Below are 288358 nucleotides of genomic sequence, written 5' to 3' on the forward strand. Positions count from 1 at the left end.
TTATATTGCATTTTAATGTGTATCTTTCAATCTAACATGCTGACAGTATTTTGATTTTCAGCCATGTTGCTTTGGGGTTTTTTTTGTGCATGATTTCCTTAGTAGCGATCAAAGTTCACACTTTTATTTGTTCACCTTGTGGAAACGGCGGTGGCTCGGTTGCGGTCAAAAGGCCAACTTGTTGAATGGGAAGCAAAAGGGTGCTTCTGGTGTTTTGGATAGCTAAACAGACAGGAACACAAGGCTGTAAAAAGGTCAGCATTATGAATAGCCCCTCTTCAAATGTCTGCACCCCGCTGCTAGGACTAAAGTGCTGCTTTTTAAGGGCCATACAGGCTTTAAAAATGCAGATTCGTTAATGTACTCTCAACTCTATTTCTTTCAGTCATTTTACCCAATTTTCTTCCCCTTTATATTACTGCATCCCACTTTATTTTTTTTGGTGTCTTTCCTCTCACTGTACCTCCCTGAGTGTGGAGGTGTGCGTGGTAGATGTTGCGTAATTACCCATGAACACCACCAGCTGAAGTGGTCCTCCGAGAATGATGTAAATCGATGACATTTATGAAAATGTCAGTGAGTTTTCAGGGGAAGCAATAAGGGCTGAAAGAGAACCATTATGGCAGAGCGTTTTTATTGTGGCAATGTGTCTACCATCCCTTTGTAGCTGCCTTCAAAAGATTTGAGTTTCATTTTGCTGGTAACTAATATGGTTTCGGTCCACAGAGGCTCAGTGGAAGGTGTCAACTCAGTGATGATGCAAAATGGCTTCGCAAAACAAACTCTGAAATTTGCCCCATGGTAGAACACGATTAGACGAGTATTCCGTATGTATAGAATCATTCATTTTGGCCGTACGCTGTCATCGTCGCCACATTACCTTCGGTTTATCATCATCGTCGCCTCTGCGCTACATTTAAATTCAGAAGAAAATTACTGGTGCTGAAATGATCAGTTAATTCACAAATTTCAGCAATTAACATCTTATTATAAGTCATTTATCAGGTAACAAGACAAAGAGTCTACAGTGATGCTCGCAGCTCTGTAAGGCAACAATTAAACAGAGCAGCCCTTTGAGCTAAAGGCTAACACCAGCATACAATACGAAGCTACAATGTTAACATGCTGTGGCTAATCAGGTATAATGTTGATGCCATCTTTGTTAAGCATGATAGCATGCTAACGTTTGTGAATTAGCCCAAAATGGCCTACAATGTGCAGCTGATGTATTTGGTCTCATGGTTCTGACTTGTGTTGTCACATTCCTGTTTTATTTTGTAATCACCTATCCCGAGTGCTTGAGTGCATTCACTTCCTGCCTTTGTGTCATTTTCCCATTTTCATTAAACCCACCTCTGTCCAGTCGGCCAATCAGTCCCAATGTGTATGTAGTTCTGTCCATCCTCTTTCTTGCTGCCACATCGTTGCATGGCTTTGTTCTTCCTTACTTTTGCCAGTTCCTCAGTTTTACCTGTTCCCTTTTTTTTATTTATTTTTTTTACTTGCAATTTACTTCCACTTCAGCCTCTTATGTGGTTCGTTTGGGTCCTCTCCCTTGTGTAACTGTGACATTTAGTCATAAACCAAAGTATTTAAAAACTTTTTAGACTGGTTGATAGTGCAAGATGAAAAGAGTATGTCTATCCAATACTTGTCAAAATAGTCCAATAAAAGAAAAAATGTCAACCTCATGACAGGAGATGAAAAGTCAGGAGATCACTTAAGTAATTAGGATTCATCCACTGGAAACTATAAAAAAAATATCAATGACATTTCATGGCAAACCATTCAATAGCTTTTTTAGTCTTGACTAAATTGGAGGACCAACAGTCTAACAAACTGAAATCCCCATCCCGAAGCTGCATTGGTAAAAAAAAAAAAAAAGAAAAGAAAAAAAAAGCCCAATAATCCTGGGTCCGTCTGTCTGTCCGTCCATTTTCTGCTGCTTGTCTAGGGTTGGGTCACAGTGGCGGCAGAGACATTCCTCGCTTCAACAACGTTTTCCAGCTCCTATACAGGGGATCCCTATGTGTCCCTGGGCCACTTCAGTATCTCGTATCTTTTGTTCACTTACCAAAGCTCATGACCATCGGTGGGGGTTGGAATGAAAATTGACTGGTAAATCAACAGCGTTCCCTTTTTGCTCAGCCCCCTCTTCACCAAAATTATCTGGTACAATGCCTGCTTTTCAGCTAATGCTGCACCGATTCACCTGTCAATCTCCAGCTCCATCCCACCCTCACTCACACTCAAGACCTCGAGACACTTAGACTCTTTTATTTGGGGCAGGATCTTCTTCCTAGCCCGAAGGGAGTAATCCACCATTATCCAGCAGAGAACCATGGCCTTGGACCTGATGGTGGTGGCTCTCATCTCAGCCGTTTCAAACTCACCCCAGTGCATGCGAAAGGTCACGGCCTGATGAAGCCAACAGAGCCACATTATCTTCAAATAGCAGAGAAACGATCCTGAGACCCCCAACCGGACCTTTTTCCTCAACCCGACAGCGCCTTGAAATCCTTTCCATGAAAATCACAAACAGGATTGGTGACAACTAAAGGACAATCCTTCCGTAGGAACACCCACCAGATAGTTGCTTGAATTTGTGCTGAGTGTGCGGATACAACTCACACTGCAGTTGTATAGGGACCGCTTGTTGCTATGACCCTGGAACCCCAATACTCCCACAGTGCCTCCCACAACATCCCCCAAGGGACCCAGTCGCCTTCTCCAAGTCCACAAAGCACAGACTGAATAGGGAAACTCTCATGACCCCTCAAGTAACTGTGCAAGGTTTAAGAGTTGATCCACTGTTTCATAGCAGGGCGGAATCCACATTGTTCATAATCCTGGTTCCAGCTTCTTTAATGTGAGGATTAATTGATATTCTATATCACTTAAAATCTAATATTTATTTAGGACAGCTTGAAGAGTTAACTGTGGGAACCTGTGATGGGTACTTTTTGGGTGAAACGTTCTCATATTTTATAGACCAAATCAAAATAGGGTTAAACAAAAATTTTATTAAAAATGGAAAACAAAAATTCCAATGATCAAAGGGTATCACAGTTAATAGGAAGTGGACAATCCTTATCGCACGTTTCATTTCCATTTGAGAGACATGAGCATTGGTTTGCCATTAAGCTGGTTTCCCCCCTTTAACTTACGAGCTGGTGTTTGTTTGCCCCCTAGGCTTGGAAAAATGCGCTTGTCTCCTTGAAAATGTTTGCCCTCTGACCCAGTCTCTCTCCTCTTGATGTTTTAGCTGCAACAGCTTGTTTTGACTTGGGTGTTGCCTCAAAAGTGAAAGATCATGAGGTGGCCTTTAATCAGAATGATAGTGTGAAGAGGATTGGTTTGACTGGTCAGTGTAGGGGGAGCTGCAGATAATGTGTCTCACCCATTACCATCTACACCACCAAGCTCCAGTCTTGCCTAAGTCTTTACCTTCACACTATTACCACTGTTCCCCACCGGGACAATTGACTCCCTCCTGCTTTCTGCTGCATTCGTCTATTCTCCCTCCCTGCAGCAGGTGACCTGAGTGGCCAAACAGTAGCTTGTGACCCTGCCTGAGGAGGAGAATATCAAGATCAGCTCTTAACATATTCTATACTTTTATCCTCTGCTCTTACATTAGGTTTCTGTGCACTGAGGAAAAGTTGCCTTGAAGCTATGCACTGCAGGAGGCAAACGCAACCTAAAAAGCACAGCCTACAAAACTGCACCCAGTAACCTAGAATGGAGAATCTGGCCCCAAATCCTAAAGAGGATGTGACCAAGCGCTCTTCAAAATCCACCCATTTTGTAATGCGCTGGCGGGGGCACCTTTCAAAGTCCAAGCAGGACCACTCTGAAATGGGTTTCCTTCCTCTAGCTACCCCTCACTGAGGATGGATGGAGAGAGGTGGTGGGGCAGGGGAAGGAGGGACCTTCAGAGATTCCCCTGTGCGTTGGACTTGAAAGTTTCTGTGAACTTTACATCAAACGATCATGGACAGCCGTTGGCTCTTTGAAGTGGCAAAGAGGTGGGGGGGGGGGGGTATCAGGACTGAATACAGACCTCTGCCTCGACATGTTCTGGTTCACAACGGATTCCGCTGCAGTGTAAAAACAGCTCAGCTAAAGGTCTACTGAAAATGTCACAAGATCAAGGCAGAACTTATCTCCCCGTTACCTTTTGGGTCACATACAGGAGGATCTATGGATGCACTATAGTGTAACACTACACCAGTTCTTTAAGCTCCCCGCTCTCATAAAGGCTCAGATTTTTGTATGTGTTTTTCAAAGAAAAGCCATCCTTGGATTGGTGTCTTACAAGCCTAAAATGTAAAAAAAAAAAAAAAAAACAACCACTCAACTAAAAAAAAACTACTACTGCTGCTACATTAAGTAAAATGTCAGTGCTAAGGTTAGCTTTTAGTCAAGCAGCATGTGCCATTACAGTTGGAAATCTGTGGAACTATTTTCAATAAATGCTCAATCTGTCAGTAATTAAGGGTGTTATGGCTCCACTACGAAATGTAATTTGTCGATCTTCCTCTTCAGACACTCTGTCCACTCATCCCTCTGAGATAGAGATCCATTTTACTGCTATTTGATTACATTTTAATATCATTTTTTCATCACTCTAACAGCCTCTGAACATATTCTATACTTTTAATCTCTGCTGTTACATTAAGAGTCTGAGAGACTTTTGGGGCTGTGAATACACCACCAAACATACCCTATAAATAAAACATCAAGATTGTTTTTAAAGTAATATGAATACATTTAGTCATTGATGCATTTTATATTTCAATGCCACGATTGAGCAACTTTTTAAAAAAAATACATTTTAAACCAACTTTTGGGCACCTTGCTTATAGATTTTTTTTTACTTTAGGTGGCTACTGTAAGTAAAATTGTAGCAATAGAACTAATAGCAATACTACTATAATCGCTAGCACCAGCTGTACTACTGTGATCTCTACTTCTATTACAAATACTACCACTATTATTTCTGCCATTTGTGCCAATGCGGTTTCACAGCATCATTATTTTAAACTCTAGAACGAGATCAAGTTTATGTTATGAAATAGCCTATTTTAAAAAAAAATAAATAATAATGTAATATTAACATTTAAATGTGATTATATGGTGTTTTTTTTTTTTTTTTATTCTGCATAGATGCCACGTTAAAAAAAAAAAAGGCGGGCGCAGGGACCATGCGGACTCCTCAGACACCAGAGGGGCCGGGCTCCCGTTTTTCCCATGCACCACCATCCACTGACATTGGCCAGTGCTCCACATTAAACACCCAGCATTCATAAAAAAGAAAAAAGAAAAAGAAACGAGGAACCATCTGACAAGAGCAGCGTCCACTGGTAGCTGCCTCACTGTTTATTGCTCGTCGCCAGAAACCACTCAAAAACCAAGAGGGGAGAAAAAAAAAAAAAAAAAAATGGCCAAAAGTGAGAGGCAAAGAGGAAGTTTGAAGAGTGAGGAGTTCTTCTTTGATTCCGAGGCGTCTCTCTTGGACCAGCAAGATTTCGAGATGTCTAGTTGTCCCTTCAATGACGTCTTCAACTCCAAAGACTCCCACATGGAGCAGATCAACACTTTTCTGAAAAATGTACAAGTTTTGCTGGAGGCTGCTCGGTTTCTTGAGAGCGCCGAGAGGAAGGACGGAAGTGAGTTTTTAATTTGTGCTGCGTTTGATCCTTTTTTTTTTTTTTTTTTTTTTTTTTTTTCTCCATTTGCATCTGAATTTCAGATAAACAAGACTTCATTGTCAACAGACTCAGACAACAAAGGGCTGAGTTAATTCAAACTAAAGCACCACTGCCTGCAAATAAGCACAGCCTTATGACAGGGGACCAGACTAATACGAGTGATTTACTTCTTTGCAATTACAGGAGAGGATAAAGAATTTCAGCTTTCAGTATTTTCTGGACTATTTTTTATTTTTTTTTATCTGCATTATCTGCGCGTCGGGCACAGTCGCGTTGCGCCTCCACAACTCTCACCCGGGGAAATCTGTAATTTTCCCCTGCACCACAGATAAAGCAATGTGACATAATGATTAGGTGTGTGTGGGTGGGAATGTGTTGGCTATCAATTCCGTTATAATAAATCTGACCACATCGCAGCGCCCTCCAACTCAGTTTGGGATGATGTCATTGTGCCCCCGCAGACTCGATCGAAAAAAAACAACAAAAAAAAACCCCCGGAAACTTTATAGATACGACGACGCGGACACAACTGGTGAATCGGACTTTTTATAAAGCGTTGAAAATGTCTGACCTGGTTGTTTTATTCTGATAGTTTATCAAGCCTATAGCGATTTGTGTCACCAAAAATGAGGTTATGGCTGACTGCGGATTACATAATCTTCCAATCTGCAAGCGGCCCGTGTATATATAATTCAATGGTGGTTCATTTTTTTAAAAGAAATGCAACGTTAAAAAACAACAAAACAACAACGTGTCTTTCGTCGGGTCTTTAATGATGTCCTCATTTCCTTCTAACAAGTCGTGATTTATCAAGACCGGTTTGCGCTACAGTCTTGTTTTTCTATCTGTTTCGCATGTTTTCGTGCAGACGGGACGATCGCATGGGTTGGTGCGTGCTGCGAAAAGTGTTTTAAGTCGTACATCTTTATAACGCAACGTGGGAATTCTCGGCAGATCGCACGGAACAGCTCTCCTCTCGATTTGTTTGCTTCCTGCTATTTGGGGGGCGTGTCGTAACTGGGTTCCACATGGCGCAAATCTCCTCCGCGATTGGTCCGATGCGAGCTCAACCCACGGCGCCTGTCGAATCAGATGCACGCTCAGCAGCGACGTCACGTGTTGCTGGGCCCGGCTTCAGCCGGCAAGTACCCGCCCACGGTCCCGGTGAAGCGTGGGACTTGTAGGGTTTCTCCTGTAGCGAGCGAAGAGGGTCAAGGCGGTTGGCAAAAGGACTTTATGACATGAAACGGGGTGTTTTTCCTTTAGTCGTTGCCTTTCATTTAGAAACCTCAATCAATTTGATTCATGATTGATTAGCGTTTTGTTACAGCAAATCAAAAAAAATTACGGACAATTCTAATGCAGCTGTACTGGCATGTGAAATACGAAAATAATGTTGACTATTTAAATAGTATTATTTCAACTTTTTTGTTTTTTGTTTTTACTGTGCAGCAATTAAGCTTATTAAACTTTGCAAAAGCAAAAAAAAAAATCATATATTATCTGTAAACTATTTTTGTCTACCAAGTGGACTGTAGCACTTCTCCACAGCTGTCTTATTTATTGTTAATTAAATGAATATGCTTTACGGTTAGTTTCATTATAAAGCAATCCGCGGAGTACATTTGTCTCGGTAAATTACAATAAAGGCCGGCTAAACGGTGAAATCAACAAACAGCGTGCGCGTTTTGACAGAAAATTACCAACTGCGTTGGAAAAGAAAAACTGCGTTTCCCAGAATGCACCGCGCCGTCAGATTCTCCGCCTCTCAGCTGAGCAGCTAGGTAAACAAACAGGAGAGGAGAGGAAATGAGCAGCAGCAGGCACTTTGCTGGCTCTGGGCTCCCTCGGGGATATATTTTATATTGTTTGTATCCGTTTTTGTAAAAAAAAAAATTTGATATCGTGTTTCCTAGAAACTTTTAATACTTTGATACACCCGGTTTTAAAAAAAAAAATTTCTAACAACGCAAGGATTGGCTTTAGCTTGCTAGCTTGTAAACTGGATCCCCCTCACCACCCTCTCTCCCCCCAAAAAAACCTTTTTCCTTTCGACAGCTGATGAGGATCTGAAAAAAAAGAAAAGAAAAGATAATAATCGTTTTAAAATAAATAAATAAATAAATAACCGATGTACTGTCACCGCTGCCGTTCGCAACGCTAACGTTAAAACGCCGGAGAGAAGCATCGCTTACGTTTAACGGCAGCCAGCCTCAGGAAAAGGATGACGGCTGTTCAGCTGATAAATATCCAACGGTTACTGGAAGCGGCGGAATATCTAGAAAGGAGAGATAGAGGTAAATATATGTTCAAATGTCTTTAATTAACAGCTCGACCGCTGTCCTCTTTTGATGGCTTTAAATGGGACTCTTTAAAAAAAAAAAGGTCGAAAAGGAAGTGCTGTCAGAAAAGTGCCACCTGGGGAGAAATCCATTACCTGCATATACTTTGGAGCAGGGATCGGGAGGAGGAGGAGGAGGAGGAAGAGGGGGGGGAAATAGTGTCCTAACTAAATAAATGACCAACAGTTGTCCTGCAATTTTCTTCCAACAGAGTGTGAACACGGATATGCTTCAACATTTCCGTCAAATCAGAACACAAACTACCAGAGGCAAAGAAAATTCCGAAATAAGAAGTTCAGCAGTAACCACAATAGGTAAGAAACCGCTCTCTTTCATTGACTTTTCTTCTTCTTTTGCTTGTAATTAAGCTGTCATAGAATTTCTGGGAGTGTGTTGCAGACAGCATGTGATTATACATTGGCTGCCAGCGCGTTTTGGTAAACACCCCCAGCTGTCATCAGAGGCGGAATATAGTTTTCTGGCAGCGTTTTACACTGCTCTGAAAACGGGACTTTCTAAGTGCTGAGAAGTTTGCCTTGACTTGCAAAGAGATGTTTCTCAAACTTGATCGTACCTGGGTGCACCAATTTGACCGTCCACATTGCTGTTTTGCGGGCTTTGCAGGGGGAAGGGGGAAGAACCAACGGCTCTGCTAGCTATTCATCAGCTGATTGTCAAATGGACTGCAGTGGCCGAGGTTAGGGACCGTGGTGAAAGTGACGGCTTCAAAACGAAAAACGTCATTTATACTGTTGTGCCAGCTAAGAAGCTGTTAAAAAAAAAACTTGACATGTGTGTCTGGGATTTAAATTGAGGTATTTCTTTAGGTTTTGGTGGTGGACGTGCTATTTTCTTTTTTTAATCCCATGTTAAATGTGTTTTACACTGTGGGAGAGAGTGATGTTTTGCCTTTTGCCCTTAAGAGGAAATGCTGCTATTTATGGCTGATGTTGTTTGCAGACATCCAAAGGTGAATATGTTAGGCGTCTTTCAGCAATTACAATGTTTCACCTTTATATGCAACTATATTTTACAAAGAAAAGCAAGGTTGCACTTTTTGTATGCATCATTTCAAAGCAATTGCTAAGTACTGTGGAACATATGTTTAGTAATCTGTTCCTGCACAGCTTGATGTACCACTATTTGATTATCACATCATTAGCAGCCACAAAGATTAAGGTCCTTGTCAAGCACATTGCTTTCACTGATGACAGGGGCTTGTATTTAGTAGATGGAGAAACATGCAGGATTTCTCAAGTTAGGACCTGCTTGCATTGTATTTTCTCTTGGTGCTAGGCTGCTTACAATAATCTGTCCATTGACAGTCATACATCAAACACAAGCCCCACTCTCTCCCTCTTTCTCTGAGCCTTTTAATATTAATGTAAGCGATGACCAGGAACTGCGCATTACTCATCATGAGCGCCAAACGCTGCCTAGTTCTGCACGGCAACAGTCACGATCAGATGTAAGTCAGAGGCCCTATTCATAATGCTTCGTATCATTTGGCCCTACATGAACACATCAACTAATGATGTTTTGGAAGAATTTGCTGTCTAATGTAAAATTGACTCCCAGGGAAGCAATAAGCTTCCACAAAGCGTGTTGGCTCTCAAATCCGCCTCTAAGGGGGACAACTGTAAGATGCAGAAAAGGAACGATTTTCATACCCAGGAGAGAAAATGGCGGCAAGAGGCACAAACAAAAGAAAGAACACAGACAATCACTACAGATTAGATCGCTCTGGAGTAATGTTTGGTGTTGATCTTGGTCTCCATAGGGACTTGTTCACAACTCACCCAGTGGGTTAACACATTTGGTTTCGAACAGTTTCACAGCCTCATATTGTGAAGTGGCTTACATTATTCGCACGGGAAATTCACACCTTGGAAACAAACTAAACAGCATTATGTGGATATCGTAATTGTTGGCAGGGTCACTGATGGGGCACATGTCTGCGTCATTAGTGATCCTCTTTTATTCAACAGCCCTGTATAAAGCCTATCAACACAGGTGAGAAATCTTGCTAATGAGCCAAAGTTGTGAGCGATTTTCACCACCTCGCAATGTCCACAGAAATACAAGTGTCATGCATCAACCAGGTGTCCAAGCATAACGTCCAGAACTCTGTCATCTCCTGTGTGTCTATTTTTAATTACAAAAAGTGATGATTTCCCGATTGATCAATGATGGTGCTTCGATGAGAGCATCTCAGTCACGTACATGTTCTTGTTAATTCCTTGCTTATGATGACCTTCCAAAGTTGATTCTAAGCTTGAGTTTTTTGAGATTATAATGATGCTTTCATTATATTATTTACATTTTACATTAAAGCGCACTCTGCTTCCTGCTACCAGCTTGCTCCAGCTGTAGCGGTCCTCTCAGTAACGTGTTGAGGCTTAAGTGATAGGCTTTATCTGACTCTGTCCTCTCTTGCCCATCGTTTATAGCAGGGTGGCTTTATCTCGTTGACCCACTCTGCGTGTGCGTAATAATGCTCACACATACACGTACGCATGCAGGCTTACAGAAGGAAGAACGCTGCTGCTGCTGCTGCGTGGCCTTGAGCCAGTTTATAATCTGCATTGCATTGTTGTCACGCTCCAGACATGCAGATATCTGATTCAGGAGGCAGGGAAAGGGGCTCGTGATTATAAAAGCCGATGGGAAAGTAAGCTGACTTAGACTGATTACTTCGAATGATAGGTCACACTGAGATGTACTGTGTGTCGTGGTGGCTTGATTGTGGGGGCTTGTACCAGGGCTGACCTAAGGCCTGCTTCATTTCCAGAATAATAGATGGCGTGACATCAGCATTGCCTAAAATTGGATTTCCAGTTCTAAAGGATATTTCTACATAAAAAAAAAAAAAAAAAAAAAAAATAGACTCACGCAAGTTTCTTTTAACATTCTTTAAAGCGCTTCATCATTCTTGAAGAGTCATATTCAGCCGAAAAATTACTTTAAAAAAAGAATGACATTGTGATAACACATTCAGAGTTTGGAAAGGTTTACAAATTGGGGTGAGGGCTACCAAGCAACACAGATGCAACCAGTGACAGCTAATGATGCAAATTATGCACTCCAAAGTATTCATCTGCTGTTTGCAAAACTATTGCTGTGACACACAAACAGTTACAGAAATCCGTCGACACACTACCATTAGAAAATAATTATATGTGTTCCAAAAAAATCTGCAATTAACACAAGACTGTGACTATTCATTTTCCCAACAAAGGGCTAATTTTGGAACTGTGGGTTTATTTTTTTTTATGACATTTATGAAGATAGTTGCTAAACAGAAGCGATAGAGCTGGTTTAGATTTATACGTTTTCATGGCTTTAGTATGTGTGGGTGGTGCAGAGCACAGCCATGCATGACCACTACAGAGCTGTAGAATATGTACTGTAAGTTGAAACCTGCCAAGAGCACACATGTGAGCACTTAGGCTCTCACAGGTTTTCAGGAAATGGCCTGCACAGGCTTCTATGTGAGCCCCACGTCTTTCTGTGATGCAGCCATAGACCTTGTCATGTTAAATCAAATATACTGCCACAGCTGAGTTAACATCCAGTCTGGCATATCCTACTACATGAACACTAATGCTTTCTAATGTGGATGTATGGTGTTTTCATTGGTGTAAATAATTAAACTCCAAAAAATAATTCGGTTAAAGGCAGGGCCATTTTTTTTCAGACTGAACTGCAGCCATGGACCCTCGGCATTCCCTCTGTTCTATTTTTATCTCTTGTTTTCTCCGTATTTCCTGCATCCATATTAACAATATGGCAGTTTCATCAACTGAGCTCAATATTAAAAGAAAAAAAGTAGAGGAGGAAAGCATATTGCAGTATTGATAACCCACAATGTGGGGAAGTGTTTGCATCCATCAACCCCCACTTACCCCCACTCCCCCCCTCCCTCCCTAAAAGGAGGTAGAGTGCAGTTTGTGTGGGAGGGAACTTGGCCATTTAAGCATCAGGAGGAGGTCTTGTCTCCCTTCAGTGTGTTGCCACACAAAGCCACTCTTAGGTACCAGCTGATTCACTTTACATTATTAACAGAGCACTGAACCCTGGCTGCTTGTGTGTGTGTGTGTGTGTGTGTGTGTGTGTGTGTGTGTGTGTGTGTGTGTGTGTGTGTGTGTGTGCGCGCGCGCGCTCAGCTGGTCAAGTATGAGCATGCGTGCGCACACACACACACGCACGCACACATACATACATACATATACACACATGCACTGTGTGGACCTAAGTGTCACACATATCCTCCCAGAAATGGGCTTTGCATTATTGAGGAAGAGGCTGTGTGATGCCACATTGAACACCTGGATGTCACATTGGCATTCAGCGTGTTGGACATAGAATTGGTCTTCTTTGAGATTGATTAATAAATCCATAAATAAGATTTGACATTCCAATTCTTCATAGGCCTCTCAGCAGCCTACGGTTATGTAGTTCATTTACTTATTATCATCATTATTATACACCTAATTTGCCCTTGTAGAGTGCATAAAGATACACTTTATCTTTACTTTGCTTGTTCTTTATGTAGAAGTCTACGTGTGCTTTATTTGACAGCTTCTGTTTTCTTGTTCTTGCAGGTCCACACATAATGAGCTGGAGAAGAATAGGTGAGTCGATTTAAATCTTTCAAACACATGACCTTTAAATCACAGCCTGCAGACACATAAACACCCAACCTTGACATGTGAACAGGGTCCGTCATGTCCCACTTTCAATGTTTTTGCCCTTCTACAAGTGAGCTTGTCCTCTTCATCAGGTCCTTAAATGAAAAGGGTGGCCTAGTTGGGTTCAGGATACTCTCTCCTTTTTCTCACCTCCCTGTTTTCCAGCTCCTAGAAACTTACTCTTTGCACAAAAAGGTGCAAAGAGTGATTTATGCAACAGTTTGGTTTCTAAAAGTCCCGTCTTCTTGTGTTGATGTGAGTGCGTGGGTCCGTGTAATTTCATTATCTGTCCAAATCCACGAGTCTCTGCATGCAGCTCTGAATTTGTGTGCTAAAAAACTAAACTGGATGCTTATTTCATGGTACTCAATGTATGCACTGTATTTCACATCCTTCGGCCTATTCTTATTAAGTTGTCACAGTGTTTCTTGTTGTTAGCCGATACAACAAACAAAAGGTGGTTTTCTCTTTGCTGTCAGGTGATCAGCATCATGTTTTCTATTGAGCGTGTGTGGGATGTGCTCCGTACTCGTCCCCCCGTAATGTAGCATGTATAAAAGCGTGTACAAGCCCGCAGCTGTCCGAGTTTTTCCCGAGAATATGGATAAAAGCTTAAGAGCTTTTGAGTCTCATCAGCTGGAGCTAAAGTCAAAGAATCAGTGCTTGTTTTGATGCAAAGATGTTCTTTGATGAGTATGTACTTGCATCAAGGTCTGCCCTTTATGTGAACAAAACGTCCTTTCAGTGGCTTTCTAGGGTGTACTCGGGATTCAAGATGGTATCTACTTTGTAAAAAGTGGGGTATTCAGTGAGATCTTGGTTTGTGATGGTTTAACCACGTCATCCTCTGAAGAGAGCAGGAGCTGGTTTCATTGAGGCCCTTATCAGATTGAGTTCACCACCCACATAGGGAGCTTGTTGGTGTTTATGCCATGGGACCTTACAGGCTTCAAGAGTCAAGCTGTACAGGCTTTTCTTTGACACCATGAATAAGAGCGGCTAGACTTGCTGGATTTATGGTAAATAGAGAAAAAAAGAAGAAGCTTGCCTTCCGTTTCATTATCTCAGAGCGTGTGGGTACAATGAAAGGATGTGGGAGGCTGGATCCATTCAGTGTAATTACATATCACCTCAGCCTGTTTTCTCACCATCCTCCCTGGCAGCCTCTTCTGAAAGGATGGGAACATTGGAAGGAGAGCAGTCCAGTGAGTTAAATATAGACAAGAGTTGATGTGTCATCTTGGTGCTTTTATGCAAAGCTACACAAGGCCAGCCGGTCGGCTGACTGGCCTCGGCAGATTGAGTCACCCATGTGGGGTTGCATTTTTTTTTTTTCAGTAATCCACCCACACAAATACATTTTCAAAAAGAAATGCCAGCTCAATTGTTTGCTCCTGCCACGCAGTGTGATGGCTGTTTTCATCACTCCTTCCACATTCTTGCAGCTGATCTTTGTAGTATGACCTGTTTCTCTGGCCATTTATGGTCTACAGCCATCTCTGCCAATCAAAGCAGACGAGTATAAAGCCTGTAGATGGCTGAACAGAAGGGACTGCTGACTCTGCTCTCAATGGTGGTATATCACTGAAATGATGTTAAGTGGAGAGTTAAGAAGCATTAGATTAGAGAATTTAAACAAGCAGTGAAATCATACTTCATAAATTCAATTTAGCCAAATGTAAAAAAAAAAAAAGAAGAGATTGTCTAGACGATAATAGTTTTTATTCCGCGCGTTTAGATTCCAATCATGTGTACAACATCTGATGAAACTTGCATCGTTGATGTGTTCTTGTTCTTGGCTCCACCTTGCAGACTCACTCAGTGATAACTGCAGCAGAGCAGAGCGTGCCGGGAACAGGCCGTCCTGTAACACACCGATGTACCAAATCCAGATACTGACACTCTGCTTTTGCTCCACTCTCGTCTTTATTTTCAGCATGTTGTTGCTCGGTAGTTGACGAGTACAGGTCTAATTTAAATTTCCATTAGCAAAAAAAAAGAGGGTAAAAATTGAAATGGTAATCCATCTTTTTCAAAGCACACTTAAAGTCAGAATCATTTATAATCCCCCCCCTTTTTTTTTTTGCCAGCAGCTAATCCAATTCCCTTTAAGCACGAGCTCCACTGTAAGTTATATGTATCAGGCATAGTTGTTCACCCGAGTGTGTCAGGCTTATACTATGATTCTACAACAGTGGCGGCGGTTTTCGTTTCGTTTCAGCAAACTTCCAAGTCTTGTAAATTGGTGGCGGCTGCTTTATGGTCCGGGCTAACTTTTTTCAACGCTTATCAACCCTGTGTATCTGCAGCCGGTGAGACGATTTGCCTCGCATGGCTACCGCAGGTCCTGATAACCTCTGTGACGTGCAGACTCGTCGTGGCAGCAGAGACCTCAGGAGGCGCACCGAAAAGGGAATTAAAAAAAAAACAACCTCTACATTCCAAATACTCACCCTCTGCGGTGGGACCAGATAACGTGGTGGCTCTGCCGCTTTGATCATGTGCGTCCTGACAGCCTTATTTCACTTCCACACGCCACTGCTAAATTACACTGCCTTAGTAGGCTTTAACAGTAAAAGGCTTGTTTCCCCGCTTGTTGCAGCTCCGCAGCTTTGATCTCAAAGCCTTCTGCATATTAGGCGTTTTCCTGAAAACATGTTGATAATAAACTCCCTAGCTCAGGTTTCCTGTTTGTAAATCATTGCGTGTTATGTAGGGGATGTGTGTTACACTGACGAACGAAGGCTTTTCTGAGTTTATTCCGTAGGCGTTCAACCGGTTGTTCTCTCCTACCTTTTCGGGTGATGACTCTGTTTATGGATAATCAATACAACAGGCTTTAACTTGCCACAAAAAAAATACTCAAGAGCTGTTGCTTGTCATTCGAGTTCCTCCTCCGCTGCGGCTTATTCATTTTAACATTGTTTATCGAGGCCAGGCTTATAACGCACACAGCAAATTGTTTTCCCCCACTGCTCAGGCAGTGCAGCAATATTAGCTTTTCCGCTTGATTCTTTACGAGGGGAGCTGATGTTTTAAACTCCTTTCAGTGTGTGCCTGTGGAATATTAAAAAGGTTCACTCTTGGCCATTAGAGTTGTCCTTGGGTGGCACGTAAAGAGCATCGGTGAGGTCCGATTTAGGTTTTGGCTTCGCTGTAGCGCCTCGTTTGTGATCAACTTTGGATTGTTGTGGGTGTTCTTTTCTGTCAGGGATTCTATTTTTTGTGTACATGTACATTTTTTTTTTTTTTTTTTCTTCAACATATCCTGAGTGCTAGCACTCAGAGATGGAGGGAGTTTGTAAAATGCAGGATACTCGGGATACTTAATGACTTTGAGAGGAAATATGTATTTTGTTATTTGTGGTTTAATTGTTTGTTAAATTTAAAGGCTTTTGGGTACATGTTTGGGTACACCCCAGTGTTTATTTTCTGCTTGTGTTATTGTTGTTTTCTAATAGACAGCTTGGATGTTTTTAAAAAAACAAAATTGTTCGTAAAAGTTTTCTGGTTTTCTTTCTTTTTTAAGTTGATCTCCCACCTTACTATTTCAGAAAATGAATATCAATAGAAGGGTGTCACATTTTTCAAATGGCACATTTTTTTTTATTGGGATTGCAAGCTTTCATGAGTTTCTATTCTTTGTACCCAGTGGGCTATAAACTCAGTACTGTTGTTCGAGCCTTGGGGTTGGATGAGCAGTCAAACATGAATAAGCCCGGGTTACATTTTCTGGCTGTGCTGACGCTCCTGGAAGAAAGTAAAACTGCTTCACCAGTCTTTGTGTTGTCTAACCAGCGAGTGCGGCCTATTTTCAGGCTCTGCTGCGGGGCCTAAAACTGGGACCATTTGTTCTGAACAACGTGACGACTTGTAAGCTTTTCTTGGCTCAAAAAGCAGCTTAGGGGACTTGATCTTTGGTCTGGTGAGCCCAGCTAGAGCACACACACACACGTGGTGGGGCATGTTACCTCCCATCTCTGCGAGGCCACCCGGTCCCAGTTCTTAATAGCCTGGCTTGGCTTTGGCTTAGCCGATGACGGTGTCAAGAGGACAAGGAAGTAATTGACAGGCTGATGGGATGAGGAGAGGGATCGGTCAAACACACCTGACTAAGGGAAGCCTTGAGCAGCACGCAGGCCTGATCTGCACTCCCAATGCATGTGCAGGGAGCAATTCCATCCTGTAATTAACACAGTGAGACCTGGCGCAGTATCAACAGTCAGATGGTGTTTGTGAATGTCGGCTTCCTCTACCAAGTGGTGTGGCAGGTTCCCAGATGTAATGAAGAGGTCATGTTCAGTTTTTAAAGGTTTCGTTTTCTCAGATGGTGAAAGTACCTTGTTTACGCTGTGTGTTCAGGAATGCATGTAATGCCTGCAGCCAAGACAACTGCAAGAGAAGCCTTGACAAGAGGTCGCTTTTCATTCGCGCCATGTCGGTACCACAAGTGAGCCTTTACTATTTAACATTTCGAATGCCCCTACCTTCTGGGTTTCCAGATCACTGACATTAAAACAAATAGACCAGACCTTCTAACTCTAAAATCAGCCAAACTGAGGAAATAGGTACCAGCAACAAGTGACAAGTGGACAAAGATCTGTGAAAGAATGAAAGAAAGCAAGATTGAGCACCTCTTTTGTATTGTTGGCAAGCTGTTAATGGAAGCTCAATACCTCTTGTTGCGGCTGCTTCTAATAAAAGAGAACTTAATGTGGCAAATGGCAGTTTGAATTAACATAACATATGGAGTAGTATAGCCACTTTGGTTTTCATTGGCTATAATTTCTGTTTCAAATGCTGCAATTTGAGATGGACAGCAGCTGCTTAAAAAGAGCCTGACAACTTAAATGCAAGGAGTGCAGACCTTTACGATTCTCTGGACATCCCCCGGCATCCCCACTGGCTCACTGTCACATGTGGAAGACGGTGCAAAATCAAAGGTCACCAGTGTTTTGCCTGGTCTGTGGATGAACTTTGTTACTTTTATGGCACCAAACGAATTGCTTCGGGCGCCATCGAGTATAAAAATAATTGCCTTATCTTTCTGTACCACGTTTCGATACCGAGGCTACTGCCACACTGCCACATCATTTACTACATTTACACTGCAGTAAATCTCATCAGCGTCAGTGAGCCAACGTAGCATTTACCATACGTAGCCTCACGTAGATAAAATCACTCAGTTTCAGCTAAGGGAAGGAGATGTTACATTACAACACCTTTTTTCACTTTTTCAAACAACTAAGTGTTCACATATCTGTCCGAGTTACGTGAGCTGCAGAAGCTTTAGGCTTCTCCGTGCTAGCTCGCATCGTTTGATAGTATGTGAGGGAACCTCGGTAAATTGTAGCGTCTAGCAAAAGATCCATGTGAGACGTTAAGGAGACGTCTGTTAATTATACCCACCAAAAACACGCATTACAGGATGCTCTTCCTAAACTGCATGAAAACTAAAGAAACGTCACTCGTTTTTCTTTTTCTTAAAATAAATTTGATGAAATCGGTGTCAAAAGGATCCTCTAGGACCTAATATCGAGGTTGAGGTATTGGTACTGGCACCATTATCGACAATTTTGTATCGATACACAGCCCTCGACAGGTAGAAAGAATGCTCCACACGGGGGATTGGATGTTGGTACTTGAAAGCTCACCCATCGTTCACATTTCGTCTTGTTCTTCTGACCCCTTGACTCATCTTATCTTGGCGCCTTCTTGTTGTGCCCTCATCCTGCAAAAGTGCACATGTACAGCATTCTTCAGAAGGAGAGCATAACCAAATGGAGCAAAGCTGAACGGCCATACGGGCTTAATCAGCAGGTTTAAGCTGTTCGACCCGGCAGCTCTCTGACCCGGCAGCTTGTTTTAAAATTTTAATGACTAAAATAAGAAGATTTTTTAGTAATATCACTTTGTTTGAAGGCGTTCAATGTTACGCCAGCAACCAAGGAAATTGAACCTTAAGGAGAAGAAGAGAGCGATAGCAGTGTGTGTGTGTGTGTGTGTGTGTGGGGGGGGGGGGGTAGGATGCTTGTTGAAAACGCAAGACAGACTCAATTAGACTAAAACTGCCGACGGTTTCTATTTTTAGCCGCACAGCTGGGGAAAAATGGGGAAACACCACTGCCCCCTGACCAATCATAGAGGCGATCTGTTCACCAATGAGAGCAGCGAGATGAAGCAGCGTCGAGAGAAGTCTCCGCCCCTTAAACCACAACAGCTACTTCCTCATCACCAGAGCCTACACCGATTGTCATTATTTGCAGTTTCCGTGATCAAGTTTAACATCGAGTGGACCTACCTGCCTTCAACTGGGCTAAGTAACTTAGTAAGTCCTAAGTTTAACCTGAGTGGACGAGAAAGTGAGCGTGTGCAAATTGTTTAGAAACCATTTAACCTTGACGTGACCCATTTGGATGACGCGCCTTCCCCCACCCTGTATTGGACGTGTTAAAACACATGGACAACTGTATAAGAGGGTTGTGGTCTGTCAGGACAAGCCCTTGACGTCCACTCCCCTCCCAGCCCCCACCCACCCTTGGCCCCCCCTGAGCCAACATCTGGCTGCATCTCCCTGGCTTTACAGTTGGCACATTTTTGGAGCCAGGCCGTATTGGAGTTTTTAATCCAAAGCTTCTGCGCTCACTCCTCCGGTCACAGAGGGCTAAAGGGGAAAGCGAGGGTTGTGGATGCGTCGATGACTTTGGTCGGGAGGAAAACGGCTCGACAGGCGGACAAAGAATTGGACTGATGCTGCATTCTGAAATAGGGTTTAAAGATGTTGACCGTGCAGTTGCTACATCCTGTCGTCCACTGTTAAAAATAAAACGCCCCCCCCCCCCAAAAAAAAACGAGTGGGCACAAATGATATCCAGTCGCATGATCTGTATGCGAGTGGTTTTCTGGTCAGTTGCTAATAACGAATGCATTGACAACATTGCTAGTTTTACAGTGCACCTGCGGGCATGTCCCCCTCCTCCATCTCTGTTTCCCTGTCCCAGTAACTCCTTCCCCCCCTCCCCCCTCCCCGGCTCTATCAATGGCCGTCCCGTTCATTCACTCCATCTCTCCGTCTTTCGCCTGCTTCTTTCTTTTTCTCTCCCTTCCAACCTTTGTCGGTTCAGCAGATTAAAAGGCAGCGTGTTCACACGTGTGAACTAATCCGTGTGTTAGTGATGGTTTCAGCCCCACAGTCTCTTGGCCCAGCCGCACGGAGGAGCGCATCCCCCTCTCTCCACTCCAGCGCACTCTCACACGTGTGTGTGTGTGTGTGTGTGTGTGTGTGTGTGTGTGTGTGTGTCTGGCGGCTGCTCGGAGAGGCTAAATTGCTGAGCTATTCTTTCACGGCTTTTCTCTCAAAAGTCCCTTATTTTTTGCTCCGTGTTTGCCTCCTCCTCGGTTTCCACCTCATCCCAATCTATCCTCCGTCGTAGTGTTGCCATGTGGCGTGAGCTTCAGCGGATTCAGTACGACTGCCACGTTGGTCCGCCAAGTAGTCCGCTGCACTTCACTTTGTTTACCAGTTGTAGCCTTCGGATTGGTGCGTTGTTTGATTTTTTTTTTTTTTTTTCTCCCCATTTGCATTTTGTTCTCAGTTTCAGGTGGTGCATTTTTGCAGTCAGCTTACTGCCAATCGGAGAGAGATTCTTGCTCTTCCACACACTGAATCTCTCTTTTGGGATTGAGGTCACAACTGCCTGAATGCTCTGAAGTCTCATTTACACCCACCCACGTGCAGCGATACATTTTCACCCCCCTCTGCATTTATTTTCGGTTTCCTGCCATCCAAACAGAAAAAAAAAGTCATCCTCGTTTGGCACAGTTCCCACAGAATCCCAAGACTTGTTAATAATGGTTGAACTCTTTGGACAAGACAGATGTTACTATATGCGGAAAGAGAGATGATGATCCTTTTGATATTTTAAGAGTGGCTGTTAAATTTAACAACGAGCTGTCAGTTCTGACCGTGAGTAAAACCCACAGTGAATTATCGAACTGGTTGTTAGAAGCTGGAACAACCTTTTCTTTCCCCTGAAGAGCACCGCAAGTGGAACTGTTGGTGCTGACGTATGTTTCCATCAATACATTCAAGGTTCTGCTTACCTTTTTTCGTGCAGATTTTTCCTGTTCACTGCCAGGTGAGAGGTGACGACTTTGAGATTTTTCTACCAATTAAACTTGAAGTGACTTTCTGAGCACTTTCTGCCGTCACTGTCAAAATGGTCAAACAACATACCGTCCCGTTACCAACATACCAACACGGGCTTAGTTCAGTTAGTCCTCCCACCTTGTAGCCCTTACTGGGTTAGAGGTAATATTTCACTGATGCTTCCCACGCATAAAAATATACGCAGTCATGCTCAACACGGAGCATGCATGTCTTTTATGTGTTTTTCTAGCACTTGATGGTATTTCGAAAAAAAAAAAAAAACATGTCGCGTTGATGTTGAGATCTGATATTAGTCGTTTGCCATCGCTAAACCCAGACAGACTCTCCCTCTCCCTCTCTCTCGTGCCCATGGCTAGTTTCTGGGCAGATTACAAACACAGAACGCTCCCCTTCCTCCCCCTTCCTCCCCCACCCTCTATATCTCTCACCCTCTCTATCTCGCGCTGACTGTCTCTACATCTATCCCATCTGTCCGTGTTTCATAGAGGAGATGAGGGAAGCGTGAGCCTGTCAGAAGAAAACGAGCCTATACAGTTACAGTAGGGCAAAGATTGCAATAATCTTGCGTGTGCACGTAGAAATGTGCCGGACGTGACGGCGTCAAACTTTCACGACGCAATGTACAGCTCTTATATTTTTGGTAACAGGGATTACCGCATTTTATAATCGCGGTCCAGCGCATTGTCCAGTGGGTCTTAATGAGTTACACGTCACGTGCCAGGCATGGGCTTAATGCTCGAACCATCTGTCGAATCATAAATCATCGTTAAAGTTTTCCACAAGAAAGAAACCTATAATGATGATTTTGCCATCCAAAACCGAGAGGCTTTCAACATGGAAGCTCGTCTGCGTTTGTCATTTCCTCAACTGGCCATTTATAGCGCAGATAATAAAACTGTTATTGGCGAAAGACACAGATGACAGGCTCCAGTTTTGCAGCCAGGCTGGTGCCTCCTTTGTTGGCTGTTCCAGCAGTTAACCTAGCGAGTAGGAGCTTCCCCTTTGAAAGAACATCTATTTAGTCAGGTGTCATTTTCCGTATGGGTTAACATGTGACATTGGTCATGTGAGAGAGAAAGAGAAAGAGAAAGAAAAATAAAGAAAGAGGGATAAAAAGAAAGAGAAAGAAAGAGGGATAAAAAGAAAGAGAGAGAAAGAGAAAGAAAGAGAGAGCGCATGACCCCACCCCAACAAAGAATGAGACACAAGGGGCATAAAAAACAGAATCCTTGTAGAGGCATCTTTAGCAGGGAAAAAAAAACCTGCCTGTCGTGTTAATCCAGTGAGCCAGTAAACAAAGGTGGTGAGCAAACACAGAGACCCATTGTGTGTCCTGTAGTTGTGTGTGTGTGTGTGTGTGTGTGTGTGTGTGTGTGTGTGTGTGTGTGTGTGTGTGTGTGTGTGTGGTGGGTGGGTGGGTGGGTGGGTTTGAGTAACATGAAAAATGATTGTGTGTAATGCCTATGGGGCACGATTCTTTACATACGTATTAATTGATATGACAGTTAAACCAAATGGAAAAGAACAACCAGGACTGTGATCATCTGCCCTTGATAGTTTAAATGAGTTCAGTTTCTATAGTTGCAGCAAAGCATCATGGGAAACACATGCCATGTGGTTTGAGAACCAGCCCCTCTCCATGTATATTACATGTCACCATCTGCAGAGTGTGGATCAGTGTGCCACACGTTTGCATGTTGTTTCACTATGTATGATCTGGGAGCAGGAGCCCTACATGGGATTTGCCTGTGTGGCAGGTCGGGACCGTGTAAGCAGGAAGCATGTAACATGCTGTATTTATAACTGAGGAGCACCGCGTTCGGAGTGTTTTGGAAAATAATGTTGAAAGCATCGAATGAAAGAAACCACATCTGTGCTTACGTGTTCTGTTTGATTTAATTGGCCTCCTCCACATAGTGAGAATCATTTACTCCTGATTTGATGTAGTGCTCCATGGACGTGGCTTAGTCTGCTTTAACTGAGGCTTTGCATTACAAAATACTCATTTAAAGCAGCCACAAATTACGATTCAAAGCGATGTCAAAGGTTATTGAGTGAGTACTAATGCTGAGGAGGAACAATAGCATTCCCTCATAAAGTACCTTTTTTTTTTTCCTTAATAGGACCTGTGTAATGATGTCTTAATTTCCTTTCTTATGCCAATTTAAGAGATTTACCACCGAGACAGTCATTGCTGATGTGTAATTAGTGTAATAACTGGGTGAAGGGTCACGTTTCCTCTCCCTCCACATATATTAGAAGTAGGTCAAACCGGGAGTGTGTGTGTGTGTGTCTGTGTGTGTGTGTTTAAATGGGTTTTGAGAGAGTGGGGGATTTGCAAGAGAATTGTATCGACTGGTATCTGGGCTGGAAATCTGACCCTCCCCTTTAAAAGCACATCCAGTAATTATGTCAGAAGTCTTGGATGGCCTGAGAAGTTATCCATTATTTACGTATTCACAAGTTTGGAATCTAGGGCAGCGATATATATATATTTTTTTTCTCTCTCTCTCCATAGCTCACGCTTTGACTGATTGTGTTGCTTCCAGAGGACTTAAAATGAAAAATAAGCAGAAGCACAGGTTGCTTTGTCAGTGCTTTTTATTGGATGCTTTCGCTTCCTGAAAAGTAAAGTCCCATCACTGTTCAGGCGTTCCCTTTTATCACTATTTATTTTATCCACACACAAAAAGAATACTGATGAAAATGTATTTCCCTTTTCTCTGATCACCACCTTTTCCTGTTAATACCCACAGCAGCATATCTGTGATCCATGTGGGCATAAAATGTGTAAAAAAAAAATTAATAATAATAAAAAATGAAAGGTCTTATATTTCAGGGTTATTCTGAAATTCATGAGAAATCACATCCACCCACAGGATTTAAATATAAAATCACTTGTCCTTTGGTTTTGTTCCTCAGTTTCTTCTGATTTTATATCCCTCTGCATGTTTGGCCTGGTTCTCCACATGCTGCCGCCTGATCTTGCAATTTTCCCTGAAGGTGACTGGAAACTAATGTGAACCAAGCTAGAATCCAGGTTGAGTTTATGAGTTTAACGGATCAAAGACAGCAAGTTGTCCTAATCCTTTTCAAGTTCAACATAATAGAATGTGTCTAAAAACAAAACAAACAGTCTCAACATCTAACTTGGAAAGTTATGTGGTCTGTTTGTATATTGATATGCCCTGAAATAAATGTGAAAAATCGCTTATAATTCATTAAAAAGTGAAGTTTGTACTGAAGTTTCCTCTGAAGTAAAGTTTCAGTTTTTTTTTTTTTTTTTTTTTTATTCTCTTGCATTTTAGACAATTCAGTAAGTACCACATTTAGTGTTTAGATATATTAATATCGGAAATGACAGTGATAGTCCCAGAGATAACACGTGCTCCCGCACTGACAAAAGTTGTTGCTTCTGGTAACCAATCAGAATTGGAAAAACAAAAGATTCAAAAGCTTTCCACCCTGGCAGCAGAGACTTTCTGGGGAACAACTATGACCCAATACAAAATCTTAAAACAAGGTTTTTTGCAGTTTGAAATACAGATGAAGTTTCATAAAATAAAATAAAAGCACTCCTTGGTTTGTAGAAAAAAAAAAAATCCTTGTGGTTAAAAAGCACTAACACACAGTTTATCACCTTCATAGACATGATAGTGTCTTTGTTGGTATTTTAACAAGATCGAGGATCTGTTCAACTGAGAATACAAAAGCTGCTTGTGTTCGTGTCTGCACACAGCTGGGCCTTACTCACAGGTTCTTGTTCACGACATGCTCACACTTCTCTCATGCACTATTCTGACAGAGGAATTGGAATATTTTCAAGACACTACAGATCTGATTGCTGCTGATTGCTCTCGTCGTCTTGATGATGTGGGAATTACAGCTCGTTGCTGTCATTACACTTGTTTCATGTCACACTGACGAACAGTTGAAGGGCTTTTTGTCTGTCGCAGTGTGTCTGACATTGGATTTTAACTACAAACATGTCACATACCAGAATACACAGAAATGTGTGTGTGTTTGTGCACTTTGATGCGTGTGCCCTTCAGTGCCGTTCCAAAGGCACTCTGCACGTGTGTGCAAGGGTGATACAACACCAAGGGGAGCTGAGTGCTGAGCTGGTGGACATAGGATGTGCGTAGGTTCTGTAAGAGCTGTGGTGGGCAGCGCTTCCATACCAACTTCAAGCTTCAAAGTGCTACTTTAAAAAAAGATTCGGCTTCAGTCGCATCGGAGGCAGTTTGACGCATTTCAATAACAACCGAAACGGCTACGGAGCGACGGAGAGCAGCACAGGAGTGATGACGGATCGGTTTCAGAATAAATACTCCTTTATTAGTAATCACGATGTCGCAGAAGTGATTACACACTGCACTCTAGTCCCATCTGAGGCAGAACTCTGGAGCAAGTACAGATGACTGAAAGTCGTTGGATTTGTGTGGAAAAGACAGGGTGTGCACGTGATTCATTGGGGGGAAGGGGGGCTTAGAAAGGAGGGTGGATGCGGAGGAGAGGTGTGGTGCAGTGACCCGGGGCCTGCCGGCCGGCTGCCTGCTCGCTCACATGTCAAAGCCAAAAGGCAGAGCTGCCTGCCTGCGTGCCCATCTGGGGCCCATCAGGAACACAAGCCACGTGAGCGCGCGCGCACACACACACACACACACACACACACACACACACACACACACACACACACACACACACACACACACACACACACACACACACACACACACACACACACACACACACACACACACACAAGCATGACAGAGACACACATGCATGCACACACTAGAGTGGAGGGAGTAGTGAGTATTGTCTCAGGAGGAAAAGGAAGGCTTGGTGTGTCGGTGGTGAGCCAGCATGCCTTGCCTTTGGGCTGCAGCAGGAGCGCGTACACATGGGTGGGTTGGAGGATTTTCCATACGTGAAATTGTGTCATTTTGATGCATGTTCAGCAGGTTAGGAAATCAGCTACTTTTTGTGCTTTGTTTACGTTTGAATGATTTAATATGACATGCAAAGTTACAAGATATATGTTCTGGACAAAGCTATCACGAACAGGCTGCCTGTTGGATTGTTTTTCCTTCAACAAATGGTTAGAAAGCAGCAAGACAGAATCTCCTATATGCTTCCATGAATCTCCTCTATAGGCCTGCAAGGGGCATTAATCACGATACACTGCAGGAAGGTGTATGATGAAACAGTTGCCATATACGTAGAAATAATGGGGCACTTGTGACCAGTAAATCTCAATATAACCGTAATAGTTTTATAATGTGTCAAAGTAATAGTTGGACGGAGCCGCTGTGCATTGAGATGCCATCTTTCAAGAGATGTTTACGAGTAAGCTGACCGTTTAGTGAGGACTAAAAGCTGCTGTAAAGTTCCTTTTATAAATGCTGTGAATATTTACTCTGCGAGTTGCAGGTAACTCCCATGAACTCGTGGGAGATCAGCAGCAGCAGAGAGCAGCAGCTTTAGATGTGTTTATTTTTCTTTGAACAGCCGCTTACCTTATAAATCGATCTGTATTAAGACTCGAGTCCGCTGAAGCTCACTGCCTGCGTGGGATTTCAAAAGCAGCTGTTTTTCAAAGGTGTACACACAAGGCAACAAAAACAAAAACAAAACGAAATGAAACGCGCTGCTGCATTTGTTTCGATTCTCTGGAATCTCCCGCTGCTGAGTACAAGGACCGCAGAGGCTGTTTTGCCTGTGTTGTCTTGTTGTCAGGGAGGGATTCGATATCTCTGCTGTGCGTGACAGTTTGGAGCACTGGTCGCAACTGGCCACGTGTTATGTAATCCGCTACAGATAGAGAGTTCCTCATTCAGGCAACCTACAGCTCGCCATTCATCGGACAGCGCAGGTACAAAGTGGACCGTGCGCTGTGTCGGCTGTTGTGTAGAATACATCTATTTATTCGTTCAATTTATCTGCGAATTTGTTGTTTTGCATTTGTTGATTGAAGTGATTCTTTTTTGTTGTTGTTCATATCTCAGCTTAATATTTCATCTAAAAAGTATAAAACACAGTTTGGCTTGTATTGCCTTAAGTCATGTCCACGAAGAAACTAGCCGCTCGAGAGATCACTTCTCTCGGGAGAGCACTTTAACCCTTGCTTAGTGTAATTCCTCACCAGCTGCATTAACAGCTACACACCTAAACTGCCGGTGATCGTGTGACGTCACATCCGTTAAACAAGTTTTCTTAACCCATCCTCAGTCTTTACGGCCGAGGACATGAATTCATGGGTCCGCACAGTAAATCCATAGCTGTTGATGTCACGAGCACCAGTCTTTTCTCAGAACTGAAACAGAGGGCTCTGTTGCTGGTTACTTGGCTTCAAGAGGCTGGAGGTAGAAAGAGATTCTGCCTGCAGCATGCAGGTATTTATGGCCACAAGCCGCCGCTCGTAACGTGAGCTGCAAATGGCTTCAGGTCTTCGGCTGTGGGTCGACATGATGAACAAGCTCTCTCAGGGATAAGGGATCTGTGGGGGCATTTCCAGGAGCCAGGAGCTCATGACCTTTAGCCCCTTAGTGAGAGGTCTATACCTCATTCAGACTGATACGGAGATGCAGGGGTCTGTCTGTGGGAGGTCAAACCGTGTCAGCCGGCTCTCCTCTCAACCGGGGCTGGCCTCTTTGATGACCTGCCTCTGCTATCAGAAGTGGACGCACAACCGAGTACACCTGTGTCGTATGTGCATCTGCTGCCTGGTGTTACAGATACTGCTGGTGGTGGCGACTAACATCGTAAACCTGCCTTTATTATTACTAGCCTGTAGCTCTGGGGACATAATCAGTAGATTTTTCTACCAGAATGATTTCTGAAACATTTAGCAACTGAGAACACGACTTCCCGTTTGACTTTCTGTTCCCTGACTGCTCAGCATGATAGCCATGACTCACAATAGTATAGGTCCTCTCTTCTGCCATTGTGTTTGTCACGAACTGTTCCTCACACACTCCCTTTTGTACTTTTTTGGGGGCTTCTTTGCCATCTGTAGTTATAAGACTGCTACACAGTGGTGTGTGTTATACACCCAGAGATTAGAACAAATGGCAGGCGGGCGGCTCACATGCCTGTATGTCAATTAGAGACGCAGCGAGAGCGTTTGAATGCTGCCAGTCAATAGCTTTAGTTGCTATAAGAGGAGATTGCACAGCACCTCAGTGACAAGGGCACAAGCAGGACACAACGCGCTGAAGCAGGTGGCAGACTCCTCCTCATCATCACGTGGGTGTGTAAAGGGTGTTTGTGGTTTTACGCCACATCAGCAGAAAGTGGTGATTCAGCAGCCCAACAGGTGACGCCTCGCACCACGCTCGGTAATAGTGGTGCGAAGAAGCGTAATGGGATGTTTCGGTCATAGCCGGGCCTCCGAAATGTGGTGATGCACTGCGGTGCCTGTGTGGTCAGTGCATCCCGGCTTCCTCTCTACATTTGTCATGTCAGGGTGAAGGGAGGGTGGAGGAAGGACAGGAGTGGACGTAAGTGGAGGTTATCTGGCCTTGTCTGCCGAGACGGTTGTTTTAATCTCGAGGGGACTGGAGGAGAAGATTGCAGTCTCCAGTGTCTGGAGTTTGTTAACTCGATGCCTGTCAGGTCAGACAGACAGGCAGGCTCATACATGACCGCTGTGTCCTGCTCTTCTCTCGGCCCTCTTTATCAGGCAGGTCATGGCCATCAGTGAAAACTTGTTTTTGTATGTGTGACTGAGGAGAAAGAAGGGTCGCCTGTCCTTAAAAGTGTACACATGTATGAGAGATGAAGCTTTAAAACTAAAAATGGGACCTTCGTGGAGAAGCACGTGGTTTTTCCTTGAGTGTTACGTAAAAATGATATGTGTGTCAGCTCCTCAGCTTCAGCTGCACATGAATCATTTATTGGCGTATCAGCAATGTTGAAACATTCCATGTGCATGGCACACTTAATTAGAAATTAGTTGTAGAGTAAACGTGGCAAATTGCAGCACATTTCACTTTGTGGTTGCTTCACTCAATCAAGTAATAATCCTGATTATGGTGCTGAAGAAAATGTGCAGGATTGTAATGACTTTGAGAAACATTCTTCCATGTTGTCCTCTCTGTGTCTTCGACGTCTCCCAGGTGGGCGCGCGCGTGTGTGTGTGTGTGTGTGTGTGTGTGTGTTTGTGTGTGCGTGTGTGTGCGTGTGTGTGTGTGTGTTTGCGTCCCGGGCTCCTGTGAAAGAGTAGAATGTGAATAAGTGGCAGCTGATATCTGTGTATGTGCAGATGAGACATGCTGACATGACTCAAGATAAAGAGAGAAGGTCGGCTCTGCCAAGTCCTGTGAATAGAGCTGATTAGACAGACAGATGACCTGAGCCAGACTGATAGATATCAAGAAAATTCCCAGAGTAAAAAAAAAAATGTGTGTGTGTGTGTGTGTGTGTGTGTGTGTGTGTGTGTCTTGTGACGTCCAAACCTGTAGCACTACAGACTGAATCAGGGCACTTCATCGTTCCCTCCCCAGACACGCAGCACTTATTTAAACACACCCTCACACATACAGTACCGCTGTAATGGCTTGTTCTCATGTTCTTATCAGCACCATCCATGCATAGCTGAACCCCGGCGCACACAGACAGACATACTCCAGCCTGCACTCACATGTATCCACAAAGCCTTAAAGCAGCAGAGCATAGCAGAGAGAGCCCGTCTAGCCCGGCAGAGCAACGTGGCGCAGTGAATTCCTGCTCCGCTCCCCTGGGCTCGTCTCCTTTGGGCTCCCCCAGAGATCCTTCCTGAGTCTGGGCCGCTCCACCGAGTCTACTGGCTCTTAATGTCTCCCCACCCTTTCCCTTCAGGCTGGCTGAAAGGCCAGACTCTACTAATGGAGCGCTGATTGTGTTATAGCCAAAATTATCTCTCTTTACCTCTCAACTGGGGTCCATTAGCAGGATAGATAGTACCTTGGGCCCGTCTCTAGTCACAGAATGATGAAGCGTACGAGCACCAGCAGGGTCCAGGAAATGCCATTACACCCCCCCGCCTACCTACCCCCGCCTGGTGAAACTTGTTTGTAATGTAGGCGAGAGAAGAATAACTAAAGCTAGAATAAATATCTGCAGCGGATAATGTGTCGCCTTGAGGCTTCGTTAGATATGAATCATATGTGACCTGCTGTCCCATTAAACTGTGAACCGGAGATACGCTGTACATTATCATGTAGCTGCTGGATTCATACAAAGTGAGAATACTTTCAGTGAACCTGCATCCCAAAGATGACCAAATACTGCTGTTAGATATCTTTAGAAATCATAGAAAACAGTTGCTTTTACTTAAGGTTGGTGGGAAGTCACGTTAGTAGCTTGATATGCGTTGTTTGGCCGCGAGAAAATACCGACAACAACAACACGAGGGTCAGAAAAATATCTGATATAACTGATATGCGTTTCATTGTTTTACTGCCCGCGCTGTAGCCCTGCCCTTTCCTACATTGTTGTTTCGCTAACGGTTCCGGTTCTCTTTCTCCCCTTCGTAGACGAGCTCACCTACGGCTGTGTCTGGAGCGGTTGAAGGCCCTCATACCTCTGGGACCTGACTGCAACCGCCACACCACCCTGGGCCTGCTCAACAAAGCCAAAGCACACATAAAGGTTCGTAAAACTGCCCAAACTCTTCGCTATAAAGCCGGTCCTGGTTACACGTTCAGTCACAAAAAGGCAAGAGATGGTATTGGAAAAACATTCGACACCCAAGAAGTGAAAATATCACCACACAAAATATTTTACAGCAACAAAACGCAGCGGAGAAGGAAATCGGATAACGATGCGCCGCTTAAATGACAAGTAAGGGTGCGGAGATATTGACGGAGATGCAAAAAAGATGCTCCACTATGCTGAACAATAAGGCTGCGCTTGGATTTAATTGGTTTTGATCTTTTCTGCCAGATTCAACTACCGACTGCTGGGATCATCCCCAGGATGTAATTTATTTGTGTTTATGCAGAGGCAGAGATTCATGTGCTTTTTGACTGCAGCGGGTTTTTTTTTTTATTGCAGTTTTGATTGACCAGCCGTTTTCGCCACAATACCGTGAAGAATCGTTTCAGTTTCTGAATGTATTGGTAGTGAAATCTAACAAAGGGAACAAGGTACTGCATCTGTATTGGAAGGACGTGGCTGTAGGTGTTTCTCCTCTACTGCAGCGTCCCAATAAGCTGCCGGAAAACCTTGTTTTTTTTTCAGTGGGTCCACGGTGGGTTAAGGTTGTGCCGAGTTTGTTAAATCCTAGATATGTATATATTGACCTGTGGAAAGAAATATCTTCAAATTCAAGAAGGACGCAGCTGTACTCTGGGGATCATTTTCCTGCCTGATAGAGCTGCTGTGAAGCTTGTGTAACACACTCAGACATCACGTTTTAAAAACAGGCATGTGACTGCCTGAGATTGAGCAGTCTGAATGTGAAAAGCCTGGCGTGGCGTGTACTCAGAGGGGGGGGGGTATAAAGCTCATATTGTTGCGGGCCCCTCCGCCGCCACCACTCTGCACTTCTGCTGCTGTCAACTTGAGTCTCCCCGTTTGCTTATTGATGGCCTATTGTTTTGGGAGTCACGCTCGTCAGTGTCGGCGGCCGTGACGCGAGGCTACGAGGCTATAGAGCACGAGGCGGCTCGATCGGGCCCTGACGCGGCCGTCACTTACGTCGCGATGGCGCGAGGCGCGAGCAGGGGCTGCGAGTAAAGCAGCGACGTGGCGTAAACGAGACCGGCGGGGGAAATCGTTTAGAGCGTGTCGGGCTGGCAGGAGAAAGATCTGAGGGGACACGGCACCGTAAGCGGCTGAATGCTAAAGCAGGCACCTGGGGGAAGTGTTTGCTTTGCGGTAAACTGTGTTTGTACTTTCGCAGTCTTTTGATGTGAAAGGAATTTTCCTGACAAACTAATTAAGGTCTATCTTTAGCATCTCAGCGTTCTGTTTAAAGTTGTTCGTCCAGCCTTCCTCTTCTCACTCTTATCTCCTCCACGTTTCTTCATGCTCTCACGTCTCTGCACCTCCTTGGTGTTCCTTTGTCTCACCTCTGTTCTTTATCTATACATTCTACAGGGTATTTTTTTAAAGTCCTTAAAAAGTTTTGAATTCAGTCCGAACATTAAAAAAAAAAAAAAAAAGGCTTTGGAAAGTATTAAGTCCTGAATTTTATTTACAAATGTCTTGAATATTTCTTCTTTCCTGTCGTAGATTGTAACAGTTTACAGACGTTCTACACCTCAAAATCCTGATAACGATAACTTTAAAAAAAAAAAAAAACACATTGAAAACTTTACAAAGTGCTTTGACAGGCAGAGCAACAAACTCTAAAAGTGGGATTGTTGTGACTGTAGATTATGCTGCAGAAGCACCTGCCTCTGCGACAGTAGATCATCAGTTTACAGTTGACAAGTCAAGATTTTATGAAAAAGTGGGAATCAAAATATCTCATCTATTAAACCTATCGGGATCCTGTTCATATTAATTGATTTTTCTATCCAATAGTTGAAATAATTAAATTTGCATGAAGTGTGCCATTAAAATACAAGGTATTAAATTGCATTTTATGCGGTTTATAAAATGTCTTAAATAAATCAAATCTAAAGCGGCCCTGATTCGAGTCTCCTCCTGGTCGCAGGCACCCACGGGTAACCTGTCCTCCGTCTCTTCTTGCCTCTCCCAACCAGAAACTTGAAGACGTGGACAGGAAGAGCCAGTACCAGCTGGAGTCTCTGGAGCGCGAGCAGAGGCACCTCCAGCGTCAGCTGGAGCTGCTGCGGGGAGGCAGCGGTGCTGCAGCCCAGAGCAGCTCGGGGGAGGGAGAGAGGATACGCATGGACAGCGTCGGCTCCACCCTCTGCTCCGACCGCTCCGACTCTGACCAAGGTGAGCGGCGCCGCAGACTTAAGCGGGGTCTGATTTTGGAAAGCGCGAGGCGTCACAGCCTCCGGCTGCTCTCGGGATAATTTTACGACATTGAGGTTGGAGCTCCCGTATGTCAGGTGAAGTCTCGCTTAAAGTGATCAACACACACCTCCTGGACGGACGTTTTAAAATGTTTCCTTTAGAAAACTGCAACTGAAGCAAAACAGATATTGATTGTAGTACTTTATTTGTTTGTTTTGTAGTCACATAGTGGATCGTGATGTGGAGGTGTATGTTTGCTTTGTACCGCAAGACAAACTTTAGACTAATTTGGCTTTTAATTTAAACTAAACTAATCAAACAAACTGATATGAAAGCCATTATTAGTTCTCATCATGTCAGGAGTCCTGGTAAAAGGAAGTGACTATATACTCATCTCTCTCAGACTCCTTGGTTCACATGGACCGCTGCACTTTAGTGATGCTCTTAGTGATACGGAGCAAGATAACTTGACTACAAGACAACACATACTGTAGCATCTTACAGCATATTGTTGTACGGTTAATGCTATCAGTTTGATATTGTGTTGTCGAAAAAAGTCCGTTTTTTTTGGCACTACTGTGCAGAGGACAAGATTGCAGCCGAAAAAGTGGGAAGCTAAAGAAAAGATTGCAAAAAACAAAACAAAAAACAAACCCAGGAATACCGTACACCGCGCACGATCTTCTCCAATAATAAAAGAGATTGCTGTGCAAGGAAAATGTTAAATTTCTCCGTCCTTCTCCCCCCCCTTTTCGTCATCTGTCCATCTGTCCGTCCTCGGCCGCAGAGGAGATCGAGGTGGACGTGGAAAGCACGGAGTTCTCCCATGGAGAGCTGGACAGTGTGAGCACGGCCAGCACCAGCGACCTGGACGACCACAGCAGCCTGCAGAGCATGGCCAGCGACGAGGGCTACTCCTCCTGCAGTGTCAAACTTGCCTTTTCCTCCTAGAGCCGCCGCAACCGCAACCACCACCACCTCCCTGCCAAACCCGCCTTCCCTCCCATCTGTTTCTCCATCCAGCCATGCCTACTGAAAACGTACACCCCTCCGACGACGGGCACGCCTCACAGCTATCGGCGTTCCCGCCGCTACGGCTTCTCAGCAGCGCCCCCTCTCCCCTTTCCTCCCTCGCCCCACCTCCCCCCCTCTGCTCCTAGCCTTTTAGTGTCCGCCCGCTCCACCCCCCCTTCCCTCCCCCGCCCCCCTCGCTGACACCAGGGAGCCGGACACAGTGATGTGAGACTGCCAATTGGTTTAAATCTTATTTCAAAGGGAGATCAGAGACTTAGTTGATCCAAAAAACAAAAAAAAACAACAACAAAAAAATTACACGTCATCTTGATTTTTAAACACACACAATTACTTTGAATGAATGGTTGATTTTACTTATATTATTCCTTGAATCTTACTTTTTTTGTTGTTGAAAGAAACACATCCCCTAATTTAACTCAAAATGCACTTAAACTCACATAATGTTGAAATGATTCAGAGTTTCTGTTAGGTTTTCTCTGATGGGGGTTTGTGTTGAGCTGATCCTGGTGTTGAATAAACGGGAGCACATCTAATCTGGACTTTAATGAACTCTCCGGGTCAACTTTGCCATATCAACACAGCTCTTCCCTGAACAACAAAAACATCCCTCCAGCCCTGAGTTTAACCCTCGACTTTTTTTTTTTTTTTTTTTTTTTTTCATTACCTCTGCTCGACACCGCAGAAGCTCGGACACTTTGAATTGGTGCTATTGCAAAACAAAACAGCCAACCAACCAACAAACGGGGAAACAGATCAGATTCACCAACACTTAGCTTTTAAAGCAAAACAGAGCGTGTCTGCCGTGATTATTTCCAAACAGGCATGGAGAAAAACAGGCACCAAAAACGGAGGAAAAAAAAAACTAAACATTCTTGTCGAATGTGGGTGCTCGGTGCATTTTCAGAGAGTGGAAAATTGTAACTTGGTGTGTGTGTTTTATTTTGGTTTCTTTCCCCTCGACAAGCAGCTACAACAAGCTATCCTGCACTTGCCTACTTTAGAGCTGTCCGTAGAAATGGCACAAACCAAGAAGAAAAAGAAATAACACAAAAAAAACAACAGCAACAAGGAAAAAAGTCCAACAAACTTTGGAATAGATGTCCATCCTCTTTCCAGCAGTAACAAGCAATAACTCTTGTAGGTGTGTTTGTCTCGTCAGTTTGAACTCCTTCCTGCTTTTTTTTTTTTTTTTTTTTTTCCTTCTTCTCCCTAAAGAGTTGAGTGTGACCGTCCAAAAAAAAAAAAAGCAAATTTATTTTTCTTTTTTTTTGTACATACAAATAGCTCAACAAATGAAACTGGGGAAAAAAAAAAAAAAAAAAGGTAGAGCTCATAGGTAGAACTATTGCCTCTGTTGCTGTTTGACCTGTGTTTATTGTGCATTTTAAATTCAATATTTTGGAAAGATTTTTATCCTCTCCAGAGGGGCAGTGAATGCGCCATGACTTTGCTAGTTAAAACATTTAAATGTTAACCTTTCTGTTCCTGCCCCGAGAAGGAAAATACACTTAATTTAAAAACCAACAGAAGAACTTCCCATCCAGTTGTGGAAAAGCAATCCAGTAGGACTTTTGTTGGAGAATCCAGATTTTTGTTTTGGCACTGTTTTTATTTATTAGACGTTTATATTACTCATGAATGGGGGTTAAAAAAAAGAAGAAAAAAAAAGAAGAAGCTGTATTTGGCGTTCCACTGGTGGTCAGGTGATCTGTGGAGGAAATGTTTGAAGTGTGGCAAGAAAGAAAACGGGTTGTATGATGTCAATGTTTTCTATCCCAGCTCCACTGGCATTAAGAATTGCACTTCAACTACAGTTCTCTTTATTATAATTTTTTTTTCATTTCCACTGTCATTCATCAATTTATGTGTGAAAGAGAAAAAAAAAACACCGCCATTTTGAAATATTTATTTTTCGATCCCTCAAAAAACACAAGCAATGGGGGGGACTTTTTTTTTTTTTTTTTTTAACTTATTTTGGTTCTGTCTTATTTTACTCCTCTTTTTGATGCTTGGTCCTCATTCCTTATTTTAAGAATTGTATATTTTATGGGTTATTGTTAAGTTGTTTTTTTTGTTTTTTGGGGTGGGGAGGGTGGGCGGGGATGAGAAAATGTAGCCATTTTTTGTTTTCATTTTTCTGATGTTTTATTCAATGGACACTTGAAATGTAATTGGCCCCTAAGCTGCTCCTAGTGCTGAGCCTCGCCTGTTTAGAGTCACCAGCCTTGTCCAGAGCCGACCCCCCCCCCCCCCCGAACACGAACACACACTCCGTCTGTGGCGATTAATACAGATCCAAAACAACTGGATGGGCTGATCACTGAACCTTCACGCCCAGCCTGCTGTTACAAGGTCTCCATCTTGTTTTTGGGTCTGTACTGCGGGGGGGTTAGCTCTGCACAAGACTTAACAGATAGCCAAGACTTTACTGGCAAATATTGAGCCGGCTACTACACAATAAAAAGGGGTCTAAAACTCCACTTTCCTCTATTAGGAGGATCGTAGTCTCTATTAGACTTGTGTTTTAGTTGACAAAATGTGTCTTACATTTACAAGGCCTCCGACTGAGGATTTAAAGAAAAGAAAATAAACACAAAAAGAACAATTCCTTCGCTTTCTCTGAAGGACATCATTAAGGCGTAGAGTTTGACATGTAAGCTCATCGCGGAGCTCTGTTGAGGTTGTTAGACTTGGCACTGAATCAGAAAGTCACCGCTGTTGGTGCTCGATTATTTTAACATAAAAAGACATTAAAAAAAATATATATAAAAATGCCAAAACCACCTCAGAACACCTCAGTGTCCTCTCTCTTTATCTCTCTCTGAGGGACAGTTTACATTTATTCTGCCCCGTTTTAAGTTATTACCTGTAACCTTCATCTTTATCTTTGTTTCTGTTTTCTTCTTCTTCATATGTTGGTTTTATGAACCTGCACTGCTGACAGGAGAAAGGTCCCGCGTTTGACGACAAATGAATTTCACTCCTTGTTCAGACCTGGCTCAGACCCTTGTGGTGTTTTTAACCTGCTCACAGTACAAAATGTGCAGTTTTACTACACTGGGACAAATCTGAGTGTTCCCTCTGTTGTCACAAAAAGTGTGTGAAAACTCTCGAGCACTCATTATATTGTCTCCTGTGGTAAAGTACTCTGATCCTGTACTCCAGGGTGGGTTAAAACAAGCAGATTTTTTTTTTTTTTTTTTTTTTTTTTTAACTGAGTCCAGGTCTGTCCTCTCTTATGTGAGGGTACAGTGTGTGTGTGTGTGTCTCCATGTTCACCGAGGCTGAGCTTTAGAAAGGCACCTGGTCCAGGACTCGTCTGCACAGATCTCAGTGAGCTGTTTGCCACCTGCTGTTCAGTAAATATCAGGCTTTTGGAGAGTGTGTGTCATAAAAAGACAAGTCCATCCAGAGTAGGATATTTAAAAAAAAAAAAAAAAAAAAAGAGTCGAGGCTCTGATGCATAGACGGCGCTGGAAAATAATTTAGCTTAGTCGTCAGTTCCGTGCAGACTGGCCCTGGATCAGTTAATGAGGAGGTCTGATAAATCGCTTCTGGCTCTGCTGTAAATTCATTAGCATATCCTCATAAGCTGGTGATCACATAGCTATATTTTTACCTCAGAGTTTCAGGTTTAGACTGTGGTTAAGGGTTGAGTTCCAGTTTTTTTTAATTTTTTTTTTTTAGCTTAGCCAGAAGTGGACCGGCCTCGGTGAAGTGGCAACTGCAGTGTCTTTTGGAAACCATACTCCTTTGTAGTGTCAGTCTCTCAGGAGGTTGATTTGAGCAAAACGGGTCCATGAAGTCGAGTTAGCCCAACCAAACAAGCAGTAGGGAGCCCTCCTGTTGTTCTGAACCTGTGGCCATCCTTTGTACAACATGCACTCTGACGATGATGATGATTCAAGCCGTGTAAGTTGAAAATGCAATACTTACAATAAAAACACCAAGATTTTCAAACCTGAAGGACTGAACTGGGCTGTTAATACCGTGAAATGTTTCCATCCAGAATGCACTCTCCAGCAGCGGCTCGTACTGACGAACACAAATAAAGGTTATCACCGCAAAACATTCTACAGTATATTCACAAATACTTTTAAAGGTGTTTATTAGTAGTCACCTGTTATTCACCAACATTCCCACCGACCAAACGTGGAAAAAAAAACACCGGCCGATTATTTTGCACAATTTATGTATTGTCTTCATAATTCAAAAATCTTTCTGTCAATAACTTAATGATTTATGCAACAGTAGTTTACAGCCTCTGGGTCTGGACTCCTTCGCTGGGTTGCAAGATAAATCTGAGGGATTAGAAGATGATTATAGCAGCACAGGAATTAAAAAAAGAAAAAAAAGAAATTGTTTTCTCGAATTGCATTCTTCTTTATACGAACCTTTAAATATTAGATCAAACAAAATGAGAGTCTACTCGAACTGCTCAAAGCTTATGAACTAACATAAAATGTGCGAGAAGAGGTCACGAGTCGATGTTGAATTTTAAGGGGTCACGAACCAAAAGTTATTTAATATTGAATGGATGAAGTAGATCACTCTGCATTAAGAGCCAATGAACCGTGAAAGCGCACATTTTGAGGTTAACTACATTGAACTGGTTGTGTCTCGAATTTATTTAAATTCTTGACGTGAAATTTCATTTTTACTACAGAACTAGTTAAAAAAAAAAAAAAAAAATCAAATGAGCACTGACATGCTTTTTCCAGAGCTTCCAACTGCGTCAGAGTCATTTCCTCTGTGGACGGAGTTATCTCAGTTGTCAACTGATTTTTGTTTCAGTTATTTTTGATTGGCAGCTGAATAAAAGTGGATCGACTGATGGAAACTGTGTGATGAAACTGACATTGAGATTTTTTATCCAAGTCCTCTTTCTGAAGCTTTTCCACCCTGAGACAGACACACACATCAATTAAATATTGAGTTTCACTCACTTTTAGCTTTGAACATAAATTTTCAAACTGCTGCCGTTCTCATAACTTAAAAAAAAAAAAAAAAAAAAAGATCTCAGTCTCAGAAGGTCGGTGGCACTCAGACGGTCTGGATAAGATTTATAAATCTATTAAAAACTAGGTCGCCTCGGATGTAATGTTATATGACAATATTCATGTGACCTTTCAAGTGTCACAAATTTACATTTGCAAATTTTTTGACTTTTCCTAATAACACTAACGGTAAATTAATCTAAAAAAAAAAAAAAAAGAGGTTCAGAGTTTTCAACAGGAAACTGAGTGCAGCTACTATTGCTGATTTAAAAAATAATAAGCTGCCCTGTACTATTAGGTACCACGTTTTTCAAAGTTGTGTACACTGCATTTAAGACCCCGTCCAGCAGTGTACACGTGCTGTAAATCTGTTTGAGATTCCATGATGTGTGTGTGTGTGATCACAGGATAATTTTTTCCCTCTTAAACAGACCACATGAGCACCGATGTAATGTATCATTACTCTCAAGTGATCGCAGCTTGTGAAGAAAGATGAAGAGGCTCGACTTCACATCATGTACAAAATCACCATGTTACACTAAAGTGAGAAACGTGATAATGATGATGTTGCTCCTTACGTGTCATATAAAACTCACACACACACACACACACACACACACACACACACACACACACGGGCTGTGTCCGTCTGTGTTACCAATAACGTCTGATGTCAAAACCCACGTTGAAAACAAGAAGTTGACAATGTTTTGGTGTGCGTGTCAGAAAATGAAAGGAGAAGTCTTTACGTGTAGTTATACATACATTTTTAATGGTTTAAAAAAAAAATGTAATACTGAACTCCATAACCAGTATCAGCCCTTTAAAAGGAACTTGTGTCACAGTAAATCTCAACAGTAGGAGAAGAAAGGACTACATTTATATTTCTGAGCTTTATAGCAGTTATCACTACATACGGCCTACAAGTCTACCCAGAGAAAAGTCAGGCTCGTTACTCGTTTTGAAAGACCGAACGTCTTCTCCGCCTTCCCAGAAGCTGTTGAACTAATTAGGACCATTATGATAAAGCCATTTTGTTTGTGCAGTAAACTGAGTCACACAGGCTCTGTGCTCAGGCTGGTTTACGACTGTGTCCCTTTCAGAGACGTGCTGCCACCTACAGTCAGGGGTTATCAGCCTGCCTTCATCTAACATCTAAATTCAGTTTACTGATGATACTTTTACTTTCATCCTATACGGTCTATAGTGACAGCAGCAGAGAGGAGTCAGAAGACAGCTCGAGCACCCTCAAGAAATGTTTGTGGTTTAGTTATGTTTTTTTTTTTAATTTAACATTTTTCAACAGTGTGATTTCTAATTTGAAAAAAAAAGAAAAGAAAAGAAAAAAAGACCACATTAGTGAAATAAACCGATCATTTTTTTGACAACCCCCCCCCCAAAAAAAATTAAAAAATTAAAAATAGAGCCAAAACAGCTTGATGCGATTCGGCCAATGAGCGCAGCAGCAATTAACTCTTGACCAAAGTTCCACTTCCTGTTAGCTCGAGCGCAAATTAGGCAAAACGGTTCGTCTTTTTGCTTACAAACGACTTGATTAAAAAAAAACAACAACAAAAAAACAACGCAAACAGGACCAACTGTGAACCTAACACGGCGCACACTTTGTGATGCCAATACGTGTTACGAAGGTGTAGACAGTCACCGACCAGGAACCAAGACACTCGGAGTCCAGCGGTAAGTGAACGATTTGCGCGCGCGCACACACGCACACACACACACACACACACACACACACACACACACACACACACACACCTGTGTGTCTGTTACTTGCACCCGAGTGTTAGGAAGGTTACTTTTAGAAATATAATATCTTTTCAATTCATTTGGATGTCACCAACATTTTTTAATAGTAACTGTAATTTAAGTACCTATTTTTCTCAGTAACTGTGATAGATTACAGTTACATTTTGTTTTGTAATTATGTAACCCTGTTACATGTAACTAGTTACACCCCCCAACGCTGTTTAAGACTCTGAACTTAAGGGCGCCTTCACTTAAGAGTCAAGCAGCCCAACGGCACCAGCAAGAGAAAATCGGAGTATCACACATTGACAAAGGACATTGCATCAGCACAGTGAAATAAAAATCCTAACCAATAATGACAACTGATGTCTAATCTGACTACAGTCGTCATGTTCAGAAGACTTCTCCTACCTACTGTGAAAGGAAAGAGGTCATATTAAGTGCAATGCTGTTTTAATATGTAAAAACAACAGACTATTTGTTTACAATATGTGTTTAAAACAAACACGGTAAATTAATTAAAGCATTTACTGCAGAGAAATTTCAGCTTCTGCTAATTACAAAATCACTGTCAGAAAATAAATACCTTTCCAGGGTGACGTCATTTCTTTCAACCAAGCCCCCGTAATACAGCACTGTAACAACCGCTAGGTGGCACCAGAGGCTTTTAAATGATCAATAACATATTGCCATGTCTGCCCACTCTGACAATACAGCGTTGAGCTGTATTTCACAGGAATTCACCAGACGTCAGCAACAACAGATGCGCAACATTGATGTTTTTCACGAGCTTGAACTAAGATGTACTATATAGTTTTCACAGCTCCCGTGTAATTTGCATCCAGGATGTTAATCCGTTATCTGTGGCGTGACTTCTGCAACGGTGGGTCAGTTCACGTCGCCTGGCGTTCACAGAGCCAACATTAACTGCGTGGAGGTATGGGTCCGCTTCACCCTCCATCGGGAATTGTTTCCCCCCTCGTGGGATTCTCCCGGGAATACACCTCGGGTTAGTTTAGAAACTATTAGGGGCAGCCTTTAACCTCTCGGCGTTGACCACATTATGCACCAAAACTCAACCACTGCTGCAAATACATTTGAGAAAGAATTTTTTTTTTTTTTTTTAAATCGCACTTTGCAAATGTAATGCGAAGAAGGTTTTCCAGACTGTAATACGCAGCGAAAAAAAAACTGAAGCGTTGAGCAATATAGGCTCACGGAGCCGGGCTACCCCCTCTCCCCCCCTCCCTCCCCCGGGTCCACCGCTCTGCGTTTGCCAGATTGTCTTTGGGCTTTGCGCCAACAGCGTTCTGCTGTCCCCGGCTCGTTTTCTGTTTACCTTTTAGGACCTTCCCTTCCATCTAGATTCTGCCTGTTTGTAACCTTGCTACCGCCTTTTTGAGAAGCTTCCTCTTCCCTTTTACCACATTTCCTTGAGTACTGCTGCTTTCGTGTCCTTTGCCCTGAACGCTCGTAGTGATGCTTAAAACTACACTTATATCGTTTTCTTTTCTGGCTTTCTGATCAATAGAGATTTACTATTTTTAATATTCAAATTTTTTTTTTTTTAAATTGCCGTATAGGCAGGGATGAAATAATAGTAACATGCCCACAGGACTGATGGATGAGTTCTCTGGCTCCATTTTGTTGCACCACTAGGCTGCACAGACGCACTTGCAAATCTCTTGACGGAGCATCCCGAGAAATCTGACTCCCACATGAAATAGCCTCTGTGAGCAGAGCACAAAAAAAACATCTACAACATTTTTTTTTTTTTTTTTTTATCGTTAACAGAGCTGTACGTGTGTGTTTTTCCAGAGTTGCTATGGAAATGAGTTATTGGAGAATTGTTTAAGGAAGCTTCTTTGTCCTCCGAAAACCATCCATCAACTCCCTAAAAACTGAAAACATCCTCCCATTTAATCCATAAATATGTTGATGGTTAACTAGAGGTCATGTGCGTCTATTTCTAGGAGTCGAATGTGTAAAAAGAAAAGAAGCTTGAGCTTGATATTGTTTTTACTGTCACAAAGAATTTAGCCAGTTCTGAGTTTATGACAGCAAAATGAAGCGTTTTGTGTTCTGCAATTTAACTTCTGGTTTCAACATTTGAAAGGAATCCCAGTGAGTCCGGTCTGAATTTCCTCTCATCATCAGAAGAGAACCCACACAACAAAAGATAATGATCGCTGCTGACATGCTGATGTTTATTGCCTCAGAAAGAAAGTAGATTTTTATAACTAGCCGCGTTAATGGTTTTGGGGATATTTCCATCCCTCGAAATGTCATCCATAATAGTTTACTGTATGAATATATTTTTGCTCTCTGGAATAAAAAAAAAAACATCACGACTCGGTCAGTTTCCGCTCCACTTCATTAAAAATCGTGCTTCAGATTTGAGCAACTCCATTGTCTGACATACGCGGGTGTTTTAGTGGTGGAAGCCAGCTGATTACACCCGAGTCACCCGAGGCCTGTATTTACTAAACGGGATTAGCGGTTAACGTGGTAACCTCAGGTTTAACTCTGGGTTTTCAGGTTACAAAAGTGGTTCACTTCCGACAGGGATGCATCTCCGTGGTAACTTGTGCTGCAGACCTGACGAGCTCCGGGGCAGGTTACGTACGAGATTGCAGATCAGAACATATAAAAGGTCCACCCAATCAATTCTTAAGAGAAAATGACACAACCGATCGTTACAGATATCGTGGAGCTCGGTGCGCAGATAATGAGGGACACGTTTTCACTTTTTCTTTGGCTGAAAGTGTCAGACGCAACTTGGCAGCTCTCAAGTTATGCTGTCATGCAGTTGTCGATTTTTTTTTTTTTTTTTTTTGCCAGCTGTCCTTCCTGCATTTGGCATCTGCAGCTGTTCTGCCTTCAGCCAGGATTTTGTGTTTAACTTCTTAATATTTGTCGAATATTATAGCTTGTTCTTGGTTTGTAAAATATGCTGCTGCGCTGCCAGTACACATGTCCACGTTTGTGATTGATCAGATGCTGCAAACACTTCCTCTCCAATGTCAGTGTGCTCATAGCCAGACTGAGAAACCCTGGATGGATTTAGCAGATTGATAACTGTGTTACCTGGTTATGTTAATGAATCTTAGTTAAACCAGATAGTGGAAAGAAATATCCCGAGCCTGCTTCGTAGTACGAGCTTCGGCTGAAAGCAACGAGCTGCTGTTTGCGATAGTCCAGAAAGGACGAGGCATCAGAGGTGCTTTTCTGTGGTTGGGATCAGGGTTAAACAGTCTGTAAACATGAAGCAAATATTCCAGAGACAGAGTTTATAAACTGTTAATACTGGCTTGACTCAACTGAGCACTATTCACTTGCATTTAAAAATAGAAGTGGGACTTTTGGAGGGCATGGTTTTACGCTTCAGTCAAGGTCACGTCCTTCAACAGCAGAAGTCCTCCAGTCCTGTGGAAATGAGAAATGAGAGAGAGAGAGAGAGAGAGAGGCTGTTGTGAGGAATGCTCCACTTTCACTCCCTCCATGACTCATACCCCGGACCTCATCTCCATATTGTAGTTGTTGCTCAGCCCCTCTCCTCCTCCTCCTCCTCCCGTGCAGAGACGAAAACCCGTGCAGCCAATTACTGCACTGACAGCTCAACAGCGGGAGTCCACCGGGGGTTAGGAGGAGGTAAAATTAAGCAGGCCAATGGGGCTGAGCGTGTTGGGGATATGTTGGGGGGCGGGGGTGGGGGGGGGGTTCCTCCAGTGAGGAGTATGAGTCACCATCCCCACGGCGACTGGGCTTCTGACATCACAGCGGCTTTGGAGGAGGAGGAGGAGGAGGAAAGCAATTCCCCATAAATATCCTTTGCTGCTGGTGGATGAGGGAGGTGGGGTGGGGTGGGGAGGATTGAAGGGTGGGGGGGCTCATGGCACAACAAATGATGCATCCAGTGTCAGAGGAAACTGGCGGCATCTAGTCAAGACCTGAAGCGTGTGCGTGCGTGCGCGCGTGCGCGCGTGTCAGTGTGACAGACTGTGAGAGTAATTGCAGTTGCAGGGAGAAGAACTGGTTTGGAGGCTGGTCGACGTCATGAACTGACCAGGCTTCAGGGCATCCAATCATAACGAGCCCCATCTCTCCCTCCCTCCCTCCCCCGCCTCCCCCCCTCCCCCCCCCCCCCCCTGTCATGCTGTCAGGGTGAGGAGACCCAGCAGGCACGTAGGTCCCTCACCCACCTCACGTAGTCCAGCCGATTCAGTCGTAGGCGCACGTACGCTGTGAAAAGCCTCGGATAGGAATTGTGCTCGTTGTGACCCGGGAGTCAGCCAGACAAACAGAAACCTTTCAGAGGTTTTTACACGGGCGTCTCGTTAGCAGCTCGTTTGACAGTCGCGTTCAAGTAGCAGACTTCGGCAAGGATGAAAAGGAGCTTTGACACATGGAGAGGGTGTTTGAATAGCTTTCTCAGCAGCACAGACCAGATATAAAAATGGACGCAGCCTCGAGGCCTGAAAAGTGAAGGCAATACAGAAGTGCCTTAAAATGCAATGCCGAGGGCCAATAGGGGCGGGCAACAAAGAAAATCCTCAAATAGACTCGCATTTAAAAAGCATCCACTTGTCTCATGAAATACGGACGCATTTTTCTTTCCAAAAAGACGTCATTGTGTGATTCGCTAAATTCTCTCCTTCTGATCAGCGGGGTCCTTCTAAAAATAATTCCATAATTGATCAGATTATAGGCGTCAAAGAGGGGTATGTTTGGCGTCCAAAATCCTAAAATGGCCGGATTCAAGACTTCAAAATGACAGTTCACAAACTAATTGCTGGGTTTCTGCCTGCACAGGAGTAAAAAAAAAAAAAGAAAGAAAGAAAAGAAGAGCCATGAATCCTGTGGTTCCACCTGCGGACAAAAATCACAACTTTAAAGTTGCTATGGTCTTCGGACCCATTAAAACACACTTGTTTTTAAATTCTGACTGTCATTTGTGAGCCCAGGAATACATTTTGAGACCCACATAGCTCAGAAGACATGTTACTTGGGTTGCATTTGTTTCACCGCCTTCTGTTTTGTGTCGCGTGAGTAAACATGTTGTACAGAAAGTACTTAATGTCTTTCTGGAATAAATGTTTTTTTGTTTTTTTTTGTAATATGAGCATCCATTAAAGTGTTTAGATACGTGTGAAAGCAGCTTAATAACACAACAACTGTTCTCTGTAACCCATTCGCACTCCTATAAATACATATCCTGTTTAGCAGGTGGGGAAGCCTGCGGAGACAGGTGGACTGCTTATAAGCCAAGCTGTTGTTACATTTTGTATTCTGGGCCATATAAATCAAATGGATGAAAACCTTTTTTTACTGGCTCCCCGACAAGAAGATTTACCTCCATTTTAAGTTAATTTGGATCTTCAGTAAAGAAACTGTAGATGAATATTCTCCTTTATCGTGAGTACAGAAACACCGTGACTGCTTTGGTACTTTGATGCACAGAAGAAAGAGAGAGATTTTGATTGGAAAATAAACATCTCTGCATTAAAAAAAAAAAACAAAAAAAAAACCAACCCTCAAGCAACAGTACTCTGAAGCCTCTTTTTTCAGCACTTTCAGCAGGTAATCCAAAAACCGTCAGGTCTGGTGAGCCGACATGGAAAACGGGAAGTGACAGCTGCCTCCGTGTTACCAGTGAAAACCCATCTGAGTGTCATTTAAACTGTAGCTGGTGGAGATAATCAGATAAGTCACCAATTTAATAACCCAGCAGAAATGATCGTACATCGCTTTCTGACATGAAGTCTGGTCTTTGCTGACGCCAAGACTTTCATGTGAAAGCTCGTAACCCGCTTCTCGAACTTTAACATGGAACGGCCTTCTCTGGATTTCGGCACAAAGGATTGAAGATGCCTCGCACGGCTTCAGCAGTGTCATGACACGCTTTTATACAAGTAAAAGGAAACGCGGTCACAGTGATGGAGGGTGTATCATTTTGATTTGAAAACGTTTTTAAGCGCTAAATCACAACGTGAGCTGAAAGGTTTGCTCGGCCACTCTGAAGGGCGGACAAGTTAGCGTCCAGTCGGAGTGCAAAGACATCGAAGTTAATCATGAACTCCATTTGTTTTTTTTGATTGCTGACTACAATCATTTCGCACAATCGTTCAAATTGTTTCAGTTCATCTGTATGAATGCAGCGAAATAAAACCTATTAACCACTATTTTTATGTCGTTTTCCACCATTTGAGGTTTGATGGGACTCTTTTAATGACGTTATCTTGTAGCGTCGGCGTCTCCTGCTGTGGTTTAAGGGCACATGGTTGACATCGACATCAACGGAATGGATTTAGTTTCAGAGCCAAAACCACAGCCAATAAATGTTTATTGTTTTTTTGTTTTTTTAATATGGTATAAATGTGTCATTAAACTGCGATGATTACACTATAATAGTGCCATCAAATTGTTATTCATAATTATTTGTCAACTAAAAATTCCCCGATTGTGACAGCCGCAGTTGAAGTCAAGCATTTCCTTCCAAATTTAGTCCCAACAATGGTGGCGATGGCCGAGTGAGATGAAGGGATACGAGCAGTTGTAACAACACTAGCAAATACGGAGGAATTGAAGCCGGAGCTTCACCCACTTGTGATTTTTTTTTTTTTTTTAAAGTGCTATGTTCGTTCATCCGCACACCGTTGCTCTCTGGTCATATCGAGGCGTCGGCGGGTCGGTTTGATTAGCGGCTGCTCTACTAGTTTCAAAATGAGCCCGAGGTCTACGCCTATTGCAACGACCTGGAAACGATCCCTCGTGGAATATGGTCAGACCCCGCAGCATCCATCTATCTACCTACGACGCATTTGTCTTTTCACGTCAGATACCCGTAGCTTCAGGACGACATTATTAATCTGTGCCTTCCAAACCTGTTACAAATCACTGCTGGAAAATACATCTGGGGGTCTTCTAAAAGTCTGTTTTTTTGTGTTTTTTTTTTTACATTTTTGTCAGCCACCGTGACAAAACTAGTCTTTGCCAGCTGCTTCCTTTTATTGAGATTTTCACTCGTTGTGGACTTGTAATGCAAAGAAATGCAAATGAGCGCCGGCGCCATGTTCGAGGTTGTTTGGGCTGCAGAGACAGTCAAGAGGTTTGTATGTGACTAACAACCAGCGCTCAATTCATTTCTTTCTGCTTCACAGTGTGACAGATGGGCAGCAATGACGAATCCCGTCCCTGCGTGGTTGGTAGGAAGGTCTTTGTCTGCCGGTTCTCCTCCTCCTCCTCCTCTTCCTCCTCTCAGCTCCCCACTACCCTCTCAGTTTTGCTGAGCACCATCTCTTTAGTGGTGACTGTTGCAAAGCAGCACTTTGCTGATGGACTGACGTGTCCTTTCCACTGTCCTGTTTCACATACACTTCAACACCGCTAACTACCACAGACAAATGTAGGTGTGACACACACACACACACACACACACACACACACACACACACACACACACACACACACACACACACACACACACACACACACACACACACACACACACACAAACAGACAGGCTGACCTTTTTGAACACTTAAGGTTAGGTGGGAGCATTTCTGTCAAGCTGTCATTTTATTATGAAAGGGCTGTCTACTTCCCTTTATGTTTTTTTTTTTTTCCCCCCTATCTCCTCTTCCTCTTTTTTTCCCCCCTTCATCACTGGCGTGGTTTCCTGCTCTTGCTCTTTCACTTCGCTTTGTCTGTGTGTCCGTGACTCGTCACTGTTTGCAGGCTCTGGAGAGGTGACAGTATTTGGAGGAAGGCCGCAGGGATCCATTCTCCTTGTCTAACTTATCCTTGAGTGTATTTCCTCTCATTGCTCCGTCAGTCTTTTCCACCCTAAATAAATCGGTGCCAGCAGCAGCATGGCAGTGTGCTGCGGCGTGCGCAGCACATTTCAAATGAGAAGGTTAGGAAACTGTTTATTATGTATTTTTGCGGCAAAACAAATGAGGGTCAGGGTTTGTGTTAGCTTTGCCGGGAGACTCAGACTGTCATTGTCCAGCCTCTTCTCCTTCTAAAGACGTCAGATACCGCTGTTTTGTCAGAGTGGTTGCCGTTAGAGAGATCAAAACCAGGTGCCAGTTGGCACGGACACCATCATGACCACCCGGGTGAAAGGAGGAGGTCATATGATGAAGTAGAAAGAGTGACAAAGTGTTTGGATCGGAAAAAAACCCCACAGGAGTTTCATCTTGGAGATCAGTGTTCAAGTTGGTGAGAAAGCAAACATTTTTGGAAATAAATGAAAGTAAGTGGTGTAAAACACTTTTAACTCATGTCCTGTGCGTTTTGTTACTTGCCTAAAATGACTTATTTGAATGGTCTGTACTTGTATAGCGCTTTATCACCTTTCGGTCTCAAAGCGCTTTAACATGGTTTTCCCATTCACACACTAATGAGACAGATCACAATGCAAGGTGCTGCCATCAGTAGCACATTCACACACCGATGGTACACCATTGGGAGCAACTTTAGGGTTCAGTGTCTTGCTCAAGGACACTTGGGCATGTGGACAGGAGGAGCTGGGGATTGAGCCACCAACCTTCTGATTAGTGTGCAACCCACTCTACCGTCTGAGCCACAGCCTCCCCGTTTAAGCCTAAACCTTGGTCCTTTTCCAACCATAACCAAGTCGTTTTGGTGCCTAAACCTGAACCAAATATCGACCGTATCACATGAAACCAGTTGGCAACCTCCGAGGCTGAGAAATGAAGCCAGCTGCCAAAACTGCAGTTCATCGAATGAGGTTGGCTCCAAAAGAGAGTCATTTTTCATAGACCTGCATGTTGAAATGCACAACTTTACAGCAGAAAATTAACATGTTTACGCCTGTTCATCAAAGATAATTTCCCCATTCATGAAAACCGTGTTGGTTTGAGGACTTGTTGGAACAGAAACACAACTTCAGGTGAATTCTGATGTTGCTTCATGTCCAGATGTCGACCTCCAGATGTACTGAAGGCAACTGTTTACTAACCTGTTCATGCAGGTAACGGTTCAAAGCGCCTTTGCATGAGATTTCTTGCCCTGCAGTTATGAAAACATTGGTCAACCTAACAGGAAGTTGAACCAGGACTATGACCTATCCTCATTTTAACAGGCCTACTTACTAATGACTACATCTAAGCAACAATTTTTTTTTCATGTCTTTTTTATTTATTAATCATTCAGCCTTTATTTGCCTGTCGAACTTCATACATTTTAAATTGGCATGAGAGGCCTCAAAATACAAAATATCGGTCCGGCCAGTCTCGGGTCAGTCTCAGTCTCCTTTCTCTGTGACTTTCAGTGTGGGGTTATCCTCTAACACAGGAATCATGGCCCCCCCATGAGTAAAAAAAAAAGAAGAAAAAAAAAAAAGAAGAAGAATTTGTCATGCGCGTGTGTGGGCTGGTTTCCTTTGTGTACAGGCGGGTGGGATCACTGAAGCAAAGGAAAGTCGTGTAGTTTTAAAGGGCACGGCCGGCAGAGAGGTCTGAGCCAGTTGGAGCAGCTGCCCTGGAGATGTCTCAGATGATAATCATCCACACTAATGCTGACTCAGACTTTCAGGGATTGGCAGGTGATGTGTTCGACCATAAGCCTGTTTGGAGAGTGAACAACGCATAATTTCCATTCCTGATGGAGTCGAGCGTTTATGCTGTATGAGTATGTGTTGTTGTTTTCTGAGCTGACATGTTCATGGTTTTAATTGTAAAAAATGACAAGGGGAGGAAAAACCAAACATCAAATGTAATTAACAGGATATACATTTCGGTCAGAAACACTGACTAGCAGTAGTGACTAGCCTCTCTTTGAATTTTAGGTAATAAAGTTTCTTTCCATTTCTTTCCATTTGCCTGACCAGGTCGTCTCTGGGTCAGAAATGGGCTTTAATTTGTCTAATGATAAACTGCGCAGCTCTTCCTGTTTATTTCTAACAGTAGAGTGATTTTTCAGATGATGTATATTTATGTAATTTCACACAAGTGAACCCACTGAGCACGTAAATCTTATTCGGCAGCAACAGTGCTGCTACCTCACACCTGGCTACGTTGTGACTGATTCTGATTCACCAGCAGTGCACCTGGTTTGTTTTTATGAAAGCAGGTTTATGAATGCAGCTCTGTGCTTGTGGTCGGTCGGGTGAGCGCACGGCGGTCTGATTACACGAGCAAATATGTCACCGCTGAGACAGGAACTCATCATTGAAAGTATCAGAAGCACATCGTCTGCAGGCATCTGTCTTTGTGTGTGTGTGTCACAAATGTTTTGGGGACACGTACGCAGTCACATTGTAGGGACTGACCTTCCTTTTGGCGACCGAAAGCAAGTCACCATCACATAAATAATTAAATATTAGTATGGCTGGGGTAACGGTTATGATTAGGCAAGTAGTCTTTATGCTTACGGTTAAGATAAGTCAATGCAAAGACGTGAGCGAGCGAGCGAGCGTGCGTGCGTGTGTGTGTGTGTGTGTGTGAGAGAGAGAGAGAGAGAGAGAGAGAGAGAGAGAGAGAGAGAGCACAAGTGAGAAAGAGATCCAAGGGCAATTTCTTGAAACGAACGCAGTACAGTCGAGAAAATATGGTCGTCTCGAAAGAAATAGAATTGAACAGAGGCGGCTGATGAGTCACCATTGTTGTTGGTATGTATGACAAGACGCAGCCGGTCTGGCTCTCTCTCTCTCAGTATTTCTCAATCGCTCTCGTAGGCTCTACGATACAAGGAAAGATGGCAGTGGACCAATGTGATAAAATGAAGGTGGGATCTTCAAAAGGTATTTAATGAGAGCATATTCAGATAAACGTAAAACTCAAATCACACAATTTCAAGCTGATGAAGCGCCGTCACCACACCAGTGACTTCGCTCACAGAGACATTTTACCTTGGGAGTTTTTTTCATGTCAGGGTTCAACCGGACTTTGGTGGTTACCATATATGTTTTACGCAATCAAATGACCCATATTTACAGCCAGAACTAGATCACACAGTGGTTTGTGTGTCAGTCATCACGGTTAACATTTACTTTTAGTTAGGAACCTTAGCACAAAAAAATACTAGAGAGAGAGATGTATTTTAAAAGGGGTATTTCACAGATTATGATGGCATAAATTCAGGAGACTTGTGCAGCAAAGATTGAGGTTTCTTTAGACACTCCCCGCATGGTAAATGTACATTTCTTTAAAGCGCTGCGCCTTCCAGCTTGTAAAAGCTGAGTTTTAATGAATGCTGAAGCTGACCTTATTTTGGTTCATTTTCTGCCTCCGGAGAAGAACAGGTGCTCTACATCCGTTTACAGGCTGAGCAGCACTCTCCATTAATTAAATCTGACAGAGGAGAAGGAGGTTATTTCTCAGTGTGATAATCAATTTAAAATCAAATTTGCCAATTTTTGCTGTGTTGCTTTGAAACACGTCAGAGTGAATTCCCCCATATTACATGAAATATATATTTTCACCCTAATGGCATCTGGCCATCCACAGAGGGTTTTTTTAATAACCACCTAACAAAAATCTGGCACCACCTCAAAGCGATGAAGGGGAGTTCAATTTAGTTTTTGCTTTTTAAAGCACAGAAGAAAAAAAAAAGATCAACACTGGTACTAGCCTCTTTTTGAATTTTAGGTATTAAAGTTTCTTTCAATTTCTTTACATTTGCCTGATCAGACCGTCTCTGGGTCAGAAATGGGCTTTAATTTGTCTAATGATAAACTGCGCAGCTCTTCCTGTTTATTTCTAACAGTAGAGCGATTTTTCAGATGATGTATATTTATGTAATTTCACACAAGTGAACCCACTGAGCATGTAAATCTTATTCGGCAGCAGCAGTGCTGCTACCTCACACCTGATTACGTTGTGACTGATTCACCAGCAGTGCACCTGGTTTGTTTTTATGAAAGCAGGTTTATGAATGCAGCTCTGTGCTTGTGGTCGGTCGGGTGAGGAAAAACAGATCAACACTCGTATGTCTGACCTGGTATGTGTTTGTATGTCATTTACTGGAACAAATGCTTTAATTTTGCCCTTCACGGATTCCCCCTCATCGTCGGGTCGAGTTCTGCTGATGATGTTGCTCGTCCTACTCTGCCTCCATCCACTTCGTCAGCTGCATTTGGCACCACGCGGAGAACGGAGGAAGCTGTAGGAATTCACCTGCTGCGGAGGCATTATAAAAGTTTTCCATCCCTTTCGTCGTCTCCCGCAGTTACCGTCAGCGAAGGTGTCTACCTTTATCAGCTTTATCACGGCTCCAACCCCTCAATTATCATATCGGCACAGCAGATGACTGCTATGATGATGGAGATGACGCTCATGCAGGGATAATGACTAACTCTTCTTGTGCGCCTTTAATCCTCCAGGATTGGCTATAATACTGGAGCACGGGAGGGATAATTGCTACGTCAACGCCACTAGCAGAAACACCCCCACACCCCCCACCTCTTACAGCAGAGGAGGCAAACTCTGTGAGAGGAATTTAAATTCAGTGTGGCGTGTCTGCATCTCTACAATACTTGTGTGTGAGAGTGTGAAGATGTCTTTTAAAGATTTTGTGTATTTTCACACCCGGGCTTGCCTGTCTATTATTGCATACGTGTGTGCGAGTATCACTGTGTGTATGCGTGTGACTGGCGATATGATCCGGCGTGGGTTTTGCATTTGTGTGAAAGAATATCACAGACATTCCTTTTGTTATTTCATCCTTCCTTTTCTCAGAGCGTCCTCTAACTAGCCGTACCTCCCTCAACAGCAGCAGCAACAACAACAACAAGATGAGTGAAGCTGCCACCCGTCCAATTAGATGTGAGACTGTGACAGTGTAAGATCTGACACGCCTGACACTCAGCGTCATTCGCACCTTATCATATCACACACCGCAAGTAATGAGAAGTGCTCAGGGCGACTGTGTTCACGATGATGAAGCCGACGCGTTTTCGCCTGCTTCATCTGCCTCTGTTCTGTGGAGCTCTGCTCTCCAGCCGCCTCGGTCCATGTGGTGCTCTGTGCCTCCCTGTAGTCAACAGGAAATGAGGAGGGGTGACTCACACTGCACTAGACACTGCAGTGTCATCACCGCAAGTCTTAATAAAGCCTTTGTGACAGGACTTGATGTGTTTTCTGAGAAGTCACCACTACTTCATGTCAAATACTCCAAGTAGGAGGAACTTCTTTTCGTCAGTTGTCTTTTCATCGTGTCTTTTTGCATACTTTTTGCTTCGGTTGCAAGATGTATTAAAAAAAACAATAAAAAAAACAACAACAGCCAATTAGGAGTCTGCGTTTATCTTTTAGTATTTTGGTAGCTTCTCAGATAAGCCCGCCATCCCCCGCCTCTCCCATACAACGAGAGTGAGGTCATGGTTTGATGAGGGCATGTTTGTCACGGGCAGTTTCTATAACGGGGGAATAAAAGCACATAGAGGAAGAAGGGCTTTAGTGAAGTAGGATTTATAGTCCAGTAGATGCAGGCGCTTGGAGGCGGGGTGGGATTTTAGAGTCGAGTGGGTCACATCCTGTTACATCAAGCCGAGTCGGGGTGGTGGGTCACTCTGCCATCTCCATCCCCAGCAGGCTGCCCCCCTTCATTTCCTTCATCTGCTGTTTGGAAAGAACTGACAAAGAAATGCAGGCACTGCCTTGTGTGTACGCCTTTTTGTTACCTCACTGGGACCTTTGTCAGTATGACCACAGGCCTTCGTGTGACAAGTAGCCCCCGTGGGGACCAAAACTAGGTCTGAATGAGGCAAAATGTCATGTCAGAAGTCCTGGTTAAGGTCGGAGGTAAGGTGTGAATAAGGTTGGAGTTGGGCATGAATTGGTTATGGTTAGACGTAGGGTTTGGATGAGTGGAAGTCAATGCTATGTCCTAACAAGGATAGCTGCACAGACTACACAGTGTGTGTGTGTGTGTGTGTGTGTGTGTGTGTGTGTGTGTGTGTGTGTGTGTGTGTGTGTGTGTGTGTGTGTGTGTGTGCGTGCATGTGCATGCATATATTTGTGTGTGCATGCATGCATGTGAGTGTTTTGAAAAAAAAAAGTATGAGTCACGACTTCATAATATTTAAAAGCTTCTCTCTGTGTGCCACTTCCCTCTTGCTTCTTCTGCTTCTTCTGCTCTGTCTCTCTCTCTGAATGTGTGTTAATGCCTTCAGGCCTGTCACAATCTCTCCCCTTCTCGTTTTCCTCCTTTCATCGCTCTCTTTTTGTCTGCATATGCCTTCCGCCTTCTGGCTTTTTTTTTCAGTGTGCGTGTGCCTGCAGGCCTCCGAGTGTATCAGTGTGTTGTAACGTGTGAATAAAGTGTGCGATGAGGCGCATTTCGTGGGAACAAATAGACCTTTTAACACAGTAACTTGGCACGGCATGAGGCATACACAGTCATCTATAGACAGCGTGAGCTGTTTTGATAAAACAAATGGCTACGTTATGAATACAGGCAGTATTCTTGAACAACACTATAAGTATAGTAATACTTTTCAATCGTTAATTCAACAAAATTATCAATGCATGTAATATTCCTCTGTGGAAACACTGAGTACATCCTTGACCTCAAAAGTTAGTACAGCCTCCTTTAGCAGAAACATCTTCATGTCCGTCGTCCACCAATGTCTGACATTAACTTAACGGAAGAAACCACCTGGTTTTTTTTCTCGGTTCAGTGTTGGTCATTTTTTGTGCGGTGGGATGAAAATATCTCATTAAAACCATTTGCTCAAGTGTCCTATAGAACAGACTACGATACTCTTACACACACACACACACACACACACACACACACACACACACACACACACACACACACACACACACACACACACACACAGACAGAGCGTGCAGGCTGACGTCAATAGTCAACCGTGACATGTTTTGAGGCGATCAATCGCAGACAAAATGCTTCGAGACTGAAATTAAGAGGCTGGGCTTTGATGCCTTACTTCACTTGTCCCTGTAGTTCACTAATACATACGGACTAAACGCCTGTGGGAAGGTGTACCTTCGACAGTGATGTCACTGATGGCTTTGCGTCGTGCAGAGTGGGGCAGGGCTGCAGCCGCTGGAGGGTTTAACCCACAGTTTGACACATTAGACGTATTCATCATGTCTCCTTTAAATACTGCATTTACTTATTCTCAGGAAGATGTGTACTTCCTTCACTGCAAAAAATATATATAAAAATTAACACTTTTCATGAGAATACATCCTTACTTTGACCAATGAAAGTAGTTGCTTCTCTTGCTTTATAGGGTGGATCCAGTCATGGGTTAAACCCTAGATTTTAAGGAAATTGTGGTAGATGTAAATCTTTTGTTGATGAGTTGATATCATTTCATATTTAGAATTTTAAATGATTCATTAAGAGAAGTAATTCGGCTATTTAGACGGCCTGCATCTTAACTCCCTGAGCAATAAAAACAGACCCAGTATTCTTCTCGCTGATGACCACTAAGCAGGTTGAAGAAAGAACTAAATAGATATTTGTTAGTGATATAGCTATGCTAGGTAGCAAGAGTATATGAGAGCAACAGTTGTACATTGTTGTAAGTCAACTTTCAGAAACAATACCTAGATTGGACATCATCTTTTAATTGATCAAATGTGAACTGCTCTCGGCAAACAGCTACTTCAGCTTCCGGGCCGACTGAAAACGACGTCAGTAGGACGGATGTTTCACTCCCAATTGGGTTCAAGCAAAACTGAACAAATGTAAAAAAAATAAAAATAATTAATTAATTGAATGAAATGGTCCTTCTGTGAGTAGAACAGAGTAGGAACACAGTATAGAATCTAAATGTATTATTTATATCTATCATCTTAAAGTGATCTAAAGTGCATCATGTCCTGAGATGTTTTCAGCCTCCCTTGATATTTTGTTTGTTTACAGCACATTGCTATGAATTTACTCTACCAACTATTTACTATGGTATTCGGTTACGCAACCAGTGTGTTATTGTTTTTGTGTGTGACCTACCTCGAGCAACGAGTTGTAGTGTACTTTACGTAACGGCAATACTTTCGCAATAACAATAAGCCATATTTTGGCTGCTGTTACTTCAGTTTTTTTCAGTTCATGAAAAAGGTTCTATTATCAGCCACATCGTTTGGTTATCTTCATCTGTGTGTCCTTGTTTTAGCAAGAGAAAGTACACGTTATGTACCAAGTTATGGTTTTGCGTTGGAAACATAATCGCATGTATTTTTTATTGGAATATGATGATGTAAGCAATTTTTCCAACCACATTCATATTATGTGGAACTGCTTTATCTATTCAAAATTGATCTAAAATGAAAATATGTCTTCAATAGAGAGTAATGCAGTGGTGAAGTGGCTATGGCTCTCTACCTACGTTCCATATATGGCACCAACCTGCTTGGGTATTACCTATCATCAAAATATGCCTTATCATTTTGTACCAAATTGTGTTACCTTGGCTACATCCACACTAATGTGTTTTAGTTGGAAATGTATGCTATAACTTTTGCTACATTTACACAAGAGTAAATCTCATCGGTGTTGGTGACCCACAACATTTACCAGACATTGCATTTACTGGGGAAGCCATCCAGATGATGATACCCGGTTTTAACTTCTATTGGCTTCTGCCAATATAATGTGAGGCGTTTAGGGGACACCTATTAATTGTAACTGTACAAAACAACCTGGGTTGCCCTCTCCCCCTCTAAATTAGCATGGAAACTAAACAGTTGTACCATAAAATGTTTATTTTTCTTAAAATGGATTTTATTGAATTGATATTCAAAGTCACGGTATTGACATTGTTTTAAACAAAGCCGAGTCCTGGTGGTGATACTGTCTCCTCACAGAGGGTTCTGGGTTTGAATGCGCTGGTTAGCTGGCGGCCTTTGTGTGTGTGTGTGTGTGTGTGTGTGTGTGTGTGTGTGTGTGTGTGTGTGTGTGTGTGTGTGTGTGTGTGTGTGTGTGTGTGTGTGTGTGTGTGTGTGTGTGTGTGTGTGTGGACTTTCTCTCTGTGTCTATGTGGGGTGAACACCGGGTAAGTGTCAGTATCTGAAATGGGACATGTCTTCATGTTGTGCATGAGCAAAAAAATCCGCATTGGTTCGTAAACGATCGTACATTGCATGTAGATAGGTCCCCAAAGCTCCTCCTGAAGGCAGCGGCGTCTGTTGTAGACGTGCGTCCTCCGAGGACGTTCTGAAGACTCTCTCTCGGCTCATGTATTGACAAAGAGGAAGGAGTTACATGCACATGTGGAGGCACAGAAGTAGGTTGTTCCGCTCTCACAATCTGAGGTTACTCTGAGGCGCATGGACGGATTCAGAGCGGAAAGTATATTGATCAGTCCTGAAGAACACTGTGTGTGTGTGTGTGTGTGTGTGTGTGTGTGTGTGTGTGTGTGTGTGTGTGTGTGTGTGTGTGTGTGTGTGTGTGTGTGTGTGTGTGTGTGTGTGTGTGTGTGTGTGTGTGTGTGAGAGAGAGAGAGAGTTCAGCCTCTTCTCTCTGTCTTTGTCCTGCTCACACCGCCAACCTAACGCCGCTTCACGTGATGACCACACCATACGTAAGCAAGGCGCTCAAAAATAAAACCACTCAATTCATCTCCTTCTATGGGACCTAACTTTCCTTAAAGGGCGCCCAAGTGCTTGCGGGAGCTGGCGAAACGGTGGTGTTGATGACTGTGGCCTTAACTGAGCTTCTCCGACAGAAAGGCTGAGATAACAAAAGCGTCTCCGCAGCAGGAGACTGCTGAGTCATCGAAAAGCCCGAGGGAGAGGGCTGGTCCCTTGGGGTTTCTGGTTAGATCATCAAGGTTACCAAAGATGTCACTGAACAGGACTGGTATCAGAGTCTGTGACACACAATGACTATGTGCTGCGGTCAGACATTATTTTTTGGAGCCGAGTCGTGATCACGAGTTATCGTAGACATCACAACATCTGTGGGAGGAATTCTTTGTTTAAAGATGCTGTAAAGCAAATTCCATGATTTGCTTCTCAGTACATTATATACGTGTGAAATAAGTTGCTGAAAGCACGTGCAAAGCTAGAAAACTTTGTCGCACTGAAATGTGGCGTTAGACCGTTGAACAGTTTCTCACCCGTTTTCAGCTCAGGTTTTCTAAGGCGGGGCTAAAACCTAACCTATCTACCTCACAACAACCTATCTACCTCACAACAACCTATCTACCTCACAACAACCTATCTACCTCAGATCACAGCTGGTTTCTATAACCTTCTGCATGGCTCCTCCTCTCACACGGTGAAACGCTATAAAAGCCTGGAGCTCATTTGCATGAGAGGTCATCCCACTCGACTTCAGTTGCTACTCCTGCCGTAGTCAGATTGTTATCATACATCAGCTAGCTGCTACAGGACGTCTCCCTCCACCCACAAGTGCATCTTTCCCGGATGCAAGAACCTCCAAACTAGAGCCGCATCGCTATTTAAATTTCCTACTGAGGAAGAAAGGAAAAAGAGGTGGATTGACTTTGTCAAGAGCCACGCTGATGGAGCGCTTCGCATCATCAACAACAACAGCCGCCTGTGCAGGGACCATTTCACGGTGGATTGTTTCACCAACCGAGCCGAACCAAGCTTCACCCTCACAGTCCGCTCCCGCCGCCGTCGGCAGCGTCCCCCGCTGCCCCCAGCAGTCCACCAGTCAGCGTAAGTTCTGTGTCCTTGTTATAATTATACTAGATAACTTTTCCACAGTAACTCTGCTACATTTAGTCCGCGGTGCAAACCGCTGACGTGATTTTACTCGGTGTAGAATAACGGTATTTTGGTGAAATGGGAGCTCATGTGCTAATTAGCGTCTATCGAGCTCGTAGCCAAGCAGAGTTCAGAGGAAAATGCTGCGATAACCGCGGATTGTTTTATGCGTCTCAATATAGCTCCGATAAGGAACTACAATATATGTAACTCTGTATTTTACATGTCGGGGTGATGGTAAACATGGACCAGAGGATATCTAGTCCTCCCGATTAATGAGGGTTGTTGTTTTTGTACTCCGGTGTAACGTTACAATCACCGACCCTCTCGGTTACATGTACCGGTACCGGTCCGGATAAACGAACCCAACTACATGTGCAGGAGGCTGCAGAGAGCAGGTGGAGGTGGAGGTGGAGAGACATCAGTGGAAGAGAAAGACTGTCGGCTCGACCTGAGCAGGTTCAAAGTTTGAATTGACGTGATGTAATGAATTGACATGTGATGTAATGAATTAACATGTGATGTAATGCAGTGTTGTGCATGTTGCAGTCGTTACAGAACTAAATCAACTCCTCCGCTCTTATTATCTCCACTATTGTAATGCAGGTGCATTAGAAGTAGTTGGAGAGCTCACTGTCTGCTGTCTCTGGTGTCCAGTTTTACTCCTGTGTTACAGCTCAGGGGGGACAAGCTTCATTTATATGCATCTGTATGTTTCACTCATTGGACAAATAAATTCTGATTCTATTCTGTTTTCACAAAGCAGGCTGCTCCATCCACCAGAGAGACAGAGTGCCAGTGGGACATCATGCATAAAGTCACAGAGAGGTTGGATGTCAGACGGACCGCTTAGTGGGGAAAAGAACTGCGTATCTGAAACCAAATGGTTCCACTAAAACTAGGTCAAAACCTAGTGTACGTAGCTGGACGGTGTATGAAACACTTCAGAGCTTTTATTTGGAAACTAAAACAGGAAGTCACAGCCTTCGTTACGGTAATATGGTCCGAGTTTCAAAACTCGTATGCAACCATGTCACAATTGCTTGGCCTAATTGACTTTATTCAAAGTGCTTTTTGTGTGAAATTGTCTCGAACCCAAATGAGCTTTGGAACAGTCAGAGAAGTTCACCAACAAACACAAACGCGTTAAATAAACTCACTTCAGAGGGAAAAAAGTTAACCTTATAAGACAACATGAAGTTGTTGGTTAAGCATTGTCAATAAGAAAAGTAAGAGATTAAAGACAAGAAAAAAAATGAACCCTCCCCCCCCCAAAAAAAATTAACTCGATGATTTTACAAACTGTTTAATTGTGGACAGATTGATTAACAGAAGGAAAAAAAAAACATTACTGACAGTGAAGGCAACGGAGCAAACACGACCAAACAATCCTCACACTCCTGATCAAATGTTGACAGTGGATCACATGATCTTTTGCAAAACAGCTTGTGCAGACTCAGGTGTATGTGTGTGTGTGTGTGTGGGGGGGGGGGGGGGGGAGGTTATTATATGACACATGACAAGTCTTGTTTACAAAAAAACCCAAAAAAAACACGGGTGACTCACATGAAGGCATGTGCATACACAGCTTCATGGGTGTGAGCAGGTATTGGGCGGACGCGCCTGCTGTCGCCTCCTTCATTCAGGACACGTGTCTCATCGTGCATCCATCCCCCCCCCGTGAGAGAGGTGTTTACGCTGAGTAACGTCTGCTGACTAAAACGTCAACAACCATCCAGGTGTCAATCTTTTCTTTTAATGTACCTTGGACATGAATACATTAAAAAAAAAGGAATTTCACAATATTTACTGTTACTGTAAATTGCAAAAATATGATCAACCGAAAACAAGTATTGATAAACAAATTATGACAAATAGGTCATTTGCATACTGTTGGGGAAGAAAGATTTCGATGAGTCCTGTTACTGATATAGAGCTGTCACAGCTGAGTCACAGGTCGCAGCCCTCCTCGTCATCTTGTTGTCGGCGTCATCGTTCCCGCCTGCAGGGAATGAAAGTAAATATCTCATTGGAAACTAAACCAAGCACATACTTCAATCTTGATTTAACAGGGGGTGTTTGCTGAGCACATGCTGTCTTTCCTGTTTTGTGTAGACGGCTAGATCACAAGATTAATACCTCTCCCATGTAACAGTTGGCAACCAGCTGTGATGTCACCCAATGGTTTGTCAACTTCTTCCTTTTGGAGCCTTAGAGTCTGACAAACATGAAAGCACCCCAGACACGCCCCTAAATATACCTCTCTCTGAGGCCTAATATTTTATTAATTATGGAGTCATTTTCAGGATGGTCAACCGAACACTGATCACGAGGAGTATAAGTAACAAATGATGTCATAATGAGTTGTTGTGAAAATGTATTGACTTTGTATTTCATGTGAGAGACTGACGTTTTTTGGAATGAGAATCTTTTGGAGCCAAATTGTTTTGGAACCAGCCCCTAGTGGCCATCAGTAGTATTGCACTTTTAAGGCACGTCTACATTGGCTTCACTTTTCAGACCTGGACACTTTTTCCATTTTATATATAATCTGATGTTTTCTATGCTAAATATATAGCCAGTTAACTCAGCTTAGCACAAACACTTCTAATGGAAGCTGGCTAGGCCCGTTCCAAAGGTTAATACTACCCGTCAACCAGAACCTCTGAATTTTGCTTATTAACTACATTATCTGTACAAAACTCAACACGTAAAAATATAGTTTGTCATTATGGGGGCTTATAGAGTCTAAGCTATAAACTAATGGGCAACTGGCTGTAGCCTTACATCTAAGAGACCGACATGAGAGTTTATTAAATCTTTTCATCTGACTCTTGGCAAGAAAGCAACTAAGCTTATTTCCTGTTGCTTGGAGGCTGCGGACATGGTCAAGAAAGAAAAACGTGGCTCATAGAAACCTCAGTCACAATCTTTCTTTAAACTTGCCAGACTTGAAATAAAGTTGGAAACTTTCTCATGCTTAAATAAACTAAAAGCCAGAAAAGTGTGAGTCGGTAGACGGCAACACGGGTTTCCAGGTGTTTTCCACTGAGGGTTTCACTTTCAGACTCGTGTGTGAACTTCACCTCTCCATTCATTTCTCTCACTTTCTAAAAGCAGAGAGCACACGCTTTAAATATTAAAGTATCAAGTGCATCTCGGGAGAAAATGACACTGATCGCAGCTGTTAGCGCCCGCAGCGCAACCACTTCCTGTCTTTTTTGTTGGCCGCTCATCTTTTCAGTGCGCCCTCATTTTCTGACTGCAGTCGCAAACCCAAACAGGTCATTTGGTGGATTGCATAAAAACGTGTTCCCCGTAAAACTGAAGCTCCACCGGAGCGTCGGTCCAGCTCCGTCACTCATGGACACTTCTTCCCAGATGGGATTATGTTTGCTACTGTATATCAGCTGTGTCATCATCAACCTGACTGACACAAGTCTCCCTTATCATCATCATCCTCCTCCTCCTCCTCCTTACATGTCACATGCAGTTTAACAGCCAGGTAGGCTGCGTGTGCACGCGCCACACAGCCCTCCGGCCCGGCGGCTCCGCGTGGCGCGAGATGAGCTCTTGGCTCCGGGTTGTGGCCTGCTGGGAGGAAGCAGAAGCCGGAGGAATGGAGGAACAGATTGGGCGAGATTACTCACTGTTGTCTGACTCTGAGGCAGGCCTGTTTGTGCAGGATGTTGATGGGTAAACAGGGAGATTCAAGGGGCGAGAGTGTTGGGCCCCTGAATACCCCGCACCATGTCTGTTTCCTCACTCCCCCCCCCCTCCTCTCCCACCCACCACCCAAGCTCCAGACAATTTGACAGGGATTGTTCACCAAGTGATAAGACATCCGAATCAAGCCGCAATAGAAGGACATTCAGTTAAGTAACAAGACAAGAACAAAGAGATTGTTTAAAGATTTGTGTTGTTGTCGTTGTTACCCGCAGAACTCAACGCAACTTTGTGAAAATGTTCATCCTAATTATTCAATGAGCTTTCTTAACAAAACATTCATCATGAAATATTTGCAGCAGGTACATTTTGACTGAAATATTAAAGCTACAGACACATTCTTAAAGTACGCTATCTGTAAAGTCACAAAGTAATCATGTTTGACAGATCAGCAAAATATATTCGTGGACCTGTTTTACCACATTTCATATTTGCATTTCACGGTCAATGTAGTGATTCCATAAGTTATAAGGTTGCAGTAATGCCACTACTGCAAATATTGTTGCATGTAAGAAAAAGTAGTATGTTCCTCTAAAGGAAACAATATTTGGACTTTTGCTGAAAATATGAATTTAGCAACAGCTTTGTTGGTCCTGAACTCATCCAAAGCACGGCGACTTAGGTCCCAATGATTTCTCCGTAGAAGAGCGACGGCTCATCTGTTTGCCGTGCAGAAAAGCAATTAGGCCGATAAGGGGACATTAATATCATAATGAGGAAGAGATAATAATTAATGAAGTTACCGCCGTTATGACATAGCCCCCTCCTCAGTTTGTAAACACCCATATCGTTTCAGCTGCTGTGTGATGGCCACAGCTGTGGAATAAAGTCAAAGTACAAATGTTCTCGTAGGCTCCAGCACAATTTAATATTGTCTTTATTAGCAACTGGGAAATGCGAAAATTCCCACTTTCAAGTTAGAGAATCCGTCCGGGAATACCTCGCTGAGAAAAGTGGGAAGTTTCTGAGTGCTCCAAAAAGAAGTTTTGACATCACTTGACATGGTTGAGAGGAAGAAATGAACCTGCTCTAGAAAATAAGGTGAAATAGCTGGACTTAGTTAGCCTAGCCCACCAGGTTCGCGAACTGTGTTTAAATTACATCAGCACATGTAAAAATGCTGTGTACAAATAATATCGACTTCCTGAGCTCCGTTTCGGCCCTTGTGTCGGTCTGTACGGTTGATGACGAGGTTGTTTGTCACGTTTCTCTTATTCTGACGGCAGAAATGGAGCACATCTTCTGTTTATGAACGAATTGCCTGTTTATGAACGCTCTTAAATAGCAAGTGGGACGTTCCCAAATGGGAACTCTCCCAATTCTCAGCTGCCTGAACGCACGATAACTCCTGAGCTGCACTGATGTTCCTGTCTTTCTCCGTCACGTGAACTTTTTCCACCCGCTCGCACATCTGTTCCCACCTTCCCCGTCGGCCCTGACGCTACTGGTCCAGTTTCGCTCGCTACTTGCCGGTTCATCAGTATTATTTGAGTGTTGGTGTTCCAGTCACCACCTGTATCTGCTTGCCTGCCACATTTCCATTATTCATTTTTGAATTTATTCCACGGGTTCAGCCTGTGACTGCGTTTGGCATCGGAGCTCTATACATCTTGAGTAATCTTTTCACGATCTTTGGAAATTGAATTGTTCTTTCTTATCAGAAGTTAGATATGAAGCTTAAGATCACTCTCTCTGTTAATCCAGAGCCAAGAGAGTTATTTTAGCTCAAATTACACAAGTCAAATTATATAAAAAAGGATTCACTATGACCAGAAGTGAGGCAGAAAATGTCACGATATCAAAGCCACTTTTTGGTGATTTAGCCGTAACGTATAAAATAACAATGTCTATAACCAAGCACATGTGAAATGTTCAAAGTTCCACCACTCATTCAGAAACGCTCACTCAGTCGCATGTGACTGCTCTTGTGACTCTCTGGTCCAGACTGCGAGAAAATTCAAATTATTTCAACACACTACTTCGACTGAGCGAGCGTACTAGAGGAAGTGACACTTCCAGTGAAACCGAGTCCGTCTCAGAAAACCCAACAATCTTTCCTGATTACTCATCATCAATGATATGTTTGTCTTTCATTATGAAATAAATGTGGGTGTTATTACTATAAAGAATCAGAATGACAGACGTTGGGCACATGAGGCGGCAGGCTTGCATATCTCTCACTGATGTTCTGAATCACTGGTTTCTTTTGCACACAGGTGTGAACTCCCCGACAGGAATTATATTTTTTGCTACAGTTGAATTATGGTCAAAGCGTTCGCCTTCAAAAACACCTTTAATGCTGAGAGGCCCTGAGCTGAACACGTCGACTCAAATGCACCCCGTCGTGGTGCGATTGATTTTCTGATTGCTGTTCGGTTATCAATGGCCACTTAACCAACTGAAGTGCTGCACTTTTCAGGAAGACCTTGTAAATCGCAAGAACAGCTAGGGAGCTTCAAAACGAGGATCTTTGGTAATATGAAATTAAAAAAAAAAAAATAGCTGTGGATTCCTTCTTTGATGCTGAAATGTCGGAAAGGTTCGCCACCCTGTCCTGCAACCTCCTGACAAAATTGGGCCCATTTCCTGTTGTAGAGGAAATTCAGTGAGGACAGGAAGAGTACACTGACCAACAGGAAACTGTTCCCTTCAGCGTGCTAAACATTGTCCAGAGCAATGTTTGGATGACCTTTCTAATCTGCGCTGCTAGTGCTGAATCCACAGTTTTGTTTTATACGTGACAAGTCGACATTTAAAGGCTGAAAAATTTCACCGGTCAGAAATTTAATGAGAATTCAATCGCTTAGCTCCTGACTTGTAGCAGTACTTCCTGTTGCCCCATTTCTTAGAGGCAGATCAATTTGTCAGGCCGAAATAAAGCGTTTGTGTGTTTTAAGAAGTGTAAAAAGCCCTTAACATTGCCGTTGGTAGGTTTACTATTCTCTGTTCACAATCACCACCATTGTCTGTGTTACTCCTTTCAAGATATGCACAACATTTTACATTTAATAACATTAAACATGAAATAGCATAAGCTCATCAAGCTCTTGTCCTGGAGATGTCTTTTCTTTTTAAAATCATGATGTAGACATTTCAACTGCTGAGCTCTTCACCACCAAAACAAAAACTACCAGTGTTTTTGGATGCATTGATGGGGACTGCCCTTCAAACAGCTGGTGCTAGACTGGATCAGCAGGAGGGATGCGCTGCCTGTGATTGGTTGTTGCATTGTTTTAGGGTTGAGGTTGGGGTTAAGATCAGGGGTAGGTTTAGGGGACCAGTTGATTGATGGCAAAAAACAACAACAACAGCAGTGTAGAGTTAAACGCGTGCGTCCCTCCAGCTGATCCAATCTAGCACCAACCCCTAGATATTGCCGAATGTTGTCACTGCCTGAGTACTGAAGTTTTGATCAGCTTAATTTGGTGTGACTGAGATTTCAAATTAAGAGCCCTCCTTTCAAATTAAAATATATTTTGTTATGCATGTTCCAGCCATATACTAGGAAGAATATTTTAACCTCAGCTACATGAACAATGTGAAATGACTAAATTGATGCAGCTTGCGTTCATTTTCTCATCTCTTTCTCATCTTTTGTTATAACGTTGACTGTACCAATAGAGCGTCATTTTAAAGATGACTTTGACCTTCCCCATCTCATATTTGCACGCTGGCAAAGCGTCACCACGTTCTCTCAAGGCTCCTCCTTGTCAACAGCAAAATCCCAGTAAAAACACAGCCATCAGCTCAGCAGAGTCTCTCCATGACCTCAGACAGTCAATGCACTGAGGTCAGCACCATCATTACCCCTCTGATGACAGCAGCTGCTAATGAGAGCGTGAATGCAGGTGGGCGGCAGCGGGTGGTGACTCATCGGGTGATGCCTGACCCCCCCCCCCCCCCCCCCCCCCCCGCAGGGAGATGAAATGGACGCTGGCGGAAGGAAAGCTTGTGTGTGTGTGTGTGTGTGTGTGTGTGTGTGTGTGTGTGTGTGTGTGTGTGTGTGTGTGTGTGTGTGTGTGTGTTTGTAAGTCGAGAGGAAGTAAGATGGGTGCTTGCGTGGGGGCAGTCACAGCCAAGAGAGATAGTCAATTAACTTGAGCGATTTGACGTAAGGTGGAATTGGCAAGCTCAAAAGAAGAAGAGCGCACAGCAGGTGAAGTCGACTTTTGAGGGGAGGGAGAAGGGTCGCCAGTGAAGAGTGAAGCTATTCAAGTTGACATTTATCAGGTTTGCAGCGGGAGTGATGGGTGAAACAAAGTGCAAATTGGGAGGATGAGTCAAAAGGCAAGGTAATTGCCACCAAATAGGATAAAATAAGATTATAAAGCATCAGCTGTCACTGAGCGAGAGTGTTGGTGGGGCGGGGGTGGTCACTTCTCTGACTCATTCATTTTGTTCTTGCAGGTCTTTCATCCATACTGGCTACTTGGATGGTAATCATTGACATATTAGTCAACCTGACAGTCACAGTAGTGTATAAAGGAGCATGTGTGGGTAACTGTGAATGGTTTACTTCAACCTTGTCTCCCACATATACTGTATATGCAGCTGTTCTGCGTCTTAGTTTTAGTCAATGGCAAAATTCAGTGCCAAAGCAGGAAGTTGTGTGACATTTCTATATTTCATGTAACGACAAGTGGGGTGGTGGCCATTTTCTAATTGGTTTTCTTAAACGACCATATTACCCCAAACTATTGATATGATTCATATTTATCTCAACTACTATCATTTAAAGAGGTATCTGGTTCAGGATTGGGGGGCCACTCCGAGACTGGGGGGAAGGCTGAGTGGAATCCTGAGTAAGAAAGCACAGAGGAGATTGTGGGATGGACTTTAAGGTAAATGTAAGACGAAAAAGATTTTCAAACCACTGTTTTGAGAAATCATGGTTAGAAACAGCTGTTAGGAGCTGTGATGGTAAGTTAAAGTCACATACACCTAGGATATAAATCGTTTTAGGCATTAAAACAAATGGCGACAAAGCCATACATCCATATTCATTTTTACGTTTTGGTTTTATCGTGTAGCACATAATTTGTCAAAGTACAATTATGTTTTATAATTAACATCGTTGTGTCATGCAAAAAAAAAAACTGTCAAAGCAGAGTCTTTCTGTAAAATTCATGTTTTTACTAACACCGTCAAAAAAGTAACTATTCATTTTTAATTAATCTAAAAAGAAACCTTTGTCGCTATTAATAGTACAACATGTTGCAGTAAAATGAAATATTCTGTATATTTACCATCAACACAATCTTTAAAAAAGTACAGCCACTTTTTAAGAAAGAAAGACAGGTTCCTTTTGTGGCAATATGGATTCACTTGTTTCATTAAATACAATACATTAATGTTGTATAATCATTGGGCCTTTAGGAATAACAGAAAGCTTTGCATTTTTGGGTCAAATGAATTTCTTAATTTGTTTTACAAACAAAATCTTGTAAAAATACAGCTGTAGATATTGTAGATTTACAAGTGTTTACCTTATTTTTTAGAAGAAAGTGTTTTTTTTAAATTACTTAGTATTTCTGTAAATTAATGACAGGAATTGTAAAAAGAAACACTGACTTTTAATAACCTGAAATCCATGTAAATTTGACACAGTACATTTGTTTTCACAACGAGGCCACAGTCTTTCTCAAACTTTTGTTAAATGTTTCTGTTTATGATACTGTAGGAATAACCAAATGAAAACATGTTCATATAATATTTATATCTTGCCTGATTTGTGGTAAATATTGATGGTAAATGACAACCAACCGAATATCTATTTGATGGTACAATTTGAATGAACTTGCTTTTATTACATTCGATTTAAGGTTATATTGTACTAGAATTTGGTTTACAGTATCTCCAAGAAAACTTGTGGGAAACTTGAGTGTGACAAACTCACCGGCTGTTCAAATAGCGACAGGTGTCGGTTGTCTTTGAACACACGAAGTTTCTATTCTCAGATGAAATGCTGCAGAGCTTTCCGGCTCTTTTGCCGTCTCCTCATATGAACCAAAATGATTCGACTCCAGTAACTAAATGATATTACTGATTTTGGTGTTTCACCGGATTACCGATAAAAGTGTTAAGGAGATGTTCATGCATTTTACATATTACTTTATTACTTGTGTGTCAGGTTTCACTTGCCGCTGGTCTTGAGGTCAGAAATCCATGACCAAAGCGGGATGCTGTCGAGAGCAACTCCTTTGCTTACTGCTCCCGGGTCCTTTGCAGGAATTCCACTAAGAGGGGAAATTAGCTTCAGACCATCCCACCCCGCCCGGCTCCTCTCGGCTGGGAGACGTCTGCCTGCTTCGTCCCCTTTCATCAGTGCCCGAGGAACCTCGTGATAACAGGCTTGAGCTCCGTCACTGATTCAATTCAGGTAGAAGGGCTCATTTCCAGGGCATTGATCGCTTCCTTAATGAACAGACACAGAGGAGCCTTTTGTATCAGGACTCCGAGCTTTACATTTATAGCAGTAAAACTCAGACAAACAAAGAGCAGAGATAACCGGGCTGGGAGCGTATCTGCCTCCGCTCACGTCGAGGGAGGAAACAAAGCAAAGCGCTCAGTCAGTAGCGGCAGTAGATTAAACGGCCATTAGCGTGTAACAGTCGCTTGACTTTCAGGAGACAGGAAATTACCTTTTGCTCTTCTCTTTTACCTTTTTATCACGTGGATTTTTACAGCATGAAAACAAACACAAGTTGATTTGCTTGCTGCATGAGTGGATGGTAGAGCAGAAAACCAAATTATTCCAAGAAACGCGATCACGGCTGACCAGTCACTACTCCGTTGATGGGGGAGTTGCCATTGAGCTGCTATTCTCTGATACCGGCTGACAATGAATGACTCGGAATGAAACACCCGAGCGTATTTCTCATGTCGACCTTTAAGTGATATCATAATAATGTGTGTCAGAGGGAGTGTGGCTGAGAGTAAAAGTAAGTAGATTAGAATAATGAAAAGGAGAACATGACTGGATATTACAAAGGGAGCAACGTTACAACTGATAATTAGTGGAAAAGTGTATCTTTTAATGTTCTGGCACCGTTAGTCATCGTCATCCTTGGCATGCTTCACAGGTTATTTTGTAATGAAGTGTTGTAACCTTGCCACATTTTTTCCTCCCTCCGTCAGAGATTTCATACCTTCCCCTGCCCCGTCAGACAGTTTCGGGGGAACATGCCCAGATTGTGTAGGTGGCGAGGCAAGTAGGGTTGTAATAACAAGATATGCAGCATGTGTTATTGAAGCGTTTCATTTTGGCATTTCATTTTGGCATTTCATTAAATTCTGCCTCTTTTATCCGTTTTTAATATTGGATCACGCTGCAAAATGATGAGTGTCAGCCCGCCGGCATTGCAACGCTCACTTTTCATTTCTGCCGGCCCGATCCCAAACTTTCACCTCACAGCCGAGAAGCTGGGCGAAAAATAGAGAAGTGCATCACCAAGAGTGGATTTTTATTGGTGTCAGTGTGTGTTGAGAAGGACTCGTCCTTCCAGGTCTAAACTGGACGCTCTCCTCCTGAGGAATCAGAAATTCTTGCTTTCGGTGTGTGTGTGTGTGTGTGTGTGTGTGTGTGTGTGTGTGTGTGTGTGTGTGTGTGTGTGTGTGTGTGTGTGTGTGTGTGTGTGTGTGTGTGTGTGTGTGTGTGTGTGTGTGTTTGTGTTTGTGTGTGTGGGTGTGTTTGTGTTTGTGGGTGTGGGTGGGTGTGTTTGTGGGTGTGGGTGTGTCTGGGTGTGTGTGTGGGTGTGTGTGTGTGTGTGGGGGTGTGTGGCGTTGGGGGTGTGTGTGTGGGGGTGTGTGGGTGTGGGTGTGTCTGGGTGTGTGTGTGTGTGTGTGTGTGTGTGTGTGTTTGGTGTGTTTGTGTGTGGGTGTGGGTGTGTTTGTGTTTGTGTGTGTGGGTGTGTGTGTTTGTGGGTGTGGGTGTGTCTGGGTGTGTGTGTGTGTGTGTGTGTGTGTGTGTGTGTGTGTGTGTGTGTGTGTGTGTGTGTGTGTGTGTGTGTGTGTGTGTGTGTGTGTGTGTGTGTGTGTGTGTGTGTGTGTGTGTGTGTGTGTGTGTGTGTGTGTGTGTGTGTGTGTGTGTGGGTGGGTAGGGGGCTGTGGTTGACCATTTTTGGTCGTGTTTTCTCTCTCGGTGAGTCAGAAATGAGTTGTTTTTCACCATGCTGAGTCACCGAGGGCGTTTTGATCACTATCTCAAAAACTGTCATGAACTGTTACTCAAAAGGAGGAAATTTAGGTTTTGGTATCAGAGAGACATTCATAAGGCGCTCTTAAGCATTGGCGTCAACGTTGAGATGTTGTCGGACGGAGCAAACAGCGGTTTCTTTTACGTGACGACTATAACAAAAGTCTGTAAACCTGAGGCATCTTGTGCATAACTCCGGCAGGCTTCGACGAAACAGCCGCGTTTGACGTCCTGTGATGAGAACATCAGGGCTCTGATGAGTTTACACCATGTCTGCATGAATATGATCAGATATTGTGAGCGAGCTGGTAGCCGAGCAGCTGATGAATGAGACGGTGAATGTGAATCACGTCGGGATGTCTGGTCCTCTTTTACTTCACTGCGGCGGTCGCCTTCCTGTGATGAAATGGGACAAAAAAACAACAACAAAAAAAAAATAGAGCAACGGCAATTGGGAAGGCATGAATAGATAAGGTACATTGTCGATTAATTTGCAAGAATTGTTTCAGAGAAAATACAAAACAAATAGAGGAACAGAGATCATTATGTCCTCCCTGTTGACGTTTGGTTCGTCAGTGAAATCGCATGAAATGTTTTTTTTATTTGAGCAAGAGGGATGATCTTGTCCTGGGTAGGATGTGGCCTCTTCTTGTGTTATTTTTCTTTCCTCTTGCGTGTCTTTCTTCCTCCAGTCTTTCTCACCCCCCCCTCCAACCCCACCCACAGGCCAGCCTTATCAAGAAGCAGCAGGTCCTCATAATCAAGGCACTGGGTTCATCCAGATAAAATTAGTCCCTCGTTCTATCTGATGTGGGAAGGAAGAGGGTTGGGGGGGGCTCCAGCAATAAGGGATGTGTCCTCTCAAAAATCACTAAACTCATCTCCCTGAGTCATTTTCTTGAGAAGGCTGCCTGGGGAGTTACAGCCAATATGTGAAGGAACAAAAAAAAAAAAAAAAAAAAAAAGAAATTGAGAGTCAGACATCCCACATCCCCCCCCCTACCCCCACCCCTCTCCCTCTGTCACTGATTGGGGGAAGTTAGATGGAGACAGACAGCGTATGAGTCATCGGCCCAGCCCCCACCCCATCTCCTCCGAGACACTGAGCAAAGAATTACAGAGAAAGCGGAAATGTCACAACCCGCTTGAATGTCTGCGTACCTGCCGATCCGACGACAGGCTTCTGTGCACCTTCTGTGTTCTGTTAGCTTCAACACAGTCCTCATGATTATCATACACTGTGTGACGTTAGATCATACACTGTAATTTCTCAGTTTGCATGTGATGGTTGAATTTTATGTCTCAAATGCAACAGGTTGCCAGTATTTTAGGTTGATTTCTTATTGATTTTATTGACAATTCCATAAACCATTTTACCGACAGCAAGGCCATTAGCAAGTGTTTACTTTAGGGTTTTTACTGCTGTCATGGTGACGCTTTCATCGTGTTTATTTGTGCGTGTTTGTGTGTAGGTCCATCAATGTGCCCTGAAAAAATGATTAAATAAATATACAAATGCTCAAATACACAGTGTCCTTAACCGTCAAGAAACATTCAACTCAAAGAAAAAAAAAATCCCCCAAAACACGCTGTTCAATAACACGTGACGTCTTTCTTTCCATTTGTTTTTTTTTTTCTTTCCTGTACTGGGCAGAAACCGGCCAAATATAACCAACATAATGTCACATGAAGTCTGAGGTCAATGTTTTTGTACTATACATTCAGATTGAAGAGTTGTTGTTTTTTTTTTTTTTTGTAAAGCAACCATTTTTACCAACCCTTTCGCTTGAAACTTAGAAATATTGTTTTCTATTATCACTTTGCAGGAGTATATACATATCAGCGGAAATGCATTGCCCCCCTATATACATTCTTTATTAAAATAGTTTCATTTCACTCATGTAATATTGTCAAATTCACAATGAACAAATTTCTTTTGAAATGTAAAAATTTGCTGCAGCAGAAGCGGAGAGATTAACTATTTATTCCACAAAACCTGCATTTATATTTTCCAACAATTACAACTGTGTTAGTGGTGTAGTTGCAGCTCAGGCTTAGAGGTGAAGTGGGCTACAGTTGTCTGTCTGTGGAGTGATTTCAGAGCCAGTCTAAACTTTACACAGCAGGGGGGGGGGGGGGGGGGGGGCGTGGCGAATGAACAACAGGAAAATGTGAAAAACTCGCCTGCAAATATTTCGCCCTTAAAAATAAATCATACTGGCAGCGATGTGAATCGGGAACAGCTGTTCAAAAAAAAAAAAAAAAAAATTGAACGGATTTGCGTCAGCACATTCTTCCGAAAAAGGACAGATTCCAAATCAACCATCGATGAAGATGTTGTCCTGCTCCTCCTCCTCACTCCACAAAAGAAGAGGAGATTTTGACGCGTTAGCGGAACCTTCGGTTTTTCCAGTAGATCTTTCCATCCCTGCCTCGGCCTTTCCGTCCGCTGAGTGTGCAGGTGTGTGTATACGGGTTTGTGCGTTGTGCGTGTGATTAAAGCGGAGCCGTGCAATCTGTAAGGTCCCAGTGAGTTTAATGCCGGCTGAGTGGATTTGGCTTCGTGCCTCCCACACAGGTGATGAGAGGGGAAGACGGTGAGGAAGAGGAGAATGGGGAAACGGGCTGGACAACGGGGGGATGAGAAGAAGAAGGTGGAAGTAAAACACGGAGGGAGGGGGGTCGGTGACTTTCAAGTTCCGGTCTTTGATTAAAAAAAAAAAAAAAAAAATTTAAAAACATAACTACGTCTGTGTGGGGGAGGATTTCTGAACTGGTTTCCTATGAAAGGTCACGGACATTTTGTTTCCTCGATGAGCCGCAGCTCTGTTAACTCTGTTGGGTTGTAAAGTAAAACCCCGCTCTGAGGTCAAACACCAGCTGGTTTGTGGCCACCAACTTACAGTCAAAAGTGTTGAATTTGTTGTATTATAATATCTATCCAAAATGATTGTAGCTCGTGGGCAGGCTTACGAAGACACTCAAAGACTGCAGTTTGACTTCGTCTCCCATTCTCCTTCTGTACTGTACGCTACATTACATAACACGTGCCTAAATCGCTCACAATTAGCTAATTAAAAACGTGTAAAGCTACAGAGCCACAGTCGATCCGAGGGAATGACTGAGTTCAAGTCAGGTCACACCCAAATTTAAAGCCCAATCTTCTTCCGTGGGAAGCCACTTTGTGCTGCACTTTGTGCTGCACCTTGTAGCGTAGACGAGAGGGCACTAAAGGAGTGGCCTTTCCCCTACTAAACCTATTTTATTGTAGTTATAATCCACCTGCCATCTGCGAAACAGTGACGTGAAAGTTCTGTCACACGACAACAGTATATTGTTAGACATCCTTGTGCAGTTTTAAGTAGGTACACTAAAATCTTGCAGCTTTACACGATGTATACCTGCATATAACATACACCACACTACTGGGGCAGTGTCATCAAGAGTTATCTCATTTCATTGTGGTCAAACAGCTCTTTGCAGAACTCCAGCTCATATTGTGTCTGCAATACAAACACGTCAGTCTTGTTTACTGTAAGCGGCTTCATTTATTGTCCTGAACTTGCGGAGTCAAACAAGTGGTTTTGATCGCTTGCCAAATTTGTTTTAATTATAGAGTGATTTCACAGCTGAAAATGACGCCTCAATAATCATCAATAACACCCAGTCTTCATCTTCAGGTTACAGCGAGAGATCACAAGTCTCACTGCTTCCAAACCTATACACCTTTGAAACATACACAGAGCTGCAGATACATTCATCCAGTTGTCTGCGGGAAGAAGGTGTTTTAACGGCCTGTTTGTCAAACAGCAGGAAATGCTCCGCAGAAGCTGGAGGCTGTCCTGTCTGTAAATCAAACAGGTTTTGTTCGTGTTCAAAGCCACAAAAGATGTGGAAGGAGGAAGACATGCACCCAAACACCGACTTTCACTCATTCTGCACCACAAAGCTCCTTGAAACCAGTTCTCCAAACTTGAAAGTCTCGATTATCTGAAACTCCTTTAACCATTAATTCATTTTCTTTCGTCCCCGTGTGTTATATATATATCCATAACAGTGTCTGAGTAAAGAGGAGAAGCCACAAGAGCACAGGCACTGAAAATAGTTTTTATGTCCGGTCCTCCTGCATTCATCCGACCTGATTTATTTAATTCCATTCATTTAAGCCTGATGTACACAACTATACATAGTCAATGTTGGGATTTATTCTGCAGGCCTTTGAAGTTGGTGATCCATCAGATGACACACTGCCAAAGGCTTACAGTGATATTTAAAACCTCCCCAAAGTAACACTTACACCCTCAGGATAGGCAGCTTCTTTTCAGTACTGCCTTTGTGTTTATTTATCGTGTGGCTTCCTTCCTCATTCTCCTCTGTGACCCACTGTACTGTACTCAGCGGAAGTGAAGAAGGACAACAACATAGGGACATACACGCATATTTATAGATGCTAAAATGAGTTAGAGAGCAAAACCCAAGAGGAAAGCTTTGCGGAGGCATTGTTATATATAAGGAGGTGTTAGAATATGCAGAGCAGGCCGGCAGAAGGGCAACCGTTTGCTATATGTGCCTACGTTCTCACTCTCAACTTGAATAATTACTGAGGCGGTGAGGCTGCGGTGCTGTTGTGTTACTGCCCAAATGTTCTACACCAAGGGCGTTATAAAAACTAAATAAAAAAAAAAAAGCAGACCCTTTTTATGGTGTAAAATACCCTTTTATACAGAATCAGGTCAGTTTTCTTTTGCTCTAAAAAATAAATAAATAATAAATCAAGAGACCACAATTTTTCTACTAATGTCAAACTCAAACACAGGCACACATTGTTTTCTACTTTCCTTTAATATGAAATGAAAGCAGTATGTCATGAACGGCACAGCATCTAAAGGGGTCTGACAGCGTTGTTGACCGATATCACCGATAACTCCTGTCTGAACTGCAGCCCGTCCTCACACCTGCAACAGCAACACTAATCGATTAAACGACAAACGACCAATATTGACATTTATTGGGACCTTTAGTAGCCGTTTAAGTTACGACGGGAGTGATGGAGGAAGTCTGGTGACGGAGTACAAAGAAGCAAGGCGTAAGATCGAGGGCGCACCAAACGAAACGGTGAATTACACGGGAGACTGCTGATCCATTTCTCGGTGAAACCAAGTCATGGTTGACTGAAGTCTAACTTACGAAATGTATTTAACGTACGTAACATGCATTGTAACCAATGGACCAAACATTGTGTTAACGTTACATGCGTCACCATATCTTTTTTCTTAACGAAGCCGTGATCTTTTGCAAAAACCTAACCAAGTGTTTTTGGTGCCTAAATCTAATCAAACTGCTCCGTTTCACAACGTTAAAATATGAGTTCATTACTGTGACGACAAAGGTCCGTACTCCTGTCGCTGATATTTTCCAACAATCAAATACCTATCGTGTTGTGTCTGTGTGAGGGCGTGTTGCTCCTTTGGAGGACATTTATAGTGCTCATTAACAGTGTGTAGTTTTGGGACTCTGGTAAGTGTTGCTTAAACATTATATGCAATATTGAATATCTATTAGACCAGAAATATGAAACAAAAAAAGCCTACAATACTCATGTTCATAGTAATGAAGGACCTTGTCACCGAGTTGATGGTGGTCAACGATATGTGCTTTATTCATACTTTTGGAGGAATGGAGATTTATGGCACAATTGAGATTCAATACTTGGTAGTAAATTTCATTGGTTATTGGTCTTTTATTTAGTTTGTTGACAATAAAAAAAATAAAAAATAAAAAAATAAAAAGATATAAGGAATATCACCAGTCTCATGCGTTTCCTCTGCTGGCTGCTGAGTGTGTGTCATGGGACAAAGACAATCAATCATTAGGGCCCTCATGTTGCTCTTCTGCTGTAATCCTCCACTGAGCTAGCAGAGTGCAGAGTATTGCGACACATTTTAGCTGCAAAACAGCAGATAGCCGTGTTGACAAACCATAACAGGAAACGGCTCCGCTCTTTAGCGTAGTGATGTATTACTTTTTCACCACACGTTCCTGCCGGATCTCCGATGTAAATAACTTCGTCAATTCAGGCTACGGAGCAGAGATTAAGAACGCAGACGAGCAGCTTCCACATATGAACGCGTGGTGAGCGCGACGAGCACGCTGTCAGCTTTCCTCGATAATCGTCTCTCCCCCGGTTGCTCTTACAGGATGTGTTAAACGTGTGTTCTGCTCTACACCTCCTCCTTCAAATAATCAGGTCATGCTGTGATTCACAGCCCCGGTGCGGTGTGCGATTCTGCTTCACCTGCAGTCACGGCCTCCTGATAACCGGAAACGCCTGTCTGTTTCATGGAACATCTGGACACAGAAAGACAACAAAGAAGAAATAATGTTCAGGTGGGTTTGTTTTTTCCTCTACATTCTCCACATTTCACCGCGATGAATTCCCGCAGCTCCGTCATCTCGGCAGCATTACCGGGACGGGCCAAATTTGTCACCCCCCCCCCCCCCCCCCCCCCCCCCCCCCCCCCGAGGCCTTAACTATTTCTATGCAATGGAGTTTTCACCAGGAGATGGGGAAGGAACTTTCTATTGAACAATGACTGGGGAATGATGAATTATCACTCATTTAATCTGCCAAACTCTTTCTCTTTCTTCCTCCTCATCTTGCCTAAGAGTTTGGCTTGCCTCGAAAAGTCCTGACATGACATTAAGCAGTGGGTGGAAGTGGCGTGTGACTCAAGCGTGTGTGTGTGTGTGTGTGTGTGTGTGCGTGTGCGTATTCAGCATGTGTCATCTGGGTCGTCATATCATGACTTGATCCCAGGAATACCAAACATTCCTGTTCTGTATCGACTCCAGCAGCTAGAGGTTTCTTGGAGCTCTGGGAGTGATATGATTTATCGGTGTGGTTACTCACAACAGCGGACTTTGTTGTTGCTCGCTTTGATCTCACTCAGCGAGGGCGGCGCCAGCCTTATTTCTTTTTCACTGTCGTAGCTTAGTAGTTGCTCCGAGTTACATATTAACTTTCCAAATAAATAAACAAACAACAGTACCAGCGGGCCAAACAACAACAACAGCAGCCTGTTCATACCGTCGCCATCAACGGGGCCGATGTGGCGCTGCGGTAAATGAAGCCTTCACGTACACAGTAGCGATTGTTGAGTTTTAAATGCCTGATAGCCGATTTGCGACAGCAAAGATCCACTCGAGCCTTCCAGCGAGCAACATTAGCCAAGGTAACTACCTCCCGATGTGACCCCTGACCCGCTTTATTAAGACTTACCCCTTCCATTTTATGTTGTAGTTGCTAAAAGTCAATAAGAATAATTATGTACTAAAACTATTAAAATATTCAAAATGATTTTGAATATTTATACTTTTCTATGCAATCAATGTATTTTTGTCTTCATAACAAAATCTTCAGGGTTGCTTAGCAGTTGCTAGGCTAAATCTTGGAGCTGCTTCTTTTACTAATATTTTTAGACCACATAACTGAAGTGTGTGACAGTGTGTTCACACTTCTGTGTATGCTGACATTTAAACCAACCGCTGTCCAGTAACATAGCTACAACTATTCCAACTTGTATGCCCCTTTTGCATACTATTTTCACGTAAAGTTCCTAGTTTACACTGAAATACATTTGATGTGGAAAGAAATTGAATTTGAATTTTTTTTTTTTTTTTATAGATTTTATTTTGTTAAGTGAACTCAACTTTCCTGCCAAGACAGGATAGGTGTTTCCTCAGTGAACAGTTCAACTTCAGCACAACATATTATTAAAACCTTCCTTTAAACAAATTATCATGATTATTAAAGATAAGTTAAAAACAAAATATACCTTAAACTTAAAGAGTTTTGGGGAAATTCAGAAGCCAAGAATGTGAAAATAAGCGAAATGTGCATTAGTGGGAAAAACACAAGCTGAAAAAACACATAAAACATCATTTAAAGTGCCAATGGTTTAGAGCTTTAGGGAATGTATCTCTAATCATGTTCAGATCATTTTGGCAAAAGTGAACTCCATTAAGGGAGTTTGAATATGATTTATTCTTGTCTGCCAACAATGAATGTGTATTCACAGACATTTCCTCATCATCATTCCTCTATTGGTCTTTTTAATTTCATGCCGGTGCTCTTAACAACTAACAACTGTATTAACACACTATTACACTTGGTTTATCAGTTCATTGTGATGTTTTTTTTTTTTTTTTTTTTTAATTCTGTGGGAGACATTACCAGAAGTGACTGCGGTGAGCAAATACAACAAGTGCAATCTATTAACTGTAGTTTAGACTGAAGCTCCTTCTTTGAGTCCTTTTCTGTACCCGAGTGGAATTCCAACCTGCAGCACTCAGTGGTCAGCTGAGGCGAGGTGAGTAATGTTGGCCTTATTGGGAAACAGCATCATCATCTGGAGCCTCAGTCAGCAAACCAGGAAGCACCTGTGGAGCTGAGAAAGGAGGAAGGGTGAGCGGGCGTACATGTCCCAGCAAAGTGGTCCTATTGTGTACATGTTCTTTTTATAAGTCACGTGGAAAAAAAAAAGGGACATTCTGGACAGGAAGTGACTGACATGGTTACATACCGCACAAATGCAGTCTGGCCAACGGTTATTGTCTGGTGTAAATTAAAAAAAAAAAAAAAGTCTTGTGACAGAGTTATGTGCAGCACATAAACAGACATATGTTGGCTGACTGTCAACCAATTGTGTAAAGAAGCGCAGAAGAGAGTGATTCTTTCAACATTACAACATTTTGGATCAGTGTTGCAAGAAATCAGTCACAGACGAGGCCAAAAAGCTGATTTTACTCAGAACACTCAATTGACAGGCTCTGTTTTTGAGAATCTATGACAAATGTGTTGGAAACATGGGGGAAATTCTCAAACACTGACCACCGGAAGCCAGCAAAACCAAAACTAAACTGCAAAATCTCTATGAACACCGCAGACTGCTGACATCTAAAAATGTACATTATTGTGTATTGTCTAAAGTGTTTTTTTTTTTTTTTTAACACAATAACACTCGACCCAGCAGGGATGTAAAAGGTCATGAGGAATTAGATTGAATCATTATTATATTCTGACTATTGGTGAAGTCATTGCTGCTCGAGGAAATGTCGATTGTTCGGGGTTATTGTCAAAATGCTGGAGGATTGTTTTTATGACTGTCATGTGCTGTATGTCCACAGAAACGTAATGTCCTGGGAGATCATGAAAGAACAGAGATCATCCTCACGTGATGCACCATCGCAGGGCCTAAAATTTCGTGTTTTGTCTGATCAACAGTCCAAAAAGATATTCAGTTTCCCTCATAGAGGACGACAGAAACTTATCACATTTAAATCTCTTTGTGCCTGTTCATTTTTATTATTTTAGCTCGTGTTTATTAATCAGAGTTGGTTGACAATAATAGATGGGCAATATCTCCATGTATTCACAGATCAGTTCAACCTGGAGCATCAAACAAACAAAAAAAAGCTGTCGCACCTGTGACCCGGTGACATCACCACGCGGATTACACACTCAGTGAAACCGCTGCGTTGGGCGCAGTCACAGTCGAGTCCTGATAGCCGAGCGGCCGACTTCAGCTCTCTGCCAGCGAGATTATGGGTGGTTTAAAAAAAAAAAAAAAAAAAAACTGGCCTGCCTGCTTCCTTAATGTATTAGCCATACTACAGAGTCACTGGAGCAATCCTGTTAAGAGTGCTATGTGTGGGTACAAAGCATTCATGTGAGAGGGAGGGAGAAGAGGGAAAAGCACGGGAGAGACGGCGAAGAGAGAAAACACAGGACATGTATGGAGGAACCAGACTGAGAGCCTCGAGTCGGAAGCCAGTTGACCACGCACAGTGTTAATTTGGCTCTTCTGGGTCCACTGTTGTTCTTTACAGCCGGCACTAGCAAACCCAGTAATGAAATGAGGGCTCGGAAACGGATGGTGGGCCTACCCGCTCATCAGCTATGATGTCACTAGCCCAGATTAGACTGGACCATACGGCACGCTGCCTGCTGTCACCTCTAATCCTCTGCCGCCATCCAGGAATCTCTCCATCCAACATCAACTCTCTATCTCTCCATCCATCCATCCATCCATCCATCCATCCATCCATCCATCATCCATCTATCTATCTATCTATCTATCTATCTATCTATCTATCTATCTATCTATCTATCCATCCATCCATCCATCCATCCATCCATCCATCCATCCATCCATCCATCCATCCATCCATCTATCCATCTATCCATCCATCCATCCATCCATCCATCCATCCATCCATCCATCCATCCATCCATCCATCCATCTATCTATCTATCTATCTATCTATCTATCTATCTATCTATCTATCTATCTATCTATCTATCTATCTATCTATCTATCTATCTATCTATCTATCTATCTATCTATCTATCTATCATCCATCCATCCATCTATCTATCTATCTATCTATCTTGTCTACTGCACTCATTCATCCACCCTCAGCTTCCCCTTCAGCCAATCACAGACAGATAACTTATCTGTGCGCAGCGCCACATGCCGAGTCCTTTCTCCATCACTGAATGAGACTTTCGTGTGGTCGAGAGAACCGTCTATTCTCTTGTTTGTTATTGTTTTGTTTGTTTCTGGTGTCTGTGTCGTGAGCTGTCGCTGAGTCTGTCTCGCCATCGGTCCATTCTTCAGGGCTGCTCTCTCTCTCTCTCTCTCTCTTTTCTCTCTCTCTTTCTCTATCTCTCTCTATCTCTCTCTCTTTCTCTCTGTTTTGCTCTTGTCATCATTCCCACGCATTCATAGCAGACACAACACGATTTAACGCCTATTTGTTGGGTTCATTTTCCCGATGAGGCTTTCAGTGCCTCATCTCCGTAACATGCGTGGGCAGTTTTTATGTGGATTGAACAAAAGAGATATGACATTTTAATTATTTAAGGAAAATGTTGATGATTTTTTTTTAATATATATATATATATTTTTCTTATTGCCAACAAATCCAGAAAAAAAAACAAAGCTGACAACGAATTGGTTCCACTTTTGTGTCATTTTTTGCATTTTCGACTCGATTGCTCTGTGATTTTTATGTCTGACATACAATAAATTTAAAATGGTTTTGGTTGGATTAAGAGCTGCAGTCATCGTAGTTTGAATGCAAACCAAACCCAAACATGCCCTGAGCTGTGTGTCGGAATTGATTGCATGTCATGTGAGTGCAGTCAGGCAGTGTGTGACGTTTAAACCTGTTAATTCATTTGGAGGATTAGGCTTACATGCTGAGGGATATAAGGCCACTGGGCTATACATGGGACTAAACGGAAGTTGCTTTTGTCAGCCTCTTGTCGTCTGAGCTCTCCCTGAAATTCCCCATATCATTAAGTAAGACATGAAAGATTATTCATCGCCTTAAAAAAAAAAAAAAAAAAGACCTAAAAGATCACCTTTGGTGATTTACAGTACAATGGGAGTGGTTCTCACTGATATGCTTATAGGATAACTTTTATTATTGTGAGACTGGCATTGCAGTGTGATTATATGTGTCTTTGATGTCATATCGGGGACATATTTTTGTGTGTTTTTGTCTCAGTGTGGTTGTACAATGTGTTTGTAGTGAACAACAGTGACGTTATCTGCCATAACATTCATATTCTTTTGATCTGACAGTCAAATCCCATTAGAGCTGAAACCTTTAAATGATTAATTGGATAGCTGAGTAGGAGATGATTGGTAATTATGAGATAATCTACAACTACTTAAATTAAACACAAAAAAAAGTCTTTATTATTAGGCAAACCATCCAATCTTGTAGCTTTTCTCTTAACCTTTGAGTTTAGGTCAGATGAAACAGTGGAGCTAAATGCGTCACCATGTGGTCAGAACAAACTTCGCTGGGCATCTTTCATTCATTTCTGACCATTTATTCATTAAGCTAATAAACATCAAGAGACTAAAAATGAAATAGTGTTACAGTTGCAGCTGTTTCATAGATTGCATGGTTTGATATTCCTGTAATACCTCAATTTGGATTGTGATGCATTCTTTGTCACTCATCAAATATAGCCCATCTCTATTTATTTCATAGAGAGGTTGGTCATCCTGGCTGGGATGTGTGACTTCCTAAAACACGGCATCTTTTTTTTGGTCAGTGGGGTTCACAGTTGAATTTGTTAAATGACCTGTTAAATTCCTCCTCTTAAACGCTCTGGGTTTAAATGATCGCCGAGCACGAGGTGGAAGCTGCAAACGAAAGAACAGGTGCTGCAGCCGACAGAGAACACTCTGTGAGTAATGGCTGAATCAAACACAACGCAATAGTAGGGTCTCTTATTTATCAGAGCCGCAGGCGGAGTCACAGGCGAGTCATAGTTGTGGGCGTCTTTTTCCCGAGATCACGCCTCGCCGGTGTCCATATATGGTTCCTGACGTCACGCGCCGGAGGTCCCATTCACATAAAACTGATCGGCCGGAATCCCCTTGGAGGAAATGTAGACACAGACGCGCACGGGGCTCTTCGCTTGCCCGAAATCCAGTTTCATTCTTTAGGCAATAATAACAACTCTTGAGCGTCAAAATGAAAGTATCCAGCATTGACTGCCGGCATCTGAGGAAAATCATCAGGAAGGAGTGTGGGAGCTGCCTTATTGTGGACTGCCGCCCTTACTTCTCATTTACAAACTCCAACATCAAAAGCTCTGTCAATGTCAATCTCAACTCAGTGGTGGTCCGGAGATCCCGAGGAGGACCGGTGCCTCTGCAGTTCGTCATCCCGGACGAGAGGGCTCTGTTTCGGCTTCGGGAGGGGAGCATTTCTGCTATCGTAGCTCTGGACGACCGGACGTCCCACTGGCAAAAGCTGAAAAAGGACAGTGTAGCACAAATAGTAATAAACACCCTCTCCCATCTAGCGAGCGGGGCAAACATCTGTTTCCTGAAAGGTAAGAGTTTGTGGAATTTATTTCATTTTTTTGTTGTTGAAAAAAGTAAAGATGTTCTATCACTTTGCTTAGTTATTATTTCAACTGTAGGCTTTGAAAGCAGACATGTAATACAGCCCGCAAGACGATTCACAGCTTCACCTTTTCACGTTTCATCAAACTGTGTAGGAACGTTATTTTTATTTAATCATATCTTTAATTATATATATATATATATATATATATATATAAATCGCCCTTTAGATCGAACCTTCATTCGTTTCTTAAATGGTTCTTGTTCCGTAGAATAAAAAAGGAGGCTTCTCTAATAGGCCAATTTTGATTTACACAAGAAGGGAAATTTAAATATAGCCTATTATAATCTTAATAAGCTTAAGACTTAAATTTATAACTGATTGAATAAGAGAACATTTTATTTCAGAGGAGGACAAGCCCCTATCTTGAATGTGTTATCAAAGCCACATTTTTCAAATAACACTGATAGTGTTAAGGCTGTGTCGTAAATAATATATGTTACTTGTCTTTGTTGAGAGCAGCAGACATTTTTCTCTCACTTCTCGGAGACATAAATGTTCTGCATGCGTCAGTGGAGCGGATGAGTCAGTGCGGGAGAAACGCAGGCAAATTGGAGGATGCAATGACTTTCATTGATACAAAAAAAGGGGGGAACAAGAAAATGTTGTCCCTTGTGAACTATTTCTTTTAGCTAAATAAATCCCTTGGTCGTGAGAATGTGTTGGAACACATCCATCCCCGTCTGTCAACCTCTCCGTCCTCAGGATGTTGGCCTAAACGGATTACCGGTCCTTTAGTGCGCGCTCCTGTAATTAATTACGCGGCTATAATCAGGTTATAGAGGTTTATAATCCGGTGCTAAGACTGTTTCATAAACGCTGCCATTTCACAAGCTGTGTGTGTGGGGGGGAGGGAGGGTAGTAGAGGTAGTATTACTCTGAGCTTATTTACTTATATGTGTTCATGTTTGTGTCCTGATTCTCTCAGGAGGATACGAGACTTTCCATTCGCAATACCCTGAACTTTGCACTGAGGTGAAAACCACTGACCAGAGCGGAACTGAAACCGAGAAAAGAGTCAACTGCCACAGCGAGAAGTCCTCTCACCACAAACCAGATTATGATCAGGTATGGAAACACCCTTTTACTTCCCCTCCTTCTGTGCTTTCCCACGCAGCCACAGGGCGCACAGCCACTGTTAGTTTTTTTTAATTTTTAACCTCATCCAAAAAGAAAAACACACACATCTAAACCATGGGGACATGAGAGAAATCCTATATTTGGCATCAGCCCATCAAACCATTTTCTTGATTTACTCATGATATTCTCTGACCTTCACTGCTCCCTCTGCCTTTATATATATGTATATATATGTGGCTCAAAAAGAAAACGACCACTCAATGATGTCCAGCTGATATCAGCACACCCCATCTGAAAAAAAAAAAAACTGCCTTTCATCTCTGACCTTTCGTCTATCTTGTCCACTGGCCAAATAGAAAGCATGTGGCAGCTTCAGATCTCAAAGAACACTACTGCGTCTGTCTGTGCTTGACACATTGCGGGTTAACATAAAAAGGGGCACTCCTCTCGCTTGATGCATCTATGTGCATTTTTTTTTTTCTGCAAATGAACATAATGTTCTGCCGGCAGGTGCTTGGACACTTGGTGTCTTTTTCTCAGGGCTGAGTGGTTAAAAGAAAACGCATCAAGGCTAGCAGTCGAGTGTTATGTCTCATTGGAAGGCCGTGTGCTTTATTCTTTATGAACTTGACTCACATCTCTCTTCTCCCCCCTTTCCTCCACCTCAGGGTAAACCTGTAGAGATCCTGCCTTTCCTCTACCTCGGTAGTGCCTACCACGCCTCCAGACAGGACTATCTCAGCGACCTTCACATCACGGCCTTGCTCAACGTGTCGCGCAGGGACCTGCAGCCGGCCAAGGGCCACTATGACTACAAGTGGATCCCAGTGGAGGACAACCACATGGCCGACATCAGCTCCCACTTCCAGGAGGCCATAGAGTTTATAGGTGAGTTGAAGGGAATTCGTTCTGTGGAAGCTCTTTACTTTTTTTTTTTTTTTTTTCTGGTGCATCCAAAAGGTTGTGTCAGGATAGAGTTATTTATGATCGTTTATCATATAAAGCAGTTAAGTCTCTAAGCTTAATTCTCAAAATAGTGCACTCACTTAAACCATCTTGGAAGGGAAATAAATATACCACCACCAACATGGAGTGTTATCCAGGAATAAGATCAACTCCAGCCAATGTGTATTTTTATTGCAACATCCCCTAAAGGAGTCTAAAAAACAACAACCAAGAGAATTAATGACATTTATACATAGGTGTGTTTATTTCTGTCCTCAAATAAGCCTCAAACCGACCTTATCGCTGCCTCTCACCTGCTGCCACTCACAAATAGAGGGATATAAGGAACCCTGCTGTAATCAATTTAACTTGATCGTCAGCCTTCAATCCCCCTCCAGCATATCCAGCCTGTCTGCTTTCATTCAGGATTTGCTCACTCCCCCCCCCTCGTTCTTTTCCAACCTCCCCAGTTCCCACCCCCCCCCCACGTCTTAACTCGAATAAGACGCTCCCATGCCGTCATCGCCCCCCAGGCCAAATCACACGGTGCCGGGTGTGGCCAGTCAGTGTGACAACTGGCTGAGCTGTCCCTGTTTAGTAATGACCGGGCGGAGGAGGCTTGAGGCTGACTGACACACACACACACACACACACACACACACACACACACACACACACACACACACACACACACACACACACACACACACACACACACACACACACACACACACACACACACACACACACACACACACATAGTTGTTTATGGTGGTTGGGTGGAGGATAAGTGCTAGCTGTCTTGATACACAGTAAGGGAGTGCATTTGTTTATCGCTAGCAGGTGGAATCATTGATGGACCTGAGGCTGGCAGGGCAGAGTGTGTGGGAGAGGAGAGAGATGCTGGATAATAGCAGCAGCAAAAGATGTACACAATGTGCTGATGGCTATTTATAGCCAGGCATAACCAAGGACAAAGCTCACCCACAGGCAGCTTGGTTGACCTGTATTGGGAGGCTGCTATTGTTGGCGCTTGGCATTGTTTAGGGAGGCGGTCTATTTAGGGTGTTTTTGAGTAATCATGTATATTACATAAGGCAGCAAATTGTTCCAGGTGCAGGTTTAGCCTACATTCAGAGAAGGTCTCCAAAAATCAGAGTGCAGTTTACACAAATAATCACAGCCGTTGGTGTCCAATTTAAATCAATCAGCAGGCCGGAAACCCTTCTGACCCAGCGACTGGTGTGAAGCCGGGGAGGAGATAATAAATATTATTGACCTCCTGAAAACAGCCCCTAGAGCATGTCATGACGTCTCCAGCCAGAGGATGGTCATTAAAACACCCACTGCAGCTGTCCCTCTCTCATTGCAGCCTCCTCTCTTGATGGAAGCCCATGATTCATTCATGGGGTTTGTCGAGGATCGGAGCTGTCAGAAATCAGTCGTTCTGCCTGCAGTGGCTCTCAGGAACAGTCAGAAGTGGCCCCTCAATGTTTCTATGTACTTGACAGAGATGTGTAGGTGTCGGTGGCTTTGTGGAACTCAGTGTCTGCAGGAAGAGCAGACTTACACAGACCAAAAAAAGAGACATGTAGGTGTTTGGAGTACTTCTTATGACTACCGAAATCTTGAAACGTGTCGTGCGGGACATTTAGATGTGAGAGTGGATTTGCGTGTAGGCTTCAGAACATACTGATGACTGTGTAGGAGTGCGGCAGCTCTAAATTAGAACACACATCTCTGTGCCACAGTGAACACTGCAGCAGCACCCTACGCCCCCACAGCAGCGCATGATCAAAAATATAAAAAAATAAATCTCATATAGCTGCGTGACTAACACAAGCCTCACAAGTGCCTTTTTGTGTACCACTGAAACCAGTATAGGATATGTGCACATTTCTAGGTTGCTAAATTAGGTGTACTGACAAGCTGGATGTTCCTGTTTGTCCAAAATATCCTGCTGCTGCTCTTGTCTGTGTGTGTGTGTGTGTGTGTGTGTGTGTGTGTGTGTGTGTGTGTGTGTGTGTGTGTGTGTGTGTGTGTGTGTGTGTGTGTGTGTGTGTGTGAGAGAGAGAGAAACAGCAACAGAAACAGAGAGAGAGAAACTCGATCGTGTTCACATGAATTAGTGAGTGGGGGTAAAGAGTAGGCAATAATTACACAGTTAAATTGTTATTTTTTATTTATTATTTACGGTTGATTTATTTTAGCCTCTTCATCATATTAAAAATATGAATTACAAATCAAAACCAAAAATAAAACCTGACACAACGCCGTGTTCTATATTTTGTCATTTTAATAATCAATTATTTGACGCAAGATCTTTATCGTATTTGATTTTGCCGATGATCAAAAAGAGAAACCATGCCCCTGTCTCTCCACAGATCGTTAGCATTGACCTGTCTGCTTCTTTTCCTTCCAGATCATGTGAAGCAATCAGGGGGGAAGGTCCTGGTGCACTGCGAAGCTGGCATCTCGCGCTCACCCACCATCTGCATGGCCTACATCATGAGGACACAGCAGCTGCGGCTGGATGCAGCCTTCGACATCATCAAGCAGCGCCGGGCGGTCATCTCGCCCAACTTCAGTTTTATGGGTCAGCTGCTGCAGTTTGAGTCAGAGGTCCTGTCCAACGCCCCGGCCCTCGCTGCCACACCTGAACCAGCCACACCCTGTGCCCCGGAGTCCGCCTCCTTTTTTGCCAATGACTTCGCCACCACCTTTAACACCAAAAACTTTGAGCCATCCTTGTTCTCCCTCCCTACCTCTTGCCTGCAGGCCCCGGTCCACCACCAGTTCACACTGAGCCCAATAACTGCGCTGCCTTAAAAATGAACTTTGACTGCTTGTAGTCTTACTTGAAAATATAAAAATTCAATGCTCTCTGTGTGCCTGGTGTTGAAACCAGAAGAGCAGACAGATTGGAGATCAGCAACAGAAACAAAGAGTCAGAAGAATAGTTTTCTCTCTAAAGGACTTGAGGCCAGTAAGATCAGTGGGCTACAGATGTCGATGCTGTTTTCTGTGTTCTGAACTGCAGTGATGAATCAACACAGCACGATGATAAACTGCAATATACATGCCTTAGGTTGATATTGTGATTTACTTGCCTATTCACAAATACAGTCAGGCATTTAAACTTAATTTATTTGAAAATTACTGTCTGTTTTTTTTTCAACAATGTGGATATTGATGTGTTTAATAAATGTTTTCACCACGAAAAATGATGTTGTCATGTAATCATTGTTGTGGTATAATTGGTGGGTACATAAGAGAGAAGTCAAAGAAGACTGCAAGTGTACCTTTTCATGTAACCTACTTCACACCTGTTCCCCCCAAAACAGGAATACAACAATTCAAAGAATAAACAATGTCCAGGCAGGTTTGAAAACAATAAGAAGAGGCAACAGTGACACCTGCAGTGACTTTGAATTTGTTCCTATAAACAGATTTAGATGAGCAGCCTTGCTTGTATTCTTTGTTACAGGCAGACTGCATATGCACACATCTTTGGCCATCAAATGAATGTAATCTATAAAGCTCATCAACAATGACAATATTCAATATTGTCTGAAAGTCTGGAAAACAAACAGGTGATAAATTAAAGTCGAAATTCCCGTTAGCAACAGAGCAGTAATGTGACGTCCAATGACAGACATTATAATGTTTTATAATCATAAGTAAACAGCTGTTTTGGTTTGACTACTTGGTAGAAGCTATAGACAATCTATCATATCCATAATCCTGCTTCTCTGTCAGGAAGACTGCAACGACTCCGTGTTTGGCGCCCAGAGGACAGGCAGACTGTACCACATATATAAAGAGGGAGGTAAATGAATAGCAAGCGTGTCAAACCTATTGTTGACGCACAAATACGTCGTGACCAAGCGTATGTAGAACACAATTTTTTGTCTCTTTTTTTCTCCCATTGTTAAGTTTTGTCTAATTTAAATCATTTGCGTGCACAATTTGGTACATCTTTGATCGCTACAACTCCGTTTTCACAAAATGGTACGATCCGTTCTATCCCCCGCCCCACCCCCCCGCCGCCATTTTCCATGTTATTCTGTTTTAGCCGCACTGTTTGTTTTTGTTTTTTTTTACAAATTTTAAACGCAATAATTGCACCGTTTAATCTGGGTTATTAATTCCTGGCTTCTCCCGTTTAGTGGAGGAGGGTGGGGGGTTGTTATCTCCAAATTCTGCCGAGGAGACGCCAGGCTTTAGGCAAAGCCATGTACATCAAACAGGTAAGCGGTGCGTGTGTGCCGACTCGTTCCGGCCGAACATGAATCGGGCTAACTCCGCGTTAATCACACGGAATGAGCTTTCCGTCGACACCGAAAGGCTTTCCACGAAAAGCATAAACGTCGACCAGCTTGTAAAGTAGCAAACGCACGCCTGAAGACGGCTTTCGTGAAGTCGCTTGCTCGCCGATGTTTAGCGGGCGCGATTCATCTTGAATTGTCCCGTCCCACTTATCGGGATGCTAAGCTAACGGCACGAAGCTAACGTTAAACTCGCGCGTCTGAACGGTTTTTTTTTTTTTTTTTTTTTTTTTTGCGAGTATTGTGTTGGTCAAAAATGGTTAATGGTTAATGTTGTTATCAAAGCGTATGAGCCCGCTGAGGTCCTTGAATGAAACCGACGTTAGCCCGTAAAAGGGGGGGGGGGCCCGTCAGTCGAGGCCCAGATAACTGACACATAACGTTTTGTTGCTGCGACGCAAACACATGTTACACATGTTACACGTGTTGCACATGTTGAGTCTTGTCATGTGATTCTGGATTTGGTTGTAATTTTGAATGAACCACACGTATGGCGAAGCAGCTTTTCTGTTTTTAACGCACCAAAGATTTTCCCACCACAACTTCTACTGATATTTCTGAGTAGGGCGATATGTTGATATTTGATCGTATTGTGATATAAGACTTAATAACGTCTTAGATTTTGGATATCGTTAAAGCGTAACAATGTGATATGTCATAATTATTGTGTTTTTTTTTTCTTCTCGTTTCAAAAGGCTGTATCACAGTAAAGTGCTGCCATTTTTTTTTAAACTTATCAAACAGTTGAATCATTTATTTATTTTGCCTTTACTCACTTTGTCATTATTTCAACATTACTGATTAATAATCATAAAAAATAAAAAAAAAAAAACTGCAAGTATTTTGTTAAAGCACTAATAGTCAGGCTACAATATGTTGCAATAGTCATATCAAGGTATTTGTTAATATATATATGGTGATTTGATTTTGTTCATATCGCTCATCCATAGTTTTAATAAAGTTTGGTTCTTGTGCAGGTCATCATTCAGGGGTTCCGAAGTTACAGGGATCAAACTGTGGTGGACCCCTTCAGTCCGAAGCACAACGTCATCGGTGAGTTTGTGCTCATCTCAACCTTTCACTCATCGTTTTGTATCATGCTGGAGCCTTGGATAGTTGCACCTACACACGCTGGCAGACCGAAATAAGTTTGCCATTATAACAAGCCGCCATTTTAACATTGTGTTTTTTTTTTTCTTCCCCTGTTACAGTTGGAAGAAATGGGTCCGGAAAAAGTAACTTTTTCTATGGTACGTGAGCCCCAACGAATTTTGCCATTTCACATTCAGAGTTAGCTGCTCCGTGTTGTTCGTATTTCTCGTCTCAATTTGTGACTGCCCTCTTTTTCTTTTCTTTTAGCCATCCAGTTTGTGCTCAGTGATGAATTCAGCCACCTGCGACCCGAGCAGCGCCTGGCCCTGCTCCACGTAAGTACAGGCAAATGTGAGACACAGATCCCAGATCATGAAAAGGATTGACATCGTGGTTGTGAAGAAATATCCCGTGAACCATGCTTACGTTGGTAGAAGCCAGTGTAACGAAATGCATGTGAAGTATAAAAGTCTTAATGGGATTAGCTGCTAAAATTAACAGTTCACGTTTTAGAAGATTGAAGCACAATGGGAAGCAAGGCTGTTGATGAATGTATATGCCAATAGCCATTATGTTAAAATGCTTTTCATCTCCTGTCACTGTAGGAGGGAACTGGTCCACGTGTCATCTCGGCTTTTGTGGAGATTATATTTGACAACTCTGACAACCGACTGCCGGTAGGAATGGCAAACATTGTGTATTAATGTAATCACTGACATGCTGGTTGTTTCCATCGTGATACTGTTCAAATCGTTTCAGTAAACATTTCAAATAGACTCTGTCTTCTCTGTCCGTACCTGATGAATAATTGGTAAATGGAATTGGTCAGTTTAAGCTTAAATGCGCATATAATTGAATGTCCAGTAATATTGGCACAGGTTGTTGTTGTTTTTTTTCCCCCACAATGCTTTTAACAAATTAACCCCAGATTCAAAAAAAATATTGTAGAGTATTATGTCCAATTTTCACTTGCGTTTATACCAAGACTCTTAGAGTCATTGTAAAAAAGAAAAACTGTGTATCGATAAATCAACATCCTCAGTCCGAGCTTCCAGTGGAAGTGTTACACTCGCTGTATAATGAAGTTAATTTTATATAGAGTTCCCCCCTAAAATGAATGATGACAGTTACGACGACTGATTGAACCATTCAGCCTCGAGTACACGCAGTGCTCATTATTTTGATGGTGAAGAACGGATGTTTATAACACTCTAGAAATCCATGGGCTGTTTTTTACCGAGTGTAAAACCGTAATTGGGAAGCCTGGTAATACTGTGACATAACCAGCCAATTCTGCGGCTGCGTGTGATTCTCAACTTGAACAGTGTTTAATACAACCCCCCCACCCCCCACCCCTCCCTCACAGATTGACAAAGAAGAAGTCTCCCTCCGCCGCGTCATCGGCGCAAAGAAGGACCAGTACTTCTTGGACAAGAAGATGGTTACGTAAGTATTGCAGTGGCTCGACTGTCCACGTCTCTGTAATCACAGGAAATCACAACTCTGTGATCTCATGTCTTCAATGCACGGTTCTTGTTGCAGTAAGAATGATGTCATGAACCTTCTGGAGAGTGCCGGCTTCTCTCGCAGTAACCCATACTACATCGTCAAGCAGGGAAAGGTGAGAAAGGAGTGGGTGCCAACCTCACACTTCTTTATTGCGATGTGTTTTTTCTTTTTTTTTCTTTTTTCAGTGCAGTGTAATAAATTGCAGTGTCCACGCAGGGCTGAAAAAAATGAATGCTGTTTGCTCGGCCTCATGTTTTAAAATCATAACCTGCTGTACTAGCAGAATTAGTGTTGATTTGTAAAAAAAAAAAAAAAAAAGCAGCCAAATGTAACTTTCTGACAGGAAAACCAAACAGTTTGCTGTTGCATCTCGTGCATAATCTCACTGTTTCGTGCAGATCAATCAAATGGCCACAGCACCCGACTCCCAGCGCCTGAAGCTGCTGAGAGAGGTGGCGGGGACCCGGGTGTACGATGAACGCAAAGAGGAGAGCATCTCTCTCATGAAGGAGACGGGTAAAAGCTTCATAACACCGTTCATTTATATCTTGGACTGCTGTGAATGATTTTTTGTTTGTTTGTTTGTTTGTTTTTTGCACATGTTTTGAGTTTAACTAAAATGTTTTACTGTTCAAAAATATGTACTTGGAAAGTTTTTTTTTTTTTTTTTAGCCTGAGGCAAAGTATGTTCAGTACACACTGTACTGAAACAAAAAAACATGCCGGTTTACAACATTTTCTAGTTGCAACATTCGTAGTGAAATAATTACTCGTATCAAAAAATGCCTTCAAATGATGTCTGCAGTTAGTGAATGTTTTACAAAACAACCAAATGTGTGTTTTCCAACAGAGGGGAAGCGAGAGAAGATCAATGAGCTGCTGAAGTATATCGAGGAGCGTCTGCACACCCTGGAGGACGAGAAGGAAGAGCTGGCTCAGTACCAAAAGTGGGACAAGATGAGAAGAGCTCTGGAGTACACGATCTACAACCAGGAGCTGAACGAAACCCGCGCCAAACTGGATGAGGTATTATTTAAGAATATCACATATATACAATTATACAAAATATTAATATCCTGAACTTGATTGACGCACAATGAGACCTAATTGACAGTTCAGTGATAGAAGATGAGTCATCGTCGTTTAAATATGAACAAATGGAAGATTTATGTTCTCTCTATGCTGTGCAGCAAAAACATTTTCCCTATTGCTTCAGTGCCGTGACGTCTGCATTTTGTTTGGGTGTTTTCCAGTTGTCCAGCAAGAGAGAGACTTGTGGAGACAAATCCAGACAGCTGCGTGATGCTCAGCAGGATGCCCGAGACAAAGTCGAGGTAACGAACTCCATCACCAAGAAGGAAATCCTTATCTGGAGGAAGAACATTAACATTGTTGTAATCGTCACAGCGTTATCGCTCATCAAGTGCTAAGGGAGTCTGAATTTTAGACATTTAAAATGTTATTGCTCTTACTGTGTCATACTTGACAGCTTTGGGTAAGATTCAACTTTGTCAGACGAGTCTAGTTTGTGAATCTCAATGTCGCCAAATGATGTTGTAATAGTTTGATTGTGTGGCGATGAAACAAATTGTATCACTGAATTTATTTTCGAGCCCTACTTGCTAAAAACTTTAGACACAAAAAGCATGGGAATACATTTATCAACCGCTTTTGAATTGTAGCTTCACAACCTAATTTCCTCTTGGTCTTTGTTAGCAGGTGGCTTTGAACCGTCATTTAATGTCCGCAGAGGAAGTAAGTGGTCGTTTTCACGAACCGTTTCTGTATTTTGACTTCCTTTTCGGTAGGAGACGGAGCGCGTTGTGCGAGAGCTGAAGTCTAAGATCTCTGCCATGAAGGAGGAGAGGGAGCAGCTGTCGGCCGAGCGCCAGGAGCAGATCAAGCAGAGGACCAAGCTCGAGCTGAAGGCCAAGGACCTGCAGGACGAGCTGGCAGGCAACAGCGAACAGAGGGTACGGAAGCCTCCCATCTGCGTCACTGAACACGTGACGCTGCACCAACGACACTCGCCATCACCATCACCATCACTGTATGAAGAGAAGGATGGTCGTCTTAAAACAGACCTATTCTGACCAATCGTCACAAAATAATCCGAATTATTCAGTTCATGGTTATATTATTCCCAGAATGGCAAAACAAAACAGGAACACTGTGCCCAGCAAATTTATATTTTACTGGATAAATGATTAATTTATAATATTATCACCAAGTCATTTCTTGTTGATTGATCATCACGTCAATAACTAATCAAAAAGCACCGAGTTACGTTTTTTTCAGACTCATTCTCCAGGAGCTTGTCCTAATGTATAGAATTGATAGTTTGAAATTCAAGTCTATAAAATGTCTTAAAATCTTATTTTAACGATTAAAAGTTTAAAACTTTAGCATGACGCCAAAACTCACAAGAAATCAAATCAACCCGATGGCCAATGTGAACATACTGACTGAGAGGAGGAGCGATCCAGTGTAATTACAAGTTTCTGCTTGACTGTGTGTGTGTGTGTGTGTGTGTGTGTGTGTGTGTGTGTGTGTGTGTGTGAGGGGGGGCGTCTTCTGTCACGATGACCGTAATATTTTGTCATGATGATGAGTCCTCTTGTTTTGGATCTTGTGCTGTGAGCATCATTACGTGGGCAGTTTTGAGGCGGATAGTTGGAATGTGCGAGTGTAGTTTGGTTGTAATCGTTTGTGTAATTTGGATTTGCATCAAGCTTTTATTTTTGTAGAGTATTTAAATGAGCAGTGATTGAAAACAGTGTAACGTTACCATAGTAAACATTCCTACCGGGGCGGCTCGGTCTCGGAAAGCACAATGCACAACCAAAATACGCCATTTATGTGTCACCTGCGTTTGGAGGGAGTTCACCAGGCTTTGTTTTGAAGTAGAACCGTATTAACTCGGTTCCAGCTGTAATACAAAGATCGCACCACTGACGCATTTCTAACCACAAATGTGTGAAGTAAGCGATTATTAACGCCATATCCTAATTAACTCTGAAATGGTGTCGGCACTCACTTAAATTTGTATGTTTTCAGTCTCAGGTTGCCGTCACTGCTCTTTCGGTATTCATGCATGTTGGCTGGGTAATAGATTGTAGATTACAGCTGTTAGTATTATAAATGTATTGTTTTAAGGTGTGTGAATACAATTTACTTCCATTTACTGCACGCAACAGTAGAACACAGTTCATGGCATTTAACATTTTGAATATTATATTTTGCGAGCTTTTGTTTATGTAACGCTGCAGCGGGTATCAGTACACGTCCCTCCAGCCCTAATGTGTAGAAACGTGTGCAGATGCCCTGTGGGAGGATTTGAGAACCAAAACAGAGTAAGCAGCAGCTCGCGTATCAGACTCTGTGCCATCAGGTCCTCTGTACACAAAACTTCCTGCCAGGAATCATGTTATAGAGTTGGCACTGATCGCTCTCCATATGGCCTCGTGATGAGTGCGCGCGCGCTTGTGCGCACGTGTGAGTATGAAGATGATAATCATACATAACGGCTTTATTGGCTCAGTTTGTGTGTGAAGCATGATGGTGTCCCGGGCAGCACGCTGGCTGGTGGTTGGATTAAAGCCCACCTGGCCACGGCTGGCGCAACAAAAGCCAAAAGTTATTGGAGCAAAATGAAAAGCCTCGCTGGCTGCGGGTGGTCCTGGTTTCATCAGCTTTGAGGCGGCTGATCAAACCAGGGGGAAAATATAGAGGTGTGTTTTTTTTTTTTATATACCTGTGGGAGGACAGCCAACCATCAGGACGTACTAAAGAAAAAAGAAAGAAAGAAAAAAAAAAAAGCACCACATGCAGCTGTTGCACACTGGTACTGGCAGTTTACTTTTATTTGCGCATATCAAATCATAATATGTAAATTTAGAGAAGTGTGAATCACAAAGTGGCAAATAGCTACTGTGATTAATGGCACAGAAAAGCCTAATGACTGAGATGCGAGTAAGTGCTGTCGCGGTTTGAACTGATGTTACCACAACAGGCTTTCTGGTGAGCTTGGATGTTCGTGCTACCAGCTTGCAAACCCAGATTTTGGTTTACCGTATATTTTCTGGGATGGCACAGCGACCTTATGATTTGGTGGAAAGGGTTTGTTTTGTTTTCTTCGTTCATTGGCACAAGTCGCCTTCATCTCTTTTTTTTTTCTTCTTTTTTTTTTTTTAATGGCTATCCAGCTTTAGAAATCTGACTCATTCTCAAATCACTGTTGTTGTGACATGTGTTATGTAATGTTTGTAACCGTGTTATTGTGGCCTAATAGGGTGATTCTGCAGTCGAGGCCTACGCCAAATACAGAATAGATCCATTTATCACAAATTACTCAACAGATTATCATTGTTACTGAGGAATATTATTTTCCGTCGTTGTATTACCCAGTAATATTTCTCTAATTATATTATCTCTTCCTTTATTCTCCTCTCTTGAGAGATCTCTCATTTTGAGGTTTTATTAGATCGTGGTCTGTTCTTGCTCTTCCAGAAACGTCTGCTGAAGGAGCGTCAGAAGCTCCTCGAGAAAATTGAAGAGAAGCAAAAAGAGCTGCAGGAGACCGAACCCAAATTCAACATGGTGAAGGAAAAGGAGGAGCGGGGTATCTCCAGGTAGGGATGACTCATTGTCAGCTGCGGTTCCTCGAGCAGCTGGTGGCCGCGCATAATTCGATGAGTCACATCATCGCATATTGAATACATTTTGATACCGAGAGTTGAAGAGGTTCCATTCAGTTTTGTTTTTTTTTCCTCCCCCTCGTGTTCCTATTAAGCACCTCCATAATATATCAAACCTGTCTGTACTTTCAAAATCGGATCCTCTCACAGGACACAACAAAATGTTGATTACATGTGATTATACTCTGAATGACATGACTTATCAAAACAAAAGCAGCAGAGGAAAGATGAGCTGTAAACATGTAACCGTCTACTGTGAGCATGTCTGCATGAACAATTTGTTGGGAAGCGGGTAGAATTCAGATCATTTACCGATGCAGCTGCTTGTTTGAACTTGGTGGTGTGAATCTGTAACCCGCTCCGTGGGTCTCGCCTCCTTCCAGGCTGGCCCAAGCTACACAGGAGAGGACCGACCTGTACGCCAAGCAGGGCCGCGGCAGTCAGTTCACCTCCAAGGAGGAGAGAGACAAGTGGATCAAGAAGGAGCTGAAGTCTCTGGACCAGGCCATCAATGACAAAAAGAGGCAGATTGCAGCCATCCACAAAGACCTGGAGGACACCGAGACGAACAAGGAGAAGAACCTCGAGCAGTACAATGTAAGACGGCTCGAAACTGTTCAAGTACTCCCCCGGTTCTGCATGGCAAAGATTTGAAGTGAGGTTTTAGTATTTTTTGTAGCTGTGCAATTGTAATTATTAGCCGTACAATTCTCCCGCTACTTGAACATATTCACAGTTTTTTTAGCGCAAAATTACATCTGGCTGCTGAAATGGTTTTTTAATTTTGCAAACGAAGCTGGAAGATTGATGGTAACGTTTTGCCTCATTTTATTCCTCATTGACTTGGAAATGGCCGTAATGGGTTTTTGCTGTAAACGATTTCTGCAGCTTGGATGTGACCTCTTTGCAGGGGAGTCAGTATGACCCACTTTCAACTTGTGTCTTTAGAAACTCGATCAAGATCTAAACGAGGTCAAGACCCGCGTCGAGGAACTGGACAAAAAGTATTACGAAGTGAAGAACAAGAAAGATGAGCTGCAGAGCGAAAGAAAGTAAGAACCTCATCTTTCCACCTAACCGTCTCTTTGACCTCGCATCTTTCAGTTCATTTAAAAAACAAAAAAAACAGCCTTCATTTGGCCTCATGGGTTTTATTTTTGTTGTGCTGAGCAGTACAGCATCACATGATGTATCTGAATCTTTACGTGAGTCATGCCTGCAGCTTGCATTGAGTTGAAAGGTTGAATTGTTCACTCTTCCTTTAAGCCAATAAGCTGTTTCTGCTTGACAGCCTTTAGCTGCACACCAGCTTATCGTATGCTGTGAACGTCAGCAGGCCTTCGCCGGCCACTTAAACAATGAGGTTTATTTATGGAACGCAGAGGATGATACTTACAGAGGTTTTTGCTTATAAAAGGTCCTTCAGTGTGGAAGAGTTGTGGAGCAGGTTAACGGTGAAAAGATTGTATTTCGTTCCCTGCTTCTTTTCACATGCAAGCCTCAGCAACAGTTTGCCTTAAGTTTAAAGAGCACAACTCTGAACATTTTGTAAAACTGAAAACCGTTAAAAGCAATGAGACCCTGCCTGCTATCACTAAGTTACACAGATTTCATGAATATTTTATGCGTGATTCTGAATCCATCGTGGTTTCTCCAGTTTGCTGTGATCCACCATTTGATCTAATGGGTGAAAAAGCAGAATAAAAACAGCTTTAATAGATGCAGGCTCCACAGCTGCAGGCTATTAGCACTGTAACAACAAATATGACAAATGATAATTTTACCCTAATGAAAACAACAAGGGGACTATTTTGCAGTTGTATTGTTTTGATCATTTTAAATGTGATTGTTTAACAAGAATTGAGTGACTATATCAATCTCAGACAAAAGCCAATATTATGTAATGAGGACGTGAAAAGAATGAATATTTAATACACTTTGCATTGCATGCATGCAAATCATTAGTCAGTCGTGTCTGTTACAAATTAGAAATGTCATGTTAAAGCATGATGAAAGCGATGATTGCTTTATCCGCTTACCTCATTTTTCGGAAGTGAACCACCCGTTCGGTGCAAAGTCAACTGAAGTTTCCTTTTGCAAGCTGTTTATCAATACTTATGAAATGACACACATCAGAAACATTTCTAAAGGACACGGCCAGCGTAGCATAATGTTCTACTTCCTGGGTGTTCATATCGCCAGCGACTTTTTCCGCGAGTATCATGGCGTGCAGTCGGGTTTGAGTTTTTCTGGTGACATAAGTGTACCAGTGTGTGAGCGTCTGTGTCTGTCCAGCTACCTGTGGCGTGAGGAGAACGCGGAGCAGCAGGCGCTGGCAGCCAAACGAGAGGACCTGGAGAAGAAACAGCAGCTCCTCAGAGCAGCCACCGGCAAGGTCCGTGTCACTGTGCATGACTGCGTGATTATTGACTTGCATAATAGAACAACAGGATGCCTAATGCTTCCGTCTGGACCCGAGTGAAAGATACGACTGTGTGTTTGTGTGCGAGGACAGGAAATGGAATTTCTGTATCAAGAGGACTGAAAATAACGCCGAATCTAATCCTTTTACTCGTGCACACGCACCCTTATCTCCTTATTTTTTAATTTTTTTTTTTTTTTTTTTTAATGCGGATGACATTTGTCAGCTAGAGGTAGATATCTCTTAAACCATCACACATGCACTGACTTGCTGAAGAACTGTGATAGAGGAAACTGGTAAGTGCAGATAAATCAGATCCAGAGTAAAAAAAAAAAAAAGCACCTGGCTCTTAAAGCGAGCCCACTGAGTACTGAGATGGACTCACTTTGTGACTCAGCCAGTTGTCAGGATAGGTATATCAAATGGAATCATTCATCTGCCTCACTACTGGCACCTTCTGATAGCAAGCTAAATTTACATATGACTCACTCCTCTCTGCCACATCCAGTCATTTCTTCTGGGCATATACATCAATCAAATATCACTTCTGCAGAAATGAAAGAGGCTGTTTGTACCTTCATGGACGAACCTCCTGCATGTATTTTTCTTACGTTGGTCCCGGCTGACTCATCCTGTCTCCCTCCATCCTTTTGATGGACTCGATCCATCCTCGCTCACATTTTATGTTTGAAGTGTATAGTTTAGTTTCATTTTACAGAAGGAGAATATTAATATTATATTTCTGTTTTTGTCAGTACCTCTCAATATCAGCCACCATAAATATGGAGGCTGCATGTAGAAACACATTTTGTTATTCAGCATGCAGTTTGTTTCTTTATTTCAAAAGATTTCATCTGCTTATGAATCCTTTCACAATAATGTTGTAGTTCGGCAGCAATCATGGCTCATTTTGTGAATTAAAATGGGCACTTATGCAAACATAAAAGTATTTTATCGGGAAGGTTTTTTTTTTAATCTTACAACTGTTAAATTAATGTTTATATATGTTGATGTTTTTGTCAGAAATCTGTTATTTTATGATGATTCATTTATTTGTAACATTAAATGTATAATAAATCCTCTTTCCTCCAGGCCATTCTGAATGGTATTGACAGCATCAACAAGGTCCTTGAGCATTTCCGTCGGAAGGGCATCAACCAGCATGTCATCAATGGTTACCACGGTATCGTCATGAACAACTTTGAGTGCGAGCCTGCCTTTTACACCTGTGTGGAGGTGACTGCTGGGACCAGGTGCGTATTGCTTTTACAGTTTCACTGTTAGCTCCCGGTGTTGTTTATCGTGAAAATCTCGCTGCCAGACATTTTAATGGTGTGAAAGTTCAAAAGAAAAAAGACCAGGGGCTCCACTTTCTGCAAGCTAATGTGTCCTGTGGGTATGAGAAGCAGGATGCTGCTCGGTGCTGCACTGGAAGCCAGCGTACCAATTAAAACATATAGCGTTTGAAAATGTGGGTATTATTAAGTCGTTCCTTCGTCTGTAGTGTCAGTATATTGTACAACTTGAGGTTTATAATTACTTTATAACTGATTTTAATTTCAATCAAAAAGAAAGAAAAGAGAAGCTCCATTGTTTAGTAGTTTTCAGAACACATTAAAATATTTTGTACGGATATTTGATGGTTGTTTGTAGTAAAATTGAGCACTTGTGTTTACCAGACTGTTCTACCACATTGTGGAGACTGACGAGGTCAGCACTAAAATACTCATGGAGTTCAACAAAATGAACTTGCCTGGAGAAGTCACATTCCTGCCACTGACCAAGCTGGACGTCAGGGACACCGCCTACCCGGAGACCAATGTACGTGCTTCTTGTGTAGTAAATTTAGACTCAGCCGGCAAATGGGGAGAACTAACACTGGAACAATAACATGAAAGTAGCCGTATTCATGTGTTTTCTACGCATCTTCCCAGTGCTACGTCAGGCCATAATAAGCATACTACATTTTTCCAGTCATTAAAGTTTTATTACCCATTCAACAGACAGTTTTTGCTTGATGAGGATGCTTGTAAAATCTGTCTCTTGTTTCTGCTTCATAAGGATGCCATCCCCATGATCAGCAAGCTGCGCTACAGCACCAACTTCGACAAGGCCTTCAAGCACGTGTTTGGAAAGACGCTGATTTGTCGTAGCATGGAGGTTTCCACCCAGCTGGCTAGAGCTTTCACCATGGACTGTATAACTCTGGAGGGTAAGCTAACCTGCGATGCACAGTACAGCTCCCACGTATGTAGTACTGGGAGGGAGAATATAAAAAGGAAGGCGGCAGCTCCGACCCAAAACAGACGTAGAGTATCGGGTCAAAAGGAAATCAGCGAGCTTCTGTTCGTGTTAAACCAAAATATGAATAAAATGAGAGTCAGTTTAACACTATATAGATTGGTATTCATTTAACTGGTGAATTTTGGAAGTGGTAACTTCGGGCTCATGTAGCCTACATTTTTGTTATTGACTGCATCTGCAATATTTGTGGTATCTTGTTGACGCATTGCTTTTCCGGAGAAGTTGTTAAAAACATTGTGAAACATCTTTTCCAGATGGTCCATGTGACTGGAAAATGTTGAATAGGAGTATTGTTGTGTAAATGTTTTGGCTCTCATCCTTCCAATTACACAGTCCTCATGAATGTCAAAAGAATTGTAAATGTCCGCTGACAACACAACGCTGAGGCTAATACCGTAGTAGCATTTTATACAGTGTGTTCCTTAAATTTAGTGCATTGTGTTGTGACCTGCTAGGTGACCAAGTGAGCCACCGTGGAGCTCTAACCGGAGGCTACTACGATACCAGAAAGTCTCGTCTGGAGCTGCAGAAAGACATGAGGAAGGCTGAGGAGGAGCTGGGCGAGCTGGAGGCCAAGCTCAACGAGAACCTACGCAGGAACATCGAACATATCCTTCCTGTTTGAGCATGAAATGAGTTTCGTCATCGCGGTACAGCAGTAACGCGCGCATGGAAATCTTAGCTCGACGCGCTCTCCGTGGAGGAGAAATTGGAGCGCAAGCGAAATCATTTTAAATTATTTAAAAAGAGCCCGCAGGGCTAGCTGTGCTGCAGACGTCTTCTAATTATCACCCATTTTCTGTTGGCTGAGTTTAGGACGACTATGCTGGAAAGTGAGTCATACAGTTTTGTAAAAGCGTCACCAACTGAACAATTCATCAGAGACCATTTTTACTGCTTTGAGAATGATTGATTATAGCAAAATGGGCACGGTCACAAAGGAATACCGAGGGGGAAAAAAAGTGTTTGACATCAAACTAGAGGATTCTCCATTTGAAAATTAATTATTGACTTAAAAGACTTCCGCCAATTTTAATATTTTAAAGTGGCGGAAGTTAGAAATCCGTTTCTTTTATCTGTCAGTTTCCGGAAAGCATTTAATTTTTCAGGATAGAATCACCTTTTTTTTTTTTTCTTTTTTCCCCATTAAATCTCAAAGTGATGAGTTTCACTTCAAACAAGCTTTACCAAATTAGTTTTCATTTTTAATTACTTTTTTGATTTCATAGAATGACACTTTGAGGACGGCAAGTGTTACAAATCAGGCTTTAGCTTTAGTGTCAGTCTGCTGAAATTAAACAGCAGGTTTGATTAACTGTTGGCACTATTATTGGAAAAATGGAGGTGCAAACATCAGTTATTTTTGGCCGTCAATATTTTGTTACGACCATAGTTTGCTGTTGAAGAAATATTTGAATTCCTTTGCCACCGGGCAGTGTACAAGACCTTTTCCCACCGACAAGGAACTCTACTGATAACAGTCATAACACCTACAGGGTGATGTCATATTGCTGAGCCTGTATTAAAAAAAAAAAGAAAAGATAAAAGATGGATTAAATTAATCTGGGTTATGTGGCTACCTCAAAGCCAGCAGGAAGCTGACTCTGCTGCAGTGACGAGCTTTAAGCGGTTCAAGAAAGATTAGCGCTTGTTAGGTCGTATCGGCCAGAGCCGTGACTCACCGCCCGGCAGCCCATCGAGGCAAAGCAAGTGGCTCAGGGGGGATTTGTGTTCACATGTAAAGCGTGTTTATGAATAAGGTCACTTCCGCCCCGATAGGAATACGTGTCTTGTTTGCACACCTGCGTGACGGTGTGTCCCTTCTCACTCAGCGCCGGTAATATCGACGCCGCCGCTACGTGCGCGGCCGGTGATTACGAACGTATGCGAGTGGGCGGGAGAGACTGTGCTCGTCCTTCACTCCCGCAGCAGTGAGTCAGAGGACAGATCAATTATTTAAAAGCCTTTTTGTTATCTACTCTCCACTGCTGCCCCGTCGATAAGCGCGAGATTACGACGACGCACCTCGCTCACCCCTTTCGATTTAGAGCAGCCGTCTTCATTTTGCCACCACGTCGTCGTTTTGAGGTTGCGCAGCGCGCGTATGCCTGTTGCGACTTCACGTGACTAAATTTGCACCTAGATTTCTTCCTAAGAGTTGGAGGGCTCTTTGCTGATATCAATGCAGGTTTCTCTTTTTAAAAAGGATTTCGACGTAGAGCAGTTAGTGGGCTGATGTCAGCTGTTTACATGCAAGAAAGCGTTAGATGCTCTTAAGCCGTCTTATTTACTCCGCTGCGGTCAACATGCAGGAAAGTCCTCCGAGATTGATCGGCGTCGGTGTTCATTGAGTTCCATGAGGAAGTGTTGCCGTCCCGGAAGATCAATAAGCCTGTCTATTAAATTAGGTTAATGATGACAATTTGCAGGCCTTCTTAATCCCCTGCCTTGATATCAGTGATGACACCATCTTCCCCTGCAAACCCAATCACCTTATTAAAGCGCTCTGGATTGCACTAAACAGCGAGCAAGCTCTGCCCCGATGACTTTGATGTTAATAGCTTCTACAAAACGGTCTGCTTTGCCTGGAGACTGCAGTTTGATAGCATTTTTATTGAATCTGAATCAAACTGTGAATCTCTTCGTGACACTGCCAGTTACAGGGAGTGGGGTTATTAACAACCAAATGTAAAACATGGACGGTTGTGTCTGAATGGTTGTTCTTTTACCACGTATTTTATCAGCACTCTTGTAAAACGTATTAATTTTACTCATTTGTCATGTTGCTGCGATGGAGGACGATGTTTGCTGTTCTTTGGGGCGACTGAGCTGCAGCTGTAGAAGCTGTAGTTCTACTTTTATCATTCAGGAAAAATCTAATCAAAACTGATGTTTTGAATGCACATCGCACTGAACGTTACCTGACGGCAATCCAGTCGCTGCACTCGGGCCCTGAGGTTTGGAGCTTGATGTTTTTAACACAGAACTTAAATAGACAGCTGAAGCCTTGAGGAAACTGTGTCACAGGAAATTAGGCAAATAATGAAAAGTCTGAAGTCGACTAGTCGACAGTTCTTTGGTAAATGAGTACTATAAAGAACTAAACGCTCCTCCAAACATTGCCGTGAACTTCCTTAACCGCTGCCTCCACGCATCAACAATGAGATTGACCAACTGATGAACCAGATGCAGCAGATCGAGACGCAACAGAGGAAGTTTAAAGCATCCAGAGACAGTATTCTGTCGGAAATGAAGATGCTGAAGGAGAAGAGACAGCAGTCGGAGAAGACGTTCATGCCCAAGGTAATACTACAATAGTGTTGTTACAATGTCATGATTTAAGCTCGTGTAAAAGCCCACAGTTCAAAGGCGGCAACAACCGGATTCAATTCTTAATTCTGAAAGTTCCTAATTGTTTAAATTCCTAATTGTTTTTTGATTGATCTGTGAAGGAGGTTCAGTCTGTTCCCAGTATTGTCTCTCTGTGCCGTCCGCTGATTTCCAATTCATTCTCCCTCGTCTTCCTTTCCCAGCAACGCAGTCTCCAAAGTTTGGAGGCCAGTCTCCACGCCATGGAGTCCACCAGGGAGTCGCTGAAGGCCGAGCTGGGCACAGATCTGCTCTCTCAGCTCAGCCTGGAGGACCAGAGGCGTGTGGATGACCTCAACGATGAGATTCGTCAGCTGCAGCAGGTCAGGAGAATATGATCTGCGTCTGTACATGCAGGATGTTTATCACACTTTCACACAGCCAGTGAAATCCCAGGATGGATTTCTGTTAAACTGAGAAAATGTTAAATGGTGCGCGGTAAAGTATTTTAGTGCCTTGAGTTACTGCTTATTGAAGATCCTGGACAGATCATTTAAAACTGAAATAAAAGGCTTCCTCTGAGTGGGATTGGTCTTTAGGACTTTCCTTGTTGATGCCAAAAGCATTGTAGTATTTTCTTGGACATTTGTTGTGACTGTTTTTTCCCGAATTCAGCTAGAAATTCAAATTTTCCTTGAAGGTTTTAAGAGTTCGGATTAATTACTGCTTTAATGATAACCCATATTGACACTCTAAATGATTATATATTTAATACCACAATTGATCCTTTGTGCGGAAAGTCTTCTTTTGGCCATTGATGTAGTGTTTCATCTAATTACTTTAAAAAAAAAAAAAAAAAAAATCTGATAATTTGGTCAAATTCAATTTAATCTGAAAACTAAAATATTTTTTTTTAATCTCATGATGTCTAGTACACGGAACAATAACTTCCAGTGTTCAATGGGTGGATCTGTCCTTTTGTGCTTGTTCTGACTTCACTTACTACTTACAGATCCTGCAGCTAGGATTTAAAAAAAAAAAAAAAAAAAAAACATATTCGAGGACACTGCTGAAGCTGAAATAGCGGCTGCATCCACGCATGCTTACGTGTAGTTCAGAGAATATGCCGGTTACCTACATTGCGTTTTTTTTGTTTCTTCTTCTCCGTTTCCCTTCGCCCTCCGCCTCCTGCTACTGTATTCAAACGATCTAAGGTGAGAGTAGCAGCCAGCAGCTGTGTGTGGGATGTTCCTGTGATCCAGCATTGCCTCCTCTTTTCTCTTTCACTGCCAGCTGCTCTCAGCTCTCCCCTCAATGAACTCGAAGCCATTCCAGCTAGCGTTGCGCAACAACTTCGCCCCCACATCGTGTACTCTTTCATGTATGGTTCTGCAGTGCTGGCAGTTGTTGAATTATATTGGTTGAGACATAATGCTTGGTTTTGTATTTATGAGCTATTGTTATTATTGCATTTGCCTGGACATAAGTGAATTCACACAAAAGGGGTGTTTGTGCACCATTTCTTTGGGCAAACTGTGCAGTGACAATAATCCTTTATAAATAGTTAACAGGTAAGACTTACCAGAAACTGCATATACACAGTTTTTAGCAACATTTTTAGTCTGCTGTCACATTAGAGCAGTAAAGATATCGTCGAGGGAAGAAGCTATTCAAAGTTGGCTCTTGGACAAATTCCTCTGACGGCATCGCTTATTGCAGCACATTTTTTTTCCATTTACACAAAGCAAGAATAAATATTCAGATATGGAATTGGAATGTGCTAAACGCCTCGTCGAACTACACGTAGCAAAGACCGAACATGACTTATTTCTGCGTGTTGATCCCTTTGTCCTCTCACAGGATAACAGACAGTTGCTGAATGAGAGAATCAAGCTGGAGGGCATCATGACCAGAGTGGAAACGTATCTTAATGAGAACTTGCGGAAGCGTCTTGACCAAGTGGAGCAGGTACACTGTCCCTTTAAACACCCTACCAACATGCCATCAGTCTCCTAGTATGGCTATGCATGCAAGAATGTAATATTCATCTATATTTTGTTTTTTCTCCGATATTCTCAAGTAAGTTGTATCTTGTTTCTTGCATAAAACCTGCGGCTTCAGTTTGTTTTCATCAGTTGGATCATTTAGTAAATACGTGTTGAAACGGCGTGTTGTGAAAGTGAGTCTTGGATTCGATGCTCCAACGCTGATGTCTGATTTGTATCGACACAGGAGCTGAACGAGCTGCGAGAGACGGAGGGAGGCACAGTGCTCACAGCCACAAATTCGGAGCTGGACGGCATCAACAAACGTGTCAAAGACACTTTGACCCGATCAGAAGGTATTGTTCGACCTTCACACGCACAACAGGAGGGTAGTGGAAGTCTTAAAACCACTCTTAACCCCGCAGGACACCTGAACACAATATATTCCCCAGTTCTGCCAGCAAAGCTGATCAAAAGCCAGCACTGTGTTGTTGTTGTTGTTGTTGTTGTTGTTCCCAGTGGTCATTAAATGTGTGTCTCAATGGGTCAGAATAACAGCTGACGCACAATTTTTGGGTCTTAATTTAATTTGACTTTGTTCTTCTAATCTAATCCATTTTAAAAACTATGTGGTGTCCATAAGATTTAGTTTTCAAGGTGGGAGCTTTTTAATGAATGAAATGTATATTAGAAATATTTAAATGCAACAATTCTAATAATATTTTGGAGCTATTATTGTTGTGTAGATATTACTTATGCCCTGTTTAGACTGCCAGCCCAAATCAGGTTTTTTGTCACATCCAGATTTTATCCAGATTGATTTGTGAAAATCAGGCAGAAAAAAAGAAATGCAATTTCTGCAAATCGGATCCAAACCACATTTGAGGTGGTTTTAATGCGATCGTATTTCTACAGATGCGTCTCAGTCCAAACGCTCGGTTGGCTCAGATCATATTTTTTGCGTCACTGGTAATGCAACACTCAATGACAATGTAATTTTCAGAGGGGCAGAGTGAGCGGAGTCTATGCACCCACTAGCAGAGTGGAGAGTTTGGTACCACGGAGGACAACGAGAACAACAGTTAGTAGACAGACGCTGAAATAAATTGTCTGCTGGCACTTTGCTTTTGCGTGTTGAAAGCCACGTTATCAGCGTAGCCACGCATACGTCGTTACCACGGCAACCCTTGCAGATAGGTTGCTGATGTCGGGGTCAAACCGAATCCGATCTCGTCTCTATTGCCGCCGATTTTTCCTTAAAGATCTGGTTTGAGAAACAAATCTGATTTATCTGCAGCCTGAACAAAGCCTTAGTCGTCTTGAGAGAATCAACTGAAGCCAACACCGTCATTTCTTGTATTTCATGCAGACCATTATAACACATCTGTGTGACTATTGTAATAAAAGCCAGACAAAAAAAAAAACCTAAAACAAAATGTGTTCAAAGAACTTCTTCCAAACAGATACAGATGTAATGATTTGTTGTAACTTATTGTTTTAATGAGGCGTCCAAACAGAAAGTTTAGACTGTCCTCATTAGGTTTGGTAATAACAACAGATGGTGAGACTTACCGTGAGGGGTTTGTTTGTTCTTGCATCGATGGCCCAGTCGCACAGTTTTATAAATGTTCTCGTGGTGCTGTGACTCAAATGAGGTTGATAGAAAGCACTTGTGAGAAAGTACTCGTTCCTGAATAGCATTAATTTGTGTGGATTCATATTTTATCATTGTCAATAACTAATTAAAGACCTATTCACATTATGATCTTTTCTTAAGTAAGTATTACATTCAAGCATTTTGTTCTTGGCTATTTGACAGTTTACCACCTATGTCTTAATGAACAACCTGATTTGCTTTTGTCTCATTCTTATAATGAAGTGGGGGAAGTTGATTAAATGCTGTAAAGACAAATGGAGTAATTGGGACTGCTGAATGAAAATGATGTCCTGGCTTTTTTTGTTTTTGTTGAAAAGTACATTTTAGTACCTTTTGAAAACCAGAGAATCCAGTGTGTGACAGAGTTACTCATTTTGTGACCCAGTGATGCATGCACTAACGTCTCACTGGTACCGAAACCCATCGCGTCTACTGTGCTCTTAACAACTCCTCCGCTGCCTTTTCCAGATCTGGATGTTCTGATTGACAAGACCGAGGCAGAGATCAAGGACCACATAAAGAGCATGGAGCGATGGAAGAACATTGAGAAGGAGCAGAACGATGCCATCAACCACGACACCAAGGAGCTGGAGAAAATGACCAACAGACAGGGCATGCTGCTCAAGAAGAAAGAGGAGTGCATGAAGAAAATCCGAGAGCTCGGCTCGCTGCCTCAGGAGGCCTTTGAGAAGTACCAGACCCTCACACTCAAACAGGTACACGCACACCGTGGTCAATAATATTACACAACGGCCTTGAGGCTTTGAAGTATCCTCCGTCCACCAGCCGACAACAGGATCATTTACATGAGGTGTACAGTGTTTTTGAGACTTCATGTATTCCAGTAATGTCTCCTAACTGAACTTGAACGTATTTGTCAGACAGTTAAAGCAGCGATGAACTATTTTCCCTTTTTCGTTCACTTATAAAGTTGAAGTGACGAATGTGTGAGTACGTTGCACGTCCACACGTTCAGCAGTCGCAGAGCAACGTCAGACTTCATTCGGAGTCGTACGCCTTATTGATTTAGGGCCAAAATGAGTTTGCATGCGTTCTCTGCTCTGCTGTCCACCGACTCCTGAGGGAGATACCTGGCTCAGCTGATAAATGCTCCTTTATGTTCCCTCGCTAGCTGATAACCGTGGTTCTGCTGTTCAGTGTCAGGCAGAGAGTGTTTTTTTTTTTTTTTTTTTCCTACTGAAAACGGCCGCACTCTGGATGAAAATGAGGTCGTAGAGCTCGGCGAGAGTAGCTTTAAGAGCTGTAAACATCGAGCTGGAAGAGGGTGAAACGCAACGTGACCTTAGATTTGACTTCACACGTCGGCCATAACAACGGCAGCGTTAACAATGCGCAAGAGCTATTTCTATTTCTGAGGTTGGTCTTCCCGTGCTTCCTCTTTCACTTCCCTCGTCGCGCACAAGCGCATCCAGACCCCGATCTGTTCGGGGATAAAGCCTGAGACCATCACAGCCCACCCACTCACCAGTGACTCAGACACTAGTTAGTGCTCTCTGTCTGCTCCCAGAGGCAGCTGACTGAAACAAATCACAGCCTTGAGTTGAGTGGACTTGGCTGCATCTTTCATAAGTGTCTGAGCATGTACAATGTGTGTGTCTGTGTATGTGTGAGCGTGTCAACTCCCCTCCTCGACGAAGCTAGAAATAGCCTCACGCTGTCTCATAAACACTCCATATAGTTAATCTTTCTCCACGGGACGCTGCTCCGGGGCAAGATGATGCCATTGATTTGCAGAAGTGGATGAGGGGGCCAAGTCATAATGGCACTTGCTCATGTTCCCTTTGTCGTTCGTGAGTCAGATGGACGAATTCATAGTTGGAGAGTTTGGAGAGAGTGTGCTGCTTTTGAGCTGGACTAAAGTGGTTCTTAATTTAACCAGGCCATGTCATATCCTGATATGAAAAGAATCTGTCATTAATACGTTCATGATTCATGAGTCGTAATAATGGATCTGAAGTTAGATCCCCCTTTAAGTCAACATGTGGAACTGAAGCACACACCAACACTCGCAGGGTTTACAGACGACTGTCTGGCGTTGGAAAAAAAACACAATTCTAACAATGTTAAAATCACTGAATTGAAAAGTCTTATTAAATATTTATTAAATATTAAGTTTTCTTCTGAAGTCGACATAAATTCTTCTCTTTTATTTTGTTGGACATACGTTTCCCATGACCCAGCTCACATGCAGTAGCCGCTTGCTACCAGTCGTTCATGACCGTACGACAAAAAAATAACATCGTCAGTAGTCGGCTCTTATTCAAGTGACCTTTTTTTTTTTTTTTTTTATTTTTCTTCATATTTCCTACGATTCAGTTTGGATTCTTGAAACTTGATAAACATCGCTAGTTTAAACTAGTTTGAAATATGCCTGCCATATAATTCATTGGGTTTTTAGCCCTAGTTGCACATTTGTAGCCCTTTTTTTTTTTTTTTAAAGTGTTAGCAGTACGTGAAGGCATTATGTAATACTGCACTACTTCGAGTGACTCAGAAAAGTAAAAGAAAAAGGTTGGGTTGCGACTTGATGACAAAAGGTCATCAAATGCTGTCTACCGTCAGTAAGAGCTGAGCTGTTTACTTTGAAGCGTACAATAAATTAGTAACGAGTGCAAGCTATTCAGAATTAAATGAGCTTTTTTGTCAACACCGAGGACACGGTCATATTGTTTAAGAAACTTTGTGTGACTTGTCAGCGCAGTGAGCGGGGGCCGGGCGTTTATGTTCAACGTGAGCTCCTCGTGGTGGCTGGGCGATAGACTGACCCCTCGTTCACTGTGATAATGATCATGTTTGTTTATCTGGTGTGTTTTAAAAGCTCTCTACCAGGAAAGGTAAAAAAAAAAAAAAAAAAAAAAAAGGATCAAATAATATGCAACAACATTAAAATTAAAAAAAAAAAAAAAACAACAGTCTACTAACGTACATTACTATTAATGATAGATCCAAAAATAATACCTTCAAGCTGCAATATAGATCGAGCTCTGAAAATGGGCCTGTTTTGAGGAGTACTTTTAAATATCCTGAACGACTGCTGGTCTGATCTTCCCCACGGCTAATGATGAAGTTATGTAACACTCCCTCCCTTCCCCCCAACAGTTGTTCAGAAAACTGGAGCAGTGCAACACCGAGCTGAAGAAGTACAGTCATGTCAACAAGAAAGCTCTGGACCAGTTTGTCAACTTCTCCGAGCAGAAGGAAAAGCTCATCAAGCGTCAGGATGAGCTGGACCGAGGCTACAAGTCCATCATGGAGCTCATGAATGTCCTGGAGCTGCGCAAGTACGAGGCCATCCAGCTCACCTTCAAACAGGTACGGTGCACCTCGACACTCTGACCACAGCCTCTGGGGAGATGAACCGAGCTGCTGCTTTTGGTCAGTCATTGTGTCGCCAGACAAGTCGAGTCTGGGTTGTTGTTTTTTTTAGGACGATGAGTTTGTGAGGAGAGACACAGCCGATGGTTTTAGGTTGGCACCAGATTTTATGTATACGGACTGAAAAAAGTGACAAAATACAAGAAAGCAAGAGTTTTATTTTGTAAGCGCTTCAGTTAAAACACCATTATTTTATAGAAATATATTACATCAATAAGAAGCTTTTTTTTTTTTTTTCCATCCTTATTACATTTAAATGTGTGCTGTCTTGGTGTTATTTTTATTTTTATTTTTATTTTTTAGTCTTGAAGTTTCAGATGACCATACAGATACTTCAGGTCTCACGCAAGTTGAGCATTCGAACAACTTGAGCGTAAAGTGATTGAACTTCACGGTGCCATTTCTTGCCATTGTTTCTTCCTCCCAGGTGTCGAAGAACTTCAGCGAGGTTTTCCAGAAACTGGTGCCGGGTGGAAAAGCTACGTTGGTGATGAAGAAAGGTGACGCCGAGGGCAGCCAGTCTCAGGACGAGGAGGGGGGTGGAGACAGCGAGAGAGGATCCGGGTCACAGAGCAGCGTTCCCTCGGTGGACCAGTTCACTGGAGTCGGCATCAGGGTAACGGGCTTTTTCACTTCCAGTTTCTTTTTTCTTTTTGTCTAGATTGACTAAGAATGTCATTTCTTTATTATTAGACAGACAAAACAACAATAATCACCTTCATTGATTTGTTTTTGTTGTTGTTGTAATCAGGATAAGATAAACTAACGTGATGTCAAGTGTTAAGAAAAAGGCCACAACATGGCTGAAGAATACGATCGTTTTGGTCACGCGCTGCAACCAGAAATCTGTCAAGTGTGACTTGAACGTTGTCGTGTTCGCCGGGGGCGCCTGAAATTGATCCTTTTAAACAAATGAAAACGTACTCCGTGACCTCCCCTATGAAACCGGCATCATTTGACTGAAGTGAATCGGCACACGGTTCAGAGTTTTGGGACATTTTAGTGTCGTAAGTCCCTCTGAGATCACCGTGTGGGACAGCGGCCCGGTTAAGGAGACGCACAAAGCAGGGAGCCGGTCGGGATTCAGGATGTTTGACAGCAGCAGAGCAGCACTCTGTAAACTTACGTTGGTAGCTGTGACCCAGTGGAGTCAGCGGGCCGGCGAGAGTGAGGGAGACATTTCGCTGTTATGATGACACGAACGAGCTGCCGTTCATTCAAAGGAGCTGTAAAGGTGTCTCGGAGCTTTTCAACCATCTGCGCAAGATGACGCACGAGACGGTTTCAGTCTTCGAGCATTTACATAATGTGTGAAGATATCACTAATGAGTATGGGAACTGACCAAAAAAAAAAATTTTTTTTTTTTTATTTACACTTAAATGATGTGCAGCTGCTGCACCTAAAAGTTATTCTACATAAAGTGAGCAAAATCTTTTTTGGTCTCAAATTATTCACATTATGCGAGTATTCCAACGGCGCTGGTGAACATCCGGATCATGTCACGTATCGTAAGTACCTTTAGTGTTCGAGAGTTCCCTTGAGTTTTCGTCTGGGAATCCGTGAATATGGATTTATTTTTTTTTTTATTTATTTTTTTTTTAAGGAGTACTGGTGCCGTCTCCCCACCGAGCAGAAACGAGGCGAAGCCGGTCACGCAACGAGCGACACGCAACTCCCTTCACACTTCGAATCGATCTCAAATCATTCTCAGCGCTGTCGTGACGGTGCAGACGGTTCATCCGTCATCCAAAATCACCCGGCGAAAAGAGTTTCACGAGCTGCTCGGTGACGAAAGAGTTCCCTCTGTGCAGGTGTCCTTCACGGGGAAGCAGGGCGAGATGAGAGAGATGCAGCAGCTGTCCGGAGGTCAGAAGTCTCTGGTGGCTCTGGCCCTGATTTTCGCCATCCAGAAGTGCGACCCGGCTCCTTTCTACCTGTTTGATGAGATCGATCAGGCCCTCGACGCCCAGCACAGAAAGGCCGTCTCAGGTACGCTGCCCCTACGAACGTGCGCGCCGATGAAATGAAGGGGAATCGAACATATCAAGGACACGAGTTCAACCTAACCCGATCCAGTAACGTTCTATCAGGAGCGTGAACGATATGTTCTCGGCGAAAGCTTGGTTTTAATGGCCTTTTTGAAGAGATGTTGATTTAAATGTCTAAATGTGCTCTTTTTATATTGCAAAAAAAAATATTCAGTTATCCAACCTATGAAAATGATAGGTGACAAAATGCCTTGTTTGTTGGTTCTTCCTGTGTCATTGTACAAGTGAACTCAATATATATTGTACAAATACATAAAAAGGTTTCTTTTTGAAATTGTCCTAGAAAATTGTCAATTGCAAACAAAAACAAAACAAAAAAATGAAAATGTTGATCCTGAGAGAGTGATGTGTTTTGTGACACGTGAACATTTCAGACATGATCGTGGAGCTGGCCGGACACGCCCAGTTCATCACCACCACCTTCAGGCCTGAGCTGCTCGAGTCTGCCGACAAGTTCTACGGCGTCAAATTCAGAAACAAGGTGAGGCTTTCCTTTCAAGTCCGTCGGTGCCACCTGAGGTTCTCCCTTATCGCACGGACATCTTTTCAAGTTTGATCTTGCCCCGAGGAGCGCTTCTCACGGACGGCCGTGCAGGATCCGCAGAGTCCAATGCACTTAGCTGAGGTCTCAAGTTTGCGCCGGAGTGAATCTCATCAGCCTCACGATTGGAAATACGTCGGTTTAAAACTGAAGTGAATCTGAACATTAGAACAACTCGTTTCTGAATTATTAATTTTTTTGGCCACACCTGTGTGAGTTGTGAGTTGCAGTGACAGGAAGCCTCGCGAGCGTCTCCTGACGGTCTGTGAGGCGCGAAGGGAACATCTGTTAATTGTAGCAACAGAAACCAACCTGGGTTCCATCTCCCCGTCAAGATTTGATGTAATTGAATTGTCTTGTTCTTCACGTGGAATTTTATTACATTAGCATCTTAAAAAAAAAAATTCCACTCTATTTTTAAGGTTTCACCACAAACAATTACTGCTGAGTTAGAGCGGCTAAAATGGAGGCATCGATTGTTCATTAACTGTTTGTCTCTGTGTGTGTGTGTGTTTTTTTTAGGTGAGTCACATTGACGTGATCACAGCGGAGCAGGCCAAAGACTTTGTGGAGGATGACACCACCCATGGTTAATGGTCCTCTGCTCTTCATCATCGTCCTCGCCCCCTCCTCCTCCTCCTCCTCCTCCTCTGCCTCTACAGTGCACTGCGTAGCTCTAAGCCTCTCACAATGGACCCCAAGGACAGAACTGTTTCGCTCAATTCACACGTCCTGTTAGCGATGGGGGGGGAAATAAAAATAAAAAATGCAGCAAGTTAAAGCTTCTCAGAACATCTCTGAAGTCGAGGCTGTGTTGTTTAAATAACATTCAGAAAAGTCCAAAATTGACTTTGACATTGATATTTCCTTTTTTCTTCGTTGAAGGCTTAATAAAAAAATACAAATTTGTTTCAAATCTGCGAATACGTGTTCCTGTTCCTGTTCCTGTTCCGCTCCGCGGCGCATCGGCCACATTGGATCTGGCAACTCGGAGAAGTGTCGTTACTTTTACACTGAAAAACTCCTGGTTTAACTGTAAAGGTCTTGGAAGACGGCACTTCAAGTTTGTGCTACGGTGCTGAATTATTATTATTTTTTTTTTGGAACAATATATTCAAGCTGTGTTTCTGTCTTCTGATACTAAAAGTGCCAGAAAGGCAAACCTCCAGGACCTTTCACAGAAAACAAATCTTTCCCGTGTACAGTTGAGACAGTTTTGATATGACGTAGATGAAGATTGTTGAACTGAAACCTGGAGGGGAGAGGGGAGAAGGAGGCGGGGAGGGGGGGGAGGGGGGGGAGATCTCGTGGATGTTTTTGTTTTTGTTGTCTTCTTTGAAAAATAACTTCACCGGAGTTGGGTTTTACTCTGCGGTTTCTGTAACGTATACTCTTTGTACTCCTCAAACAATGCTAACATGTTGTCACAGAAGCCACATGGCGTAAAATGTTCACAGGTTGTGTTTCTTTTTTTTTTTTTTTCTTTTTTTTTTATATTGTTGTTCCTGTACTGTGTAATTTCTTGTCTTTAGGTCATTCCAATATATGAAAGTTGAACTCCCAAACACCCGATAAAAATCACCCGATATTGGAAAAAAAAAACCCGATTTAACCAGATCCGTTTGGGTGCAGCAGTAAGTCACGTTGCTCTTTTCTAGAAAGCCAGGATGTTTTCCTCTTTTGTTTATACTATTGGAGACATTGGGATTAAACTCCTCGTATGTTGCATCTACTTTCAAATCTGCTTTTTAAATAATTGTGTTCCTTTTTTTTTTTTTTTGGTAATTATTAGAAAACTTACAAAAATAATAAAAGATTAAAAAAATAAAATGCACGGACACGTCCACGTTGCATGCTACATAATAAGACCACTAGGTGGTGCTGCTCCACCGATACCGACATCCTCATATGGTCCAGGCTGCAGATCTAGAGGAAAGGTCTGTTACAAGGAAAGTGGAACTTTAAGGTAAATATAACACGAGTTTACATTTAGCTGCCTTATGTTGACCAGCATCTTTTTAAGCGAAACTTGTACAAATAATGAAATGAATGTGTGAGAAATATGTTTTGAATTAGTTTTTATTAACATAAACCGTTTAGGGAAAGATTTATGACTTTGAAAAAACAACTTTGGATGCATTTTTGTGTAAATTCATAGATGGTAGTAATTCATGTCAGTATGTCCTCATGTGTGCCGTCATATATATATATTTTTTTCCTGTATTATTTTTATATAATGTCTACGCCTTTATGTCACCCTTCATAACGGGGAAGGAAACTTCATCCTCGGCAGCTTCAGATTCAGCAGACATACGGTCAGCAACTGTGGCAACAAAGTCGGTAATCTGGCACGCACTGCGCGGCCCTTACACCTGTGTTATATTTTGTTTTTGATATTAACGATCCTGTTGAATTACAGCGTGCCAGGGGAGATCCCACATGTCACATGAGTGGCTTTCATTCTGGGGTAACCTCGCCTCGCGCTGGCAGCGTGTCTGAAAGGTCGAGATGGAGCTCGTAGATCTCACCGCAGACCTCCAGAACATCTCCGTCTGCAGCGCCCGCCAGGACTCGCATGGTACCTTACGTCATAGTTTTTTTTTGTTTTTGTGTGTGTGTGTGGGGGGGGGGGGGTAACCTTTTGAAAGTACACAGACACCAGTTCTGCTGTTGGTCGAGACCTGACAAAGAAATATGGGGGGGGGGGGTTCTGTTTTTGCTGGAAAACCTAACGAGTAAATCATTTTTACTTTACACTTCCTGCACTTCAGGAATCAGTGCTTCACACCACATTTCTGAACTGCTCTCCTCCACCTCCATCCACAGCACAAAAAAAGAAAGAAAGAAAATCGCACTTCGAAAGTGAAATAGAAAAACAACAACCCCTCATCCTACTCCATCTCACTCGTTCGCCGTTATTCCTCAGCTACTTTCTCTACCACGCACATTAGTCTGGTATTTTAGGAACGTTTATTTCGTTTTTTTAAAACCTCCAGTGATGTGGAAAAAAACCAAAAAACATATCTACATATTTATAGGGCATCTTTCCATTCTTTTAGCAGTTTTGGATAAGTGCTTCGATTGCCTTAAATGCAGTAATGCAAAGTGTTTATTATTACTTATTCCCCTTTTATATATATATACTATATATATATATATATATATATGAGATAGGAGAGAGATGGGAAGGACTGAGAGGCACAGCAGGTTTATTTTTTTTTTTACATCCTCCATTCAGCACCAAGGCAGTTTAAAGTGTTTTATGGAAGACATGACCATATCAAAGAACCACAATGCAAAAAAAATAATAATAATAACACATTTACATATGATTTTAAAGAAATAAAGTGAAAAGAAAACAAGAGAGAGTAGGTGACAGAGGTCTTGTGGGTGGATACAACCTCGTGGCTACATGGCGAACTTCCAAGTGTTGCCAGAATATCGACGCGAGATGAGAAACCACGACAAATTCAAATCAGATTTACGTGTTGTAATTAAGGAGTGAATAAATCGTTTTTATAAAAAGAACGTTGCATAAAAGCAGGAGTGACATAAGATATGTAGGCGGCTTACAGTATCTTAAGTGTTGTATGACTTCAGTTGTCCTTTCGCACTGTTATTTTGGGGGGTTTTCCAACCTGCATGTGAGTAAATACACTAAAGTTATCACTTATAATATTAAAATATTGAAAAACGCCTCAATTAACCCCCACTAAGAATATGCTTCACATCACTGCCTACCCGCTTTGTCAACCAGTCCCAGAAAATGCAGCTACGGTGTCGGCAAATGTTAAAAATATTCAGGTTCGAGTTTAATGTTTGGAGTCAACTTTGTGACAGTCGGAGGCACATTAACGTCGGCTCTGCTTTATTCAAGTGTGCCAGTAAAGTACAGTGTGACAGCGAGCCAGCATGCATAATATCACGACCCTGAACTTGAAGCATTTATTATGTGCAGCTGTGAGTGCTCGTCGTGACACACCAGGAGGTCTGATGTAAAGTCAGTCTGTTGAAGGTCAATTAGAAACAAAAGGTGCTGTAATTTTTTTTTTTTTTTTTTTGCCAGCATTTAATTTGCAGTATTGATCTTCATAAGATATTTTTGTTTTTTTTACATACAAAAAAACAATCTATAGATAGTTGTACATGTTTTCTTTTTAGCTTCTCGCATTTTTGTTTGACATACAATGTTTGACAGCGGGCCCCGCTGAGGATGAACATATGACTTGAGCATGAAGTTGTGACATCACAAACTTGCCGAAGATTAAACAGCACTGTTGCCGAGTACAGGCTGTCTGCATGTATATGTAGACTGAGTTTTTTTTTTTTATATATACTTTCCCAGTCTTCAAAATGCACAGACCTGTTTTGTAATAATAATAATAATAAAAAAAATCTGAACTTACACAATGTGACCTTTTTAAAGGACACATTTTGAACACGTTTGACTTGTGAGATGGCTACTCAGCCAAATTGACTATAACTACATTGATAAACTACTAGCTTTATAACCTCACAAGTTAACATTTTACATTTTTTCATTCATCGACTTTGAATCTCCTGAAATCCGTGAATGTCGACTTGTTTGTGAGGTGTCGTCTTTTTTTAAAATTTTAAAATTTAATTTTTTTTAAATGATAATGTCTTCTCTTCCTTACAACATCTCTACTATCTAATCCACCACCGCCCTGCTTGCTTTCTCTCCTGGCATCCTCTCTTCACTTTATAGTCATACAATAAACACCATATCTTTTCAACGCCCCGCTGCCCTCCGGTATCAGAATGTGGAGTACATTAATGAACAGATAATACCAGCTCCCATAATCAAACCCCTTATCATAAAAAGAGGCATAAAGCTGTCCATTTTTTTTTTTTTTTACAGTCAACAAGTTAATTTGTTGTCTAACAGGTGCTTATTAACTGCAGCGCAGGAGGAGGAGGAGGCGGTGGCGGCGGCGGCGGCCTGTGAAAAGACTGGCTATGTCCTTGCACTTCATGGTGGTCCATCTGCCACGCAGGCCTGACGGGCTGACTGGGCACTCCTCTCGGCTGCTCCAATGTCATACGTTTGTTTCAACGTCAGCTGATCAGTCACTATGTCATCTGTCTGTTTGTTCTACTATTACCCCCCCCCACCCCCTCCATCGCAGAAAAGTGATTCTGCTCTATGTTAAACATGTAACCGATCCAAAACCAGAGCTCAGGCCCTAAACGTTGTGGTGAGAGATGAGTTGTGTAAGCATGTCGTGCTCCATGGGAAGAAAATGTCCCCTGTTAAGTTACATCTTGGTAACACACAGCACATGTTTTCTGTCTGATAGAGTTAAAACTATTGTGCGTGTTGAGCAGGTGGACTCAAATTCATAAATCATGTTGATATTACAGACCTTGAACTGAGGCTAGTTCCTCAGTTTGGGAGGTAATCAGACCACATCATCAACCACTTGGCTCCGTTATGTGTTTTCTTCCCACAGGCCTGATTCACAGCGTTTCGACGTGCAGTAGCAGGAGAAGCACAGATGTTTCTAATGATAACATCAGCAATGTGCCTAATAGAGTGTCCCCAAGGTGCGGCGGACATGACAGGAGCCCAAAACTAAAGCAACAAAACCAAATTCACACTTACAAAAGCTGAATCCCCAACTTTCTTTCGGCTGTTGCCGGGAACCTCCAATAAACCAGCAGCAGAAGATCTCCGTGTTCTTGAAGGCTCATAGTTCACCAGAGAGTTAGAGATGTAACTCGGTCCGAGCCCATTAAGAGCTTTGCATGAGGAGGAGGACCTTAAAGTCAATCCTGTGTCTTACAGGCAGCCAGAACTGGACTGATGTGCTCTCTCCTCTTGGTTCTGGTTAATACTCGAGCTGCAGAGTTTTGGATGAGCTGAAGTCTCTCTGTTGTTTTCTTCGGCAGGCCGGTAAAAAGTGCATCGCAGTCGGCTAGAAATGAAGGCATCGATCAACTTTTCGGCATCTGTCTGATTTATAAACGGCCGCACCTTAGCGATGTTTCTCGGGTGGGAAAAAAAAACACGTTTTGGTCACCTTGTTAATTGTGGGCTTTGAAACGTAGATCTGAGTCTAAGATTAAACCAAGACTTGTTACCTCTGATCGTACCCGCGGAGTTAGTTGCCCCAAATCATTATCTACGACTTATCTGTTTGTTTTCGGGGCCGACGAGGAGGATTTCTGATTTATCCTCGTTTAATTTGAGGAAATTACCGCTCATCCATTTATGTACTGCTAAAAGACATTCGGTATTGGAGCGCTTAGCTGCATCATCATTTGGTTCAGCGGCGACGTACAGTTGTGTGTCATCTGCATAACTATGAAAACAACCATCGGGCTCTCTCGCGATGTTCCCCAGTGGCAGCATGTAAAGTGATAAATAGTAAAATGTACATGAATATAACTGTGATTATTAAGGACTAAGTTGACTTTGACCTAAAAAAAAAAATAATATAATTTTTTCCTGAGTAACGTTTATTTAGCTGACACCAATTTGCCTGACGGCCAGACAGACATTAACCCCTGCTGGCCTGCTGTTGAGCCGCTGGAGTCCTGCAGGAGTCCCTGGCTCAGACTGTGTGGAACCAAAGGTCACCAGCCTGACCCGAGCTCCTGGACTGAGGTATAAATTGTGATTGATCGGGGTCGTTTTAATAACTGACTGTGATTTGTACAACTTTTTTTTTCTCATCTAACTTAAATAGATCAGTGGACGATTCTTTGACAAGAAATGTAACTTAAAAGTGGTAATTTTGAAGATGAATTTGTTCATTTCTGTTATTTTCTACTTTAAGGAGTCGTCGTCATCGCAGCATCGACAATACGGCGGGTGTTTATCATGAGTTTTCTTTTGCCAATATCAAATTTGTTTGTGATTTTATGCTCTCGTCTATGCCGAAGGTGTCTACAGCTCCTGGTGCTAACTATCAGGGCCTCTGTTCATCAAAGACGAACAGAGACTGTGTCCTGAATGTAACGGGACTCCTTGTTCTACCTAACACCAGGTCTTTCAAAACAGCAACTTTAAAGAATTTGATGTACTGGAAATCTAAGGATTCATTAGGTGTATAAATTTAGCAGATTATTACTCAGATATGGTTCATATAAAGTCTTAAGGAAATTTTCTTTGAGCGATTTTCACAGTGGTTTCCACGCTTTTTTAAACTTTTTTTTATTTGACTTCCCCTTACCTATAGATTTTAGAATCAATCAATAACTTGCAGATTGTCCTGTATTTATGCTGCTGCAGTTTTGTCCACTTCAATGTGTTTCAATCTGAGTTGGTGAGGAATGGTTGTATATTCCTGTATGTATTGAAATACTTCCCAAAACAGCGTTATTGCAGATATATCTGTCAAATAATGCTGTTTTTGCTTCAGAATAATGTTCGGACTTTCTTTTCATCCCTCAGGAACTTTAACTGACGAAGCTTTCTTTACTGACTTCTGCCCCCCCGAAGAGTTATTGCAGCAGCTTCAAGGTAAGCGAGACGTTCACACTTTCATTTGCATTTACCTGCAAACGTCAGACTACCGCCTTAATCACAAGAAGCTGTTGTGTTTATTTTGTACTGGACTTCCCACATAGTTACTAGCTGAAGTTAGGGGCTGTTCCAGTCCATGAAATGCGAACGTGTTAACTAACTTTCTTTAAATCGCAGCTGTTTAAAGCCTCTGAGGTTTGTGACTCCATGCGTTTACGCAGGATCTGCTGCAGGTTCCACTGCTGGTGTCAGTGTCGTTCTGGTCCATAAAACTTTTTAAGTGCTTATAAACTTGCGTCTCCTTTTGGCTGTTCAAAGCAGGACTTTTTGTGCTCCGTAATACCAGTGACGCGATTGCGCGGTATTGCCACTCCGCTTGCTATGGCGTGGCCTGTGTGTGTGTGTGTGTGTGTCACTGTGTAATTTTAGTTCAACAATAAAATAATGCAACTGCCGTCCCGTTGTGAACAATGGAATTTACAGGCTGCTGTTGTCAGTGATTGCTGCAGCCTCATTCCTTTTTTAAGCCCGTTTTATGAGGTCATATGTTCTCCGGGTCCTCGGCCACATGCTGATGACTGGTCATAACTTCTAGCCCCAAGGGCACCGGTGTCTAAACTGTGAATGTGTTTGAATGTGGGTTTGTTGCTGCGTCTTCGTGTGTGTGTGTGTGTGTGTGTGTGTGTGTGTGTGTGTGTGTGTGTGTGTGTGTGTGTGTGTGTGTGTGTGTGTGGACTGGATAGCTCTGTGAGTCGAGCAGATTCAGTACTGAAAAACCCTCAGATGATATTTGAATGCCTTTTAATGACATTGCAAGAAACCTATAAATGTTCTTGGCGTGGGATTAATGGCGAGCTTCACTTTTACGTGTAAAGGGGAGGGGGTGGGGGGAGAAGTGGGAAAAATCTTTAATTTGTTCAAATGTATGCGCGATCCCGCATAAAAATGAATTCAGAAAAGCTATCTTGAACGGCTTCATCCTAAAACCTAATTACTACTAATTCCCTGTATGTTTGCGTTTGTCATTGCGTTTTGCCAACTGGCGGGCACACAACCAAAGAGGCCTGCTGAAATAGATACCTTCTTCTCATGCAACGGCCATAACCACGTGACCTTCAGTGTGCGCGTGTGTGTATGGACGTGTCATTAGTGTGTTAGCGGATGAATTTTTGAGCGTTTACATGTCACATTCTGTAACTCAGTTCTCAGCGCAGAGGTCTCGCTATAATGAGGCCAGAGGTAGAATATTAGAATGGTTTTAATAAACAGACTAAGTCCACTTAATGGCTTCACACATGTCATCTTAAATCCTCTGCAAAACAAGCATTCCCCCGTCTTCTTGGGAACGTTCAGCTGCAGCGAGGCATTCTCAGCTGCACCGGGAGAATTTTCTGAAAACTGATCGGCCGATCTTACTTAGCACAGTATTTCTTTGACAATTTGGAAACGGTACGGCTTGTTATTGGTTGTCTTTGTTTCACTGAATTATTGCCACAAAACATAACAGTGATACTGATATGTGCCATTATATGTTTCATCCAACGAGCTTAGCACAGAGGACACGCCATCTGCTTGCTCCCTTTATCCCTATAAAACTCGAGCCACTCATTGCTTCCTAATAATGACTGCGTACATGGAAAGATATACTGTACTGCCTTAAAATCCACACACACGCACATAAATATAAATATCTTTATAGCCTTTCAGAAGTCTGTCATGATTATTTGTTGAATATATATATTAAAGCTCCCATATTTGACACTTCTCCGGTACTTTATTTGCATTCTTAAAATCCATCATAACAAACTTTTGGTGGTTTAAGTGCCAAAAAACGTCTCATAGTTTTACATTTCTTGAGTTTCCCTCTGGAGCTCTATGAAAAACAGGCTGTTGGGTGTCCGTGTCTTTAAGGCACATTGATCTCAATGACCTTCTCTTTTGATTGGCTCTTTTCTGAGTGACACGCCCCCAGGCCAACCACAGGGTTTCTTGTAGCTTGCTAGCTCGCCCAACAGAATGACAGCTCTGTGTTTTCTTCCATATAAAGGTTTGGACATTGGGCCATGCTGAGGGAGGACGCATACTATCGTGTGTTTGTGACATCACAAACTTACAGGAAGTCCAAACGGCTCATTCAAACAGCAAAGTTGCTAAATACTGTGTCCATCTTTGTGGACTGAGCGTTTTGACTCTGTCACAGTATTTATACCCTAAACCTGATTTATAATCAAAAAATAAACCAAAATCTGAATTTATATAACATTGGACCTTTAACAGTGGATCTGTCACACAGATATTTTCAAGATATCATGCAGTTAAATTTAATCGTACATTTCCAGATAACTTGTCCCGTCATATGAAACCTGCCGGTCTAACTAGAGGGTACATTCCTATTATTAGTATGTATCACCGGTGACAGAGGTTGGACCGACATAAGATCTTTTGAAATTAGATTTCTTCAAAAGATTACACACAGAGTTCATAGTTTTAACATTAAAACCACAATACAACAAAAGTACAACGCTGACACTTTTATTCTTTTAGTAAGAATTTCAACATTAAGTGAAAGAAACGACTGCAAATACCTTTTCCATTCAGTGATCATTAAAAAAACACAAACAGATTTGTAGATGAAGCTTTGCTCCTTTGAGGGTTGAGAAGTTGTGAATTGAACCTGCGCACTTTGTCACTGGCCTCTTGCTGCCACTCTTAATCATCAAAACGGACCTTTCGTCACTCGGCTTTCCAACCACAGCTGGTCACCGTTGAAAATGAAAGATCACTTCTCACCGTGTTCTCAGTTAGCACGACGATGCTAATGTTAGCTCCGGGGGAGGATGTTTGACGGCGCACTTTTAGAGAAGTGAGAGGATTTTACAGATGTTAAGATTCGCTACAACGCCCGTGGTGATTAGAACAAGACAGCACACGGACGGACACACACGGACTCGCTCGGCTGCGCGGCCGTGAGCTTCTTTTTCATGGGTGTCGCCGTGATCATTTTATGTGGTTGGATTAGCAGCAGTAAAATGGTTTTCATTCCCTAAATTGCTGCGGCCCCTCGGTGAAGTCGCTTATATTTCCAAGAGGATGGAGTCCCACTTTTTTCAGAATTTTGAAATAAAGTCTCGTCCATTAAGTCCTCCCACAACATCCCATTGAATGTGGTTGCATGTCAGATAAAGGAAAATACAACTATAATCTGCTATCTATATTCTCAGGAAATCATTTGAAATAAAAAATGTGCTTAAAAGAACCCGTTTGAAATAAATATAATAGAAGGATCATCCTCTCAGAAAATGTATGACACTAACCTGTGTGGTCGTGTTTGATGGTTTTAAAAGATTGCCAGAGCTTCGCTGGACAAACAGTTTAAATGCAGATCACCTCTGTAACTGCTGCTTTGCTTAACACTGAGTCATCCGGGCACGCACCATTATAGAAACCACTTCATGCTACAGTGGTATCTGCTTTCTCCCAGAGCCAAAAATACGATGGGGGGGGATTGTTATGGAGAGCTGTCACATGAATATATACGCACACGCAATGGTTTCCTGGTGCTTGTCAGCAAGGAGTGTCAGATTTTTGTTTAATGTGCCATTCATCATTGAAGCAGACAATGTGAAGATGGAGAGAACGCCTGCTCTCTCGCTTGATTGAGGAAAAGGATCCTATTTAGCCGTGATTTATAATTGAGGTCTGTGTGCTGTCTCGGTATCTTGCAGCTTAGCTGAACTTATCAACAACGAGACGAGAGCGACCCTGAAATATGCATCTCAATTCAATTTGGGAAAGACAATGACTGTGTGTTCAGACAAAATGCTCAGTGAATTGTTCTTTTAGCTGCTTTTTTGGTTGAATTTTGACAGCTGGACAGTTTGTGCGCACAAAATGGAGACTGGAGAGAAAGTTATTAAGAGCCGTGGTTCCATTTTATAATGAAGCGACGTCTAGCGGTCGTATAAATCGCGACAATCTCGTGTCCTGAAGGGGAGTGACGCGGTCCAGACGACGTCTATGGAAGATTTGTTTTTCCTTGTTCGGAGGAGGCATGTGGGGCGGATGGTTCGATACGATCACGAGTCATTATTAAACCCAAACCAAGTTGTTGTTGTGCTCAAGCTTAAGCCGGGGTGCTAATTTAGAAAATATTCCTGTGGTTCGTATTTGAGGGAAGAAACAAACAACCGATGCCAATGTGTGGGTTGGAGGACTTGTTGCTCACAGACTATATTCACAGCCTAACAGCCAAATGTTTAACGGAACTTAGCTGTCAGGTCAGAATTCAATCTCTCTTTTTTTCCCCTGGCCTTCCCACTACGTTTATGAACTAGACTCGTAAAGTCCAAGATGTCTGAGCTCCTTAAGAATGAATGAGTTATGTGAACTAAGGCCGCTTGAAACAGCATTTTGTAAAATCTACTTACTGATTTTACATCACTTTTCTAGGTTGAGCTTTTCTTTGCTGTTTTGTGAACGATGGGATGTAAATAATCTGTCTATCCCTTGCATTTGTGTATCCGCTTAATTAATTCAGTAACCTTTCAAAATACGGCATAATTAGTGGAATATTTTTTTTTTTAAGACGAATTTGTTTCTACATGGCGACGGGGTTTACGTTTCTGGAAACAGACGTGATTTCTTTTACCATCCTAAAGAGAAAATTCAATTCACACTCATTCTTTGCAAACAGTCCAGGCTCCCAGTCATAATATGAATCCCTCTGCCAAATGTTAATCTCCCGTCCAACCGGAAATCCAACCGAGGTTCGACCCCGTGTCGTCCCTCCGAGGTGTGGTATACCAAAAACTGCTGATTTGCTCTCACTCAGTACTGTTCTCCCCTCGTGGTGATTTATTACAGGGCCAGCCCTACCTTTTGGCTCATACGTGTGAAATCTCAGACTGTCGGACCATTACAAAATGTGAATAATCTGACACTGTGTCCCAGGGCTGGAGACCGGACTCCTCCAGTGATTCAGCAGCTAAATTGATCCCGACACCTACTGAGCGACTGATGGCATTCCCAGAAGCCCAGTGAGTGCATCCTTTCATTGGCCGGACCGCGCGAGGGTGCGTGCGTCTGCGGCTGTGTGCTTGTGTGTGACTGCAGAGGTGATAATCAGTAGTGGCTGGAGGCACTTTCTCGTCCCTGTTGTTGTGCCGCGCGGAGTCGTCCTGGGCAGGGACTCCCATTTGGTCCCTTTCAGCTCACCCCCCTTCTGCCGTTCCCTGAGCCCACCTCTTCTGTTACTCCCTCCTAAACTTCCCGAAGTGAACCTCCTGTTTCCTTTTGAAGAGGCTCTACTCTGATCTCCCCATCTCTCGACACGGGAAGTGAAGGGAAGCCTATATACGAGAGTCTGTAGGGAAAGAGAGTTGGAGGGACGAGGCGAAAGGGGGCTTTGCTGCCTTTGCTGCTGTCGATCAGGAGTAGCTGAGTGGAAGAGACCCTGCCGAAGTACTCGGCAGCCGGTCTCCTCCTGCCTGCTGGTCTTTCTGTCATCTGTCCTTCCAGTGAGGGCACGAGAAAAACAGAGCAGCCAGAGAAAGTTGACTCATCAGGATTTGCTGTCTTTGGACTGTGGTAGTTATTTTTGAGGGGGATTGGGGTGAGGGTGTGGGTGAGGGGGGGTGTTCAGGGAGGCTGAGGGTGTAGAGGCTGCAGGTGGTGCTAGGGAGTTTGTTTTGCCATGCAGCAAGCTTGGGATCGGACAAGTAGCTTTGAGAGTGTGAAAAAAGGCCACACAAAAATGATGGGAAACGGACAAAGTGGCGGATACCCTCCCGAGACTACGAGCGAACCCTTGCAGAGGTAAGAGGAAGTTGTGTGCACCACAAAATCAGAAGGTGTAATACACAGTGCAGACACATGGCTGTAAGAACAAAAATCCACAGGGGATTTGGGTGATGGCATTCGTGAGTACACTGTTATTTCCTGAAGTAGCTGCGTTGGTGGGAAATACTTGTGGAAGATTAACTACCTCTGTGCTGGAATGTCCGAAAGCATGGAATCTCCCGCTGTGTCCGCTCTGAATATGGAAAAAAAAATAAAACTGCAGTGAATCCCAAGAAATGTATTTATTGCAGTACCATACTGTAGTTGTTCTGTATATTGGACTCTTCTTAGTCTAAAAGTGAAAATAGAAATAGAAAGAAAACTATAAACAAACAGTACAAAACCTTACCTTTATTTTGAATAGGTTTTTATTATTTTGAGTGCATATCCACATCTAAAAGAGACTCAGAGAGGCTTAAACATGAATTGTGATGATTTGTGATCTCGTTTTATCCTTTTGATACGTTTTAAAAAAGGAGAAAATTATGTCAATGTAAGATTATACATAAAATACAGACGTCTGTAAAAATAAGACGTACTGTTAAAAGGTTAGAGTAAATTTAGATTGCTTGAGTTGGCTGTTTTGAGATACACAGTATATTTACAGAAACAGTTATTGCAGTAATTTTGAATCACTACTAATATACAAACTTGTAACGAACAAAACTAATCGTTTAAATTTTCTCATAAACCTAAAATGTCCTAAAAATGTGAATAGGTTTCTTTTAAATGCAAAACTCTTATCAAACTTGTTCTCCAAATTTGACTTTCCATGAAATCATATCTGTGGTCGTTCAGATAAATTGCAAAGTTGAATCCTATTTAAAATCTTTCCCACAATTGTGTACATCAAACAGAATCAAATAATTTTTTTACTACAAACTTTTTACAACATAAATATTAAAATCTACAATCAGATTTTTAAACACTTACTTTCATACAATTGTTTAAAATGAAATGCAACCAAATGTTTTATGGGCTTAAATAAATATAATTAATTAAATCTCCCACTGCTGTCATTGTTTCTAAAATTAACATCTTTACCTGTAAGGGAGTAAATTGTATATTGACAACATACAGCCGTTTTAAGCTTTTTATTTTTTTTATTTTTTTTTTATTTTTTAAAACACATGCAATGATTATAAACAAAATATGTTGTTTTTCAGTGTGCACTTTTTACATAAACCGAAAAAATTTAATTGCTGGACAAATAACACTTTTTCTATAACATTTGTAGATTTTGTAGAGTTTTTAGGGATTGGGAAATCTCAGTGTAATGTCCCGAAGCCAAGTGGTGTCTGCTGGAGTCATTAAACTTCGGCCTCTTGCTGTGAAAACACGTCCGCGCCCTATATTGAGTTTGGCAGCGTCGCCATGTAGCTCTGCCAGTTACAAGAGATTTTAAATGTCGTTAATCTGTAAGGAAAAAACACAAATGTGATGTAAATAGTATTTGATCTTCACTCTTAACAAATCAGAGCTTGGCATTGAATTTTCTGTATTCGAGGATGATTTGTAAGATTGTGCATTAGGTGAGGATGGAGTGGTACTTTATTATTCAGAGTTTTCCCACATTGGAACGCAGTTTAATTAAAGATTGAACATCAGTCTTCATTTCAGAGTCTCCTGCAGCCTCTCTGTGTGCTTCATGCTTTATACTGATGCTAACGGAAGCTGACGTTATTGGTCAAAGATTTGTCCGCAATCCTGGAATAATAGTGAATGAAAGACAACAGTGATTTAGTATTTTGTTTGTTGGAAGTGACTTTTTTTTTGAATGGGTTATTTGCTAATCATCAAAGTAAAAAAAGGGCGCAGCAGTCCGTACATGGATTTGCTGCTTTCGTCTGGTGCTTATTTTAGCTCATCAGTGAATCGCGGATGTGTCGACATCCCTACCTGACATCCATCAGGGTGTATTTAAGAGTTTGTGTTAGCCAATCGGATTCCATCTGATTAAACACTTGGAAAGGAAAGTCTCTTAATACACCCTTACGTTACACTTAAATGTTTTATTCACACATTCGTCTCGAGGGCTTCACAATCTGTACAGGGAGCCACTCCCTCTTACCTTCGGCCCTACTTGTTTTTTTTTTTTTAGACTTTTCAGTAGTCTTTAGGTACCTAACAAGTATTGTCTGATAACTTGGATAAGCAGAAGTTGGAATAAATCGTTATAGGTGAGGCAACAACACAAAATAATCAAGCACCTGTCTTAGTAAATGAACGCCAAGCTGCAGCAATCACGATGATAATTTTAAAAACGCAAATACAGATAAAGTGTAGGATTATCCAAAGTCATATTTATACTAAACAAAATATGTATAATAAAGCAAATCAAATATGTGCAAAGGTTGTAGTTCAATCAAACACAACAGTTCTTGTTTGGGTAAATGAGGGTAACTGGTTATTCTTTTTAACCATTGCCACCTCTTTTTCTTTCAAATCCGTTCCTCTTACTTTCATTTAATTATCCGCAGCTACTTTTTTTTTTTTTTTAAAGAAAAATCAAGACCGACTCCTTTTAAAATAAGTATATCCCACATTAACAGTTAATGACAGGACCTTGTCGTTTGTGCTGCCGGAGTCAGAGTCTGGTTCCCTCTCGACACCTGTCAGGGTTGTTGCAGTTGCACTGTTACAGGATACAGGTTTATGGTCTTACGTGCTATAAAAACCTGTTGTTTGAACAATCCGTGTCTGAACAGGCCTTCAGATGTCAAACCTGAGCTGAATACATGAATGTATGTCGATAATGTAGATAAACGACGGGATTCTCGGAAAGAGATATGAATACAAATTTTGTTAGATAAAAGAAATTTGTTGCCTCAGGAATAAAAAAATTTAAAAAAATCGACTGCCATACAATCAACACACGCGAGGGTTAAAAACAGGGTTGTCGTTATCTAACTATCTAAAAAGACTTTCTATGTATTTTTTCTTGTGGTGGGTTCGGTGCGTTAGCATGTGGCCCGTTATATTACTGTGACTGTTAAGTACACAAACTACTGTGTTAACGTCTGCTAAATTTTTTTTTTTTTTTTAAAAACAGTGAAAGTTGCGAGGTCAAAGCCAGACAAAGTATTAAAACATCGTCACACTTGCAGCTCCTTAATCTGGACCCCGGAAAATAAAAACTGAAACCCAGTCGGAGGCGTGAAGAGGTATGGCAGGACTAAAGGACCCACGAGTTCACGGCAGTCTCGTTGTTCTGCTGGTTCGGTGATGAGCGCTCTGTGATGGATTTTTACTGCACCAGCCTCGCGGTCACAGAGATTAGTTGAGCACGGTTAGCACGTTGTGTCGCATCATTTTCACATTAGCATTCATACCTTCCCTCTTTGTGCTATTTCACTTTCCTCGTCTTACCGCTCCTTCCCACCTGCTGGCTCTATATCACTCCGACAGCATGTCACAGAAGGGAAAGCGGGTTTGCCCGAGCACATTTCACTTCGCACCGCACTCCCTTGCAGCTCTTCGTCAGTACACTGACATGTGAAAAATGCCACAGGAAAGGTAAAGCCTACTTCTGTCTGTCTGCTTCATTGAGGGGTTGCTCTTTATGCGCTTCAGGGTTTGATTTGTATATCTCGAGCTGTAGCGGGAGCAAAGCCAACGCTGCGTCTTACGACTCGACCCGAAGGCACCAAATGTTTTAATGTACATTCTGCCGATCTCGACAGCATTAAGGCGCAAAAAAAAAAAAAAAAAAAAAAAGACCTGAAGCGGGTTTTTTTTTTTATCCCCGAGTTTGAATTGATATTTATTGAGTTACACCTAATTTATGGCTGACTAAGAACAAACACTGTGGTAGTTATTTAATGGAAACACAGTTTATTTAATGCGCTTATTCTATATTCTTAAACCAGCTGCATATGTACGTTTTTTTTTTTTATTTTTTTTTTTTTATCTACCTCGAGGAGAAAGGAGCGATTTCGTTTTAGCACTTGTTTGTTTTGCTCTGTAGCCGATAAACTGATGATCTCTCTGTCTGCTCGTCGATCTCCGCCTGTCTGACGGAGCGGGTGGGCAAATCTTTCAAAATATTAGAACAAATCTACGCAGGTCACTCAACCTGACCGGTCAACGGAGAGCTTGGGCCGTCCCCCCCCTCCTCCCTGAAGGTCATTAACAAGAGCTAAACTGGCAGGCTTCCCCTCACCTCATGTGGCTCTGCCCTGAATGCATGTCTGGACTTAGATGTGGCGATTGATTAGTGAGGTGACTTTACAGCTCTGTGACTGTGGAGGATCCCTCAGATATCCGCGGCGTTTGTTTGAACTAAGTCAATTCCAAGTGTTCAATTTTGTTGTTTCAGAAAAGGGCCTTTTTCTTTCAGCAATTGTTCATAGATTACCGACACAGATTAAGTGGTTGAATGAAATGGAAGGGGGAAGTGAATGAGCAGTGTGTCTATGGCCTCCTGCAAAATGTATTTTTAAATACAATTCGGGGGATGTTTGTGATATTAAACCCTCACTGCCTCACAGGGATTGGATGTTATCTCCTCCTTGGCAGCGTATCTAATCTGCGCAGCCAACCGACCACATGTGGCAGCGGATTCATTTCGTCTTTACTTGTGCGTTTTAGATTTGTCTTTTCCCTTTGTTTACAGGATTTGTATATTTATTGTGTCACCTCCTGTAGTCGTACTGCCATCTCCCTCCCCCACCACCACCACCAACACTATAAGCATGTGTTCATTGCTGTGTTGACACGTGGCAACAACTGTGGTTAATCCTGATGTTAAATAGCTGACAGTTGCATGGCACCAGACGGGGGCCTCTGAGGCCTCGTAGGTACCGCGGCCACGTTGGCGTCCACTTTTAGTCAACTCTACGTGCCTCCAGTAATGTTCAAAGATGTTGTGTAAAATGCACCCATGAAGATCAGCCTAATGCACAATGTGCTGCCACGAGAAGAAGAACGATCCTTTCCCTCCAACTTAGTCTTGGTTTATTTGTGCCTATTAAATTCTGTTTAACTGACAAGACATAACAGCAAAACATAAACTTGCACTTGTTTATTTGAAAGGTTTGCACTTTATATTTAGTATTTATTTGTATAAGAAAAAGTATGTAGCATAAACCAATGCCAAACATCACAGCATTCATAGCCTAAGCAAATTTGCAATACTCGTCCCTACGTGAAACTCAACAACTCACAACACATACACAAGTATGTACGTTCAAAATACAGAACTCGATAAGAAAATACAGACAGCAACATTTCAAGACAAATTCAATGAATTTTTGACTAACATGACTTATCTCTCTTCAAAACCTGTTTCAGTTTCAGTTGAAAATGACCCAAATCAGGATCCACTTTGAGTTCTGGAGGTCAGGAATCCAACACGTTGATCCCCCGAACAGAAGAAGGTGTTTGTCCAAAGGAGGATTTACGCAAACGCTCGAAGCTCTGAGTGGTCGAGATATTTTACCTCGGAGATCTGTTCGATATGTTGACCAAATAGCTTTAGATTAATTTGATCTGAAATTAAGATTTAGATAAACGTATCAGTTTATATTGAGGTTTGAGCGCAGTAAGAAAAGCAAAGGGACGCGGTTTTCTTAACTGTAAGTGTAAGACATGACTGTAAATGATATGACAGCGGTGTGGAAACTGACTGCAGTTCCACTTACTAACTAATGTTGATTAAAACACCAGAACTCTACATGTTTGGTGTTTTAGTTAAGACCGATAGAATAATCTTTTCCATTGCAGCCTGATTTCGTGATTTATGATCTCAAGGTTCAGCTGTTTTTTTTTTAAGCTCTGCAACATTTCGTTTAATTCACCACACGTCGCTCAACTCAGCAATTCCAGAGCCAGAACAATTAAATGCATATTCTGTAACTGTGCAAACGAACAGGCTATAAAATGTGTTTAATGAAAACAGCGTTATATGCAGGAATTCGGGGAGACGTGCCGCAAACGGTGACAGAAAATATTAGAGAACTTTGAACAGAAATCTTGGCTGCTGTCATTTTAAAGGTGCTGTAACCCCGATTAGATTGTTTGGTTGGTTTTCTGTATTATTGTATATCAAACAACAGCTCATGGTGCAGAGATCGTGGAAGGTTGCGATGTCAGATTTGATAGTAAACTTGTCAAATATCCACCAATGCTGCAGATTTATTTGCGTGTGGCTCTAATCCTGCAGCTCACAGTGTTACTGTGCGTCCTGTTGGAAAAGGGTTTACAGGCGTTGAGTTGGTTGACTTATCAGGGCTGACTGTCTGGAACAATGAGAGTGGAGAGAGTTAAAGAGGCTTAAACGTCTTTATACACTGTATCAACATTAAAAGATAGTAATGAGTCGAGAGTGTTGTCAAATATTTCCATCTGTATATATTTACCGATGAGATTTGCACATAACTCGGACGGGCTTGAGGGGGATCCACCAGTTAATCCCGAAATCATCACAGTTTGAGGGTTTGGTTCTGCTGCCTCTATAAATGACGCCAGGGGGTGGGACGATCTTCTGATATGATGCAGGGGGAAAAAAACGTCAGCCTGTGCAGTATTAATTAAGAGAGAAGTTGTGTGTCACACCCACTTTTGCTCCTGTAACGGATTTGACTGTAAATCTCGTTCAGTTTTCTGCTCTGTGACCACAAAACTCATAAGGAGTAACGGGATTATGAAGAAAGACAGTCAAACTATTCAGATTGTTATTTGGCTCCATTTCCAAAGTGAAGTTTACTGTATTAAAGTACAGATGTGAACACAGTATGCTCAGGCAAACAGTAAAAATGAATAACTGCAGGCATATTTTCTTCCCTATAATTGTACTTTTTCATGAAATTAAGAAGTTATTCTTGTTCATGAACAAGTAGAGTTATGGTGAAACTTCGTGACATTTTGATTCCCCCTAAATTTAAGCAGCAGTTGACCTTCAGCTCAAATTACAAGACACAATCAGTCAAGTCCTTTGGGATCAGCTCTTCATCACTACCTTTCCAGTGCTTAATGCTTAAATATATGAGCTGGCAGGGTTTAAAGGTCTCGGTGTAAACACAATCTAAATATAAAAGGTTGTTCATATGAAACTAATGAAGTACACTGCAGGCTGCCAGACGCGTATTAAAATGACACAAATATACGAGTGTTGTTTTCTTTTTAAATTGTATTCGAGTCTCACACTCATCAGTGTGTTTGGATGTAAGTGTGTGCATAGTCACCGTGTTTTTATGTGTCACTACTTAAGTATAAAACCTCAGTATGTCATTTTATAACTGGCTTATTTTTTGGATTATTGGATGATCCCATTTGTATGAACAGGTAAATGTTAAACCTTCGAGGCTGTAGTGCTGCTGCACCTCCGCCGGTGGCCTTTCGTTTGGCTGCAGGTTCATCATTCACCCCGGAACATCTCCTTGTGGTGGGTCAATGAACGTCTCCCTGGCAGCTGACCTATCTAGGGGTTGTTGGCTCCCCGTATCTTGTCCCGCCTTTTCGGCCTGAGCCAAAAAACTTCCCTCCTTGGCTTCTTACAAGAGCTCTCTCGTGTCTTTATTTAATTCCTTGCCCTGCAGTCTTTGGTCACTGAGTAGGCTTGTTGTTGAGCCTCCTACGAATCCTCTCATGACGACTCCCAGTGAGCAAAGCCTCGTGCTCCATCCAACCTCCCCGCACTCAGCGACCGAGTCTTTGCCATCTTCCTTTCATAGGATGTTGTTTTAGAACAAATTTTCGAATCATTTATTGTCAAATTAACCTGTTTGACAAGTAAAAATATGAGAAACCATCTGAATTGTCTGGGATTTGTCCCTTCAAGGGTATTCCCCCTTAGACTGAGTGACAGAAATGATATATCCATCTACACACATCCTAACCGTATGGTAGGAGTCTTTCTCACACTGCATGTAGAACGTCACACGCTGTTGGATTAATGAAGACCAGATGTCATTCTGTCATAGATAAAGACTGAGGTCCGTTTAAAGCAATGGCATCTCTTACGCTTGATTTTTATTTCAAAAAGCCCCCAAACAAACATGTACAACTTTTTTTTAACTTTTTTTTTTTTTACTCCTTTTGCGTTTCTTTGCCGTTAGATTTCTGTTTTCTTACAAGATTGTTTGTGCTCCCTTGATCCATTTAAACAGTCAGTGTGTACGCCAGGAAGCAGAGATGATGCGAATCATTTATGGCTTCTTTCTCTTTTCATAACTCGGACCTCTGACTATATAACCACTGCTCGTGAGCACAGCTGCAGCTGCTCTGTCTGACTGTGCACGTCGAGCTGTAGATACGATCGTTGCTCAGACTTCAGCTGCACTTGTGGTTGAGTCCATGGTGCTATGGATACGTCTATGTCTAGCTGTGCTGTAGCCATGTAACCCTGCAGTGCCTCTATCAGATATGTCACGTGTTTCAGATACACTACAGGAGTTCAGGAAAACAGTGGCTTTAATTCAATTTAGATCCCCCACAGCCATCCGATGCACACATAAAACCGCAGCATGAGGTTAGTGTTACACCCGTGATCAACTATCGCGTCATTGCCAGAGTCATAACAACCAAAGCCTACAGCCATAATCACAGCGACAACTGTCCCGTGGCTGCAGTCATAAACGATCTCAGCTCCAGCAGCAGGAAACTACCTCCAAGTAATTTTTCTCACTGCAATAGCACAGCTGAGGGTGTGCTCACTCTCGCTGTGGTAACAAACAGCCCCGGCCTACTACATAATACATTACACCACAGCATAAAAAGCTGAAACTTTCTCTCTGGAGAGGAATACAAAATGTATCATAAAAGGTCAATTATTTATCCTTAACCTCAAACTAGGAAATCTATCCGTGTTACTTGAAAAATATCTGTACACAAAAGGCTTTTTGGAAGTAAAGTATGAGGACTAAGTTGATTAGGAGGAAAACAAAAAAAAGATCCTTCCTAACACTGTCCACTTGAGTTTTTCATACTGTTTCTGATCAGGTACTGTGTAGGTAGTCTGATGTAGGGGGAGCTTAGGTACGTGGGCACTTTTCTTGAGTTCAGTATAATTAATCCCCGCATTTGGTTTCGTGAGTCAGAAGTGAGTCAGATACTGTTTTAAGTTCATGTCAGTACTGCTGCCGCTGTGCTATTTTCTTCTGACAAGGCTAACATGAGTAGGAGGCCTCTTCTCCTTCTTGTCGGGCGGCCGTTTTGTGGTATTTGTTCGAGATACAGTAAAGCGAAGGAGGAGGGAGGATTTATTTTTTTGTCTTTTTGCGTCACTGTTCACAAATTCCATAATAACCTTTCAGCACATTATATTTCAAGTGGTCTGAGAGAACGCTAGACTTCTGCACCTCCGCACGGCTCTGAATTCAGGCTTAAAATGTTTTAACCCATGATGGAGACTTTAGGCCAATGACGGATCATTTCAGAGAGAGGGTGTTTCTATTGTCGGTTCTACAATGGCAGGTGTGTGAGCCTGTCACTTCCGCTAGTAAGCCTGATTCAGTGGTCGAAGTTCCTGGAGAAAAAGTTGCTATTCCGGCCTTGACAACAAGTCGGAGTCATTGAACCCAGTGGTTCAACTCTTCGCCCTCGAAGGCGCAGGAAGAGCAACTGTGGCAAAGCCACTGCACCGCAACGAGGCTCTATGTGGTGGGCCAGGTGTCAATGGACGGAGACCTCGCACCAGCCAATGTTAAGTCTGTCAACCCTTTGAGCGAGCTGCCAGGAGTGCGTTTCTTAGGTGGAGGTGGTGGGAAATACAAGGTCATCCAGTCAGGAGCAAGTGTACAGTATACGGATAGTGAACAGGCTTGAAGGTGCTTATAGTCGGCTCCATTACTCTCCTGAAAACTCTACGAGGACGCAGAAAGTATAATTTAAGTTTTACTGCGAAAATAATTTACCAATTAAAAATGAATGTTTGCAGCAGCCAAAAAAAAAAAAAAAAAAACAGTACTTAGTTGTTATACAGCACTGTAATGCTTCAGGAAAAGGCTTCAGAACTAAATGTCTTCTTTCTCATTCTTGGCTCAGTTTGACCTGGAAATATAATGTTAGTTGAAACAAGGATGTTTCGATCCGACTTATGAGTATTGGCTTTTAAGTCTTCTCAATAGTTAGAAATAAATGTCTCTGATTTAAAATCACTCTGAAATACAGCTACGTCAGCCGTCAGCGCCGGGTCACACATCACACACTCAGTCAACTGCCTCGGCCATTAATTTGGAGAATGTACTGAATGTATGTCGCCCTACAGGTTTAACAGTAGGAGAATGCGGTCGTCTAAGTGACACATAAAACCCAGCCCCTGTTTTAAGTCCCTCACGGCCTCTCCGCTCCGCTCCGCTAGGCCGGCACCAACAGCTGAGGCCGAGGGGAGATTGGAGCACGTGTGCTCACCCCAAAGGCATCCTCCTTTCATCCACATGCTGAGAGGAAATCAAATTTACTGTACCTCCGTCACACACAGGTGGAGCACACACACACACACACACACACACACACATAGGGTGTGAAATGATATTGTAAAACCAGGAAGGACTGTTCTTGAAAAGCTGATTTGTCTCGCGAGGAGCGATTTGTTTCCACGTATTTCTGTTCTATTTGAACATGAGCTTTGGAAAGAATCTGCCACAAGTAATCCACGGCTCTTATTGTTTCATCACTTTTGCATACATTCCTAGAAGTTGTTGCCTGAAGCTGGACGCTGTGCCCTTTTCCACACAGTTTGTACGAGCATGTTCGTCGTGCACCCAAAGAATACTTTTGTATAATCCGTGGGTTTGCCAGCACAGTCGAATCCTTTGTGTTGTACATTTTAAAGCTCTCCGTAAGTCACCTGCAGGGACTCAGAAAGGACGGTAGACACGTTCATCTATAACACCTAAACCTAAATATAAAAATCACTCATGTACAGTTTATATATATTTCAAAACCCTTTCTTTTTATCCTAACTTGGCTGTAACAATCACAAATGCAGCTTTTCCTATTTTTGTGCATTTGCATGTATTCTGTCTCTAGGTGTATTTTTGTGTTTGTGGTTTGTAAAGTAATATTTGACCTCTATGGGTGCTTTTTGGTCATCGAGCCACACACTGTAAACTAATCTGGCCCAGCTCATTACCAAGGAGGAATCTGTGTTACTGCATGGTGATAATCTCTGGAAATACAGTCCCTTTTTATCTTTGAAAAAGCAAGAGCCGAAGAACAAATACAAGACACATAATGTCAGGAGTAGATACAGTACAGTCCATTATGTTATTTTAAGGGTTCCGCGTGCTGAGGGTTCAAATTAGTTGGTTTTGTAAATCAGAAGAGCTCAACTGTTGTTGATTGTTGAATTAGGACTTGAATTCTTTCAGGGACCAGCGAGCGCTCCCCGTCCCATCAACAGGATTTCTGAATATGTATTTGTTCCTAATAGCAGGAGTGCCAGGCTCGCCCTAACAGAGAAGCTACTCGGGAGGGAACACCAGGCAAGCAGAAGGAGGGATGAAGGGTGGTAACCTATAATTATCCAGAATCACCAGATAAAAGATCTGCATGTGAAATATGATTCATCCATCAAAAGGAAGAGTGGCTGACTTGTTTTGCTTGCTGCTTTGGACCAGGAAGATTTTCACGTGTTTGTCTGACCACTAAGCAAAGAAACAAAAACGGCTGGTCTGGGCTGTAGCTGTATTAAATGGTTACTATGATGTCAAGCCTACTCATAAGTTTGTTAGGTGTTCACATGATTGAGCATGTGTTTGATGCAGTGAGCTAGTTTAGTGAAAAGTCTGTATGCCTCTTTTTCCTTTAGTAAGCCATTTGTTTGTGGTTGCCTGGCTCTCATGTCAGGGGAGTATGTGGCCCAGGTCATAAAGCGTCAGTATTTGACACTAATGATATAGTTTGGTCACAATGTAAACTGTTGTATCCACACACGTTTTTGGCAAATCAAGGTTACGATGCTACATTTTCATCAGATCAACACAGGTTGATCAACCACCGTAAATAAATCACAGCTGTTTAACCCAGTTCAGTGTCATCCACCCACATTTAGTATTTACGCTCATGTTTTATGGACACATGTCCTTGTAAGTATAAAAGCTCATGGGGCTCCACCTGGAGGAGTTCAGGGTCCTGATTACTTTGAAGTGGCATTAGTTCAAAATGCCAGTGCCACTCACCACTTTTTGATTTGGCGTCAGTCCACACGTTGGGGTGCACAGTACCACATATTTTGTGATAATGTACCTTTATGCATTTTGCAAATGCAATGTAACGAATGCATCACTGGACACTGGAGAGTTTCCAGAGAGACCTGAAGTAGGTATTTGATGTGTGACGTGTGCACATACAAGAGGCACAGAGACTGATACTTGGACATTGGACTTGTTTGACAGTTTTCTTGATTATTTGATATCCCTCCATGGATTTCACACAGAATTTGATTTGGACCTTTGGTAGTGCGTTAATTACCTGGTCTGTGACTCTTGGTATTGGCTTTTCATTTCTATGTTCTAATATTTTGATTCGTTTATGATTATTGATGTCTATTAATAGCCTGCGTGCACAAAGCACCCAAGCATTACCAAACTGACTTGTTTGTTGTTTTGCTAGTAAAGCAACTCGTGTAGGTTCATGAACCTGGATTGTGCAGGTATCGTTTTGCTTATCTTGCAGATCCAGATTTTTGGGTCCGGGGTCAGCAGTGGTCCATAAGGACATCTTTCTTTTCCACCAAAGGAAGGTCATTACTGCTACTCTTACTATTAGTCTTACACAGTGTTCCTTACTCAGTGTACCTCTGTGTTTTAATAAAAAGATCTGACTAAATGTATCTATGTAAGACTTTCATGGAGAAGAATAAGGCAAATGGCTCAAATCTAATCACTTTTTTTTTTAGGTTTTCCAGAGGGCAAATGTTGTTTATAGCACCAGGTACCCGGTACTATTTTTGGTATCACCTGCGTTGAGATTCCAAGCAAACTGAGCCGATACTAAAAGATGATGCGAAATCCCTGCTGACCTCGGATTGGTCAGAGAGTCACGCGACAGCCTGGACATCCTGCACAAACCCGTCATCATTAACTAGCCAGGCCACTGTAACAGCTGCAATTTTTTTTCTTATTTGTCTACTTGATTGATGGCAACCTGCAAAATGACACTGCGGTCAATTGAATCTTCTGCAACCAAATTCTGAAACGTCAAGAACAGCATCGCCTCCATATCCTTCATTGTTTTTGCGTGTGTCGTGTTCAAGAGGACATCACAGCAGTTTTACTGATGCTGCATTGAGAGGGTACTATTTGCAGTGGCAAACAAAATCCAGAAAAAGTACCTGGTACCAAAAACGAAAAGGAAAAGGGGGTATATGTGGCAATGGGTGGCAGCCTGAAGAAGACGTTGGTGATTTGTGGTGGTATTGAGATACAGCTGAATATGTAATAAGGTCGATTCGTGTTGCTTTTTTGACCAACTCCTATTTGTTTTACCTCTTCTGAGATGAAAGGGGAAGCTGGACCGAGGCAACTGTTCTCAGTCCGTTCAGCACCTCGCGGTCTGGAGGGCACCAGGTGGGTCATGTATAAATTATCAGACACGCCGCATCCCCGACCTTCCTCATACCAACACCAGGAGAGCGTAACTGTGGATACATTCTGCACCAGTGGTAATGGAGAGCAATGTGTGCCATCCACTGTGGAGTGTTGGGGCTCGATCATGTGACCAGCCTCTGCCAACGGTGGAAGCAGGTGAGCATGACCACTGACATTATGTTAGGTTATTGACAGCTGAGAACAGCTCGCCTCGCAGCCCGTGTCAAGATAAATGAAGGTTGTTGCTACTGTGTGGAAATGCAGATAAATAAGAGATGTCAGAATGAGAGGGGTTGTTTTAAAATAAATATAGTTCAGTATAGGAGAGTCCATTCAAATATTAGGACAATTATAGAGTTAACATTTTTTGGATCGACTGTAGCACATTGCATTCGAAATGATACAATGATATTTGTGGCTGTTCACATTTAGTTAAGGTGAGCAGTGAAGGACTCTCAGCTTTGTTTAAGCCCCCAGATGACACCTGGGACACACTGTCCACACTGCCTGCGCCTCTGTTGCGGCGCTGCTGCTGCCGACCCTTACCTTTCCACACCGAGTTTCCCTCAGATAATGGTTGTCAGTAATCAAATCTGTGAGGTCCAACAAGTGAAGAGTTTTAACACGCATGTCTCACTCAGCCAGTGTGGCTTCTCTTAACTTGTTAACATGGGTGCCGAAATGCAGACCAAGACTTTCAGCGACCGCCTCGCGTACGCCATGGAAGCAAAGCGTCCCAGGCCTGAGGGTACCGCGAAGTCATTTGTGACAAAAAAGCCTCAAAAATCAGCAAGTGTGAGGATGTCTGCAGTACAGGCCTGGCAGAGCCTCGCCACAAAAGATACTGAACATGATATCTGTACGTTGCAGAGTCATTGATCAATGAAAATTTGTTTTAGCTGAAAATGAATCCGATATCTCCGTAGGTGCTGCTAAAGATAATGAAACGGATATCGTTGAGATTGTCACTTCAACTTGCTAAATTACTAAAAGACTTCAGTAATTTCATTGTTTATTTTCACATTAAAGCTGAGAATTAGCACTTTAACTTCATTGTGTCATTTCAGTTCCATTGTGCCTTTTGGTTGAAGTCAACTTCTGTCTCTTGGGTTCTCTAAAGAGTAAAACTTCTGCAATAAAGCTCCTCTGTTTTGCAGAAACTCTTGAGCTACAGTTACAACTAAACTTAACAACTCTTCCCTTAATCCATTTTGAAATTTATCTTCCGATTTCACACCTGTGTGGTCTCACAGGATGTTGGAACAGATTTACATCCAGGGATTAGATTTAATTGGGCTGAGCAGAATGGTAATAAGAAGAATGATTCCCATGAGACCACATTGCCACCAGTGAGAGCCACTCCATCGCTCACCAAGCTCACTTTGTATTATCTTTCATGTAATCAAACCCATGGCACTCTGCCAGACAGTCATTTATGAATATACATGTATCATCAAAACAAAAAGGATGCAATTTCACAATACATTTATCAAACAGTATTTCTAAATTGTAGTATTTTTTTTTTAAACAAAAAACACTTTCCAAGTTATTTGAAGAAATTGGGAAAAGGAAACTGCAGAATGTGTTTACGTACTGTTATAACATTGACTGACCTGCAGTTGATCTCTGATGAAATGCCTCCTAAGCCAACCGTATGTTGAACTAAGACGGGTAAATTTCAACGGCATAAAAGTAATGAGCTACAAATTTACTGTAGAAACACATGACTCTGCAGATCAAAGCTTTTTTTTCTCTCTCTCTTTTGTATTGTCATTGAAAAACTACATTAACACTCGAGACAAAAAAACCCCACAAACACCTGCTGTGTCTTTCCAAAATTGTATTGATATGATGCTGATCAGCATAATATGGAGAGCCAACCTTAAATGAGTGTAAATACACCTGCTTTTTTTTTTTTTAATAGTTTATCCACCTGCGTCAATTGCAAGATGTGTACCTGTGACATAACAAAACTCAGCCTCCTCTTAAACATACAGTACGTGCTGTTGAATGTGGAGCAGCAGGAGTTTAGAGTTGATCATATTTTAGGTGTAGCTATGAGTCATGTAAAGGTTCGTGGGTCTGGAGTGAATCAGTGCTCTGTCTATCCGCACAAACCTTACATAACTCTAGAATAGTTACTTTGGAAAGTAGATCATGTTTTCATCTTTTGTGACGTGAGTAGTATTATTTTAAAGTGCTTTGAGCTCTAGCTTTAATAGAAAGTTTATTAAAAAAAAAAAAAGATCTATCATGAAGTTTAATGATAAATAAGTGAGTGAAGGAAAATGGAACCTCTTAATTTTGTCATTACACTCGACTCATCACTGTTATGTAACTGTCTTTTACGCTTTTCTACCATTATCATCTTTTTCTACTCTATTCTTTCTTCCTACATGATTTCACATTTGTGTGCCCGTAGATATAATCCCCCACAGTGGGTTGGATGACAGACTAGAGGTGAGATCACACCTGTTCTTTTCTCCATCAGAAAAGGTCGACAGAACTATATGACATAATTTCCATTTGTTGTGCTTTGCGCTTTGCTTTAGGTTTTGGTGGAGGGTGTTGTCAAAACAAATCATATTTCAGTCTGTTTAACTTTAGGTAATGCTGACACACTTGTCATAATGGGTGTTCAGGCTAGATCACACAGACATCATTACTCATGATGCGGCAAAAAGGATACTGCTGTTAAAACTGTCCAGGCAAACAATGAGCAATCGTTCTGTTGCAAGGCAAATCTCACAAACTGGGTTGAGACTAGATAAAGCTTTGCTTTTGCTTTTTATCAATTTCAAGTGTTTGAAGAGTCCTGTCAACTGCTGCACTGTGGTTTAAAGGCAAACTAATAAACCATCTAAAAACATGGACATAGTTCATGGCTCTGCCTTGAATAAGAGTTAACTTTTTAATTGTTCTTCAAACAGCCTGGTTCTGCTCACCCTTTGCTCACAGCTTCAGTTGTTGCTGTGATTGTCATCTGGAAACCGTTAGCAGGAAGTTTCTCTCAGTAATTCTGAAGGGCAGATCGATCAGCGACCAGTGAGAGCAGTTGAAGCCGGGCTCAGACGACACGAATTCAGACCAGTTCAGACGACACGAATTCAGACCAGTTCGACACCTCAACCAAAAGTCTAGCATGTCCAAAAAAAAAATTGTATGTTTACCTGCCTAGATTGACGTATTTTTTTTAGATTTTTGCCTAATCTGATAGAGTTTCCTTGGCAAGAGCCAAATATAGTAGTTGTAATGTATTTTAGACTAAGTCCAGCAGGAGAGCGATGACGTTCGAGTCAAGCGTTTACTTGTAACTGTAGTTCTGACCATGGCAGCAGTGGTCGAGCTTGATGAAGCCATATGAACAGACCTCGGCTCACACTGGGGGAGCGTCTCTATTATTGCCTGTTTTGGCCCACAGCACGTGTCGTGTGGTGGTGAATGCCGATTTCTGACAGGCTTGTTCCAATAGTTTCAGAGTTAACTCGAGGTCGACACCCATTCGGATGCAACAACTGAAAACAATCCTCAACGGAGCATTGCCGGAACGTATCCGTTCACAAAAGGAATTTGGACCTGGCTTTTCTTTAACTCCCCATTTCCAACACTTATTAATGGTGCCGGCTCCGAGACAGAAACAGTGACTCGGCAACCTCCTGTTCCTGGCCTCTGCTATCAGCCACTCTACTCCCGCTATCATCGACTGTCAGGCATGGATGATGCAGAGATGTCTGCCTGTGTGTCTGAAGAGAGGACGACAGTGGGGCGGCAGGGATCGTGAAGCACAAAAAGCTTTAAACAGGGAGAGAGACCGTGAGATAGGAGCGTAGATGCAGATACAAACAGAAGGGGGGACAATTTAGAGCAGGGCTGTCATGCCCGAGGAACAGATTAGAAATCAGGCACGCTAATGGGCCACCTAAAATACCCAGAGTGGTGAGGGAGGGGACATGTAGGGTTTCTGTTTGTCATCACAAGGTCGACATCCATTCCAAAGAGCTTCCTGTCAATTAACCTCCCTGCTAATCAATTGCACCACGGGGAGGTGGGAGGGCACAGGTGGTGCACTCAGACTTCCCCTGTGAGATGGTCATTATTATGCAATTGGCTATAATTGCATTTGAATCTGTTCTCTGTGTTTTGCACGATTCCACATTAACATGAACTGCTTCAGATGGAAGTTGTAGAGTGGCAACACACACTACACAATGAATAAATAAAATCACATTGTGTTGTTCTGTGTGGGTCTGGAGCCGCACAGTTGCAGCTGTCAGTGACTCATCAGGGTACAGATAACAGGGCAGTAACCTTCCTGCCTCCCTGCGGTGTGGGGGTTTGCTGGTTCTCCCTTGCAGACAGTAAACCGAAGATACAACTTCTCTATCTCCGACTTCTAAAGCTTCGTGCTCCCTTGCTCCTGGAAAAACCTCTCCACTTTAAATGCATCATCTTGTAGCTGTGTTAAAAATATGTTCTCGCTTACGCCTACTGATAAGCTGCCCTGCAGATATTTATTTTGGCAACACGTCCTGTCACAAACAATGTCTTGGTTACAGTGTACAATAAAACACCTGTTTTATTGGTAATTCATCCAAACAAAGAAAAAGTTCCTATGCAACCTGTTGACATTAAGTACAGGTTAGTTTCATAATCACAACAACCAGTAAACAGGGCTGACCAGCATGTGATACATTCACTCTGCTTGAATGTTAATGTGCAGCCTGGCAAATCAAGCCTAGTGTTAGGAAGAACCCAATAAACTGCAGTAGACATTTCCCAACACTTTTTTACGTCAAGAACTCCCAGAGTCACTCCTACCAGTACTTAACCAACTTTATTTGCTTATTGGATGCTGGTCTGACAATGTCTCCACTGTTACCAGCGATAGCAGTGACCTCAACACAGTGTGACGCCACAGCATGCAATACACCCGCCGACCACTAGAGGACAGTGTGTCAGTGTCACGGCTTCGCCTCAGGGAGGCTTAATAAACCCTGTTTTAGAATTTGTAGCATATTCAAAGCATTGTCGACTTTGTGTTTTAGCAGAATCAGCTTTATTGGCCCAATTCCAAAGTGTTCATTATGTCTATCATACAGAGTCTGGACAAACGTTGACGTAAACTGTAACATGACTGGATGGCAGAGTTATACAACACCAGGCCATAATTCTAGTTTGATATATTCTGTAAAAAGACATCAAACAACAGATGTATCGCTTTACTTTAACCACACAGACAACTACATCACTGACTGTGGCTGATTGTGGCGTATCATCACCCTTAAGCCATCAGACCGCAGTGCATTAGAAAATACTGAGATGTTATTAAGTGTGTGTCACTGAATATTGTGCAAATCTGTCAGATATTTGATTTCAGTCTTTGGACTCAGACATGTATGTGACTGTAATTGTATTATAAATGACTGATGTGTTCAGTTTATAAAGCAGACCTCTGCATTCTGTTATGTATTTATACACGCGTGTATAAGAATATACGGTATGTGTGTGGATTATGATCGCGGTTACTTTTTAAAAGTGTGTGGTCTCAGTTGGCAGTTGAGCAATTTCTGAAGATATAATTATAATGTCCGTCCTCTTCATCCGGCAGCTCTGGTTTTCCCTGTGTCAAATACTGTGTGGAAAAACGTTCGCTGATGTTTTGTTTAGATTATAGATTATGTGAATGAAACTAAAGATAGATCTGGACACTGTATATTTGTAGCCATAAAACAATGAAACACAGAACGACACGTCTTATTTAATTTTTTTTAATTTCATGCGAGTGTATTATTTCAGTGACCGAGCTTCACAGAGGAATCCCTTGATGGTCATTACTGCAGGGCATGGCCAACCCATTCTGTCCACTGGCTTTGAGGGGGATTTCTCACTCTCGCTGGGGTTTTGCAGGACGACTTCTCGTTTTCCTCTTTAGTTCGTTGGTCTTTTTGTTTTTTGTTTTGGTTTTTTGGGGGGGGTGGGGTGGATTCTATAGAGCAGCTGTTGGAAAACTTGTTCAGTTCATTTGCTGTTCAGTTTCATTTTTTACTAATTGCTATTTGAGCAGCTTGCCATTCAAGCAGCTTCCTGAGATGAGACATGTTGGGCCATATGGCTGCCGCTCACTGTCTGACCTCTATTGTGTCCAGCATGTGTGGATGTCGGTCCGATTTCATGTTTTGCCCCAAATCATTTAGCCATCTGTTGTCCTCACTGCAGTATCATCTTTATTATTGTGCCTTATGATGTGCCTCTTTATGACTTCATTTTAATGTCTCAAGACATCAAACAACAATCTTAAGCCATTCTTACTGTTTATAAAACATGACTGGAATTACATTGGCCTTTTCTAAGAAGAATTATGGTGTTCTCTCTTTCTCCTGCTGATGCTCATTGTGCTGTTAATGTGCACTACGTCCCTGAATTGATAATGAAAATACTATTACGCAGATTAACGAGTAGTCTATTAATTATTATTCATTTTATTATAGATTTACAAAGGTCATTTTCTGTCAAATATATTACATCTTAATAAAAGGTAAATTCACATAACATAAACATTTATTTTCTGGGCCGCAGCCCTTCATCCAGATTAATTGTTGGCCCTTCATGGGAAAGAATTCATGCCCGTCTGGTTTCGACACGATCACTATATTTTGTTGAATGTGACTCCTCCTAATAATCCCTTTCATAAAGAACACAGTACTCAAATATATATACAGTTTTTGATAGCTGCTTTTGTACTGTGCAGTTGTTACCATTTTAAAATACATCTAATGTTATGATTAAGTAATAATTAATATATATATATATATATATAATGTTTTTGATCTTTTCCACACACTTACCTACCCTAAACCTTTTAAATCATCAGATTCAGGCCTCGCTGTATTTCCAGGAAAATAGACATTTTCACTTTCTTTACAGATTTTGTTTCTTTGTCTGTTTTATGTGCAGGCGCCTTCATGGAGGGAATCCTGTGCATGCTTGCCCTGGTTTGCAGTCATTTTGGTGCTCGTGTGAGCAAGTCTTACTGATGACTCACTACAATTTAATATTTGCGCAAGTTGGGGGTCATTTAAAAACAATCTTCAAATAATATATATTTACCATTTGTTATATTTTTGATTTTTTTTTGGGGGGGGGGATTATTTGGTGTATATGAGGCAGAGTGAACATGGATGCATGCAAGGATTGCTGATTGCTTCACTTGGTAACCCCCTGTGTGTGGCAGTGGTGCTGCCCTTGGACTGTTGGTTTTCTGTGAATACATGTTTTGTATCATCAGTGTTATATTTATAATTTGCTTTGATAATATTCAGTTTTCCTTCATCCTCATATGTGCATATTATTAAATACATCAGGAAACACTAAGGATAAGTGCTGCATGAGTGCAATGAAGTCATTTTTAAAAAATGATGGGAGGTGAGTTGGGAGCTGCGCTGCCATTGGCTTGGAGGTCCAGTGAGGTCGACGACGTAGCTGGTTGTGATTGGTATTTGAAAGCACGACGGCAGTGACAGATGGTAAAATGCAACGCTTGCTTTGGACAGAGATGGAGGAGAGTGTGAGTGAGGTAAGAGCAGAGCGAGAGAGGGTGATGTGAGAGGAAGGAGGGGTTGTGGGAATCATCGCTACGTCACCTTGTGCACCAATATAGCTCTGATGTTGCTGACTGCAGGCAGGGAAGACTCCAGTCAGGTGTTCCTCACTGTATCCTGCTGCCGCTCATAAACATAACTTCATATTAAAGCCTGCAGAAAATGTAATGGCCCATTTTACATGTTTATATTTGGACCTGTAGAATTTTCATCAAGAAACATGCGGACTTTTAATATGTCACTTTACAGCAGCAGCCAGGGAAAATTCAATTTACTGTCTACACCCGGGCAGCAGCTATAAATAACTATTTGAGAGCAGCAGGAAAAATGGCTGGTCGAGCTCAGTTATCAAAGCCAACACAATCCTCCCCCACTCCTCATATTACTTCACCTTCGAGTCTTGTGACGGCTCCTGTGCTTGAATTCCCATCTTACAAATATTTCTCAAATCTAATTTAGACAACATTAACTTGCCAAGGAATAAAAATACTTTCTTCTTTTTTTATATGGTTTGATCCATGTTTCTCTTATGTAGTTCTCTAGCCTTCAGTTTTTTTGGCTGATTTGAGGGGAAAAGATGTTTTTGCCAGCAGTTGGATGGATCACTAATGTCACTGTCCAAAGTCCAAGCAACCGTTTGGGTGACCCAGTAACCCCCCTCCCCTCCCCTCCAGCTCTCAGCACCCAGTTTGACACCCAATGTCAGCAGATCCCAGGTAACCAATTGAAGGGGGTTTTCTTAGCTCATGTCAGCACTCTTGCATCAAAACTGACCACAGAACACCCGATAGGCCAGAAAAGAGGCGCAAGTGCTGATGAACTGTCAGAATTTGTGGTTTACATTTGAAAGCTTTGTTTACTTTAGAGCTTGGCGAGCAACTTTTTTTGTATTCCTCCTTAAGTCTAATTTCCTTTTCTCTTCAGAGGCTTGTCATCAAGGGTTAGGAATAACTGTTTTATAGGCAAATGACTCAAACAGGTGTCACTCCAAGGTCCTAAAGTGGTCACCATGTCAGCAGAGCTTTAACGACTAATTGCAGTTTTTCCTTCTCGGGGGCATATTTGTGGGTATGCTCTTAAAAGTTCGCAGTTGGGAGGCAGCTGTCTACTCAGAAGGTTCCTTTTGACCTCCATGTTTCCCCGTGACCGCAATATCCCGAGTTACACCGTCTTAATGATCGAAACAGGATCACCTTCAGCTACCATGCGCATGCGAGAAGTGGAGAAAAATGTTTCTCCAGCATTAAGCCTCTCTGGGTTTAGTTGCATGTCTGCGGGTCTAACGTTCGTTTGTGCGTAACTCAGCCTTAATGTCAACGCATGAGAACTCATGGGTTAATTTGACAGTGAGGGGCCGAGTACCGGTTCCAGTTACCTCGCAAACTTTAGTTTACCTTTTGATATGGCTTCATAAAACCCTGCGACTGATCTCCGGAATAAATCTGACCATTTTACAAGAACCACCGGAGAAACATGGCACGAATGGGATGCGTTGGAGTGGACGGGCCTGCCTTATGGGGGTCGAGCAGGGCCAGACCCCGCGGCTGTGCGGCTAAGATACTTCGCCCGTTGCTGGCGCACCATAAATCAGGAACCAACTCCCTTTTGCAACTGTGCCAAATGTGGACCAAGGCAAGCTGAGCCTGCTTCCTCACCCATACCTCGCCCCATGTGAGCGTCTTTCATTGCTTGATGTGTCGACTATGCGGGCTGCAGCTATGTGTCTCATTTGTTGAAAAGTTAAATTAAGGCTCCGGAATGTCAGTAACTGTTTAAGCCTTATTAGGAAGAGGAAGGGTTGGAAAGTCGCCTCTTGATTAGTGTCTAGAATCACATATAATGAAGTGTGTGTGTGTGTGTGTGTGTGTGTGTGTGTGTGTGTGTGTGTGTGTGTGTGTGTGTGTGTGTGTGTGTGTGTGCGAGCGCGCGTGCGCATTTGTTTGAGAGAGAGACAGCTCTGCATAAGGGATTTGAAACAATATTTCTGAAGCCCTCTTATGCTGTTGTGAACGTAGGCTTGTCACCAAAGTGGCCTGTTCATTCTGAGTCCCGCACATGTAAACATTGTAACAGGCTGCACAGGCGCCCGCTGATTGAAATGAGTACAGTGCCCTCACATGGCAGGCGGACACATCTCTGTCAGACCTCATGGGGCCAATAATGGCAACATGTGGCGCCACCTAGTGGGCCGCAGGAAAAGTAATTCAGAGGACACCTACGCTGTGTGTGTGTGTGTGTGTGTGTCCTCAAATTACTCATGTTGTGGGGACATTAATCTGTTCACACTCACAGTGAGCACCTGACCTCCTTTTGGAGACAAAAATCAAATCCCCATAAATCATGACCTTTTAGGAAACTCTTCACTTCTTGCCTCCAACCTCCCTGCTAAACTGTTGTCAATCATCGTGCACAAGGTCTGACTTCTGTATGTTATTACCACAATCTGTATATTTTGACATTTTTATTTAATGTATTGTACATGTCAAATATTTCATAAGATCATTTTTCAAAATGTAGTTTTGCTCCCTTTTGCTCAACTCTGTGCGTTGCGCTGATACTGCTCTACGTTGTTGGCTTTAATTATAAGTATAGCTCTTCGAGACATGCTTTGTGATATTGGGCTCTAATCAACTGTCCCTTGACTTGGTTTAAGGTGAGACTAAGGGTTGTGGTTTGGGTAATTCTTCAGGAAATGAATGCAAGTCGATGTAAAGTCCTCAGAAGTGATAGAGACAACATTTCATGTGTCTGATCATTAATTATGTTTTACCACAAAGTGTCAGGAAACAGCAGATTTGCTAAACAACAAATACAAATGATTACAAAGTATACTTAAAAAAAATGTTATAAAAATATACAGCGGTTGTAAAACTTTAGTAAAAACTTCATAGAAAGTAAAAACTTGATAGAAAGAGAAAAACAACGAGTTGGAAGGTTTTGGGTAAATGCAAGTGAGTTTTTTTTTTTTTTTTTTACATCTGTGATTCCTGGCTTTCGGCCTGTTTCCAGCTGTAGTTTGAAGGAAATACATCCCACACCCACCCACCCACCCTGCACCACCTACGTGTATTTGCAGCTGCTCACCAAAGCAGTACGGTGCCACGATGGAGCACCAAGACATGTTTAAATTAAACTAAAAAACGAAAGAACAAAAGATCAAGTTAATTATCGTAAATCAGTATCATCATCATTTTGATTTCATTGTACAGTAATATGCAGTGTTATTTATTGTATTTGTTTGTTGGATCTGATAAGATATTTTCAAAATATGCAGTTAAATACATTTATTTATTGCTCATGACATTGAAGTCGTTTTATCATCGGTATTTGTTTTGCATATCAATGAACTCACTTGAAAAATATCTCGGTGGACATTATCTGTGGAGAAGCATGAAACTTACCCAAGCCATAAAATGAATAACAATAAATCATTTTTGATTATCATTTAGCGTGTATGGGGAGCCAGGATAACAAGCATTTGGTTCCCTCTTTGCCGTCTGTGACGCTAACAGATGGACCGACTGTAAATCTGTCAGTGAAGCCTGCGAGTTGAATACTTGTGTGTTTCGATAAAATCCTCATTTACAGCTGCAAAATAATCTACTGATAGAGCTCCATAGAAAAAGGCAGAAAATGAAAATAATGTATGAAATTGTAGGATAACGTATTTAGTTTTAATATTTGTCCATGGGTTACATGCCTGTTACAGAGTGGATTTGTTTTGTTTTCGTCTGCAACAAACGATGTCGTGTAATTCTGAATGTTGTTTCGCCAACAAGGATCTTTCAAACAAACAAAAAATGACCGAAACATGTTTCGCGTTTTTGTTTTCATTCCCTCTTTTAAGTGTAATAGAACATGAAAGTCAAATCCAAAAATTAAATTTATTGAAATATGTAAAAGAGAAATGTTTTGCAAATATATACATTGTAAACACTTTAATATTATAATTAAGTTATAATAATAAATAGGAAATAATTGCTATTGACCTGAAAATAATCAGTGTTCTCCTCAAGAACAATTAGAAGGTGATGCTTTTAGTGTAAAAATATAATTTGTTGAAATGTGTTCACACAGTTCAGTCACAGAGACATAAAGAACACTTCTGGTCTCAAGTGTGTTTAACGCTTGCTGCTCCCTCAGGCGGCATCCTTTAGAGAAGGCAGGAAGGTATCTGCTATGTGTTCGTGTCATATACAAAGTTTTGAATTTAACAATGTCATCATTATAGCTTCAGTGTTTTATATTTAAAATAGTTTCCCCGTTGCAGGATTTTTCTCCCCGTTTACTTGAACTCAGAGGAGTCAATAGGCTCACTGCCCTTATTGTTAATAATTTATTGCCAATGTTGGTTTTAATAAATACCCTTTTGCTCGGGAGGCATGTCTATCTTTTCTGGTTCATGAAACAGTTCTCTTTAAAATTCAAAATTTGTTTTATTGCATAGAAAAATAATTTCTACACACTTGCTGATACTTTAAAGGATAATTTGAAATTTTCCAAACACAACTCGTATGAACTTATCAAGAAATATCTGAAATTAAAACTAGTAATTAAAGTAGATTTATGCATTATGTTTTGGAAGTTACATCCAGTTTTATTGTAAAATTGATAGAAATGCCAGTTTATTTTCATATATTATCATTCTCCTACAGCGTGTGCTGTACTGTTTTACAGTTTTGCTTTTGTTCAGCAGAGTCGCCGACAGCAAACAAGAAGACATTTTTTAGGGCATAAACACTTTAACAATGCCGCAACATCCATCGCTTGAGGACGGATTGTTATTTCTAGTCCGCTTTTCCAAAGACAGATTTGTTGTGTCCGTCCATCACCGGGACAAAATGGACAAATCCATCAAAACCATTATATCCTTCCAATGTGCGATGGAGAGCCATATTCAGTGTGTGTTAAAAGATCTGTGTGTTATACAGCTTCGAGAGGAGTGAGAGAATATTTGATTTAATATTTTACATATAGATGGTCAGATTTAACCAGAGATGAGGCTGTTTTCTGCCACTGTGAACGTGACAGTTGACTCTATATGAAGCTTTACTTGGGGATTCAGAACTGCACAGCATTACCCGAAGGCCTCCTCTGTAAATACTTTCTTCCCCTATGTGCTGGTCGACACCCCGTCCTCACGCACACACACAGACACACGCATGCATACCACTTGTGACTTGTCATCACATGCGTCTCTGTCTCTGCCTGTCCGGTTAACGTGGGGAAGCAGCGCCACTCACATAGGGGGTGAAGACCACTTGCAGAGATGTTTTGCTGGTGCACATGTCCTGGCATTGGTCGTCAAGTCGGAGGTTCGAGACGTACGTCTGTCTCAGCTGCCGGGCAGAGGTCAGATCATGGAGGAGCAGTGCTAAGATCAGTGTCAGAGGTGTAACTTGGACCCCCACGGCTTCCCTTTTCAAGGTTTGTGTGTTTATACGTCCAGTGTGAGCCTGTCTTGTCGGGGGTCTGCTGTAGAGGCAGGATTTATAGCTGTCTGTGGAGCCACGGTGGTTTTGGGTGATTAGTTGGGTGTTTCAGTGGAAAGCTGCTCTGTAGCTAGATTGAACTTGAATCCTTCCTCTAAGTTGTTACTTCCTCCGATAAGGCTCCGTGGATGGATTGGATCCATGTGGCGTTTTGTTGTGACTATGGAGATGACTTTGATCCTTGTGAGAGTGTGTGTATGTCACATTTAAGGACAATGTGGCTTTGAATTCAACAGAGACGTTTGTTCTCTAAAGCTGTCCCGAAAAACTTTACATAGTTGATGCCTAACTAGGGATGTATTGTTAAGGCAACATTTTGGAAGATAGTTCAAAAGCTTTGAAAGGTCTGTTATTATTTTATTGTGTTTTCAGTGGGAATAGGGAGCCATGATGCATCTGCGTTGCTTTTGACTGGCTTAAATCCCACTTGTATTTATTTCTTTGATTTATTTTTTCTGTATGATTCAGCTGTGGCGACTGGTTCTAGTATTTCTACTTACAATTTGCTTTTACTAATTACTTTACTTTTTACTTATTTCTCTTACTGATTAATGCTTTCTGTAGATTTATTAACATGTTGTATTTCACAGCAAATTTTGTAATGTACACAGTGGTGGAGATTACGATTGTGGCAAGTTGATAATGTGAGGACGCTGTTGGACATTATGACCTGATGTTATGCTTTGTTGAAGGTATGGTGAGGTGTTTATCAGGGCGCTTGTTGCAGCTGGAACTTGTCCTTTTCTTTTTGTGCTTTGTACCCGACATTGGCCTTTCATTCCTGGATGAGAAACCCGAGCCTCGAGAGCAGATGGAAGTGGAAACTCTTTTTAAAAATTACCACCATTTTTCATTCATCTGCTTTAGTCCTCACCACCCTTTTTTTTTTATTCGGGAAAGACTAAATGTTAAGAATCATTTTGTTTGTTTGACTGTGACTGTGAAAAAAGTGTGCAGCGCATAGTCATTTATTAAAAATGAATCCAGATGTGCCGTAGATTACAGAAAACACCGGTTGCAAAGTATAGGAACTATTGTTGGTGTGGTGCTGGCATCTTTTCTGCTTTCAGTGACATAATTTGTCATATTTCATTCAAAATAGGCCGATGACATTCAGAGTACCGCAGCAGGACTTTTCAATAGGACTAGGAGAGTGTTTGGGGTTAAAAATAAATGTACGTTTTTTTTTCTCACAAATTAATCAGAAAACCTACACCTGACAGTGTTCCTGTGAAGCAGCCTGCATTTTTAATTATACAGTTCACACTTTGTCATATTCTTTTGGAGGATATCTTGTAAAACCTTGTCATGGTGAAAAACAACAACTCTGGATGGGCAGACGTCACACTATTGAGTCTTAATATGGAAAATACAATGATATCAAGCAGAATGATGAAGTTTCACTGATGTTTCAGTGTCCATTAATCTGGATTAAAACCACAATTTAGACAAATAAATCAGCCATCACTTTGCTTTTAAATTTGCTCTGTAGATAAGACTTGACTTACAATTGAAAGACATTTTAATACTCAGTACTCTAATCTCAATGTTGTACACATTACACACTAATGTTTTAAACTGTTATTTATGCTTTTTTTTAAGTGTTAAACAAAAGAAATACTGTATTAAATGTGAATTTGCAGATTTGTTCATGTACCTGAACCTTTAAATGACCACATGAAGCTAATTTAAGACTGAGTGAATACTGCCTGCTAGGCTGTAGGTTCAGTCCTGAAGAGCAGGCCAACAGAAGCACATGAAAAACAGACTGGCAATGTATTTGTGAAATAAAGAAAAGCATAGACAGGTCAAAATACTGTCTGCTAGGCTGTAGGTTCAGATTGAATATCATGTTCTGATCCTCATACACGATGTTTTTATAATATAATACGTACAACTGTTTTCTCTTTAAGATGCAACAGTCCAAGTGTGTAGCAGGATTGAAAATAATAGAAACCTGCACTCCCATACAACATCAGCCCAAAGTCTGTGGTAGAGTTTTGAGGTTTGTTGGATTTGTTAATATGCTCACCCTTAAAACAATTCTTCAGCACAAAAGATGAAAGTCTTCTTTTGCTTGTGTGGGTTTAAAATTATATTTGTATCATCTCTCTAAACACGGTAAAATATTTGTAGCTGCTCCAGAAATGCTTAAAGCAGCCTGGGTTTGGTTTCCTGATTTGCACAAGTACTTTTGAACATACCGAGTTGCTCAACACTTGATAGTAATTTGATTATTATTTTTTTTTTTTAAATTTTAAAGTTGCTTGTATACTCAGTTTCCCACTTTGGTACCCTGTTCTCTGCCCAAACAGAGACTTAAAAGTGTCTCTGATTCAGCAGATATCTAATCTGTCTAATTAAGAGTCAACTTCACTCGATTTCTGAATCTCTGGGTTCATGAATTTGTCATTTATGACGCAGAGAAACAGAGTATGTACTGAAATATTATCCAAGTTATTGCTCAGTAACATTTTTTACAATAAATAAACAGACAATATGATAAAGCCTTTCTCTTCTGTCATCCATAACCACTGAATATCCCGTGTTACTCTTTAAACACGTCCCTTCCACACCTGGTTGAAGTTTATTTGACACCTATATTCCCTATCGTCATCACAAGATTGGTCTGAAGTGTCTTGCACACGGTGCCAGCTGCCCCGGAGTCCATATTAGTCTATTAAGGACACGGTGTATCGTGATGGCCGAGAGCGGCTCCAGTATTTATAGCTTGGAGTCATAAACTGGAATGGTGTAAGCGTATCTCTCCATCAGCAGGCTTGTCCAATGAAGAGTGCGTACAATCGGTAGAGAAGTTCAAGGCTGTCAATCGTGCAAAATGAGCAAATGATATATTTCAACACATAAAAACTAAACCATGCAACAACAAAAAAAAGTATTTCTCATTATAAATCATATTTTGTGTATAAATCTTTTGTTACAAAATGCTTTACAGGAAAAACAGCGAACATAGAAACGGGATATTTTTCTTCGAAACTGTTTCTTAAAAAAGTCGTAGTATTTTGTAATCAGCCGTAATATTGAGTGTCATGACGAGTAAATAGAGGATGAATGCCAAAAAGAAAGTTTTATTGCTGTAACTAAGTCATTGTGATGTAGATCTGTGGACACAGGATCAGTTAAGATAATATAAGATTATCTAAAGTGGTAAAATTGCTATGATTTGCCGTTATTATACTGCTTTCAGCCATTACATCTGTATTATTGAAAGAAACATAAAACATATCTTTTTAATCTGGCTTTTGATTAAGGTCGTTTTTTTTGCCCAATTTTTAACTCTCAGACAATGATCTTTTATCACTTTTTGTCCACTGTTTTTATTTATTTCACATACTTCTATTTATTTTTTTTAACATTTTATTGTTTTATCATTGTCACTTTGATGTCTTGCTAAATTTTCTGTGCTGCTAAGTTGAAGAACTTTGGGCTGCATGTTTGTAGGATAGGCGCTATATAAATAAAGCTAAGTAGTATTAAGTCCACACAACCAATGATATAATATTGTAACATTAAGTCTTAAGTCAGTTCCAGTGTTTTGTTTTTCAGTAAACTCAAAAATGCAAAACAAACTTCCAAAGTTTCATAGAGTTTCATATTTTTTGGCTCAGGGCTGTGATTTCAGGACCATATGTCTACAGCAGGATAGTTTACTGCTCAGTGGGAGTATAAGTGATGGTTGTGATATGATAACTTTATGATGTGCCAATGTAATCACAAGACCATATCACAGTTAAATAAGCCAACAGGCAGGTGATAATCTTCTGCAAGATTCAGTTGCATAAATTATTACTTGAAAGTGTCTTTTGAACTTGATATATTTTTGAGGGCAACCACAAACCATCTGATTATCGTTTACTCACGTATGCATCGATATCTTTTAAGTGTCAACATGATTCCAAATAACCACAATTTCAACGCGCCGTTATCTGTGTGCAAAACTTTATGACTCTCAAAGCTTTGTCTCAAACAAACTGAGCACCCGGAGATCGGAGCAGTGGCGAGACAGGCTGTGTCGGATGCTTAACATAGATGATGTGCTGAATAGTTGAGTGGACTAAATTTAGACCACATATGAGGACATTCATCAGAAATTGAAAAGGCAGACCAGTCAAATGAGGTCACGGTGGACGATGTGGTTCTGTTACAGCAGTTTGTGTTGTAATTGGTGTAGTTTAACAAGTAGGAACATACAGCAGGCTGCTCACCTCCTGATATCTAAACTTAGTTCTGTACAGCTGTCCCCCTTTTTACTTAAGCTATTCTGTCTTTATTGAATAAATTAAAATTGTTAAGTTTTTAGACTGTACAGGCTGACAGAGACTGCAGGGAGAGCTGTAGGACGAAAGGTTTGGGTGATGATTGTGTATTTTTAACATTTGATGTGATCCCCGACATGTTACACTGAAATAATATAGAAGTAGCCTGGACATTAAACTGTTTGCTGTAAGTCTATGTTCATATTGTTTTAAGTTTGAGTTCACATGTGCCAGTGTTGTTGCTATTTAAACCGTACCTACCGTCACCTGCTGTGACATCATCCCCTCTGTGACCCCGACATAATAAACTCAAACCCTCAATATTTTCATATCAATCTTGGCAGGCTTTTTCCCTTTCTACTACACTACTGTTTGTTTTAATCATTTTGTCAACAGTTACACTGCCCGGTCTGGTAGACGCCTCTACAACCTCATAGATTACTGACTACTTGACAGACAGACCATAGTTTCTGCAGCTCTGGAGATGTGTGTCTGAACAAATGGTCATCGGCAGGGGAACGCTGCAGGGGACTCGTACTTTGACTAAAAGTCATCTATAGAAGTCTTCACATCATGACCTGTTTGTCAGTTCAATAGTAACTTGTGTCATATTGCTCCGATGTACATAAATAACTGTCATCTGTATACCTTTGGTTGTAAGGTGTGGGTGGCTGGTAACAGGTATCAAATGTGAATTGGTGTTTTTAAGTCTCAAAAAGTTTAAAAGCAATCCACTCACAAAGAGCGGTGACTGTGTCTGCTCTACCTGCCGCCATCTTGCTCCTTGTCAATCAAACCAGACACTCGTATCTGTGAGATCAGGAGACAGAGGGTGTACGGTAGGCCTCAGTCCACATGTAGCTACATCACGTCCTCCAGAGTGGCTTAATTCCTAATAGAGTAGACCAAAACCATTTCCCTAAGTTCTACTGCGTACATATGATGTAACGCAGTGGCCATTGATAACCTCCTCGCTGTCACTCTGGTGTAGAGCAGCACCATCATACCTTTCACCAGCCAGACAACCAAAAGAAAAACACTTGTAAACCACTGAAGACATTTTTAGGTTCATAAGTGTCAGACTTCTGTGTAATAGCCCTAATTATGTTCTTCGGATTCTCTTAAACCCAGCAGCACTGACAGGCAGCTGATGGCTTTGCCGAACTGTCAGCCATTTGCTAGTTTATTACTTTTAAGATTTTCCCTGTTTACTCATCTTAGCTGTGAAAAACAAACAGTACTTCTGTGACAATGAAGAGCTGAAACTTTGTGCCAACAGGAATAAGAAAACATTGGAGTACTGATAAGTAAATATCTCTTTGGAATAAAATCTTTTTTTGTAGTTTGGTATTAGTTAACCAGCTGTTGGTAGCTAGTTAGCAGAATATGAATGCTCATCAGCCCTTTCCAGCTCAGGTCATTGTTCAGTAGTGGTTTTGTTATTTGTATAAAACACAAGCTCCTCGCAAATGATCTGTGATACAAACTGTAACATGGTGAAAATGTATGCAGAGCCACAATGGTAACTTTAGCTGTCACTAATGGTGCTGTAGAAAACGTTGAAAATGGTGTGAATAGTGGCCATGCACTGCCCTTTCATGCCAGTTTTAAAATGTAAAACCAATCCCACTCACCTTCCACTAATTCTCTTTGTGAGCAGTATGAAGTCTAATCTGTGTTAAATATCGAATAGACACTTGCTCTTCTTCCTTTCAAAAAGCTGTGCTTCCATATCTTGTTTAGTCAGTAGGTATCATGAAAAACAAGCATTTTAGCATCTATTGCTGAGTTAGAAAATAAAGGTGCATTGCTTGTACTTTGTTATTGGCATCAACCAATGTCAGTTACATTGGTTCCCGTTGGGTCTTGCATGTTTCCTCCAGTTTGCATTGGCTGGATTCATACAACTAGTTGCTACATATGAAACGTCTGTAAGAACTGTTCCAGGATGGGCAGCTCAGTATGTCTAAGTTGCAACCCCTGTTTCACCATTTATAATGAGGAGCAGAGCAAAGATCTGACTGATAATAAGCACCTGTTAAAAGTGGCTACACTGAATCCCACTTCAGGATCATGCCTCTGAACATAAGCGCAAACCTTATCAGTTAACTTTTCAGCTATTGTTTGACATCTAACGACGTAAATTGATTAATCTTTTGAGATTCGTGACCTGTGGTGTTTCATCTTCTGCAGCATCACTGCGGGGCCTTTGGACGGCGTCGATAAGAAGGGCCTTCAGGCTGGTGTCCAGCTACCAGGCAGCGTCCAGACGGGGCCTCACCAGCAGAACCAGCAGCTCCTCTTGACTCCAGCCAGCCTCCAACTCGCTCAGCTCCAGGCCCAGCTTACCCTCCATCGACTCAAACTGGCTCAGGGAGGCAATACAGCCAGTGCTGCCTCAGTTCTCAATCAGGTCCTTTCCAATGTCACCATGTCCCAACCTCTGTTCAATCAGCTGCGGACTTCAACTATGGTCGGGAATCCTTCGCAGGGTGCCTTTCCAACGGGGGTGATAGGCTTCCCCTCTGCAAACTCAGCCTTGGGTGCCTTGGTGAGCGGGGGATTCAACCAAAACCCAGGGAATGCGAGACTGAACCATCCTTGTGGAGGGGGCACGATGGGCCAACAGGGTGGGGAGTACGGTAAAAACTCGTCAAATTACCCTTCTGATACTGACAGGCGTCTTCAGTACAGCTTGATTGGAGGGACATCTGCAGCATCAGCCACTGCTGGTGATGGACAGTACACAGTGATTAACACACAGGCAAAAAATATGACCAATGTTGGTTTTCAGAGAGATTTTTACGGGCCAGATATGCAGGGGCAGCAAGCTGGGTTTAGTGTCAATGAACAGAAAATGAATGTGTATAACTCCGCTGGGCATAAGGAGCAATGGAAAGGCCACGTTACCTTGACTCATACTGGAAAGGCGGACATGGTATCTAATCCTCCCACGGTGTGGACGGCAGCTGGGCAGCCAATTCGTTCCCGGACGGAACTGTATAACCCAGAGGAGCCAACCCCTGAACCCAAGTTAAACTGCAGCAGTGCCATTTCCTCTTTTGGTTCAAGCATGCAGGGGTTTGGAGGCTACCAGCCCCTGCATGCAAGTGAGGAAACCTTATCTTCAGGTACCAGGACACTTCAGCCTTATCAGGTCAACGATTACCATGCGGTCACACCAACTCAGCTGCCTCACCAGTGCAGCATCTGTGACAAGAAGGTGTACAACCTCAAGGTCAGTGAACCGATCTGTCTACATGTAAATATGTGTTCAGTCTGTGAATGTATGATGAGTTTCATCTTACGGAAATATAACTGAAACAAATCAGTCGTTCACCAATAAGTTTAACATATCTTCATTAAAAATTGACAACGTGGTTTTCTTTAAATGTTCCAAGTCCTCACAAGCATTGGATGAAAAATAGCTTACATAGCGTCACTAAATGTCTTGATTTGAGGAGCAGCCTCTTGTAGCATTTTCAAACCAGCAACCAGAGTCCGACTGAGCTTGTTCATGTTCAATCCTTTTTGTGTCAATTGAAACCAAGTCTGTTATCATGGGTTTGATCTCCAGTGATGACATTTCAGATTGGACCTGGGTCTCAATCCGGTAGAGATACATAAACATGAACTCAGGCTGGAAACGAGTGAGGGCGGACATCACTCCAGTTTATGTTGGGGATCCTGGTGTGGTGTTTCTTTAGTGGATTGAGTTTCTATGTTTTTTTGCTTTTGGTGAATGCCCTTCTGATTGTGCAGCTGTGTTACTGTATGTTGGCTTATACAATGCTGACCCTCGCTATACCGGTCATCTGCATCTTCACCTCTTCCTCACCTCGCATGACAAGGAGCTCCTGAGCTTCAAAATCCTGCCAGATCTCCTTGTTGATTTAATCGTCATTCAAAGAGATGAAGAGGCAGACGACCACCAATGTATTTGACAACATTCTCCCGGTATCGCACCTTCACGGGCAAACTGCGGCAATTTCATCACAACTGTTGCAATTATTTGCAACCAATGAGATTCAATATTCCTGCCCCAGTTGTAAGCAACCCGAGTGGTGCTATTCACTTTGAATTTGACCCCAGTTGACCCTTGTCAGTACCACCTCGTGAGTTGGGTCGCAAAGCTGAGTCAAAATCATCGTATTGCCCCAGTTGGACTTCGGTTTGAAAAGGGTACAACTGGCAAACTAATCCAAGATATTGTCTCTTTAATTTCTCCCAGACATGATCTTATACGAGGGGTATGCAAGAGCTACCAAGGGAGGGCAAGCTGCCAGTGTGTCTGAGTCTATGTCTGGACAGCATACTATATGTGTGTGCTTGTGTTTTTAGGACTGGGACCAGCACGTGAAGGGAAAACTACACCTGCAGAATCGAACTTTGTACACAAGTGAAAGGTGAGTTATTTGCAACACTAAACATCATTGGACAGAGTTCAAAGTGGGCTGTGCCTGCAAAATAGGCTTTCACATCGCTTTACTTCTGAGGGACAACTTAAACTAGTCATAAAGTTGCGTGAAGTTGTTTGTTCTGTTTTAAAAAATATATATATATTTTAGAACAGCTTATTACAGTACTATCCTTCACTAAAGTTTGGTAATTTCTCCTACTTTCTTACAAGCTGTGTTTATATATATCTTTTAGCTTCAACACTGAGTTTATGAGTTGGGAACAAACCTCTCTAAAGTGCTGGAAGATTTTTATTTTCCTTTTCCTTACTCCATACACAGCTGTCTTAATCTTTCCATTAATATGAGCTCTGTCACAAGATATGAGCGAGCAAGGCAGGGGAGAGGCAGCTAAAATCAGCCTTCTCTGATTGTTGCAGCTCAGCGGTGCTATCAGCTGGAGCTGTTCACTATGCCGTCGGCAGGCCTTCTGATGGAGGTCTGAACGCCGGAGGAACGAACCCCATGGTCTGTTCTGCTGCGAGTCAAGGTAGGATATCACATTCATCACCACCTCCATTTTTTTTTTTTTTTTACAGCTGACACGAGAGTGATGTCTTTCTGATTGCCAGCATTTGTAAAACAGAGTATTTTTAGAGATCATGAGCTTACGAGCCAACACGTTTTTATAACTTGACACAGAGTATTTTGAGATGTGCATGTGTGCTGCTAGAGTTAAGTGTTTTGAGATGGAAAACATCTACAACATGAACACGAGATCCTTATTTGTGCTTTTTGGGTGTTTTAAACATTTTTGTACACATCATAACAACGAACACACAAAGCGGATGACGTCTGTGTCATGCTTTTCGCCACATAAACAAACCGAGCACCTGTTCTCTATCATATCAGTGGAATCTCTTAAAAACAAACCAACCGCGAGTGGCATGCAAGAGAATTTGTGCCCAACCCTCACTGGTTAAATTCATTTTGGCAGCAGTTTTTTGAGGAGTCTGAGGTTGAAGAGGTCTCACTTTTACTCAAAGGACATATATAACCTTTCATTGATTCCTTGTCCTAATTTGAGTACTCCATGTTTAGAAAAGATGGTGAACAAGAGCTGTAAATAAGATGGAAAAACTGTGACTTATTTAAAGCTAACCAAGACACAATGTATCAAATAAGCCAGCAAGCACCACGAGATATCTTAAAATCTGTACAGTTTAAATAATCCTTAACTTAACATTTATATATGAATGTTAGAGAAACCTGAAACATCAGTGTAAACTTTTCCTTATAATATAAACACCAAATCAGTGCTGGAACAAACCATTGAGTCTAACTGACAACCCGCATGTATGTTCAAATCACAGTGAATTATCATCACATTTTACAGGCTAATGCATTTTGTTGAGCCCCTTTGTTGGTAATATTTATGGCATTGAGCCACAAAGCGATTTAGGGCCATTTTAAATCCACATTTTCAAATTGTTTCCACAGATGTATCCTCAGGAGCCAGTACGTCATTCTTACCAATTACAGCCATGAAGACTTATCCCATGTCAGATACAGGATTTGCCTCGCACCAGCCGGAGTCAAAGGTCAGACAAATGTTTAACTTTTTTTTTCTCAGGTTTACTGGAGTTTGCCCTGAATGTGTAAATCAACGTTTGTGACAGATGCTGGTGATAAAGGAACAGCTGTTATACAAGGACATGAATCATAGTTTGTGTCCTCTAATCTGAAAAATTGATTTTAGGCATTTAGGTGTGTGGACTTTACTGTAATAATTTACCTCGAGGGCGCTGACCACTGGTGTTCTTTGTTTCTGATGATATATTCTATTGTAATATATCTTTATTAATCTTTGCGTTGCATTTCTTCCATGTATCTTGAAATATTTTGTAGTTAGCAGCAGGAGAGAGTGTGTAAGGTGCGTTATGAATTGACTCTGAATGTGTTTTGCGTAATGAATGGACTCAGATCCCTCTGCTGACAGCTGCTGGGGCCCAACAGCAGGTTTTGTCCGGACTTGACAACTCTTTTTCAGTGAGCTCAACAACCTGGCAAAACGCATGACGAAACCAATGCCTAAAAAAAATATACAATTTTCACATATTCTCATTTTACTACTTAAACATTTGATGTTTTGTTCTATGTTGTTTCATCATACTTTTTTATTGATAATCGCAGTAACTGATTCCTCCATTTATTTTAGAAAGGGGAAAACACATTTCATTCGTAGAGTAAGAGTTTGTTTAGACTAGAAGACTCGACTCAGCTGCACCTTGAACTGTCAGCCTTTCACAACACAAACGGTTCCATGTGGAAATAAAGCAGATGTCTGCATGAGCTTTGTCTCATATTCCAAATTCATCACACACATAAAACACATTTATTTAATTGCATTGAAAAATATTTTTCTATTTAGCACAGCAGCAACAAATCATAGTCATTTAATTATTAGCCCAGAAGGTTTCATCTTAATTGCAGAAGCTCATTTAATAACTTTTAAACTACAATTATGTGTTATTTTCTGTTTCATTTTTTGGCCTTTTAGTCTGTAAAGACACTCAAATTTAGCCATTGGATGGCAGCGGAGGCGACAAATATAAAGCGTTTCAGGTACGAAGAGGATAACCAAAAATTAAGCAAAGGAAAATCTTAATCACAGAACTTTGTCTGCAGCTCCAATTGATTATGAGTTTTCCTAATAGGATACATGTGGCTATCGCCACAGTGCTGCCGTCAGTGTGCCGATTCAAAAGAGTTGGATTTCGACTTGGGTTGAAAAATAGCAGCTGTTGATTGGCATCCATCATGAAAGAGGGTCTCCTGAAAAGCACAGTGCAGATGATGAGTGAGGTGAACGGCATCCGAAATTAGTCCTGAAAAGCCAATACCCAGCATGCAGCTTTCAACAGTCAGTGTTGCAATGCAGGAGCACATTACTGCATATACAGACACAAACTGCACTGACTTGCACAGTGTATGCATTATTTATCTGAGCTGCAGTTATCTTAATCTCTTAAAACAAACCACTCGACCCCTCAAATTTTAGAGTCATAAAGTCATGCAAAATAAACATTGCATAATATTTGTCAACAGCTGCTTTTACAGCTCTTAGCAATTATTCTCTTCTAACGTAACATGCAGTTTTTAATGTTGCATTATTATGAATGAAAATTAAAACCCTTTCCTTGTTCTTCAGCCTTATTTATTTCATGTTTTTGGATTTTTTTTTTTTTTTTTTTTTTTGGGGGGGGGGGGATCTTCACAGAAATTGAATAAAGTTCAGAGCATTTTATCAAACTCGGCTGTGAACACAGATAATAAAGTTAAGTTGCACTGATTTAACTTAATTCTACAAACATTAGGCTACAGTAGTTTTCAGACACTTAGAGAACATCTGCAGATTCTTGGGCCTTATCTTTAAAGTCACTTGTACATATACAGTTTATAATCTGTATATATTTAACTTTTCAATTAACCATTTCAACTTAAGATACAAAGTGTAATTACTACACAATCATTCAGTGCTGCGTATTTTAGATCATAAAAATAAAACGGACCACCATTTATGCAAATAACAAAGAAGTTGTTTAAATTACATCTCCTCCATTGTAAAGCCACGTCTTCACTGTGTGAGGACGTTCCTCTAAACATCTGCCATTTGTTCTTTTCTTCATTGTCAGGAGAAGCTATTTACCAGGAGCCTGAACTCAGTGATGTGACACGTCATGTGCTTCATTGGTTGGTTTTTGACAGAGGATTTCATTGTATCACTGTGGAAATATTTAGAGCTGTGCTACATGAGCTTATGTTAGTCGCTATAAACACACACCTGTCTGAGCATAACACGTGGGGTTTTTAATGCCCTGTGTGGAACAGAGAGCACTCGAACGCACACAATATGCAATGGCAATTTGTGAAATGTTCTAAGTATTGAACTTTATTTGTGACTCTGCAGATTAAAAAGTTCAAGGTGAACAACACATGGAACACACAATTTGTAGAAACATAACAGCGAAAACAAACTAAAAGAAAAGCCTTTGGTAAAGTAAAATTAAACCGAAATTTTAACAGATTTTTATGATGAAAATAAAGAAAAAACAACAACCTGGACATGGAGATTAATACATATACGTTTGAGCCCATATATACAAGCATACACAGGCATCGTTAGTTTGGACTGCGGTGTCCAGCAGTCAAAGTAACACGGTAGCTTCTTGCGACAGAACTTGAACAGAGATAAACACAGGATTACAGCTAACTGCTGTTAGGAGCCCAGACCGAAAGACCCCGGGGTCACCCCCCCCCCCCCCACTCCACACACACACACACACCCCGCCTCCAGGCGGGGGTGTAGAGTTTCAGATTGGTGAAGTGATCTGAGGAGTCGGCGTGCAAGCCCCTCCGTGTCGGAACGCGGGGAGAAACTGTGAAACCAAAGTGACCGTCTCCCTGGATCCTCTAACATAGATCCTGCTTTGTGCAAATAAACAGACACGGCCTGAGGAGAGGCAACAGACGACGTCAGTCAGCAGGCTGTCAGTGAAAACAGGAGAGCGCAGTGTGAAATGGTTGTTATCGTTTACACCTTTTGGCCCTAGTTTGCAAGGTCAGAGTGTTGAGAGTGTAGTTTTCAGCAGCGGAGTGCAGGGCTGTGGCAAGTAAAGCCATTACCTCTGTTCAATCAGTCTGTAGTTAAGGCTGTACATTAATGAAGATTTATTGAATCCATTAAAAGGGCGTACTTTTTATTTCTGTTGTTTTCAGGCTAAAATCATAATGAGGCTATAGTTTCTACAGGCTGAAATTAAACATTTAATACATTTTAGATGTGAATGAAGTGTACTTTAAGAGTAACTCGGAGTCAGTGCTGGGAAAGAAGTAGTTACATGTAACAATGTTATGGAGTTAAATTACAAAATAAGCATAGTTTTTTATCAATTACAGTTACTGAGAAAAAATATGGAATTAGATTACGGATACTATTCAAACCTCTAAATGTATCCTTGTTGGTAAACAACTTTTATGTATTTTGTCTACAGGCTCCATTCATTAGGCAGTATGCGCTCAAATTTTAAGCCTTGTTTTTGATTGATTGATGTACGTTGCTCTGAGTATTCACGAGGAGACAGTTGGCCATGTCGTCGCATAAGACCAAGAGATGTTTAAAGACTCATTCAGGAATCAGTTAGAAGTAGTTTTCAAGCTCTATTGTTCGATCACCACTCGGCATGGAGTCGACCTGAATGAAGACCTGATTTGATGTTCTGAGGACATTTTTCCTTCACTTCAGTCAGTTGGGATCAACATGCTTGTAATTTGTTTTGGAGGTTGTGCTTTAAAATCAAAATATCGCAATGTTACTTTAAGTCATATTTAAGGACTCCTCGAGAGAGAAAAAACATGAGTTTGCCATGTTTTCCACATGGCACACGTGATCACATGTATGATACGTGTTTACCACATTACATTTCATTTAGCTGATGCTTTTATCCAAAGCGACTTACAATAAGTGCATTTCAACCATGAGGGTACAAAACCCAGAACAACAGGAATCAAGAAAATACAATTTCTTCAAGAAAGCCAAACTTCAAAGTTCTGTCAGTAAGTGCCATTTTAAGCGCTACTAAAGTTCTCCTATTCAAGGTAAAGTCGTAAGAGGTGTGTTTTTAGTTTGAGGCGGAAGATTTACAGACTTTCTGCTGTCCTGATGTCATTGGGGAGCTCATTCCACCATTTAGGAGCCAGGACGGCAAACAGCCGTGATTTTGTTGAGTGTTTAGCTCGCAGTGAGGAAGCGACAAGCCGATCAGCAGATGCAGAGCGGAGTGAACGGGCTGGGGTGTAAGGATTGACCATGTCCTGGATGTAGACTGGACCCGATCGGTTCGCACACCACGTGTTGCAACATATGATAACATGGGGAAAATGGGGGAATATTTTCACGAGAACAACTTTTTCACGTGTATGTGGTCACATGAGTTTTTGTACGTGTGGAATTCATGTTTTTTCTTGATGGACTTTTAATAAAACTTTGACAGCAATCAGTGATGAGAACTGTTTAAAAGGTTTACACTGATGAGTTTGAATAGATTTTTCAACTTAAGTACAAAATATTTGTCAGAAAAATATTTCAGAGGAATCAAATGTAATAAGTTACATTACTTTGCTGAAGTAATTAAAATAGTAACATCACTCATTACATTTTTACAGGGTAACCAGTGAGTCATCTTTCCATCACTGACTGTAATAAACTCACACATCATAGTTATTTCCCAGTTCTAAAGATTTCATTCATTTCTTTCATGGGGAGCTGACGAGGAAAATCAGCCTCAGTATGACTGCAAAATATTTCCACTTGTATTTCTCTCCGTAGTTTAATAATTAGAGTCAAACTTAATTGAATGTTTGTTCTGTGTATTTAATAAATTTATCCCAAATTAAATTTTTTGTTGTTCCACATATCAAAAGTCCGGCCTACAAATTCAGACCATTTAAAGTACACCTGGTAGTGTTGTGTATGCAGTAACTCCTTGTGAGGCATGACTCGGTGCTTCTGGTTTGCGCTCCACAGAAACAGCTACTGTTCGAAGCCCGAGCCAAACGCTGACAGTGATATCACTGCTGTGGTCAAACTGTCCGGGATTTCAGAGACAGTCTATGTTTTACAGGTCGGACGTTAGTGACTGCAGATAGCAACGACCAGGACTCTTGTTCTCTTTAATATTCCAAGGACATAAACACCCTATTCCTGGATCTGTTTATCGAGCCCAACCTGCGCTGACCTTTCTGTATTCAGGTGCTGGCGGTGGCACGGGCACGGAGCTGTTAATAGAATTAACACTCTCGCATCTGAAGTTGTTAATGTCATCTTGCCGGCCAAAGATTACGTAGTTATGGCAGAGAAATCCAGTAATCCAGCTCAGTCAGATCGTCGTTTGGTTGGAGCTGTATGAACAAGGATATGGACATTATTCATTTAATTTGTGAGAAGGGATAACTTTCCAAAATGTAGAGCATTTACAATTTGTCTAAAACTTGTCTCACAACCAAAACGTTCCCTCCTAAACCAAAACTATGAGTCCTCAGTTCAATCACTAACTCCTTTTTTCTTTTTCAGGTTACTGAATATATTTTTGTGAGATATAATCACGTTATTTGCTATTTGTGAACGGCATGTATGTTTTGAATTCTGATACTGTTTCCTCAGATTATTAGACACACAGTAAAGTGACGCTGAAATTGTAAAAGTTTCCTCCTCCTCTTTTTATACATTCTACACTGTGCTAAAGTGAAGTCTGTGTTATTGTTGGGTTTTCTCTGGTTTTTAAAGTCCCTATAAAAACAGAGACCCTGGCCGCCGGTCCGACTTAGAGCTGGGACCCCCAGAGTGTGTCCCACACATGGACCTGTCTGTCAGGTCTGTCAGCCATAGACGGGGCAAGAAAAGGAAGGAGGAGGGGTGCTGGAAAAACTTGCAGTTGCAGCACAATGGCTGGAGAAATAAGACTCTGCAATATAACAAGCTGAATTTACAACTGCTTTCTGAAACAATATCAAAAGGAACACGAGGTGTCAAACAACATGTCCATGATGAATATAGCCTCTGCAGGTCACAATATGTAGCAGAGGAACTGGTGGGAAATATGAAATGGCCACTAAAAGATGGTATGTAGCTCAGCACAACAGTAAAGAAGATGCATTCAATGCTTCTTTGACACGTGTCTCTGAAGTACAACATCCCTGCTGTGGTGGAGCCTCTTCTTTAGCTAATCTTTGTCAGATTCTTAACAATTTTGTTGTCTAAAATCTGCTTTGGACAGAGGGAGAGATTGAAGAGATTTGAGGATAAATACTTGCTAGTTGGAGTTGATAGGCTAAAAGGAGGGCATGCAACATATGTGAGCTGGAGAAGAGAAAGAAAAGAGAAGAAAGAAGGAAGAAAGGAATGACTAAAAATGTTGGCATTTGCCTCCAAGATGAAGCTACAAAATTAAATTATAATAATAAAGTAATAAATTAGCCAAAATAAATAAAAGTCATATACGGGTGTATCTCAATATCTAAACCCAAAATAGATTATATTTCCTCATCTGAACTGTCTGTGCAGTCTAATCTGAAATGTGTTTCCATGGAGAAAAATGAAATGTTCATTCACCCGCTCTCCTTTCAGATAAAAAGGGGGAAGGGCACGGAGAAGTTGAGCAATGCAAGTCACTGCACTTGGCACTCTGGAGGGATTTGTGTCAAATTTCTGGAGCCAGTCAGCTGACAAGTCTAAATCCAAACAAGAAAACTTTCATTATCACTGCCGCACAACTGCCAAGGGACTATTAATGGATGCAATGAGGTGGGCCGTATTGAGGAGGGAAAATGACATTACGTCCTGCGTGGTTGTGTTGCATTGATGTTACACAGACCAGGTTTCTTGAGTATTCTTAATATGCGAAACAGATTGTTAAAACATCAAACAGAGCAGTTCAGATTAATTTCTAAATAGTCCTAGATACTGCTAACATTTCGTCACACATATTGTAAATTTACCTGAGAAATAGAGAAGGTGTCTCTTTGACGCACGCAGCTTGTACATTGCAGCTGATCAACAGCTGGATTCAGTGACTGTGAGTGTGGAGCTGCAGGTTTGCACAGCTCGGTGTATACTGGTCATGCTCCTAATAACACTGTAAGAAGGAAGAATTATTTTGATTTTGATGTGGTGTGAGTCTGAACATCTAAATCCTGATGAACTGGTGTGAAAGTTGTTGAGTCGTTCAACAACAGTTGATTTCATCCAAAAATGTATTGTCAATGATGTGTATGTGTAAAACAATATGTTTTCTCAAAGATTGTACTTTTTTTTTTTTTTTTTCTTTTCAGGCATTTCCACCCAGAAAGGCCGGCGCAGGCCGAGTCGTTCACATCTGCAACCTTCCTGAAGGCAGCTGCACAGAGAATGATGTTATCAACCTGGGACTACCCTTCGGCAAAGTCACCAACTACATCCTAATGCGATCAACCCACCAGGTACAATAATATTGTTATTTATCAGTTAATAATAATTTTTTATTCATGTTTATTCATAAACATAATTATAAAAGGCATATAATTCATATTTTTGGCCAACACATATTCAGAGAACAAGAATATTGATGTTCAAACCACCAAGTCACGTCCCCAGTCATTTTCTGGCCTTAATGCGTGTGTTGCTGCAGTACAGCTGCTTGTCAGACATACAGATGAGCAACAGTCCTTTAAAACCAATGGCAGTGTGTTTAATTACACACCACCTCACTCAAAATCATCTTAAACGGCTCACGTGTGGAACAAACATGTTTACGATTAAATCACCAAATTATCTTTGTGCATTTTTATGATCATCTGCATCCTTTTTTTTTCCTGCTGCAGCTGTTGTATGATATCATGTACTTTGTCATAACTTACTGGCTGTTTAACTACCAGTACTTGACAGCTCACTTAAGATCCAGGTTTCATTTAACAGAAGTGCAACATTATCACCCCGATCAAATTTAAAGCATTCCTACTAAAATCATGCTCTTGGTTTTGGAGACTAAAGCAAATGTTCTGGTGATTTATTATGGTAATGAAACGTGATAGCTTGTCATGATAATTTTCAAAGATTCTTTTGAATCCACTCTGACATGTGAAATGTGAAAAATGTTCGAGCAGACCAGCCCTGAGAGAAAGAGGCTGTCAGAAAGGGGGATTACTGTTTAGAGAAACTTTCTGTTTTCCCATCAGGCCTTTCTGGAGATGGCGTATGTTGAGGCAGCTCAAGCCATGGTTCAATACTACCAGCTTACTCCAGCTATGATCAACAGTCAAAAACTTCTCATACGGATGTCTAAGAGGTACAAGGAACTGCAACTCAAGGTAAAACTGAAGAACAATAACAGCAGGTTGGAGGCTGCGTCAGGCAGTTACTAAACTTCATTGTCCTGTCTGTGCAGAAACCAGGTAAAGATGTTCGGTCGATCGTCCATGATATTACCTCACAGCGGGAAAGAGATGAGATGCAAGAACTTGAACAGTAGGGCAACTTTTCATTCTGCTTTCAGTCTTAAATGATTCTTTTACATGCTTAGGGAGAATATAATGGAAATTCTGTGACATTGTCATGTCACAGATTACGACCTAAATTGAATCAATGTTTAATTTTTGATCTCAGAGATTTATGACAAAGCTTTAGAGGAGTTCATCAATGTAATCTACTTCTTCTTCCTGCAGCTACATACCAGAGAGAGCTCGCTCCCGCAGCCCGATCAGCCGCTCTCTGAGCCCTCATTCCCACAGTCCCAGTTTTACATCATGCAGCTCAGCCCACAGTCCGCAAGGGGCTCCATGCAGGGGTCCAGAGAGAGGAAGCAATGGCCTGGGCCCTCACCGGGGCTCCAGGGATTGGTCATCACACCTAAGAAGGGGAGAGGACGACAGGGAGAGGGATGACCTGTGGAGGAATGGGAGCAGCGTGGATGACGATCGGCCTAACGGACGGGCGGCTGACCGACGGAAGACCTATCAGAAACCATTAGATCATCACAGCTTGAGATCTGCAGATGAGCGGGGAGGAGGAGGAGGTGGTGGTGGAGGTGGAGGGGGAGGAGGAGGAGGAGGAGGAGGAGGAGGAGGAGGAGGAGGAGGAGGAGTAGGCGGAGGTGGAGTTGGAGGAGGAGGAGGTGAAGGGATGAGGGGCAATAGAGACTGGCACCCGCGAGGCAGCCCTCAAGGCTCGTCCTTCAACTCGTACAGAAACATGGAAGACAATTTCTACATGGAGCAAGTGTACAAGTCAGACAAGCCGCTCAGACCTCCGTACCAACGGCACGACACGAAGCCGAAGAGGAGGGGCGGTGGTGACTACCACGCAAGGTCGAGGCACTCTGAGATGACTGAGGAGCAGCTCTGCAGAACACCAGAAGAAAAGAGGCAGAGTTCACCAGGCAGGAGCAGAAAATCAAGCAGGAAGTACACAGCTGTAGAGAAACACGAGAGAGAAAAGGCTACTGAAAGTACAGTGAGTAAACTTTATGTGTATTTCTGATGTCCACCTGCTTTGCAAACGCCACATCCTTCTAGTAACTAAGTATTTTCTCTTTTCAGGATCGCCAGTCCAAAGAAAAATCTGTTTCACCTCAGCAAATCAATAAACCAAAAGAGACTACTGAATGTAATAAAGATAGAGGAACTGTAAGTCAGCATGTTGATCTTTATTACACATTTAAATCCCTCAGGGCCACAGGTTAACTATAAACATGCTCATACCCTCTTTAAAAAGGTAGCAGAATATTAATCTGTCTTCTTTTCTACCCATTTCCTCAGGAGAAGGAGTGGGAAAGTGCTGACGACACTGACGAGGAGTGTTGGTATCCTAAAAACATGGAGGAACTGGTCACTGTCGATGAAGTGGGAGAGGAAGATGATTCCATTATTGAGCCTGACCTTCCTGAGCTAGAAGAGTGTGCATCCTGCCCCAAAGAGTCTGCAGCGGAAGAATCGGCAGAGAAACGTAAATCACCCTCCACCTCTTCCTCGGAGGTGAAGGAGACATCTAACGAGAAGTCAAAGGAGGAAAAGCCACGTGAGAAACCTGAAGAGCAGGTAGCAACAACTGAGAAAGCAGCAAATGTTTTAAGTCCATCCAGTCCTAAAGAGCAGAAAACGAATCCAGTGGCTTCTGAGATACCAACAACAAACCTCAGTGACTTCCCCAGTGAGGAGTTCAAGGCTGCACTGGAGGAGACCTGCTTAGAGGAGAGTAAAATAACCACCAATGAGCCACCTGAAGAGCCAATGGAGAATCACGTTAGTGTGTCAGAGGACAGTAAAATCCAGGAAGTAGGACAAGCCGTGAAAACAATCAATAACGCAACGCAACAGAAGGACGGCATTCTTAAAAAAGGTATTTATTCAGGAAAACTCTATTCAGCTGCAGGAAACATCTTGGCTTAATGTCTTCCTTAAAATTATACAGATTTCTGCACAATAATTCTTTTAGGATATACTCAAGGATTGTTAGTGATTTGTTGGACAAACATCTCAAGCTTTTCTTTGTAAAACATTACTCCTTTGTCTATATTCATTAAGTGAAGTCACATTAAAGCTACTTCGTCTTCTGTGCTTTTGTATGAGTACATAATCTCCAGTTTACAGGGTAAATTATGGCTGTTATTAGGGCACTGAAATACATAACACAGATTGTAAGAATGCAGGAAGTTGCAAACCATGTTTTATTTTTTCTTACTGAGTAAACAGACAGTTGAAGTTTTTTTTTTTTTTGCAACTCTCTTATTAACTGCTCTAAACTCTCATAATAAAATACATTCAGTAAAAATAAAACATGAACGCCATGGGGATTTTTTACGTTCTACCTTTCTCATCATTTATTTTCCTTCCATAGAGATAGAGATCGAGGCCGCCTCACCATCGCGTGAACCAGACAAAGTCGTCAGTGAACACAGCATCCCTTTGGGTGAGCACAGCACATTTCATTTCCATGACTAATAAAACCACTGACGATGCCAAAATGTAGTCCTTACGGTTCTTATTTTATCGGCAAATAACCGCTTACATGAAATATATATAGGCGTAGCTAAATGACAACTGTATCAGATTCCGGTGGCTGGATTAAAACCCTCCTGGGGGATTTTTCAAGCCATTCACAATTAACCTTTAGAAGTATTAACAGATTTTAAACATGATTTGTTATTGTCACAAAAATGTCACGCATGAAAAGTGTAAAATGAGACACACAAAGGTTTTTATTTTTTTTTATTTTGGCACTCTAGTTTTGAGTTGTGTCATTATTTTAATCCAGTGAGGAGGCTGTGTTGAATTTAGTTCACTGACATCCAGTCAGTCTTCTACTGGAGACCTGGAAAAGACACAAAGAAATGTTGTGAAAATAATTCAGTTTTCCAAACTCACTTTGGCAATCTCACCTGTATAATTGTGAAAATATACAGGTTATTAGTAAAAAAAAAAAAAAAAAAAAAACCTCCATTATAGTCAGTCAGAGTGAATGCCCTGATTTATGCCCTCCATTTATGTAGAAATTGGTCACTGTTTCATGCCCTTAAAAAACCCCTGTAATATCCGCATGTCATTATGGGTCAGGACATGCCCGGTAACTGCCAAGTCACCGGACTGACTCCAGCTCAGTGCATCCTCATATTTCTCTCTCCTGCCTGTTGTTAAACTTCTTTAATCCGTATATGTCAAAACAATGTGCCTGGAACTCGCTTATCACCACTTGCGGCTATATTTAATCATTTTCACAGACACAAGCTGATGAAGTCTTGAGCCCACAGTCTTAGTCCCAAAGATAAAGCATTATCTCGTACATCATTAATAAGAGCACTGACAACCTGTTGCATTAGCACTCTAATTGACTGGAATTGCTTGGCCACTTGCTGACCTATTTCCGTGAGCGAGTTGTGAAATGCACCCCGGAGAGATGAGTATTTATATTATCGTTCGGGTTTAGGATGACATGGCCGAGCACATGGCCTACTGCATGGATACTTATGTAAGTCCGGGTGTATTTGTATTGTTATGACAATCGACCACAGAAGAGCAGCGTGTGCCATAAGCTGTAGGGATATTTTGGTTGTATGAGGCCCCAACAGAGAATATGTGTGTGTGTGTGTGTGTGTGTTTGTTTGTTTGTTTGTTTGTGTGTCCAGGACAAACTTGTAACACTGATGAGTATCTGATTTTGAGTTTTTTCATCGTCACATTTACCTTTAATGGTAATGCTGATATACATACAGTATTATGTGTTGTTGAAATGTACCGAGATGCGTCTCCCATTCTTCTCCCATTCTTCTGGATTAATTTGACTCACACACCCTCAAAATTTGGCTATCAAAATTTCCCATCTCTCCCTTTTTACCTGTTATTGACTCTGCTGCCCTGCGTCAGTTCTGCTGCATGTACGTTCAGCCCCACCACCACTGCAGCATCCACCTGCAGGCTCTGGGGTGATTTGTTCATCACTCCTCAATATCTCTATGTAATATCACACCTGCAATTATGTTCTGCTACTACAGTAATACATTTGACTAAACTGTGTTTATATCGATACTTTTCATATGCACTTTGCTATCATAAAGTATCATGGTTTCTGGGTTATTAATATTTGTTTTGCCGATACTGTGCATCTTGCAGTCAACGTTTGAATTTCCTCTCTTCTCATTGGCTTAAGTATTTTACGTTGTAGTTTAATATACAGTATATATAACATATCACAGTGTCTCCGGTGCCTGAAAAAACATACGCCAGGGTGAGGGGACGTTATAAACAATACAAAAGAATGAATAAATGACAGAACACATTGAAAAACACAGTTTTGGACAGACGTTAGAATGATAAAATAAAAAATACTGTATAGTTTTGTGAAGGACAGGTAAAGTACAGAAAAACAAAGGTAACTGTAGTCAATCTGAGTGGTGGTTTCTGGTGAGATCTGCTGGCACTTTGGCCCGATCAATAGGAGGAGGTCAATGAAGTGGTCATGCATAAGGACATCGGCAAAAATATCTTCATCCAATGAAGCAGAAATAAAAAAATGAATAAAAAAGTGATAATGCCCTTGTACAAACATGCCAGGGCGCCAGGGAAAAGACAAACATCCCAGCATGGTGCAATCTAAGCCTACTTCAGCAGGATGTTCCCAGACAACTGCACAATTGATAAAAAAAAAATTATATATATATCTGGGCTTAAAAATTCAGAAAAAAGTTGTTGTCTTTTTTTCATTATAATGTCATAAAATGCTCTGACTACAATCACCTGCCTGACGGAGCCATGAGTTTTTTGTGTGGTTGTGGAGGAAAGAAAAATGTATTTCAATGACTAGAAACTACTCAAAGAAAAATAAATGTACACCGTCAGGTTAGAAGATACGCTTGTGAGACTCCTCGTCTGTAATGTGCTGATTTCTGGGACTGAACTCTGATTGATGTGTTCTCTGTCTAACAGGAGTGGAGTTCATTGTGCCGAGGACTGGCTTCTACTGTAAACTCTGCAGTCTGTTCTACACCAGTGAGGAGACTGCAAAGACGTCACACTGCCGCAGCACTGTACACTACAGGAACCTACAGGTACACAATGCACAGACACACACACACACACACACACACACACACACACACACACACACACACACACACACACACACACACACACACACACACACACACACACACACACACACACACACACACACACACACACACACACACACACACACATTATTACTGCCTTTAATCCAGTCTTTCTTCCTCGAATCACATGAGCATGCTAATAACCCTTGTACGTATGTGTATGCGGCAGTTAACGTGTTTGTGTTTACATATGTACATGGCTGTCTGTGTTTTAATGTCAGTCCTTATGCCTGCATGCTCCACTGTACTGTCAGTGTGGTCCACAGTCAGTGTGGTCTGGTAGCAAAGTTCTTGAGATTACACCACCTGTTGTCAGGCTGCAGACTAATCTCTTTGTTTCATTCGGTACATTCAGCACATCTCATTTTATTTGCCTTTCCTCATGTTTGTCTTTTTATGGGGATACATCTTACTTCTCAGTTTTTATGAGGCACACTGTTTTCTAAAAAAGACTGTGACAATACAAATATACAGCCGAGCTTGCAATGCAACATTAGTACTCAACACTTTTACATGAAGAAGTCTATAACTGTTCAAGATGTCAGCCAATTAACAAATTCAATTCAATTCAATTCAACTTTATTTATATAGGGCCAAATCACAACATAGGTTATTTCATGGCACTTAACATATTAAAGTCCTTACAGCAAGACTTTACAATATTATACAAACAAATCTATACACAATTTACAGTACCAATAATTATTTTACTGTACATTTTAGACATGTTTTTACAATTTTAAACTTAAATTTAACAGTTTCATTAATTAAATGAAAATAAATATTTGTGCAAATATTTTTCAATATTTGGGAATTTATTCAAAAAGTATTTTTATGCAGATAAAAACTAATTTCTCTAAAAAACAAAAACGTATTTTTCAAGTTGCAGGTTTTCATGTTTTTGTAATTTTATTCAATATTTTGTATTTAAAAATACAGGAAAAAAATCTGTTTACAGGAAAAAGATTTTTTTACAATGTAGTCAATATGGGCATCAATAAAGAATGACACTCGGTGATGTGCTTTACTGTATAAACTGTATGAATTATTAATGCACTAAGCATATCATCCAAATACATGCGCTGTCACATTAATTGTAATTTAAAAAACTTTTCAAACTCAAAAATGTTTTTTTTAATTGACTGTAATTTCCCAACAGAAACAGTGCGCTCAAACAAATAGTTAAATAATCACATATCGGTCAGCATGAAATTAATATTCATTATAGATTAACTGTGATGAGGAACCAAGTCCTTCTTTGAGGAAACGTTCGCTGGTACCTGTTTCTCAAATTTAAATATTTATGTTCTCCAACTATGAGTGCAGTTCTGTCGAAGGGTTCTTCCTAGTAAAAGGGAAGTTTTCCTACGAGCTGAATTTGTTTAATTATTGGGTGTTTCTCGATATTGTTATAATGAACTGTTGTGGGGACTTTACTGTTCGCCGCCCTGAGACGACATATGTTGTGATTTGGCGCTACGATAATAATATTGGATTGAAAATGACTGTTATTATATGTTAATACTTCCGTCTGACAAACCTCACCTTGACCTCAATTGATTTTTTTTTTTTTTTAAATCCGTGTTTTGACACATTTAAACCCTTTATTAAAAAGAACTCAAAATTCAACAAATTAATCAAAAATGAAAAGCCTCATTCCTCGGACACCCACACATACGCACCAACATGCATGTAAACTTGCAACTGTATTAGGTTTCCAGTTATTGGCCAGTCAGCACTAAGTCATCTTGCATTTCCCTCGTCCCGAGCAGCACAGCTGAAGAAAACCAGAGGAGCGTGATTCCCTCACATTTGATGGATTACATTCCAAGAGGAAGAAATTTTTTTTTTTAAACAGTTGTGCTGTCTGTCAAAGCTCTCTACGTGCATGTGTGATCCAGTGTTTAATAATCAGTTTTACATTTGTTTTTGTCAGTTTTGACCATAGATTTATTTTTTACTTTACTCACATAGTGAGCACAATAATATACGTACATTATAGTAACGACATAAACAGCCTCAGTATTGAGCCAGCTCACCAACATGACTTTTTGGGAGCTAGTGATGATATATTTCATACTAACACTAATAACTGATGATATTATATGTAGGTACCGAATACCTTTCTGGTTCTATTGAATCTTTTAAAAGGCAGCTAAAGACATTTCTGTTCACACAGGCATTTGGGTAACCTGTATGCACTAAGGGTGAATCTTTTTATATGTGGTTCACCAAATCTTCTTAACTTCCTCTTAGATGTTGTTTTTCGTTTATAAAGCACTTTGTCAATCTGTCTGTGAAAAGCGCTATACAAAACAACAGTTTTACTTACTTACTAAATTTTACAGATTATAATATGTCACTTAATAAAGCATTTGGACTACTAGTGGCTGGGGCTCTTGTCACAAATGCTTGCAACACTATAATTATAAAATGTCAACCTGAAAATGGTAAAGCATGTAATGACCTCCAACATGAGGTGATCCGATGATTGTTTGTCTACAGTGCTGACATTTAACAAGATGCCGCTCTCTTGTCCTGCTCCTGTTTGGTAAATAACTATTTAATCTCAGTGTAACTTCTTGGATACTGTAGATGTAGTGTAATAACACATCACATTACCTTATGTCACTAGAAAAGACCGTCGTGCAGTCAAATCACTCAGTGATAATTTTTTACATACACTCATGAGACAAAACCTTATGACCACTCGCCACCAGCACTTTAGTAAAGCTTGTGAAGATATTCCGGACCGCAGGATTTCTGAGGAGGGACACACCAATATTAGGTGACAGGGTGTAGAAGGATGCTCTAGAATAAGTCTCTGGCATAAATAATGCTACTTACAACGTCTTAAAGGATCTGCTGCTTATGTCTCGTTGTTGGATCAGCATATTAGGCCTTAATGTTGTGGCTCATTGGCACAAACTGTTTTTGAGCTGCAAATTTTGACTTTCTGTTTCCACAGAAGTACCTGTCTCAGCTGGCGGAGGAGAGTCTGTCGGGTGCACTCACTGAGCCCTCAGCTGCACAGTGACGACAACTTGACCTCTCACCTCCTGCACGGCGCACAGCAGAAGAAAGATCTAAGTGTAGTTTGTGCAAAGCTAAGGACACGTACAATCGGGATAATGTGACGGATGAAGGTTGGAATATGTGGACAATTGCATTTATTCTGGTATTTTGGTGGGGGCGCGGGGAGTGGGGGGGGGATGAAGGTCTTGACTGACAATCTGAGTCAATGATGCACTAAAGTTTGTACATACCTGAAGTGAAATGTATAGTGGCACATTTATTTTAAGTATTTAAATAAGTACAATACAAATACAATTTTTTGATTAATCATTTTTCTTACAGTTTTATTTGTGTGAAATGGAATGAATTTTTTATTTTAACGGCACAAGAATACAATTCTGAGAAGGGCTTATTATGGTCTATTTGCTGGGTTTAAATCAATTCACGGGATAATTTATTTTTGACTTTTGTCTGTATATTATCCAAACAACAGTGATACATCTACAGCTGCAAAATGACTTGAATGTTTTATGTAATGAGGAATGTGGTTTTTACAGTCGGACTGAGCGCTCTGTGAGCCGTATGAATAAAACATGGGCAAAGAGACAAAACAGAAATAAACTTAGAGGTGCGTTTGTAGCACTTGTCAGTATTTGGTAGTGTTTCCTCACTTTGCAACATTTTTTTTGTTAAATGCTGTTCAGATTAGTGAAGATATTTTCTCAGTTTGCTCTTGTTTTATTCACTTGTATTTCATTGCAGGGCATTGAGTTCTCAGAGCCACTGTATTTTTTTTTTTTTATCTCAGTTAAAAAACTGAGACAGATTCTCAGGTTTGTTGTACTTGTTAAACAGATTTCAGCATATAGATAATAACATTTACATTTTTATTTATATCTGGGGCTCTAAGGCTCTTGCTGTTTTTCTTTCATCCTGTGTCTGTTTGTGCATCACAATATCTGTCTACCATCTTCATTGTTTGGTTTAATAATGATAATATTTTTTTGTTGGATTTAATTCATAGGCCAACCCCAGTCATATTTGCCATCATATGCCTTAATTAAGACCTGAAACTGGACCATGTGTTTAATTTATCAGTTAAACGTGAAGTGTTTCATGTTACGGTGATATGTTACAGAGGGATTATCAAGCCAGGCTCTGTTTTTGTATACTGTGAATGCTGATTCTGTGACTGATCAGTGATAGTTTTGTTTCCTCTGACAAACTTTTCATATGATTTTTGATGCAAAAAAACTTGAATAAACATTGCAAATGTTTCTGATTAGCTGCCTCCCCTTTATTTACAACTAAAATCAACTTAGGCAGCTTGTTTTTACAGATGTTTTTGCATTTTCTTAAACCAATGCCGGCCATGGCTGGAGGCATAATGAACAACCAATTCTCGGTTGTGCCAAATTAACCATTCACTTGGTCCTTAGGATGAACTGTGTTGATTTTTGTGGTCAAAGGTTAAAGGTCACTGTCCTCACAAAACACATTTGTTGTCATAAGTCAAGAATTAATTTACTAATTAGGACGATCTCACGCAAGTATTTAATAGGATAAATAATATGAAGTGATGGCATTTTATCTACTAAAGGTCAACGGTGAGATTTTCTGTGACACCATAATGTTCTTCAAAAACACTTTTCTGGTCATTATACGACATCACAACTCAGGAACAGAAGGAGAGATTGTGACCAGATTTCACATTTAGCATCATATTGTACATATTGCTGATGGTATAGATCTGCTGTGCTGTCAGGTTGAAGATGTGTGTGAAGCATACATGCTTTAGAATTTGCGGCATTTTTGCAGTAATATCCATATTTAAAATTGTGTACTGTAATGCCTATAACTTTGTCTTCTCTCAGAATCAGTGTTTTGGTCAAGCATGTGAACACGTACCTGGAATTTGACTCTATTTAGTGTTTCTCATAATGAATTGACACACTAATGCAGGAGACAATAAAGCGGAAGAATACAACCAGTTTAAGAAATTCAAATCAATTTCATTTATATATTCTTAAAATTACACCTGATATATTTCATTGAATTTCTTCCAAGTCTTCATTACACATATTGAATGTATCTGAACATTGGTTGGTCGAACCAGGAGGCCGTAAATCTATTTATGTAACAGGACTTGAATGGGACTGTTGTAAAAGGGCTCCCCCAAGTGTTGAGGCAAAAACACATCTGCGTGCTACGACTGAGTCTGTGAAAGTGTAATAGATATGTAAGACCTTTTTTTTTTTTTAAATTATTTAGGCCCTATATTTTTTACCTATTAATTTGTTCGTTGGCTTATTTACTGTAATAGTTTTGGATCTGCTTATTGTCCACAGTATTTGTCATAATAGTTAACGTACTTTGACCAGAAGAAAAAGTTAGGATTGTTCAGACAAAGTCATTCAATCATTATCATCGATATAATTTTGATACAGAATGTGGTATCAGATGTGAAATACGGTGACAACCCGGATTAAAATGTGCAGTTCCGCAGCACGGACGATAGGGGGCGGCACTCTGCAAACCACATAGACTTTATAGAACATGCGAGAAGAAAATCCCGTGTTGTATTTTGATTGGTTGTTGATTTTAAAAAACACACGTCGTTCCAGCCAATCAGCGAAGCGAAACAGTGGCTTACGTGCATGCGTTGCTGGGTAGGTAAAACAAAAACAACAGCGTTGGTGTCAGAGTTTGAAGCCTGGATTCAACAGACGGTCAGTGATTTGAGTTATTTAATCTGCAGGGTAAGAGAGGTAGAAATGCATATTTTATACGACACTGCTGTTACGGTTTTAACAATTTCATCGACGTAATTAAAAAGATGTAACGCCGAGCCAACGGACGGCGCAGTTTCATTTTGTATTGTTTTGACGTTTGGGCTTCGACAAAAAAACAAAACAAGTTACAAGTTAGCAATGGATTTAAAAAAAACAAACAAAAAAACAAACAAAAAAACAACCAGCTATATCAACTGCAAATTACGTATATTTTGGATTTCTCTTGAAGTAGCAGTCGTCGATATGTGCAGTAAAGATGGAGTTTAGTCTCGCGGAGGAGCTGCTTTCCTTTTGCAGCGAACATTCAAGCTAGCGCAACGCTAGCCATTGTTTATCAACAGTGGCGCTTTGAATGAAAGGGGGGAGGGGAGCTGCAAATATGTCTGAACGTGCCATCGACGCGCGTCTCCCGCAGCCAATTGATCAAATGTCCGTCTTCTATTCTGCAGGCATCATTTGAAATCCCGTGTTTGCACCGTTCTGCTGCAAAACGTCTTTTCTACTGTAAAACATGGCAACTGACTGCGAGGCCTGGTTGAACGCAAACCCCGTTGGTAAGTGGTCGACGCGCACAGACGCGCACACAAACGGGGCCATTTAAATGCCTCATCAGCTGTATCCGTTGTGGGGCCACTGGGACTTTTCGTGCGGAAGTGGCTGAATGCTTGTTTTCCTGCACTGCCTGCGGAGTTTACCGTCATAACAAGTGGTGCTGGTTTTTCTTTTGTATTTTGTGGCTGACTGCTGATCGAAAGTTGACTATCGTGACATGAAGCTTCTCTTTCTCAGCTTACTGTATTTCCCCCTGGTCCTTTATTGGAGTAGAAATGCTCTGCACATTTAAAAGTACACCATGACGCAATTTGGTACGAGAAATAAGGGGACTAATTATATGTATGTTATTAATGCTCGTTTTAAATATTAAAATTTAATTTTGATAGTTTAATCCTCTTAGTAGTTGGGAGAAGAGATGCTGATGCTTCAGAGGGGAAAAAGTTGACCTATAAAGTCCTATTACACAATACTCCACGTGTAATATTAACTCGGTTAACAGCAGCAACCAACTGTGCAGTATGATGTGTTTTATGTTGTTACCTGCTGCCATATTGGTGGTGCAGTGGTTAGCACTGTCACCTCACAGCATAAAAAAGGTTCCGGGTTCAAATCCGGTTCTGGGCCTTTCTGTGCGGAGTTTGCATGTTCTCCCTGTGCTTGCGTGGGTTCTCTCCGGGTTCTCTGGCTTCCTCCCATCATCCAAAAACATGCACCTCAGGTCAGGTTACCTGGCAGCCTGCTGCAGCAGCTCCCCCCTGAGAGCCCCCCTGCTGTAGTGAAGAAATTTCCCCTCGGGGATTAATAAAGTGTATAAAATCAAAAAATATATATATATATTATTAGTTTAGTTTATATGTTGTTATGGGAAAGCATCAATAATGTCAGGGTTGCAAATATCCTGTTGGGAGACTGTTATGTAAACAGAAAAACATAACTTGACGTAACAGGAAAATGTTTGTTATTTACTAAAATTTAAAAAATATCCAAGCTGCTGAGGACTGCAGCTACGTAATAAATGATTAGACTCCAGCTTGTAAAAGATGACATCATGACTGTTCGATTCCTGTCTCTGTGTCTGTGATAATTGATAAATGTCAATAAATGATAAAGTTACCATTGTTGACACTTGTGTAAATGTGCTCAACTCTCTCATTGGCGATATTGATGTAGATCCTGCTGCTGTGTGAAGCTGCAGCTATTTAACAAACTTAGAGGAAAAACTCTTACAAATAGCCAGAAGCAACAAAACCTTATTTGTTTTGTCAAAATCCGAAATTATATTTATTACCAATGAGTCTCATTAATCTGACCTGTAGGTGACTGTCTGCATTGCAGTGAAGTTGTGTTTTCACAGGCTGGATGTGATATCAGTGAGCTAAATAAATGAGACACGACTTTACATAGTTAATAGGTGTTTTGTAATTTTGGTGATGTGTGTGTGTGTGTGTGTGTGTGTGTGTGTGTGTGTGTGTGTGTGTGTGTGTGTGTGTGTGTGTGTGTGTGTGTGTGTGTGTGTGTGTGTGTGTGTGCCTGCAAACCAAAGGCAAATTAACTGTGTCTTTTGGGCTTTTTTTTAATTTATATATATATATTTGTAGATCAGTATGGTATGGAAAAGAGAAATAAACCTGATGTTCCACTTTTTACATATGTGCCAAACAGTCCCTTTCAACATGTGAAACTCTTTTCATAAATGAGTGGCTTATTTGCAGGGAGATTATTGTTGGCAGCCTGAAAGCTTCTCTCATGCCCAAAACCTAACAGTTGCTAATCCTGGTTACAAACTCACTGTCTGTAAACTCAAACCCATTTTTCTTCATCATCTAACAGAAGCTGAGGACCTGAGTGACTCCTTTGTATCCGGAGAGGAAGACAATGGAGGATCGAATATCTCCAATAAAAATATCAAAAACGAGATCAATGGCAACTGGTTGTCCTCGTCGAGCAACAGCATCCATGAGGCACGTCTTAAAGCGAAGGCCAAGCGGAGGCTGAGAAAGAACTCCTCCAGGGACTCTGGCCGGGGGGACTCCCTCAGCGATAACGGGGACGTGGTCAGAGGAACCCTGGCGGCACCCACGAGCCCCAAGAGCAAGCTGCTGGACAGGAAGTCCCGGCTGGGGAAGGGCAGAGGACTGCCAAAGAAAGGTAAGAAGACTTATATTGATACATGAAGAGGTCAGTACAGTTCCAGTGATATGACAGAGATAGTGTTTTATTATCAAAGATATCAAATGTTTCAGTTTCGCTCAATTTTCAAAGGTTAGCCTTTTGCTGTTTTTTTTGGGGTTTTTTTTTTTACAACAGGTGAGTAAAAGTAAATCAAAGAGCCATGTGTGTTTTTCATCAAAGAGAAGTGGCTGCCACATCACTTTGTTCCTGCTGTTGTCATCACCTGTTGGCTTTCCATCTCGGACCCATAAACCAATTACCCTGTAAACAAATGTCTTGGTGATCTCGAGCAGCTCGCACACATTCAAATGTGCTCTTTTCTTGTCTTGCCATATGCTCAGTCAAGCTTTTCTGGAAATTTCCATTACATGTAAAAAAAAAAAAAAAAAAAAATCCCTGCAGCGTTTTGTATAGTGCATCAGAGGTTGCACAGGATGCACAGCATGTGATGTGAATGTTTCCCCTTTAGACTACCACAAGTGCCTGCAGAAAAATCTGGCCGTTATTTAAAGGGGTAACATTTAAAGTTACTTTGACAAACACAAGAGCATCTGATTTTTCTGCGTCTTATTTAATTTATTATCCGTTTTGTGTTGTTGAATGGAGACTTGTGTTCCAGGGAACAGTAACAGCTATAAATACATACTGTTTTATACTGTGTGATAATGGCATAAGGCTGATAATGTTGCATCATAGCTTACTGTGATTCTTTATCCAATTTAATTATCAAGCCAAAGTCGGCACCTCTGGATTGACGGATCAGTTGGGTTGTTTTCTCCAGGCTTTATCAATGCGTCCTGCTGTCATGGCGTGATCGGATCTCAAGTGGCCAGCTTAGAGCCTTCTGCTCCCACCTAACATTTATGCTTCTCCCAATGTGTCTCCAGTGACCACTTGTGATCGGATGTCACTTCCCTGCTCTAAATGCAGATGGACACGTAGGCTTCGTCATGAAAATATACAAGTAAATAAGCACAAGAATGGGAACCTAAACCGTCAAGAACCCAATGACTCAGGTCAGATTAATTCATGGTTCCAGCGCGTCTCTGCTACTGTCGATCAATTAGAAATAACTCAAGATACACTAATTTAAAAAATCCAAAACCAGAAGAGGCTTTGGTGATGTGGTAGCTTGTGTTTTAAATCACTGAACAGCTGCTTTATAGTGCAAGTTTGTAGATAAATCTCTCCGGCTTTCTGTACACTCCAGCTGTGCTCAGCACAGTCACACAAGGGATTTTTTTTTCTGCTAACAAAAACAAGAAAAGAAGAGCTGGTTGAGCTCTTCAGTTGAATGATTGAGAAGAAAAAAAAGAATCCCATACTAAGGAACCTGCTGTAACGTGGCAGCAACACATCGGAGCGTCCGTCGTGTCATCTACAAACACGAGCCTCGTTTATTTTTATTGCTTATTCAGAGGACGTCAGCTGCGTAGGCATTCTTCCAATGTGACCGAGGACAGATTGAGGACGCATTGCGTTCACACTGCAAAGAGACACATGCGTCCCAGACCACCACCAAATGTGGCCTGAGCAGATCGGGGCACAATGTGTCCTTTGCTGGCCACTTGTTTGATTTGATTTTGATTTTATACACTTTATTAATCCCCGAGGGGAAATGATCTAGTGGGGAAGCATGTTGATGCACAGTGGAAACAGTGTCGGTGACACATTACAAATGCATAATTGGATCAGAATTTTGCAAGTGTCAACAATTTCCGACACTTTCCAACACATTTTTCATTCTTCAGGCCCACTTCTCTGTCCCCGCAGACTGCAGTACAGTTCAGGCATTTTGTGTTTCCCATGGGCAGCAGTACTGGAGCATGTCTGGTTCTCTTGGCACCGAGTCCGTCCTCCATTTTTCCGGTGACATAACAAAAGCGCCACATCAGTGGCACCCTGTAATTTGATCTCTGAGCGTTCCTGCATTAAAACTTCATGCATTGCAGTTCAGAGAGACACTCGCAGTACATGCAGCATCTCTGGTGAAAGCAAACTTGCGTGCAGATGGTTTTAACGCTGAAGAGGGAAGTGTTCTTGCCACCAATGTGGCCTGAGCTAAATATAGTGACATGTCATATGCTACATACTGGGTGGGACTAATGAAGGTTTTAAAGCATGTCTCACAAGCTGCTTCGGTATTGGGCTTCTTAAACTGTCTGCAATCTGTTGACGTCAGTCGTAGCAGAAGGTGTCGTCTCAGCAGGAGCTGAGTCAGTGCTCCAGGTGAGTGTCTTCACACGGGCAGGTTTCGGGCACAGTATTGTGTCGTAGTTCGGCCTCGTTTGGAAGCTCTCGGAGCCCCATGTAAAACCCACGATTATAGATTTAAAGTGTAAAAACCCACTCGGTGTCACATCTAGCATGTGTGAATGTGAACCGTTATGCAGCCTGTGTAAACAGTTGGATTGTTTACATGCTGAAACACCTACAGCCACTTCCCCACATAGAGGATTAAAACCACAGATTGAAAATTGGTACAGATTTCACACTCCGATAATGATTAACTTTACATAATATAATAACAAAGGTGTTATTGGCTGAGAACAGTACAATCTGAGATCAGAAAGTCAGATAGAAAAGGGTTATGGTAGTGTTTTTGTAGGTGCGGAGATCAGGCAGGAAACTGAGCCTCACCACTTGAAAGGCATGTCGTAGTTCTCGGTAAAACGCTGGCTACATACTCGGTGTAATGTTCAAGGTTTGCTAGTTTAACTTTGCTTCGTCTACTTAGTGACGTCAGAACTGTCTCCACACTTGAAAATGAATCGACACCTGTCGCTACAAATCTTAAGAAAACTATCCTGCATGTCTGAAATCCATCTGAGTGTCTCGGATGATGTTTGGAGCACAGGATGACCAAATCACTGTAGTGCACCAACCGTCTTGTGTGTGTGTGTGTGTGTGTGTGTGTGTGTGTGTGTGGTGAGGTCCTCAATGAGCCAATTCTACAAATGTGTCTGGAGTTTTAGAGTTTGTGTGTGTGGCCTTAATTTGCTAATCAGCTTTAGGTTTAAGGGGTTTTCCTGCTATAGCTCTGATTACTTTTCTGAAACATGACATCATGCTCAACGGTCCTCTCTACTCGTCCCTCTTATTATTGTCTGGTTTGAGTTTACAGACGTCATGTTATGATAGCCGAATGGTTTCAACTGTCTTTAGGAACTATGAATTGAAAGCTATTAAATAGAGGTCAAAGCTGTTTTTTTTTTTCTCCCAACAAAAGCAACTCATGTTTCAGGTAACCGAGATATGTTTGTCTCTAAATCTTCTGAAAACGACCCTGGTCACGAACTTGCTTGTTTCCCCTCGTATCTCTTTGATGTGAGCGACTGTCAGATATCAGGTCTGACGTTGCCACTGACCTTTGTCTGCAGGTGGAGCTGGAGGTAAAGGTGTGTGGGGCAGATCTGGTGAAGTTTACGAACCGCAGGAGGTAGATGAGAAAGATCCCAACTATGATGAAGCTCAGGTAACAACTGTCGTGTTGATAGTGTACATCTGCATTATGTGGAGAGTGTCTGGTGTAGCATGATCACAATTCAAATCTAAGACGAGCCGATGCACAGTTCGCCATTCCATACGCCCTACATGGAGTTTAATTTGTGTGGATGGTTTGTTAATTAGTAAAGTTTATTGTATTCCAAGGTGTTCTTTTGTGATGAGTTGTACAACAAATGCTATAAAATGTACACAGTTGTCCTCTAAGTAAAAGACCTGGAATGTGTTTGACAGGAAAACTGTGTGTACGAGACCATGGTTCCTCCGCTGGATGAGAGGCACTTTGAGAAGACTGTCACCCCGATAGTGCAAGAGTACTTTGAACACGGAGACACAAATGAAGTAGCTGTAAGTGCTGCAAAGTGTGTGCTGGAAACAACCTGTCAATAATAAATAGGTGCTAATGCAAGACAGAAGCAGAAAGCCAGAGTTAACGTCCTTTTCTGTTTCCAGGAGCTGCTTGCAGAACTGAACCTGGGGCCCACACGGAGCGAGGTGCCCTCACTGGCTGTGTCACTGGCCCTGGAGGCCAAAGCCAGCCACCGGGAGCTCACCTCCAGGCTGCTGACCGACCTGTGTGGGTCTGTTTTGTCCCACAGCGACATGGAGAGCTCCTTCGACAAACTGCTCAGGGAGCTGCCCGATCTGGTCCTGGACACACCCGGGGCCCCTCAGGTGAGTCTCCTGAGGTGTGTGTGTGTGTGTGTGTGTGTGTGTGTGTGTGTGTGTGTGTGTGTGTGTGTGTGTGTGTGTGTGTGTGCGTGCGTGCGTGCGTGCGTGCGTGCGTTTAAAATCTAAGAATAAACCTTAAATTCCAACTGAATTATCCAAATTTAATGCAAAGCAAGCTGACAGAGCTACATTAAACCCACATTATACAATGTTTATGATTTATGTTGGAGGATATTGTAACTTTTTGTTACCACCAGGGAATTTAAGACTGATCTGCAAAAGTCAGTCTCATTTCAGTGAGTCTCATTACTGAAAAAATGCTCAAGAGCTAAAAGTATGGTTTCTGTTCGAGGAGTTTTAACGAGACCTGTGGTGCAGCACAGAGGAACGAAACTGTGGTTTGATGGGCTGAAGTGCAAGAGAGTGAGTCTGTGTGTGTGTGTGTGTGTGTGTTTGAGCTTGTTCCTTTTCAGCCTGCAGACATGAGATCTGCGGCTATTGTCTGTCCGTGCTCTCAAAACGCAAGCTCAGCAGAGGACACTAAAAGGGTTATTCGTCGTCCTTCCCCCCTCACCCCTCCTCTCACCATCTCATTTGGTCTCGCGGCTCATTTCTGTCCCGCTACTCTCAGTTCTCAGCGGGTTTAAAGGGGCATTATGATTCTGCCCTGCCCCCACTTCCTTCCCTCTGCTCATTCACGCAGTCTTTCTCAGTTTCTCACACACACACACACACACACACACACACACACACACACACACACACACACACACACACACACACACACACACACACACACACACACTCCTTTTTCTCCCCATATGCCTGCCAGTCTAGCCACAGCGACGGGTGAGATGAGATGTAGCTGCCTCTTGTCTGTCCAGGAACAATGAGCGCAGGCTTTGTGGAGGCCAGAAGAGCAAAGCCAGCTCTTTCGTTTCCCTAAATCATGTGCTCCCACTACTGTAAACACCACGCCTGCCCCTGGGGCCACTGTCAGTCATCTGTCCTGTCAGTGGTTTTGTGGGGCCCCCAAACTGAAACTTTCAAACTGAAATTGCTTTCCAATTGTTGCCGTGTATTGTGTAATAGTCGACTGGAATTTTTATAGCAAACATTAAACACTCGTGTTGACTTACTTGTATGAGTCAATGAACCCTCTCCTGATGGAGGAGACAGAGTTACTGGTCTAAAGAGGAACCTGATGAGTTGTTTACATTTCTCTTCCAGTTGGTGGGCCAATTCATTGCCCGAGCTGTTCGCGACCAAATATTGTCTAAGAACTACATCGAGGGCTACAAAGGCAGAGTTGACTGTGAATACACGAGGTATGTGTGCTGTTTGTTTTACACTCGTCACAGATTATTTCAAGGATTTTAAGTGATGTGAGAGGACACTGACTGCTATTCAATCCATAATAAATTGAGCTTTCTTGTGCATATGATGATATTTAGTCATATCAGTCAGTGTTTCCCATTTGTTGAGAACTTACTTGTGATGGTGGGCGGCACGGCGTGTGACCTACTGTAACTTTGATCTCACTCACTCAAGTGAGACACTTGCTTTATAGTTCTGACAGATCAAAAAATAAATATATTTTAAAAATGCTGAAAATCATATTTATATATAATAAATTATTATATATGTATATACATACACACGACATACACATACATACTTGGGCGGTGGTTAATGTACTTGGGTGACCCGCCCAAGTAAAGTCTATGTGTGGGCAACTCTCATTAATGGCTTAGGTCTACAATTTTTCAAGTCAGCCTACCGGGTTTTCATATAAACAATCAATCCTCCTGTTCAAACTGAACATTAAAAGATTCCTTTTTATTATGTTTCCAATGTAAGTGACATCCACAGTCTTCTGTGGAAAAATGTATTTCAAAATTGATCTGGGATTTAGGGATTCAGAGATTGCAAAATAGCTAACTCTCTACAGAACAGTGCTGCATGTTGTCTTTTAGGTGTTCGTAAGTTTGCTCCTACTCTGGACGTACAGGGTGATATGAGCTCGATTCTCGTATCAATAAGGCAAAAACGTGAAATGATAAGACTGGAATCGTTTTCTTAATATGTTAGGAAACAGGGTCGCTAAAACGTTTTTTTTTTCTTTGGAGTAAATTGCAGATTTAAAAAAAAAAAAAAAAAAAAAACAGCACGAAGGTCTGCAGCTGAATAGCAGTACATGTACAGCAATAATTTGACATGCAGCATTTACACAATTAGAATAAAGTTACGACATAGATTTGAAGAAAAAATGGTCAAGAGGTAGTAGTGTGACAAGGGAATCTCGCTTTGCCCCACAAACCTCGTGTGCATTGTTTTATCGTCAGGGCGGCACTAGACCGGGCGACCGTGCTGCTGAAGATGAGCATGGGTGGTCTTCGCATAGACAACCTTTGGGGGACGGGCGGCGGCCAGAGACCTGTCATACAGCTCGTTAAAGAGGTAAACTACACACAGCAGAAGACACCAGTGTTAGACCGGCTCTTTGTGTTTTGTCAATATATAGATTTAAAAAAAAAAAAAAATTATTTGTTGTGTCATATTTCAGCTTTTATAATAAATTCAATAGATTGCATTCAATAAATTCAGACAATGTAATCAGTGAAGAAGGTATATTTGGTGACTGAGTGAAAAAAGGTCAAAAACACACAATGAGTTGTGACCTGTTTATCATTTATTTCAACAAAACTCTTGAAACTCAAGCAGTCATCTCTGCTGCAGTAACTTTAATCAAAAATAAGTATTTTTCTTTAATGCTCAGTTGCAAACAGGGATGTGTTGATGCTCATTTAGGAAAAGGGGAATTCAAGCAATATTGTGTCTGAAACAATGAAGTAATAGCACCTTGTCTGTATAGTCTCCAACATGTCCCAGAATTCCCTTCAATTGTGGCTGATTTCTTTTCTCCTCTTTACAACTCTGTGGCTTCAATAACTTTTGCCATAAGTTAAAAATGATCTATTCTCTGTCCTTCCAGATGAACCTGCTGCTGAAGGAGTACATCTTATCTGGAGACAGCAAAGAGGCCGAGAGATGCCTGAGAGATCTGGAGGTTCCCCATTTCCACCACGAGTTCGTCTACGAGGTAAATTTGATGCAGCAACAGAGAGAAAAAAAAACAACAACTCCCAAAGCATCAAACTAATATAGAAAAGAAGTGCGAGAAACAGGTTATTTCTCCACCCGAACGATGAGGTGTGCTCGGGATGAAAAATGATTTCAAGATACTGAAACATCCGGTTTAAGTTCGAACCCTCCCTGAGGAATGTAAACAAATTGCGCCCTGTGGTCTCAACCAAGTCTGTACATACAGCAACTGTTTTGCACAGGAAGTAACGGCTCCGCGTAGATACTGGCCGAGGTTCAGAGCAGTAACACAAAGCTGTGAATGCTTCTGCAGGCGATCGTGATGGTTTTGGAGTCCAAAGGAGAGAAAACGTTGAAAATGATTCTGCAGCTACTCAAGTTCCTCTCGGTTTCCTCCATCATCACCGTGGACCAAATGAGAAGGGTGAGGCGCCACCTGGTGTTTGCACTATGCACTGCACATCATTTCACCAGCCATTGTTTGTTCACTCTTTGTTATTAGATGGTTGTTTGAATTCCTGTTTTCTTTTATAGGGCTATGAAAGAGTTTACATGGAAATTGCTGAAATTAACATTGATGTCCCTCGTGCGTACTTTATTCTCGAGCAATTTGTTGACAAGAGCTTCAGCATGGGAGTCATTGATGTGAAGTTAAGAGATCTCTGTCCCTGTCGGTAAGTGCACTGGTTCCCTCACACCACACACTTTACTCTTCTCCCTGGAGATGTGTTTCCCTGTTTATGTAAACAACATTATTATGAATCTGTCTCTCGTCAGGGGTCGGAAGAGGTTCGTCAGTGAGGGAGATGGCGGTGTTGTCAAACTTGAAAGCTACTGAGGAGAACTTTTTATGTGCCAGATTTCCTGAAAAGAAAAGGAAAAAGCTACTTTTTTTACCTGCATATTTTTCAGACTAGTTGAGTACCGTTTTCTCCCTTCTAACAGTCAAAAGAATGTACATTTGTGATAATGAGGTGGGGTAAAAACAAAAAGAAAACAACTGCACTTTTGATTGAAACTGAAGTAGATCACTCTCTCCAGTGTTTCAATACAAACATTTACATAAGCTACCCTTAAAGTGCCACACCTCTCCGTGTCAGTCATTCCATGTTGTTTTGTACAGTATTTTCTTGATTTCACTGCCACTCCTTTTGTGTTTTCTAGAAAGCAGTGTTTGTACAGAGATGACTGGTTTGTGTCAAGAGCTTTATAAAAGTGTTTAAAAAAAAAATAATAAAAGGGAGCGATGTTGGTTTCAATGCAATACTGGCTCCCTAACTAGCTGCTGTTTCTATGCTGTGCTTGACTTTTTTTTTTTCTTTCTTTTTACCCTTTGAAATCTCTCAGAGATGTCATTATTGAAGGTATCATGACACGAGCTCAGTGCAAAAACAAAAACCAGCCGGGTAACTTCACAAAATGGTGTTAAGAGTGTTTATTTTTATATTTGGGGAATACTGGTGTGTGGAATACACCACGTATGGCTCCATCTTTGTTCATTAAATCATTATTATATAATCCTATGACTGTTTTTGTGTCCCAATATTAACACAGTACTAACCTACCTAACATGTTGCCCCGCCTTCACTCGAGGAAGCTGTTACCAGACATTGCTTGTGCTTGTATGCAAATTACAGATTCAAAAATAGAAAAGACAACTTTTGAAAACGCAGGTAGCCGATTAGACATTTGATAAACAGGAAGTAACAGACGGTCTCTTTACTAATGTCATGCTGTAGATCATTCAAAGATTACTCGTGAGCCGCAGGGCTTTAAAGAGTTGATAAGTGGTTATTCTCACTCTGCCGCCACTTCCTTAGCTCTTCTGCTCTGTGACGCCCAACAACAGCAAGGTCTTGACTTCGCACTTCTCTGTCCACATACTTTCCCCCCACGGAGCTTGAGCCACCCATCTAGAGGAATACTCTGCCGATTTGACCGTTTCTGTTGTTAACAGCGTCTACTGCAACTGCTCCCTGCTTGCCAGTTCCTGCAGTTTGACGGCCTCTTGAGCCTCCAGCTGCATCTTCTCCAGCTTCTCTAGGGTGACTGACTTGAGTGGGAGCAACTTTGGCTTGCACAGAACCATGGTGGGGACGTCTTCCATTGAGAGCTGTCCTGTGAATGTTGCCAAACAAAAAACAAATTCTTGCATTTCCACAACTAATTTTGGCCTAGATGCAAATCTAATGAAGAAATGACTGGATTAATGCTATTTTTTTCCCACTAAATTATGCATCACAGTAGCAGTGATATATATTCCCTACAATTAAACCATTAAATAGACTTCTTCAACCTTTAGAGCATCACTACTAAGTTTATCTGCAGTTCGACATTTTCATGCCAAAAGTTGCATTGTCATATCTGTATGTGCCCACCACTATTTATGATTTCTGTTTCACTGATGGTCACTTATTATCAATCTGTCTCGCTGCATGAAATATCTGGTCATTTGTCACATCTGGCAGTCAGCCCCTGATCGGCCTGTTTGCACTGACTAGTTTTACGGCTTTAGCTCTAGAAATGTGTTGTTGTGGTACTAACCCAAAATAACAACTGTTTATGTTGCAACAATGTCAGTGGTTTGGGACTATAAAAGAGACTAAGCAGGGAAAACAGAGCACCTCTTGAATGATTTTGCATGCTTTAGCAAATTTCTAAACAGCTAATGTGTTGAATTGACTTTTATAAACAAGGTTTTGTTCGTGCTGCTGTCCGGATCGATAACTGCTGTGGTACAAACCTTGTTTAGGCAGAACTTCTCTGAATGTTGATTTGACTTCCGGCATTGTGTCTTCTGCGCGCCTCTGAAAGGTAAGCATATCAGTTTTAGAAATGTTTCAAACAGAGACTCATTAACCCACAGTACAGCTGTGCTCAGGAGGAAAGGCCACAGGTTTAAAGGTTGTGTCATTTAGATTACTGCTGCTAATGTTTGTGGGTATTTCACTGCTGATAACGAATGCTGCTCTGACTCAATACCCCGTGAGTAAACTGAGAGGCCTGCATTTAGCCAGGATTTGTGGCACAAGCTTAGTATATTTACATGGGCATTAGTACTGGATGTTCAGTAATAGAGGGTGAGATACCGTTTAAAGTTTGAAAGAGTTGGCACTTAAGATAAAAGTTAAAGGAGATTAAACTTGCAACGCTGAGCAGCTAGGTCTCTGTTTTTGTGCACCTCTTAATGCTGTGAAAGAGTGTTAGTCCTTTTAGTTAAAACCTTAACACTGTCTGAAATACACTTTCAAATTTGTGAATCCTGTATTTGTGAAAATGCAAAAACACAACATTTCACTGTTTTGTCACATCTGGGTGACTGATCTAGTGACCTAGATGTGATTTACATTTAGACCTGGTCCAGAATTAAAACTACTATACCTAGACAGGTCAAACCTGGACTATACTATCCCACATTAAAACACAGTTGCTGATTTATGAACCTTTATTTTATTTGTGAAAAGGCAAGAAATGGGACATTTCCCTGCTTTTTTCCCCCCCACATATATTATTGGTGCAGATCTAAAACCACAATACTGCAGGTCAAAGTGGGCTAAGTTATCAAAGACAGGCGAAAGATTCTTTAAAAGTCAGTTTTACGTTTGCAGCCTGTTCACATCACTTAGTTGCACGTCAGTATAAAGTGACATCAGCACGAATCATACATAAATATCAACACAAATAATTCAGCAGCAGATCTTCTGTTCTTTCTAAAAAAAAAAAAAAAAAAAAAATCTAGCCATTGCAATATATTGAATGTTCATGTTTCCACAATAACCCTTTTGCGGGGTTGTATTTACATTTAATAAACCGATTCGTTTCAATTTACACGAGATATTTTGGTGTCTGAGCGTCAACGCTCGTAACAGTCGGAATATGTTACATTAACTACAGAAGAAAGGTGAGTGAGTTGCTGCAGTCATAAATCATGGCTTCAAAAACAAAACAGTACAGTGCTGCGGTTAATTATCTCCAGCGTTACTCGCGTAGCACGTAAACGACACCAGATCGGTTAACTACGTAGGCCCAGATATATTGACGTAACCTTTTCTATATTTTTTTTGGTCAAATACCGTTACTATTTATATCTTGTTTACAATATCTTGTAAATGAGCAGATTAAAAACTCAATTTACAGGCATATAAATTTGACCCTTTTGTTAATCCTACCTTCAGCACCAGGTAAAGATTACAGTTGTTGTCAAGCCAACGCTTCCGCGACAGTCACGTGATCTTCTTCTGCGCTTTATTTCACAGCCGCGCCACGGCTCTGTTTTACAGGAGCGGTGCTTTACTGACCCCTGCAGGCAGGTGTCGGAGCAGCACAACTCCGAAAAAAAAAGTTTTGGCTTCCCCACTGAAATCGCTGTAGCAGCTAAATACCGTATGCTTTTGACATGGATATTGTTCACTATTTACTCGTATCTTTAATAATATCCAATTAACTGTTCTGTCATTAAAGAACGTTTTTCATTAGCATGTTTAAACAGTGACGGATTACAATCACATCATAAATAATTATGAATCAAATATTACCATTGCTCATTTACATTTTTGCATTACGATCTTTTGATGTTGGAAAGTTATGTACACTTATTTAAGTACTTGTACATTTCAGTATTTCCTTTTTATGTTACTTTATGTTTTCAGAGTAATTTATGACACTCTTTACTCCAATGCATGTATTTAAAACATTCTACAGTTACTTGACTGTTTATGAAATACACATCATCATGTTGTTAAATATGATTAATTGACAGACAAAAAAAAATCAAACATTGCAGAGAATTTAAACTTAGCTCCAGATTCACCACAACATGAAAATGTTTCTTATACCTTGATAGTTCAATAATAAAAGCCAGCAATAAATTAGCCTATACAATGATCTCAGCTTTTAGATAAAACAATTTTGCATCAGGAGTATCACCATCCCAATAACAAAATGAGTGTTACACACACTGTATGTGTGTATATGGGGAGAAACGCTTTAGGGATGTTTTCACATTCCCTGATCGAAGGAGGAACATTTTTCACTGCTTATTTTAAATCTGAGCTCATGACATGTCCATACTCATAACCAGTTTGGAACTCAATTGTTGCTTAAATATTTAGCGAGACATTTCAAGCCCAAACTGGCTCTTTGTCATGAAGAGACATTTTTTTTGATTCTTCAGAACATGAAACATGTGTGTAGTTGGCAGACTGGTTTGCTCAAATGTTTAGATGATCAAGTGTGATGTTGAAACTTGAAAACTCGAGGGCAATAACATAACGATACTCTGAAAATGGACTTTACAGTATTTACAGTTAAGTATGAAATATTCTGCAGCGGTCACACATTTGAAATAAAAAAAAATATTTGCATATACATATTTTCTGGAGGGAAATGTTTTTACTACATAGAGTTTACTTGTCAGCTTTAGTTACTTTTACAATAAAGACAAAGATTACACAATGGACAATGTAACACGTTTTTAAAATATAACACGTTGTTAAAGATTTAACTAGTATTTTCCAACCTTTTTGGCATCTGACATCTTACAAAAAGCAATGTGTTGGGGTCACACGTCAGATGTGTATGAGCTGTTAACAGCTCCACCAAATAAGGTTTTTTTTGCGCTCCAAACTTCTCACCTGGTTTCCTTTTACAACATCATACTTTTTTCTTTTTTTTTTTAAATCTGATAGATGCTTCAGTGTCAATAATGGAATGATGTCATATATCATAATTTATTAGTCAGAGGGATCAAATGAGTATACTTTAATACTTTAAATACATTTGGCTGCTAATAATATACTTTAACTTAAGTAGAGGTTTTTTTTGGGGGGGGGGAAGACTTTTATTTACAATGGAGTCTTATTAAATTGTTGTATTTGGTTCTTGAGCAAAGTATCTGAATACTTCTACAAGGCTACAAATTTTAAATGCCGGACTTTATTGGAAATGGGGTATTTATACCCAGTATTACCACTTTTAATTAAGTCAAATATATGACGTCGGTGTTTTTGTTTTTTTTTTTTTTTCACCTCTGCAATTTAATCGCTTGTTTATCATGATTACAAAACACATTTTTCACTATTAGTTTTTTTTTTTAAATTTAAAAAAAAAAATTATTGTCATTTTAAAATATACGTCTCTAAATGTTTTGCGAAATGAAGAATTGATTGCGTTTCAAAGTCTCGTGATAACATTGGTTAGGCGTGCGAATGACGCAGTTTGGTGGCCGGGGAGGGAGGAGGAGGAGGAGGGAGGAGAGGAGGGGAGGGGAGGGGAGCGTAGCAGCAGTGTAGGAAAAGAGGAGGAAGCAGCGAGGATGGCGGAGTCACACCTCTGAAGGTAAAGCAGTTATTTTATCACATTAACAGCAGACCCTTTACTCCCCCCCCCCCTACCTCCTTCCCTCCCTCCCTCCCACCCTACCCACCCCGCAGCAGCAGCAGCAGCAGCACGGTAACGCGACCCTCGGGAGACTACGCGCTCGCCAGCCCTCCACCCCCCCCCCCACTCCCTCCCTCCCTCCTCCCCCGGTAAAAGGCGTGTGTAACGCCGGAGTGTAAAATTTTTTTTTTTTTTTTTTTTTTTTTTGCGGTGGCGAGTACGAACGCACTCTTTTGTTTCGGCTTTCGGAATGGCCGCTGTTTTTCGGTGTTTTCTTTCCCCACCTCGGCTCGTGTTCAGTACGGGAACGGCGCTTGTGCACCGTCGTGTCAGCGAGTTCGCACCGCGCGTCGCCCGCTCGCCTTAAAGGAGATCCTCCTCCTCCTCCTCCTCCTCCTCCAGGCCCGTGGCTCCTTCTTTTTTTCTTTTTTTTGGGGGGGTGGGTGTCTGCTAACCCCCCTCGGTTGCGCCCAGCTGGCTGCAGCAGAGATTTCCCCCCCACCACCACCACCACCACCACCACCCCCTCATCTCTCTCCGTCTCTCCGGAGGAGGACTCTCGGAGGACGGGTCGGTCGGTCGGTCGGTCGGTCTGCGTCCCGACAGCCGCTCGGCTCGGGCCTGCGTTAAAACACACACACAGATGAAGCTAACCGCTGGGTCTCGAGTATTTGGAAAAATGTAAAGGTAAAAAAAAAAAAAAAAAATCTCCGACACCCTCCGCGCTGCTGTGTACCGCGTAAAACAAACAAAACAACAGAAAAGGTGCAGTTTGTTTTAATATTCGTGTTTCCATATTGAAGGTGATGTTTCGTCTTCCTCGTTTTGAGGGAATCGCTCGCGAAATTCCGGTTAGCTGTTTAGGCTAACATAGCTCGCTAGCTGACGTTAGCAAATTTAGCAGTCTGGAATAACTGACGTTTGCTTTTGCTGTTGACGTTTTAGCTTAGCTCGTTTTATTTCCTGCCTTGTTGTCACTCGTTGTTTTGTTGTTGTTGTTGTTGTTGTTGTTTTTTAACAGGCTCGACAAACGGTGTTTTATCTTTGTTTTGTCTTTTCCTTTTTCTTTGGAGTATTTGACTCCTATAGCTCTTACGTTGTAGATGTTGTTTCCCCCCCCTCCCTCCTCCTCCTCCTCCTCCTCCTCCCCGGTCGCTTCAACGGCTGGGCTCGGCTATCAATAGACATTTATTTATTTATTTTTATTTATTTATTTATTTATTTTTATAGCCTTAAACCGACTTGGGTTTAGGTTGAAGAGTAGCGGTGTTCCTGTCACAGTAATGACCGCGAAGGGTGGCACCCTAACCCCGACCCCCCTCGTCTACTTGTGCTCGTTCATACACGATGGGTGTAATTCATTAAATCGTTTTTAAGGGCGACTCGACTTGGAAGTGACCCGTTTTGTCGGTAATCATGTTTGTGAGGATTTTGTCATTGGCACCACGTAAGCCATCCAGCGGGCTGGGTCATGTGGAGAGCTTGTGTGTAGTAAGTAAGCAAGCAAGCAAGCAAGCAGCTGCTGCCACCTCACCTCTTGTTTTTAAGCAATGGTGCCTCTTGTATCACGCGTTGTAATTCATCTTGTACTGGCTGGCCAAATTGTCCCTGATTTGTAATTTATTGGATTTTGAGTCGTAGCTGACTTGTCAAGCAACAACATCAGCGGTGGATTTTTGTCATCTCGCAAGCACTTTAGTTTGTTTGCTTTAAATGTGTTTTTTTTTTTATTTTTTTTTTTTTTAATTGTTTTCTATTGCTGCATGTCTTATTTGATCCTGAAGGCATTGTAATGGATAAGCGTAGGAGAACAGTTCTACTCGGGCCTAAATGCACTGACATTAGCAGATTGGCCCAAGATATCCTTAATGGAAACTTCATTAGTCGTCCAAGTAGCACTTTATATGGTGCTTGTTGTGGTAGTTTTTGATGGACACGCATTAGCTTTTCTTTTTTTTTTTCTTCTTCTGCAAAGCCGTATATGAGTTGAGCCTCCTGTTGGCACCGACTTAATCGTTTGTCACTGCTGGAGACATTGCCCGTTGATTCGGGATCTTTGGCCAAAAAGCACCACATGTACATCTTTAAAAGGACCCTCGCACACACATCCTCACACCAGTATAATAAAACAATTGTAAAGGTACAATGTAAAGACTGTAAACGCACACAGAGCACCTGTCGATAGCACCGTTTTCTGATCAGAGTATGTTTAATTTTATTGTTACCCTGAAATTCTATCTTTTTTTCTTTTTTTTTTTGCACCCTTAATGTTTTTGTTTTCTTAAATTTCTGACTAGCCCTTCTCCTGCTTGGGCTATCGAGGCTATCCAGTCACACATAAGCATTGAATGCGATTGTTGTTTTTACAGATTCTCACCAGATGAATGCATACTTAGGTGGGGCTGTAGGCTTAGAGTAATGTCAACGCTCACTGGGTCAGGTTTGTTTAGGGGCGGTAAATTGGTGTGAGGTTATGCGTAGTACATTAAACAGATTTTTTTTTTTGGGGGTCTGACAAAGCACACTCAATACCTTGGTATAAACCGTGAACTGGTACAGACAACCCACCAAACCTGTCAAAGTCATTTTCTTCTGGCTCATGTATATGGAAGGTTATTTTCATTCTTGAAGTATGTGGGGTTGTTTTTCAACATCATGCAGCTTATACAAAGTCCACCTCAACATTCATTGAAATGTTAATTTATCTACATACGTTTGTAATATCTAGTATCATATCTAGGACTATTATGCATAATATCTGTTGAGAGAGGCAGGAAGGTCCACTTTCTTTTCAGCATGAGCAAGTTTTCAACTTGCAGCAGTTCTGTACAAATGTCACTGAAAGAGGCGCACAATGAAAATAAATGGCACTGGTGTGTCCCTGCACGTGTCGCATGTCACCAGCCTTTAGTGTTTCAAACTCCTTATTGTTTTTTTAACAGGGCAAATTGGGGAGTTTGTGAATGCTGCCTTTCAGAGGAAACAGTCAAAGGATCTAAATTGAATTTTGGCTCCATGTAGTTATATCCAGTCATTACACTAGTACACTACACTAGTGGACGCTGCCTCAGCCCTGTCCGCAATGAAAAAAATGTAACAACCTGCAGATCTGTTTTTCCATTTTAATACTAAACCCTTGAGTTATTTTGAAGAAACCCCAGCATTCATTTGAAAGGTTGAAAGGGGAGTATAACAGCTTTGCTTTGGTTACTATGTTGTGTTTAAGACTAGGGTTAATAAAGAATAAGTTCCCCCATGTCCAAGGAAGGGAACATTAGTCATTAAATGCAGACATAGATCTACACAGATAATGTTTACATACAGATTATTATAACCACCAGAGTGATGCACCAAGATAGGGACAAAGTGTACAACCATAAAAGGAAGTTGCTTGCACGGTTGGGTTTACATGGCCCCAGCGGTTGGGCTTGTCTGGCTATTCTCATTTTATGTTAATAACTATTTAGTACACAGACTTGCCTCTTATAGCCAGTGTTAGATTTCCATCTCTCTATGTATGAGAGGCAAAAAGAGCAGCGGATACCTTTGTATTATTTACAGAACACACTGTAAGTCCTTCTACCATGTAGAATGCTATCGACTGAACATTTTCTTTTACCCAAAAGGTCATGTGACCTGTTGTCGCGGGGTCGTCATTCTTTGAAAGCCACTTCTAAAGATTACTCCCAGCAGTACTAACCTTTTCACTTGGCTCTGATCCTGAGCCAAACCTGCCTCTCTTTTTGCGACAGTTTAACTTGTGCTAGTGCTGGAGAACTTTACACAGTCACCGAGGTACAACAGCAACGGAGACTAAACAGAGACAGGCCCGCAAAGACACACTGGCTCAGTTTGTCATGTAAAGACTGGAAGGACTGTGTTTTTTGCTGTCTTTTAGACAAAAGTATCAAATGTAATTGTTGTGTGACAGATTTAATAGGGGATGGCTGACTTGCTGTATTCACACTTAAGTGGGGCCGTAGGCTTACAGTAATGTCAACAGTCGCTGGGCCTTGCTTGTTTAGTGGGAGTAATTTGGTGTGAGGTTATGCTCAAAACATTAATCAGATTTTTCTTGGTCTGGTAAAACCCACTTCACATCACGGTACTGACAAACCCACCAAACCTATTGAAATGTTTTGGATTTTTTTTTGGTCTCATTTATAAAGGAGAATATTATCAGGGTTAGGGTTAATTCTGTCAATATAGTGAAGCTTGCATTGTACACTTATTCCACTGAAAGGAGTGGAAGTGCAGATCTGGTGAAGCAGTAAAGGCTTAATTTATGTCCAGCAATATGTTAGTTTTTAACTAACAACATATCAAGTTGCCACTGGTGTGTCCCTGCATGCGGTGCTTATTGCTGTTTTATTTCACTATTGTTGTGCGGCACTGTTATTTTTTTTTTATCAAAGCACAATTGTGAGTTTTGAATGCGGCTCACTAGAACAAACATTGAAAGGATTCAAAATGAATTTGGCTTCAAACTCTTCGGACAAAAAAAATGCTTCAATCAGTTCTGACGCTGCGTCCCCTTTTACAATGATGGTAGACGATAATATTCGAAGTCATTTCATTGACTAGACATTTTTGGCACTGACAAATTAATGCACTGTAAAAAAAAAAAAAATTGTGTTTCTTTACTATGAAAAAAACTAATTTTCATACTAAAACATTGTCACTTTACATTTTTTTTTTAATTTGGCAAGCTTTAAAATCTCAAATTTCTTCTGGTTGCCTAATTGGGCAGGTGGGTCACAATATTATAGGCATCAGAGACGGATATATTGAACTCATTATTTCAGTTTTTGTATCATTAGTTGTTGTTTTTTAATCTGGAAACATTTTTGATGTTTGTTTGAGGCATCGATCTGCAGAAAATAAGTAGCTTATTTACATTTCCTTTCCAGCGTTTTCCTTACTTTTTCAACAGGGGAATATTGACCTGTGTTCACCACAAAATCACAAGAAGTTTATTGATAATAGTGGCAAGCTGTTTTGTCTTTTAGTAAATATTAAGATAAACTTAGAAATCTTAACAAAATCTCTTTTTTTCTCCCCCCCTGACAGCAAATAACGGAGGGATTAAATAAAACCTTGATGACCTTTGCAGCTTGAAAGAACTTCTATCCGAAGGTCCTGGGATTGTATGCAGTTCAAGTCCTTAAGCATGTGGCCCATGGATGCCACGACCCAGCTACTTCAAAGGATTTTTTCTGCCATGGCATTTTAACAAAGGAACAAAGTATCATAAGTATCCAAAATACCTTTGGATCAAAAGGCCTTTTTTTTTTTTTTTTCCCCAAGAGTAATCATAAATTTGAGGGCCTGCATGGGGATGTTTTCTTTAAAAGCCTCCTTGGCTGTCGGCGTCCCTTTTTTTTCTGAATAAGTAACCTGACAAGAGACTCCCATGAGCAACTCTGCAGGAAGCCCGATAACGTCGACATGAGTAGTACTTTAGGCAAAGAAAAAGATTCGAAAGAAAAGGACCCCAAAGGTGGTCCAGTGGGTAAAGAAAGGGAAAAAGAGGCGAAGGCTCTGGCCAGCTTAGTCAAGGATGGGGGCAAAGAAACGAAGACCAAAGGGAAAGATGCCAAAGAAGGAAAGAAGGACACCAGCAGCTCGACACCGGGTGTTGCCTTCTCTGTTGACAATACGATAAAGCGGCCAAACCCAGCACCAGGTACACGCAAGAAGTCCAGTAATGCAGAGGTGATCAAAGAGCTGAACAAGTGTCGGGAGGAGAACTCGATGAGATTGGACCTATCGAAACGGTCCATTCACATGCTGCCCACCTCCATTAAGGAGTTGACGCAGTTGGCTGAACTCTACTTATACAGCAACAAGCTGCAGAGCCTGCCGGCTGAGGTGGGTTGCCTATCAGGCCTGGTCACTTTGGCCCTCAGTGAGAACTCCCTGACCAGTTTGCCCGACTCTCTGGACTCCCTGAAGAAGCTTCGAATGCTTGACCTCCGGCACAACAAGCTGAGAGAGATACCAGCTGTGGTCTATCGCCTGACATCTCTGGCCACGCTGTACTTGCGCTTCAATCGCATCACGACAGTGGAGAAGGACATCCGAAACCTGTCCAAGCTCACCATGCTCAGCATCCGCGAGAACAAGATTAAACAGCTACCCGCAGAGATAGGTGAGTAAAACCTGCGCGTGAAGACGCGATGAATTCCTCCGATTTAGGAAGGACGGTAACCTTATTGCACTATGGACTGTAGCGCTGATGGTCACAGAGCACACGCCCTACTTCAACTCAAGAAATACTACACATCCCGTTTTCAAAGTCTAGATTAACAATGTTGTGAGGCTCACCCTTGTGTCTCGTTGACTCTCTGTACTGCAGGAGTCATGGTTGTAAACTTGGTTTTACAAATTGACAAATTCAGTTTTGTCAACTTTGAAATCAGTATTTCACTTCTGTGATAAGGGAATGAGACCGTTGGCTTGGATGTCTTCAGTGGGGCCGGAGTATATTATTGAAAGCATTTTCCTCCTAAATTAAGTAATGTATGAATTTGGTGCGCATCTTTCTGCAGGGGAGCTATGCAGCCTCATTACTCTGGATGTTGCCCATAATCAGTTGGAACACCTACCGAAGGAGATTGGAAATTGCACACAGATAACCAACCTTGACTTGCAGCACAATGAGCTCTTGGACCTCCCAGAGACTATAGGTAATTTATCTTTTTTTTTTTTGCATTGTGAATCCAGCTAGATTTGAAAAATATATTAGGCAGAAAAATACTTAACAATACATTTTTTTTTTTGTTATTGTTTCAGGCAATCTGGCAAGCATAAATCGCTTAGGTCTGAGATATAATAGGTTGTCAGCCATCCCCAGATCATTAGCCAAATGTCGAGAACTGGAGGAGCTAAACCTTGAAAACAACAACATTTCAGTGCTGCCAGAGGTAAGTAGAACAAGTCATTTCTTCCCAAATATAAATACTGAATAAAAATGAGTTGCAGCCCTAATTTCTGTTTCCTGTAATGCTGTTCAAATGCAAAATTGACAACATCAATGTCGTCTCGGAGGCCGGACCCATCTGTACCAGTGCTTCTTAACAGTATAAAACCAGTTTATATCCAAGCGTTGCATCATGTATGGGCACTTTAGTTGCAAAGTGTCGTCACATCGTAAGCACAGTCCTTAAGATATTCATTCACTAAGGACTGGGCAGAAATCTGTGGGCTTATCTTAAATACTTGTTGTTTGCCATGCTTGTAGCTCATCCTCTTAAATTGCTGTTTATTTCTGGCCAACTAGTACATCCAGTGTAAAAATCCCTGCCGCTACCAATAGAGTCCTGTCCTGATTATATGCTTTCTGTGCTTCATCAGGGCCTGCTGTCAAGTTTGGTAAACCTGACAAGTTTAACACTGGCGAGGAACTGCTTCCAGTCGTACCCTGTGGGGGGGCCATCCCAGTTCTCCACCATTTACTCCCTCAACATGGAGCACAACCGCATCAACAAGATCCCCTTCGGCATCTTCTCCCGGGCCAAAGTGTTGAGCAAGCTTAACATGAAGGTATACATGCATGTTTGTCTGTAAAATTAGTGAGATCAATTCTGAAGTCACCTATTTATAAGGTCTCTCAACAATGGGGAAATAATTAAGAGTAATTACCATCTTCATTTTGTCTGCTGTATAGTTTACATCACGCCATCACATCATAATAAAACCAGGGATTAAGAAGCCCTTTTCACGACAGACATTTTTAACTTGACATGGAAAGAAAAGTAGAGTCACTGATAACATTAACAATGGCTCTATTCTTTTTTTTTTTTTTTTTTTTTTTAGTTTTTCAGTAAGATGTGAAAATCAGCCAGGAGGCTGAAACTGAAGCAGCTCAATGGAATTCAAACATTATTAATAAATCTGTTTTTTTCCCATGCTGACATGTTAAAATATCTTTCGCGAAAAAAGATGAACATGTGGTATTGAAATGGCGCTTTGTGTGAGCTGTACAAAAATGTTCCTTTTCGTCATCAACCTTGTGTTATTTTGTCTTTGCTATTTGCTGCCGTAAGAGTGGATATAATAAAACACTTAAACAGAAAAAGGTCCAATAACTAAGTTTAAAAAAAAAAAAAAACGGCTAAGTTATACATACTTTTTAAAATATCTGAAGGTGGGTAAAGAATCAGGAGATGTGTAAGAAATCAAATTCTGTACTTGCATGTTGCAAACAGATGACTACATTTTCTGGTGCGAGTTGTGCCACATTAGTTCAACAGGGTAGATTAGAACTGCATAAAAGAAAATGCCTGCTTACCCTTTACCATTTGTTCTGTGCACTGAATAAAGACAAGAATGAGCAGCACGTCTATTGGCACTTAATATTTGGCCTTTCGGCGCCAGGCTGTAGTCCATCGGTCCGTCCGGCCTCTGGAACAGTGCCGTCTGTCCTCGTGTTGACCCGCTGCATTGTCTCTGATATTGCTGGTAAAGGTATGTCATTGTCTTCCTCAGGACAACCAGTTAACGTCTCTGCCGTTGGACTTCGGCACATGGACTAGCATGGTTGAGCTGAACCTGGCCACCAATCAGCTGACTAAGATCCCGGAGGATGTCTGTGGTCTTGTCTCTCTGGAGGTGAGGATTTGAGCTCGCCAGTGAATTTGAGCTGACCGTAACGATTTTGTATAATTGTTACAATCATTTCCACATTCATCTGTACGAAAATAGTAACACAAATATCACATTTCATCCACTATTCCTACGTCGTTTTCCACCGTTTAATGATGTGATTAGACTCCCTTCTTCTTCTGTGGTTTAATGGCACGTGAATAGAGAACAAGCTCCACTGTTTATCTCAAAGAGCTTAACTTCTAATATTCCATCAACTGCAATTTTGATAAGCGTCGACTGATGTTAAGGATTTAGTGACGAAGCCAACACCATGGACAATAAATTGTTGTTCTTCTTCATGTGTTATTAAACTAGGATTAGGCTTACACTATGATAGTGGCATAAAATACACAAAACAAATTATAAATTAAATCATTGATTGCATTTGTATGACAGTCGTCAAATAAAAACTCGTGATGGTGACAGCCGTATTGCGTATGCAGTATCCAATAGGTCATATTTTGTGCCAACATAGTGTAGCATACCTGTTTTGTTTTCACGGTGCAACGAGAAAGAGATTTTGCATATATCATTTCTTTTATTCTTTAGGCAGTTTCATGATGACTTGCGTGGCTCTATTTTTGTGAATAATAAGTTCAGAACATTGTATTTCTGATCCTTAAAGTGAAAAACGTCTTTATCTTCACAGGTGTTAATATTGTCCAATAATCTTCTGAAGAAGTTACCACACGGCATTGGGAATTTGAGGAAGTTACGGGAGCTCGACTTGGAGGAGAACAAGTTGGAATGTCTACCTAATGAAATCGCTTATCTTAAAGATTTACAGGTCAGTCTTCCACATGCACTTCTTACGTTCACGCTTGATGTGGATACCGGGGGAGTTTTGTGTTTTGAAATATCTTGGCTCACCACTTGTATTCACAAGAAGCCAGGAACTAGAACCAGAAACTAATAAGACACCAGAAAAACAGTTTACGGGATGGAAAGATACTCAAACGGATGTCTTTTCATGCATCAAATTATAAAATGTAGAGCCGTGTCCTTCGCTATGTTCATATTTTTAGTTTTAAAGAACAGATTACTGGACATGCTGTCTGCCCATTAGATAACCACCAACAGTTGGTCTCCACAGTTGGAGGATACATACAGTGGATTCAGACCCCTTAACATTTTGCACAATCTATCTTGTCTTGTTTTTATGTCTCACTGGTATTCATAACGGAGATGAAAAGAAAAACAACTTAAGTTAAATCAATGTTTTGCGTATTGGCCTTTGAATCAGCACCAGTTCTCCGAGGTGCACGTCCTCACAGTTTTTAAGGCACTTGGCATGTTGAGCTCCGTGGGGGTCTTACCATCTGTTGCAGGACCACTTGTTCTTCTTGTCGCTGAAGATTGTCTTTTAAGAATCTGGCTGTTTCTTTGGGCCTGTTTTTAGAATGATTTTTATTACATAAAAATAAAAAAAAAAAAAAAAAGCATCCAAAGTGCCTAAAATCTGTTCACAGTGCTGGAAGTTTTTTTTAAGAAGGGCTTTCACACAGAGGAGCAGGCCCGATTCCCGTCTCTTATGTCACTGAAAATGTCCTGAAAAATGATTTCACGACGAGTGAGAAACCTGAAAACATGAAGTTCAAGGAACGCTCTGCACACATACATCAGGGCGAAGTTATAAAGCCGTTTCTAAATCCACCGTAAAACCTGATGATAAATAGTTGTATTGACAACTTGTGGGATGTTTCTAAAGCGCGTTTACTGTTTTGTAATGACACTGTGGGATTGGTAAATGTGCGCAGCGCTTACACTTTTGACAGAATGGAAAAGAACTGAAATATTTATTCCTTCAGTAACACTTATCTAGATGTACGTGGAACGTTGGAGGCTGATTTTCAGTTCTTTGCGTTTTGCGCTGGTTCATTGTGCTGAAAGTGCGTTGGTCAAAGATATCATCGTTTGATTGAAAACTTTCTCTGCTTTCACGTTAGAAATTGGTGCTGACAAATAATCAGCTGACTACGTTACCCAGAGGTATCGGCCACCTCACCAACCTGACTCATCTGGGTTTGGGAGAGAACCTGTTGCAACACCTTCCTGAGGAGATCGGTAAGTCCTCCGCTCGTATCCCCCGACGACGTAGATCGGCGACGCGCTCGGTCGATCTGCTCAGGGCTGAAAAATGTTACGTCGCTAAAGTTTCCTTCATTGATGGTGCGGAACCAGAACCGATCCAGAGACGTCCCACCAGGAGTCACCTGGAGTCCGTTTTTAATAGATGAGTGAAAATGGATTTTTTTTTTTTTTTTTTGCTTCTTGGCTATTTGTTCATAAAGTTAACGAAAAACAAATAAAATTACACAGTAATCAAAATGGAACGCCCCCCCCCTCATACAGAGGACATGCAGTTAATGTTTACAAAGAAGTGGAACAAAATGTATGCGTGTACGTACGTACGTGTTCTCGGGACAACAATTGACGAGTTGATAGTAAGACTTCATTCTACAAAAGACAACAAAACAATAATGTTTTTAAACTAAAAATTTCTCCTAAAAGCTAAATATAACCAACAGGATTTGAGAGCTTAACAGTCACGTATGTCCCACCTCTAAACCTTTCCTCTGCGATTAGTCCAACCCGGATAGGTAGGTTACTGCTGAGGTTGACGGTTAAGCCAGAGATTAAAATGGGTGGAAAAAAAGAAGCTGAAGGTCGATGTATTCTCAGAACTTTCCGACTTGGAGAACTATTAAGTTGCTGACCAGCCAATCCGAGTGTCCCCCTCACGTTTAAGATGTTATTTTTTTAGATAGAAATATGAAAAATCACATTGTGAGAATTTTCTGATTGTTATTGTCATATGTGAGATGTTTCTGATGGATGGTCAGGTTTAAAAAAAAAAAAAAAAAGGAAGTTTCAGACTCTTGACATTTTTAGGACAAAACAATAAATGGAGATTAATAATATTTATCAGTTGCAGCCTCAAGTGTCATGTTTTAGTAAAGAGTGTCGTGATGAAAGAATCAGTCATTTAATCTTAAGTATCTGCTGATACAGTCCTGATCTGATTTTCCTCAATAAACCAGCTTCACGCTGCTTCACATGCATTAAAGTTATTAAAAATCAAATCAGTGCATATGCTTTAACAATTGAAAAATTCTGTTGTGCATCAAAAAAAAAAAAAAAAAAACCTACGGAGCTGTTCTTTTTAATGTTTTTATTTTTATTTACATTTTGCGCAAAATAAAGTAAACCAAAAAAAAAAAAAAAAAAAAATTCTTTGTCACAAACGTCTTAAAACGTTCTCTCTTCAATTCCACGTAGTGGGAACAAGTCGTTCGAATTAGTTCCAACTTTCACACCTCCAGACGCGACCGTCGACGGCTGGAGCGGCTGCCGGTTTGGTTGTGTCGTGAATCTTGACGCCTGCCTCATGTCTGTCCGTAGGCACACTGGAGAACTTGGAGGAACTGTACCTCAACGACAACCCCAACCTGCACAGCCTCCCGTTCGAGCTGGCCCTCTGCAGCAAGCTGTCCATCATGAGCATCGAGAACTGTCCCCTGACCCACCTGCCGCCCCAGATTGTAGCGGGAGGCCCTTCCTTCATCATCCAGTTCCTGAAGATGCAGGGACCGTACCGTGCCATGGTCTGAGCCCGGGGCAGCTCGCCGCCAGTCCCGCTTTAGCTCCAAACCCTCCCACTGGCTCTGCGCCCTTTGGCCCGCCCTCCTCCCCCACCCCCTGCCACCCCCCCCCCACACACTCCCCCATCCCCCCTCCACGTTATGTGCATCATACACTGTAAAGGAAACAGACTCGCCGCAATCAGTGTCGGGTGGGGGAGGGAGGGGGGGGGGGGGGGCAAAAACAGAAGGAAGAAGGAAGGAAAGAAAGAAAAAAAAAAGGAGGAGGAGCTCGACGAGGACAACGTTTCTTTCGCCGACCGCGGGCAGAAACCAGGCAAATCTTTGGAGACTTGACTTGTGCGCTGCTTCAGAGTTCATGGCGGTCATGTTAGGACCCCGGCCACCCCCCCCCCCCCACCCCACTCATCTTTCATTCCGAATCATACGAGGAAAATATTTCCATCTGTTTGCCAAAACTGAAGATATATAAAGTTATCTATATTGAGTAACTGTGAGCTAAGTGGCAAGTCTTTCAACCATATAAACCGTGCTCCCATTGCCAATGTATTTACAGTAATTACAAGCATCTATTACGTGAGCAAGGATACAACTGTATGCAAAAACAAACAAAACAAAGTCTTTGGAACTTCTCATTTACTGCTGCTGCCGCAATTTTAACTTTTGTCACCTTGTTATACTTTTGATATTCCCTTTTTTTTTTTTTTTTTTTTTTTACGTCATCTTCGCATCATAACTTATGTTAGTTGCTTCTTGACCACAGAGAACAAAGGTCTGATGATGGTGTGTTTCAAATTTCTTTTTTCTTTTTTTGTATTTTATTTTATTTTCCTTTTTTGTTTTGTTTTCTACTTAATAGGGTTGTTTTTTGTTTTTAAAACTGTGCCTATGTTTAGAGTGACCCAGTGGCTCATTTCTAAACACAATTATCCATGAGAATACAAAGATATAAATTATTTCATTAATTTTGTTTTTATTATTATTATTATTATTACTGCTGATGTCATTTTTTTTTTTGTAATTTTTTTTTTTTTACTTCTTTTTTTTTTTTTGTATTCCTTGTTGCATTAATCTGTCGGATCAAGTGATATCAGAGTTAAAATAGGACGATTGGAGATCTTTTTAATGAATAGCAGCAGTAGTTGTTCAACATTAAGCTAGTAACGTATACATATGAGAAATGCCAATCACACATGCTTGAAGACAAAAAGAAAAAAGCAACTTCTCCAAAACGGATGGCGCTACGCCCCCCCCACCCCACCCCCCCGTCGATTTATTGATTTTGTGCGACAACGAAAAGGTATTCGAAAAAAATTCAAACGTACATCGGTGATGGGATAAATGATAGATGTTTTTATATATGTATACAAATTGTTGCCTTCGGTGCAATTTTTAGTTCCGTTTATTCGTTTGATATTATCTTCAGTGTTGAGGCTGCGTAGCGTTCATCCAGTTGATCGTCGACCGACATATCAAGCGTTTCAAAAAGGCGTTTTCGGAGCAGGTGGCGAGTGTATCGGAGCTTCAAAAGGATTTGATAATAAAACATTGACAGGTAACTCCTTCTCGACACTTCTTTTGTTTTGTTTTTTCTGAATTTTTCAGTATTTTTTTTTTTTTTTTTGACAGGGTCTCCTAAAAATCTTAACTACATTACAGAAAATATTCACTTGATTTATATTGATTTTTTTTTATTTAATTTTTTTGTCCCACACTGTCTCAGCAATGCTGCTGCTCTTATGCACTTTTTTTTTTTTTTTTTTTTTTTTTCTTAAAGACATTGGCATCCTCTATGTTAAAGACAAAAACACAATAGCCTCTCATTGGTTATTTTGAATGGGGGCATTTTGTTTCTGAAGTATTTTATCTGTTTATCATGTAAATTTGTATCAATTAAAGATAAATGCTGAGTTTGGTGGGTTCAGAAAACGCTCACAACTTTCTCCGGAAAGTTTTATCCTGTCGATCTTAAAAGGAGCTCCTGAACCGGCCTCAGAGACATTTTAAGATATCCTGCTTTCTCCGTTTCAAAATGGCTTTTCTGCAGTTCAGACGAACGTTGTTTATTTGAAATCGATTTACGTTGAGTGTTTTCTTTTTACTTAATGATGAAATCTGCATTGAATTAGTATTATTTCAAGTGACTGTACATTAAAAATCCCAACAAAAGGTAATCAAACCAAACTTTTTTTTTTTTTCCTCCTTTTTTTTTTAATTTGGAAAATGTTTTGCATCCCAGTTCTATATTCAATCATGATTCTGTTTTGTATTGAACTGAGTGGGTCTACTTTCTTTGCAGCAGCTTGGTGTGTTGTAGTGGGCTGTGGTCCGGTCTCCCCCGACAGGAGGCCTGAGCGACGAGCGCGCCACAGCTCACCTCGGGGTCGGGTCGGGTTTCTTGGGGAGGGGAACAATGAAACGCTGCTTCTAATTTACCAGCAGAACCTGTTGCTGCTTTTCATGGACTTTAAAAACATATGCTGTTCAAGACGGAGGGAGCCGGGCAGGGCGGGGATGCGGGACACGATTCCACTCCCAACACCGATAACGGACCCGACTCGAAAACCTGACGAGGGACAAATCCACTGACCTTTTCGATTCGGCGTCGGGGCCCGGTGGTTTTCACACAGATCAAAATCGTTTGGACACAATGATGAGACGACACAACAAGGTGCATATTTGAGCCTAACGCAGTTACAGTACAAGAACTGTCGGAAAAAGACAAAAAAAAAAAAAAAAAAAAATGTAAAAAGGGCTTTCTGTGTTCACGCTCAACAACACACCGGAGGCATTGCATTCCTGGGTTTTATATAAAAGCTTTGGAAGTTTTTTTTTTTTTTTTTTTTTTTGTGTATTTACTTTTAGCTGTAAACAATTGTGTGAAAAATGCCTTCAACGAGTACTCAAAAAGTGAGATGTGCATTAGGTATGCAGCGCGAGTGCTGTGACCCATTTTTACATTCAGTCTCTTCTGTTTTTACTTTTTTCACGTGCCATTTTGTGAGGTTGAGAAAACCAGTGTGTGAAGACGCAGCGGATGGCGGGAGGCTGAGGAGGAAACTGAACTGGGCTGATCGGCTGCAGAGCATTTATCAGATGGTGGAATGTAGTTTTTAAACGCGTGGTGGGGGGGGGGGGGTTGACCGACTGGCCCCTTCGGGTGGAGGTGGGACCCGTTGATGGAACAAAGTGGTGGCGACGTGTTGCGTACTGGTGCATCCAAAATAATTGGGAGTATTTGTGTTTATTTTTCTATTGTCAGTGATTTGAGGCCATGGAGAGCATCGCAGAATCAAAGTCATTCGCTCCTTTTTCTTTCTTTTTTTTTTTTTCCTGGATCACTCAACGACGTGTCATTTTCTTGCCTGGTTATTTTGTACAGGAAACAAGCATGTTGAACACATATTTGACATGATTTGTCTGGGTCAGAATTGGGCGTTTCTGCATAGAAGACTTCGATTTAGTGGCTATTTGGTGTATCTGCAAATGCTCCCTTTTTGTATATTGCAAAGGGTGTCGAAGCATTGTGTGGCAATGCTTATCCTACTTAATCTACATTGACAAGCAGCCTTAATGGTCTTTTTTTATGTGTTTGTTTGGCTATTCCTTGTGTCTATGGCCACTGACTGTACTTGCTGACAAGCAACTGGTCGTTACGATGTAAATTTGGGTCTAGTTTCTTCTGTCTTATTTTTTCCTTTTACTCTGTACAGTAATCTGACGTTACGGTAGACTCAGTATTACACGATCTGTAATGTGATGAGAGTTTTACAAGAAGACAGAAGACTGCAATGGAAGATAATGCCATTATGCTACCAAGTGGATGTGCATTAGCTTACGTCTCGCTTGTCTTTGGCATTAAAGGGGAATTCCACCAAAACTGACTTGCATTGTTATTTTGCAAAGACTTTTTCCCTACTTTTTTTTTTTTTTTTTTTTTTTTTTTTTTTTAATGTTCTCAAGTCAAATCAGGTTTAAATTCAATTTGTAAAATTTAGTTTCTGCAACCTAAGTAGTTTGAGATATTTGATTTGGCACTTTTTGATAGGAAGGAATGATATTCTTGTTTTCAGAAAAAACACACACCGCTTTTTTTTAAAATTTTTTTTTAATTATTATTATCATGAGAGGACATAACTTCACTTTTTGGAATGTAACTTGGCCAATTTTGGTGGAACGGCCCTTTTAATGTAAAGCTGCCCCGCTCTTTCCAACCGCACACCTCTCTCTGAATCCTGCCCACTTACACACCCTTCTATAGTATCTCCATACATTTACTTGACTGCCTTATGCGCACCAAGCGAAACCTTTATGACCGTTTGATTCCATCGACAAAGACAGATAATCATTTCTCTTTTATTTCGTTCTTCAATGTCGGTAAAGGGATCTGGGTCCTCCGATTGAACAGACGTTAAAAGTTTTTGGGTCAGTTGTCTCTTGACTGGACGCACAGATGCAGACATGACTACCTCTATGTGAGTCTTCATTGCTAACCACAGTGACCAAGATCCAGTCTGAGGTGTTTCCACCTGTGTGAAGCCGCCTGTCGGCAGCACCAGCTTGGTTTTGGACCAGCAATTAAACAACTATTTGTTTTACTGAGCACCCTCTTGTTTTATTTTGGATATATGCCTTTACTTGGCATTATCTGGCAAATTTTTTTTTTAAAAAGAGGAAGAAGACACTGATTTCTGTGCTTGGTTGTAAATGACAAAACTTAATCAACGCCGCCCCATTGTAAGACAGTTATCCTGAAACCAACTAGTTGCAGAGTGCTACTTTGCAAATGAGTGAAAATGACCATGTTTGGTGATGTTCTGTATGTACATACATCTTTTTAACTGTAATAAACTGATAAATATTTACAAATTTATAATGTGTGTAAATAATTAATTAAACATAAAACTTTTTGGTTTTTGTTGAAGTTACGGGGACTTTTGTGCTGCCTCTCTCTGTTTCATGCTACAGTGTTTTCCCTAAGTTTGGGGAGGACTTGGATGTACTTATTTAATTGGGGTTTTGGGGGGGGGGGGGTCCTTTCCCAAGAAAATGTCTACTTCTACATCTTTCAATTAAAACACAAGCTATTTCACATCATTTGATTATTCTCGTGTCTTTGAAAAATCTTCCAAAAATGTAGGAAAGCCAGGGCAGGTACTAACACCTAAAGAGGCATAGGACATAAGACTTTCCGGTGACGTCCGCTGCAGAACAAGCAGAACTGTTAGATCTGGGAAAAGCAATATAGTTGATTTGATGCTTTCCACGATGATTTGGCTTAAGTGGTGCTGAAAACTACAAGGGCATGGCACCTAAACCTTATTGGGTAGGGTAAACCATCCCTTATAGAAAAATATGTCACGAGAAAGTCTCATTATAGTATGTCATCCAAAATTTCACAAGAAAGTCATAAAAAAGTCGTATGATAGGATGTTCAAAATGTCATAAACAAGTCATATTATTATGTATTTGACAAGTTTGAAAACGTCCTCAAAGGCGTTCTTGATATATTGCATTCACGAGAACTGGACTGACAAATGACAGAAAAGTGAGATCATAGGAACCTTGAACTTTGACCTTTGAACACCAAACTCATCACTTCACCCTTGAGGCCAAGTGAACGATTGTGCCACGTTTGAAAAATTTCCATTCAGGCATTCCTTAGATATTATGTTCCTGTGAATGTGTCAAATTGGGGGTAATTGTGACCCCCCCCCCGACCTTTGACTCTCAAACTGTAATCAGTTCATCCTTGGTACCACGTTAATCTTTTCACCAAGTTTAAGGACATTCCCTCAAGGTGTTCTTGAGATATTGTCTTAATGTCGTAAATAGGTACGAACAAACAATCTGGAAGCATGAGACCTACAGCCACGGCAGAGGCATAATAATAATAATAATAATAATAATAATACCAAAAAAACCCTTCTCCATATTGCTGAGGTCAGTCCATTTACTGTCACTGTTTACACCATCTGGCATCTCAATACAGAAAAATATCAGTATCTGAATTCAATTCTTGATTTTGGCGCGACAAACAAATTCCAAAATTAAGTTGAAAATCTAAATATACCTAAAAAATGTACAATATTTCCACACAGAAAAAAAAATATGCTGTCAACCGAACCACACACGAACATATAACTCCAAACATTATTTTTATACATCCATAAGGGGTATGATTTAAATTCACCATAAACTAAAATAATATTGAATAAACTTAATCAAATCTTTCTGCAAGGTCGGCACTGTTAGTGCTCACTCCTCCTCTTCATCACCCATAAATAGTCTCTAAATGTTTTCACACCTGTTTCCTGTTTCTGCTGATCTATAATTTTACTTTTTCTAATAGAAGAGTGTCTTGCTTTAACCCACCATTTTATACTGGGTGCTTTTCCTAATCATGGTGATCAATTCCGTGGCATGCAGGGAAACATATCTATGATTCTTGGTTCACGTTTAATAAAACTATTTATAAACACTAACAGAAAAAAAACAAAAAACAAGCTGCAACTCCTCTTCTTCACGGTTCCTCTGGGAAATACTGGTGACTGATTATCTTTCCAGTTCAGTACCTAAAGCATCCTTCAGAGAACCCACCTGAGAAAGGAATCACACAAGTTCATTATAACCGTGGCTTATCCAGGATTTATCTCATCTAATTTACATTTCCTGATATTCAAGCTGATAATGTTAAGAAATATATGACCAAAACTCCCATAAAAATGAAGCTGATTATTCTCTCCATCGTGATTGATGGTTTCCCAGAGAAGTTTAATGGGAGCTGCTGCTCTTCTCTTTTCAAACCTGATCACATGCAGCACTGCATTTAATTTTTTTTTTTTTTATCTCCGTTTATTGACTGGCTTACATGGTTATAACATGTGTTGAAATATGTCTATTGGTACATTTTAACACCGTTTTTACAAATATTTATTCGGCTGTTTTTTTTTTTGTGGACTGAAGTTACCTTTGTCTCTGTCCAGTGCAACACCGCCCCCTACTGCTGAATTCAAGTCTTAGTATGACTGAAGGTTGAATCAGCCTCAATTTGTCTTATAAATAACACATAATACCGAGAGCTTTCACAACTGACGTCTGAAACTCCAGCTCTCTCTCAGGCTACTGAATTGGCGTCTGTCATCTTGTCTCACCGAGTTGTGCACAGATGCACAGCAGTCTTCACAGCACGTTTATTCTCACCAAAGGAAATCACCCGAAAACACAGCAGAACCCCCGAGCGCACCCGAGTTCCTCACCCAACTTGTCACACCTCCAGTATGCATATCTTGTGCGTTTCCCCGCAGAGTTGTCCCGTCTGAGCTTGGGGAGGCTCTTGCCGGAGACGACAGGTGTCACTGTATCATTGCGCTTTCGTCTGCGCCCTCATGCACCAACCGGCGCCACGACTCAATGTTTACCCCCAAAACAGCGGTCAGTCCGGCGCATGAAGCTCCCGGCTGCTGTTATTTCACCCGGCTGGACTGACAGTTATTATGCGGCTGATCTGAGCCCTGCTGCGTGCGCGCGTGTGTGTGTGTGTGTGTGTGTGTGTGTGTGTGTGTGTGTGTGTGTGTGTGTGTGTGTGTGTGTGTGTGTGTGTGTGAGAGCTGCGTCTCACAGGTGCGCTTTGAATATTCACTCTGTTCCAGTTAATAGCCTCCCCGGCACATTTGTGTTCAACAGGCTATCATCGCAGGGCGAAGTAAATATCTAATGATCCATTCGGAAGCGTTTTCCTCAAGAAATTAATATCGGTGGTCCATATTTCCATCTCGTCACGCTCTGCAGGGGAGAACGGGGTCAGCAACGCACTTCCGTTTCCGTGGGAACAGGTTTGAGTGACACGTGCTCAAGTGCTTGTCCTGCACACACAACGAGGAAAAGCTGCACTCACACAGGTAGTAAAAAAAAAAATAAAAAAAAAAGTTCCATTTGAAGTAGAACAATTGGGGGTATATCACCACTCAAAGGTTATAGACGCTACTTATTACAATAATATTAAATAAACCGATATAGTTTCACTATTTGAAATGGGGAGTGGGGGTGAGGGGGTGGGACAATTTTAGGAAGGATCAAGGAAGTTTATTAAAAAGTATCAGAGAACACGAAAATAATTGGTTTCGCATTTACATTAAATCATATTTATAAATATATCAACATAAATAACAGTTTCACAAAAATAAATATAGCCTATGAATTTGACTGTGTTGGAATACAATTTTGTGAATGTTGAAATTAAGTGATCAAATTACTGTAATTTACTGTATTTCTGATCATTTTTCAATAACTTTGTATGAACAAAGTACTTGTGTTGACTGACCATAGATAGTTTGTTTTGATTTAACACAATTCTATAAATTGCTACCAAAGCGACAAAAAAAAAAAAATGTAAAAAAAGATTTTTTTCATTAAAAAAAAAATCAAAAAAAAAAAAAAAAAAAATCAGTGTAACCAATGTTCACTATTGAAATGAATAAATACAATGATTCTTTTTTTTTCAGTGCTGAATTTTTCTGGATAGACTAACAACATTATTCTTCACTTATGCCCTTCGACAGATACTTATTAACTTATGTTACTTATGATATTGACAGAATTATGGATCTTTTGAGGAAACGTCGTGGAAATCATTTTGGAATTGAAAGATCTAGTAATTAAAGCATCACAGAAGCATCACAAAATCCTGCATTATTAATTATAATTACTTAATTATTAAATTAATGCATTATTGCATTAAAAGAAAAGAAAAGAAAGAAAGACTGATTTAAAAAAATCTGAGTAAAAATAACCTGGCAAGACAGACAAAAAAAACCACACATACAAGTAAATAAATGCACTTTTCAACTATTCTTAATAGAGAAAAATGAAAGACCAGACTAGACGTGTGAACCCTTTGCTGTAAAAAAAAAAAAAAATGGTTGCGTACGTACAAGCATAAACACCTGCACATTGAGTCACTATTAAGTTCTGGAGTTTTTTTTTAAATTTTGTATGGAGTGGCAGCACTAGTGTGAGACTCGCAGGATTTGCACAGCACTGATCAAAGCTGGAGGCACGATCATTACATTGCTTTCATCCACTGGGTGCGATACTGAGTCTCGTTCTCTGATTGTATCCTCCCACTGTTTCTCATAAATTTCCTCCGCCGTGATTTTCTGATTTAAAATTTTCCACAAAAGTGGAACTCAAACAATGTATTAAGTAGAGATTTTGTGGTAAAAATGGGACTGTGACAGTTTGATGAATCCCACGATGGATAAAACCTGATAAATTTGCTGAAAGAATACAAAATAAGTGAACTCCATCCATAGAGAAGAGGGGTAAGCGTAGAGTCTTTGTGATTTATGTGTGCAATTCCAGAGGAATATTGGCTAAAAATGTAAGATCGTAACTGTGCCTGAGTCTGAGAAAACGTAATTACATTTTTTTTCAAGGCTGACACTGGATTAGTTGTAATAAAACGCAACCTGCATCAGACCGATATCACACCAAAGCGTGCACTACACTAGTCTGTCCACTAGCGGATCCTGTGTCAGTGTCACATTTCGCCGCATCGCTTTAGCGTGAAAAGTACACGCATGCATGACGAGAATTGAGGAAGGATGTCATGTGATGAGGAAAAAAACAGCACAGAGACTGGGTGCAGAGTTCTGCTGTCCCCCGGAAGATTGAGGTTTAGGTCTGTGAGAAAATATAGTGGATTTCTTTTGAGTAACTGAAGTAAATTACATATATCGTGATGTTTTTTTTTTTTAACATATTATAATCCAAATGGGATCCCCCCCCCCCCCCCCCCCCCCCCCCCCCCCCCCCCCCCCCCCCCCCCCCCCCCCCCCCCCCCCCCCCCCCCCCCCCCCCCCCCCCCCCTTTGGTCTCACTCACACCAACGTGACACTGACACAGTATCCTTTAGTGAACTGTCAGGTGTATTACACACGTTGTTTTGATTTTGTGAGAAAACAAAAGTTACTTATACAAAGTAACGTATTTAACTTGCGTCATGTATTGTCAGTCACCTATTTTAACCCAAACCGTGATCTTTTCCTAAACCTAACCACATGTTGTTGTTTTTTTGCCCAAACCTTCTAGGCTTATAGGCGAGGCAAAAACATGACACTGACAGAGCATCCTCCAGTGGACTGATAGATATAGTACACGCTTTGGCGTGATACTGGGTTGCCTGCTCGAGTTAAAAAAAAAATTCTGTATCATTTTAGTAACAATTTTCCTTATTGTTGAATTATTTTTGCATGTTTTTTTTGTATCACCGTCTCATTTTTATGCTAACTAATAAAATGAAAAACTCGTTTCTTTCTTATACATTGTCTTGCACGCTGCTGGTTCATTTCATGTAAATTGAATATAAAATGTCAGTCTAATAAATCGTCATGATCATGAATGAGTTTGTAAAGCTGCAGCAGCTGCTTTCATTACCTGATACATTTTAAAAAAATTGGACAAAATCAACATCATTTGAATGCTAAATGTGATCTCATTAAACAGCACTGGCTGCAGATACCAGTGACACGTCATCTGTTACACGAAATTAAAAGCTTTATCTTATAATATGTCATATAATTGTAACATTTATACTAAAGAAATGTTGAAGATTATCCCCGGCTCTCCAACAGGCCTCTGGTGATCACTGATTTAATTACAATATGAGGCCACAGATGGACAAATAGAGAGAGAAGACTCTCCAACAGGTTTCTACATTTTGAAGAATCAGTTAACATCCTGCACTTCATCACAGATCCTACTTCCTATTGGTAAACACTGAAGTACCTTGTCAGGTGTGTCCTTTGGGCAAATAGAACTCAAAGACTTCTGAATCAGTCTGACGTCTGCTCGTCACACAGTCTGGGGACTCCCTCATGTGTTCCACATGAAGTGTAAAAGGTGGCAAAATAAATTAAGTTTGGACAAAGGAATAAAATGCTTCTGTTGATTTCATGGTGTGGCTCTGGCTGCAGCTTAGCAACAGAGCTGCACTGCAAAAAATGTCTGTCCCAACAAGTCCGATTGTTCTAAATATTTTTCTCTTTTTTAAGGTAAGAAAACATTTACTGGCTTTTCATTGTTTTCATCCCAGTTTTACTTTTTCTCCAGGAGTTTTCTTACTCTACAAATTATATAGAACTTTTACACATTTACTACAAATAAACCTGCATTTCCTCGAATAAGCTTTATTTTTTTCATTTTCTTTCAGGATATAAAGTTTTAATTATTTTGAGGCATATTGCTAGACACAATTATACTTGTTGGACACGGTTAGAGTTATTATAAATAGCAATTTAAATTAACATTAATTTGAGGCTGCATTTGTTCCTATTATTTTGTCCAAAGCCTGCGCCTGCACGTCTCCTGTCATATCCATGTGTATATGAATATAATTTAATTACATTTTTTTCAATGTTCATTCGTGATAATTTAACCCTGATGCATTTTTTTTCCTCCTCTAATTCCTCCACGGTACAAAAAAAAAAAAAAAAAAACCTCCAGCTGATGTTGCCAGACAAACACGGCATGGCAACGAGCCAGTGTTGACACTCCGTGGACGCACGGTGACCCGGTGAGAGGGACACTTTTTGCAGCGTGCGGGCTATAAAGAGAGGGAGTGGCGCACTGGAGAACACTGAGGAGAGAAACTCCACACGCAGGCAGAAGCACGGCAGCGCCCGGGATAACGTGATTAGCGCTTTATTAGGTCCGCTACTGAGCACAACTAGATGCAGTACAGAGATCATTAGGTGGAGAGACAGGAGAGATATAAAGGAAACGCCTCATCCGCCACATGGATCTTCTTTGCTTCCTATTAATCTGCCTAAAGAAGTTACCCACTGACAGTTTTTTAATGCCCGTGCGTCTCCGGCGCTGGAGAGGTTGTGTCAGCACCAGATGCCTCAAGTAAGACGATCTCGCTTTTTATGTGGCTTTTTCCTCAGTGTTTTTCCAGGTTAAAGTAATGTCTGAGCTGATTACAATGTAAAAGAAATGTATGTATTGATTGTAAATAACAATGATAGCAGTGTAGGGTCTGATTTATTTCCTTGTGTGGCTTCATATTTTCAGATGAGCTGCCAGCCCTATGAATATTATCGGTTTATCCTTGAGGAGGCTGTACACAATGAGAGAGAAAAATCTGGGACTGCCTGAGAGGGGTGATTCAGTTCCTTCCTTTCTCTGCCCTGCTGTGAGCTACTAGCTCCGTTCTTCCTGGTGGATGATATTTGTTAACCTCAGGTGAACTCACATAGGAAGTGGGCCAATCTGCTCCGATGGAGTTTGACAACGAGACCAACCTGACTCTTCCCAGCGTGGCCCCTTACAGCCTCCAGATGTCCCTGCCGCTCACTGTGCTGGTGGGGATCATGATCCTGCTGACAGTGTTTGGTAACGTGCTGGTGGTCATAGCTGTGTTTACAAGCCGGGCCCTGCGGGCTCCACAGAACTTATTCTTGGTGTCTCTGGCATCAGCGGACATTTTGGTGGCGACACTAGTCATGCCTTTCTCCTTGGCCAACGAGCTGATGGGATACTGGTACTTTGGTGAGGTGTGGTGTGAGATATATCTTGCACTTGATGTTCTTTTCTGCACCGCCTCCATTGCCCACCTCTGTGCTATCAGCTTAGACCGCTACTGGTCCATCACACAGGCCATCGAGTACAACCTGAAGAGGACACCGCGTCGCATCAAGTGTATCATCTTCATTGTGTGGGTCATCGCAGCAGTTATCTCATTCCCACCTCTAATCACCATGGAGAAAGAAAACAGCGAGGAGGAACCTGTGTGTAAGATTAATAATGATAAATGGTATGTCATCTCCTCCTGCATCGGGTCCTTCTTCCTCCCCTGTGTCATCATGGTGCTGGTCTATGTGCGGATCTACCAGATTGCTAAGAAGAGGACGCGGGCGCCACCGGGAGACCGGAAGCGGAGGGACCTGCCGAAGACGGCCGCCGTCGCTGCCGCCAACCAGAAGCAGAACGGTGTGGGTGACGCCGAGGAGCGCCTCTGCCACGAGAAGCTGAACGGTGAACGGGACATCGAGCTAAAAGAGGGAGTGAGAGGAGAAGAGGGAGCAGACGAGGAGAAAGGTGAGGTCAACGGGGTGGACATTGAGGAGTCATCCTCGTCGGACCACAAAGTCAACACTCCATGCTCGATTAAAAAGAAGTCAACCAGGGTGAAGCCACGACACACCCAAATCAAACCGGGGGATGCCGATGGCCAAAAGCGGGTGCCGAGCACCAAAGGAAGCCGCTGGAAGGGCCGGCAGAACCGTGAGAAACGCTTCACCTTCGTCCTGGCTGTGGTCATTGGAGTGTTTGTCATCTGCTGGTTTCCCTTTTTCTTTACATACATGCTGATGACACTGTGCGAGTCCTGCCCTGTGCCCGACACCCTGTTCAAGTTCTTCTTCTGGTTCGGCTACTGCAACAGTGCTCTGAACCCCATTATTTACACCATCTTCAACAACGACTTCAGGAGGTCGTTCAAAAAGATTCTGTGCAAGAGGGATGCTCGAAGATATGTATGACTGACTCCACCTTTATGTATTTTTACTATTATAGTGTACATAGATTGTAAATCCCATTTACCACCGTGCATGGATCAGCGGTTTGTGAACGCTCTCGGTATAACTGCTTGGAAAGGCTTTCCCAGGACGAGCTTTACGTGCAGCATCTTTGTTTCAGAACATCCGCCACCCACAGCTTCAATACCGGCCGGGATCACACAGAGACAGGTTTAAAGTACTAAGAAGCACAGTGAGCACACGTTTTTATTGTAACTGCTATTTTTATTTTTTATAAAAGAAAAAAACAAAAACATAGTGAAGTCCATGATGTGTAATGTATTTTATGAAAGTATGTGCAAAATGATGTGTCTGAATATTTGTCTCTATTGTCATCATTATGGATTCAGTATTGTGCCACTTTGTATGATCTGATGATAAGAATGATAATGATGGGGGTGATGACAACTGATGGGAAAAATGCAGACTCTTTAAAGAATAAATAAAAAACATTTCCTAAAATGGTCACGGATCCATATTGAACATCTGATTGGTGATGTCATCTCAGTATGTATGTTACACTGGGCTGGCACACAGTCTGGTGTCACTCATTGACATAATGCATTCCCTCGGCACTTACTTACTAACCGTAACAACTAAAGGCCTTTCTGTAACTGTTACGCTGACTCTAACCTTAACCCTAAAACCAGGTCTTAACCCTTCAAGAGCAGACTGTGTCTCTGGGGACCTCTAATCTTTGTCCCCATCGTGACACAAGTCCCCATAGGTGGGTGTGCATTTGAGTTAAAGTCCCCACTGGGATATAAAAACAAGCTCACTAATTCACACACGAGCCACTAGGAAAATGGGAGATGAGAGGCAGAAAGGCACAGCCGCAACAGACAAAGTCTGAATTGGCTTTCAGAGGATGATAAGGTGTTGAGGGAGAGTTCCCGAAGTGAAAAGCTCTTTTACCTGTCACTCATGTGAATGCATGGAAACGTAGGGGCAACGGGCCCCTCGTGCAGAGAATTGGAGATTTCCAAAGAAAAATGCAAATTCACTGGTCTGTTGAATCTGACCTTTGCAAGAGATTAACAAGGAGCTGGCTCTTAATGAGCCTGAACAGAACATGTGCAAATGTTCTTTAGGTCCCTGGATTATTCATGTTTGTGAAAAGATGGCGGTCTTTTGTCTGAGATGTCAAATTCCCCAAATTAAACAGAATTTGTAATCTTTTTTTTTCCTTTTTTCTTCCAAGCTTCAGATTTCAGCCAGTTTATGAATCAAATTCTGCTTTTGTAGTGTGAGGCACGGGAAGCGGAAAAGTCACGGTTCATTTGCCGTCTTGTGTTACCACCGTATGCATCATTTGACGCCTGTCAAACCAGAACCTGAGTGACTGGTCTATCTCTCCCTCTTGTTTCCTCCGCTCTCACTATCAAGTCCAGAAGAATGACTGAATAAAACAAAAGAGCGACTATCATCTGTGCATTGAATACAGAGAATGTAGCTTTTCCCACTGGAGGGAAAGTAAGTAAATGGATTTCTTTTGACAGTCAGAAAAGCAACTGAATAGCACGATCCTCAGAAAGCCAAATGGTCCTTCTGGGGGGGTTTCCTGACGGCATATCCATCAGAGACTGATGCATGCTCATATTCAGCTGCTGGAGTGTCTCTCTGCACGTTTACCAAATGTATAAGTGCGGTGAGTCTGTGAGAAGGAGGGAGTACGTGTGTGTGTGTGTGAGAATTTACATGCATATTTGCACTCTATAAACAAAAGGGGTGAGACGGACAGACAAGTTTGCAGTCGTGCTGATACTCCACGTTCAATTTGAATTAGTGGAAGGCTTACTGAGGATAACTTAAGCAGAGGGAGGCGTGTCCTATAAGGTACTTTACCTCCAAAGGTTCTAGTAATTTAAAATGTATAATCTGGAAGATTTTCAATTTAAATAAATATCTTTTAAATCTATCTCTTCATGAGGTAGCAAGGTAACACAATACTGAATGATCCTGTGGTCCACTGATAAAAGCCCATGCCGTTGCAGTATTATAAAAGGAACTAGCTGTGTGTTACAAGCGGTGCACAGTCAGTGATGCGTTTTCCATCACACAGCAGTAATTGTTTTGCCAGAGAGGGTAGGCGGAGCTAATGCCACAGGCTCGCTCTTCAACTGCCAACTGACCGACGTCACACAGCCAACGGTGTTTGGATCTCTGGGAAATGAAGTTTAACAACGCAGCTGCAATAACTGCTCATAAGTTCTGCCAAAGAGAACAGAACGGACATCTTCAAGATTGTAACTTTGACTCCCGAAGAACTAATGTCCTCCAGCACATTGGGAGATCAAGTAAATTAGTCCACTGTTGTTTCAAAATCATCTCCAACAGTTGTAAAATCTCTCAAGCTCCTTCTGTGCAGATTATCATACAAGCAAAATAACTTGTTTTCAGTTTCGGCTCTGTAAATACGCTCTGTGTTTATCACTACTGTGGAAGACACAAGCATACGATTCGGTAGCATTCAGTGCTGCACACCTATAAGTTCCCGAGCTATTAGAAGGTCATAATCCAAGCAGGGGCTTTTTGTGGTGGTTCCTCAAAAGTGTATTTAAACCTTAATTCCTTAATCAGATTAAAAAACTTGAGTACGGGAAGTGAGCTTCATAAAAGGCTTCTATTAAGAAAGGAAAATTTCTGTATTCAGTTGTGAAACACGCGTTTAAAAAAACAAAACGAAAACGCTTGAAAGTAACGTGGAATGTTGGGAAATCTTTTGTTAAACTGCTTGTATGAGGTGTGATCAAAAACGTCTGAAACAGGAACAGATTGCAGCACAATAATGTGCATGGAGGAAGTGGAACTCAAAATACCTCGCTCGGCTCATTGCTTTATTGCGGGAGACTTTCTGAAGAATTTGACAGAAAATTTGTGTTCTCTGCTTGAGTTTTAGTAGCATGGGGAAATCACAAATGCGGATGTACCAGAAGTCACAAAAACGCATGTAAAACAGGCGCTGATGTTGATCATGTGATGTAACCTATGTGTTATTGCTCCCCCCTGGTCTATTGGTATTACAGAGTTGCAACCTATTAGTGTCCAGCAGGAACATTCTTGGAACTTTTTGATTGCATCTTGTATCATAAAAATATGAACTACAGCTGCTTTAAATGTCTTTATGGACATATCAGTATTTTCTTTTATTAAAACATATATAACACATTTTAAAGCACCACGCTGGAGACTCACTGACACAAATGTGTATGTTTGCCTCGTCTTGTCCCTCCTATTCCTCTCTGTCTGCCTCTCTGTACCTTTCACATCAACAAGCAGCAGTGATATCATTAGGCGGATGTGCTTGCTGACAGCCTATTGGAAGAAACCAGCTGTTGAAGTCCAAACCCACACACACACACACACACACACACACACACACACACACACACACACACACACACACACACACACACACACACACACACACACACACACACACACACACACACATGGACATTTAGCCTCTGGGAAAAGGGCCATGGATCATCAGGTTAGAGTGCACATCCGTCTCCAAAAGGCTAAGCATGGTGGCTAAGTGCAGCTACCATTCAAACAGACAGGGACAAAATGTCAGCAGCCTAAAAAAAACCAAACAAACATGCAGGACAAACAATTATTTGAGTTGGAGGATGCAAGCGAGGATGAAGTTGGATTTGAGTGCCTCGTTTTGAGGTGACAGTATGTGCATGTGTGTGTTTGAGTGCTGATAAGTGTCTGTGGGAGGCTGGGTGTGTCTGTGTTGTGCACATGTGCTGTAGGTGGTCGGGGTGAAAGGTCGTGATGACGATGAATGTTGGCTGAGGCACCCACATATTACAACCTGTGCATCTTTTTGTTTTTCAGAGTGACATCCGCCTGTTCGAGGTGGCTGCGATATACACGATTATTCACAGAGTTACTGATGACTCACTGTTGTTTGCTCCTACTTTTATTTGCCTGCTTTCAATGCAATTTCCTGCCATCCAAGAACACATTACTGGAGTAATTTTTTTCTAACAGTCGGCTCTCCATTGGCTATCAGCTCCTCTTTGAGGGAAGAAACTGTTTCAGAGGTATCATTCAAAATGGAGTCACGGTCTAATTAACGGCAGGCTGATTAGCTGTCAGGCCTCTGGGTCTGACCGGAGAAACAATACAACGCTGGCCAGTGGATATTTCCCCGGAAAATAATTTGTTTAGACAAATGTATTTTCCGGGAGCTCATTATGATCGAGGGCAATCAGCTGTCATCGTCCCAGGGACCACACGAGCATAATGCGACGTGATTATTAGACCTTTGAGGTAATTCGCTACGGCTGAAGAGAGGAGGGGTGTGTGGGGTTTCTCATTGTAGTGATCGGCAGAAACATATTTGTGTACTGAAGCAGCAGAGGCTCGATTTCCAAAATGGCTGGAATGCATTTAAATATTTACCATCTGGACTGGAAATTTGCAATTCATGCAAGAAATAGTTTTTAATTGTGAGCAAAAAGAACAAAACATTTTTATTTGTTTTCAGATTTGTGAAAATGCATTTTTGATAATCCAACTTAAAAAAGCTTATTTAATTCAAGGCTTTAGTGAATTGCCTCAACCTATGAAGGGAAACTTAATCCTTTTGTTTATCTGAAAACTTAATTTGGTCATTTGGAAATAGAATTTGTTTTTACACATACTACTAGATTATGTTCAGCTCAGCATCACGCAACAGTTTGTAATTTACCCATCAGTCCACTAGAGGATACTGTGTCAGCGTCACGTTTTTTTTCTCACCAAGGCGAGAAAACTACATGAAGGTACAACCCGGGTCAAAGGAGGAGGTCATGTGACAAGGTATAAAGTAAGAAATGAATACAAAGTACAAAGGTAGGTTGGAGTGTTTAGATGGATCAATCACAGGACCGGGCACAGTGGCGCAGTGGTTAGCATTGTCGCCTCACAGCAAAAAGGTTCCGGGTTCAAATCCGTGCGGAGTTTGCATGTTCTCCCTGTGCCTAAGTAGGTTCCCTCCGGGTGCTCCGGCTTCCTCCCACCAACCCCAAAAAATACACCTCAGATTAATTGGTGGTCTCTATGTGTTGGCCCTGTGATAGACTGGTGACCTGTCCCGGGTGTACCCTGCCTTCGCCCAAAGTGAGCTGGGATAGGCTCCAGCCTCTGTGACCCTGTTCCGGATAAAGCGGGTATAGATAATGGATGGATGTTTAAGGGAAAGTTGTTGGGTACCTTTCTACAGAACAGTTCTGTTCTGAGGACTTTACGTAACTTGTGTTGTTATTTGGCGCCATATAAATACAATTTAATTCAATTGAACTGAGAGATTGAAGTTCAAGTATGTGAGAAAGCAACGTGGATTTCTTTTAAGTAACGTAAGTAAGTTACATACGTAATGCATTTAACTTACGTAATGTATTTTAAGTAACCTACACAACGCACGTCACGTCTAAAATGACTTATCTTACCCAAACCGTGATTTCTTCCTAACCCTTATCAAGACATTTTTGTGCCTAACCCTGTACAAGTTAGTTTTTTTTTCCTTAACCTAACCACATGGTTTTTGGTGCCTAAACCAAAGGCACCTGACTGCTCAGGCCAAGGCGAGGCAAAACCTAACACTGATACAGTATCATGTAGTGGACTGGCGGATGAACTACAAGCTTTGGCTAGATACCAGGTTGTAATATTAAAAATAATAACAGGATAAACAGCCACATTTTTAAAAACAGTTGCTAGTTCATATTCTGTCTATTTCTGCTGAATAATTGATTGACCGCATGGATGTATATTGTCTGTCGAATCAGAGGTTTCTGTTAAAGGGCCAATTAGCCTGATAGACAGTGGACACCCATCGCGTAGACTGTCCACACACCTGTCACACATCCATCACAAGTCAACCAGCTGGTACACCAGAGGGATGTTTTTTACAAGTTGATGGTTAAAAGATCATTATGAGAGTGTTTAACAGAGGTGGAAGATTAAAAAAACGTCCAATGCATTAGTAGCCCCCGAGCGCACTGCGTGACTCTGTAATTATTTCAGATAAAGCAACAAATAGTTGAGCTCTCACTCACCATTATCTGAGCTCTTTGTGCTGGAAATCCTCATCTCTTCACGAATGATGGACAGCAGAGAAGAATATCTGTATGTTGACACGGGAACAGCAAAGTGAGCGTGAGGCAGGGAGGGCAGTTGAAGTGGGATGATGTAGTGTCTCTAATGACTGTTTAGTGTGTACTGATGGACAGGCTGGTGGGCGTTTTGAAGGAGATTAGACCTTAGCACTCGTTGTTTCATCGCTGCAGCTGGTAATAACTTCATGAAGGAGCTGGTTCTTCAATAGCAGCTTGTTGGCATGAATTTAACCGAGTGTTTGTGTGTTTTAACGACACAGGGAAACAAAATTAATAATAATAGTTTTCCCGGAGGCGTGACTGCGACTAATGTGAATTTTAGTTTTCTTAATTTGAAAATAGTCTAAAAAAAAAAAATCAATACTTTACATTGTAGATTCTTTAGTGGACCTAATCCCAAAATGGATGGATAGGTCCTTCATTGTCACTGTCCTCCTGACAACCTCCTGCATGCTGGCTGTCATTTTGACCTCCTTCTGCTTCCTTAATACAAGATCACATCATGTAAAACCCACCATCATCCACGCTGTCCTGACAACCACAGAAAAATAAGCTTCATAATGATCTCTGAGTTGTATTTTTTACATGTTTCAGCTTTCTCCTTTCTTTAAGCACCAAGAAATGGATATCTCCTCTCTGAAAATGTATCTGAGTTCAATAAAGTCATCAAACATTTGAACGTATACGATTATTCAGCCTTTAGCACACATGGATTTTAATGTTGCAAATTTACCCAACCAGGTAAAACTCCTAAATTCCTAAGTGAAACAACTTGGGTACCTACCATGTTAGCTCATATCAAAACGGCAAAAGAAAATCACAACCTTATTTCTAATTATTATCTTTTTGTGTGGTTGTGATTTTCTTTTGCCGTTTTGATATGAGGTAATAACAAAAAGCTAATAATTAGAAATGATCAACTCTATATATTGATGTCAACACGTTTACCCACAAATCCTAATTGTCTCACAGCTCATGACTGCACCCCTGTGTAATCTAACGTTAGACAACATGACATCTTGTATTGGTAATAAAATGCCAAGCCAACACTGGAACTGAAAGGGCACTAGAGCTAGAGCTCGCTAACATTCATAAGCTTATGTTAGGTAACGTTTCGATTGTGTCAATCAGACACTCAACAAAATCTTATTCAGAGACTCTAAAGGAAGTTTTCAAACCCTGGTTACTTTGAATAAACAATCTCATCTAAATGAGTGTTTCAAGTCTTTATCTTTAACAATAAATGTTAATGACCAGATGAGCATCAATCACAAAGAAACCTGAATCAATACTTTGTATCAATGTCACAATGTGGAAGAAATTGCTTTTTGGTGATGAACATGATGACATGCTATGGTATGAATTGTTTTTCATAATTTGGATGACATAGTATGGCTTTTCATATTTGACATGCTATAGTAAGACTTTTTTTTATATCATATTTCAGAAGACATGCTGTAGTCTTGGTGGTTAGAGCAGTTGCCTCAGTGAGAAGTAACTGGGTTCGATTGCCACTTGAGGCATGCATGTCAGTTCAGAAAAAGGTTACACTCCAAAAAGTGATAAATTCATACTGTATGTTGTCCAAAACATTAAAAAAAAAATAATAATAATAATAAAAAAAAAAAAGTAATGCTATAGCATGTTGTCCAAAAAGTGACCCAAAATTAATTTTTGTATATAGTATAGCCAGGGCGATGCGGCTAAGTTTGATGTTTCGCTGTGACACCAACAAACAAATGATGCTCCAAACCTCATGAAACTTGCATCAGGCAACAACTTTCATGAGTTTTTGAAGGTGTTAAAGCCTCCAAAAAAGGCCATTTTTTGGCAATACAAAAATGTAAACTGAAAGCGGGAATATGTGGACCCTAGCGCGCTGCACGTCGGGGATCCAGTGGGTCGGGCCCCCCGGCTCCCCGATGTGCAGCGTGCGAGGGCCCGCATATCACTGCTTGCAGTTTTAATTTTAACTTGATGTTGCTAAAGAACATTGCTCATGAAAATTCAAGGCCATAATTGTTTTTGTTTACCATTGAAACAAAGTCAGTGAGAAGATATGATTTCAGGGCCTATAATTGTCCTATTCAGTGTCCTGAACAGACATACAACATTTACCTTGTATTGCTGTAAAGAAGCATAAAACACATGAGCAAAAAACTAAGTTGCCATAGCAACAAAAAGCTGTGTTTGGTTCTTTAATTTTCTTGTTCCTCGTGCGTCTCCTGCTCATTATCAATTGTTCAGGCAAAAGGTCGTACACTTTCTAAGCTCACCGTAGATCTAAGGCTTTGTATTCCATTTACGCTGGCTCATCATGATTCATTCCCAGGGTCAGAGAGCATTTCTGCAGTGGCTTCTCAGTGATGCAACAATGTTGTTTCCATCTTTCGCAGAAAAGTGTGATCAAGTTTACATTGTACTTTGGTCTGTCTGGACAAGAAAACCTGATGAAAGAAGCATTTCTCGTGAATAAAGTACATGAATGGCTCAACAAGTGTGGTCATGCCAAAGACCATAGAAAAAGTTTTCTTCATTCTTTTAGTCTATTCGTGTCTAGCTTTCAGCAGTTTCCGTGTGACCCAGTTTCCAAGGTTTGTTCCACTCTTACTTTCTCGTTCTTACTTTCATCTTATAGACAGCAGCCTCAATGTTTTCTGATCTGCCTTCCTGCAGACGTATCTGAGCTGCCATCTGAATTTAAGCGATAGTCTCCTGCAAGACGTCATATAACGAGAGCGTAATTACACACACTTATGGAAACAATTCAGCTTATCATTTTGTGTCACATTGGTGAAGTCCTCCAGTTATCTCCATGACTCACCCACTCTCACCCACCAATCCCTCCGTCCGTACCATGCTCAAGCTATGTTTCTGCACAGATGCTCCGAATACATACAGACCAAGAAATAGTAACCATGTAAGCGCCTTGTAAATATGAATAATTCAAAAGCATGGTATTTTGTGTGCAGTTTTCAGGGGAAGCTTGCAAATCCTAGAAAAAGAAACACATTATAGATAATTATCTGTATCATGGGAAATTGGAAGGGGTGTGCCAGCGAGCATGAATCCAAATGATGTAGATTATCTAATATGTGGGTGTTATCGAGACATAGAGCCTCTTTGTTTCATGGGAAACAGATAGATTGAAATGTTGGCAGAAATGTAATAAGGAGACCGTGAAAACAGAGGGAGATGGGCAAAAAGTAGCAGGGAAACTCCCAGGAAGATTCGATATTGTGAAAACAAGCAGCCTCCTGAGATCAGAACCAAAGGGTCCACAAGCAGCAGGTTTATGTTATAGGTATTGGAGAGAGTGGCTAAAGGAGCCCTCAGAGAGACAGACAGAGTGAAGTGAGTACACAGGCCACTTTGATGGGAACACAAAGTCCAGCTCATCTATATGCTAAAAGCTTCTGCTGTATTTGCATGAGAAGGTGTTGAAGCCTCTACAGTACAAGCTCTGCCCTGCTGATTCCTGTATATATTACATCCTACCAAACCTTCATTCAGACATGAAGTCATCTTCTCATGTAGCAGTCTTTGTTCTGTCAAAGCAGATTTGATTCTGCCTCTTCCCATCAATGACAATAATCCTATTTCCCTGAGACAAAAGGCTCATCTTTCATATCAATGCCACTGGTAAATTAGTCTGAGGACCGGGCATAGAAAATGGACATGATAGCCCATATTTATGGATGAATTGGGTTATGTGGCTAGCAAACACAAATGGGAGAAAACCACCGGTACTCTCTTTGGAACGTTCCCAGAAAATCAGGAGGCAGCGGATGAGTAGTGTGTAAATTAAACAGAGGAACAGCGAGGGAATATGGGTCTGGGACCCCTGGGACATTGTGCAAAATTTAAAAACTCATCACAAAAACAGCTGTGTATTGCAACATGTCAAAATAGAGCACCAACAAATCTGTGCTTTCTCACTCCGACTGGATGCCTTCATTCTTTTTCTAGAACACAAGCAGCACACCTCAGTCTACGTTCATTTTAGAAAATTTTACAACAAAACTCTTTAATTCTTCCTCGAATGTCCTCTCCCGAAGAGCACTTACTCACAAATTGAGTCTAACGGCCCCCTGAGAGTGTGCATTTATAAATATTTGAGCTGTCAAACATGAAACATAATTGCTCAAGTACAATGAGGGGGGGAGACAAATATTCCTTTGTTGGATCAAGGGGAAAGTGGCGTCTACAGTTTGACTTTCTACTATTGTTCCCTCAAAGGAAGTGATAACAGGCTTGTTGCAGCACATTAGATTACATCCTACTGTGAAATAATCATTTGTGAAAAAGAACATATGGCAGTTAAAAAAAACAAAAAAAACAGCATTCACTCAAAAAAAGCCTTAACACATGGAAAGTGAAAGAAGAAACAAGATGAAAAAATTAATACTTGCCTGCAAATATTTTGAATCAAAGCTTACCAAAAATAACCGTAGCCTCTGAATGCCAACATATCGGCCGGCTTTTATTACTATTTATTTATTCTTTGATCTTCATTTAATGCACACAATAAACAAGTTGATGGCTTCTGATGATGAACAGCGGTGGTACTTAGTGAAAAATAAACACTTTTGTGCTGTCTTCCTGCAGCTTCCTGAGGCAACACAATTTAAAAACACTTTCGGTCGGAGGTGCATCCTTTTCCGCTACGTAGCCATGATGGCGACCATTGAAGGTGAAAAGTGTCCGGTGTTTCATACTCAATTTGTGGACCGTTTTAAGTGCACCATCGTGGTAAAACAAACAAATGTCATTTTGTGTACTCATGAAAAAAAATCACGTTTTTTTCACGAGTACACAAAAATGTTAGTTTTTTTTCAGAAGGAGGTTGATTTTTCTGAGCTTTCGCTTTGTTAATACATTACATTACATTTCATTTAGCTGACGCTTTTATCCAAAACGACTTACAAGAAGTGCATTTCAACCGTGAGGGTGCAAAACCCACAACAAGAAGAATCAAGAAAATACAATTTCTTCAAGAAAGCCAAACTACAGTCACGGCGAGGTTCCCAGCAGTCAGGGTCGGGGATAGCACAGAGTTGTCCAAGGTAGTAGTCAGGTCGAGGGTGGGAGAGTCTTTCCCTGGAAGGAAGAGCAGTTCAGTCTTGTCGAGGTTGATTTTCAGGTGGTGTGAGGACATCCACTGAGAGATGTCAGTCAGACAGGCAGAGATTCGTGCTGCTACCTGTGTTTCAGGAGAGGATCAGTTGGGTGTCATCAGCATAGCTGTGGTAGGAAAAGCCATGCGAGTGAATGACAGAGCCGAGAGAGTTGGTGTACAGAGAGAAGAGGAGGGGACCCAGGACGGAGCCTTGAGGGACACCAGTAGTGAGAGGACAAGGTTCAGACACGTGAGGTAGGATGAGAAAAGGGAGAGAGCAGAGCCTGAGACACCGAGGTCCTAGTAATGCATCAACAGTAGTAAATGCATCAACCAATTACGCTGTGTACGACAGAATGAAAAAATATTGACGTGTGAATTAATCGCATGAAAAAAATGCCCCCAGTGTTTAAAGACCTGAAGTAATGCTGTGTTAGAAGGTGACAGCCATCTATTACGCAACAGTCCACTAATCTCAGGAAAAACGTCGTCACAACCAGATCTGAGTGAGTTTCCACTATGAAGTCTACGCTCACCGATCTCTGCTGCAGGTTGACTTCAGCAGAAAGGCTTTTTAACAATGCCAATGAATTCACTGCATCCCTTCCTAACAAAGGTCAGCCTTAAAATTGCTTTCTCAGTATGTCTGCGGGGAGCCACATTATTAGCTCTCAGTTTCACAGGGCACTGTTCATCAATATAACCCTGTGTGCTGGTGTGTGTTTGTCCACCTATCCAAGCGTGTGTGTGTGTGTTAACCATCGAGAGCAGCAGTAAGACTCAGACTGTGAAACAAAAATATTGTGCTTTCCAGATCTGCTCTGAATGCTGCGCACTTTATTTGCCCTTTAACCTCTCATCCATCGGCCTCTTCCCTTCCCATCCCATGTGGATATGTCTTAAGGAAACTCTGAAATGCCCAAAACATATGGGCCCAAATTTCAAGTCAAACTTCTGCTTTAATTTATTAATTTTCTTCATTCTTTAATTTCTTGAGCCTTTCAGCTGAGAGTTGGAGGGAGGGCTGAAAAAGAGATGCAAAATGGAAAAAATAATAAGAAACAAAGGCTACACATGGGCAGCAGAGAGGTAGACAGCAGCAGGAAGAGGGCCTGGCTGTGAATACTGATTGGATAATCATTTGTGTTTTGACTGCATGAAAAAGCTACTCAGCCCAGAGAGAAAAAAGAAAAAAAAAAGAAAAAGAAAGTGGGAGCCGAGCTTCCGGGCGGACGACATCTGGCACAGTCTCACGTGAGACTCGTCACATTTTATTTTTTTTTAGCTCTTGTTTGTTTCTGGGGGATTGCTCGGGCCGTGGGGGAGTTGTCTGAGGAAAATACAGACATCAATCTCCCATGACATGCAAGAGAAATAGAAAAACATCAAAGCCGTGCTCTGGGTATGTCGCTGGGCATTACTGAAGAGTTTCGAGATGTGATGGTCAAGATGCGTGCTGTTATATTTCAGGCACATGACAAACAGTTCACCGCCTTTGTTCCCTTTTCATGACAGATGTCAAAACTTGTCCAGGCTTGTCTTAAGAAGCCGATCAAGCTCCGCGAGCGGATGTTTACATTCTGCCCATCAGTCATCATTATTCATCATTAACATCATGACAGCGGAGAAAATCTATTTCTTACGAGCTAGTGCCGTGATAAGACTGTTGCTGAATATGTTCAATTCAATCAATATCTCAGCTGTCAAAATGGACTTTGACTGAGCAAGGTGGGCGAGCCGCTGTGCAGCCGTCCACGGCACTCAGCGCCCTGCTGCTTTATGATCGTGTGTGTGTGTGTGTGTGTGTGTGTGTGTGTGTGTGCGTGCGCGTGTGCTTTCGTGAGTGTGTGGTGTCTTCTGCCCTCTCCACATGGATTCCGTCCAGGGTTCCACAGTAGTCAGTTCTCACAAGCTGTCAACCTTCCTGAGGGGATTCAACGATAAACAGCCAAGCTTATTCTGGAACTGTACACCCACTATCCCCCCTCCTCCTTCCTCCCTTCTGCTCTCATTTAAGGTTTTATTTACTTTCATTAATTCTTTCTTTTACAATTTTATTCTTTCTCTGATTTATTTTCTCTATTCCTCCTCTCTTCAATTTTTTTTTTCTCGCCACCATTTTTTATTTGATCTCCTGTCCTCTTTCCTTTCCTTTCCATCTCTCTCATCTGCTCTTGAGTTTCCTTATATTTTCTCTTGTTTGCTTTTCTCCTTCCCCCTCTTCTCCTTTCCCGTCTTCCTTCATTTCTTCTATCCTCTTTTCTTTTCTTCTTGTCTCTCCTCTCCTCTCCTCTCCTCTCCTCTCCTCTCCTCTCCTCTCCTCTCCTCTCCTCTCCTCTCCTCTCCTCTCCTCTCCTCTCCTCTCATTACTCACTCTCTTCATCCTCTCGCCTCCTCCTCCTTTTCCTCCTCTTGTATCTGGTGACCTCTCCTCCCCACTGACTATTTCACTAAGTGGAAACTTGTAGTAGAAATATAAAAACAGCAAGCCAGGCACATGGCAGGGGGATGTAACCGCCACCTGGAGATAAGAGACGAACTGCCAGCAATGTTTTGCAGTGTTTCATCACACACACACACACACACACACACACACACACACACACACACACACACACACACACACACACACACACACACACACACACACACACACACACACACACACACACACACACACACACACACACACACACACACGTGTGGCAGCAGGCAGGTAATTGCTGGTTTGTTTTGGTGGACGGGAATGATACCAGAAGGGGATTCAATTTCAGGGACCTCCTGTGTATTTTCAGGGACCCCCCCCCTCCGCCCCGACGGCTCTGCTTCCCTACTACCATTACCTTGTCATTTTGCAAGGAGATGATGAACTTATCATTCTGAATACGACACAGAGGACAAGCAGTACAAACAGGAACATTCACAAACAGCACAATTGATGTTGCAGCATTTCGCCGTGCGAAATTTGCTGCAGTGGAAAAATAATCACAGTTAGGTGGACCCAGGCGTCAGGAGGTTAGAAATGATAGCCCAACAGAGGAGGAATGAGCAGAAAATTCTTCTCTTTCTTGTTGTGTGGAGCAGACGTGACTAGAAAAAGCTGTGTAAACGATTGACACAAATGAAATTGGGTGGACAAGGCAGTTTTAAGGGAGTGTGGAGGCATTTTCTTCGGACACAGCCTGTGGTGATATTTGATAGGAAAGAGATTACACCGTTTAAACGGAGGGAAGTCTGTCCATCATATATCAGTGAGTGAAGGACAGAGCCAAGTCCCATTACTGACTAGAACAGCATGTGTGTATGCTTGTTAATACTGTATGTACTTCTTTGAAAGTATGTTGTCATGACCATGTGTGCCTGTGTGTACAGGAATATATTTCTGTCAGTGTGAATGTGTTTTATGACTGTTTTTTTGGGGGGTCCACACTGTTGTTTATTTATTCGCATAAATCATGGAAATTCCCTTGAATAAATATGACAATGAACTCAGCGTTTGTGTTTGTCAATCTTCTCAGTGTGAACCTGGCTTTAATTTGCTTTCTTCAAATGGTTCAGCAGTGGGCTTTTTGCCTAATTCTATTAACCCTTCCATTAATCTGTGAAGTAACCTGTTACTTTGTTAGGAAATGAAGCTGAAGCACTGAATTGAGTCTTCATGCGCTGTGCACCTGCACTCTGCAAACTGAGAGTCCATTTCCAGAATAACAATAAGAAGGAGAGGCACGGCCAGAGCTTCATCTGTGTGCTGCTTTAGACGGTCAGCTAAATGGTCACATCTTCACGATAAATATTCACATATACTTTTAGTGTAGATGAAGTAGTTTGAGGTACTTGTATACAGTAGTGACATGGAATTCACCATATTTCATATCGTAATGTGTCTTGAACCGTTTTTGTTGCTTTGTGTTTGTGTATAATTAGTTTACCTCCATCGATCTTCTGTTCCTGTTGCGCAATAATGAAGCACAGTGCAGTAACTTACATTGAACAAGCGGAAGAAATTACTTTCAAAGAAAGTATTACAATTTACGTCACCTGATCAACATCAGCAACTGAGTTACCCATGTTTTTTGGTGCACTCATATGTGCACATGTGCCATTTCACCCTGGACTCGAGAAAAGAGCACACATCAAATTTAGTTTCAAACTCAATCGGAAACAGAGATCCTTGAAATGCTTTAGAAGATTTATGGCAATGAAACAATGACGTGGGTAAAGTGTTTGGAGTTGCAATCACATTTCAAAAAAGGTGGGTTTTTCTTTGAGATTTGTTGGGTTGTGCACTGTGAACTTATCCCTCAGGGTCAGACTCTCAACACGGAGTTCTCCTGTTCTATGTTCTGAGGCGTCCGAGGGAAAACATTTGGCGAAAAAAAGACCTGAACTGTGTCCTAGTGGCATTTGGGTTCTCCAACATGACAACCTTCCCACTCACAGCGCACTGAAAATGCACAAGTTTCTCACCCTCAAAAACACAATCGTAACTCCCCACCACCCATACTTACCGGATTTGGCCCCGAGCAACTTCTTTTTCTCTTCCACAGAAATTTGACACAAAAACTGATGTGTGCTCTCTTAAGTTTCAGGTTCATGGTGGAATCGCAAATACACACGTGGTCACAAAAATAAGTGTAACACAGTTATTGATGTTGATCAAGCGACACGACTTAAAGTACTTACCCACGAAAAATAATGCTTCCGCCTGTTCTGTGCACATTACTGCACTGAGCTCAGTTCGTGCCCAACAGGAACAGTCTAAGAACTTTTTGATCACACCTCATTATAAGCAACTGTATCCTAACTGGAGGCTGTAAGGTGAGTCAGACTAAGACTGTTTGCTGTGAAATATAAATCTAAACTCCTCAAAAAATGTCCATAAAAAAGTGAACTTATTGCTTGATTTTAGTTGATGCTCTTTAGATGGGTGTAACACGCTTTTGAATTGTGACAATTCTTCTGTCCACCCCATGACGTGTTTGCAACAGAGAAAACAGTGCTGTGTGCACCAAATTAATCACAGAACATGTGCCAATATTTAGTAGTCCAAACACTATGAACATTGAGTGCATATTTGTATTCATGGTAGTAATTTGTTGGTTATGGTTATGGTGTTTTAAGCTACAAACACACGGCTGTTTGGCACAACTGAAACCCCGAGGTATGTTCAGTGTTGAGACATTATCATTAAACGCTGTCTGCTCTGTGCTGTGAATCGACATGACATCTTCCCCTACCTATCTGCTCTCTTCTGTTTTTCTCCAAAACATGAGTAAACATCTAATTTACAGAAATGGTTTCATCATATGACGTTTTAGGCCTCTGCAATATCCGCTTGCCACTTGATTTATTTTGTTTTATCCATTTCTTCGAATAAGTGATTTTTTTTCCAGTTAGTGTTTGCTTCTAATATTACTAGCCCCGCTCCAGGGGCCCGAACCTTTCACTCAATCTCCCCAGAGTATACAGAGCTGATTGTAATAAAACAACTTGTGTAAAAAAGCAACAGCCACATGACTCAGTCACAGGCTTTGCTCCTAAATGGAAAAGTTGTCATGATGCACAGAGACTGAGAAAGAGCGGGGACTCATCCTCCCAAAGCTTTACACAGATCGTTGCCTATTTTCTGATGGGATAACAAGTTTTTTTTTTTTTTAATCAATTTGGCGTTTTCGATTTGATGGATTAATGAGACTGAAACGATGAGCAGCAAAGAGAAGCAGAACGGCTTTTCAAAGTGTTTTTTTTTTTTTTTTTTGCTCTACACGGTCTAGATGCAGCTTTTTGTTCACATTTCAAACTTTTGATTAACAAACAAAAGCGAAGCATATGAGGAATGCACAAGGTCTAATGAGCTTTATAATGTAATTACACATTTTACTTATAAAATATGGAACCCACGTTTCTCTACTCTGCATATTCTTTGGAGCTCAAAGCAGGCAAACATTACTTTTGTATTCAGTGTTTGTTGTCAAGGCATTTTCCTTCTGTGACTCAGCACATTTTCAGACAGTGCTGTTGTTTCACTACACTGAGTAGTGAGTAGTAGTTTTTTTTTGCAAAGCAGCACTTTCAGCTTTTATCCACATTGACCACGAACACCTTGTTATGTATAGGAGCAGCTCCATAGGAGGCGCATTCATACCTGAGAGGTGCCCAGTCTCGCTGTTGTTTTCCAGGCAGCTACAGATGCTTGTAGTCACCCATCAATGTGAAAACTGAAAGGTAAAAAAAACATTTTAAACATTATCAAAAGACAAGTCAGGCCTCATCGATTCACACACACGTAGTATTCGATTGTAGCAGTGGCAAGAATGGCAGAAAACTTCTTTAAGGGAACCCACATACAACATAGACATGAAAAAGATTTCACCTTTTAAGCACTTTTGCTAGGAAAGCTCTTTAGAGGATCATTCGGGACTAGTCAGATATTACCAAACCCAAATTCCCTGCATGAATATATTGGCCTAGCCATTCCCCAGAGGGAACTGATTTTAGTTGTTGCATCCTAATGAGCGTAGACCTCAGGTTAATTTAAATTTGTTTGGAACTGCCATTAACCAACTGGGATTGACCACCACCGCAACTACATGTAGGAAAAAAAAAAGTAATCGCCCAGTGCCACCCTCCCTGGTCACTGATTGGTCCACCCTTCAGAGTGGCTGATCATAGACCGTAGGTTAAGATGGACAGAGCATCCGGGTCTGAAAAGTGAAGCCAGTGTGGAAGTGCCATAAAGTGAAAAATACCACTAAGGGCCACTAGGGGCGGGCTCCAAAAAGGCTTTGGCAACATAGACTCCCATTCAACTTCAATCCTGAAAATACAAGTCAGTACATTTGTTAAACAAGACATAATGGTGTCAATCGCTAAATTTTCTGGCAGTCCATCTTAAGATAATTCCATATACAATTTAATATTAAGCCTCAAAAAGTCTTATATTTGGTGGCATTTCTGGGCCGATTGACATGTCTGGGGTGCAGTCAGGTTTCCACCGGTTCCCAGTCAGATTGAGAGCCCAATGTCCACCGCTCGCTTCCAAGCTTGTCAAAATATGATCACTTCTGGCTCTAAAAAAAAAACCAGCATTGCAATGGCTGAAATACTGAACTTGAGTGCAAACGCTGATGCGAACAGGGTTTCCAGACAAGCAAGAAAACTGAAGCTGTGAGCAATAGTCTGGCCGAGCCTGGCTAATTTTGGACCGGATAAATGTTTAAAAGTAAGATGAGTTTTGAAATGTCATTAAAACAGATGTTATAATATACAAAACGGACACATTTGCAACCCTTTTTAGCAGACCGCAATTTTTTTTTTTTTTTTTTTTTTTTTTTTTAAAGAAACAAAACTGGTAGCATGGTATTAGAAATCAGCTTCTGAAAAAGATCAAACATCACCGACAGGTCAACAGTATGAGAGGGAGATTTATATAATCCCCCAAATCTTCTTCTTCTTTTTTTTAAATGAGTAATCCTTTCTGTCATCTGTTGTTTTAAACATAAGAACAACAATGGAAATTAAATGAGGACAGTGATTGTTTGCTGAAGGTTGTGACATGGTTTGGTTTAGACACTCCAGATTTGCTTTTATGGCTTGACACCAACTGTACATCAATTAGACTTTGGTCAGAAATGTCTTATCTCTGTCCAGCACAAAGCAAAGCAACTCAGGTGGAGGAAGGTGAATAAAGCACCAACACAAAGGGCACAATGTGTCGAGTTAGTGAAATAAAACATTTATTTGACTTCCACCGGCTTTTATCAAAACGGGTTTTTGATTTGGCATTTAATTTTGAAGATAATGTTTTTACTTAAAAAAACAGATGTGAGCCTTCCTCCAAAAACGTTTCCGAAACAGAAAAAGCAAAACAAGTCTGTATTAACTTACAGAGGAAAGTGTTATCCACCGTCCGTCATAATACATTTATTTTAATGTGTGGGATCCTGGCAGGTTCGTAGCCTGTTAGTGCAATTAAAAAATAATAACCTAGAAAGCAAATAGTGCACTCTTTTGTGATATGCAAATCTGCAACTCCAACAACTGAATATGTCTGCATATATTTTCAAAATTAACAGAATGATGTCATAAAATGATTGTGCCTTGTTGATGCAACCCATCTCAGCTGTTGTACCGATTGTGGTTCTTCCCTACAAAACATCTGTCGCGAGCGCTCCATAAAAACTGCTTGCTCCACTTAGTTCGAGCAAGTACATGTGTATCCCAGAGGATGACCGGTGCTTATATATGTAAAAGGACGCATTGTAATTCCAGAATGGCCTATGTTTCGTCACTATTGAACTTTACTAACATCCGCTGGATTTTCAAATATATCGTATTTAGTAGACAAAATATTCAACAGTATCTTGCAACGTTATTTTGCAATTATTTGTGGATCCCCTCCTTGATTCAGATCCCCTCCAAAATGTAATGGGTTCTTCCTGTGACAATAAGACAGATAGCTTTTCCGTTGACCTGCAGACAGACAAACAAACTGCTTGAAAAACAACCTCTGTGGCTGAAGTATAAAGCTATACAGCAACCTACTGTATGGTAACGAAGCTGTGTAATACATAAATCGGTAGTATATATACAGCCTCCTATTGAAATCATCAAAACTGTAAAACTGATCTTAATAATAACTATATATTTGGAAATGATCATCTACCATATTTCTGTGACTCACATTTGAACATAAAACACACTGGCATGTTTTTACCATTTGGACACAACAGAACATGTAGGATGACAGAACTAGCTTTGTGGTTTCACTGAGGAATGCTTATTTTATCGTTACTTTTGTGTTAAGAACCGTCTCACAACCTGAGTCACCCATGCAATAGATGACAAATACAATCCTCTCCATCATCTTTTAAATGCGGTACGTCACGGTATATCTGACAGACTCTCATGTCAGAAGCAGCATGTCGATATTACGGCCTCTATGTAGTACTCTCTAAATGTCACAGAAAATCTTCACCCCTTTATCAATACGAGCTCATAGCTGTTGTAAGAAAACAGAAAGGGGGGAAGGGAGGTTTTCAGCAGACAGACTGCGATGCCCGTCATGGCTTGAGAACGAGTAAAGTTAATGCCCCAGAACATTGTCTGAGCTGTGTGCGCCTCGCTGCTAAGCAAGAAGTTTTCTTTAAGCCACCAAGGAAACATTTAAAGAGGGCTAAATCTAATAAAATGAGAGCTGTGAAGATGGCCATTTGTTAACTGCAGAGTATTTCATTACTGCAGAAGGCTTTATCTGCCTTCAGCATCACTCATACGCATGTAAACCTAACTTACCAGAGGGCACATAATCAAAGGAATGGAGATGAATGCTCAAAGAGCAGCAGAGGGAAAGCCCTTTATTGACACATCAATTGTTTTCTGAAAATGACGTCTATCATTTAAAGATAGAAGTGAACGCTTTTGACATTCAGTGTTATATTGCATTTGAATAATGGCCTCTGCTGGATGATTTGGAACAAATGAAACCACCTTTATGATTGGAGAGTTATATAAAAGCTGAGCTTTCATTCAATAAAAAGTTAACTTGGCCTCATCTGAATTTTACTTATAAAGTTTGCAAAGTTCCTGTTTTAAAATCTCATTTTTATCATCCATCAGCAGTTATATAACAACTTGTTTTGTATAAAGTCAATTTTTTTCTTTCTTTTCAAAGCTTGCTGGGTACACCTGGATCCATCTCTGTTCTGTGCAGATGAATCTTTGTTGTGATGCTCTCTCCCCCTCGTCCTCCTCCTCTCCCAACACCGGGAAACTCAGTCCTGGTCATTTTCTGAGAGGGGGCCTCTTTCTTTGGCCATCGATTTTCTGCAGCAGCTTGTGGTCTAATTGCCCTTATCAAAATCATGACCTGCTAAATGATGACCGCCTTTAATCGCCTGCACTCTCGCCAGCAGCTACTGACATTTAGTACTTTTAATTAATGCAAAGACAACAGGGGGTTAGTATATGCTCCACTTGGCCAAGAAGGCAGCTTTCGTTATGTAAGAATACGAGATGAGGCCTCAGACTGGTGGACAGTTAGCAGGTGATATCTCACTATCAGAGAGGCCGGGCTAAAGCACTGAAGGTGCAATTAAAAGCTTATTGGTCCGAGTGGAAGGAAAGAGTTGCTTTGGGAAGAATGTGTTGGGTCTTCGCAACAAATCAAGATTTTACCCACTCTGAATTACACAAGCAGCGTAGTAATAATCTCCAACCTTTTTCTAAAACCCTTCAACAAGCAATCCAATTATAACATAGCAACTGGCAAACCAAGCTTTGGATTTCCCCAAATACTGACCTGTAGGAACTGTACAAACAGTAACACATACTGTAAGTCTCACACTAAGTCTGTCCCTGTATATTTTTCAGTGGTAATCAAACAGCATTTAAAGGTTCCTTTGCGCTGTCAATAGCCAGAGGTACCATGTTTTTGGGTTGTCAGTTCATCACATTCTTGTAAAAAAAAAAAAAGAAGCCATATCTCAGGAACACCCTGAGGGAATTTCTTAAAATGTGGCACAAACGAGTACCCAACTGGAAAATTCACTTGGCATCCCCTGAAGGCAGATTTCTGAGTGGAAAAGTCAGAATAAAATTGCCTACTCCTCTCAAAATCCATGATGGCCACTCTCAACTGGAAATGAAAGCTGTAGTAATGTTGTTTCTTAGCACTTCTATCTTATTTGTGTCTCATTGTGCACAGTGCTGTCCAACTTCTATTTGTAGAAATGCTGCTCTAGTATTTCTATGCACAAAATACAGTGAAATGCGTTGTTATGAACTGCAGAGAAGTTGATGTACCAGTGTTTTATTTGCAGTTTGGTAAATCAGCTTTATGCAAACATGATTGATTGTCATTGGCTGAAACACAAAACCTGCGTTTGTTTACTTTAGATGTGAAATCAGATAAGTCTAAAAACCTGCATCCTTTGTCAAACAATATATGAAATAAAAACATGTTAAACATATGCCTTTGATGTAAAACTAATTAGAGATGGTGGGATATGATTGTTTCCCCTCAAAAATACAACCACAGGCCTGAACAGGTAGAATTGGTGATGGAAGCTTCATTGCTTTTGTGTTTGGTTTCATTGTATTCTGGTTGTGTTTGCTCCCTGCTGCTCTCCATCTGTCATTCACAAACTTGCTTTCCCTCTGGTCTAAGTGGTCTCTCAAGTCATTTCTGTTTCTGGTAGTCTTCTTCAACTGCTTGTTTTACACAGTTTTTCCTGTTTATATTTGTGCTGTTGATCTCTTTTTACTGTATTGGCCCCTGTTTGGTAAACTCAGTACATCAACTGAGGTTTATTATGCACTCGATCTGCTGCTCCTCTGTCCCAGTCTCCCTGTGCTGAGTGTTTTATTAGTCTTTAAATGAATCCCAACATAGTGTCTGACTATGAAGACATCATTTATTTTCTCAGGCCATCTTAATCAGATGACAATTCATTTATTTTTTTCTAGTCTGTATGTTTATTAACTGCTTTACAGGGAAAACAAATGCTGATGTCACATATGTCCCTTGTTTGTAGACGGGTGCTGTAATCCACACTAATGCGCTGCAGCTCAGAGCAACAAATTCAACACAGATGCTGTCAAAGTTTGATTGCCTACTGAAAGATGTAATTATACACCACATTGCGTTTCGTACCTCTCTGAGCAGTCGTAGTCTTGCACTGCTAGCCGAGAAAGAAGCAGCCTCTTCCCCAGGAGAGAAAGACCATCTTGGTTTTAATGTTTCAGTAACATTAAACTCACATTTCTAAAATCACTTGCTACAGAAATGAGAAAGAAAAATGATTCTCAATGTGCACAAAAGTAAGGCAGAAAGCATGAGGTTAAAAAAAAAGCTGAACAGAAACGTCTGTATCGTTGCAGGGCACAATCCAAAATCAATAAAGCAGACAAAAAAAATAAAACAAACCACCACAGCATGTAGGTAGGTAGGTAGTTAGAGTTGAGCTACCTACTGGAATCAAAACTAAAACTGCAAAACGCTGTCTCTAGAAGCTGTATTGTCAAAACCATTACAGCTCATAACATTAAACTGGAGCTAGAAATGTAACACTTGTCTTAAATGTAACTGTCAGGTGGTTAAAATCAAAATGGGTGATCACTTTGGCATCAATATGCTCAATACATTTCAGACAATAACTAAATCACGCTATGTTAAAGACACACTAATCAGTAGTTCCATATTAATAATGGTGTATGTAAACAGGATCGGTTTTTGTTTTTAATTATTCTTTTTTTTTTATCAATGCCTGCATGCTGATCCATCCTTCCCACTCATGCTAACAACTATCTTCAAGTACAACATAATGTATAGTCCATAATTGGGCTTAATAAAGACCAAATCAGACTGTCTGTTTAGAATCGACTTTTTGGCTAAATAAAAGACATCATTGTATCATCATTGTAAACTTCCAGCTTTATTACTGCCTTTGAAACTGTCTTTGTTTTCACTTTTCAGCATAGAGAACTTCATATCGTTCAACAGCAGTAACTACTAAATGACCGAGGGACAAAATGTCACACCTGTATTCATTGCCTTCATTCTCAGTTAGTTCAGGCGGTACATCCTTCATTAAATCCTCTGGAGGACTTAATCCGTGATTTAAACACACATCTGTAGTTGATGTTTTTGAATCAAGCATGTGTATGTCATAATTACACAGTGTTTAGTCTGTATTGAACTTGTATTTCTAGTGGAGTTTGATATGTCTAATATGGACTTGCATAGATGGATGGATTGATTAAAATTAAGTTTACACGACAAGTTGTGCAAACAATGAAGTTGACTGACTATGTGAAGTTTGACAGAGTCCTGAAACCAGAGCCTTGAAACTACATTTCAATTTGTATGTTTTTCTTGCTTTGCAAAAAAGCCAAAATAATAAAAAAAAATTGTGAATTAAAGTTTATTTTGAAAAATCAATACAAGTCTACTGAAAAAGAAAAGGAAGGCCAGAACTGTTCTGCAGAACAATGGTGTATTCAGGTCAGAAAAGAAGTGTAGTTTAGTAAAAAAAAGAAAACATAAAGCTGCAAAATTGTCAAACTTCTAGACAGCAAAACAAGAGCACTGCTTAGGGAGGACATTTGGGAAAAAAAATTGCATTTCCATTTTCAAACCAACACTTTGCCACCATAACAATGAGACTGTTGAAGCAGTCACTGTAAAGACATTTCTAAATGAGCCCTCAGCATAGAAATTTAACCTAAAATGATACATAATTAGTTATACAGCAAAGATATGTAATTTCCTATTTCAATGACAAATATTAATAATAATAATAATAATAATGAGTGTTTTAGTTCTTTAAAGAGCCATGTAGCATTTTAGTTTTTTCTATTACTTTTATAAAAGCCCTAAATCAGGCTGACACAGAACCCCGCGGTGACCAGTGTAGGTCAGCACCACAGGTCTGTAGAGAAAAAAGCTTTTTTCCCAGAATGCCTTAAATCGATCTCAGAGACGAGGGAGGGGAAGAGCAGAGTGGAGGGATCACAGATACAAGGAGAATAGTAGGGGTGAGAAAAAATGTTCATAATGGTTTTATAGAGAGAGAAAGTACGCGTGAATGCCCTTCACGTATAGACAGGTTGCTCTGCTCTCACTGCGTCGGCTCTGTAGAACACCAAGTAGGCCGGTCGTTGCAGTATGAGCCTGTTGTGGTCAGAAAAGCCTTGTGTTTCATTGAGGTGAAGATCAGAGGAGAGGTACTTAAACAATACAGGGTTATTGTGCGCTGGGGGTTGTTACGGTAAAGGATACAAAGAACGTGTCTGGACTGCTTTTCGTACAGTTGAACTAATATATGTTTGGTGACCCTGAAGAAAGAAAACTATTGAGAAGTGGCAGTATGTAAGGAAGAGAAAGTTATGGAAGAAAAAAGTTATGCAGCCACAAAACAAGGTACACTTTGTGGGCAGTTTGTAGTATAATGAATTTTACACTAAAGTAATAGTAGACATTTTGGGAAAGATGGTTATTCCCTTTCTTTTGTCAAGAGTACAATGAAACAATGCATGCTGTTCTAATAATAGTGAATAAAATATAAGGCTTCTGCTAGTATCTCATTATCTTAGATTAGAATAAAAACTAGGAGCTTTAACGACCTTCCTTATAGTAACTACTATTTTACACCTTAGTTTCTGTACACAATATAAAGTATCAGTTGGAGAGCTTTAAGGCAAATCCATGCTTTCTCTGTATGTGTGTCTGCAAAGGTCATGATATACATTTCGTCATCTGCTCAGGTCAACAAGGGTTTGCCCAAAATTTACGACTTCACAGACTGTACGCACTATGTCGACTATGCATGCAGGAAAAGAAAATGGAGGTTTTGAATGGTAGCTGTGTAGGAGCATTCACTGAGAACAATGACACGCAGATGGTATTAAACTCCAGGCGAAATATTGACAAATCCGTGTGGAGAGATACAAATTCCTGCAGGCAGAAGTGGAGGAACCTGCGATACAGATACATCCAAGTCAACTTAGCAGGTTGATGCATACCCCAAATGTAGAGTGAATGGAACCACCTGCGCATCCACATTCAAAGTCCTCATGAAATGGCCTTTGGAGGTGCTAGTATGTGAATTGTTACCTCTTGACTGGGCCAGGCTGTCTGTTTCCCCCTGTTTCTACGATGAAATATTAAAGCAACCCCATTATTTGTAATGTGTGAAACTGTGCACTGTGCACATTTCAGCAGCATTGCTTTCTTCCAGTTTTTCCACATTTCATGGGCAAGTAATAGCTTAAAGTGCAGCTGAGTGGTTTAATTATTTTTTGAAAGATGAACAAGAAAACTGTTCAGACAGTTAAGACAAACAGGCTTAAGGTTTTTCAGAATAAAGAAAGGCATTGAAATGGTGGAACATTGTGGATTCAGTTTCAAGATTTCCCTGCCATTGAGAAGCACCTGTCTTCAAAAGACGTCTCCGATGGAGCACAGGGGAATGTGTAGTTGGAGCTTTTTGAAATGAAATGTTAGAATACTCTCTAAGTTGCCACAAGCGCAATATTTACATGGGCATTAATTTTGATACTGATAAAAACATCTTACTGTACTACAGACTGAAGTGCTTAAAACTTACTTATGAAGAACTTAAACTGAAAGGTTCATGACCCAGGACTGTATACTTTTTTTTTTCTACATATGTACCCTGGCATAAAAAGTTTGGAGGAAAGAAGAGGAAAGAAACTACAAATCTAAGTTTCAAAACTAAAAATGAACTTCAAATCAAGAGTAAATAATAATTCAAACTCAAGAAAGTCTTCAACTCTCATCTAAAGTCATGAAGCCGAGTAAAGCCATTTTTGACTGTGGTATACATTGTGCAGCATCATTGTTTTAAAACTATTATCTGCTAAATAAAACCTGTAGCCTAATAATTAAATGGGTGATAAAATATGTTGTTACATGATCAATCAAAAAATATACTTTCATATACATTTGTGGCCCTTCAAATGTGCCGTGTCAAGACGACTTGAATTTCCAGTATACATAGATGTATGTTGAGTGTCTTCCAGATTCAGTGTATGGTTTGCCAGGGTATGCCTCTCACAGTTGAAGTACAATAGAACGGAAGATTAACACTCGGAACTCTCTTTGGCCTCCAGTGAATGAGACGAGGGCTTCTTGGCTCTGCTGTCACACATACAGTATGTGAATTAAAAAAACATATATTCTGCACGTGGGATGAGTATAGATTATTGACTTTATCTGAATATGTGAGGAAGATAATTTAGGGCAAAATGTTATTTATGGCTTCCACACAATATTGCAAAAATGTCTTCTCTCTAAACATTTGCATAATGATATAGGCATAGAATGATGCATATTTCTTTTTCTTGTGCTGCAGTGTATTAATCTGAAACATTGGATGGCACTAAACTGAAGTATGAAGCTTTGTTGTAAATTAGTTTGGATGCTTTTGTTTTCTCAGTCTCTGTCATCTCTCTCATGTATCACGGCTATTGAGTACACTTGAACACTCTTTGTTTTCAGCTCATGAATTTTTTACTTGCGGTCAACTTGAGGGAGAATGTTGATGGAATTATAATGCGCAAAAAAAAAAACTGGTCATAAAAACATTTTTTTCTCGCGTGCATAGGATTAGGAATTCATGCTCTTACTGAAACGGACCAGTAATGAGTTGTGTGACACCAATGGAAGACGTATTGACTGTAGTATCTCTATTATTTGTCAGGAGCTGACAACGTGGTACCTACTTCACATTCAAATGCACTTGAGATTGCAAAAACTGTGTAGGTCCAACTGATTATGTGAATATCTATCATATATATGTAACATATATGAGAAACATTAAGGAATTTTGGAAAAAGAGAAACACATTTTCTGACATTTATAAATTATTGTAATAATTTCATGATAAAAAAAAATATTCCATGTTTGTTATTATTATTAATACGCACTGAAAAGGTTACAACCAAAATTATTTCAATATACGGCTTAATCTTTCTTATGAAAGTACTGAGGTACACTTTAGTAGGAGAAAACAAGGTCAAACTGCAGTTCAGGAAATCTCATGACTCCTACAGCAGAGTCAAGACCGATGTGCGTTCATAGTGGGTCCTTTAAGGAGGTGAAGGGTTAATTGGCGGGAAATATGGCATATTAGTGCGATTTCATGAATACATGTACCAGATACAATGATTCATATATGAGTTCATGCCAAACTCCTTTATAACGCTGTTAACCTTTGAACACCAAGGCTAAGATGTGCTGTGAGAAGAAAACTCACAGCTCAGAGCTGATGTGTCGCACACACTTCAATACTGATTCTCTGTCACCTGCCGCAGACAAATCCATTCCTCAAAATGTCACTTCCACTTTCTGTGCTGCTTCCTGTGTAAATTTGGGTGAGAATAGTCACTCTCTTTCTGCTTCTCTCACAATAGGAAAGATGAATTGGCAGGAATAAAGAATGGCATTAACACAGACGAATCAAAGTTAGTCTCAAAGTGAACACACAAAGAGGTAATCGGAGACTCTGTCTGGAGGAGGAATGCCATACCTCTCTATAGCTACGGTTATGGAAGATGGTTTCCATGACAATGATGCACTTTTGAGGAGTGAATGAGATGGAGCCTGGAAACGAACTTTCAAATACCCCCCCCTCCCCCCCAAACCCACCCCCCACCCTCCAGGCAATGAACTCCTCTTGATTGCTTTTGTCGCTGTGTGAGGAGGAAAAGAAATGTTTAATTTGCAATCGTGATGACATACTGTAGCTTCAGAGGCACATTTTCATCAGAGTTTCCTTTGTATTCAATCATACCGTGTTTAATAGTGTTCTACTTTGTTCCTGGTGACATTGATCAACACCTTTTAGTTCTCTACATTAATCTCAATCCTCTAATAAACTAAACTTATCGTGATTGTCTACAGTCTGTGCATTACAAGTGGATATACATCTATTCAAAGCGGATGAATAGTTTCATAATAGCAGTAGATCAACTGATTGTGTAATGTGAACGGCATTGTTTCTATTGCTGAAAAGACAGAACAACCACCAGACTGTAGTGCTACTGCACTTTATCATCTTGTAGTTAATTTGTTCAACATTACAGTGCACAGATTAGATGTTTTGGTTTATTCTTCTCAATCTCACTTCCAGCATTAGGCAAATCTTTTCAGAAAAAAACCCTCATACATACACCATCCATTCAGCATAAAACTGCAGACAAAGTAACTGTGAACATAGCATTTAGCAGCTCAAAAGAAATACATCTGTCAGGAGGTGGTAGAGACCAAAAACAGAGCTAAAAGAAGAGTGACTATGGGACTTGTGTTTTTTTTTAGCTTGACAGACACTGACTGAATGAATAATAATGCTGCTTTGTAATATCCGGATGTAAAATGAGCAAATAATCAAAAATAATGTGTGATGCCATTTTTTATTTTACTTACATGCAAAGACATAACCTTTCCTGTAGCCACTTCACAATAAAAGCTTGGTGCACATTTAATGGCTGGACAGCAACAGCAGGACCAGCCACCACTGGACTTCCTGGAAATGTTTCAAATGAAAAGCCTTCTACCATTTCATACACAGTATAGCCTTCCAGTAGGTATGAGTCAATGTGAGACCAAAAACAAATGTGTCTACCATAGTACACAGCTACACATTCACACACACAATGAGGAAAAATACTGTATTGCAGAGCCATTACATCTGTTATAAAATTATAAGATATATAAATGTAATGATACATTTTTAAAAGATTTGTCTCTATTTTAAAAACTATGCTTTGTTTTGAATATGTAGTAGGGTCAAACACACACACACACACACACACACACACACACACACACACACACACACACACACACACACACACACACACACACACACACACACACACAGGCGTAATATACACGCAGTGGTAATGTGTGTATATTACGCACAGTGTGAATATGTATGTAATAAATTCTTTGTTAATACTGTAAACTCTGTTACTGAACATTTTTTTCTGTGCTCCTGAATTTTTTTCTGTTTGGGAGCACATGTAGTCCTTTGGTAAAAGGAGAGTATAGAGCCCTGTCTCAGTGGAGAGAAGAGTGTGCTTGAGGACTTAGAGAAAATAGATACAGGGAAAATGGGTTACAGTTTTTTGGGAAAGCCATCTGCCAGGAGGAGGACAAGGTGAGCAAGAAAATGAAAAAGAATTGGAGAGAAATAATGGAGTGTATGGAAGAGGAGCAGAAAGATGGGGAGACGAGGACGGCATCTTCACTGTGCCATGAAGTATAATTTCTGTACTCACGGCAAAAGTGTCAAAAGATTGAGAGGACAGCAGGCAAGATGAATAGTTTGAATCCACATGTGTGAGTGGCCTGCTTGTAAGTCAGTGAAAGAAAAAAGCTGCAGGAAAATAAAAAGCTAAGCACCAAAGGAAAAGATAGACGGGGAGTCAAAATGTGCGGCAAGAAAAATGGAGGCGAAGTCTGCAGGTTGATAGTTACCACATTAGCTGGCCATCATCCACCTCGGCAGACCACACTAGTCTCTGCACGGGAGCAGTCATTAAAACCTCCCAACAGGTGTCTGGGTGAGTGATTTCAACCAGAGCAAACAGAACAAGATTAATGGTGTGAAATGGCACACAAGGGCCACCAAGCTGGTGGAGCGACAGTGGCTGTGTCAATGAAAGGGTTATTAATGTTTTGGTAATGCCTCTGTCATTCTGCTGCTTGTTGGGGTTTTTTTCCTGTTGTAATGTGCGGTGCCTGAGGTAGAGCAATAATGTGTTTGTGTGGAACAATTTATGAGGAGGATATTAGAAACTAAAGGAACATTGTAGATGTAGGTAAACGATTTACAAAACATGTCATGAAAACATCTTCTTAAAACACGTTACTCTGAGTTTTATCTCATCTTTTTAAAAGCAGGAGACCTAAAGAACAAAGTCTAATCAAAATACTTCATCATTGCTCTCTTCCACGAACCTTTTCAATTTGACAGCAGCGGTTCAGCACAGGACGATTCATCCAAATCAATAGCAAATTTCGGATGTCGGTGCTCAGCCTGCAGCTCACTATAGGCAAATGTTATTTACAAGGGTTGGGCTGCCTACCTCTCCGGCCCTCCTTTTCTCCCTCCCTCTCTCTTCCTCTTCATCCTCATGTTGCAGGGCAGTATGTCATGCAAATACTCCACAGTACAACCTGCTCCCACTCAGTGTCACCACTAGATGGTTCCTGCAGACTCTGAAGCCAACCCAACAGCACCACCTCTGATTAGATGTGTTATTGTCAAGATGTCTAGCTCGCACAAATGCACATGACCTTGCCTGGGCAAACTAAGATCTCAGTGTTCCCAGAAAATTTAAGGAGTGGAATTTTTCTAACAACCTGCTAGTGCAGATGAGACAGAAATAACATAGTCGATCATCCAAAATGCAATTTTAAAGTGAGTCCCAGGAAAGAGGAGTACAGTCAGCATGCAGTATAGTAGCTCCTTAGACAGCAGTTGTCCAAATTCAGCGGCACAAGAAGCAGAGCGACACAGAGCTTGTGTCAGAAAGCATAATTGTCATTCAAATGTATCCCACAAAATATAGTTAAGTAATACACAATGCTTCCGTGCAAAAGTGCAAATAAAGCTAAAACCGTAACAGAATAAGAAGGTAGACTTATCTTGAACTGCAGGCATATTGACTTTTCAAACTAATTTAAACTGGTAAGGCTCATCAAGTTTAAACAGCTAAATTGCATCTAAAGATGGTAAGCTGAACCTCGATCAGCCTGCAACGATAAATGCCTGCTTCCTCATGCACTTTTATCCAAGCAACAAGTTCCATCCATTAATTTTTACTTGTTATATGTCTCAATTTCAGCAAGGCTAATTTCACCAAAGGATGTGAATAATTCATCAACTGCTAAAATAAGGACATCCAAAGCAATACATTTTTATCATTCAGCTTTGGAAGATCAGCTTCATGAAAAAAATAAATGGTAGGGAATACATTTTTTTTTTTTTTTTTTTTGTGACTTTCAGTTGCCACCCCTTTTATTTTAGGTCACAACCCAAATACTAAATTCCCAAAAAAGTATATTCATAAACGGAAGACATTGATATTTTGTAAGCTCTAATCATGATGACTAAAATGTAATCTATTAGAGACCGGAGTGAATTTTTAGGCCAGGTATAACTTTTCATTCTATAAAATTAGACACACAAGAAATAAAAATATGTCATCGCCTGTCAACAAACCAAAGAAATCATGCATGTTGGTTTTGGCCGGGCAGCTCAGCCTGCACTGTACTGAACATCCAAACATTATTGGAGGTGGAGGCTGTGATTCTGTCTCCTCTGTGTTTACCCACAGCTGTTTAACCAGAAAATGTCAGCCCACAAAACGGGTTACCGGCTGCCCAGCAAAGGGGGGCTGGATTATTCTGCTTCTGCCAAATGAGGCAGAACGGGGCTAATTCTATTTGAGCTTCACTACTTGAGTCAACTTTACAGCCCAATTAGCTCAATGAGACAAGAGGAAGGAAGGGTTGTGAAAGGGTTACAGTGGCAGGAAAACACCAATGTCTCCTTCTGATGGCACAAAGCTAGAGATATTACATAAAATAGTTTGCTGTTGCTGCACCAGAAAGGTTTGACTTGGCACAATGAAAATAGGTGACTGACATTTGTTTGTGGTCAATGGGTATAAGAATTGAGAAAGTTCATCTGAAATGTATATTTACAAAAGGTTTGGTGCGATTCTAAAGGCAGCAGTGTTTCAATACATATTCTTTACCTTGGCAGGCCGCCCAGGTAAATTGACGGTTGCCCATGTATTCAACGCTCTGTGACTTCGCCGTCACTGTGGGTTCTATCGGCTGAACCCACAACACTCCACCAAAGTATAATGTTCCAACTTATTTATTCCACACAAGCAACGACTTATAACTCTTGTGCTCGCCTGCCGGGCCCCAACACCACACGCTTATTTTGTCAAACTAAGAGGTGGTCCTTACTTTTTATGCTCAATTTGATTGTTTTTTTTTCTATCATGCACGCATGCTATCTTACTTTTTCATAAAGAAACTTGTTATTACCCTTAAAATATATACAAATGTACTTATTAAGTGTCCAATTGTATGATTTTCACCCAGATTTGGCTTCAGGGACATCTGTCTTTAGCATCCAGCAAAATGGGCTCCATTTTCCTTGGTGCCGCTATTCAACGTCGTTGTACTGGAAGATAAAATAAAGGGAAATTGAAAATTTCAGAAAAAATATTTGGATTAAACATTCAAAACCACATAAGAAACGCATTTTTTGCATGGGACGAAAGCTCTGTTAACCAGTGTAACTGTTAATAAGTTGATGGAACACGTAAACCTGAAATTTTTCAAACTGGATGGCTGTAAATATTATGAAATCCTATTTTTAATGAAAGTGTAAAAGGCACTCTTCTGTAAGTTAATACTTAATTAAACCAAAATGGCACACACACACACACACACACACACACACACACACACACACACACACACACACACACACACACACACACACACACACACACACACACACACACACACTTTTTAGGCTTTTAGATTCCTTCCACCTGTAGAGAAATGTGTAAACGCCAGAGCTTGAAGAGCTTCTCAGCGGCAGCAGCAGCAGAAGTTGTGCATAATCGTTGCGACCGTGGTGTTAACACTAGAGGGAGGTATAAATAACTTGTTGCGCCACAAAAAAAGCATGACTGTAATAGATTTATAAATTACAAAGAGCTTCAAAATGCCTTTACTGAAATTGACTTCAGCATCTGCTGTTACCTACAAGTAATACAACCCTAATGGAGGTGGGCGATACGCCCCTAAAATAATATCAAGATATATCTGGATCTTTTTTGCAATAACGATATTCTTGACGATATGATAAAATACTGAAAAATATTTGATTTGATGATCAATTTCAATAACACACAAATTGAAAAAAAAAAAAAAAAGATATAGATTTATGTCAGCATAAATGTAACATTGTGGCTTCAAATATTCGTCAAAAATGTAAGAAAAGTTAACTCAGTTCTTCAATTTGTGAACAACAGTAACTCAAAGCGGGTTTCAGATCCTGTTTGCAGCACTGAGGGAGGAGTTTGGAGGTGCAGCGGTGCGGGAGAGCCGCTGCTCTGCCAGGACGGCTACTGTGATCAGCTGTAGAGCTTCTAATTAGTACCTCAAACAGGGCTTTAGTTGCACTTTTCTTTCTGAGCGTCTGCTGCGCTCCGTGTGGGAAGCTCCGTGTGCGTGTGAAACACCGAGAGGACAGAGGAGGAAGGGGAGGAGAAATAGCGACTCCGTCAATTGAATTCACACTGAGCTGAAAACCTGTACAATACAGCGGCTTTAAACCATGCTTGCTGCTCGATAATCTGCAAACGTATGTCATATAGTTCCGCCGCGTCATCACGTCAACAGGTCGGAAAACTTAATTTATCACGATACTGATTTTTTTTTTCTTTCTTTCTTCTATCATCTGAACAGTCATACCGGTATTATCATGAAAGATATGATTTGGGCCCCATCCTTAATCTGTAAATCCAAACAAAAACGGGGACTTTTTTGTCTTTTTTTATTTATTTATTTATTTATTTTTTATACAAAATCAAGCAATAAAGAGTGGAAGTTAAAACAGCTGTGTGTTGAGAATGTTACTGCATAAATAAGTTATGGCATAAAATTCAACCAGAAACCGAATTTTACTAGACATAGTGAAAGAGACATTGTGAAATGTACACAGCACGAATACGGATATAAAAACAGAGTAATTAATGAAAACATTTCCATGACAATGACATCTGCTGGTTTTTTTGGGGGAAAAGGGACCATTTATTCTCAGTGGGGTTTGTCCCGTAAGGCATTGTTCTTTTTATTAGATGAAAAAAGTCTATGTCTAATGGCTGATACTAAAATTATAAAAGGTCACGGGGTCAAAGCTGCAGGAGCCAAATAATGGATCAATATGTGAGAAACATCTGTGCCACAGTAATATAGCAATTTAATGGGGAAGTACTGTATTCTTTTTTTTAAGTGAGAGTCCAGATTCATTTCCAAGTTTTTTCATACAAGAAAAAAAATCAAAACCAGAAAATTTCAGAAATTTGTATTTACCATCAGTACAGATAGTTCTAGCCTCCGCTGTTCAACCAGCGTTTATGTTTGGAAACTGAGAAGGGCTGGGCAGCAAGGAAAATATTGAACGCACTCAACCAAAGTTTCAACTGTGTCGAAGTTATTTAAATGGTTTGTGTGCGGGTTGAAGTGGGCCTTAATGAGAACCTAACAATAACCTCATAATTTAACTAATCAGTAATATTTACATTCCTCAAAATTCAAAGACCTTTTCATGATGACTACAGGCACAGTCACCAAATTTGTGAAAAAAAATTACCAAAAACTTTTGCTTTGGCTTCATGGATCGAATGAATGACTATGCTTTTCACAATGAAACAAGTCTCCATATCTTCTCATTAAGGCAGGTCTCTCAAAAATAATCAACTAACTCTAAAGGGTAAAAAACAATCCATATTTAATTTAAAATGTCTGACAAAGGAGCATTAAAGTGCAGTTATTGTGTTGATTAAACCGGCTCACCACCATTCAGGAGAAAGAAATAGTTCAAATTGCTTATTTCTCAGCAACAATCAACATTTTTAGGGATGGCAAACTTTCTGTCTTTGTTTCCTGCCCTCAAAGACATTACCACTAAGCACATTTCATAACGTGACATTGAGCGTAACAAATCCCTCGTGTCTAGCCTACAAAGACCATCACCTTCAAGAGGTTTAGTCTGAACATCTATTGAACAGAAATTCTGCTGTCAAAACATTAATTCTCTAGGTAATGATTTGTTATAAATTTTTGAATAGTCTTTAAAACAAAATACAAACATCACATCATTTGTGCAAATATGGTCTTGTCTCAATTTTATTATTTTTACCGAGTTGCTCATTAATCATAAGATTAGTGGTTAAATCCTTGGTCCATCCTGTCCACATACCGAAGTTTCCTTGGCAAGACATTAAACCCAAAGCTTCTCCCGATGGCGTCGAGTTCCTCGCATGGTAACTCTGCCGCCATTGGTGTGCGAGTGTGAATGGTTGGTGAAAATATTAAAGTGCTTTGTAGACCGCACAGAGAAAAAGGTGCTACATAAGTGCAGGCCATTTACCGGCATCTGGTAGTAATCCATTAAAACCACAAGAAGCAGGCACGAATGCACTTAAAAGCTGTTAGCCAACGACCATTAGGAGACAAAAAGAGGAGATGAAGAAGATGCTACTTCCAGGTGTGAGATGAGATGCTACAGTACAAACTGCGGAGATGCAAAGACAAATACAACCTGTGTAGAAGTCCATTAACGAAATTAACCAAGATGAGGTGCAGTGAAAACTTTGTGAGGTGAAGCTAGTAAGCCACAACAACCATTTGAGAGCAAAGCACCGAGCAGACAGTCAATCAACAATCGATGGCAGGGTTCGATGAGATGAAGTTAGTTTTTGACCTATCAAGTCCAGAATCATCTGTAGATAACTCTGATTAACTATTCACATTTACTCCTCTTTGTCTTAACAATCAAACCTCCTTATATTCAAATCTTTTTACAGAGTTTGTATTTAGAAATTAATCATACAAGGAACATTGTACACTGTAGCCTCTTTAAGTTAAGGATCTTTGAGAATACTGATGGAGGTATTTACTGTGTTTTGCTTCCCTTCAGGTTGTTCAAAAAGTAGTTGCGCTTTGGGTTGTTTTCATTTATAACAATATTTCCATTTCAAAAGCAAGGATACTCATCATCATCATCAACCCTGAAGGAAAGACATTACTGACTGTGCTAGACCAATCTTCAGCAGCACTTTTAGAAAGAAGAATCATCTGTAGAGGAAAAAGGAGTGATCATTTCTTTGGGAATTTGGTATTTTGCTTCTTTTGGGCTATTTTAATAAATGCATTTCATTTTTGTTGTGGAAACAGTCATGGGAACGTCTACTCGCACATCACTCTTCTTTTAACCGTCACTGGCAGATACAAAGCGAGCTAGAATCATTTATTATTACCTGTCAATGACACAAATGAAAGAAGCACTCTCAGGGGCCTTTTGTGGAATAACCTCAATTGACAAAGTCTGTTTTTCATCTCACTTACATTTTAGGGCACCCTGGGATGCCCTGAGCACTTCTGGGCGGAATTGTAGAGAATCAAGGTTCAACCTCTCCTGAAACGTGACTACATATCTGACCACCATTAATACTGCTTGGAAATCTACTATTTGCATGGGATATTTTAAGGTTTGGGTCAAGAGGGTGAAGGAGGTGAGGACTGTGGTGCAGGAGAAAACGTGTCAGGGGTCAGGGGAGGATCAGTGCAGTGCCCAAAAGGTGTTTTGCTAAAAACAAAAGTTGTATCTAAACTGGCTGAGGGGTAAAACATTTTTTTAAAAAACACACCATTAATTAGGCAGTTGTGTCACTATCATCTGTAATTCTGTGCACTGCTGCAGAAAGATAACATCAAACCACCAGGTCTTGGCACACTGTGGATCGTGAGAGTCTCTCATCACACTTGTAACCTTGGCAGATAGCCAGCTTGTGTTAGGTAATATTTTTTCTACCTTGAAACCACTTTGGCAGCGGTGAGATAAAACTGTCCGGTGAACATCAGAATCTACTAATAGCTGTGTGTGAAGACTGATGTCATGGCAACTGTTACTCCTCTTTTGATTACAGTTTTCATTTCAGGAATTGAGCTTATGCAACCTGCAATGTAATCAGTCATCCGTACAATGACTAGCTGAAACTGAACAGATCATTTTTTTCTTACGTGATCTCTTGATGTAAGGCCACCGTGACGCCATCATATCACTTGAACCACTTTGAAAGCAAACAATTCAAAGGCTGCGGTGGCCCTAAGAAGGAAACATTCCCTTTAGTCCTAAAGATCCGTGACATACGACCGTCTCTTCTGTAGGCCTGTAAACAAAGACGGGGCTCCGAACAGAATCAGTGGGCACATTCTCTCTGCTTTTCCTGACCAGAGTTTCAGCACCATCTGTGTCTAGATTGTGACTGCAGGTGTGTGCTTTCCCTGTAAATGTTAGTCAGTTGGCTGCAGACCTTCAGCGCTCTGCCAGGTCTCAGAGTAGAGGATTTGGCTGAGTTATAACCTGCATATGTATGCTGCTTTGCGAGACTGGGCACCATCTGCAGAATGTCAGCTGTCCCTGTGTGTGTGTGTGTGTGTGTGTGTGTGTGTGTGTGTGTGTGTGTGTGTGTGTGTGTGTGTGTGTGTGTGTGTGTGTGTGTGTGCAGCGATCATGTTGAGGAGCTGGATTTGCATAGGATGGAGAACGGTATTCATTACTCCAAATAAAAGGATGCATGGCATTCGAATTGTCATTATAAACAGGAAGGGGCCTGATTGTATTGTATTTACAATACTTAGATCGGCAACAAATTTTATTCAGACTCCCACTGAAGTTTTGTGAAGAAATTTGCAGAATGCATCTATGATTTTTTTTTCTGCTCATCACAAGTCATTATGATCACACCTGGGGAGAGAACACACAGTCTTGTTGCTTGTTTTTCAGTTTAATTTCAAGAGGCAGCACTCACAAAATCAAACCTCATGAGTGTTCATACTGAATGCAAAGTGAATTTTAGAGGTGGTGTGGTTGCAAATCAACAAAAAGATGCAATTAGATGTAAATAAACACTTGGCAACGTGGACACACGCAAAGATTTATCTGCATAAACTGAAAACGTTTCCACCCGAGCAAAGAATTCACATTAATCCTGTCAAGTGTATTAAATAAATAAACAGGAAGTAGAAATGTGTCTGTTTTTTCACTCGCTGACTCTCATTTCTCTGCATGCGGCTTATGATGGCCCCACACGAGAGGATCGTTGGGGCGATTTTGGGTCTGATTTGTCCCTCGACAACCGCAGGGACGTTCCAGATTCGAAGTGCAAACCTCTGACGACGGTATGTTTAATCACAGATTGTATGAGAGCTGAGGCTCCTACCCAGAGTTCTTTTAATTTAAATATCTTCAAAATTGGTTAAGTTCTCATCTTATATTTTTAAGATTGCGTGAGATTTCACAATCCTCTAGTGTGCACAAGGAATTACATATTTTTGGGAATACATATCATTGTAAACCAGTGGTGGAAAGTAACCTAATACACTTTGCCAATGAATGATCATGTCAGGTACAATTTTGAAATTCTGCTCACATTACTACATTACTGAAAATTATCCAGGAGGCCCATTCTGCCTTTGAATGCTTTTACTTTTGATACCTTCAATATAGTGGGCTGATAATACTTAAAAAAAAAAATACATGAACGATAAAAAATTGTAACTAGGATTTCAGTCAAAATGGGAATGAAGTAATTTCTTTGCTATGACCCCAAATATAAACTGTGGTACTATTTTATGTCTTTGAAGTTATAGCATTGAACAGGATATAGGCATACTGTGATTTGGCCCATGTAATGACTTCCCTCTATCAACAGATCACAGTTATGAATAATGCATGAATCATGCGAGCTAATGCACAAAGCTCATTGTTTATTATCACAAACAAAATACGTGAGGTGACCTGGGCGACATTATTAGAAGAAGGTGAAGGATGGCAGTGAAAGCAGATCATCAACAAACCAGCTGACAGACTCAACCCTCACCTCCTTCACACACAGCACATAATGGTTTTATATATATAAACCACACGTCACATCTGTGGAGAACATCTGAAAAAAAAAAAATGTCTGAGAGCAGAAGCAACAGCAGGTAATGGAGGCCACCCATTCTTAACCTTGGCTCCCCATTACAGATCCACTCAGTGAGCTATTTCAGCAGCTGCAGGTATGGGGACAAACACGTACACACAAAAACAGAACTTAAAAAGGATATGTGAGGATTAACGAGTGGATAATGGCAGGTGGTTTATAGGCTGGTGCCATTATTTCCTCCATCATCTGCTGTTGGATGTTTGTATAACAGTCACAGTAATGGCAGGTGTTTTTATTTTAGAAAAGGGGCCTTTACTGTAGGTTGAGGTACAGTCTAGACAGCTCAGATGAAATATTTTTTTTGTTTCTTTATGGTACTCATTCAAAAAAAGTGGAAAGAAAGTGATTCATCTTTTGGTTTTGGAATCACTTTACCTACTTTTAAAAAAAAGTCACACCAGTGTGTCTTTTAGCACATTTCCTACATTTGAAAGACATTAACTGATATTTTAACCAATTACAATCTTTCTTTCTTTCTTTTTTTTAAAGCACGCCATGTAGTGTTAAATCTTTGAATATATCACAACAAACATGATTTATCAGTTGATTTCAATCTGCATTCATACTGCATGTCTTTATTTTGCATTATCATTACAGCTGGGACAAAATATGATGCACATTATCAATTAATCATGTATTAATGCTTGTTCTTGTAGGATCAACAGTGCAATATTATATCATTAGTTCTTTTTTACAATCACACAAGGAAAAGCAGAAGATCTTCACATTTGAAAAGCTGGAAACTGTTGATTTTGGGCATAAGCTTGAAAAATGACAAATGATCAAAGAAGTTAGCAAATAATTTTCTTTCACTGGCTAATTAGAAAATGAATTGGCTGTTGAAGGTCTAAAAACACGCTCAGTTTTAAAACCAAAAACATCTTACAGTGTCATCTATTTGGGGTTTAACACTAAACAAACTAACCAAGGGATTTTTCAAAGGATTTTGATTAAAAAGATGATTCATTCTGATTCATGCTCAGAAGTACATGACATCATATATTTGTTCTTGACCTCCACCCACATCCAATCAGTGAGAAAAGCGCAGGTAAAAAACATAAACCTCTTATGTGAGATAATCAAAATTGTTTTGACTTTTCCGAAACCTTTATATGCACTCATCATAAAACGCTAGTTTTCAGGCAAATCAATGATGCCAAGCTTTAGGCCAAAGACCCTGACAAAGGTTACATTAATATGTGTATGTGGAAAAAATAAAAAAAAAAAAAAAAATTCTTCATGCATTAAAGGTGTAAAAATACATTAAAAACTACAGCTTTGGAAAATAGCAACAATCCTCAATGTAGTTGATTTGTAACAAAGGAAATAATATATGCTAAAAACTACCTTTTAAGTATTATTCAGTGATTATCATTATTATTATTACCATTATTATGGTCTTCGTAATAGAAACAACAGCTTTTATAATATGGCTGCAAGTGGTACCAGAATTGTGGCATAATTGACTTCTATTTCTACTTCTTCTAAAAACGTTTTACACCAGCACTGTAACTTTTCTTAATTTACAGACGTGCTACTTAGCTTTTAAACCTTTTAATCTTCTGAGCTGCAGCCAAAACTACTGCAGAGACAGTTTTTAAATTATTAAAGTGTCAAAAAATGTAATTAACAAGATATTTTTAAAACATTTCACTGGTTGACTGGAGTTTGTAAATGATGTCAAAAAAAGTAGACACAGCTATCACGAGGAAGTTTGATAATCCCTGGTAGAATTAAAACAGAATCCTCCCACATGAACAAACAAGAACAATCATGCTCAAATAAACTCTCTTAGTGCCAATGTAAACAGAAACCCGGTGCTGTGGACACACACTGAAATCCCACTGAAGGTTGTAATTTGTTATGCAGCATTGACATAATGAGTGATGGGCCCTGGATGACGGATGCCAAGCCGGATCTCTCACCACCACTGTGTGATTCTGCTGTCCGCTGAGCAAAGGTGCATAAATCAACAGAAACTCCACACCATATGAACCAGTGGCCGCACAGATTAATGGTGAGCTGCAGAGCGAAGCATCTCGGATCACAACGTCTGCACAGTGTTAATTTATCTAGCAGGGCCATCTGAGAGACAATCAACAGTTCAGTGCCACATTAAACAGGAGCCTGTCTTTGTTACTCTGAGCAATCCATCTGCAGAAGGGAATCAAAAGTAATGAAACAGATGGAGAAGGTATTTGAGAGATGTTCGTAACGGGTTTTATGTCCTCCAATTTTTAACCCCTTAAATCTTCATTGTTTAGATATCCACCTGAAAACACATCCTTATATTTAGCTGTAAAACTGTATGCCAATGATCAACATTGGACTCTATGCATGAGACACTTGGTAGAATTTTGAAATGCGTTATACGTAACTACAACGAAGCACAACATCCATTTCATTCAGAGGGTAATATCAGGCCGCCTCTTCATTGAGTGTGTCACGCTTGGTAACCTTTGAAAAATGGCGGCGGTTGCGTTTCTCCAACAGATGCCGCCTGCTCCCGTTGCAGGGACCTTCAGGGTGGTTCGGGTTTAAAGTAATTTGAACTTCACAAATTGTAGTTTTTCATCACCATCTGAATCATTACAACCGCCCTGCTGGCTGAACCTGCCCAAAAATGTTTCTGTAACCTTTCTAATGGTTTTTGAAGAGTGAGTTTAGCTAAATTGACTTTGTTGCAGCTGAGTGACCTTTCAAAATGGGAGCAAATGAACGCTGCTGTAATGTGTTCGATGTTTAAATACCAGTGTGGGCTTCAACAAGTGTAAAATCGGTATGAATTCTAATGTTTAGGTTGTTGGAGATGAAAGGTTCTGAAGCGTTATATTACATGTGTGGTTATGTGTTAGTGTCAGGGTAGTGGGTGTCTTATATTTCCATGACTACTATGCTCTGACACTTACACACACACACACACACACACACACACACACACACACACACACACACACACACACACACACACACAAGTAATTAGAGTATTAGAGTGGACCCCGCCAGACCTGTAGTGAGCCTCAGTGATTACACATATGCTTCTCTTTTTGTGCCTATTGTGGATGATGACACCTTCTGTACAGACTCAACAACCCCACAAAAATCAATTAGACTATTCATTTCAGGGCCTATTTAGTAATTGCTGATTGTCCAGACATGTCCATCTGTTAAAGGGGGCAGGTCAGGGCCAGGGGCCCCTAAAATGGTTTAATGAGACGCAGGCTGTAAAAAGAGGGTCAGCCTCACATAGTCAACATGATCTGTCCCCTCACTGTGAATCTCAAATGCTTGTGTGAAATTCTTTATGCTGGGCAAGTGTTATTGAATGGTTTCAAAATTACTCGGGGAGTGTTGGAGCTCAGCTGATATTAAGGGTTTTAATAACACGTATTCACAAACAGAGGTACCTGTTTTAAAAGGCAGGCTTTAAAATAACTTGGGTTTTATCTTTGTAGTTATGGCCACTGGTTCCTTTGGGTATACCACTCCATTTGCCAAAGACATCAATAAAAATAGTTCCAACCAGGCATCAAAGACAAGTGGAAAATCGTAAAGGTTGGAAACACATCCCAAGAATTAGATTATTTTGTAAGACCAAATAAATGAAAACAGTAAAACGATGACCCAAAACTGCCTGTCAAACCATGTTTTTACAAAATAATGGTTTAAAGTCTGACCTGCCGTACAGTTCCCCTGTACAGGCGTACAGGTATCGAAACAAAACGGGTCACAAGATGGCGGGAACGCAACATGCAGAACAGGAATGACACTATTGTCTTTTCCTGCACAGACAACAGTCTATTTGATGTAATCAATGCAAATAACTATATGCTGTAGCCACGGTACCTACAGACTTTACTGCTTACAGCCTTTTATCTTCACGTTTCACACAGCTCGTCCCACAAAGTCAGACCTATCTCCACCGTGCTGTGCAAGAGCTACAGAATGGTCTGCCTGCGCCCATATATCATTCTGCGATAAGAGAAAAACACTTTGGCTTATTTGCATTTCTTTAAACTAATCACAATCGTCTTGGTGGGTGCTAAGTCAAACACGCAGAGGCGGTGGCCTTGCCAAATAAAGCCAAGGGGAATTCGTTTTGGTGGCACATTTGCATGTGGAAAGGCCAAGCATTTCTACTTTATTGCACGAGCTGAATCGTCATCAAAACTTGCTATTTTTAGCGTGTAGATTGCTGTTCAGAGGTTGTTGTTGTTGTTGTTTCCCATTGCGACGGGGATTTTGAAAACAATAGACACAGCTTGCTGAAAGGTAGGAGAATGCCGAATGACACAACAGGCCAATGGCGGGTTTATACCAGCGTAAGGTGAATCAGACCACAGAGAGCAAAGCATGACAGAGACGAGGTCTATCACGGGGTTTTTTTTAAACAATTTATCAATGTAAAATAAAATACGTAAACCTAAGACATTTTGTTTTGCGTTATTAGAAAGACAACAGTGCTGTGGGGAAAAACAGGTTACCCCTGCTGACTGAACGCTAAATGAAACGACAGAGCAATTCAACTGTGTCAAGTGAAATATAGCTCTAATGATGAAATCAAAATAAAGTCAAACATGGTGGTCATATTTGCTTGACAAAGGTCTATTTTAATAGATACAAACAACACATATTGCTGAATCTTAGGCAGCGAAATGATGCACAGTTGGTTCAAGAAGCTAAACTTATCAAACATTTGAGTATGGAGGAAATTAAAGTAGAGCAATACGGAATTATGTTGCTGCCGTAGCTTCATTTGTATTATTACAATACGTCCTCATATCTGCAGAGCTGGCATCGCTTCTCGAGTCCAAATTCCTGCTCTCAGCTCTGTAGTTCACACTGGGAGAGAGACCTCAAAACAGGCATGTAATAAGATTAACACCCTCTGTCAACATGTTTTGCCTGCGGCTGAATTTAATCATACAGTTTGAGAAAAGCTGCTTTTAATCCTGTTTAACTTTATGCTAAAAGTCACCCTCTGTGAGAGCAGGCTCAGATGGGATACCCATGTGGTGAGATTTTCTTGGATAATGACATAAAGGGGAACAATATGTTTTCTCGAGGGGACTGTCTGGACATTTTATTCTCTGCCAGCTTGTGAGGGCAATTTTAATTAACTGCAAAAGATATGAAGAAGACTAATTGCAGGGTTTCCTCTATTTTGTCCCGCTAATCTTTAGCTCTGGCTTTCACGGCTCATTTCCACACCCACTTACAACAGCCGTGTGTGACCCATATATTATGTTCTTGTTTCACTGATTCCTTAATGTATAAAAGTGCTAATGTAATGTAAATTGAATATTGATGTCCTTTTACTCTCTTTCCCTTTGATGATGGCAGGCATCAGGTAAGTGGTTGCGCCTGGGATTTTGCATTCGTACTTATACAAACATATTCATGGCCATATGCTATACTAACATGTTGGAGCCTGTTTAAACAACCGTGTGTTAGAGCAAGCCAATCAGCAAAGTTATGAAGTGCGTTATAGACAATTAACTTCTGTTCCCCCTGCCCCCCCCCACCTCGCTTTAAATAACAAAGACATTTCCCAACATTTAGTAGGCCAGCAATCAAGAGCTGTTAGTTACAGTACCACAGTAGTTCATCCAAAAAATTTAGAGCGAAGCGTTCTTGTCTTTTAATCTCTGTGCCTATTTGTTTGACAACTGTATACACTTCAGCCAACGAGCTCAATAATACACAAAAATACATCTGTTGTATAAAATCACTATAATTTCCATCACTAGTCCAACTAACTGTAAGCAGGGATGAAATAAGTGAGTCCTATTTAAAAACAACCATCTTACGACAACACAAATTGAAATTGTACAAAACAAATTGAACAAACGTGTGTTTTTTCTTCTTCTATTGCAGTTAATCTTTCTGCACATTTTCACATTACAAAGTTTGACTTATTTTATTTGAGCACAAAAAAAAAAGCCACATCTGGGGGTCTCAAATCAATCTTAGTTGACTGAAGATGATTGACAGTAGAGGAAAGGAGAGATACTTTTTTTTTTTTTTTAAATAGTTCTGCTGCCCCAATTTTTGTCAGCCTTCTAGTCTAAATTTTGTTCTCACAATTTTAATAAATAATTACCAATAAAAATTATTCAAATAAAACAACCAAAACAATTGAATGCATATTCAACCAGTGATAACAACGCTGAAGAGTAGATTTGAATGGGTAAACAAGGCAGAAAGGTTGGGAACCACTCACTTAATGCCACATAAAGCAGGGCTATTCAACTACAACAGCAAGTCGTAAGAATAAAAGAACCATTGGCCACACTGAATACTTCCTCAATTAATGGCTACAAATACCTCTAACAGTACAATGTTAATAGATATATTACTACATGGACTAAAATACTTATGTGCATCACTTCCGTTCGCTTTAATGCTACTTTATAATAATTTCTATACATGTTTATTGATTGTTGCCGATGGCAAAATAAACAAATAGCTTTCAGTCCAGTCGCTCTGGAAATGGATATTTTTCCAATTAAGTTTAGCCTCTTTGGCTTCAGCGAGGACATGGTGATGCTTTTCATTGGTGTTTCTCCATGGCCCACCAGTCCACAGTGCAACCCGACAATTGACTGAACAAATAGCAATTACAGAGCGGGTGTAATTCTGTTACAGTCAATCAAGGACATGCTGTCGCGAACACGTTTCCCTGAGCCGTCGTCATCGCCCCGCCAACCGGTCGCCAAGGTGCATCTCAAAATGAACACCACGTAAGCCTCCAAAAAAGATGTATGTTGTCGTTTCTTATCCTTCGCTTTTTTTTTTTTTCTTTTTTACATAATAAATCAAATAAATTAGACCGTTGTGTTAATCAGTGATTAGAAATGGACTTATATTGGTCTGTGGACAGTAAAAATTTGCTCCACCAGTAGATGATTAACAGATCTGAACAGATAAACACAGAGGGAGGAGGCAGAGACAGAAACCAAACGGAAGAAGGCAGCAGATTGAAGAGTACGCAGAGGAGGAACGGCCTCTCTCATCAGTGTGAGGAGGATAATTGGTGGCTGACCCTCCTACATCCATTACGCTCTGCTGAATAGCGGGGTGACAGTGACTAACAACGTCCTGCTGTATCACATGGGCACACGAGAAACAACGTACACTGCAGTTCACACTCGACGCTCACACACTCACAAATTGTCATACACACACATTTGCGTGCAGAGTCTTATTTGTTGTGTAGTACCCACTCACTAGTCATCACTCACTAATGTGTGTAATTAGGGCTCTTTGATCAGGCCGGATGAGTACTCATTAAATACACGGGGTATTAATACAGGAGATGTCGTAGCCATTTGCTGTGTGTGGTGAGTGAAAGAGAGGGTTCACGAACGCATTTACGGATGTATGTTCAATGCAGCTCAAAGACTGAAGAGAAATTGTCAGAACATGCAAAGAAATATGCTCCTCCAGGATCATTGTTAAGACACAGGGCCTAGCTCCTCCGACAGTGTTTCATAATATTGAGGGATTATCCGCAGATATGTAAATCTCATGGCAGAACCATTTAATACTGTGTGTTTTTGGATGAAACACTAAGTATAAAGCTGCAATTAAGATGCTTAAAAGTTGGAATTTGACACATTTAAGTTCAGAATTAAAAAAAAAAAAAAAAAGCTGTCGCAATGCAGCACACTTTTCTAGGTCTTTTACGCCTGGATTGTAATTCAAACAAGGAAACAATATTACATCAGGGGGAAATTTGTGTATGCACACTGTGGGTGGTGGCATCAAACAGCAAGAGCTTCTCTGTGCACTCCATTTCACAACGGTGCGTGATAATCAAACATCATGCAACCAAAGTAGCCAAAAGATGACAGGTTTTCATTACAGACATTATCATTATTATGTTCTCAAACGGAAAAAACTGATGCTATTACCATCATTCAACCTACGTGAACCCAACGATAAACCCAACGATAAACCCAAACACCTCAGCTTGCCCCTCTTGAATTTCATTCAGAGGCTCAGACAAAACCCCAATTGAAGAAAAGTGCAGATTGCTCAGTAAGTCACTAAATTCTCCAGATGACAGCATGCATTGATTTGCATCTGGTTATATTGATGAAGCATCAGTTATGGATGAAAAACCCTGTAATGCCTGGGAATGCTTGATTTACAATCACACACACTAAATACTGGAACATTAATCATCCTGGTTTTTCACCCACTGCTTCAGGAGTCAACTCATTAACTCAGATTTAAAGGGAAAATTCTGCTTTCGGTTTCATTATTCTCTACTGTGCAACATATGCTTTATATAAAATGATTTGTGATTCATCCAATAATAGAATAATTTACACATGGTGTAGTCATATGACAATAATTCCTTTGTGTTATTTTTAGTCAAGCTAGCAGCTTTTCATCCGGTGCCATTATCAGGTCAAAATCTGATTTGTCAAATAACTTAGTTTGATTTAACCAACTGCCTACAAAACATTTTGTATCATCTTCAGTTGTTGTTTTTTAGTGATGATTAGAAATCAGTAGCATGGCAACACCAAAAACTACCATTACCTCCTGTGCAAAACATCACTAGCGGGGCTACAAATGGAAGTATGGCTACAGCTGAAAGGTAGACGCTGGACATAAGGTTGTGAAAGACATGCAATGGTGATTCCAAGGATGCAGATGATCATCAAAACATTATAAAAGACCCTCTGGTTCAACAGCAAATGCCATGACAGTCGGGTCAGAACATGCCGAGATATGCAGAACTGCTGGATCTCCAGTCTAACCGAGTGACCTCACAGCAGGGTTCATAGTCGGGTTAAAATCTTCCTCTCTGTGGTTGTCAGCGCTTCATTGCGAGGTTCAGCTCGGTACATGCGCTACAACTTAAAATTACTTTATACAATAAACATAGATGCAATAATAACCTTTGTGTCTGATTTTTTTTTTGTCGTTTCATATCTTGTATGCAGGTGTCAAACGCATTTAGGCGTGTTCATGCGATACTGCCGAGAGTTTCAAGGCGACAGGGTTCGAAATTGCTTCTACTTTCTGTTGACTTTGTCATCGACTGCCATTCAGGCGCAAAATTAACAAATCTGCATTCAGCATCTCCCTGCTCTAATATTTAAGCTCAGTTAAACCTGGTAAAATTAGAAGGTGGAACTGGCTTTCACAATGTTATTTCCTTATCTCAACAGGAACTTTACACCCAGCCTTGTCTCTTACCGCACATTTCAGAGCCAAAGTCCCAGCATGCTTAAAGAATCATTAGACTGATAATTGGACAGACTAGCAAGGCTATCATTGCTTCTAATTCTTACAGAGCAGACTCTCATCTTTTTAATCACACAGGACAGATGACTAATTTTTGATAGTTGGGGTTAGGTAGCCACCTCTGAACAACCTGACATTGATCATTAGAAGATCACTCACGAATCCCAGAGGTGAAACAAGTGTGAAGAGCCTCTAATGATAAAAAATAATTGCTATTATTACGTTCGGTAGGTTAGTCAGTCATTACTCTAAGAAAACACAGTGGAGTCATTCAGTCACTCAAGAAATTTTCAAATATTAAAAAATGCAAAACGAATAAAACAATTTTAAAAGGATACTTACTCCTATTATGTGTAAGAAATATAATCTGGTAACATGGAACTGTAAGTGTAGCAACATGACGGTGAGAAAATACAAGGTCAGCAGTGTCTCGTGGTGATGTCAGTTTAGTTGCTTTACCGTCAGGACTAGTCATATATATTACCTTACGTGTAACAGCTGACCTTGACATAAGGACATTTTAAAGAATGTATTGATTTATTTGTCAACAAATATACCTTCTACTATGAAGCATTGGTGGAGAATGTAAAGCTGACATCATATATTATATGATCATACTCCTGAACAACTCCGTAAAGTGTCATTCTCCATTCATGAACATGTTCAGACATTCTCGGCTTTGATATCAATTATTATCTTCAAAAAAAATAGTTCGCCCAAAGCAAAACAAATACTTGTTTTTTCCCCCGAGTTTTCAGCTGCAGCTAATTACTCTTAATCAGTGAATTAAATTAGCTTTCTTATTACGGAGGTTAAATCATTTTTGATGCGGCTTTAAGACGGGGGATAAATTAAATAAAAGGCAACACAACTCATGAAATGACTCATTTCCTAATAAAAATTTGATCCACAGAATTGTGTTTACCCCAATCAGGTTTGCATGGGGGTAAACTGGAAGTTAGCCGGCATGAAGTCATGTGTGCATGCTCTACTTTCCAGATTGCATTTGTCCTGTCAGAGCAGGAATGTCTCACCAGACAACAGATGCAAAAAATTCAATACACTGTGAAATACAGAGAGAAATGATCCGATGCCGACTGACTTCATCAGCATTTTTGGAACTTGAGGGCTTGATTGAAATGGATGTTTATTTATATGTAAAAGTTCTGCACTGTAGGTTGAATCTTAAGATAGAGACCTATTTCAGGTTCCTACATGAATACGTATTTAACAAGCATACTATATTACACCCGTTTTGGATGTCTGACACGAGGACTTGTAAGTTGTAGTTCCAAACCCTGACGTTGCAGTGACATCATAATGTGTATAAGGTGTTGGTTGGTCGAATAAAGTGTTATGTTTAATCAAGGTCCATTTAAATTGGCTGAACCTTCTATTTAACACGTTAGGGGAAAATACATAAATGAAGGCAGCACCCACTGAAATAGAGAGCAATGCTGCCTCCATCTGGTGTAGGACAGCAAGTACTGCAGTGTTTCAAAGCCACAAGGCATCCAAATTATCTTCAAACTAAAACTACAAACTGTAAAGAATGCAGTCTTTACCTTGTACTTTACTAGTGTGAACTTGAGCATATTTCACAGTAAGAATGACTTCAAATCATCCTGTTTTCAAAATGAAACAAGACATCTGTGGAGTTTTTGTACCACTGAAAAACTTCAGATACTTTTCCTGTGTGGAAAAACAAACATCAGTGCCGTGAACCAACTACTGGTGCCAACTTCACCCACAAATAAGTGTCTACTGATTTGCAAACATATTAGTAAAAGGACTGCATCCAGCTTGGAAATAAAAACCAGTGAATGTCATGAGACGCATGTAATGAAGAAAACAAAACAAAAAAATACACATAACAGGATGCATATTATGTTTATTTCCCAATATGCATATTAAATTATAACCTGTGGTTACTCCTTAGATTCCCTTGGCATATCAAGGTGGATGGCAATTATTAAACCAAACATCTTCTGAGCAAGGAATATTTCAAATGTTTCAGTGCAAAACCGCTAAAGCCAAGTTTGTTAAAATAAGACATCAGCCCACCCCCCCCTCCCCACCCCCCCAATTTAAAAAGCCATTAGTTAACACGTATAAAGAAAAAGAAAAAGAAGCAAGTCTGGCAACTGTTCATAACAACAGATTGATGTTAAGAGAACAAACGCCCTGTTTTAAGTGTAGTTCCTTTGTTTTGCAGCAAAGCATCAACTTACAAATTTCCACCTCATATACATATATGAATATTAACAGTGTATATTATAATATAATCTTGTTACAATTTCTACAAGAGGTCCATATGAATTAAGTGTTACACGAGGTGAATTTCTGCCCGTTAGAGGTGTCTGATTACTCGGGATTTCTGCGTATTACTCAGTCAAAATAACTGATTTGTTGACAGTAAATTATTGGCATGGTTTTTTTTTGGGAGATTATTGTACCTTTACAGTCTGAGATACACTCTCACTTACACCTTTATATCCACTAGCAGAGGACAACCTTTTTTTCATGAATGTCAAGTTATACGCAGGAACCCTGAGTACTGTGTGTGTGTGTGTGTGTGTGTGTGTGTGTGTGTGTGTGTGTGTGTGTGTGTGTGTGTGTGTGTGTGTGTGTGTGTGTGTGTGTGTGTGTGTGTGTGTGATCTTGTGCGAGCAGAGGCAGGCACACACCCGTTTGTTGTGTAGTGTCGGTGAGATGATGGCTCCGCGGTCATGTTCGCTCCGAGCGGGTCGAACACCGGTTGAGAAGGCATCGTCTTCATCGGTCATGGTCTCAAACAAAACAACTAAAAACACAACAAATTCAAGCACTCAGACACGATGTCATCCACTCGCGGAAATCCTCTCATTCACCCCGAATTTCCAACACGCATTCTGTCCACCCTCTGATCGGTTTAGCCAACCAATAGTTCACCCTATTGTACGGAAATGATAAATAAATCAACTCAAAATAACACTTTTCTCACTGATCCATCGCTTTCCTTCTCTACACACTTTTATCTCATAATTGTATTGTTTTAAACCCCCACTTTAGCTTTCTACACTATTCATCAACGTCTCTCTCTCTCTCTCTCTCTAAATATCTCTTCATTTTATTTTCTCCTCGTCCTTCTTCCTAAACTTGGTCCAACCTCTGTTAATTCAACAAGTCCACTTTGGCGTCTACATGAACATCCGGTCCTCCTGCGTTGCCTACCTCACCCCCCGGAAAGCTAAACTTACATAACCGTTAGTAACTACAAATCTTCTGTCCGCCGTTCTTACTTTCTTTTCAGTGTCAACAAATCGCAGCTTTGGACGTCTGCATCAGACGCTCCCGCTCACACACGGGTAACATTCACGCACACAAACGAGGGAAGCTGTACCGACGTTAAAGAACGTACATAAAGATTCAGAGATGCAGATGGGACATGCAGGTTATTTGAATTGTTGGATTTGTAGTTTAAGTCAGTCTTTTGTTGTGGAAGAGATTCTGGCAAACGGGTTCAGTTTGATGTGTCGGTGAGAATAAAGACACCGGGCAGGAGGAAACCTTCAAAGCCTGTTCTTACTTGAAACTGTAATTATCAAGAAGAAGCCACCTGATGGAGAAAAAAAAAAAAAAAAAAAAAAAAAAAAAAGATTCAACGGCTTAGAAGACAAAAAGGGGTTCCCCCTCCAGAAAACAGAAAAACAGTACTTCAGAGTTTCAGGGGCTTCAAGGGCTGAGTGTGACGTCCATGTCTCTAGCCTTGACAATTTATGGACCCAGAAGTTGAGACCCTTGTTCTTGTCCTACTACTCCTCCGTGGCTCTCTGTCAGCAGTCCGAGACTTCAGAGGTGTTGGAGTCGCTGGCGAGTTTCCTGCGTTGCCTCACCGATTTCTCTTCATCCTGCAGAGCATGAGGTAATGCCGTTATTACCTGCTCAGTGCAGCTGAAACTTAAGGAGGACATTTAAGTGTTCCTCTGGTGCCAAAATGTCATATTTGCACACAAGATATCAGACAGATAACAGATCCGTGTTTATGCGCCTGTTTTGGAGTAAACTTTTTGATTATGATGCGAGGCCACCCGAGGTAAAAGTTTTGTTGTCATGAAAAGAATTGGGAATAAAATAACAGAGTATGTATGTTTTTTTCTATTTGCGCAGAATATTTTTGACCCAAACGAGAAAGAATATCATCAATATTCTGTTTGCTCTATCATGCACCTTCATTGTTGTACATAATGAACATTGGAGTCCTTAAATTGTGTGAAGACACATCTGGAGAGCTGTGCTTCGAAACATGAAAGATATTGGCAGTTTCATTGACAAGACTCGACTCAAAGTCGATTTTTATCTGGGTTACAGAATTATTAATGCAGTGTCGATATCTGCTCGTCCTCAACAAATACCATAAAAGTAAAAAAAAACAACGACGTGATAAGTTTGTATGTCAACACTCTCTGAATTCCAGACCTCAGGCCCATTGTGTCCTTCTAAACTTTTACATATTTTTAAAAAAGCTTGAGAATATAATGTTTATAATTTATATTAATACATATTCGTTGGTTTAGTGAGGATTCGTGACAGTAAGGCATTTTTTTTCTCTAATTGGCACCAAATTAATGAGTGTGTGTTTGTGTTAACGGAGGACCATGTCATCAAATGTACCAGTGAGGCACCCTAATGTGTAAATTAAATATTTGCGGGCAACACGGCTCTACAAACACTGCTTTTGTGTGTTTACTTACAGTCTGAAAAACTCCATTCTGTCCCCACTCTCCGGGGGAGTGGTCATCAGCGTCCTCTGCCTCGTCCTCATCTTCCTCCCCTTCTTCCTCTCTCACCGTGTCCATCCCGTCCTCCTCGTACTCCGTCAGACAGTCTGACTCCTCCGCTGAATAGAAAGATTTAGAGGAGATATTACAGACAGAATTTATGGTGTGACTGATCCACCCGCTTTATATAGCAGCCATAAAGTATCCGGGACATCTCCTGCTGTATTTCAATAAAAAGGAGCTGGTGAAAGACAAACCGTTATTTATTACACTGATTAAATCTCGAAGGGGAGCTGCACATCGAGTGAATGACTGTAACAAGGAGTTAACGTGGGCAGGCTCTGTGCTAAAGGCCACAATATTTTATACACAGCCATAAAGCTAACTTAATATGGTTTAAAAGCAGGAGAATAACATATTTCAACCACTATAAAAGGAATTCTTGAAGCGATCTTTCACCTTCTGCAGCTACGTAGCTTTGGACCGGCTCTATCCGGGATACAATCTCTGCAAGGTCAGTGAAGTCAGCTCCTGGACACGTGCAGGACTAAGAGGCAAGAAGTTAACAATATTATAACGAATTCAAGTAATAACGTTGATGGTGAACATGTATGATATACATCAACCATATTACATGTATGGTCTAAGTGTGTGTGTGTGTGTGTGTGTGTGTGTGTGTGTGTGTGTGTGTGTGTGTGTGTGTGTGTGTGTGTGTGTGCGCGCGCGCGCGCTCCTCTCACGTCGGTTCTCTTGCTGTCTTTGTAGTCGGCCGAACGGTGGTCCTTCAGCATGTTCTCGATGATGTCACCTCGAGCCCAGCCGGTGAACAATAACTTGCCGTGCTGGTAGCCCACATCCTGAATTACACAGTGGTTTAAACAGAAGCACAAAGTGTTTGTAACTTGGGTAGATGCATGTTCAGAGGAAATACTTCTCACTCTGATTGTGACTCTGATAAATACCGTCAGCAGTGAAGCACTTACTTATAGCACTTTGAAGTTTGGCTTTCTTGAAGAAAATTGTACTTTCTTGATTGTTGTTGTTGTTGTTCTGAATTTGTACCCTCGTGGTTGAAATGCACTTATTGTAATTCGCTTTGGATAAAAGCATCAGCTAAATGAAATGTAATAATGTCATGAAGCCGGGCCCAGAGAGCTGACAGAGCCCACAGAAGAATTTCAGGACAAGTTCTTCTGAACTCAAACTGCTTCACACAGTCTTCAAAGCAACAATTCATCAACATAACCAGAATCAGTGCTGACTGTGATAGCTACATATTCCACCTTCCCACCTTGTATATGATTCAGTCTATTTGTATGTATCTTTATTTATTTTTATTGAAACGTTTCAAACCTATATGTTTTATCAAAAATAAATATTATGTCTACATTCACCGGTGGCTGGATATTCACCCTTTTCCACCACTGATGCTGGCTCAGCTTGACTCCACTCTTGACTGTTATTGGTTTTACATCAGGCAAAAAGTTTTGGATTGTACCTGGTACTTTACAGTATGTGGTATCACCTATGTTGAGGCTCCAAGTGAGCTGCCGCAATGAACAGGTGACGTGAAAACACTGCACGCGAAACAGTCATCCTGCACAAACCGGCCTCTGTTAACTAGCCAAGCAACATTAGTGGCTGACATTTTTTTTTATATTCCTTGGACTACCCGGTTAATCAACCCGCAAAACCACAACGTGGTTAGCTGAGGAGGACGCTGGTTGCAGATTAACGGATTAAGCCACTGTGTGTGTGGCGTTGAAAATGATTTAAGGGAAGTTTTATGCAACGTCGCTGTAGTGAAATAGAAGACGCATAAGAGAGCTGCCGTCTGCAGTGGAAAACGAAATCCAGAAAAGTACCTGGTACCGAAAGGCGAGTCGAGCCGTTACTGGCAGTGGAAAAGGGTTTATGGTCATAAAAAGCGATTTCAAAAGTAATTTCTTGCTCACACATATGCACCCTATTTCTAAATAATGAATATAATAATAATGAACTCACATAGATCTCATCAAACTTGCCAAAGTCCATGGTCTTGAAGCGGTCGATGGGGGGTCTGATGTACTCGCAGTAGGCGCTCTTCTTCACCACCTCTAACTGCCGCACGCAGGACACATAGGCCAACCGGGACTGGATCTCTGCCATGTCTGGCACCTGCAGAGGTGGGCAGCATGAGCATCACATTAGACCACAGGCTAACAGAATCCACTACTGGCACTCCTAAAAAAAAAAACCATACTGTTCTCTGCTCATCGCACAGCAGAACAATCAATGCCACGTATTGATCAGATGCAATGAAATGTAGTGTTCTATATTTGAAGTAGCTGAGTCATCAATAGTTACGGAGGCCTTGTGCTGCAAACCTGTACTGTACCTTTACTTTCTCTGCCCAGGGATTGATCCGTTTCCACAGCAACCACCAGCCCGACAGGCAGTCACCATAGTTACAGAGGTCAGTCTCATCTTGGCTACCCACGTCGATGGCAATGACTGTTCTGGCACCCATGTTCCTTGCAATGTCCGCTGTTGGGTGTTTAACACCAGGATTCACACACACGCACACAGACGCACAAACACGACATGACAAAAACCAGCAGCACAGATGATAAGAGAATGAATCCCGTGTTATTAAGCTTGTTTCAGGATAATCTCAACTTCTTTAAAACATTCATTTTTGGAGACAGAATGTTCCAACAGACTTACACCACAAAAACATACAGTTTTAAGATGCATTTATGGCCAATTAGCGACATAGAACGCTCCAATTCAAAAAAGAAAATCGTATACTTTCCTGGCTAGCGAGCACAGGGCCTGAGGTCATGACCTTTCTCATTGACTAGTTAGTGTAAAAAAATAGCCTTGCGGCATTTTTGTGGTGTTGAGCCTATTCGAAGACAGAAACAAGAAAACATCCCACAAGCCCAAAGCACTGATCCAATGTGCCAAGAACAACTATAAAAGCAGCTGATGGCGGACGGACTCTTCAGGGAGAAGGCAGAGTAATACAATTCAGAAATAAAGGATGTTGATTTCACAAGGCTCCCTTTTGCTGGATCAATCTTTGAGCCCAGAATGCACCATATTTCACAAACCTCAGAAAAGAGCATCGCCTGGGACACAATGACACATAGTTCCCATAACAAACAGAGTAATGCAAAAGAACGGTCTGCAACTTTGTGAAATATGGCTGTTTCATCAGTACAGAGTATATTCGATGTCATAACTACACAGACTCTGGGGAGTTTTCATCTGCGCATCATAATAAAAGCTAAAAATAGCTTATGTCTTACTTCAGTTTGACTTTTTACACAAACATTACAGGAATATGTACATTTGGTTTGGGGCAGTTTTGAATACTTTGAGGTAATTCAAATATAGTTAATGGTGCGCAGACAAAATAAAAGCTCCTCCCCTCAGTCTAAACACACACACACACACACACACTGCACATTTTTTTCTTTTGGTTGAAAAGAAGGTAAATAGTGATTTTTTTTTTAAAAAAATTTTAAATTGTGGTAAATAGAATTGTGGGGCTCTGCAATATGGTTGAAATCAGTATCACAAAATAAATGATGACATGAAATACAACAAATCACCTCGAAAAATCAAGCTAATAGTGTTCCACTATTGTGCTTTACATGAGACCAACATGTAAAACTTCCAACAAACAGTTGTGCTTTAAATTAATACTGGCCAGAAATAATGAATTTGGACAGAATGATAACATGATATGACCATATTACCAGCCCTACAAAAAAAAAGGCTCATCTTTACCATAAGAGGAATCAGATTTTAATCTTAAAACAGACTGGTGTTTTATGGCATAAAAAAAAAAAAAAAAAAAAAGCAAAAATCACACTATAGTTTTAATGTCAGAAGCTATGTTGTTTTCCCCCAACAAATGTTATACTGGTGGTGACCCATTTCCCCTTTTTTTTTTTTAATTCTATACCTATGGGACACCAGGCGGTTTGACAGACAAATACATTCCTCCTGTTCAATTCTGTGTTTCTTAGTTTGAGAAATAACCTTTTCTTTATATACAATTGAATCCATTCTCAGTATAAATGCTGACTTTTCCCCATCGAGTAAACCAGAATATTTTAAAGTTTGATTAAATAATACACACTCATGGATAATCACTATTTTTTCAGTTTAATGAATTGATCTAATTTGTCTCATGAGATGGATTAATCAATGATCTGAACTGGTTCAATATTCAGATGAGGAAAACTCGGCACCAGCACTGAACTTCTCTCCGTCGGTGTTAAGCCCTACTTACTTACCAAGCGTCTACATATTACCAACTTGATTAACCCACCCCATAAAAAGCATCCCCATCCATCACACCACCTTCCCCCTCCACCGGGAGACAGGATGTGATGTAGGCAGACATTGAGGATGGTACAGTACGCTGGTTGGGCGGGTGGGGTTGGGCGGGGGTGGGGGTTGGGGTTGGGGGTTACCACCTGTACTTGCCTGGCAGGTTGTTGATGTAGCCACCGTCCATTAGCAAGTTGCCATCTTTGGGGTCGCAGAGAGGCGGCAGGTACCCCGAGAGGGTCATGCTTGCCCGTACATAGCGCCACAGAGAGCCTGGCACACCAGGGAGGGAGGGAGGGAAGGAGGGAGGGAGGAGGGAGGCGTAAGGGGGTGAGGGGGAGGGGGAATAACATCTCAATAACGTTTGCTATACGTTTCAGATTAGTGTCGACACAGACCGCAATCCAAACACCAGAGGGAAGTCGGACAAAAAGAAGGTCGCCGATTCCCTGCAAAGGCCAGGACTGTAGTTCTGCTCACCTTTAGACTCTGTTGTACACCACTGAAAACCTCATTACCTCGCACACACACACCCTGAGTGACTTGTGCAGCAGGTAAAAAAGTAAATGGCAACCATCACAGAGAGCCAAGGTAGTTAAAATCTCCAAACTATGTCCCAACAACAGCGCTTTGTTGCAGGTGATGATTTGGTTTTGCTCCTTTATCAAGTTATTATAGTAACATCTGATTATAATTAACTGATCTGAAGTAGTAACAAAAAAAAAAATGTGTAGCTGACTTACTTTGATTGTCAACGTGTCTAGAGAAGGAGCAGCAGCAGATGTTGAAGTGACAATGTTTGGAGATCTTTCACAGTGAACATGGCAGGGAAGCTACCAGCCTATCCAGTCCTGCAGTACAGGTCAGTGGCAGCAGGGGGCAGGAGCAGGCCGGGCGCTGCATGGGTTGGAAGGATAAGGAGCACCGCAGACAAAAGCGAGGGGTGCAACTGTGCATGGAGTATATGTGAATGCTGAGGCAGAATTATCTCATTGAAACAAGACTTTAAGGGAACGACCACCTGCACATTACCAGTTCTTCACATTTCTTAGCTGTACTACACATGTAAGGGCTGTATTCAGTTTGAACAGGAGGCTATAATATGCAACACAAGGATCCAGAACATATTCTCAAAAAATTCAAAATAAAAAAGTAATACATGCCATCAATATATATTTATGAAAAAAACATATAGATGGGTTCTCTGTATCTAACACTGGCATGCACATAAGAGCAAGCAAAGCCAGGGGAGAAGACAGCAGCTTGGAAAGGAGTGACTGAACATGTTCCTGTGTAGGGTAGAGATGATTGAAATGAAATAGAAGCAGGACACCCTCTGGGGAAACAAGCTGCACAGCAAGGAGGCGTTTAGACCCACCGAAATGCACAGTGACCCACAGCGACAGCAGGCTGATGTGATGTTGACATGGCGCGGCCTTTCACCGTCTCCAGTGAAGCACAAATATCACTTTCAACACAATCAGCTTTCCTTCCATCAAAACACAAAGTAGAGTCTGTTTTCTGTGCCTGACCTCAAGTTTGACTCGCATCACAAAGTGTAGCCATCTGCAATTCACGACTGCTTTTATAAAGACTACCTAAATAAAAGCACGTACGGTGGTGCAGGACGACATCAGTTTTTACAAGCCACATCCGGAACGTTAAAAAAGGGGAAGTTTTTCGAAAATATGTGGTGCCAGAAGAAGCCTGATGATCATGCATCTCTCTATGACCCTCAGATGTCCAAACATGCACGGGCAAAACATCACATCCAACAAATAAAGTGAAGGTGGCGCCGAGCCAGCTGAAGAAAGTGTGTTGTCTGGGTGAATAACAAGCCAATGGGAGAGAGGATAAGATTTGCTTTAGGTAATTATTCAGTAATACATGATGCACTAATTGTATCAATTTTAAGATACGTGGGATTAAGTCTTTCCTTCCAAACCATGGGCTCCCAATGTCCACCTGGTTGAGGTGGGGTTAGTTACGAGTGAGAACTTGGGAGGGAGACGAGAGAAGAGGAGGGTAGCCGAGTGGTTGTTTGTCGACTTAGGGATGGGGGGAGAGGGGGGAGGTCGGTAGGTGTGGGGGGGATGGTGGTGGTGAGCGGGTGTTTATAATCTGACCTGGGACATTGTTAACATAGCAACCATCCACAAGCAAGTGGCCATCCTTGGGGTCGCACAGGGGAGGTAAATAGGGGGTGTAGGAGGCGCTGGCTCTAACATAGCGCCAGACGCAACCTGTCGGGAAATGGAGATGGAGAAGGAGGAACACATCAAATATGGGCCCGGACTCCACGTCACAGATGGAGAGAGAGAGAGAGAGAGAGAGAGAGAGAGAGAGAGAGAGAGAGAGAGAGAGAGAGAGAAGGACAGAGAGAGAAACAGAGAAGAAGAGTGCGGAAAAAGAAAAGGAGGAACAAAGAGAGAGAAATGGCTGCAACACAGTGAAGAGGAATGCAACAGGCTGCAAGGAGCAAAACAGAGTGAGGGGGAATATAATCTCAACCAAATTACTTACTCAGGCCTGTGGTTTAAAAAAAAAAAATTCTAAATGAGGCCAGTTTCATACAAAAGCCTACTCAAGGACTGCCTCCACAACCAATCAAATTCAACTATTCGAAGGCAAAGAAATACGAAGCTTTGTTCCGAGTAATAATACCAAAACACGTTCATACCAAAACACGTTCGGAACAATATAATTGAGGTTAAGTTTCATTAAAAGCTGTTGTTGATGTAAATATCAACCAAAAAAGGAGAATGAATGACAACACGTGTATGCAAACTTGATTTGTCAAAAAACAGTCTCTTTGTTGTGTTGATTAAACATTAAAAATAGTATTAAGGCTGTTAGAGGACTGGTTCAACAAGCAGGGCAGGAGGGAGGCGAGCGGAGAGAGAAAAACTGAGCGAAGGGCAGAAAGAGGGAGAAAATGTGAGACAGAGACAGAAACAGAGAGAGACCATCACTTTCACAGTGCTGGGGCTTCAACTAAATTCTCCAAACTGTGGAATGAGGACAAAACTGTGAAATAAATTAGGTTTTA

General features: G+C 41.3%; 8 protein-coding genes and 1 long non-coding RNA gene across 18 annotated transcripts in view; 7 read left to right on the forward strand and 2 right to left on the reverse strand.

Moving 5' to 3' along the window:
• Positions 1–5274: 5274 nt before the first annotated feature.
• mxi1 (max interactor 1, dimerization protein) lies at positions 5275–37837 on the forward strand. Of its 2 annotated transcripts, none has more exons than XM_069714617.1 (6): positions 5275–5672; positions 8268–8370; positions 12661–12690; positions 30439–30553; positions 32617–32815; positions 33624–37837. In XM_069714617.1, exons 1-6 carry the CDS (start codon positions 5444–5446, stop codon positions 33785–33787), a joined length of 840 nt encoding a protein of 279 aa, XP_069570718.1. In that variant the 5' UTR covers positions 5275–5443; the 3' UTR covers positions 33788–37837. The 2 variants fall into 2 exon arrangements, with proteins under 2 accessions (XP_069570718.1, XP_069570719.1); XM_069714618.1 differs by lacking the exon at positions 5275–5672 and adding an exon at positions 7774–8011.
• A 45867-nt stretch (positions 37838–83704) lies between these two features.
• On the forward strand, positions 83705–89480 carry dusp5 (dual specificity phosphatase 5). The gene is made up of 4 exons (XM_069714561.1): positions 83705–84157; positions 85160–85299; positions 85980–86199; positions 88679–89480. Exons 1-4 carry the CDS (start codon positions 83794–83796, stop codon positions 89083–89085), a joined length of 1131 nt encoding a protein of 376 aa, XP_069570662.1. The 5' UTR covers positions 83705–83793; the 3' UTR covers positions 89086–89480.
• Positions 89481–90314: 834 nt separating this feature from the next.
• On the forward strand, positions 90315–117375 carry smc3 (structural maintenance of chromosomes 3). Its single transcript, XM_069714592.1, has 29 exons — positions 90315–90506; positions 91562–91637; positions 91796–91834; positions 91944–92011; positions 92282–92353; positions 93043–93122; positions 93219–93297; positions 93584–93701; positions 94036–94211; positions 94439–94519; positions 94994–95158; positions 97695–97816; positions 98266–98479; positions 98831–98934; positions 100178–100277; positions 101397–101557; positions 101984–102125; positions 102366–102516; positions 103064–103214; positions 105758–105911; positions 106142–106300; positions 107778–107885; positions 108150–108258; positions 110028–110275; positions 112680–112892; positions 113383–113571; positions 114768–114945; positions 115379–115485; positions 116068–117375. Exons 1-29 carry the CDS (start codon positions 90492–90494, stop codon positions 116137–116139), a joined length of 3651 nt encoding a protein of 1216 aa, XP_069570693.1. The 5' UTR covers positions 90315–90491; the 3' UTR covers positions 116140–117375.
• An 11334-nt stretch (positions 117376–128709) lies between these two features.
• On the forward strand, positions 128710–183651 carry rbm20 (RNA binding motif protein 20). Its single transcript, XM_069714590.1, has 15 exons — positions 128710–128851; positions 161968–163012; positions 164116–164180; positions 164612–164721; positions 165672–165772; positions 173061–173207; positions 173943–174074; positions 174152–174231; positions 174429–174778; positions 174878–175215; positions 175302–175388; positions 175521–176100; positions 176599–176670; positions 179181–179302; positions 182334–183651. Exons 1-15 carry the CDS (start codon positions 128730–128732, stop codon positions 182400–182402), a joined length of 3420 nt encoding a protein of 1139 aa, XP_069570691.1. The 5' UTR covers positions 128710–128729; the 3' UTR covers positions 182403–183651.
• A 1372-nt stretch (positions 183652–185023) lies between these two features.
• On the forward strand, positions 185024–196698 carry pdcd4b (programmed cell death 4b). Of its 2 annotated transcripts, none has more exons than XM_069714594.1 (12): positions 185024–185109; positions 185622–185726; positions 187558–187875; positions 191280–191374; positions 191638–191751; positions 191857–192078; positions 193306–193403; positions 194421–194535; positions 195071–195178; positions 195494–195604; positions 195715–195854; positions 195958–196698. In XM_069714594.1, the coding sequence occupies exons 2-12, from the start codon at positions 185684–185686 to the stop codon at positions 196016–196018; spliced, it is 1425 nt and encodes a 474-aa protein (XP_069570695.1). In that variant the 5' UTR covers positions 185024–185109; positions 185622–185683; the 3' UTR covers positions 196019–196698. The 2 variants fall into 2 exon arrangements, with proteins under 2 accessions (XP_069570695.1, XP_069570694.1); XM_069714593.1 differs by having other exon boundaries at positions 185040–185139.
• A 512-nt stretch (positions 196699–197210) lies between these two features.
• On the reverse strand, positions 197211–199367 carry LOC138630335 (uncharacterized). The gene is made up of 3 exons (XR_011311633.1): positions 199350–199367; positions 197924–197987; positions 197211–197293 (listed from the first exon to the last, which is right to left on the reverse strand). It is a non-coding gene; the product is annotated as an uncharacterized lncRNA (long non-coding RNA).
• Positions 199368–201449: 2082 nt separating this feature from the next.
• On the forward strand, positions 201450–215395 carry shoc2 (SHOC2 leucine rich repeat scaffold protein). Of its 2 annotated transcripts, none has more exons than XM_069714614.1 (9): positions 201450–201516; positions 206629–207709; positions 208110–208247; positions 208354–208484; positions 208915–209103; positions 210049–210171; positions 210857–210994; positions 212154–212271; positions 213610–215395. In XM_069714614.1, the coding sequence occupies exons 2-9, from the start codon at positions 207007–207009 to the stop codon at positions 213816–213818; spliced, it is 1749 nt and encodes a 582-aa protein (XP_069570715.1). In that variant the 5' UTR covers positions 201450–201516; positions 206629–207006; the 3' UTR covers positions 213819–215395. The 2 variants fall into 2 exon arrangements, with proteins under 2 accessions (XP_069570715.1, XP_069570714.1); XM_069714613.1 differs by lacking the exon at positions 201450–201516 and adding an exon at positions 202069–202245.
• A 10068-nt stretch (positions 215396–225463) lies between these two features.
• adra2a (adrenoceptor alpha 2A) lies at positions 225464–228060 on the forward strand. Its single transcript, XM_069714591.1, has 2 exons — positions 225464–225719; positions 225885–228060. Exon 2 carries the CDS (start codon positions 226091–226093, stop codon positions 227351–227353), a length of 1263 nt encoding a protein of 420 aa, XP_069570692.1. The 5' UTR covers positions 225464–225719; positions 225885–226090; the 3' UTR covers positions 227354–228060.
• Positions 228061–278097: 50037 nt separating this feature from the next.
• Positions 278098–288358, reverse strand: part of pnpla6 (patatin-like phospholipase domain containing 6) — a 27533-nt gene continuing 17272 nt past the window's right edge. For 2 of the 7 annotated variants that reach the window (XM_069714631.1, XM_069714632.1), the window contains 8 exons: positions 287436–287552; positions 285473–285582; positions 283361–283516; positions 282988–283140; positions 281724–281840; positions 281443–281530; positions 280957–281102; positions 278098–280113 (listed from right to left, as the gene is read on the reverse strand). In XM_069714631.1, coding sequence (XP_069570732.1) covers positions 280039–280113; positions 280957–281102; positions 281443–281530; positions 281724–281840; positions 282988–283140; positions 283361–283516; positions 285473–285582; positions 287436–287552 — 962 coding nt within the window. In that variant the 3' untranslated portion in view covers positions 278098–280038. The other 5 variants (XM_069714635.1, XM_069714633.1, XM_069714634.1 and 2 more) reach the window with 4 other exon arrangements.

The sequence above is a fragment of the Brachyistius frenatus genome, unplaced genomic scaffold (assembly GCF_029030835.1).
Source record: "Brachyistius frenatus isolate BFR_SWC_R1_liver_20210118 unplaced genomic scaffold, ASM2903083v1 Contig_132, whole genome shotgun sequence".
NCBI classification, from domain to species: Eukaryota; Metazoa; Chordata; class Actinopteri; family Embiotocidae; genus Brachyistius; species Brachyistius frenatus.

Coding starts and splice junctions, on each gene's coding strand:
- adra2a (XM_069714591.1), top strand. CDS start 226,091: ATGGAGTTTGACAACGAGACCAACCTGACTCTTCCCAGCGTGGCCCCT.
- pdcd4b (XM_069714594.1), top strand. CDS start 185,684: ATGGCAACTGACTGCGAGGCCTGGTTGAACGCAAACCCCGTTG. Junction 191,375..191,637: donor CCAACTATGATGAAGCTCAG/GTAACAACTGTC, acceptor TGTGTTTGACAG/GAAAACTGTGTGTACGAGAC. Junction 194,536..195,070: donor TCATACAGCTCGTTAAAGAG/GTAAACTACACA, acceptor CTGTCCTTCCAG/ATGAACCTGCTGCTGAAGGA.
- smc3 (XM_069714592.1), top strand. Junction 102,126..102,365: donor CCGCCTACCCGGAGACCAAT/GTACGTGCTTCT, acceptor CTGCTTCATAAG/GATGCCATCCCCATGATCAG. Junction 114,946..115,378: donor GCACAGAAAGGCCGTCTCAG/GTACGCTGCCCC, acceptor TGAACATTTCAG/ACATGATCGTGGAGCTGGCC.
- rbm20 (XM_069714590.1), top strand. CDS start 128,730: ATGCAGCAAGCTTGGGATCGGACAAGTAGCTTTGAGAGTGTGAAAAAA. Junction 175,216..175,301: donor AAAAGGCTACTGAAAGTACA/GTGAGTAAACTT, acceptor TTCTCTTTTCAG/GATCGCCAGTCCAAAGAAAA. Junction 179,303..182,333: donor TACACTACAGGAACCTACAG/GTACACAATGCA, acceptor CTGTTTCCACAG/AAGTACCTGTCTCAGCTGGC.
- shoc2 (XM_069714614.1), top strand. CDS start 207,007: ATGAGTAGTACTTTAGGCAAAGAAAAAGATTCGAAAGAAAAGGACCCC. Junction 209,104..210,048: donor TGAGCAAGCTTAACATGAAG/GTATACATGCAT, acceptor TGTCTTCCTCAG/GACAACCAGTTAACGTCTCT. Junction 210,172..210,856: donor GTGGTCTTGTCTCTCTGGAG/GTGAGGATTTGA, acceptor TTATCTTCACAG/GTGTTAATATTGTCCAATAA.
- dusp5 (XM_069714561.1), top strand. CDS start 83,794: ATGAAAGTATCCAGCATTGACTGCCGGCATCTGAGGAAAATCATCAGG. Junction 84,158..85,159: donor AAACATCTGTTTCCTGAAAG/GTAAGAGTTTGT, acceptor TGATTCTCTCAG/GAGGATACGAGACTTTCCAT. Junction 85,300..85,979: donor ACAAACCAGATTATGATCAG/GTATGGAAACAC, acceptor CCTCCACCTCAG/GGTAAACCTGTAGAGATCCT.
- mxi1 (XM_069714617.1), top strand. CDS start 5,444: ATGGCCAAAAGTGAGAGGCAAAGAGGAAGTTTGAAGAGTGAGGAGTTC. Junction 5,673..8,267: donor CGCCGAGAGGAAGGACGGAA/GTGAGTTTTTAA, acceptor TTCTTCCAACAG/AGTGTGAACACGGATATGCT. Junction 32,816..33,623: donor CCGCTCCGACTCTGACCAAG/GTGAGCGGCGCC, acceptor CCTCGGCCGCAG/AGGAGATCGAGGTGGACGTG.